Raw genomic sequence first — 243,793 nt, 5'->3', positions numbered from 1 at the left:
CTGGCGTCCCATGTTACCGTTAAGATCTGTATCGTGCAGACTTCATATTTTCATAAAATATACTATACGTATACGGCCATTCTAAAATACAATACTAATCCTGTCATATCTAACTACTCATGGTGCTGCCCAATTTAGTTGTATTTAACTCAAATTCATCACCTTAGTACTCATATTTATGTTTGTTTTTATAGAAAAAAACACTGTTTTTACGGTTTTACTGAGATGTCGGAGATTTCTAGTTTATTTATTTTATTTTTATTGATTTCTACATACATATTACATACACACATGCATGTGAGAGAAACGATGATTATTTTGACGAAGGCAATGTGTTATCTTTTTCTTTAACTCTATAAACTACATTACAGAGTCTGCTCTCCGTATCCTGTTTATTTTGAAGGAAGAACCGGAAACGTGAATGCAGCACGGACATTTGACAGTGGGATAGCGCGTGGGTCACAAGAAGTGAGGAGGAAAAACAAATTGATCTCCGCGCAGACAAAACATGGCACCATATGGAATATAATGAGTTATTCGGTGAGACAGTGTCACGATTTAGTTACGTTGGACTGGACGCGTCCACCCAGGACCCCCGAGGACGTGCGCGCGCGTTTCAGCCATGATGACAGAGGTGTTTACTCTGGCACGTGGGCAGACAAATGACACCTTCCCGACCCAAGGCCAAAAGGTGAGACCACATTTAACCTTCCACTTTTCAGTCCTGTTGGTGTCGGTGGAACTTAGATGGGGGCGACACGCCAATCGTCTGATGGGGGTGGGCTGGGGGGCTCTTGACATTGTAAGGGGCAACGCCATTCCGTTGAAATCATGTGTATTCCATGTTCAAATGTGCCATCATTCATCATTTATCTTATGATTTTGGCAACGCTTTATAGGCTAAGAAAGTATTTTGGGGAATTAAAAAATAACTTTTTTTGTTGACACCCAGGAACGATCATTTGTGTTAATTAAATACTAACGTTTATAAATATCTTTTTATCCATAATTATTGTCTTTTTATTTTTCCTAAATTACATTATTCAGTATTCAAGTGTTTTTTATGCCATTGATGGCAATAGACATCCAATTCTACTGAACCAGGAAGACTTGCTGTGTAAATAAATCTTTCAGTCCCACTAATGGCACTGCATGTCCAATCCATTTTGACTGGGAGGGGCGAACTAACATTGAAAATGAGGGTGTGTCTGGCCAAACGTCACACCAAAGCTGTAACAGTCACGCTCGTAAAAAAACGGTCAACATGGGTTTTTACGTAAACGTTTTCGCAAACGTGTCCCAGACTTGTAAATTGGCAATTGTTGTCCAAATTTCTGTGCTTAACAAAAAAAGCCAATCTCACTCTCTTTTGGCTAGCTTCCGCTGAACAGCTCATTGGCGGGGACGTGGTTGAGGTCAGTGTTACTAGCTATAGACCACATCCCAGTGACGCATTACCTGTGATGCCCTGATTTCAAGACGCCCCCACATCCTGCAAACTGCAGAAATCCCCTTCTCAAAGGGAAAGATGAGACTCCACTCCTGCCCTTGTAGTTCCAACTTAACAGCCTGAAAGGCAAATGTCTTAAAAGCGACTCACATTCAGAATATATATACATTTTTAGGGAGCACACAACACTTGGCTATTGGCATATAGAAACATGGCGTGGCGTTGCGTGTTTGCTGGAAGTGGAAACCACAACCAGGGGGACGTGTGCATAACAGTGGCCAAGACAGATGGAGACATGAGCTTAGCTCTTCTAGATGTGGCGCTTATTGAACGAAAAAGTCCAAAAACCAAAGTCATGCCTGATGAAAGGGCGTTGTAACACGTCTGGCTTGGGGTTTCACACGGTTCATTTGCATGGTTTAATTTTCCCCGTGCATTTTAAATCACTGCTGCTCCAATTGGTGAAAAATGCAGCAGCTGGCCTCCTCACTAACACCTCCGAACGCTCCCATGTCAGCCTCCGTCCTCTGCTTTCCTCACTGGCTTCCGGTGCTATTTAGGGTGGAGGTCAAAATCATTCTGTCTGTTTATAAAAACCTTCAATGGCTATCCTCTGAACCGCTGACTGAATATCTTCCTACCAGGGCTCTGCGTTCCCCTGGCTATATACTACTGTGAACATTCCAAAGTCCAGACCTTTAAACCTATTTTCTTTGACGCTAGCCTTTACACTTAGCTCTAGTCTGACTCTCTGTGCTTTTTTCTTTTCTATTTTTGTCTATTGGTGTATTATTATTGTTCTTGTTTTTACTTTTGCAAGCATTTTGTGCAGCATTTGGCTGTTGAAAGGTCCTATATAAAGGTGTATTGATTTATTGGCTGATTGATTGATTGCTTTAGGTGTTTCACTCATTTTAACTTTCATTACCATGAAAAAAGAGAACTTGTCGGCATGTAGAAAGCTGGACAAACAATCCGATTGCCCTGTTTTCCACTGCTCATAATGGCTGTACCGACCCAACACACTGTACGTTTTGCTCGCGCCCAAACCACCTTTAACTTCGGTATTCTTTATTCGGCGAAAAACCGTTTTGGACCAAAACTGTCATCTGACAAATGACAGCCACTGTACTTTAAGTACGTCCCTTGTATTTTACGCTCCTAAATGAATTACAGCTAGACCTACTCTTTGTTCTCATCATGCCTGGACTCTCTTGCATTGCAGATGGACGCCAGAACAGCTTTATGGATGGATCCTCTTACCTCCCTCAATGTGGACACCAAGACTTCGGTCAAAAGAAAACTCCAACGCGACACCCGTTTCCTTCCAGGTACAGAACCTGTTTCGGCTAAGCAGGCCCGACCAGGAACATCTCTTCCGCCTGCATATGGGTTTTCCAAGAATGTATCAAAAGAGCTTCAGGAAGTACCCGTTTTCCCTACGTCCAATGAGAAGCCTTTGGATTCTGGACTGAATAGTTTCAGTAGCTTCCTGAAACTCCCTTGGATAAATCCTTACATTGATTTTACCATGTACCCTTTTCTTGGTCTAGCATACAAGGCTGCATATCTGGCCCAGTCTTCCCCATCCATATACCAGCAGTTAGCATGCCCCTCCTTGTGCTTATCTGGTGCCGAAAGCAGCTCACCTGAAGACAGACTTTTCTACTTAGCCCCATACTCTCCTGCATATGTTTCCTCCCAATTGGAAACTTACTTGAGAATCCACGCATCCACCCAAGCTGCCCTCACAGCCTTGCACGCATTGCAAGAACCGGTACATCAAGACCCGTCCACTTTCGGCACCTCTCTTCACCAAGAGCCGCTATCATCTTCTTTTCACCTTGATGAGCGCCATCTCAACAAAAATAATGTAGAGTCCTGCCACCCCACCTCCACCGAGACTGGTCCTACTAGCAGGACTAGCTCTGTTTGTGATCCAGTAAGCCGTTCAAGTTCTGCCTCCGTTTCGATGACTGTAGACTCTTGGAAAACCTTGAAGAGGAGCACATCATCGTCAACGGAAATGTTTGGGTTTTCTCCCGTTGGCAGTCATAGTTCTAAACTAGCCTCGCTGGGGCAAACAAAAAGCACCAATACCACACGCTTCCTGTCACGGGAAAGAACATCAGGGGAGAGAAAAGTGCATCAAAAACCTTTGGATCTTTCTGCCAAGAAGATTAAAGAATCATCAGACCGTGCCAAGTCAAAAATAGAAGTCGTGGCCCAGATGCCTTGTAGGCTACGGACTGGTAGGAAGAAACACCTAAAAGATGTTACTTTTCCCTCTGCAAATTTGTCAGCAAAGAGCCCAGAACTTTCCAAAATGGACTCTTTAACTTCCACTCTGAGTGCAGATGTCGTTGAACATGTTTTTCAAAGCTTGGCAGAAACGAAATCAGTACAGGCTGGCGTTTCATCCTTGGAAAGCTTTATTGAACCATTCCATTTTAGAAAGTTGGACCAACCTAGAGTGCATACTGAAAACAGTATCAAGAGACACACCTTCTCTGGAAAACATGTGCTTTCCAAATTTGAAGATCAAGACAATCAACCAAATCTTCCCAAAAAACTGAATCTTGATGTGGAATCCATTTCCACACAACGTCTCACTGACTCAAATATTCCAGATTGTTTAGGCTTCAGCCATGGTTATCCTTCACACTCGACTTTAGAAAATGTTTCCTTGCAGCACGCGTCCATAACAGCCAAGGGACCTGGCCACTTCCGCTCAGATCCACTGGGTGAGTTGCTTCCAGGGCCAGCTCACAGAGACCTCAAAGAACACCCAAACAAGTCTCTTTCAAAAACTTGTAATGTAGACCATTTCAGAAACCAAGAAAGCCAGGTCAAGAAACCAGATCATGAGCAGAGTGGGAGCAGAAGCAAACAGACTTTAACCCAAATCTCGAAATCTTTTTGCAAAATGTCGACTGAGGTCAAAGATAACACAGTAAATGCTGATGTGCCTTTTGAAGACATTAAAGATGAAGTATCCCTCAAGCAGGAAAACAGTTTGATTACCAACCAGCCTGCCGGAGAACAAGGTTTAAAAGCCCACACATTCCTACAACGGCCCACCGAGGAAACCCTGATGGAGGAGGATTCTCTTACTCCATCTCAAGACTTTTCTGACCAGCAGAGCATGCATTGTGCCCGAACGACTCCAGAACAGTTCTCAAAAAAGAAGCAAAGTGGTGGTTCGAAAAGCCTGCCAATAGTTGATCATCTTCCCAATGGACTCGATGCAAATGATGAAGAAGACCTTGTCAATCAGAATTCCTCCACAAATATCCGTTCAGGCAAAGACAGTTGTATCTCCACCACATCCACCCGATTGCCGACGAGTCCGGCTGTTAGACCCAGCTCTCGATCAGATGGTTCCGTTTGTACGAATGAAACAACAGCATGGGGAACAGTCCCTATACAAGTCTCCAATGGGGCAGTCAACGCCAAAACTGAATCATGTGTCTCCATCAACCTAACAGAACAAATCACGTTAGACGAGAGTCAATGCGTTGCTCTCAAGCCTTCTGAAAATAGACACAATGTCAGAGGTTTCTTAGCTGAAGATCATTTGCTGAAAAACTATTCTAGAGTCACCGTCTTGAGTGAGACCAATAGGAACACCCATGAATTCATGGATCTCCAGCCTGGTGTGGGTAAGGATACTCCCACCAGTACCTCCAAGGAACCTTTCCACGGCCATTTGAATAGTCGACCAAAACATGAAACCGAGGAACCTGGTGTTTTTCAGCGCAGCTGGACGAGTCAGGAATTGTGCAAGGTATGATCTATCATTTAAAACAATATATCATCACTATTTCACAAACCCGTGGTCCCTGTAGCACTGAAAACATCTTCAGTTTAAATAGGAAACTTAGGACAACCTAGTAACTAAAATATTGTTTCATTCCAAGCATGTTTCTTGTGTAAGTGGTGAGAGGGCGATAACCACAAAACCGTGTGTCGTGGCGCGGAAAAAGCGAATTTGTGTGATGTGGCAGCTCCACAAATAGAAACATGTTCTATTCGAGAGCGGTGCTGCTGTGAAGTCAGAAATTGCGTCCATTAGCAGAGGGGCTGGCGGAGTGATTTGGTTCTTATCTTGCGGTTGCATTCAGAAGTAACGCCGTAAGGACAATGGAGGAAGCCTTGCTAAATTTAATTCTTCGCTTCCTGATATTTGGGACACTAGCGAAGGGCCCATAAAACTGTCCTTAGGATAAATTATTTGTCAAAGCGGCTAGGGTGTGGGTTACTCACGAATGAGATTGAACGCCCCATGTTTTCACTCAGTCTTGTAGACACAGACACGTTTTCACTGTAACACATTGTTATGTTTCACAGTGTTTACTGAAGTAAACATGGTACGTTCAGGAAGCCCCTGCCATCACGGTTTTGGAACGATTTTGAGGGTTTTTACCCCACCCAAGCCTACATTTTTTTACCCGATAGTTTTACATGCAGTATCACTAAAGATAAGGTATCTTCTGCCCCTATAGCCACCATTGCTCAATTGCGTCTTTCATTTGTTTTGTTGAGCAGTGGTTGATGACTTTACTTTATAGGTCACATTTATACAAAACATCCACATTTGTATGAGCCCAGGTCATATTTGAAAAACTTGTAATTGACTGTTCATGCTGGATGACAGAGAAATTGGAATTGGCTCCAGTGTGAATGTGGCCTAAGATTAAGCCAATCAAGTTTCAAATCCTGAATTTGGTTACGCACCGGACTTAATTCAAGTCATGCAACTCGAGCCTCCGACCCTGAAGACTAAAGACTAGTGCTGTGGTAGGAAATTGAAAGCCCAAAATCGATTGCTGACAACGTTATATGAAAAGAGTGGAAAATGGCTGCATTTTGATATTCCACCAGTTTAAGAGTCTGCCTTCTTCTCAGATGAAGGAAAACCAGGAAGGCGAGAAAGCGGCGGCAGGGGAGGCTGCGCTGGCAAACGATCAGTGGTGTGATGCAGGGGGGAGTGACGGCGGGGGGTTGGAGCTCTGCCAGCAGAGTGAGGGGAAGATAGGAGACCCCCCTCCCACACCCCACATGGAAGCAGAGAGAGGTAAGCGGAATTCCTCAGTGTTTTGCTGGAGGATGTTCATTCTTACATGCACACACGTTTTGTCCTTGAACTCGCTTGACGTGCTAATAAGGACATGCACATTTCAAGCCTTGGATCACGTGTGGAATTTGAGTTGATAAAATTGCCACTAAGATTTTCACCACAACGCTGGTGAAACTGTTTAAGCTGCCTCTGGAACACGTTTTTGCGGTCCCATAACAAAATTAATCAAATGAAAAATTAAAAGAAAAAAATTATTCCTCTGCGATTGGCTGGGATAGGCTCCAGCACCCCCTCCGACCCTTGTGTGGATAAGTGGTTCAGAATTTTTTTTTCTTCCTGGAAGAATATATACCGTTTAGTTAAATTTGACCCCGAACCGCCCCAATGAACACAAAAGCCTGTTACATGTGTAAAAAGTCGTTGAATTTTTCCAAATATTTCCATTGTTTCGCATTTCGATTCACCGGGTTGCTCATCAGAGAAGAACATAAATGAAACCAAAAGACACAGAGGCAAGGTGATCATCGTGCAGCAAGGGCTCTGCTTCACGTGAACAAACGATCCTCTGTGTTGGAACCCAAAGGTTTGGATCCCAGTATGGTGACAAACCAGAATCACATATTCACCCTGGAGCCATTTCACCAGAGCAGCATCGGTGGTCGCTGGATGAAGCGAAGACGAACAGAAGACAGCTGGATAAAAAATACATCACAAAATGCCACTGGTTAGTTGTCATTCTCCATACCACCAGCTTCATACTATCTTGACTAGCAAGTGGCCAAATGAATCTCAGTGACCGTTCTTTGGCATTATACGATAATCCACATCAAGTCATAATGTTTCACACAACAGATGTAAACCTGGAGGACAAAAACAAGCAAAAGAGTTGCGTGGAGCTGAATGACCCCCGCTTCAAAAAGCCCCGTCTGCCTGAAGATGACTTGAAAGGTATTCAGTTTTGTTTTGGTTATGGTAAAGTCATTATTAAAATGAATTTTCAAATGTTTGGGAGATTCCACCACATACAGCCCGGCGGGCTGATAAAAAAAGCATAGAGCGCCCTCCGCATGCAATTCGCTGTGATATGGACATTTCTCACGTGAGGCCCTAAATTACAGGACATCCATTGTTTAATCTCAATGAGGTGTACCTCCACATTTCTGAAATTGTGCAGGGCAGTCCATTTTAAGGGCATGTAATGTGTTGTAATTGCGAATGATGATCTATAGTCATGCGCTCGCCAAATGACAAGCTTTATTGAACGTGCAGTAAATTGCTATCGACCACAACTCAGAAGCGGGATTGTCTGCTACTTGACTGTCCTTACCGTCCGTCCCTGTTCCGATTACATCACATTTTGGTGTCTGGTCCTCGCCTTTAAAGGTGCACCTCCATATTTACACATAATACTGCCAAAGCTTCTTTTAGGCTTATTTAATTGGCCCGTAAGCAATTCATCAACTGAGCCTATTTGCTTTAATAATGTTTGAAGTCAGTGGGGAACTTGTATACATTTCAGGATATGACGTACAGGCTTTGCCTTAATTCAGCCGTTTAATTGATGTCGTTCTGATTTTTTAGCTGTCCACATGGACCCACACCTGCAATTGCCTAAGCAGGTTGGCAGCGCTGGACTCGGGCAGCCCTCACTCGTGGGTGCTTCCTGCATTCGGGAAAAGCATCAGAAGCCCAGGGCAAACACCACCGGACCTTCGTCACTCCTGTCCTCATCTGACGTCGATTTGGAAAATTCCTCAGCGAAACGCCACGGCAAGACCAAGCACACGAGCGGGACAGAAAAGAAGGACGGTGATGGAGAGAAGAAGACTGCACAGGTGAGTACTGGAAGTTAGAATTGGTCCAAGAATATTTCAGGTAAAATGATGCTAATTTCCTTTGCCTGACTATGGTGGAAGGTATAATGTATTAGCATTAAGCTAGTGGACTTTTGTAAGACAATGCTTTTAATCAGTTTCACCTATACAGTGGTACCTCGAGATATGAGGTTAATGTGTTCCGGGACTGAGCTCATATGTCGATTTTCTCGTAACTCAAACGAACGTTTCCCGTAGAAATGAATAAAAAATAAATTAATTCGTTCCAACCCTCTGAAAAAACACCAAAAACAGGATATTGGATTGGAAAAATATTTTTATTTGTTCTAATTCGCCATCTATTAACAAAGTAACAAATACCTAGTGGTTTAATATTACTAAAATGTGTTTAATAGTATACTAAAATTAGACGGATTTCGCGGAAGGGAGAGAGAGTGACAGAGAGAGGGGGGGACTTTTTGCACGGCAACGCGCTCGTAACATAACAAACAAATTTAAATGAACTTGGATTACGATGCAGACACACTCAAAAATAAATTTACTCTAACCTTACACTAAACTTAATTCTAATTTTGTTTTAAATGTTGATACCTTTCTTTTCCCGGCCAGGTGGTGGGCTCTATTTTCCCCGCCTCCACCATGACTTTCAGATGCAACCTAGATGTTTGCTTTTGTATTCCCTTCAAAATATTTCTAAAATGATGCACACAAACGAGAAGTAGTATTTACGCCATTCGCACTGACTAACGGGAAAAAAACTCTGAAAAAATGCAACGCTCTGCCCAGTGCTCGCAGAGACATTACAAAAAGGGAGTTGCGACCACAGAGACATTACACGAGGGAGTTGCGGGGAGAGACAGTGCCCATGATGTTCTTATGAGCAGCCTCTCGCGTCCGCTGTCTGCTCGTATATCAAAATTTGTCTCGTATCTCAAGATAAATATTTGCTCAAAATTTTACTCGTATCTCAAATTGCTCGTATGTCGGGGCACTCGTATGTCAAGGTACCACTGTACTCATAAATTTCAACTGAAAGTGGCGAAAACAGATTGAAGCACGCTGGACTCCTCTTTGGAAGAATTGTTTACAATCCGGAAGTTCAAAACTGACATCAAATCAAATCAAATCAAAATCAAAAGCCTTTATTGTCATCATACACAGCTGCGTTTAACGATATTGGTGGTGCTACTCCACAAAGTGCGTTTTCCGAGTTAAAAAAAAAACATAAATAAGTAATGTAAAAATATAAAGAGTCACATCCTGGCAAGGTAAATTCTAAAATATTGCACAATCTAAGATATTGCACATTGTTATTGCACACCCCAAAGTTATTGCACAGAAGGGATTGTGTGTCGTGCTAACGCAAGTTCAGAGTCCTGATGGCTGTGGGAAAAAAACTGTCCTTAAGTTTATTTGTCTGTGCTTTGTGAGACCTGTAGCGTCTGCCAGAGGGCAGCAGCTGGAACAGGTTGTTACCAGGGTGGTATGGGTCCCTGACAATGTTCCCGGCTCTGCTGAGGTAGCGAGGGCTGGCAATGTCTTCCAGGGAGGGCAGAGAGCAGCCGATGATCTTCTGGGCAGTGTTCTCCACAGTGGCTCTATAGAAGGTTACCAGAAGCTTAGTGTCCAAGTTGTTCCTCAGGAAATGAAGTCGTTTCTGGGCCTTCTTCACCACTGCCGTGGTGTTGGTAGACCAGGAGAGCTTATCCGTGACGTGGACCCCCAGGAATTTGAAGGACTGGACCCTGTCTACGCATACTCCATTTATGAGGAGTGGGGCCAGATCTGTGCTGTGTTTGCGAAAGTCCAGGATTATTTCTTTTGTTTTTGTGGTGTTTAGTGTGAGATTGTTCACCAAACACCACGAAGACAGTTTGTTGACCTCATCTCTGACATAATGGGTTTTTCAGCATTATTTTCCTGGGACAGAAAAATATATATACTTGTATGTCCAACTATGTTTGCAAAATCAACTAGATAAAATAACGTGGAAATAGAGACCCTGGAAATCACAGTAACATTGAGCAAATAGTCCTTTCTTTTTTTTCCGCCCTGAGTTTTGCGTGTGCGTTCGGCCGTCGTTTTTGTGACAGCATAGCAGACATTTCCTCTGGCAGTGTGAACGTGCGAACGCGCACACCATCTTCTGTCACTTTACCATCCGTCGTTGCTGGGCAGCGAGCTGGCGTACGCAGACACGCACCCCTCCGGGGCAAAGCATGTATTGTGCCTGCTGAAGCGTGGCGGCGAGCACCGTCTGCACATGGGCGTCACGCACAGAGGCAGTCGCCGGTGTCAGCAGCTCTGAGATAGAGATTCCCATCGACAGACAAACAGAAACGGGCTGCCGTCTGGCCCATTTTTTTCATGTTGACGTGGAAGCGCGTACCTGAATATGCGAACCCAGAAGTCACCTCGACTTATTACAAAGTGACCTGGAAAAGGCTAAATACCAACATTATAATTACTAACTGTATATTTTGTACCCATGCAGGTTTCATCTGAAGAGCGGACGCCAACTCTGCAGCTAAACCTTGTCGTCGAACCCGTGTCATCGACACTGTTGCCGCATGCCACCCGACTTGGAGATGAGGTACTAACTATACCAGGGATCGGGAATCTTTTTGACAGAAAGAGCCGTAAACAATTCATATTTTCAAATATTATTCCTTGAGAGACATAATCAGAAATTAAAATACTACTTGAAAAATGTGCGCCCTCATTTCACCCCTTTTAAAGTAGAAAAACTCTCTGAATTCTTTTGACAACATTGTTACGCTGTCGCTAATCACTGTATGCATAAAGTGTCGTCTAATTAAAAAATGATGATTAAAGCGGCGCTAGATGTAGCGTCAATGCCACAGTGCCGACTTGATGCTCCTATCGGTGCGTTCAGAACTCCATATATTAACTGACAGGTTATCTGGGAGCCATACGCACCCACCAAAAGAGCCACATAAGGCTCCCGAGCCATAGGTTCCCTACCCCTGAACTATACTGTATGGTAAACAATCACAATAGAAAGGTGGTTTAATGCCATTACATTCTAGCCAACATCTACTTGCCATGTATAGTATATTAATGATCTATTTTGGATCCCACAATAGATTGGAATTGTTAAAATGATAATAATAATAGTCCGGACTTGTGTGGCTTTTCTCTGGGTACTCCAGGTTTCTCCCAAAGACATGCATGCTATGCTGGTACAACACTCTAAATCAGGGGTGGGCAAACCGGTCCTCGAGGGCCGCTGTGGGTGCAGGTTTTTGTTCCAACCGATCAGGAGCAGACATGTTGACCAATAAGATTTCTGTAGAAAACAAGAAGCACCTGACTGCAATCCACTGATTGCTATTGTACGACATCAGATTGGTGAGAAGGTGTCTTCTTTATGGGTTGGAATGAAAACCTGCACCCACTGCGGACCTTTGTGGAATAGTTTGCTCGCCCCTGCTCTAAATCGCCCCTAGTTACAAGTGTGAGCGGGAATAGTTGACCGCCTGCTTGTGCCCTGTGATTGGATGGCCACCAATTCAGGGTGTCCCCTGTCCGTTTCCCATAGTTGACTGGGATAGGCTCCAGAAGCTCCCGTGACCCTTGTGCAGTACGAAAAATAAATGAACGTTTCTCCTGTCCGCAGCTGAAGCCCTGCGACGTCAACCACAAAGACAATGCTGGTTATTGCGCCCTGCGCGAGGCCTGCACTTGCGGTTGGCTCGCCAATGTGCGTCACCTGGTAGAGCACGGGGCGGACATCAACTGCAGCGCTCAAGACGGAACCAGGTGTGATACTCGGCTCTTTGGTCATAAATACGGACAACTCACAAAATGAACAAACTCCTCCCATTTGACCAAATATTTTGTTATGTGCTTAAGACTTTTGGTTCAAAGCGAGTACTTTTCGGATGTTTTATCCATGCCCAGCTGTGACTCTGGTTTCTGTCGTCAGACCACTCCATGACGCTGTTGAGAATAATCACGTGGAGGTGGTACGGTTCCTGCTGTCCTGTGGTGCTGACCCAACGCTGACCTCTTCCTCTGGACAAGGACCCATAAACATGGCCAATAGTGTTGTCATGGAAACCTTCTTGGAGGGTAGGAGGAGAATACAAGTGTGTCGTTTAGAGGTTTTTGCATATGAAGGCAATTCTTCCCCATACATCAAAACAAAGGTGTTTTAATGCATTTCATAAGACACATTCGCAGCTGTCCAAACAGTCTACCTGTTGATTATTATAATTGTGCCGTATAATGATTGACACATAATTTACTGTTGATAATGTCAGATTATGCTTTGAAATCAAATTAAACACTGTTGAGCCAGCCTCAACTAGTTCACAGTCTAAGTGTGTGTGTGTGTGTGTGTGTGTGTGTGTGTGTGTGTGTGTACATTTACGGTTTAAATAATTCAGACGCTCTCAGCATTTTGGAAGGCGTTCATAACTATTTGCTCTATTCAAATTTCTCCAAATTGTGAGGATGTGATGACTATTGACCAGTATTTCCACTTAAGTTGGACGAGTTAGTAAAGTGTCCATCTACTTCCTGCATATTACAGTTGCTTGTGCACACGAGAAGAAGAGAAAAGTGCTGCAGCGTTTGTGCGTCCGACAGCCTGATTACAATTCACCGCCTGTGTTTGTTCTCTCCCTCCAGAGGGTTTTAATGAGGCTCGGCTGCTGAATCCCAAAGCAGCTTACTGCCGCGCAAAACCACACACACACTTACACTTACACACCTGCCGGCATCCGTCTTCTCTGGGCGATCCGCCGCCTCCGTCTGAACACGCCCGTCTCCCACTGTTGGAGCGGCTCCTTTTGTTATCTTTCCACCGCCGTCGTCGCGGGTCGCTAATGGCCCGTCTCATTCCCTCTCTCCGCAGAATATCTCGCTGATCTCCAGGGAAGGTCGGAAGGTGATCCTGGAGTCTGTTGGGATTTTTACGGCAGTTCTGTGTGCGGTTAGTTTCACACAATCACGCACATTTAAGTGAAGGAATGCTAAAAACCAAAAGGATTGAAGGAATCGGCTGTACATTAGCTTGTGACGTCAAGTTAGACACAAAAAAAACGTGTTTAACCTAAAGTGGCCAAAAGATGGAAAATTGCCTTTTGAAAGGTGGCGGATTTTTACGCACCAATTAAATGATAGAATCTTGTCAAAGTGTATTCAAGAATAAACAATCGAGACTCATAAGTATTAATCATGTGTCATCACATTGGTCTATGCCACAAGTGTCCACATTGCATTATGGGATATTTACATCAAGTAACTTGTTGAAATTAATATATAAGATGGACTGCATTATAAACCGCAGGGTTAAAAGCAGAGAAGTAGAAGGTTGTAACATTTTTTTTACATTTGCGCGGTTAAGCAAACATACACAAACTCTAGTATGTGCAAAGTGATTCGACACTGTATGGATCGTGCCTTTTTTGAACACTTTGACAGAACCAACCAGCGAGGGCGGGGTTTACGACATCCTAGCCAACCCCCCTGGGCCTGAAGATGAGGAGGGTGAGGGGAAAGAGACAGATCGACAGGTCAGAGGAGAGGCGTTTGAATTTGAGATGTCAGACCAACCATTGCTTCCATGCTACACCCTGCAGGTGTCACCATCAGTGGGGTAAGTGTGTCTGTGCTACTGTCTGATGACCTTCAGCTCAGATTTGAAGGTTTTCTAAGCGTGTTGGCTGTTTGCAATTTAGCATAGTAATAAAAGGAAAGAAGAGGAAAGTCAAATAACAAGGCTTACGTTGCTCATTTTGAGTAATTGTGTGTAATTGCTAGTTTATTAGTCAAAATTTCATTTAAAAAAAATTGCTGCTTTTATTTTGATGTGATTAGATTAGATTAGTAGCAAGAGGGTGAGAATACAGACACAGGAAAAGACATTTTAGACATAAATAAATAGGTAATAAATAAGTTAATTAGTAAATAAATAAATGAATAAGTGTTGCTGATATATATATATATATATATATATATATATACCCACATATATACATACATATAAATATACATACATATATAAATATACACATCTATACATACATATACAGACGTATATAAATATACATATACATATGTATATAAATATACAAATGTATATAAATATACATATACATATGTATATAAATATACATATGTATATAAATATACATATACATATGTATATAAATATACATATACATACGTATATAAATATACATATACATATGTATATAAATATACATATACATACGTATATAAATATACATATACATACATAGATGTACATGTATACATGTGGTTCGTCTTAACATTCAGCCATTTCTTTTGTTAAAGATGGTGTACAAGCACACACAGGCAGCATCTCGTCTTCTGAGTTGACAGCTTACAACTTTGTCAAAAGTCTCAAATGTACTGCATATATGACCACACTAAATGAATGTGGAAACACATACGTAGTTGCGCCTGCTAGCTGGCCCGAGAGTTTTTATCTAATTTTATCAGGTTAACTTATTCCACTTGTGTTCTCCTTCATGCCATCTTTCCAGTCCCAGGAACTGGCTCCTCCTCACTGATGTCCTAAATCGTCTTCAAATGTCACCTCGCACTTTCCGTCGCCTCCTCCCACATCTCCAAGTCTCCACCATTTCAGAGGCTGCGTTCTCCTGTCAAACAACACCGTCGCAGATCTGGACAAATACTGCCTCTTTCACGCCGGATGCCGAGAACTTGCTAAATTTGGTGGAGGCTACACCCGAGCTGGCCGCCGTCCTTGGCTCCTCCCTCGAATTTGTGGACGATAGGGAGCAGACGGAACCTTCGCCATCTCCGCCCTCACCGGCCCCGCCCATCTCAGCCCCGATACCGAAGGCGGCAGTGGAAAGGAAAGCAGACGCGAGTGGCTGGGCCACACGGAACCAAGTACCCTCATATCCCAGTCACCCCGAAGAGACCGCCAATATGTTGGAAGCTAAAAATAAAAATGGCATTCATCCACACTTAAAGACAGACTCCGGTGTGTGGGAAGAGCGGCACCTGCAACACAAAGGCACAGTGAACACATACTGTAGTACCGAGGAAAATTTGCAAAGTGGTGATATCACGAGGAATGCGGATGCTAACGAGAAGAAAAGCCATACTGGGAATGAGGACAATAAAGTCGTCCCCGAAACGGTCGGCGAAGGGTATCAGAAAGCGAGCCGTAGTGACAGCAAACATAAACGTCAGGGCTCCCATCACCACGATGCGTGGCGAAGAAATTTGGCAAATGTTAGAGTTCACATCAGGGACTTGGGGATCCAATTTGCGGGAGCCCTGACCCGGAGCAGTGTGATGGATTACAAAAAGTTTGCTCAGGAGGTCAATGAGTCCAAACGGACTCAACAGAAAATCAGCAAGGACAATGAAAAGCAGCAAATACGCTGTGACCTTTAACAACAAACAATGTCTTGAAGATGAAATGCGTGTACTCCCCAAAAAAATTGGACCTTGATGTAGCCGAGAAGTGGCCAAAAAATGGGTTGGTCGCCAGCTGGTCGTGGATTACCCAACAAAACTGTATTAAGTCATTATTTTGCTGGACATAATGTATACAATAAATATTAGTGTGCACGATTGTTTGTATTTCTGTAAATGCTGCTAGTTGTCAGTGCGATGCAGTATGTGGTCCAAGTTCTAGAATGAAATTTGCTATATACGTGGTTTTGTATTCCAATCGTGTTGAATTTTAGTGTGATTATCCACTTTCATGTTTCATCAAATAAATTCAAAGGAGCAGAAAAGGAAGTTGTTTCCACCTTATTAAAGCTAAAATATGTGAAAACATGTAGAAATTCTGTTCTGTTACTATGCTAGGAACATCCAGGATTGTCAGTGGCCCAACCAAATGCCTTAGTTACCTGCTACATGTTTAGCGTGAATTTTTACCTTTCCCAATTTAAACATACGACCAAACAACATTTGTTCTCAAGCTATTTATTATCCGAAACATCTTTACTTATCCTCACTTTCCTTTTTTTCACTAAAGACAAAAGGTGGAAAAAAATGACATCATTGTCATGGTCATATGGGAAAAAAGGCTAAAAAATAGGGCTCCTTTTAATAATTAATAAAATTGTCACTTTACAAAGAACGTGAATGCTATGGAAACAGAAAAGCCAGCCAATATCTTTTGTGAAATGACTTAAACGCCAACCCAAACGTTGATAACAAGGCAATGAGAAAATGCCTTAGTGTTCGCTGTTTTTTTTTAAAGATATTTTCTGTACAATTATCAACAACATGCACATTATTTATCACCCTCATCCAGAGGTTCCGCTTAATTATTTTTTGAAGGGCTTTTGAAAAACACCTAAATCTTTTGGGGCACAATTTTTTTTCTCCCTCATTTCAGTGGAGATTAGAGGTCATTTTTTTTCTGCCTAGCGGGAAAAAATATCTGGCAATTTTCACAAAACCTTTTAACAGCATTTAAAGACATTTTTTCCCTGGCGATGGCATTATCATGTTACTGAGATTTTCACGCGACTGCTTGTTGTTGTTTTTTTAAAGTTGATCTATCAACAGAAGAAGGCGACAAAACAAGCACTGAGTGGAAAATTGTGGCGGAGAGCAAGGAGGTGTTTAAATTAGAAAGAGCCAGAAAAACATGGAGGAGGGAAGTAAGACGGTTTCAAGGTTCCCTTTTTCATTTTCGCACACACGCACACTTTTAGACATGCATGGTCACACGTACCACCAAGACAAGGTCACACACACACACACACACGCGCGCGCATAACCACATTTTCATGCTTCATTGGTAAAGCTTTTAACGCTGGTTTCTCTTTCCTTCTCAGGCGGTTGCTTTCTCGCTCCCTCCTGCTCTCAGCTGACCCGCTGGCTCTTTCATGAGGAAAATTAGGAAATCAATTAAAACCTTCCCCTACTTCCTTCACACGTCCTGACGGCAGCGAGACGTGAGGCGGAAGAGACGTGACATCAACGGGGCTTTCCCTTCATCAAGCGCAACGGCTAATTCTGCTCCTCTGGCTCCCCGTCGTCCGCTCGACGGTTAAACCAACCAGGCAGCATCGTTATTTTTCAGCGTTTCGTGCTTGGAGGCCAGAGATAAACGCAGTCGCATTCATCTAGCACAAAGATTTTGAACATTCATCTGATGTTCAAATTTAAGAAAATTCTCATGTTTCCCCAGAATAGCCGATAAAAACGTGTCTTGAACATCAAACCTCAGATTTAGATGTACAGTGGTACCTTTACTTACGAACCTCTCTGCATACGAAATGTTGAGGTTAAAGAAATTCAAGTTACGAAACGCAAACTCTCTTCCAGTGGTGAATTCCTGATTAATGTGCCTTTGACCCCCATTCTTCACATAGTTCTATATTGTTTGTTAATTAGTGTGCTTAATTGAACTTTATTGTTTGTTTTTTAACACAGGTCCCAAGAAAGTTATTCATGGTGAGGATGAAAAGAAGCGTGCTCTGTTATCAAAGTGTTTGCGAGTCCTGCTGTCGCCCAGCTTGGCGACAAATGCATTGCGCATTTAAGGAAAATGATGAAAGGTCGTCAAAGGCAATTGCCGTAACATAGTTTTAAGTTGTTAAGTTATGTGTTCTACGTGCGTGTGTACATACGTTTACTGAGCTGCCAAACGTTTGCCTCCTCCTTTACCTACACACTAATATTTTTGCCACTCTGATTCATTTGAGTGGCTTAAGAAATACATTTCTTATGTTTTTTTCTTTGTTTTCTGAGTTTTGACACAAGTCTGACTGGAATGCGTCGGGATCTCCTTGATGGACCTGGAGGAAGTCTTTTGGAAGAGGTAAATCTCAATAGATATATTCATTTTAACTTCATTTTCAGTTCGATTGCTCACACATTTGAAAATTCTGGAATGTAGCGAGAATTATGAGGTTAAAGCGGTTCAGAATGAATGAATTTAAACGACTAATATCTACAACAACAACAAAAAAATCTTAACTAGTACGCGTGAACCTTACTCCAAACTTGATATGGTACATTTCTAAGTCTACATTGCAATAATAACGTGCGGATGTACAGCAATTGACGCTCAATGCACCCCTAAACTTGCAACAGAATGCATTGTACACCTTTGGTCATGAGTTTCTCCTTCAACTGACTGGTGAAGTCCCAAAACTCGAGATTGTTGGTATAGACTATCTATCCCAATGTACTAACTATGATTAAGCACTGAGGTCATATTTCAAATTATGTCTCACTCTGAGATGGTAGTATTTCAAATGTAATTCGAATAAAAGTCATTCAGAATGAATTAAGTTCAATTTACCATCAATCAATCGCCCCAGTTATAGTCTGTCTGCTCATCTTTGCATTTCTCTATACAGTGAATTGACCTGAACACGCTTAGGGAAAAGGAGCGTTTGCTATAAAAAAAAAATGATATGCAGTTACATAATTAATCCAACAACGTTTGTAAGTTTAAATGTTTTATTTTGTTAGCTTTAATGTATCGTATGTACTATGTATCTAGACAGTATATAGTATGCCGTTGCTGTTTTACCTACTCCATTCATTGTATTAAGTGCAACGTCACACATTTCAGAATGAACTTCAACCATGATAGCAACTTGGACACTTAATAGCCTTAGTTTTTCTCCTTGTTTGACTCGTGCGGATGATTCAAGCATGCACAATCTGTTTAGTTGGAGCAGTGCCTCATCCGTACTCTGCACTTGCTAGCGGTGTTTGTTTACCTCCGCTTTTCTGGCAGCTGTTTGTAGTGGCTTGCCTGCTTTGTGTAGGAACACTGATCGCATATTAGTCGACGTCTTCTCCTCTTGGCTTTTTAAAATGGCCCAAAAATAATTCCTTTAAGTCAAAGAAAACCTTTAATAATCAGTTTTAATGCGACCATTTGGTTTTTTTTGCCTATATCAGAGTACGAGCCAATTGCATGTGTTTGCCTTACGGATGCTATGTTCAACCAGGCGCTTTACATCTGCCAAACACAAGAACATGGTGGTGGGCATACGTGTATGGCAGGGGCGGGCAAACCGGTCCTCGAGGGCTGCTGTGGGTTTTTGTTGCAACCGATCTAGCAAAGACACTTGTTAGATTTATCATTATTATAAATGTGTATCAATATTATTATATTATATATGTGCTTGCAACGAAGAGTTATTGACTAATACTAAGGGCATTTTAATACATCTCTTGCAAAAGTAATGACTGTGGTTTGCATCAAGAGGACTGTGAATTGCTTTGGGCATCAAGATGGTTCACATCGAAATGTGGATTGTTTTGGAAAGCATGAAGATGGTACACAACAAGCGCTCTCGGGAACTGAATTGTTTTGGGAAGCATCAAAGATAGTTCACATCGAACGGTGGATTGCTTTGGGAAGCATCGGCTTCTCAGGATGGCTCACAACAAGACCTGTGGATTATTTTGGGAAGCATCATCTTCTCAGGATGGTTCACATCAAAACTCTCTTGGGAAGATTCGACAGACCTACAATTGTTTTGAGAACTGAGATAAATTGTTATGAGACTCTAAAAATGTTTAGACTTCTGTGGGGCACGGTGTTAAAATCTTATGAATACGTTAGCGAGAGAGACATCGAGTTATTGGAATAATCTTGACCGGACAGGCAGGTGGATGTATTCTCTTCTTGCAAGAATTAAAAGATGTGACTTCAGATGCCTCTTTTATTGAAAGGTGAATTTGGAAATACCTAAGGATAAACCTATCAACACTTTAACCAATGAGATTTCTGCAGAAAACAAGAAGCAAATGACTGCAATCCAGTGATTGTAATTATAGGACACCAGATTGGTGAAAAGGTGTCCTCTTTATGGATTGAATGAAAACCTGCACCCATTGCGGCCCTTTGTGGAATAGTTTTCCCACCCGGGGTGTATGGTACCATCGTTTTGGGGTTTTTAGTGTAGTTTGCCTAGTGGAAGGTGTAGCATATTGAATTTATGTGACCAAATGGGTCCCTTAAAGACCCTCCAACTTATCCCAAGGATGCAGGCTATGTAGAAATGATGACCAAGTTAAGGTTTTACTTTACTCGTGTCTACTCTTACTAAAGTATTTTCAAAAAATTGACGGAGGCCATTTTCTCACTTACTAAATTAAATACGCCAACGCGATCCTTCGTTCTCTCATTTGGCCGAGAAGGAGCGCAATGACCCACCGCTGGGTAGTGCCAGTTGCCTTTCCATGTAAATTTGAATTAAAAATGAATTGAATGCTTTTATTGTCATTATACAAGCCACAAAGGTTGACGTGCACTTGAAGTCCGGAAGCACAAGCAGACTTCATGCAGAGAACCATCTGAGGCGAACTGCGAACAATGGAATAAGCCTTAAGAATGACAGCAACGACCTCAGATTATGGTTTGTTTTCTACAAATGTCACCTTTCACTCATAAAATAGATTTTTTGGAGGGGGAAAACATGTACTTGTCAAGCAATTCACTAAAAATGTCGGCCTCAATATTGTAACCCGCCATATATCCATAATTGTACTAGTTTTCCCCTCAATGTGGCCTGATAGAAGTTTGTCGTTTCCCATTTAGACGAGCAGTTTGACCAATTTTGACTTTGTGGAAAATTTTAGTGGCTGCACGTCTCTAATTGCTTGTGTGTTTTTGTGCAAACGCCACGTTGTTAAAATTGGCTGGAGGAGAAATGAGAGAGACGGAAGGCTCCCTCCCTTGGCCTGTCCCTCCCTCAACGGCAACCTCCCCCACCCGTCTACTCGCTCCGTCGCCCGCTGCCTTTGTCTGCCATCCTCCTGTCCTTCTTCGCCCCCCACCATCAGCGCCTCATCCTCCCATCGTCCAATTACGTCCCCGCCGCTGCCTCGTTTCTCATCTCGTTGCCAAGGGCTGTCACAGTGGACCGTCGAGGACGCCAAACTATTTCCGCCCTAGCGCCGCTCTAAGCAAGCCAATGACCGTGAATTCTTTTCTACTACCATTGACGATGATGGACGTCTAATCGTCTTGCCCTTTTCGTCCTTTTGCTTTCAATTTAAATTTGTTTATCATTGGTAGACATCCGACACATTTGAAATGGGAGAATCGACAGCGAACGAACAAATTCACTTCAAATAGATTCGACGTGCCGTGCTGTCACCGGCAGCCAATCAGTAAAATATCGATAAAAAATGCAGCAACGTTCGAATGATTTTTTCCCAGGCCTCCGATCGAAAACAAATGAGATGTTTATACCTGTCAGTGGCACTGTAACACGCTCATGTAATGCTGAACCCTCCCAATTAAAATTGATTTCTTGAGTTAAACTATGGTCAACTAATCGTTTAGGCTGTTTTGGTGTTTCATTATGAAGAAATAATCGCCTTTATTTTTGTTTCATTGTTAATCCAATGTTATAGTAAAAACAAAACTAATCATTCTAGTGGAGGAACAATTTTGTAGAGTCCGAGTGCAGTGACATTCAACCTTTTACCTAATTGGCCCCAGTGACTTTTAAACCTGGAGGCCCCCCCTCGTAATGGATGTGACCCTGTTAACACCCACCTAACCATGAGAAGGCCATGAGGTATTTTAAACACTGGAAAATACAATTATTGCTTAACAAATTATCTTATGTTTTTGTTTTTTAAGCCACGCCCCTTCGAACCAGGACGGCTAGAACCCAGGGACTGGGTATGGCCCCACCCTTAGCACCCCTAAGGTTCCTACTATCAACGGTTTTGCGTTAAATTCAATTCAGACGCCTGAACAAACCGATAGAGCTGGTTTGCTGTAGTCATACTGCCCCCTGCTGTCCATATTTAAACCTCAACCCTTCGGCTCCAAAAACACAATTCCCCTAATATCGTGTAAGCCCACATATAGACAACTAAAATTTGCATTTTAATTTATAGACAAGCTCCAAGTGATGCTTGTTTCCAAATATAGGTGGTACAAATATGATTTATTACTTATTGATTATTTGTTTATTATTGTTTATTTATTATTTATTTGTCCACTTCATAGTGAAGCTTTTAATCTCATTTCTATACTTGTATAATGACAATAAACGCATTCAATTCCATTAATCACAGAAAAAAATATCTTAGCTGCAGATAGCTAGATTAGAATCAATAATAGTGCAATACAATTTCTCAAGTATTTTTTTTTACCCCATTACTCCCCATAGTTGGACAAGAAATGTGTATTTCATGGTGTAACTCAGGGTAGTTCTAGAATGTGCCCACCGGACAACAGCAATGTCCCGCATGTTGAATGACACTCTTGTTCTCAGGCCTGGGGGGGAAGGAAAGGGAGAGTGTAGAAGTAGTCATGAGACCATGTTTGCTCTCTTCCAGACAACACGGTGGTCATATGAGCAGCAGAGAGAAGCAGCAGCGGGAGCGATGGACAACTTGTCCCGCTGGATGAGGAGGTGCTTCTGTGGCCAGGTAGAGGAGGACGAGGGGTGGAGAAGAACAGAGGAGGCCCAGGAAGAAGAGGAGGAGGAGGAGGATCAGGTGGAGGTACTACCAATGGAGGAAAGGGCCGTCATGAAGTGCAAGAGTTCTTCTTCGCTGCCGGGTGCTGAGGTATCTGATCAAACTTTACTCAATGTCAAATTTTGGGGAGAAAATAATAGTTGCAGTAGTTTCTCAAAAAACATAATGTCTTTTTTTGTGGTTTTTTACATGTACGTAATGACTAATTTAATATTTCTTGTAATATTTAAGTATGACAAGTTTTCCATGAAACTACTTCCAATTCCAAGTGAATTTCTTTTAAGCCTCCTTCATTTCCATGAAAAGTTATCTTTTTTTATAATACGCTTTTGTAGGGTTGTCCTAATTGCGGCCTGCTACCCACTGCAGCAAATTATGAAAATATCATTGAATATGGCTGCCAAAAAAATCTTAAATTCAGTCTACATTTTGTTCAATTTTTCAGCTTCAACACTAGATGGAGGTAGTCAAACAATGCCTCTCCATTATCTGGAATTTCAGTATTTACATTCATTTTCTTTACCGCTTATCCTCACGAAGGTCGCAGGGAGTGCTGGAGCCTATCCCAGACAACTATGGGTAACAGGCAGGCGACTCCCTGAATTGGTTGGGATTTTCTAGACTTTTTTGGCTTTAGTTTGTTGTTGTTGTTGTTTTGAAGCCAAGGTGATATAATGTCTCAACTTTTGCATTATATCTTTGGATGGATGGTTGGACCTAATTTGTTTTTCATCTTTGCATCGGGACTGGCCCAGGTGGATCCAGAGGCTTCTGGGCCGCAGCCTCACTGGTTCCACACGCTGCAGATGCGACGTCTGCGGGTGCAGCGAAGCCGCAGTAACAGCGACCCTTGGAGCCAGAACAACTGCCAGGACCCCTTCATATGGGTCAGCTGAAATCCATCGTCAATCGCACATCTCAGGTGACGTTTAGAGGCACCACTGAAAAATAGTCCCGTCCTACGATTATGTATGTGTGATCAGAAACCAGGTCTACAGTTTGGAACGGCCAACTCGTACGTGAGCCTGGAGAAGCTTGGTGAAGGCTCATACGCGTCTGTTTATAAAGGCATCAGCAGGTCAGAGGTCACATGCTGGGTGTCAAATTTTAAGGTGATTTATGAAGTACTCTTCACTTAAACCTCATTTGACTCGTTGTCTGCCATTATCTATCCGTCGGATCCATTTTGCGCTGAGTGTGTTGAGTCATGGGACAGATTCAAAACCTATATATGTGTGTATGTCATGTTATAGTAGGGGTGCACCGGAACCGGAACTAATTCATCATGAGACGGTTCAAGCTCTGGGCTGTGCTGGTTTATAGTGCATCTCTCTCTATATTTGTTACCTCATTCCGTCATCTGTTGGGGCTGAAAAACGTATAGTTTTACAAAGCAGATAGAAGAATGTGCAATGGAAAGTCAGGAATGTCGAATGTCAGAAAAGTAAATGAAGTCAAGATTTGGATTCTCATTATTCTTTGGTTCATCTGGAGGATCAACGGACAGCTGGTGGCGCTGAAGGTGATCCAGACAAAGACAGAGGAAGGCATCCCATTCACTGCCATCAGAGAAGGTGAAAATCCACATCCTCACACACCCACATAGATCAGCCTGAAATTTTGACAGAAATCTTTAGATATTCATGATACTTAACAGGATAGATTAGACTAGAATTCACTTGCCACCGCAGCATAGACAAAACATAGACAACCACAGTGATATAAATGAATAACGGTTCACATACTGGCAGAATGTAGGGAGATTTTTTGGATCGTGTGTTTGAATCACAGCCTAAAAAGATTTTCCGTGAAAACAAATGTTGTAGTAACGTATATCCAGTCCGTCATTTACATAATTCACATGAAAGATACTTGCCCAAAGGATTTCATTGTGCAAATTAGGAATTTCTTCTGTTATCTGTTAATGGAGAAAATGTTTAAACACAGAAATTAGACATCTTACAGGTGCAGTTGGTTATACACACGTGCATTCTAATAGACATGTGATAATAAGTATAAATGGCATTAAAAAAAGAGCAGGAAGTTCGGGTTACTCAGATTTGTGAACAGATTCATATTGAAAAGTTACCAAATGGCTTGCACTTCAGCTTACAATTAAAGATAAGACATTGTCTGTTGTAAAGCCAAATGTTTTTAGTCTACTGCAAAACTGAAATAAGTGACCTCAGTGTATTTTTAGAGATTATATGTAAATATATGCATCCAATAGCACTTGTGACAGGTCTAGTGAATGTCAGTGCCAGTGTCAAATTTTGTGGGTTCATTGACAATGTGACAATAGAAGCCTTTTTCTGTGTGTGGCTGTGTGCAGCCTCACTGCTCAAAGGCCTGAAGCACGCCAACATCGTCCTCCTGCATGACATCATCCATGCCAGAGATTCGCTCACCTTCGTCTTTGAATACATGGTGAGATGCCCTGGGAGGCATTGTATCGAAGTTGCGGCGTGCACCAGGTCACGTCATTTGTTCACGTGTGTCATTGCAGCAAACTGACCTGGCCCAGTACATGGACCAGCATCCCGGAGGTCTCCACTCTCACAATGTCCGGGTATGACAGATTATATATGTATTTTTTTTGTTTTGTTTTTAAACCTAAACGTTATATCCCGGATGCTGGTGGGGAAAACTATCCAAGATCAAATAAAGTGGACATTATTTCTTCCTGGCAGGTGTTTATGTTCCAGCTGCTCCGCGGTCTCACTTTCATCCATGACCGCCGGATCCTCCATCGAGACCTGAAGCCTCAAAACCTACTCATCAGCTATTTAGGCGAACTCAAACTGGCCGATTTTGGTTGGTTCTTTGGTCGCCCCTCTCCATTTCACTGTGATTCCGAGCCACTTTTTGGTTCCACGAGCAGGTCTGGCCCGTTCCAAATCCGTGCCCTGTCAGAGTTTTTCCTCGGATGTGGTGACATTGTGGTACCGCCCTCCCGATGTCCTGCTGGGTTCTACAGATTATTCCACCGCTTTGGATATTTGGTCAGTCCTGGTCAGAAACACAAGAAATATACAATGATTATAAGTGGCTTATAAATGGACATTTCTAAGCCATGTGATTTGACCTAACCAAAGTAATAACCTGACCTAAAGACATCTTTTCCTCTAAATAGACGTTTAGTGGGAACCAGTGATTTGAGAACCTGAGTGAAGTTTATGGTTAAGATAGCCATTTGTAACATACAAGCATTTTTGTCCAGGGGGGCCGGTTGCATCTTCGTAGAGATGCTGCAAGGTTCGCCAGCATTTCCAGGAGTCACCGATGTCTTTGACCAACTGGTGAAAATTTGGATGGTTTGTACCATTAAAAACATTCCTCTTTGAATAAAAATTATTTTAAAAAAATGTCAAAATCATTTTAATCTGCTACACCCTCACAGATGCATGTTAGTCACTCTGTCTCCCTGCAGGTGCTTGGAATCCCATCAGAGGATAACTGGCCTGGAGTGACCCGCCTGCCTAATTACCAAACTGGTCAGTCTCACCTTGTTATATCAATTTTCTGCCCATAGACATACTGTATATTTAAAGACATGGACTTGAGTGGGTTGGCCTATTGCGGCGATAAGTTACCATGTCGCCCATATCGAATCTGGCAGGTTTGCTTGCTAAGATCTGATCTGTTTAAGGAAGGCAATTACCATTATTTGATTAGATTAGATTATTTCATCCCGTATTCGGGAAATTCCCTTGGTTGCAGTAGCAAGACAGTAGCAAGCACAGACACAGAAGACATTGTAGACCTAGGTAAAAAACTGGAGCCACACACAGGAAGTCCACAAGGTGAGGACCTTCTACAGACTGTGAGTGAGGTTAAATATGCCGAATAAAATAAAATTAGAAAAATTAAGTCCTGGTTATTACCATTATTACAGTGATATCACGCTTTCCAGTGCTTCAATTTAAAGTTTTTTTTATTTATTTATGATTCGTCAATTGTTGAATTTTGGACTTGATCCCCGACTTGGCTTGTCTAAGAAACTGAGAAGGAAATTGTTTAAAGTTTGAATCCCTCAACACCCTCAGACATAAATGGTTGGACACCAACAATATATACTGTATTATAGTATTTTCCTTTCATGATACAGTTCTGACACATGTAGTGGAATTATTCTCCACTAGAAGGTGCCCTCAAATTGAAAGTGGTTGGAAAATGAGGGATCAGAACCTTTAGGGGCCAGGTTGTCCCAATCACTTGCTAATTGTTGTTCGCAAATACAACTTTTTATGTTGGCCCAAATTGAGAAAAAAAATTTAATTACAAAAGTGTGGATATATTCTCGAAAATGCGATTTCCATTTCAGTCGTAGGAAATCATCATGCAACACTAACTTTTTTGGGGAGAAAATATTCGTTTTAATGTTCTTGTTCCAGATTGGTCTCTTCCATCTAAACCAAAGCGGATTCATTCTGTGTGGAAAAGGTGAGTTGTGAAAAAATAATGAAATCCCACATTCGCATTCCAGTGACATTTATCTAAGCAGAATTGATTGATCTGGATCAGGTTGAGTCGACTCCCAGACAAAACTGAAGACCTTGTTCAGAAAATGCTGACGTTGGCGCCTGCGGACCGGATCTCAGCACCAGATGCCATGCGACACCCCTATTTTAACACTCTGCCACCAGCCGTCATGCACCTGATAGACAGTAAGAACCACCATCATCATGCACCCAGTCTTAGGAATCTTTTTTCATGCCTTGAAATTCTCTTGTTTTATCACAGCTATGTCCATCTTCAAAGTCCCTGGCGTCCAACTGGAGTCAGAGTTCCGCGACGCCTTTAATCCTCGCAGCCGAGTCCGACCTTCATTTCTACCTGCTGCCAAATTTTGGTGACATCGTCATTCTGTCTAAAATGATGAGCAATCAGGTGGCCTTGATCATTTTCTATGTATGGGTCAATTTTGACCCAGGCCGAGCTTAAACTTAGAATTGAGTGTAAACCAAATTATGAACCGTAAATATTTTCATTTGTTCATTCTCATAACCGCTGATCTTGTCAGGATCATGTGGTGCTTGAGCATATCCCAGCAGACTTTGGACGGACTGCACCCTAGACTGGTCGCCAGTTAGTCGTAGGGACAACCAAACAGACAGACAACCAAAGCAAAAGAACCACTCCAACATCGGGCGGCCGATAATGATTAATTAATTCCAAGTGTGATACTAGGCTATTTGACCTGCAATAAATGAATGAATGATTAAATACAATGTCAGGTTTCATTATAAAGGGAAAGTAGTTGTACAGTTGTGCATGGACATTAGGGTTAGGAAAGGCGCCTGTTTGGAAAGCTAAAATGTTCTTTATCTTGTGTTTAGTCTGTGCAATAATTACTTTGCTTTCAGGTATTTTCTCAAAATGGGTCAAATTTGCCCCCTACATGTTAAAGACAAAATGATTGGCAGGATTTTTATTAACATTTTCTGAACTGAATGAAAATGACGACAACAATTTTAATTTGATTCATTTGGTCTCTTAGCGTCTGTTAGAATCTATTAGCAGCTGCTCAGTTCTGTCCCCAAGAGTTTTGAATAATTAATCTCATTAATGTGGAAGGGAAAAAAAGCCTGTTGAATGTTGCCAAGCCCGTATTTCCATATTAGTAAAATGTCAGTCAGGAAAAAAAAATCAAAACACTGTGAGACAAATAAGGCCTATGGCAACAGTAGTATGGGACAGGCAGAGTTGATTGAAAATGTCAAGAAATAGGCTTTGAAATGCCGGGGGATCGTACTGTTTCCAAAAAGAAGAGAAAACATTTCCTTGTTTATCCTGAATTAACGATTGTTTACTAGTTTGGCCAGCATTGGGTTAGCTAAGAAATCTAGTAGAATTTCCCGGGGCTGCATGTGCTAAAAAAAGATTTTTGGGAGAAGTTTTGAATATTTTGAAAAAAACCTAACGTGAAAAAAAAGGTAAGTGTTACAAAAATGTCCAAAATTGACTATCCCCAAAAGTGCACTCTTTCGACACATATCAGCTGTAAATGGATTTTGTAAGGAATAGTCAGTTCAATTATTTTACCAATTCAAGTTAAATTTGAGCTTCACATGTGCCTCCAGTGAAGTAGAAAAGAACAGAAGGTCAGTTGGTGATGTGCTCTTGGGATTTTATTGAACAGGAGAAGAAGTCAAAAACTTAAAATTACAAAATGAAAGCAGATAAAAGCAGCATGGCAAAATCCAAATGTCACTCACTTGGCCTCAGCAAGCATGGACACAAACATTCCAATGTGTGAGACAAAGATACTAATTACTAATCCTAATTCATTCTCTTTAATCTCTATTTATATAAACAGTGATTTTTAAAAAAATAACAACAAAATTATTGTATTCAATTAATTTCAATGAGAAAAATTTATCCGATATACAAACATTTTTAATTACACTGTTTTGGTAGATGACAAGTGACCAAAAAATTTTATACAATATGTTTTTCTTTTCTTTGGGTAAATAACATAATGTGATAATCATGCTCGAGATATTATTTCCTTCGCAAACTTTCTTCACGCAAGGCAAGTTTGCCTGCAAAATTGCGACTTTGCACAAAAAGTTGTTTTTCTTGGAACGCGTTGATTACATTACCATTCTTTTGATTCTTTTGATTGACAGAAAGTAGTTCAAAGTTGGGAAAGATAAAAGAGTAAAAAGCTTGGTGTGAATATTTGATGTGTTTGTTTTTTTCTGCTAATCTCTGATCTTATCCGTCGAGCAAAAATTCATTCAAAACATTCAAACAATGACAACATAAATAAACATTAGTCTTTGATTTTTGCCCTCTGAAGATTGAGAAAAGTGACATTTGATTGTAATCATATTCATGTATTGTATATTTAGTTCATGTTGCATTTTTCTGTCGTGTGTTGTAAACAAATACTAAATGCTTCTTGGCTATCTATTTTGCTTTGATTCACATTTGAGACTTAAAATTTGTGCAAATGGAATGCAGCGAAGATTTTGCCAGGCGAAGTTTGGAAAAACTGCAAAAGTTCATAAGAGGAACATCGGTGGCTTAGAGTGTGTTAGGCAAACTGATTTTTTTTTTTAGTTTGCTTCAGTGTTAAAGGATTAAACGTCCGAAGGTTTCGGAACATCTTTGTTCTCATTCAGCCGCTCTTGTCTTCCTTTTATCTCATTTCGAACACTTTCGACAGACCGCGAGAGTTCATCTGGATCGCTTACTAGCAGCTTAATTGTCATGTCAATGATAACGAATGGGATCGCAATAGCTTGTCATAGAAAGGAATTGGTTGAGGCTTTTTCAGACCTTAGGGGAAAAAAAGGATTGTGCACTAATCTTAAAAGTTAGCCCTCAATCAATTACAAGCAGGTAAATAAGTTTAGCATCGTTACATGCCAATTGGAGGCTGAGGTAAAGTACATTTGTCTAAACCCACATTAAACTTTAACCCAGTACATTAAAAAAAAGTAGAGAAAAAATGTATTTTTATAACCATCCTCCGAATACGATTGTGGCATTGTACTGCTTGTAATTGATTGAGGGCTAACTTTTAATATTAGTGCTATATGTGCACAATCTAGTTCTTTTTCCCCCATGGTCTGAAAAAGCCTCGACCAATTCCTTTCAAAAAATTCCTGAACGCCTATCTTATCTTGAAGTGTTTAATTTGTTGTTGTGGATCTTTTCGTCTGGAAAACTCGGAGTTAGCTCCGCCCGGGGCTCAATTATATTTGTGTTGAACTCCTATACATAAGAACTCATACAAATAAGAATTCATCAGGCCATTTCAACGGTGGCAGCGCTTCTGTCGCTGCCGATAGGCCCTCTTCTGAAACCAATCAGCGACAAGAAAGCATCCCATTGGTGTAAAATAGACTGAGTCTAAAGAACCCCCCTCTCATGCCCCCACGGTGGAGCGAGGGGGGGGGGAAGGCCTGGAAAGCGACCACCAAGCGAGCTTGAGACTCAGGGAGGATAACAAAACAGTATGGAAATCTGCATTGAGCAACAAAGACCACCTTCCATGCGAAGGCTGCGTGAGATGCGCAGCTTGAAGTCTGAGTCCAGAAAATGCAGCTTTAATGAGACGGTTGGCGAAACTACTTTGTCTGGACCGGACCACCATGGCGATGTGGGGGACCTGGCCCTGGCTATTGAGCTATGTTCTACCCTTGTTCATCCCTTGTTCGGCTCAAGAACACAAAGAGTTTTCCGTCCCGGAACACGGATTTTGCCAAGCTATCACTATTCCGCTGTGCGCCGACATTGCCTACAATCAGACCATCATGCCCAACCTGCTGGGCCACTCCAATCAAGAAGACGCGGGTCTGGAGGTTCATCAGTTTTACCCCCTGGTTAAAGTCCGGTGTTCACAGGACCTCAAGTTCTTCCTGTGCTCCATGTATGCGCCCGTATGCACGGTTTTGGAGCAGGCCATCCCCCCTTGTCGGACTTTGTGCGAACGGGCCAGACGAGGCTGCGAGGCGCTGATGAATAAATTTGGGTTCCAGTGGCCCGAAAGATTGCGCTGTGAGAACTTCCCGATTCACGGCGCGGGAGAGATCTGCGTGGGTCAGAACACATCCGACGGTGGCAGTCCAGCGCGGGCTACGACGCCGGACCGCCGTGACCCCCTCCCGTCGTGGGAATCCTCGCCCTTCTCCTGCCCACCACAGCTAAAAGTGCCGGCTTACCTCAGCTACCGCTTCCTTGGCGCCAAGGACTGCGGCGCCCCCTGCGAGGTTTCAACACCCGACGGCCTCGTGTATTTCCGAGAGGAGGAGCTGAAATTCGGGCGGATTTGGGTGGCTGTCTGGGCTGCCCTTTGCTGCGTCAGTACGCTCTTCACCGTCCTCACGTACGCGTTAGATGCGCAGCGCTTTCGCTACCCAGAAAGACCTGTGGTCTTCCTCTCCGGTTGCTACTTCATGGTGGCGTTGGTGTACATCGGCGGGTTCTTGCTGGAGGACAAAGCGGTCTGCGTAGACAAGTTCAAGGCGGACGGTTACAAGTTGGTGATTCAGGGCACCAAAAAAGAGGGCTGCACCATCCTCTTTATGGTGGCCTACTTCTTTAGCATGGCCAGCCCCATTTGGTGGGTTATCCTCTCGCTCACCTGGTTCCTGTCGGCAGGGATGAAGTGGGGCCACGAGGCCATCGAGGCCAATTCGGGATACTTCCACCTGGTGGCGTGGACGGCACCCGCGTTGAAAACCGTCACCGTTCTGGCTCTGGGGCAGGTGGAGGGCGACCTTCTGACTGGCGTGTGCTATGTCGGTGTGTACGACGTGGATGCCCTGCGAGGCTTTGTGCTAGCCCCGCTCTTTGTCTACCTCCTCGCGGGCTCCTCCTTTCTGCTGGCCGGCTTCGTGTCGCTCTTTCGCATCCGCACCATCATGAAGCTCGGCGGCACCGAGACACAGAAGCTGGAAAAGTTGATGGTGCGCATCGGCGTTTTCAGCGTACTCTACACTCTGCCCGCCGCCACGGTGGTGGCTTGCCACTTCTACGAGCAGGCCCTGCGTCCTCGGTGGGAGCGCACGTGGCGCATGCAGACCTGCAAACGCTTCGCCGTGCCGTGCCCGCCGGGAGACGTTGATCCCCTGACGCCGGACTTCACCATTTTCATGATCAAGTACTTGATGACTATGATCGTTGGGATAACGTCAGGCTTCTGGATCTGGTCTGGGAAGACAGTACGTTCCTGGTGCCGCTTTTATAAGAGACTGAGCGGCTCTGAACTGGGAGATAACACACATTGATTTTTGAGTGATGGTATACACTGTATATGTGTAAAAGCTAGCACAACGGTACCTTGATTTAGGATTGAGATTTTTTTGGTTTATTCACGAGTTTCTGCAAAGTTGTTTTTGTTCTCCGTCAAAGCTTGTTGCTCAAAGGATAAACACGGTCACCATTACAGTTTTTGTTGGGACTGTGGGCTTGTGCCAATGTATAGTAATGTAACTCCCTAAAAACAACTTTTACACTACAACATTCTTCTTTATTAAGTGTTAAGATTTTATTTAAAAAAACCTCGGTAAAAAATGGATTGTTTACACGCCTGGAATAAACTAATGGAATTCATATTCAATTGAACAAATATGTTGGTAAATTGAAACACCCTTTAAAAAAATGTTATCTTTCATTTGTTTGAATGTATTTATTCATTTTGTATTAATTGCTCTTCATTACTGAGATTAGTCACCATACAAATAAAAAAACAACTGACTGCAATAATATAAAACAATGTTTTGCTGTAACAATGAAAATTGAGCATTATTCTTCATGAAGATTGTATTCCATATGATCTGTTTGATGTTTCTTTTAAAACGTGAGTTTATTCTCTCAAACTTGAATACTGAAACACAGAGACCCTAAAAACATATGGTTCACATTACTGTTTCAAACAGTTCTCTCCTTTATGAGCAATGATGGTGATAAGCCAGCGATCCATTTTTACTAAAAAGACTTGTAGTGAACGATCACTGCTAATCCTCTCATTTTCATACTGGCTGTACTGAGTGTCACTCAGTTATTTATTTATTTTTTTAAACCACAGAATTGAGTGTGACCTTAGAACACCTAACCTCAGAGACCTGAACCTGGGAACTGCATCCAATGAACTGTTGGCTGCTGATGAGAGCCAGTGAGGTGAACAATGTGAGGTGGATACTTTACTTCTTGTTTGTAAACTCCATTGTCCAGTTCAGGAAAAGAGCAATTAAAGCAGCGCTTTTATGTTTAATTGTTGCACAAGGGTGGCTACTTAGAGTAGTCGCACTTGACCTGCAAACTTTCGATTCATCTTGTAATGTGGATAGAGAGATAGGGCGCAGAGTATTGGAACAATGAGGCTTTTTTTGTTGTCTGCGGAAAACATTTATGCTTGGCCTCAAAAGAAAAAGACATGAAAATTAGCAGTTTGGCTTTTATTGTTCAGATATGCAGCAAACATTTGTAGCGAGTATTGTAACAAATTTATGTTAAAACATCAGTTTATAAATTTTTGAGCCAGAATATTTAGGTTTGTCTCACATACTTTTTGGACAAAGAAAATCTCCCTGTGATTTCTTTCTCAAGGATTAATACAAATAAAGTACATTTGTTCATTGTTAACTCATCTCTATAACGGCAAAGTACGTACTGCAAATTTTATGTAAACTACTGAGTTTACGGCTATGACATTTAACTCCACATCACAATAATATAAGGTCAAAAAATATCTTCCGATTACTTTTCTTGTGGTACAACTTATTTTTTTATGTCTATATTTCATCCATCTTCTGCCACCAGTATTGAACATGAACTCACTGCTTTCACAACCTGTTTTAAATATGCTTTAGTTTCAAATCATGTGCTCAGTAAAAAAAAAACTATTTTGTTGTTTTGTTGTAATACTTGTAATACTACTAGTTATTATATGTTTACAGAAAATTCGTAGTAATGCATAGAAAAAAATCTTTTGCCACTAAAAGAAGTAAAAGTTAGTAAATAGCAGGTTTTGGGAATACATCTACAGATCTGCAATCTAAAACCTGGACTTGGACAATGATAGTCCATTTGCTTATGATTATGATTTAAAATACTGTTTGTACAACAGATTACTTTCATTGCAATTGCAAAGAGTTTTTCCTTTCAATTTGTTTTAAAAGTTGACAATGCAGTTCTTATTATCTGGAAACATGGAAAAAAAGCGATTTACTGGAGAAAACCTAGATGAAATTTGGGTATGAGCTTGGTCTCTTGATATTCATACTCATAAATCAATGTTGTATTGCCTTATTCTGCCAGTTAAATTGGGCTATAAATGATCATTAATTGCCGGTTAATTTATACGTTCTTTTTGAAAGGTTTTTTTAATTTTTATTTTTTTAATTGGGTGCAGGGATGCAAGTGATGCAAGTCCATTTGAACCTTGAAGTGCATTTTACACGTACTCCGTTCTCGGTCCGGTCTGCAGTCCCTGAGACGCACAGGAGGCGAGCAGCACAGCCCCGGCCAGCAGGTGCAGCACCCCCGCTGTCCAGCCGCAGAAGAGGGCGTCCCCGAACTCCCAGCGCGGCGCCACGTCCGGCACGGACTCGTCGAAGAAGCGCAGGGCGGCGGCGTGGGCCACGTACGACACCGGGACGAGCACCAGGAGGCCGCCGAAGACGCTCAGCGCCCCGGCGCTCATTTTCAGCGCTCTCTTGGCTCGGCCTCCCACGCGCACGTTGACGCCGTGGGAGCCCGGGATGGCGAGCGCCAGCACCAGCACCCCGGCGCAGAGGGCCGCGCACACGAGCACGCGCGCCAGCTTGATGTCACGCGGCAGGGCCAGCGGGCTGTCGTGGCGCTGGCACAAGAGGGCGCCTTGCACGTCTTGCACCACGCACGTCTCCCACAGGCCCAGCTCGTAGCTCTCCGAGGGCAGCAGCTCCGTGGACAGGGTGAGCCAGGCCGACCTGAGCGTGGCCGCCAGCGTGAAGATCCACGCGCACGCGGACAGCGCCACCCCGAGCAGCTCCAGGAGGGTCCTCGGCTCCATGACTGGGGAGCTTCTGGTCGTGCCCGCTTGTGCTGGGAGTCGCCAATCTCGCCCCGCTCTTCAAACACAACCTAACACACGCCCCAGCCGCCCACCGAACAAAACCCACGTCCCCTTGTTCAACCCTCAACAGCACATTTGACCTGTTTAAAAAAAACAAAAAAACGGTAAGCACTTTGAATGGAGGCTGGTGTGACATGTTAAAACGTCCACCGATTCGGGGTATCCCCGCCTCTGGCGCCAAGTCAGCTGGGATAGGCTCTAGCACCCCCCGCGACCCTAGTGAGGATAAAGCGTTTCAGAAAATAAATGAATGCATGAATTTGAATGGAACGGGTAGCTTTATTATCATTGTACATTCATTCATTCGTTTTCTGAACCGCTTTATCCTCAAGGGTCGCAGGGGGTGCTGGAGCCTATCCCAACTGACTTTCGGGGGAACACCCTGAATTGGTGGCCAGCCAATCGCAGGGCACGAAGATAGACAACTGTGAAATTTCCCGAATACGGGAGGAATAAAGTTATCTAATCTAATCTAATTCACGCTCACACTCATACCTAGGGGCAATTTAGAGTGTCCAACCAGCCTACCATGCATGTCATTGGAATGTGGGAGGAAATCGGAGTACCCAGAGGAAACCCACACAGGCCCTGGGAGAACGTGCAAACTCCACACAGGTGAACCGACCTGGATTTGAACCCAGCCGCCGGGCCGTCCTATCATTGCACAATTACAAGGAAATGCCATCCACAGGTATAATATCACATAGTACTACATTGGAGGGATACAGGCCAGGCTGCCTGCCGACTCGCCATTGACGGCGCTCCGGAAAAAAAGTGTCTTTCTTTCGCCCTGAATTTGGATGAGCTTTCCCACCCCTGAAAAGTCATTCGGTAATTTCTTGGCAGCCTACTCTCAACTGTCATCTCCTTGGTCAACTGGGCGTGAAGCGACGTTCATTTTAGATAGACGTGTGTGCATTCGATCAAGAAAAAAAAATTCTGAAATATCAAAGTCTACATGCGATACGAACAGCTGTATGAAAAAAGAAAGAAGCCTCAGTGGAGTGGTTAGGGGTTTTACTTCCAGTCTAAAATGAGGAAACGTGCACTTTTTTTTGCTTATGATGTGGTTGATCATTTCGCATCACGGAAGGCCAGAAATGCCAGGAACCCTTCAAGAAGGTTCATCCTGTTTTTGAAGAATATTAAGAGCCATTGTAATGTTCATTAAAACAAAAATAAAAAACGTATGTAACTTCCCATGTCTTTTTTTATAAGAACGTTAGAATTGGGGGTATATTGCCTATTTGCTATCCATCACTTTCACTGTTTCTCACGAAACCTACACTTGTTTGTCGTGGAAGAATATCATTCAAGTCCTCTTGTGACACAAAGGCCACATTTTATCTACTTATTTATTTCCTATTTGCGTATGTGTTTATCTGTTTGGATCAGGGGAATTAGAAAACATGTTTGCATGTGAAAGAGAAGAAAAGTTTTTAGGTCAATCGTTTGTATTATTTTGCATTAGAGTGGCAACTCTGACACATTCAAGATGCCGGACGATTTTACGTATCGGAGCGATGGGCCAAATGTGTCCGTCGAGTGCTGTTGCGTCATAATTCCGAGACAACAGCTATGACATCACCAATGGGCGCCCAAGCAAGTTAGCAAAATGTGTTCGTGATATTTCCATCGTCATTTCTGAGTGGATTTTTAAATGAAAATGTCGGTTTTCCATGACGAAGTTGAGATCGAAGATTTTGAGTACGATGAAGACACCGAAACGTATTACTTCCCGTGCCCTTGTGGAGACAAATTCGCCATAAGCAAAGTGAGCCAACACATGATTTGATATTTGAACTATTTAACGTGCACTGTCTGTTTATTATCATTCTGATCTTTTTGCACATTTGGTTAAATTCATCAAACGTTACGTAACTTGGTGGTCATGATACTACTTTATTGCAAAGAGCGTTATCATTGTTAAATGATTTTATACTTAACAAACACATTAATAATTAGCCTATCTAATACAATAGCTAGGACTTTATTTAACAAGGGGAGTACTAAGGGTGGATAACTTTCAACTGAAAGTTTTCAATAAATTTCTACTTATACTTAAAACTAGGAATTTGGAAAATTACACTGACATGCTAGCCATTCTGATCCCAATACGTAACCCAGCATCAATCAAACGACTTCACTTGGTCTCATCTGTCAATTTCTTTTATAAGTGTGTGTAATGTGTGTTTATTGCTATGTCTTTTTTTGTATTGATAGGAGGAGCTGGAAGATGGCGAGGACGTAGCCACGTGCCCGAGCTGCTCGCTCATTGTTAAAGTCATCTACGACAAGGTGATTGATGGATGGATGGCTGAGACGTGCTTACCAGATGTTCGCATAGTTGGATACCGAAAAAAGAAAAAAAAACAAATAGATGGGGCTTTTAATGGAAATGTTCCTTGTCGCTTTGTTTTTGAGAAGCTGCCATTGCACTATTTTAAAATCTTTGGGGAATTCTGCCTTACAGGAAACCTTCATGTCAGGTGAAATCATCGAGGCCCCATCGGAGAGCAAATTGGCGCTTGTTCCCACCTGATCGCCACTTTATTTTGTTGTAGTAATATATGATTAACTATATGAGATAAAAATTATTATGGTGAGCTTGAAACTGGCCGTTAACAACCCGAGGAATTTGCGAATCATAAACAATTGTTGTTTGTGTGTTATAGGGTTGCTTGTTTTTACTTCAGTGTTCACTAAAAGAAATGTTTAAATAAGTATTTAAATTGCTCGTCTTAAATAAAAGGATGTCATGGCATCAGTGGCATGATTCGTTTTTGAATGCAGGCTACTACTGTAATGTTATTGTTGGAGAATACATTCAAATGTATCATTTTACGTCTCTAATAGTTATTTTTGAATTGAATTGAATGATTTTATTGTCATTATACAAGTATAATGATAAGTATAATATAATATATACATACACAGTATAATATAAACAAGTATAATTTTACAGGTAGTGACATTGCCCAGGAATAAAATAGTGAAGTGTGAGATGTTGTGTTCTTAACTATTTGATCATGTTTAGCAAAATACTTCACGTTTCCAATATTCCAAAATAAGTAGAAGTCAAATGAAAGACAATGCTGACAGATGCCTGCAGAGGTTCACACCTTTAAAAAAGATGTTTATTTACACTTTGGTCCTGATGATGATGAGACCTCAGCTGGTGACCGAACAAATCAGCTAACGCCTGAGGTTCCCAAATTGACCTTCACTTTTGCATTGTTGTTGTTGTTGTTCTTTTTTTCAACAGTGTAAAAGCACAAGACCCAGTTTTGAGTTGTAGTTTATTTAACATTCCACAATGAGTTTCCTCATAACTTAGTATTTGCGCTTTTTTGTTCGCTCTTTGTCCATCTCAGACAAAAATGACCTTGTATAGTTTTTTGTTTGTTTTTTTTACATAAAAAAGACCATGTACAATAAGGTTTTGATTTGTTCAAAAACACCATGTAAAGGATTTTTTTTCTTTAAAAATGACCATGTATAGTAAGTTTTTTTACGCAAAAAAAGGACCATGTATAAAATTAAAAATTTTATTTTTATTTTTTTTCAAAAAAGAGCAAGTATAAAATGGCTTTTTCTTCTTAAACAAATGACCATGTATATAGTAAGGATTTTACGTAAAAAAGACCATGTATAATAAGGTTTTCATTGGTTCAAAGAAGACCATGTATAATAAGGCTTTTTTTACATAAAAAAAGACCATGTATAGTACGGTTATTTTTATGTAAAAAAAGACAATGTATAGTAAGGTTATTTTTATGTAAAAAATACCAATATAGTAAGTTGTTTTATGTAAAAGGACCATGTATAAGGTGTTTATTTTTTCAAAAAAGACAATGTTTAATAGGGATTTTTTCTTTAAAAAAATGACCATAATTAGTAATTATTTTATGTAAAAAAAAGACCAAGTATAATACAGGTTTTATTTGTTCAAAAGAGACCATGTATGAGGCATGTTTTTTCTTTTAAAAATGACCATGTATAATAAGGCACTTTTTTCTTTAAACAATTGACCATATATAAAAAGGCACTTTAAAAAAAAAAATAAAGACCATTTATAAAAAGGCATTTTTTCTTTAAAAAAAGTTACCACGTAGTATAGTATTTTTTTTTTTTTACATAAAAAAGACCATGTATAATAAGGTTTTTATTTGTTAAAAAAATACCATGAATATTCTGAACCACTTTATCCTCATTAGGGTCACAGGGGGTGCTGGAGCCTATCCCACCTGACTCCAGGCCAGAGGCGGGGGACACCCTGAACCGGTGGCCAGCCAATCGCAGGGCACAAGGAGACCGACCTGGATTTGAACCCAGGACGCCAGAGCTGTGAAGCCGACTCACTGACCACTCAACCGGCGTGCCACAGACCATGTATAATAAGGCTTTTTTTTTCTTAAAAAAAGACCATGTATACTGTATAGCCATCGTGTCAAACAGATTCCACTGACGGCCGCAGTGGATCCTGGTCTTTGTTCCAACCGATCCAGTGCCGACAGTTTAATCCAGGGGTGGCCAAGTCCGATCCTCGAGAGACCCTATCCAGTCTGTTTTACATATCCCCCTCCTCTAGCACACCTGAATCAAATGATCAACTCATCAGCAAGCTGTCCAGAAGCTTGATACCGATCCAGATTATTTGATTCAGGTGTGTTGGTGGAAGGAGATATGGAAAACTGACCGGATAGGGTCTCTCGAGGACCGGACTTGGCCACCCCTGCAAATAAGTAGCACCTGACTTGAATCAACTGATTACACTTGCAAAAGGCATCCTCTTGTTCAGTTTGAATGAAAACCTGCACCCACTGCGGTGCTTTGAGGACTGGTTTGACACCCTTGACATATAGTAAGTGCTTTTTTTTAACATAAAAAAGACCATGTATAATAAAACATTTTTTTTCTTTATAAAAATGACTATGTATAATTCATACCTGTCAACCTCTGCCGATAACTGCCCTTATAAATGATTATGATTCCCCTTACAAACCCCCCAAAAACCTTACAAACACCATACGACTCGTATGGACAAGAAATGTAAAGCAGCCTAATAGCCACATCCCACCCGCGGGCCTAGAGTTTGACACAACCGCAGTGTAGGGGGCCTTAAAACGCAGGGGCGTCGCTCATGGAGCCATCAGAAACTATTAGTCCCACATGGAAGGGACGTCATGTGACGCGCCGTAGCTCCAAGCCGAGTCCCCGTCATGTTTTGGGACGGGGCCCAAAACACGAGCCGATCGTCGGGCGCAGATCCCGGCACGGGCAACCCCGGCCCCGGCCCCGGCGGCCACGAGTGGTGGAGCGACGCGCCCCGGGGGCAGCTGACGCGCGGCGGCCACCGAGTGGTGTCTCTCTTCCTGGGCTCCATCATGGTGTTCGGCTTCGTCAACAACCTGCTGGTGCTGGTTCTGTTCTGCAGGTTCAAAACGCTGCGTACGCCCGTCAACATGCTGCTGCTCAACATCAGCGTCAGTGACATGCTGGTGTGCGCGTGCGGGACCACGCTGAGTTTCGCCTCCAGTCTGCGCTACCGCTGGCTCTTCGGACGGATGGGCTGCTTGTGGTACGGCTTCGTCAACTCCTGCTTCGGTGAGTAGCACTTTGGGAATACTACTCCTGACTATCTACTTGTTGGGGAAAGTGCAGAACTTTTGGCAACATTGGCTTTCTCATGAAAATTTGGCACTTACCATCACAAGTCCTGGATTTTCTCAGCATTTCTTGCAGTGGTCAGTTTTTGGTTCTTCCAATGTCAGGGCATAGTTATATCTGCTATTGAAAAAGAATATTATACATTAGATTAAGTATTATTTGGAGTTTAATGGGACCCCCAGTGCCGGCCAAAGCAGTTGCCTAGATTGCCTGATTAAAAAAATACTCATGGGCGGACCGGTGAGTGGTTAGCCTGTCGTCCTCAAAGCTCTGGGATCCTGGGGTCAAATCCAGGTCGGTCCACCTGTGTGGAGTTTGCATGTTCTCCCTGCGTGGGTTTCCTCCGGGCACTCCGGTTTCCTCCCACATTCCAAAAACATGCATGGTAGGCTGATTGGATACTCTAAATTGCCCCTAGGTATGGGTCTGCATGGTTGTCCGTCTCCTTGTGCCTTGCGATCGGCTGGCCACCGGTTCAGAGTGTCCCCTGCCTCTGTCCCGGAGTCAGCTGGGATAGGCTAGAGCACCCCCGTGACCCTAATGAGGATAAAGTGTTTCAGAAAATGAGATAAGATGAGACAATACTCATGCTATACTTCACGAAGATTTTCTAACATTCATTCTTCTTCCATACCGCTTATCCTCGCAAGGGTCACGGGGGGTGCTGGAGCCTATCCCAGCTGACTTGGAGCAAAAGGCACTGGTCGCCCGTCAACCATAGGGCTAACATAGAGACAGACAACCATCCGCACTCACAATCACACCCCACCGAGCGGGAATCAATCCCACGCTTGCCCGTACCAAAGTCATCAAGTGGCTGTCTTCTAACATATGAAGTGTATTTCAATATGTTACAAAATATTAATAAATGTCATCTTACTGTTTTAGCAGCTAGTGCTTTAAAAAAAATTAATGTCTCCCTTCTGTTGCTCTTTTTTAAAATTCTCCGTAGAGCAATTCAACACAATTGATAACAGTTGGACATAATCATTATCATTATATAATGTGAACTGATTCCACATTGAATCTGATCAGTAACATTGTGTTGTTATGGCATCAAACAGTGTTTGAGTTTTAAAATCATTTTTATGTTACGGCAACTATTTCTCAGGAATTGTGTCTCTGGTGTCTCTGGCCCTGCTATCCTACGAGCGATACAGCACCCTCCTGGTGTACAACAAGCGGGCCTTGGACTACAGGAAGCCTCTGCTAGCAGTGTGCGGAGCTTGGCTCTACTCGCTGGCGTGGACTTTGCCCCCCTTGCTGGGATGGAGCAGCTATGGGCTGGAGGGGGCGGGAACCAGCTGCTCCGTGACGTGGACCGAGCCAACGTCTCGCTCGCACTCCTATATCGTTTGTTTGTTCGTCTTCTGCCTGGGTCTCCCCGTCGTTCTCATGGCGTACTGCTACGGTCGCCTCCTTCATGCTGTTAAACAAGTGGGTTGCCAGAGTTGAGTAGGCGATCAGGGCCCACTGAGTCGCAGTAATACCCTATTTACTCGCATATAAGCCGCCCCCTTAAAATGGACTTAAAATTGTTGTATTTTACAATTTCTCGCATGTAAGCCGCTCCGATTCACAATTTTGACATCCATATTCATGGTTTTAATAGGGAGTACAAATGTGTTACTGTGAAGGGAAAATCTTAAGAAAAATCATCGCACATGGAATTTCTGAGATACTGTATGAATGAAAAGCACTCTTTTAGGGTGAATATCATAAGGAATTAATTCATCCAGTAATGTAAAGTTTTCTTACTGCGAAACAGAAAATAACCAACAAATAGTAAATGTTACTTTGCCGACATCTACCAGTGAAAAACAGTATAGCAAGTTGTGCGCAAATAAGCCGTACCCTTGATTCAGTCATCATTTTTTTAGTTACAAATACGGCTTATATGCGAGAAAATACAGTAAGTCTTTCGGCAGTAACATTGCTTCTGTGGTCAGGTGGGTCGAATTCGAAGGACGAGGCAGCGCGAGTTCCACATCCTGTTCATGGTCGTCATCACAGTGGTTTGCTTCCTCGTCTGCTGGATGCCGTACGGCGTCGTGGCCATGATGGCCACATTTGGTCAGCCGGGCCTCATCAGCCCTGTGGCGAGCGTGGTGCCGTCCATCCTGGCCAAGAGCAGCACCGTGGTCAACCCGGTCATCTACATCCTGATGAACAAGCAGGTGAGGCAACTCTAGCGAAATCTGCGCTACTTCAATCATGCAGCATTCCTCTTCCCGTCAGTTCCACCGCTGCTTCCTGATCCTCTTCCACTGCCGGCACCAGCTGACAGAGAACGTACAGTTTGCGGCGTCCAAAACCACTATGGTCCAACTTAACCGTCTGGCGACGGGCAGCGGTCCCAATGCCTCCGACAACGCCGTTCAGGCGGTGGTCAAATCCGTTGACGAGGAGGGCCCCAGCGCCACTCTCTCAGATAAAACAAAAGCACCTGCGATGTTGCTTCCTGAGATCTCTTAGTGAGGTCTCGCCAGGTTTACGATTGACAGGAGCATTTAAGAAACGCCACCATGGATATTTTACATCAACTGGCGGTATACTAATTCCTTGCCACCATCCCGACATGGATGGTGGCAAAGAATTAGTATACCGCCATTTGATGGAAAATATTGGTCTCAACAAAAGTAATTTACATGTAAATTTTACCTGATTTTGTTGTTGAAAGTGAATTAAAGGTCGTTTTCATGTTTAATCCTTTAGAGTTACATATAACAGCACCCCCTTGATCAATACCCACATTTTTATACACCCTACCATACCCTTTCATTGAAATAACATTGTGGGCCTTGCCAAATGATATTTGCGAGAAAATGAAGCACATACAAGCCCTGTTTTGAGCACTTCTGCTTCACATTTATCGAGACGGTGACAACAATTTAATATTGTTGATGCAAGTCCCGTTGATTTCCACACACAGCAGCAAATCAAGATGCCATGGAGCTTCTCCAAATCGAAGTGCCTAGTATTTATTTGACATCCAACTCAATGTTCATCTACAATGTGCTTTCCTTGCTAGAGAGACAATTTAGTAAGCATGTAGAATGAGTGCATCTTAGTAGGAAAGTTTTTCCACCAATTTTTCGATTTCTGTGCACTAATAAGATGATTATTCTTTGTTAACATCTGCACGGTAATAGTAGTCATTAGTAAAGCAGGTTCTATATGCGTCAGACGTAGTTGTTCTGCCAGTTTGCAGGAATGGCATGCAATTGTTAAAAAAAGAAAAAAAGTAAGACAGTCATCCAACCCGTGCCATGTTTGTGAGTTTCATACAGTAAGGCAAAAGTGAAAAATGTCATTGGTTCAATTAGAGTGCTAAACTGTCCCAAAATACGGCCCATGCAGCCTGCTGTCCAATTTTTATTGGCTTGCAGCAAATTATGAAAATATAATTGAATATGGCCAGCACAAGAAGCTAAAACTTAGCCTACATTCTATTGCACATTCCAGTTTTAACACTAAACTTAAACAAGGAAAAGCTCAGGGGTAAATATATAGATAAAATATATTCATGCATTCGTTTTCTGTGCCGCTTATGTCACAGGGGTGCTGGAGCCTATCCCAGCAGACAACAGGCAGTAGGGAGAGTACACCCTGAATTGGTTGCCAGCCAATTGCAGGGCATAATGAGGCAAAGACAACCAATCACTCTCATCTAGGTCCTTTCGTTCTCTGATATCGTTATCAGTAAGATAGTCATTTTACTAGTGTGCTAAATTGTCCCGTGTACCCGTAAAAATAAAGCGCTTTTCTCGTGTATACTTTAAACTGATATTGAGTAAATGCTCAAACAAATTTCTACACAAACTAATGTCGGAGTTGATGAGGCAGATGTTCCTTTTCGTCACCTGTCAGAGCAGGTGGGTGGAGTACCAAGACAGCATTACACATTCCAGAGAGTCCCATATTACCCGGACGCACAACGCCCAGACAAACCGGCCTGTGTGGAGGATGAACTCAAGCGTCGATTACCCATCAGAACTGACTATGAGTCAGGTTGCAGCAGAAAAAGATTCCACGAGGTATTAAACCCAGAAAGCTGTTCGGGAGTCATATTCCACGAACATTGGAGTCCTTCCCGGAGTGAGGGGGCCTCCTTATGAGTAAATAGGGGTCACTGCTGGTTCTGCAGAATATTGCGGGTGGCCTTCAATTTCTCCAGCCGTTTGGCGAGGAGACCGTTGGTGTCCTCGAGTTCCTGAATCCGGTCCAGGGAAGAGCGTAACTGCGTACACCAAAAAGAACACCATTTTGTAGAGACAGTATATATACTAAAATAAAGAAGTTGTCAAAAACCACACACCCTAAACAAAAAAAAATGTTCTGAAGTGCTGATATTTGCAACATACTTGAGCTATAGTGGGTCACTGTGACGATGGCTTAATATTTGCATTAAGATTAAAAAAAAATCTACTTTAACGTACAAGAGGAATATTTATATTTGCTCAAGACAGAACTTATGATTTTACAATGATTGAAGGAAAGTACTTGTCTCTGTAGTTTTCTCTTCTCAACCTTCAGCTCGTCCTCGACCAGCTCCGCCGTCTCCGACGCTGTCCTGTATCGAGTCACCTGACCTTCCAATCGGATGACCTGGACGATGCAAGACACAACGGTAAAGAAAGGTAATGCTACAGTCAGCTTAAATGTAATCCTGACATTCTTTTGAGGTCTAATTTTATAGCATCAATAAAACGCAAACATTTATTATACTACCTCGAGATTTGCTGTCTATTCTTAAAGTGACCCATAATACAAAATTAAAATGAAACTTTTTTTGTTAAGTTGCTGAGGCTCCTCAAAATTGACCAGCATTTACTAAAATGGACTTCAGACTCCAAACAGTAATGAACAATATATACTAGAATTGTATTTTTTTGAAAGGGTGATGTGCCAAGGGAAAATAATAGTACATGGAATTACCACTGTGTAAAGAATAAAATGGTTAATTAATTTGAATTGGTGAGAAAGCAAAAAATGAAAAGGCAAACAACATACGCTCTGTTCTAAAGTGGTAACTTCTTGTTCTGATTTCACCAGCTTGAACTTCAGATCGCTCATTTGTCTGTTTGCGTCTCCTAAGAACAAAAAAAAGTACAATGGCTGAGTCGATCAAGAAGAAGACCGGAAGAGGGAGAAAAAGAAGAGGGCTCACTCTGGGCGTCCAATGTATAAGAATCCGTGCCATTTTCTAGACGATCTTCATCAGGATTCCGACTCCCATCAGGTCTATTTCTTTGCCCCACAAGTAGTTGCTTCTTGAGCATTCTGACCTAAAGCCACGACACGTTTAAAAAAAACATTTGTGCAGGTTGCTTATTCGTCTCCATGTGGAAACTGTTCAGATGCACTTTTTTTGAAGTGCTTGCATGATTGTTGATTTTATGTAGGTTGACTCTCACCTGGTCCTGGAAATGCTCTCTTTCTTCAATTAGCTTCTTTAGCCGCTGCTCTGGAAGATGAGAAGTGAAAACATAGTCAAAAACAGTACCTGTACCTGCTAATATATTCATTTGTTACATGATTAACTCATTGTCTCCCATTGACAGCAATAGACATTTTATTCATTTGACCACTCGCTAGCAGTTCAAATGGATTGAACATCTATTACTGTCAGTGGAAATAAAACATGATCAAGCAGATTGCATCGCAAGCCATATCAATCAAAACTAATTCTAAAAATTGCAATACATTGATCATTTGTGCAAAAAAATTATTGAGGGTTTGATTTAGAAATTGTAAATCAGAAATTGTTAGATAATTGTGTATTAGTAGACACGGACGGTAAGGCCATTTTTACAATTTCTTACCCATTCAAAAGACTGTGACATCACTGTAGAGAAACCATATTACAAAGCAGCAAACATGGTGTGATCGGGGCAGAAAATATTTTGAGCACAACTTAACTGAAATAATTTCTTCCCATAAAAGAAAGAATGAACACAATACAAACTCACAAAATCAGATTCCCTCCCATAAGGTATGTGAGTGGACTTTATTTATATAGCCCCTTTCACAGACAAGTTACAAGGAGCTTTATAATGATGAAACAGCTAAACGAATGATAGTAAAAACATGAATACTGCCAAAAAGGAGATTACTCACTGTAACACGCCTTTTTAAATTGAATTTGAAATTTCGAGACAATTCTAAAAAAAAGATACACAACAATAAGTGGTAGATAAGGGAATTAAACATCGACGCTAAAATTACACCAAAGGTGATAAGCTAAATAATTTAGGATTTTGCATGCTTGAGCATGTTTCCACAATATTTCCCAATGATTAGACTGAGGTCTGATTCCTGCAGTTTTGCAGATGATTACATCTCTATCTGCTCATGGGCCTCCTCACAACTGTCCATGTCTGCCAATGAAGGCTCCTGGATTGCCTTTGTATTTGGTTGCTCCTCAAATCGCTTTCCTTCTGGGAGTTTCAGCAGCATCCATTCCGGAGCTACCATGGCTTTGACTTCCTCAAAAAACCTTCTGAACGTATAATTTTGACTGACAGTAGCGGGGGTCGCAGATGATGATGGATTATTTGTGAGTAAGTCTTCAAGAGATGACGTGTTATCTGAAAAAACAGACTCCACTGAAGTTAAGTCAGTCATCTTGGGATGATCTGCTTCTTTAGGAGTTATTTCACATATCTCAGAAACATGCGAGATGGGAGGATGTCTTAAACAGCTTTCGTGCTGATATTCGGACAATGGGGATTCGTTTTGTGAGTCTGCAGATGCTTTGACTTTAGGTTTAAAAGTCAATTCATGTCCAGAATTGAGTTTCACGGCCTGTTTCGTGACTGGACATTTCAAGGGCACGCGGGCCTGTCGGCTCGTGATTGAACCATGTACGTTCTGGAAGCTGATGGACTGTGGAGGAGAACTTTTTTGACAATGGCAGGGTGTCATGTTGCCTGCAAGACCACCAAGGACACAATGGAACAAACAGCACAGACAATTATTCCACCATGGAGAGCGTGGAATTCATCGCAGGGCAATTGTAGACAAACAACCATTCAGACACACTCATACCTAGTGGCAATTTAGAGTCTTCAACCAGCCTACTCTGCATGTTTTTGGAATGTCGCGGGAAACCGGAGTACCCGGAGAAAACCCACGCAATCCCAAGGAAACCATGCAAATGCCACACAATGAGTGTGGAATTTCACGACCACACTTTTATTGTTGTTTGGCCATCCCTGTTTTACTATATTGACTGAATCAAAGACAGGTGATACGACATGTTTTCTGGCAGGATCCTTACCCAGCATGCTCTCTCTGCTTCCTGGAGCTTCCTTTGTCAACCGGGAAGCAAAGCTGTTGTCCAATTCATCCTGAGGCTCTTCCAAACTCAGGCCCCCATTTGTTGCGACTTCAGGAGTAACGACATCCCCGTATTTCTGATTTAGAGATATTAAACAAAAATCATAATAAGTGATGGCTCACCGACCAGCATTCACCAAATTGGGCGACCTAATTTAAAAAAAAACCAACAACAACAACCAAAGGCAACAAAAACTTCTTATGAGATGCCATGCCACGTGATTCGGCGAATCCACCACGTAACTACTTAAGTACCTTGAGAACATCCCGGAGTCTGAACACCTCAACACTGAGTTGGTCGCGCTCGATCTGAATGATGTCAGAGATTTCCTTCTGACGCTCTAATGCCTGACAGGGACCAAGGAAGGATGACCAGTTGGGAGCAAAGTGGCATAGCAGGAGCAAGAAGAAAAAGTGGGTCAAGAAAGGTTAATGGATAAGCAGCAATATTAGTGTGACATTTAGTGGAATCCAAATCTGCATTTTTGTTGTTGTTGTTATCTCGATTTACTTTTGTCGAATGTTTTTCGCAATGTTTTGCCGCTTGATTACGTCATACCGCAATCTTCTTTTCCTTCCACTGCAGAGCTTCCTGTAAGTCAGACACCTCCTGAGAGTAAGCGTGTGTTTGTGCTCGTAACTGTGACACCTCCTGGGTGTGCAGGGAAGGAATAGAGAAAGAAGAAAAGAGAAAAGCAAAGTCTTTGTTGTTAAAAGCTCATTAAAAGGTGGTCAGTTTTCCCATAGAAGATGCTCTTCTTGCCGAGGTCACAAAGAAGCAGAACGTGAGAAGCACTCCGCTTTGCCCATTTTGTGTGAGTGTGTGTGTGTGTTTAGTGTTGAACTAACCATCAGTAGTTCTTCACTACGTTTCATAGTGTCTTCCATCTTTTTAAACTGGAACTGAAGGACTATGTGACAGTCTCGTTCACGCTCGTATGCCTGCAAACGTAGCCGGAATACACTGAAGTGAGAATCCATTAGAAAAATGAAAAGGACATAGCTACAAGAGTGCACACTCATTCTTTGAGTGAGTACTTCTCCATCAGTGTTAGAAACATTCAAACCATTCAATCTGACATCCCATCGACCTAATGACCTTGGTGCACTCGTCAGAGTGCCGTCGCGCCTCCCAGAGCAGCTCCTCCATGTCGCTCAGTTCCTCCCGAAGCGTTTCCACCTGATACATTAACGTTGACTTATCGTTGTGCAGCTGAGCATTTGAAACCATGGCTCTGCGATACTTTTCCTCTGCCTCTGCCACAGAGCCCTGAGACGACATAGAAACAATGTCAAACATTTAAAATATACGAGTACTGAAAGGAGACACAGCTGGCTTCAAAGCGAGCAAAACATCTTTTTCATTTTTTGTCCACTTTCATCTGACGATACTTTCAAAGTAAACATAACTCTGAAAAGAGCTAAGAATTGGAATATCCAGTATGCGGTATATGAAATCGCCACAAACGACAGAAATGTGTCCACATTTAGGAAATATAAGAATACTTGCAGGTATAGTCTTTATCTGCTGCAAGAACAACTATTACAGTTTCATTGCAAATAAAAAGAGGATTTAACTGATATTACACATCTATGTCAAATCAAATTTCTTGATCAACAATGAGGAACTGTTGAAATGTTGGTACCTTCATCTCCCTCATCGACGCCTCCATCTCGATGGAGACCGAGGTGTCACAGCTTCCCCTACGAGAAGAGCCCCCCCCTGGTGAAGATAGATTGGCTGAAGAAAGGTTCAGTACTGTCCTAGGGCCCTGAGAATGGTGGAAAAGGGTCAATGCAATTCAATAAATTATTCCCAGCGAAAAACCAGGACTACTGCAGAAATATTTTTCATGAAAAATATTTCCGCAGTAGTCCCCCGTTTTTCGTGGTGTACCCAAAAACTGGGAAAACGCAAAAACCGCAAAACATGAAAAATTGCGAAAAACGAAGGAACACTAAAAAATATATCCGCAGTAGTCCACCGTTTTTCGCAGTGTGCCGCAAAAACCGCGAAACGCGAAAAACGGGGGAATACTGTGAAAAATATTTCCGCAATAGTCCCCCGTTTTTCGCGGTGTACCGCAAATACCGCTAAAATTATGTGATCGTGCCTGATTTCTGATTAGGTACTGTTCTCAGGTTGACTTACTTTTTCCAGAAAATCTCTGTCCAGTCTCTCTTCCACCTAAGCACACAAAGACAGGCCATGGAAATGAGGTTCCACGTCAAAGTTGCTGATTTACTGGCACAATTAATAAACAATGAGCATGCGGAGAGACAAGACTCTAAAGTTTTAGTCTAAACCAGGGGTAGGGAACCTATGGCTCGGGAGCCACATGTGGCTCTTTTGATGGGTGCATCTGGCTCTTTGCTAACCTGTGAGCTAAAATATGGAAATCGCTGGTGACCGAACTGAGATATTACATCTCGGACTGCTTTAATCTTCATTTTTTTTTTGGCAGTAGACTCTTCTGGAATGCATCCTCTCAATGATTAGCAACAGTATAAGAATCTTTGAAAAATATTCAGTTTTTTTCCACTTTTAAAGTGGTGAAATTACAAAAAAAAAATTGAAAAGGCACTCGTTTACATGTACTATATGTTTTGACGAAAGTTTGGCGACACTCTTTTTCCTTGTCGACGATAATGTCAAATATTTATTCATCTTATTAGACGTGCTTCATAACTGAGCAAAGAATACCCCGAGATTTGGTACAAACGTAAAGCTGCCATGCAAAATGACTTGAATGGCTGGACATCGTAAGGCTTTTTCTTTAAAAAAAAGTGGTCTATGTAAAGTAAAGCTTTTATTTGTTTAAAAAATAAATACTATGTATATATAGTCAGGCTTTTTTCTTTAAAAATGACCATGTATATTAAGGGTTTTTATTAAAAAATGACCATGTATAGTAAGGCTTTTTTATTTAAAAAAAAACGACCATGTACAGTAAAGCGTTTTTCTTAAAAGACGACATAGTATAGTAAGGCTTTTTTTCTTAAAAAATGACATAGTATTGTAAGGCTTTTTTCTTTAAAAAAAACGACATAGTATTGTAAGGCTTTTTTTCGTAAAAAACGACATAGTATAGTAAGGCTTTTTTCTTAAAAAACAACATAGTATAGGCTTTTTTCTTTAAAGACGACATAGTATAGTAAGGCTTATTTTCTTTAAAAACAACACAGTATAGTAAGGCTTTTTTGTCTTTAAAAACGACATAGTATAGTAAGGCTTTTTATTTACAAAAAAGACCATGTATAGTAAGGCTTTTTTCTTTAAAAATGACCATGTATAGTAAGGCTTTTTTGTTTAAAAAAGACCATGTATAGTAAGGCTTTTTTTCTTAAAAAATGACATAGTATTGTAAGGCTTTTTTCTTTAAAAAAACGACATAGTATTGTAAGGCTTTTTTTCGTAAAAAACGACATAGTATAGTAAGGCTTTTTTCTTAAAAAACAACATAGTATAGGCTTTTTTCTTTAAAGACGACATAGTATAGTAAGGCTTATTTTCTTTAAAAACAACACAGTATAGTAAGGCTTTTTTGTCTTTAAAAACGACATAGTATAGTAAGGCTTTTTATTTACAAAAAAGACCATGTATAGTAAGGCTTTTTTCTTAAAAAATGACCATGTATAGTAAGGCTTTTTTGTTTAAAAAAGACCATGTATAGTAAGGCTTTTTTTCTTAAAAAACGACATAGTATAGTAAGGCTTTTTTTCTTAAAAAATGACATAGTATTGTAAGGCTTTTTTCTTTAAAAAAACGACATAGTATTGTAAGGCTTTTTTTTCGTAAAAAACGACATAGTATAGTAAGGCTTTTTTCTTAAAAAACAACATAGTATAGGCTTTTTTCTTTAAAGACGACATAGTATAGTAAGGCTTATTTTCTTTAAAAACGACACAGTATAGTAAGGCTTTTTTGTCTTTAAAAACGACATAGTATAGTAAGGCTTTTTATTTACAAAAAAGACCATGTATAGTAAGGCTTTTTTCTTAAAAAATGACCATGTATAGTAAGGCTTTTTTGTTTAAAAAAGACCATGTATAGTAAGGCTTTTTTTCTTAAAAAACGACATAGTATAGTAAGGCTTTTTTTCGTAAAAAACGACATAGTATAGTAAGGCTTTTTTCTTAAAAAACAACATAGTATAGGCTTTTTTCTTTAAAGACGACATAGTATAGTAAGGCTTATTTTCTTTAAAAACGACACAGTATAGTAAGGCTTTTTTGTCTTTAAAAACGACATAGTATAGTAAGGCTTTTTATTTACAAAAAAGACCATGTATAGTAAGGCTTTTTTCTTAAAAAATGACCATGTATAGTAAGGCTTTTTTGTTTAAAAAAGACCATGTATAGTAAGGCTTTTTTTCTTAAAAAAACGACTTAGTATAGTAAGGCTTTTTTTCTTAAAAAATGACATAGTATTGTAAGGCTTTTTTCTTTAAAAAAACGACATAGTATTGTAAGGCTTTTTTTCGTAAAAAACGACATAGTATAGTAAGGCTTTTTTCTTAAAAAACAACATAGTATAGGCTTTTTTCTTTAAAGACGACATAGTATAGTAAGGGTTATTTTCTTTAAAAACAACACAGTATAGTAAGGCTTTTTTGTCTTTAAAAACGACATAGTATAGTAAGGCTTTTTATTTACAAAAAAGACCATGTATAGTAAGTCTTTTTTCTTAAAAAATGACCATGTATAGTAAGGCTTTTTTGTTTAAAAAAGACCATGTATAGTAAGGCTTTTTTTCTTAAAAAACGACATAGTATAGTAAGGCTTTTTTTCTTAAAAAATGACATAGTATTGTAAGGCTTTTTTCTTTAAAAAAAACGACATAGTATTGTAAGGCTTTTTTTCGTAAAAAACGACATAGTATAGTAAGGCTTTTTTCTTAAAAAACAACATAGTATAGGCTTTTTTCTTTAAAGACGACATAGTATAGTAAGGCTTATTTTCTTTAAAAACAACACAGTATAGTAAGGCTTTTTTGTCTTTAAAAACGACATAGTATAGTAAGGCTTTTTATTTACAAAAAAGACCATGTATAGTAAGTCTTTTTTCTTAAAAAATGACCATGTATAGTAAGGCTTTTTTGTTTAAAAAAGACCATGTATAGTAAGGCTTTTTTTCTTAAAAAACGACATAGTATAGTAAGGCTTTTTTTCTTAAAAAATGACATAGTATTGTAAGGCTTTTTTCTTTAAAAAAACGACATAGTATTGTAAGGCTTTTTTTCGTAAAAAACGACATAGTATAGTAAGGCTTTTTTCTTAAAAAACAACATAGTATAGGCTTTTTTCTTTAAAGACGACATAGTATAGTAAGGCTTATTTTCTTTAAAAACAACACAGTATAGTAAGGCTTTTTTGTCTTTAAAAACGACATAGTATAGTAAGGCTTTTTATTTACAAAAAAGACCATGTATAGTCAGGCTTTTTTCTTAAAAAACGACATAGTATAGTAAGGCTTTTTTTCTTAAAAAATGACATAGTATTGTAAGGCTTTTTTCTTTAAAAAAACAACATAGTATTGTAAGGCTTTTTTTTTGTAAAAAACGACATAGTATAGTAAGGCTTTTTTCTTAAAAAACAACATAGTATAGGCTTTTTTCTTTAAAGACGACATAGTATAGTAAGGCTTATTTTCTTTAAAAACAACACAGTATAGTAAGGCTTTTTTGTCTTTAAAAACGACATAGTATAGTAAGGCTTTTTATTTACAAAAAAGACCATGTATAGTAAGGCTTTTTTCTTAAAAAACGACATAGTATAGTAAGGCTTTTTTTCTTAAAAAATGACATAGTATTGTAAGGCTTTTTTCTTTAAAAAAACAACATAGTATTGTAAGGCTTTTTTTTTGTAAAAAACGACATAGTATAGTAAGGCTTTTTTCTTAAAAAACAACATAGTATAGGCTTTTTTCTTTAAAGACGACATAGTATAGTAAGGCTTATTTTCTTTAAAAACGACACAGTATAGTAAGGCTTTTTTGTCTTTAAAAACGACATAGTATAGTAAGGCTTTTTATTTACAAAAAAGACCATGTATAGTAAGTCTTTTTTCTTAAAAAATGACCATGTATAGTAAGGCTTTTTTGTTTAAAAAAGACCATGTATAGTAAGGCTTTTTTTCTTAAAAAACGACATAGTATAGTAAGGCTTTTTTCTTTAAAAAAACGACATAGTATTGTAAGGCTTTTTTTCGTAAAAAACGACATAGTATAGTAAGGCTTTTTTCTTAAAAAACAACATAGTATAGGCTTTTTTCTTTAAAGACGACATAGTATAGTAAGGGTTATTTTCTTTAAAAACAACACAGTATAGTAAGGCTTTTTTGTCTTTAAAAACGACATAGTATAGTAAGGCTTTTTATTTACAAAAAAGACCATGTATAGTAAGTCTTTTTTCTTAAAAAATGACCATGTATAGTAAGGCTTTTTTGTTTAAAAAAGACCATGTATAGTAAGGCTTTTTTTCTTAAAAAACGACATAGTATAGTAAGGCTTTTTTTCTTAAAAAATGACATAGTATTGTAAGGCTTTTTTCTTTAAAAAAAACGACATAGTATTGTAAGGCTTTTTTTCGTAAAAAACGACATAGTATAGTAAGGCTTTTTTCTTAAAAAACAACATAGTATAGGCTTTTTTCTTTAAAGACGACATAGTATAGTAAGGCTTATTTTCTTTAAAAACAACACAGTATAGTAAGGCTTTTTTGTCTTTAAAAACGACATAGTATAGTAAGGCTTTTTATTTACAAAAAAGACCATGTATAGTAAGTCTTTTTTCTTAAAAAATGACCATGTATAGTAAGGCTTTTTTGTTTAAAAAAGACCATGTATAGTAAGGCTTTTTTTCTTAAAAAATGACAGTATTGTAAGGCTTTTTTCTTTAAAAAAACGACATAGTATTGTAAGGCTTTTTTTCGTAAAAAACGACATAGTATAGTAAGGCTTTTTTCTTAAAAAACAACATAGTATAGGCTTTTTTCTTTAAAGACGACATAGTATAGTAAGGCTTATTTTCTTTAAAAACAACACAGTATAGTAAGGCTTTTTTGTCTTTAAAAACGACATAGTATAGTAAGGCTTTTTATTTACAAAAAAGACCATGTATAGTAAGGCTTTTTTCTTAAAAAATGACCATGTATAGTAAGGCTTTTTTGTTTAAAAAAGACCATGTATAGTAAGGCTTTTTTTCTTAAAAAACGACATAGTATAGTAAGGCTTTTTTTCTTAAAAAATGACATAGTATTGTAAGGCTTTTTTCTTTAAAAAAACGACATAGTATTGTAAGGCTTTTTTTTCGTAAAAAACGACATAGTATAGTAAGGCTTTTTTCTTAAAAAACAACATAGTATAGGCTTTTTTCTTTAAAGACGACATAGTATAGTAAGGCTTATTTTCTTTAAAAACGACACAGTATAGTAAGGCTTTTTTGTCTTTAAAAACGACATAGTATAGTAAGGCTTTTTATTTACAAAAAAGACCATGTATAGTAAGGCTTTTTTCTTAAAAAATGACCATGTATAGTAAGGCTTTTTTGTTTAAAAAAGACCATGTATAGTAAGGCTTTTTTTCTTAAAAAACGACATAGTATAGTAAGGCTTTTTTTCGTAAAAAACGACATAGTATAGTAAGGCTTTTTTCTTAAAAAACAACATAGTATAGGCTTTTTTCTTTAAAGACGACATAGTATAGTAAGGCTTATTTTCTTTAAAAACGACACAGTATAGTAAGGCTTTTTTGTCTTTAAAAACGACATAGTATAGTAAGGCTTTTTATTTACAAAAAAGACCATGTATAGTAAGGCTTTTTTCTTAAAAAATGACCATGTATAGTAAGGCTTTTTTGTTTAAAAAAGACCATGTATAGTAAGGCTTTTTTTCTTAAAAAAACGACTTAGTATAGTAAGGCTTTTTTTCTTAAAAAATGACATAGTATTGTAAGGCTTTTTTCTTTAAAAAAACGACATAGTATTGTAAGGCTTTTTTTCGTAAAAAACGACATAGTATAGTAAGGCTTTTTTCTTAAAAAACAACATAGTATAGGCTTTTTTCTTTAAAGACGACATAGTATAGTAAGGGTTATTTTCTTTAAAAACAACACAGTATAGTAAGGCTTTTTTGTCTTTAAAAACGACATAGTATAGTAAGGCTTTTTATTTACAAAAAAGACCATGTATAGTAAGTCTTTTTTCTTAAAAAATGACCATGTATAGTAAGGCTTTTTTGTTTAAAAAAGACCATGTATAGTAAGGCTTTTTTTCTTAAAAAACGACATAGTATAGTAAGGCTTTTTTTCTTAAAAAATGACATAGTATTGTAAGGCTTTTTTCTTTAAAAAAAACGACATAGTATTGTAAGGCTTTTTTTCGTAAAAAACGACATAGTATAGTAAGGCTTTTTTCTTAAAAAACAACATAGTATAGGCTTTTTTCTTTAAAGACGACATAGTATAGTAAGGCTTATTTTCTTTAAAAACAACACAGTATAGTAAGGCTTTTTTGTCTTTAAAAACGACATAGTATAGTAAGGCTTTTTATTTACAAAAAAGACCATGTATAGTAAGTCTTTTTTCTTAAAAAATGACCATGTATAGTAAGGCTTTTTTGTTTAAAAAAGACCATGTATAGTAAGGCTTTTTTTCTTAAAAAACGACATAGTATAGTAAGGCTTTTTTTCTTAAAAAATGACATAGTATTGTAAGGCTTTTTTCTTTAAAAAAACGACATAGTATTGTAAGGCTTTTTTTCGTAAAAAACGACATAGTATAGTAAGGCTTTTTTCTTAAAAAACAACATAGTATAGGCTTTTTTCTTTAAAGACGACATAGTATAGTAAGGCTTATTTTCTTTAAAAACAACACAGTATAGTAAGGCTTTTTTGTCTTTAAAAACGACATAGTATAGTAAGGCTTTTTATTTACAAAAAAGACCATGTATAGTCAGGCTTTTTTCTTAAAAAACGACATAGTATAGTAAGGCTTTTTTTCTTAAAAAATGACATAGTATTGTAAGGCTTTTTTCTTTAAAAAAACAACATAGTATTGTAAGGCTTTTTTTTTGTAAAAAACGACATAGTATAGTAAGGCTTTTTTCTTAAAAAACAACATAGTATAGGCTTTTTTCTTTAAAGACGACATAGTATAGTAAGGCTTATTTTCTTTAAAAACGACACAGTATAGTAAGGCTTTTTTGTCTTTAAAAACGACATAGTATAGTAAGGCTTTTTATTTACAAAAAAGACCATGTATAGTAAGTCTTTTTTCTTAAAAAATGACCATGTATAGTAAGGCTTTTTTGTTTAAAAAAGACCATGTATAGTAAGGCTTTTTTTCTTAAAAAACGACATAGTATAGTAAGGCTTTTTTCTTTAAAAAAACGACATAGTATTGTAAGGCTTTTTTTCGTAAAAAACGACATAGTATAGTAAGGCTTTTTTCTTAAAAAACAACATAGTATAGGCTTTTTTCTTTAAAGACGACATAGTATAGTAAGGGTTATTTTCTTTAAAAACAACACAGTATAGTAAGGCTTTTTTGTCTTTAAAAACGACATAGTATAGTAAGGCTTTTTATTTACAAAAAAGACCATGTATAGTAAGTCTTTTTTCTTAAAAAATGACCATGTATAGTAAGGCTTTTTTGTTTAAAAAAGACCATGTATAGTAAGGCTTTTTTTCTTAAAAAACGACATAGTATAGTAAGGCTTTTTTTCTTAAAAAATGACATAGTATTGTAAGGCTTTTTTCTTTAAAAAAAACGACATAGTATTGTAAGGCTTTTTTTCGTAAAAAACGACATAGTATAGTAAGGCTTTTTTCTTAAAAAACAACATAGTATAGGCTTTTTTCTTTAAAGACGACATAGTATAGTAAGGCTTATTTTCTTTAAAAACAACACAGTATAGTAAGGCTTTTTTGTCTTTAAAAACGACATAGTATAGTAAGGCTTTTTATTTACAAAAAAGACCATGTATAGTAAGTCTTTTTTCTTAAAAAATGACCATGTATAGTAAGGCTTTTTTGTTTAAAAAAGACCATGTATAGTAAGGCTTTTTTTCTTAAAAAACGACATAGTATAGTAAGGCTTTTTTTCTTAAAAAATGACATAGTATTGTAAGGCTTTTTTCTTTAAAAAAACGACATAGTATTGTAAGGCTTTTTTTCGTAAAAAACGACATAGTATAGTAAGGCTTTTTTCTTAAAAAACAACATAGTATAGGCTTTTTTCTTTAAAGACGACATAGTATAGTAAGGCTTATTTTCTTTAAAAACAACACAGTATAGTAAGGCTTTTTTGTCTTTAAAAACGACATAGTATAGTAAGGCTTTTTATTTACAAAAAAGACCATGTATAGTAAGGCTTTTTTCTTAAAAAACGACATAGTATAGTAAGGCTTTTTTTCTTAAAAAATGACATAGTATTGTAAGGCTTTTTTCTTTAAAAAAACAACATAGTATTGTAAGGCTTTTTTTTGTAAAAAACGACATAGTATAGTAAGGCTTTTTTCTTAAAAAACAACATAGTATAGGCTTTTTTCTTTAAAGACGACATAGTATAGTAAGGCTTATTTTCTTTAAAAACAACACAGTATAGTAAGGCTTTTTTGTCTTTAAAAACGACATAGTATAGTAAGGCTTTTTATTTACAAAAAAGACCATGTATAGTAAGGCTTTTTTCTTAAAAAATGACCATGTATAGTAAGGCTTTTTTGTTTAAAAAAGACCATGTATAGTAAGGCTTTTTTTCTTAAAAAACGACATAGTATAGTAAGGCTTTTTTTCTTAAAAAATGACATAGTATTGTAAGGCTTTTTTCTTTAAAAAAACGACATAGTATTGTAAGGCTTTTTTTCGTAAAAAACGACATAGTATAGTAAGGCTTTTTTCTTAAAAAACAACATAGTATAGGCTTTTTTCTTTAAAGACGACATAGTATAGTAAGGCTTATTTTCTTTAAAAACGACACAGTATAGTAAGGCTTTTTTGTCTTTAAAAACGACATAGTATAGTAAGGCTTTTTATTTACAAAAAAGACCATGTATAGTAAGTCTTTTTTCTTAAAAAATGACCATGTATAGTAAGGCTTTTTTGTTTAAAAAAGACCATGTATAGTAAGGCTTTTTTTCTTAAAAAACGACATAGTATAGTAAGGCTTTTTTTCTTAAAAAATGACATAGTATTGTAAGGCTTTTTTCTTTAAAAAAAACGACATAGTATTGTAAGGCTTTTTTTCGTAAAAAACGACATAGTATAGTAAGGCTTTTTTCTTAAAAAACAACATAGTATAGGCTTTTTTCTTTAAAGACGACATAGTATAGTAAGGCTTATTTTCTTTAAAAACAACACAGTATAGTAAGGCTTTTTTGTCTTTAAAAACGACATAGTATAGTAAGGCTTTTTATTTACAAAAAAGACCATGTATAGTAAGTCTTTTTTCTTAAAAAATGACCATGTATAGTAAGGCTTTTTTGTTTAAAAAAGACCATGTATAGTAAGGCTTTTTTTCTTAAAAAACGACATAGTATAGTAAGGCTTTTTTTCTTAAAAAATGACATAGTATTGTAAGGCTTTTTTCTTTAAAAAAACGACATAGTATTGTAAGGCTTTTTTTCGTAAAAAAACGACATAGTATAGTAAGGCTTTTTTCTTAAAAAACAACATAGTATAGGCTTTTTTCTTTAAAGACGACATAGTATAGTAAGGCTTATTTTCTTTAAAAACAACACAGTATAGTAAGGCTTTTTTGTCTTTAAAAACGACATAGTATAGTAAGGCTTTTTATTTACAAAAAAAGACCATGTATAGTAAGTCTTTTTTCTTAAAAAATGACCATGTATAGTAAGGCTTTTTTGTTTAAAAAAGACCATGTATAGTAAGGCTTTTTTTCTTAAAAAACGACATAGTATAGTAAGGCTTTTTTTCTTAAAAAATGACATAGTATTGTAAGGCTTTTTTCTTTAAAAAAACGACATAGTATTGTAAGGCTTTTTTTCTTAAAAAACGACATAGTATAGTAAGGCTTTTTTCTTAAAAAACAACATAGTATAGGCTTTTTTCTTTAAAGACGACATAGTATAGTAAGGCTTATTTTCTTTAAAAACAACACAGTATAGTAAGGCTTTTTTGTCTTTAAAAACGACATAGTATAGTAAGGCTTTTTATTTACAAAAAAGACCATGTATAGTCAGGCTTTTTTCTTAAAAAATGACCATGTATAGTAAGGCTTTTTTGTTTAAAAAAGACCATGTATAGTAAGGCTTTTTTTCTTAAAAAACGACATAGTATAGTAAGGCTTTTTTTCTTAAAAAATGACATAGTATTGTAAGGCTTTTTTCTTTAAAAAAAACGACATAGTATTGTAAGGCTTTTTTTCGTAAAAAACGACATAGTATAGTAAGGCTTTTTTCTTAAAAAACAACATAGTATAGGCTTTTTTCTTTAAAGACGACATAGTATAGTAAGGCTTATTTTCTTTAAAAACAACACAGTATAGTAAGGCTTTTTTGTCTTTAAAAACGACATAGTATAGTAAGGCTTTTTATTTACAAAAAAGACCATGTATAGTAAGGCTTTTTTCTTAAAAAACGACATAGTATAGTAAGGCTTTTTTTCTTAAAAAATGACATAGTATTGTAAGGCTTTTTTCTTTAAAAAAAACAACATAGTATTGTAAGGCTTTTTTTTGTAAAAAACGACATAGTATAGTAAGGCTTTTTTCTTAAAAAACAACATAGTATAGGCTTTTTTCTTTAAAGACGACATAGTATAGTAAGGCTTATTTTCTTTAAAAACAACACAGTATAGTAAGGCTTTTTTGTCTTTAAAAACGACATAGTATAGTAAGGCTTTTTATTTACAAAAAAGACCATGTATAGTAAGGCTTTTTTCTTAAAAAATGACCATGTATAGTAAGGCTTTTTAGTTTAAAAAAGACCATGTATAGTAAGGCTTTTTTTCTTAAAAAACGACATAGTATAGTAAGGCTTTTTTTCTTAAAAAATGACATAGTATTGTAAGGCTTTTTTCTTTAAAAAAACGACATAGTATTGTAAGGCTTTTTTTCGTAAAAAACGACATAGTATAGTAAGGCTTTTTTCTTAAAAAACAACATAGTATAGGCTTTTTTCTTTAAAGACGACATAGTATAGTAAGGCTTATTTTCTTTAAAAACAACACAGTATAGTAAGGCTTTTTTGTCTTTAAAAACGACATAGTATAGTAAGGCTTTTTATTTACAAAAAAGACCATGTATAGTAAGGCTTTTTTCTTAAAAAATGACCATGTATAGTAAGGCTTTTTTGTTTAAAAAAGACCATGTATAGTAAGGCTTTTTTTCTTAAAAAACGACATAGTATAGTAAGGCTTTTTTTCTTAAAAAATGACATAGTATTGTAAGGCTTTTTTCTTTAAAAAAAACGACATAGTATTGTAAGGCTTTTTTCGTAAAAAACGACATAGTATAGTAAGGCTTTTTTCTTAAAAAACAACATAGTATAGGCTTTTTTCTTTAAAGACGACATAGTATAGTAAGGCTTATTTTCTTTAAAAACGACACAGTATAGTAAGGCTTTTTTGTCTTTAAAAACGACATAGTATAGTAAGGCTTTTTATTTACAAAAAAGACCATGTATAGTAAGTCTTTTTTCTTAAAAAATGACCATGTATAGTAAGGCTTTTTTGTTTAAAAAAGACCATGTATAGTAAGGCTTTTTTTCTTAAAAAACGACATAGTATAGTAAGGCTTTTTTTCTTAAAAAATGACATAGTATAGTAAGGCTTTTTTCTTAAAAAACAACATAGTATAGGCTTTTTTCTTTAAAGACGACATAGTATAGTAAGGCTTATTTTCTTTAAAAACAACACAGTATAGTAAGGCTTTTTTGTCTTTAAAAACGACATAGTATAGTAAGGCTTTTTATTTACAAAAAAGACCATGTATAGTAAGGCTTTTTTCTTAAAAAATGACCATGTATAGTAAGGCTTTTTTGTTTAAAAAAGACCATGTATAGTAAGGCTTTTTTTCTTAAAAAACGACATAGTATAGTAAGGCTTTTTTTCTTAAAAAATGACATAGTATTGTAAGGCTTTTTTCTTTAAAAAAACGACATAGTATTGTAAGGCTTTTTTTCGTAAAAAACGACATAGTATAGTAAGGCTTTTTTCTTAAAAAACAACATAGTATAGGCTTTTTTCTTTAAAGACGACATAGTATAGTAAGGCTTATTTTCTTTAAAAACGACACAGTATAGTAAGGCTTTTTTGTCTTTAAAAACGACATAGTATAGTAAGGCTTTTTATTTACAAAAAAGACCATGTATAGTAAGTCTTTTTTCTTAAAAAATGACCATGTATAGTAAGGCTTTTTTGTTTAAAAAAGACCATGTATAGTAAGGCTTTTTTTCTTAAAAAACGACATAGTATAGTAAGGCTTTTTTTCTTAAAAAATGACATAGTATTGTAAGGCTTTTTTCTTTAAAAAAACGACATAGTATTGTAAGGCTTTTTTTCGTAAAAAACGACATAGTATAGTAAGGCTTTTTTCTTAAAAAACAACATAGTATAGGCTTTTTTCTTTAAAGACGACATAGTATAGTAAGGCTTATTTTCTTTAAAAACAACACAGTATAGTAAGGCTTTTTTGTCTTTAAAAACGACATAGTATAGTAAGGCTTTTTATTTACAAAAAAGACCATGTATAGTAAGGCTTTTTTCTTAAAAAATGACCATGTATAGTAAGGCTTTTTTGTTTAAAAAAGACCATGTATAGTAAGGCTTTTTTTCTTAAAAAACGACATAGTATAGTAAGGCTTTTTTTCTTAAAAAATGACATAGTATTGTAAGGCTTTTTTCTTTAAAAAAAACGACATAGTATTGTAAGGCTTTTTTCGTAAAAAACGACATAGTATAGTAAGGCTTTTTTCTTAAAAAACAACATAGTATAGGCTTTTTTCTTTAAAGACGACATAGTATAGTAAGGCTTATTTTCTTTAAAAACGACACAGTATAGTAAGGCTTTTTTGTCTTTAAAAATGACATAGTATAGTAAGGCTTTTTATTTACAAAAAAGACCATGTATAGTAAGTCTTTTTTCTTAAAAAATGACCATGTATAGTAAGGCTTTTTTGTTTAAAAAAGACCATGTATAGTAAGGCTTTTTTTCTTAAAAAACGACATAGTATAGTAAGGCTTTTTTTCTTAAAAAATGACATAGTATTGTAAGGCTTTTTTCTTAAAAAAAACGACATAGTATTGTAAGGCTTTTTTTCGTAAAAAACGACATAGTATAGTAAGGCTTTTTTCTTAAAAAACAACATAGTATGGGCTTTTTTCTTTAAAGACGACATAGTATAGTAAGGCTTATTTTCTTTAAAAACAACACAGTATAGTAAGGCTTTTTTATCTTTAAAAACGACATAGTATAGTAAGGCTTTTTATTTACAAAAAAGACCATGTATAGTAAGTCTTTTTTCTTAAAAAATGACCATGTATAGTAAGGCTTTTTTGTTTAAAAAAGACCATGTATAGTAAGGCTTTTTTTCTTAAAAAACGACATAGTATAGTAAGGCTTTTTTTCTTAAAAAATGACATAGTATTGTAAGGCTTTTTTCTTTAAAAAAACGACATAGTATTGTAAGGCTTTTTTTCGTAAAAAAACGACATAGTATAGTAAGGCTTTTTTCTTAAAAAACAACATAGTATAGGCTTTTTTCTTTAAAGACGACATAGTATAGTAAGGCTTATTTTCTTTAAAAACAACACAGTATAGTAAGGCTTTTTTGTCTTTAAAAACGACATAGTATAGTAAGGCTTTTTATTTACAAAAAAAGACCATGTATAGTAAGTCTTTTTTCTTAAAAAATGACCATGTATAGTAAGGCTTTTTTGTTTAAAAAAGACCATGTATAGTAAGGCTTTTTTTCTTAAAAAACGACATAGTATAGTAAGGCTTTTTTTCTTAAAAAATGACATAGTATTGTAAGGCTTTTTTCTTTAAAAAAACGACATAGTATTGTAAGGCTTTTTTTCTTAAAAAACGACATAGTATAGTAAGGCTTTTTTCTTAAAAAACAACATAATATAGGCTTTTTTCTTTAAAGACGACATAGTATAGTAAGGCTTATTTTCTTTAAAAACGACACAGTATAGTAAGGCTTTTTTGTCTTTAAAAACGACATAGTATAGTAAGGCTTTTTATTTACAAAAAAGACCATGTATAGTAAGTCTTTTTTCTTAAAAAATGACCATGTATAGTAAGGCTTTTTTGTTTAAAAAAGACCATGTATAGTAAGGCTTTTTTTCTTAAAAAACGACATAGTATAGTAAGGCTTTTTTTCTTAAAAAATGACATAGTATTGTAAGGCTTTTTTCTTAAAAAAAACGACATAGTATTGTAAGGCTTTTTTTCGTAAAAAACGACATAGTATAGTAAGGCTTTTTTCTTAAAAAACAACATAGTATAGGCTTTTTTCTTTAAAGACGACATAGTATAGTAAGGCTTATTTTCTTTAAAAACGACACAGTATAGTAAGGCTTTTTTGTCTTTAAAAACGACATAGTATAGTAAGGCTTTTTATTTACAAAAAAGACCATGTATAGTAAGGCTTTTTTCTTAAAAAAATGACCATGTATAATAAGAAGAATAAATCTGACTTCTGATTCTTAACTTCTAGTTGTTGCTGTGGTCCACTGGCAAAATCATTGGGTCAGAACATGAGGCGGGAATCAGGAGTGAGTTCAATTCCACTCGTTGCAATTCTCAAATTGTTTATTGAGGTAATGAAAAGGATAAATACAACTTCCAACTTTACAGTGGTGCAGTGGCAAAGACAATGGGTCAGAACTTCAGGTGGACTCAAGTTCAAATCAGAAGTGAGTTTGATTCCACTCTTTGCAATTCTCAAATTGTTTATTGAGGTAATGAAAAGGATAAATATAACTTCCAATCACATCACATCATTTCAGAAGACACTGTGGTCCAGTGGCAAGAACAATGGGTTGAAATTGAAGTTGGACACAAGTTCAAATCTGGAGTGAGTTCAAGTCCACTCTTTGCAAATCTCAAATTGTTTATTGAGGTGATGAAAATGATAAATATAACTTCCAATCATTTCATTTCAGAAGTCACTGTGGTCCAGTGGCAAAGACAATGGGTCAGACAGACCTCAAGTTAGTGGATTTGACTGCCATGTGGGAGATGGGGTTCGAATCCTGCTCTCGTTTGACTAATCACTGCACTAGTAGTTCAGTAAATGGGTAATCCTTTTTTCATTCAAATAAAGACTTAGTCATTTTTTTCAGCAAAACAATATTTCCGGTCAGCCTTCGGCTGACTGCCGACACCATAGAGTCGTTGACTGGCGACACCGGGACGTGAACCCTCGACACCCACGTCGCAGGCAGGTGACTTACCCACTACACCACGAGGCGGCCCGCCTATACATGATTGGAAGTTATATTTATCCTTTTCATTACCTAAATAAACAATTTGAGAATTGCAAAGAGTGGAATTGAACTCATTCCTGATTTGAACTTGAGTCCATCTGAAGTTCTGACCCATTGTCTTTGCCACTGGACCACAGTGACTTCTGAAATGATGTGATTGGAAGTTATATCTATCCTTTTCATTACCTCAATAAACAATTTGAGAATTGCAAAGAGTGGAATTGAACACTCCTGATTTGAACTTGAGTCCACCAGAAGTTCTGACCATTTGTCTTTGCAACTGGACCACAGTGACTTCTGAAATGAAGTGATTGGAAGCTATATTTATCCTTTTCATTACCTCAATAAACAATTTGTGAATTGCAAAGAGTGGAATTGAACTCACTCCTGATTCCCACCTCAAGTTCTGAACCAATATTTTTGCCACTGGACCACAGCAATAACTAGGAGAAGAATCAGAAGTCAGATTTATTCTCCGACTTTCTTAGCCTTACTATAATATGTCGATTTTTTAAAGAAAAAAGCCTTACTATATACAGACGCTCCACTACTTACGAACATTCAACTTACGAACAACGGTACATACGAACATGTCTGCAAATTGCGTTCAAGTCCAAAAATGTTCGCAAGTCCAATTTTGTATTTCGCGCCTTTTTCGGAGTAGTACTTCTTTCCGCCGCTAATACCGACGCCTGGCGCTGTGAGAGCTCAGCTCACCCAGCATCTACCTTCTTCTTCGTTGCAGTGCGGAAGTGCGTGAATGTATCTCCAGTGTGCAAAGAACCTTTTTCATTTGTATCATTAAATATCTCATGCATCCAATATTGAATATGCTTGGTAAAAAGCTAAAGGCTTCTATTGAGGGAGTTGCAAGGAAGAGGCAAGCCATTTCATTTGAAACGAGTGGCAATAATAACGAAGCTTGATGCGCGTGAGAGTGGTGAGCGTTTCACGGGCATTGAATCGTTCGACCGTCAGTACCATTTATAAACAGAAAGATCGAGCAGCAGGACCCAAAAATTGAACGTTGCACAAAGTTTGCAAATCAATTGAATGATGCCATACAGTGCTACTGCATCATTTATGATGAAAAAAAGAAGAAAACTGTGCAATCGTCATTAGGTCGCTTCTTTTGGCCAGTTTCTAATACATAAATCTCTCTCTCTCTCTACAGTACTGTACATATTCTCTCCATTTTATTAAATGTTTTTTTTTCAGTACAAACCAATGTGTGTTACTTATACAAGCCTTAAACATACAAATGCACTTATATAAACCTTCAATATACTTATATCGGCCTTAAACATAAATTATAATACAAAATATAGCACTGAATCAACTTACAAACAAATTCAACTTATGAACAATCGCTCGGAACCAATTGCGTTTGTAAGTAGGGGAGCGTCTGTATGTATTTTGACTTTTAAATTTGTAGTATGGCTCACAAGGACTGACATTGGAAAATATGAATTGTTTGTGGCTCTCTTCGTCAAAAAGGTTCCCGACCCCTGGTCTAAACCAACACACTTATTCCCAGTCAGATGTAAAAACATCCAAATTTACGGGACAAAACAAAGCTTACCACAGGGCTTGCACGAGCTGAACTAGCTCGAGAGGATGCCCGGGAGCATGAACCAAGAAAAGAGCTGTAGTCTGAAGGCTTGGGTGCAAAAAGTAGAGGACAAAGGAGGACAAGGAGCAGAGATAGGTGGATGGAACCAAACGATACATAGAGGGTGAATACTTAGTAAAAAGACATAGTAGAGGCAGAAAAAGAAAGAGAAGGCCTATTAAATTCAAAGTGGGCCTAATGAAATAAAGTCACCTTCAGACTGCCACGACTTCCCACGGACATCCGCTCTTCATCATCTGACAGCTGAAAACACAGACAAAAACAGACTGCGTCAAAAAATGCATTGCTGATGTGCTGACACATTGCCCGGGGATTTCTCTGCTTTTTTTCCATGAGTAAAATTTTCTCCAAAGAAAGGGTATGACAGCAGAAAAAAGGCTGAAAAGGTACAGACCGAAGCAATTCTCCGTGAGTGGCGGGAATAGCGCTCGCCTTCCTCCTGAAAGGCCGCGAAGAAGAAAAGAAAGAGAGGAAGATGTTACCATGTAGTCAGGAGTCACACAGAAGGACAATTACAGGACGTGAAATGCTTAATACGATGCCTGTCATGCAGATTGAAAAACACAAACATTCCAAATAAGACTAATTAAAAATAATATATGACGACCACGTAGCAAAGCTTGAAAGTAAAATTAGAATGTGGCAGACCTTCATCACTGCTAAATGGGCACAAACAGCAATCATAATAAAAAGCTGACATGCAGTGGAGATGACTTCTTAAAATCTTTCCACCTCCATACAGGTGCATCTAGACTAGTGACATCCATCGTAAATGGGAACATTTGCACAATATCAAACCACTGGACAGCAATTTATTTAAAAAGCACAATGATAAAGTCAACACAAAACAACTCTTTTATACTGGGTTGTTGTTTTAGGGGTGAAAAATAGGAGGTAGGAGGTTTTCATGCGCTAGCCGCTCATGCCGTGGTCGTACCATCCACTGTTCAATGTGACCCCATTTATAATCCACACCATAATACTTCTGTAGAGGAAAGGAGCAGATATTAGTTTGCACTTTTGAAAAGAGCTTTCCTCCACTGTTTTAAAGCATTTAACTGCTCTTTTTAGACCCACACAATACTGCGTTCTGAAAAGTTATCAACACTGAGGTTACCAAAAAAGGAAACTGGACACATTTCTTGAAAAAAAGGTTGCTTGAGGCCTTTACAGTTCTTTAGTAAACAATAGTATGCATGTATATACTTCACAGTGTTTAACGGTGAGCAGCCTAAACTAGTTCAACTTCCAACATGTTGGCATAATCTCGCTTACCATTAGCAGAAATTGACTACACCATTTTATCGACCGGACATAAGTTGCGATGATCGCAAAATAATGCCATTATTCATACCTCAATTTCACAAACAATCCAGGCAAGACCCTTTATCACGCCGACCTGTTTAAAAACCCTAGGCACGTTGTTAACAAATTCTTCATTAGAAGACAGGTGGTGCTTTCCTGCTTCGGGGTCCCCACTTTTTAAGCCTAACTGCCGGTTTGATGTCTTCCTACTTCAAGCATGTTCAAGTGCAATTGTAATTAGAAGCGCTTATGAAAATGGTTCAAATAAAGAGCACACAGACAAAGAGTAACAGGTTAGAGAAAGACAGACAAGTGACTCACCGCAGAATGGTTGTAATGACTGATGATTGAAGAACAGTCTCATTGTTACCTCTTCTACTTTCTGACCTCTGGCCCTCTGAGAGGGTGTGTCACATGATTGCTTAGTGTCACTCAATGGGAATTAGTTGATTAGTGTTGATGAGTGGAAAAGTTTGATTTCTTATAATGTTTACGGTGAAAACATTTGTGATGATATCATCATAATGACCTCACTTACTTGACTTTTTGAATTATTTAATAATCTTAAATTTGGTCAAATGGCGGTGTACTGTTAAAGAAATTAAAATGTTTCTCCATTCATTCATCTTCCATACCGACCATCCTCGAAAGGGTTGCGGGGATTGCCGGAGCCAAATCCAGCTGTCTTCGGGCGAAAGGCAGACTACAACCCTAGACTGGTCGCCAGTCAGTCGTAGGGCACACAGAGGGACAAAAACCGAAGTCAGGCGAGTGAACCTCTACACCACGAGGCGGCATGTTTTTCTATATGTAAATTCATATTTATCTAGAAAATAGTAGACATAAGAAAAGTTCAATATTTATCACGCAACTAGCCACAATTTCAGCTGTGTGTTAGAGACAAAATGGTAGTAGTAATGCTATGGAATTCATAAAGGAGTAGTAAGTGTATATAAATAAGGCGGACGGGAATTTGAGCGATCCAGGCAAAATATTCAAAACATTAATGTTGCACATAGTAAAAATGAAAATGAAATTGGATATAGTTAGTATCATTTCAAGTACCTCTGTCATCTGAGGGGCTGCTTTCTTAAATGTGATAGACTGGATTTTCCATTCCTAATTGTCCCTAGGCATGTGTGAGGGTGAATGGTTATTGTCTCTTGCTCTTGCCATTAAACCACAAATGAATAATCATATCTCAATCACAAGCTGCTTCTCCCAAAACAGATGTACAGTACGTTGTAGTGCCAACTTGACTGAACTGTATTGGCTGCTATAAACATCTAAGAAGAAAAAGATCAGTGTCACGGTACCTTGATTTAAGGTACTCACTCATTGTGTTGCCGTCAAAGGAAGCGAATGAGTGAAGAGGTTTTTTTGTTCTAAAACAAGCTTCTGAGATGTCGCCGCTCAATCAGATTGGGTGGTAAATGACGGCAAAAATGTTCTCAGGAAATGAAAGCAGAGCGACGCCTCACCTCTTTTTGTTGCCTCTCCAGCTCCTTCATCCGAATCTCTCTGGCCTCCGCCCTTGCCACTCGTCTGGCTGCCAATCGTCCCTCCGCCTGTCACGTAGATTCACCATATCACGAACCACATCAGTTGTTCTTCAACTTTTTTGCTTGCGTGGTTGCTCAGCAATGAAACTAGATTCTTCGAATTAAGTGATAATTTGACTGCTGCTGACAAAATAAACACTTGAATGTTTCGAGCAATATCCTGTTCGTGACTGAAAAGGGTTGTAACAACAAAGTAATAAAAAGTGACCATTCATGATTGTGTTTGTTTGTCCAATTGGACGTGTGGATGTGTGGTCATTGTTCCCCCATGCAAATGTTTTGGTGAAAAAAATGAAACTCACAGTCTACAGTTAAAAATAAAGGATGCCATTTCATTTGTAATTGATTGCACTGGTGTTTAGATATAAGTTATGGCATGTATAAAGAATGCAGTTTAATTGCATTCCCAAAGTCAATTGCATTCCCTGCAGCAAAATGTTTCTGGCCATAAACAAATACTTTGATCCAATCATAATGCAGAATTGACTCCCACTTGTCCAAAACATTGACTGAAGTAATGAGCAAGCATAACTGCATGTGAATATGAAAAGAATTGTTCTCTCAAGCCTATAAACACACTGGCAGGCTGCTTTTGATCATTCATTCAACTTCTAAGACTGGAGAAGGATGTAAAAAGTGATGTCATTTCTAATAGTTGTACTTTAAAATATAAACATATAAAGTATAATATCACATTTTGTTGAAGATCTCAGACTGTATCTATTCCAAATCAGGCCAAGTCTAATATAAGAAAGGAGTTTTCTTGGGGTGGGGAACAGGAAATTTGGGAGAACCTGCAGTCTTGATTCCCACCCTAAATAGAGACTGATTGAGAAATGAGCCCCAAAGCTCCAGTCTGTTTACCCCCGCTACTAACCTGACCTAGTATGTGCAAATGTGTGTGTGTGCGTGTGCGTGTGTATGTGTGACCCTCATTCTTTAATCCTCTGACCATTAATCTGCAACCCAGCAGTCACGTGACTCGTCTGACACACACGTTCTGTCTACACCGACCGTGATACATTCTTTCACATATTCATCCAGACAGTTTTTTTTGTATTCTAATCACCCCTACAAACTCTTAGGTCACTATAATCAAAAGCATAAAAAGATCTAAATTTCTCATCATATTAGAAATAATAATGTAGTCATTTTATTGCATATATTTGCTATCAAGCATAATTAGTCACTGTAGGATAACAATATTTCAAACAATAATAAGAGAAATATTGAAACCAAAATTGTAGTTGCTAGTTTTCATCATGACAGTGCAATAAGACATAATTAATTTCCCGGCCTTGACGGGACTCACGTCGCGGGCAATCTTTTGAAGAGCATCGTCCTCTGCAGTCAGCTTGTCCGGGTTCGGCAGCCTCTTTCTGCCGGTTCCCTGAGTCCCCATAGCCCGCAGAAACGTCCCTTCTGGACCGGTCTTGGCTTTACAAGCTTCCCGAGCACCTGCCAGTCGCGTCGAGCATTAAAGTAGCGCTCCTGCGCTTGGTCTTCAAGTCCTTCTACGGGCCCAAAAGTCTCATTGAAGGTTCGGTGTCGTTCTGGGCTAAGCTAGCGTTAGCCCCGTGTCGGAACCAGAAAAACCTCCAAACCGGCTCTGTCACAATTGTCGTCGCTCCGCCGCCCCGAAAACTCGTTAATCCGCCTTTGTCAACATCCGCCGTGAGCCCGGTAGCCGTCTACGTTGCTTCCGGGACGCGGAGGTGCAAATCACGCTTCATGACGACAGGTGATGACGAATGCCTTACCTTCCGCAGTAAGGTGCCACTTGCTGGGCAATTGTTACATAGTATGTATACTCAAGTCCTCCGCAAGAACCCCCGCCACCAAGGAAAGGGTCCTTAATTGTTAACCCTTTCCGGGGACCTGGTGGCCACTGTGGACATTCATTCATTTTCTGAACAGCTTATCCTCACCAGGGGCGCAGGGGGTGCTGGAGTCTATCCCAGCCAACTGAATTGGTGGCCAGCCAATCACAGGGCACAAGGAGACGGCTAACAATTCACGCCGGTACTCATGCCAAGGGCCAATTTAGAGTGTTCAACCAGCCTACTCAGCATGTTTTGGGGATGTGGGAGGAAACCGGAGTACCAAATGAAAAACACTGGGAATACAATCACCCATGCTGCGCTTTCCTTGGGTTTTCAACATATCAAGAACATTTCAAGATGACATATTAAAATATATGAATTATTTTCAAACTGACTTCAGGTTTTAATCCGTGACTGTGACTCAAATCATGACCTGGTCTCTTGAAACTCTTGTTGCTCTTATTTGGTCCCTCTTGTGTTCTTTTTGACAATGAAAGGTGTTGGAAGGAATTGCTGTATTAACAGCTAGCACTTTTTTTTACTACTGTCAAAAGGATAAGTTTGCAGTTTTTTTAAATCACATTTTTTCACATAACTTGTACTTGTACCGCTGTAATTCACAAAAATTGACACAAGATCCAGCACAGGTTGTAAGCAGTTTATTCTAAACGTGATTGTCAGTGTGACACATTAAAAATATTTAAATCATTTTTTGGTGTGCTTTTTTTTTGTTTTGCAGACTATCTAGAGAAATTAGTTCTAATTGGGATTACATTAGGTTGCGTTTGAGGCTATCCGAGCAGGTGATTTTATCATATATAAGCAATCATTCACACACACATTCACAACTCGTAAAGTCTTTGTTCATGTTTGGGGAATATGAAGGGAAAGGCGAAGCTTGCAAACAAATATTATGACAATTACAAAATGCAGAATTCCACCGATTTGCTGATATTCTCAGTGCTTATATAAAGTTGCAATAACATTATCAATTTTGCACGGTGGATAAAAATAAAGTAGGTTTGAATACTGTCATATCACCTGTCTATACTGAACATGTATTAGTCTACCATTTGTGCTCAAATATAAATAAGCGTGATAACCTTGCCACATAAAGTACAGTACATAATATTAATAAACCCGTCCTTGTTGCATTAGCTTTCCAAAAGCAACATTGTTAAATTCAAAATGTGTAATCCTTCTTTTTTCTGTTTAGTTTGATATTCAAACTTCAACTAGGAATGGAAGCTTGACAATGTGAAACTTCAAGGCTCATTTTGAAATAATCTGCCATACAGTAACAGGAAGGCGTTTGTGTACGTGCATCAGATTAGCCAAAAGCTTTTATGTTGTGAGTTGGGTACTCATATATATGCAAATCTATCTCCGCAATAAAATGAAATAGTAAGATGAATACGCTTGGATCTTTCTGGAACTTATTTTGAACATTCAAAATATTGAATGATTCCATTTGTTGTATTACATGAGGTTAATAGTGTATAAGATTTTCATTGTTTCATTTCAATTATTTCCTCAAATAGACTTAAAAGGAAACGCAAAGAAACCCAAACTGAGCAGAAGAAAATTTCTGGTTCAAGAGATGTTGGATTTCCACGCACCTCCATTTCGTTCAGATTCTGTGGAGAGAGAAAAAATATTTTACTTAAAAAAATATATGGATATTACAATGGCCATTAAATTGTTTTTTAAAAAAAATGCCTAACTGGGAATTTGCTCTTGACTGGACTTCTTCCTCTGTGATCCAGAGACCTAAAACCAAAGAAATGTGTTTTGTTTTTACTAACGATAGTAATTACAAGATGACGTGACAAAGCAGGAAAGGAAATATTTCATGTATTGAGCACCTTTTTCTTCGATCCAACGGCTCTCATAGCTGCAATCTTACTTTCGATATCAGAGACCTGCAGGGCAATGAGAGTAATTTAAAAAAAATATTGGAATTGTTTGACTTGTGTGGCCCTCTTACCTCGCTTTCAGCACTCTGCACCCTGGCGGCAGTGAACGCCACCACGTCTTCCAGCTCGGACAACTCTGAGTCTGTCGTCCCGCCGAAGCGATTTTTGGCACTTTGTTCGAGTCGCCGCAGTTTTGTTTCCAGCTCGTACGACTGCCCGCTGGCAATGTACACCTGTGACACACAGGCAACCACTTCCTATCAATACTGGCTTTTTATTCCCCATCATTACACACCAGAAAAGAAAAGAAAATCCATGTTTTTTTTAAATTATTTCAGCCAGGATGCATATGTTAAAGGTGTTGTCCTCCCTTTGAATAGTCTGTTTTAGTTTCTGAAAACTACTATACTAAACAACTGCTTCATAGTGAAAGGAACGTTTTTTGTTTGTTTTTGTTTTTTTAAGGCAGCAATTATTTAGATTTTGATTGTCGGGATTTTTGCATTCATCAATGTGTCCATTGGGCAAGAACAAGACACACCTACGCGGAGATGTACTAAATGAGTACTACTTGCATTCATTTTATAGTCAATTCTTCTTCTTATTTTACTTTATCATTTATTCCAGAGTTGTTATGTTTGTCATATGGTCGTCATTTTAAAAACAAAGAAGCTTAGTTTCCCCTTTACACACATAGAGGTTAAGAAGGAGAGGTGGAGGTAGGGGGATAACATGCAAATTGATTTGCTAGAGGCTTACATTTTCCTCAAGTTGCCTGAACGCCTCATCGGCTTGTTTAGCATCGGTCCCTAACATGTTGGTTCTGTCGAGCGGCTCTGACAGGCCGAATTCAACCATCGCGTTTTCGGTGGCATTAATGGTTCTCAGGGCCTCAGTGGTGAGGTCACAGAGGGCGGCGGCGGTCGATCTCTGAAATTCACGTAGAGGGACAGATGTTAGCAGGGCAACACCAAACCTGCACACTAGCTAGCTTGAACGCAACACTAATTTAGTCATTTGATCGGGATTCCTTTCGGCAAACTGGAACCATTGCTCCGTTTCAAAGTAGCTTCGAGTATGCTCCTCAAAAGCAGTCATTTGCGTTTCTTGTATTATAGAAATAAAAATCATCATTTTTGATTGATTTGGACGCCATGAATCATATTATGAGTCGAATTAATGGTGTTTGTTTTAAATGAATACACTTTTGTTATGGCTGATAGAGAAGTAGTAGTACAAAATAAAATTGACCACACTAAAATGGTGAACTAATACTATAGACTGATCACTAACACTCATTTGTTAATTTAATGAGCAGTGAAGTGAAAAGTGAAGCTCATTTTGAAAAGCCAACAGAAGTTAATTTGACAGACTCTTGACATTTTAGAAAATATTGTGTTAGGAAAACGTTGTTATAGGGACAAGCGAAAGCAAATAGAAACAAACTGACACATAGAAAGCTTGATGATTGACAAGTTCAGGGCGTCTTGGAAACATCCAATTAGTATGTGTTTCTTGTCTCATCCCGCCTGAATAGACGGAGCATAACCCCACCTACCTTCTGTGCTTCGCTCGGCACGTCTTCACTGGATGAGCTCAGATTCTTCAAAGAGTCCAGAGTGGCCGCTGCCTTGCCGCCACTTTTGATCCTCCCTCCTGTGAAGGTCTTCTTTTCAGCCTCGTCATCTGACGACTGCCTTTTATTTCCTAGGTTCCCCGCCAGCTCGCTCAACTTCTTCATGAGTTTCTCTTCCTCGTTCAGTCCCGACGAACCGGACGCCTGTCGGACAGCGGGTCGGCAAAGACCACAGGATCAATATGCAAGACAAGGCTTGCGACACATCATTAGGAAAACACGAATGGAAAAAAATAAACAAGACAAGATAAACAATTTCCACAAAGAAATGCTGCTTTTTCTTGCTCACCTTGTCAGCAGGTGACATCTTCTCCTCCAATCGATTCAGCAAACCCTCAATGGCACACATGCGTTTGTTCAACTCATTTATCTGCAGTCAGAAAGAAAATTACAATGCAGACATCGCGGGAAAAAAGGTTTCTATTTTTAGCTACTCTTAATGAAATATCAAAGATGCTTTTGTAGTTTGAGCTCTGGTCTCCATCTATCAGTGGCCCCGACAACCGATCTCCATGGCAACCCAGTAGATCGGCCAGCAAATGAGATTGTTCTATCTCAAATTATGACACTAAAAGTGCCACAAAAGCCTGGATCAGCTCCACCCGCCATCATAAGCATCAAGATGATAGCCTTACTGGAGGGGCTTGGCCCAGGTTCTCCTGTGATGAGGCCCGGCTGTTGCGGCGGCGATGGGGCGGTGGCTGGTACATGGGTTGAAACCTCTGACACTCCTCCTCATCCGATGTGTCAATGTACTGCTGGCGAGCCATCGAGCTTATCTTGGACAAAGATCGAGTTCGGACCATCCGATTGTCACCGTAATCATCTAGAGGCAAAATCCGCCATTAGATAAAACTGGAAAACCTTTCTACTATGGAAGTGTATGTTTGAGTTTGTCTGCACCATTTCTCATCGCGTAACGGTCCAGACTTCTCCTACGATTCATTCGCTGTTGGTTCATGTCAAATTCTATGTCATTTCTGTACGCCCGTTCCTCTTGGATTTGCTGGGATATTGACAGAGAAACATAAACTTGTTGTGTTGGTTACTGAGATTAACTGGATTTAGCTAGCAATAATTAAAAAAAAACGATTGATGTCTACCGCCAATCCGCCATTAATCACATCTCTTGGTGACCATTTTCAGGTTTTTCAACTACATTTTTTGCTACAATTTTCTCATCTCATCTCATTGTCTGAAACGCTTTATCCTCATTAGGGTCGCGGGGGTGCTGGAGCCAATCCCAGCTGTCTCCGGGCCAGAGGCGGTGGCCAGCCAATCGCAGGGCACAAGGAGACAAAGGACAACGATTCACACTCTCACCCATACCTAGAGGAAATTTTGAGTGTCCAATCAGCCTACCATGCATGTTTTTGGAATGTGGGAGGAAACCGGAGTATCCGGAGGAAACCCACGCAGGCCCGGAAGAACATGCAAACTCCACAAAGATGGACATGACCTGGATTTGAACCCAGGACCCCAGAGCTGTGAGGCCGACGCGCTAACCACTCGCTCCACCGGGCTGCCCTCCTACGATTTTGTTAACATGTATTTCTTATAACTGCAAAAACAAACAGTAGAAAAATGTGTCTATCAATTTACACACGCTCTTTTAGTAGTGTCATGGCTACAATCCCGTTGCCAACATCATGTGACCTAACCTGGAAAACAGGATGGGTTAATGACATAATAATTTGAACATTTTAGCAAGAATGAGTTCAAACCACATTGTCATTAACCACAAAGGCACACACTGGCTGCCTGCTAACCTGTTTTTAAGGTTTGTTCACTGGCAATGCAGTTTGGCAGTAGCAAAATGTGTATGCTATGTAGAAGTTTTACAGTTGCATTATTTTGGCTTCTTATTTCATGACCAGGTTAATAAGAATATTTTGTTTTGATCAATGGCAGCACATACAGCAGATGTTACTGTAACATGTTTTTGTACTACCTGCACTGATGGACGCCGAGAAGAGGGGAAGTAATCCTCTGGATCAAAGTCAAATGGATGAACTGAGAGCAGACGTTTGTTTTTACGCATCTGAAAGACAATTTGTGTTTGGGAAAGAAAAGAAAAAGAGCATTTTGTATATAAATATTTATATTTTTTTTAATCCATTTTGGTTTTACCGTTCTATATCGTTGTGCATCAACTTCTTGATCGTCCTCGTTAGCATTGTAGTAGTCTGCAACATAAAATTATTTAAGTTTTAGTTAAGGTTAAGTTTTTTATTACATAGCCAATGAAATGAGACTATGTTTCATAATATATCATTTTTCGAATGATGTTTTTTTTTTCTTCGATATACCATTGCAGAGATTAAACATTTTTGTGCAAGTCCTGTTTCCTCCTTATTATCATGGTGCAAACGGTACTCTGCGTTTTTATGAACCACACCCATTTCACATAAGCGGGGGCCTTGTAAAATCATTTTTCATCTTCTCAGTATGAGTACTATGTAAACTAACATACTGCTCCATAATGAAAAGAGGCAAATGTTTATTTCCAGAGGTTTTTTTTTGTGTGTGAGTGCAAAGTTAACAATATGCATTTTGCATCTGTTCATTTGACCATTAGAATTTTACATAAGCATTTTAAGACTCACTGTTGCGGACATCGGGCATGCTCTGAGTGTCATCATCACGTCCACCTGTCACAAGGAGTAGTCTGTTACTTGTCCATATAAGATGCTTGGAATACATTTATTCGTTGACCAGCAAAACGACTGTTGCATAAAAAAAAAGATTCTGTTCTAACTTCAAAAATATATATTATTTCATTAAACAACAAGGACATCTACTTGTACTATCAAAATGGGTTGTTGTGCTATAAGTACGTGTACTTGCATGTACATGTACTAATACTACACATTTGGAAAGACTACCTGTATGTGTACTTGTCTGTATTTATACTAGAAGCAAGTGCACTTGCACTACAAAGATGTGTATATTTGTACTACAGTAGTAAATTAAAATAGGTATCTATTGGAGAACACACGGGCTTCTGTGTCCTGACAGCAACTAGGCAGTTTGTGTGAGCACTTGCAAATAGTGAAAAATATTTCCGCAGTAGTCCCCCATTTTTTGCAGTGTAGCGGAAAACCCCCGAAAAACGGGGGGAATACTGTAAAACAAACACCACACTGAATGCTGCTCACCCTCATTTGAGTCACAAGTGTGTCGTCTCCCTCCCATCTGACTATTAAGGGAGTGTTTTGAGTTACAAGTGTGGCCACAAACCCAATTACCGCAACTGTTTTGTTCAATTTGCATCTCCTCTGCACTCACCATCTCCATTCAGCCTCTTGTAGAGTGACCTCATGACCTTTGCGCTGCCAAAGCGCTTAAAACGGTTGCGGATGTTGTCATGGTACCACCCCAGGGTGCCGATCTTCAGAACCCTTGAGGAGCAATTCGTTCATTGTATTTGCAGCATTCAATAAAGGTAAAAATGATCTTCGCGATACTAGAAGCGACGCGTGGCTCACCTGGTCATTCGGCAGTTGTCGCACACCCAGCCGTGCTCCTTCTTGTTGTAGCGGCTGCATGACTTGCAGATGAACATTTGGCAGTCCAGGCACTGACGCTTGCTATTCACCAGGAACTTGAAGGGTTGCAAACAACGGATACACAAGGAGTCGGCCAAGTTGTTCTGTGCCCCCAGCAGCTCACGCTTATTGTCCTCTTTCTCGATGGAGTCCTTCAATTTGCTGTCAAATAATTGCAGCTTTATTGTTTATTTGCTGCAAGATTTTGTACAACAATATTCCAACGCATCAACAAGGGCTGGCTCTAGAGGTGACTGTGTAGTTCCCTTTATTGTTTATTTACTGCAAGATTTTGTACAAAAAAATTCCAACACGTCAACAAGGGCTGGCTCTAGAGGTGACTGTGTAGTTCCCTTTATTGTTTGTTCACTTTATTTACTACAAGATTTTGTACAAAAAAATCCAATGCATCAACAAGGGCTGGCTCTAGAGGTGACTGTGTAGTTCTCTTTATTGTTTATTTACTTTATTTACTGCAAAATTTTGCACACAAAAAAATTCCAACGCATCAACAAGGGCTGGCTCTAGAGGTGACTATGTAATTCCCTTCAAAAAGAGTGCTTTCAGGCAAAGCACCTTTTCTGTCCGCGCCGCACATACCTGGAACTTAATTAACACATGTGAACTCCCGTCTCTGAACCTCTTCCCCAATCATCTTAAAGCCTGTCTGTTAGACGAACAAAATTGCGATCGCAACGCTGTCTAAAATTGTGCTACGTGTGTGTGTATGTGTCTAGTGCGTGTCATTCTTTATCTACACAATGGACTAAAGATGGAAATTAGCCGGCAGCTACAATCTTTAATATTTGTATACATATGTTCATTAACATGAATATAAATACCATGTTCATTAAGATGTGTTGTCCCTTATCAAATCAATCAATCAAATTCGTTTGGTGTGCTGTTTTAATGTGTTTCCTCACATGAATAAGTGGGCACACACTTTTTCTCAGAAAAACACATGACCACCTCATTTGATCAAGAAGTGAATTAGTTTCTGCAATTGTGCATGGACTGAAAACTGTGTGCCAAAAGAAATGTGTAGATAAAGCATTAAAACTGTTTGTCGCCATTTAAATTTTCTGTGGCATTATAAAAAACAGGACTTAGCCTTTGGGTCTAACATGACTGGAGGGAAGGGCATACAATTAGTGTCACATTTAGTTTCATCTGCAGGCTAAATGACAAATGCGGTTGTGTTGTAAGGCGAGTGAACCACTACCTCATCAGGCAACGTGTGTTGTATTTAGTAAAATGAATTTCCCTCAAGCGTGGACATTTGGAAAATCACAATGGCAAGCGTGGAACTGTAGCCGCTGCCCCTCCCTCGGCCGAGAGGAGCGCTGATTGGCTTGCGACCACTCAAGCCTTTTGAATGGATAAATTTTCTCATTTTAAATGCACTACGAGGATGTACATGTGTAATATACTAGAACCTAGTATATGTGACTAGTAACTAGGTAATCTAGTTTCCCCTTTTAAGCAAGGCACACCAAGTCAGTTACATCTGGAAGCTTGATTTTTTTTGTCTACATAGCCACTTGAAAATGGATTGAACCAATGATCGATACTATATAGTATTCTCAACTCACCAGTCTTAGATCTGAACATGACTAAAAAACAACAACTGAGTGTCTGACACAGAGTATATCAGTCACGGGAATATAATTGTGCTAGTGATAATCTAATTGTGGCCTCAAAAATCAAGTTATGTTTGTGATGATAGCAATTTTGAATAGAATGATGAAATTGCAGACAAGTAGCATTTTCTTATGAGAGTTCACCTACAGTCGCTCATATAAATCTCCATATTGTGTGAGTATGCGTGTATTTGAGTCGGCTGTGGAGTCATAAGAGAGTCTTTGTGGCCTCTCCGTGTGACTCTGTCATGATGTTTTGCAGCTTTCACGCTCACATTCCTTGACTCTGCATGAGAACATCTCACATCAATTAAGTTCAAAAGAACTTTGACAACTCGATTGTAAAATCAAGACTAAAACACGAAACCATTTTTTTGTCTAGCCTCGACCCACCCTTGTGTGAATATGCATTTGTAATTCAGTTTTGTTCATTGTCACCATAAGATAGAGAATTATTTTTTTAGCTCAATTCTAATGTTCATTTCATCAATTATAATCATAGTAGATCATTCCTGGCTTCAAGATTGACAAGAAAACCCACCCTAGTCGATCTTCCTCATTCTTCCGGAGGTTAAAGTCACGTTGGATCACCTCCCAGACATGTTTTGCTTCATCGTCGGTCAGACGAGACAAATCCAATTTCTGTTCCATGATGAGGTCACTTCTTTACTGATGAAGTAATAAAGAAATAAAAAAATAAAATATCTCCGCTTCAGTCAGTTTAAAAAATCTGAAAATTATCCCATAGCAAAATGCCGGTTTAATCAATAGCATTGTATTTGAAATGTTGCTTAAAGTAGTAAGTAAAAATCCCAAGTTTTCATTCTTAAGGATCGACAGAATAGCAATCATGTGTGATTAAAAAAAATCCATGAAGGACAGCAAAATTCATTTAAAACGTTAAAGAAAAGATTCTAACACTTTCTAAATGGGTTTATCAGTTAACATTTTAAGACTCATTTAAAAGACCGACAAAACTCAAAGTCTACAAAAGGAGCAAATTGTCAAAAATGCAAAGTTATTTTTTAAAGTTTAAACTTAAGGATTTGGTTAAAGCAAATAGGAGAGAGAAGAGGAAACTCACCTCAGTGCAGCTGCTGCTGAATCATCCAGTGCTCAACTAAGAAGGTCATCTTATCACATGTTCACATCCTCCTGACATCATCAGGATTACCCTCACAATAAATACTTTGTTTGCTGAATGAGAACATGAGACTTTCAGGTATCTGCTAAAGTCCATTAAAAATAAATAAATAAATAAAAACTACTATATGACCAATCGGACATTCATCTACGTATATATTTTGCAAATCCTTTAGTCAGTGTTTAATGGAATCATTCTTTTTTTAGACGCTTATAAAGCAATGCTCATGCGTGATTTTACCATTTCTTCACAACACATGGGAACATTGTCTTGATACCATAAAAGTCTCACATGGACACAAGCTTGCTAACTATTGGCTATTTAAAAGCTCTTAAAACTTTTCCAGCCTTTCTGGATTTGTTCTGTTTTGGAACTAGTCTTACTGGTAAGAGCACCAGTACAGTATTCCCCTCTTTCCCACGTATTTTTTGCGTTTTCGCAGTTTTTCCGCCATTGTTCGCTGTGCACCGCAAAATCTGCGAAAACGTCGTAATTGGTGGCTAGGCTGACAAGTGTTCACCACGTCGGTCTCACAGTTCTGGGATGGAGGGTTCGATCCCAGGTCGGTCCCCACTGTGTGGAATTTGCATGTTATATCCGGGATTGTGTGGATTTTTTCCCACAAAACCATGCATAGTTGAACACTCTAAATTGCCCCTAGCTATAAGTGTAAGCATGAATGGTTGTCCGTCTCCTTCTGCCCTGCAATTGGCTGGCCATAGATTCAGGGTGACACCTGCCCGGTGGTGTAGTTAGCAGGGCTAGGCTCCAGCACCCCCTTTGGGCAGATAAGTGGTTCAGAAAATGAATTAATGAATCATTATTTTACATTTCTATCCATACTTTGACCTAAAATAAGAGCAGCGTGAGAGTACTGACTGTTACCATTGATATGTGACATGGGCGACTAAGGCAACCTACTGGCACACTAGTTTGAATGCGCCAATCGTGCCTCGCCCCACAGCTGACTGCTTTAGTCCATCAACTTTTCCCGCGGCACACCCCATGTGATGCAAAGCTTAGCGGCGACGCGCTGTTAGTTGACTGGCTAAGCGTCGCGAAAACGACATCAGCAGCAACAGAGAGGGTCACTGTGCTTTTGTATTTTCAATTGAACACTGTATGTTTGGAAGGTATATTTCTTGTCCTCCCTAAGTCAATGCATTTGATTGGAGAACCCAACAGTATTTATTTTTGTTCAATTGCAATTAGAATTTTAAAGGTTAGCTTCATCATGAGAATGAGAAAATCTTTTTTTTTTTCCAAAAGTACAGAAAATGACTAACATAATGCACCAGGATTAATCCTGGTGGATGGGATGAAACCCAGATTTGATCCAAAACCCTGGTATTTCAACCCACACTTGTTCTTTAAGATTTAAATCCAGATTTGCGAATCCAGTTATGCCTTTAATCCAGATTCGCGCCAGAAATAATAAATCAGTTTGCTGTCGCCCCAATTGATTTGTATTTTGTCATAAGTAGATGCTTCAACAATATGATTATACCAAGTTTCCCAGTAGGGGGAGAAAACACACGAGTGGCTTTGTATCAAGTTGTGCATTTTTTTTTTTTTTAGAATTCAAGTAGGGTGACAAATGATTTCTATATACTGCTGCAGATTTATTTTGTTCACCTTAGTTATGAAGGAAAATTACAACATTCCAACAGTAAACATTTAAGAACAGGTGTCAAACGTAAGCTAAATTGAAAATGTGTCTTAATTTTTCAAAACTAGCCTCAAATTGATAACCAAATGAAGGTCATTGATGAAACATGTTCAAGCAATTATTCCCACATAAAACATATTAGGTAAAAATTGAGACAGGACAATAGTTGCACAGTATGAACAAACGTAGCACAGCTCAGCTTCTGGCTCAAATGGTAACGCAGTACAAACGCAACTTCCTGCGGCATTAAACAGCCTAATAAGCCAGCATTATATATTTGACAATATAATAAACTGTTACACTTTTATGCATCACTTCCTTAAAAGGAAATTATTAAAGCTGCACTTTCCTAAAAAGAAAAATCAAGCTGTTCTTTCAAAAATCAGTCTGTTTACACAAAGGAAAAGCAATTTGGTTTCTTATCTTTCTATGACCTAAAAACCATATCGCACGGTGATTTTGATGTAGTTACATATATACATAGATATATATATGTGCGTGTGTGCGTTCAAAGTTAAAGTGCCTACTCTCCGTCCTGTATTCATGTAAATTCACTAGTGGTATGTTACTAATCGACAGTACGTCCGTGAAACAAATCCTGACATGCTATTTTTTTGGGTCAGTGTTTAACATTAATGACACAGCTTTATATAAAATATACTAATTGGGACCATATTAAAATTCTGCAAATATCCGTGAGATTTTACGCCACAAAGTCACCTGTCCGACCAATAACCAGCTCCGCGTTGGCACCAATGGCAGAAGCTGGGATCAGTCATCAAATAGGTGGTTTTAGTGGGTCACCCACCACGTGGCGGCAACTGATGCTAGAACACCAATCAGGGAGCTCGCTACTGCAGAATGGGCGGAGTTACACAAATCGGAGTTGCAGCACTTGAACGTAAAACTGGAGACCTAGGAAGAAAAAGATCAATTCTTTCAGAAAATGTGCTTTTTACTCCAATAACTTAGTGTTTTACCTGTGGAAACATCTGTCCCAGTCGGCTGTACTCGCAGTCTGAATACTTGAGGCACTGGCGGAAGGTCATCCCACCTAAAAAATAAAAACAAAAATAACATTTCCCAAAGAACCGGGGGAAACTCTCATCAAACGGTACATTATTAAACAAAATTATATTCTATTTAGTCTTGAAGAATTACCAGGACATTTGCTAACATTTGCTTTTAAATCTTACTTTGTCGAAATCACCTTGCTTCTAGATCAATGTACTTTTAGGGCGGAAAAAATAGGGAAACAGCAATATGGAGAAATGTAACTTGCGAGCATCAATGAAAACATGAATATTATAGAGAGGCAGGATATTCACCTTCCATGATCAAAAGAATAGAAGCAAAAGAACGGTTCATTGCGTTTTTAAGTTTCTTAAAACCAACCAGCTAATATAATAAAAAACAGATATTTGACTTGTAGGTTCACCTTTCTTAACAAAGCACCTGTTGATAGTTTATTAAATTTTTGGGGGGTTCTTAGTGCAATATGATCATAATACAGGTTTAGACAAAAAAAAACTTTGTTCCCAGATGTCTCATTTGACAGTAAAAAATAGTTACTCGAGTCTGTACTTTTACTGAAGTAAAAGAGTCAGAAGTCGACTTTTACCAAGCAATTTTTGTTTGTCTGCTTGTTACTGCGTCAACAAAAGCAATGATTGTTCGCACTTTTTTTTAACATGGAGTCCTAAAAATCAAGTAATTATACAATTTGGGTGCCAACATTTGAAAGCAAAAGTGTCATGGCAGAACACCAGAGGAATTTATGTGCAACAACAGGTATCAGCTGCTGGGAAATCGGAATTGGCAATAAAACACAATGGCTGCTAATGAAAATCTACACTCAAGAGCAAATGCAACATGAAAATAATTTTTAAAATTGTCATAAGAACAGCACCTCTTTCAGTGAGCGTCAGACAGGCGTCGTCATAGCTACAGTCTCGTTGTTTGGAGCAACTGGCTGTGTAATCTTTACAGCTGTAACAGCGAATTGCTGAGCCTGAAACATAATTATCAAACATTTTACAGCATGAGTGATCAGAAAAAAAAAAACAATACATACAATGCAAAAATAGGAGTATTTTTGTACCTGGAGGTGTTTTTTTTTTGCAACCCATCACTCATCACTAAACGGTATAATTTAAAAATGCATCGATACAATCAAAAAACGGAAGATGTAACATACCAAGTCTCAGCAGAGTGAAGCAGCTTAGCAGAAAGATGCTAACAGAGAACTTCATGTTCACCTCAGCTCAAATTCTGGAATGACAAATACATTATGTAGTACTATACATACAGATAATATTCCAGTATTTTATCTTTGCTAATCCTTTCTGTAAAAAAAAGACATAAAAAAATATTGACACATTTTCTACTGTAAATATTGTATGTTCATATGTAAAGTCCTCACCCAAAAGCCGAACTTGAACGATGCCAAGTCATTCGCTAACTGACCCAAAGTGTAAGTGGCTGAAAAATTAGGCGGTCATAGCCGACCTGCTGGGAGGAGCTTGTGAGTGCGGCTTGGATTGGTTGAAAAAACAAAAGTCAGCAGATATTCATTGGTGAACAAACTTTGTATTATCAATTTGTCAGTTTTGTCTGTAAATTTGTCTCTAATTAGTTTTTATTCTCTTTCTCCATTGAAAAATTCTTCTTCATCATGCTGCACAGAACCAAAATAATCAAGAAAACTGAAACATTTTATTTAAGCTTGTAGCAGAATGGACACAACAACAACAACAACAGTGGCCCCTTCCTAGCACCACCATCCCTGTCCTTAGCACATCTGTTAACAAGTGTGAAGGTGCAAGACAGCTGAAGCCCTTTGGCATTCCCCCGCATATTGATAAACGTAGCCTAGTTGCCGTGCTACCGAGTTAAAGAACATGGAGCCGGAGTCGGGATCAGAGTGGCACCATGCTGACCTTGTAACAAGGTCATTGATCTATGGAGAAGAAAAGTTGGTGTGTGTCATGGTGCCACGAGACAAAGAAAGCACAGAAGAAGAGACAAATGGTCAGTGTGACCCGAGACAACGGTCAGCAGCGCCAACACAAACAATGATGCTACAGAGTGACACAGATTGTTTGCTTGGGCTACAAACCTGATTTAGATACCCACATATAGTACCCTCCAATGATGACAGAGCCTTTCCCGGCTGCCCATTGGTCCACCTGCACAACAGGTGAGCAGTAGCTGTGATGACAAATGAAACCAGAATTCCATTCATTATTCAACAGCTTCAGCACAAAGCCAAGAAGGCTGCAGGTGAGTTCCTGCTCAAACATTGAAGACATTGTAAGAAACATTTTTTTAACTATAAAGGCACCTATTTTGGACTTGAAAGGTAATTAACTATCATTACTATTAATCTACGGATGAATCAATCATAATTGTTATGATGTTGCTGTAATTGTAACACAACGCGGTGTGCTTTTCTGACAAATAGAAACATTATCCTGGCTTAATGTGACATTGTTTTGTCATTTATCGGTAGAGCCGCCTATTATGGATGCTAGTCTGAGTAAGTTATTTTTATTTCTTGATCCTTTTTAGTAATGTTCCCATACAATTTGACTATTTTGAACAGCGAATACTATAGTAGTGATTTGATTTCCTTATTTTGTTCATCCTGAACATCTTTCGTTACACATTGTGAATTTCCGGTTTCAAGTTTTAGGCCTGGAGGACTTCAACAAAATTCGCCCTCCTGCCTACAGGGTGGCCATGAAGCTGGAAAGTCTACAGAGCATCTATCGCAGTCAGTGTGTTCAATCTGTTCTTTTATACTCCTTGGTTTGATGCTTGCCAAATGCCTGCTGAATCTAAGCCAACTGTTGATTTAAGAAGTGCATTCTTCATTGTGCTTCCAGTGGACATTGTGTTAGTTCACCACATTGAGGCCGCCCTTGAGCTGGGGCGCAGAGCCAAGAAACAGCAGGATTCCGTACTAAGTGAGGACCAAGTGACTGGGCGCTTGGACAAGATGTTCAGGATAGCATGTCCAGAATGGCCAGATAATTTCACTCTGGAGACGTCCGAGAAATTGTCCAGTCTTATATTCAGGATGTTTGATAGGTGAAAACTCTTTAACAAATTGATTTTGGAGGGTGTCCAAAAATGAAGTCACTTTTCACAACATAGAACATCAGTTCTTGCAAAAAAGCCAACGATTGTGGAAGTGTTTGGGGGAGTGTATTGATTTTTTTTGGTTTAGCATTGAGTTTGTGTTTTTCAGGGATCAGTTGGGTCAAATAAGGGTGGTTTCCCTCTATATTGCTCTTACGTGTTTATCATCTGAAAATCTGCTGCTTAAATATGGAGGTGAGAAAAAAAAACATTTTTACATCCTTTTTATGAAGTGCATTTGCTAAAATGGGTCACTTTGTCTCAGCCCTAGTGTGTGCAGTGGCAAGTTCTTCTGGTTCCATCACTAGGGCTTCTCTCAGATCTCTATTGGAGGATGTCAGCCAGGTAAAGCGTAATTTTTTTTGTCCTTTCATAGCCTTTTTGTCTGAGTCTTGTAAGGAATGTTCAGGTTCCTGCAGTCATCCAAGAGACCGAGGTGTTTGGTGACGTTGAAGACGCAGTCAAGTCTTGTTTTCGTGGGGTGAGAAAACTATTACGTACAGTTATCGTGTTGGAGTTTTTTTTTTAAATCTGACATCAGTTCGTGTGTTGTTTATACGTATTACATTTAAAAAAAAAAAAAAGCTCAAGTGGAATGGGCCACAGATTTGGTCCGTAAAAAATAAATTTTGGCATTTACTTTTATTAAGTTGCTTTTCGTTTGCAGTAAAACAACACTGTGGTGGAAGGCAAATGTTTTGGGGTGTGGCCATGGTACATATTGCAGAAAATATTCACAGGTGCTTACCTCCACCGTAAGCAGGGAACATGTGACATCATGGTTGCAGAGCGAGCCTCGTCCGTTGCTATGGCTACGCGTGATGCATCGTCTGGTCGTAAGTCAGAAGGTTGTTCACGCTGTCCGCTGTCATATCTGCAAGACATTTCCCATAAATGGACTTAGGTGAGAACAGTAATGTATTGCCTATTTATAAATTGAATTACAACATGTCATTGAAACCTATTCTCTGATATTCACTGAAAAAACTGTATGTCAGAGAGGAGACACTGGAACGTTAGCATGGTTTGATGGTAGCATTGCATTAGTATTTGGAATCAAATCATCTGTCATGAATCTTGAAGAGTGATTACCTAAAATACATTTGAAATGATTGTTTCGGATTCGGGTTGAGTGGTTATCGCGTCGGCCTCACAGTCGGGGACCTGGGTTCAAATCCAGGTCGGTCCACCAGTGTGAAGTTTGCATGTTCTCCCCGGGCCTGTGTGGGTTTTCTCCGGGTACTCCAGTTTCCTCCCAAATTCCAAAGACATGCATGGTAGACTGATTGGACACTCTAAATTGCCCTTAAGTATGAGTGTGAGCGTGAATGGTTGTTTGTCTCCTTGTGCCTTGCGATTGGCTGGCAACCAATTCAGGGTGTCCCCCACGTCTGGCCCGATGATTCATAATTTGTCAGTTTAGTCAGTGTGCAACAGCAACTCATTGTGAATTGATGACCTGGTGTGTGTGAGTGTGCTCAGGTATCGCTGTGTGAAGTGTCTGAAGGTCCATGTGTGTCAGAGTTGCTTCCTATCGGAGCAACGCACACGCAAACACAAGAGTCACCACCCGGTTATTGAGTTCTGTACACCGGTAAGAAACAACAAGTTGAGAGACAGGGACGTGCGCATGATACGTAAGGTTAGACAAAAAGTTGGTGAGTTAAGGCAATACTAACCTCTCCCCCTCAGCCCACCTGGCGGGAGTCTTTCTCCTCATTTTTCCAGAGTGCTCGTCATTCCCTGTTACCACGACGACATACTCAGAAAGGAGAAAGTCGTAAGGGTCTATCAAGGGAGGAGGCAAAAGATAGTCAGAGGTTAGACGGGTTTCACTATTATCTATCCACCATTTTTGTAACAGTTGCCATCACTGTCATGGGTGAACTTGAGTTGATCCCATCTTGAGAGCATTGAAAATGGATATTTAAAATAAAATCCAGATACAAACTCCTTTCTCAGCAGTGCACGTTTGAAGACCAATCGCAAAGGTGGGAGTACCAACCCTACCGAATGCGTTTCCTATGACTCCTCCATGCAACTTAAGCCCTCGTCATCAAAATCCCTACAGACTGATGAGACGCTGGTGGAACAGGTTAGTACTGAATACCTCAACAATTATCGTCTTAATGCACGGTGTGTCAAAATGTAGAGGTTTTTCAGCTGAAACAAAAAGGTTTTCTGAACCGCTTAACCTCACAAGGGTCGCGGAAGGGTTAATGTGTGTTGATGTTGTTTTGTGTTTGAAGTTGAAGGTGTCCACTTTGGTTGCTGAAGTCAGGGACCTTCAAAGAGAAAAAAGGTCAGGAAAATAAACCCAATATTAAAATTCCAATTAGAAGGCCAGAGATGTTTGTATCGTGATTGTCAATTGGTTCTTTAATAAAGGCAACTGGAAGATCAACTGGAGGTATGGCGTCTCACTTTGCAGTCAGAACAGGGAAAGCTTAATGAACGGTGTGCAGAGATGGAGGTTACCATGGAAACGGTCAGAGAACACAATTTGACTCTGCAGGCGACTCTCACTCAGGTACAAGCCACAGTCATAGCTCAAGAAGCCCAATAATTTGATGATTTTAGTTGGTTGTTGTTGAAGCAGAGATACTACATCAAACAAACAGGTCAATGACAAATTGCTCAGTGGATATGGCATAAAACAAAAAATAGTATAGTCAGTCAGTTTGAGTCTTATGAATACCAAGTGGAGTCCTCAAACTTTGCTCCTGCCAACTTAACCATGATACATTGCCATTATTCAGACCCTGAACAAGCTGGAGTTCCGCCAACGTGCCAATGAAAAGACGCAACACCTGAATGAGATAGAAAACGAGGAAAATACGAAAAAAGAAAATGTGACACCAATTTCTGACGTGGAGACATGCACGGATGAAAATCTAAAGATTGAAGAAGAACTTGTGTCAATGACAGATGCCGAGTGGAGCGAGAGTGAGCAAACTCCGCCCCCAACAATTGACCAGGACGTCGATTGGTCACAGGACATCTGCTATGACATAGTAGACTGTGCAGCTAAGGGCCTTCCAGCAATGCAGCAAGAGGAGGTGGACATATGTATGGCTGATGAACAGAATCATGGAACTAATAGTCCACAAGAATTGCTACAGCAGACTATGGAACAACTGCTGTCTGTCTTAGCTACACACATTAGGAAGGATACACAAACAGGTAAAACTGAGTATAAACAATACATTTTCACAAGGAACTGTCATAAAAGTCAAAAGGGAAGCTGTCAGATATGTGAATATTCTATTGATGTTGAGTGACAAAGTATTATAGTCAAATTAATACAAGACTGTAATATAGCACCACATTGCGTGACAAGATGTTTTTATTTTTTTCAACTACTATAGGTGGCAACGAGGAGTTGCCTCTTATTGATGCTGCTGAACAGATTGGAGACTCTTTACTTTACCTTGTGGATGCTGTGAGACAAGTCCCGAGAGAAAGTGGGATTTATGCAACAGTATAATTTTGTGTCATAATGGTTTAAATATTTATGTGCATATCCATTGTCTGACATCAGCAGTGTCAAAGATATTCCTTCTATATTTCTATCTATCCTTCCATGAATAAAGAAATGTACTTTAAAAAGTCCTCTGGTTTACATTTTTTTCTATTAAACTCTGAGGCCTTTCTTGTGTTGACAAAATGCTGTTGTGTCAAATAATTGAGTGGCCCAAAAACATTTTTCATTTTTATTTTCAAATTGTGTTGGGGTTGTGACAAATGTCCTATTTTGGAGTCTTTTCACAGGCCCGTCTTCTCTGAGACCTGTTTCGCCGGAGAACTGGCTTTGAAGGGGATACGGGTACGGGGTGCCTTTGACGAAGTCCACCTCTCCTTGGTGGCGGAGTTGTTGTCTGAACTCTAATGGTCTTCTTTGGGGTCTTACGCCCATTTCCGCCACCTATTCTTGCCTGCCCTGTCCTGGTTCGGCGCATCAGACGAGAGCGTTCTTGTTTTTGAGTCTGCGCAGAGGCTAAGCTGGGAGTGTTTTTCAGCCTCTGGCTTTTGACCTGGGGAGAATCAGAACCGCCCTCCCCGGACCACCTCTCAGTGTTCAGGTCTGGACTCAGGCTTCGAAACAATTGGCGTACACATGATGGTAAAGGGTTAGAAGAGGTGGCGCTTTTGCAAACCTTGAAGCCTTTTGGTGGGTTCTTTATTATGCGATTGCTGCGTGGGTCATAGAAGCGCACGGGAAATTGTTTGTATTTTACCTTTAGCCTGTGAAAGTCAGGCGGACGTTGCTTTTTTCTGCTGCGTTTGGGCGTGGGGCTTGCGGTTGATGTGTTAGTGGTAGGAGGAAAGGTAGGTGAGCAGAGAAGGTAGACCAAAGAGGTGCTGGACTGCAGTGGTGTGATGATGGGGGAATATGAGGGCGGGAGGCGCGACCACCGCGCCTCAGGTGTCTTTGACACTTCGTCACCAGCGACTGGAGGGTCGCTGGTGGCCGTGACATCTGCGGCTGATTGACAGACAGTCGGGACGACCAAGCGGACAGTCTGAGTTGCGTGACTCACTTTGACCACCTGGGGAAAAAACTGTATAATTTCAGTAAGCAATACTTTACAGTAATCCCTCAAATAAGACATGGCCGCGATAATCGAAAAATCGCGAAGTAGGGTAGCGAAGTAGATACCTCTCTCTCTCTCTCACTCACCTGACACCTGGATGCCATCCTGAAGTCTCGCCTTCTTGGGACTTCTGCCTCGTCGTGGTGGTCCAGTAAAGGGAAAACACCAATGTCCGACTCTTCCGCTGTGTGACCAGCTTCATTTCCATTTTTGCTCTTGATGCTATATCTAATTGGTAATTGCAAGATCAAAATGTTTAGCGAGTAAACAATCCATATGTAATCTTATTGTATAAAATCTCATATCATTTTATGAACTGCTTTATCCTCATTAGGATCGCGGGGGTGCTGGAGCCTATCCCAGCTGACTCCAGCTTAGAGGCGGGGGACACCCTGAATCGGTGGCCAGCCGATTGCAGGGCACAAGGAGACAAAGGACAACCGTGCACACTGACACCCATACCTAGGGGCAATTTAGAGTGTCCAATCAGCCTACCATGCATGTCTTTGGAATGTGGGAGGAAACCGGAGTACCCGGAGGAAACCCACGCAGGCCCGGGGAGAACATGCAAACTCCACACAGATGGAAAATAAGGTATTTCAAAAAAAGGTTACACGACCTGGAGAAAGATTCGGTGTCAAAGTAGCAGACAAAACGACCTTGTCTGAACTGTCGGACTAGATCATCAACCCTCTTTTCGTCTTCCTCTTCAATCTGGGACCACGTCTTTCCTCTGAAGGACTCTGGACAATTCTTTGGCACAACCCAGTAAGCCTTTTGAGCCTGCTGCTTACTGTGGAGAGCAGATTCCAGCTGGTGCGAGTACACTTGGTCCGTCAGATCCACTTGAACATCAGTCAGGTGGCTGAAATCCCTCAGCTGCGTCTGGACTGGTGGGATGCAGGAGTCTAGCTGGGAACACATTCTTCAAATCTTACGCATTGTGCAAACATATGCTGTAAAATGGATTTGCACCCAGTTAACAGTTCCATTTTCTATTTACCTGCCCAGGTGAGTCCCAGTCACTTTGAAGGGAGTTATTTAGACTGAAGTGAAAGCTGCCTGTCTCTTCGAGTGGAGAGGAAGTGAATGTGTCGCCATGACAACATTTTCGGATTACCTGGAGGCCGACACAAACACGAGCACGTACAATATTTATAAGAAGTTCAAGAGAAAAAGAAAAGCATCGTAGTGTATTATATAAAGTGCACCAGTCATTAAGCAAATCAGAATGTTGCCCTCCTTCAGCAATTTGGGTTCTAAATATTCCAGAGTATTGAAAATTGGACTTTCTTCATGGGAATTAAATGAATGTCAACCTTTTATAGCGCATGCATTTCTACAAAATGCTCAAAATGCTCTAACAGTTCACTGAAGAATATTAAAAGCTCAACTCAAACATTTTAGGTGGTTTTGGAGTGTTAAAAGAGTATTTTCCAATAAAATATGACAACAATTTTTGTCTAATATTTGGAGGGGGCGAAATTACTCTCATTTATTTAAGTGAGAAAAGATGATTAGAATCGAGATTCTGCGGAGGGCGGCTCACAGAAGGAAGTCAAATCATCTTTCAAGGGGCTTTTGTATTGTCAACTCTTGCATCCCCATGATGTTTTTCACAGAACGTCGCCCCTAACCTTGTACTCAGCCCAAGGCCAAGATTTGAATCAAAGTATTGCTCTGGTGCCATCTTGTGACATCTTGTTGAATTGAAGTGAAGCACAAGGAGATGGACAAGCATTCATTCCTTCAGGGGCAATTTAGAGTGATCAATTAGCCTACCCTGCATGTTTTTGGAATGTGGTTTGAAAGTAGAGTACCCAGAGAAAACCAACGCAAATCCAGGGAGAACATGCAAACTCCACAGAGTGAGGACCCAACTGGGATGGAACCCTCAACCCAAGGAACTGAGGCCGACGTTGTTGGTTAATTTCCCGGTGACCCTGTTTTACCCACTCTTCTATCCTGTGGAAGTGCACTCAAAAACATTTTGACTAACCTCCTCAATGGTTTGGTCCACAAGATCTCTATGTGGCGCTGAGAAGATCTCCTCTTTAAAAGCTGCCCGCCGCTCCCTTTGCCAGCTTTGCCAAGGCTGTGGCGCAGAGAGAGGGAGGGGGCAAGCACTCGGATGTGGATTCTCCGGGGAGGTCCGAGACAAGTTTATTTTCCTCCTATCCGTTTTCCTGTGTGCCTTTCGGCTTACGTGCGGGGTGGCTTCATGTGTCTTCGGAATTTTGCGTCCGAAGTCAAAGGTTCCTGCTTCCACCGGCTTGTTTGCTTGTTTACTTGGCCCTTCTGATAGTCTGTTTTCTAACTGTTTACGGGGGCCTGGATCGTCGCCTTGCTTGGTGGACGCATTGTTTGAACTGGGAAGATGCTCGCGTGTCCTCAGGGATAAGTTGTCGATGCCAGAGGAACAGCCTTGATCCAGTTCCTCTCTTGGCAAAAGAGGAGTGGAGATAGATGGGAGGTCTGCATGAGATGGTCTAGGAACCCAAACATGCAAACCTTGAATTACTTAAACATCCTCCAAAAAAGAAATGTTTTGGAAAACTAATTTTAAAAAAACCTCTTAACAACCTGAAGATACCTTGTTTTTAGAACTCATTACCTTGGGTCATTGTAGCAGTCCGGATGATGCAATAGAACGTCTTGTAGGAATCTCTCCAACAGAGTTCCTTTGGCTTGACTGCTATCAGCAAAGGAACAACTGTTGGAGCCCTTGACGGTTGACGCTTGAACACAATCCAAGTGTCTAAGACTTGACAGGTGCTACAATAATAACAAATGAGTAATCATAAAAGTCTGAAGACGTTAAACATTTCTCTTAAATGATATTGTCACATACGACTGTTTGGGCACTTTTCCTTGCAACTGTGTAGAATGTTTTGTTCGAGCCAGATTGTAAAATGGAATGGGAAAATTGCCCAAATGACAAGAGATCTCTTCACCTGATCTAGGTCCCTGTAGTGGACTCGGCAGAAGGAGCAGTAACCTTGTCCGCATGATGTGCCTCTTGATGGTCCTGGCTGAGACTCCGCCCACATCCTGCAATAAAATATTCTGGTTTGTGAAGATGTGTTCTTATTTTCCTAATTTTGGAATATATTGTCCACTGTAGCAGCTCATGGAGCCAGATAGTGTGCAACATATTTCAGGCTCTCTAATGTCCCGCTACAGATTTTTGGACTACCAATTCGATTCTTTTACGTGTTTTGCCGACATGGTTTGATACCTAATGGTGTACTAAAAAAAACAGATACGGGAATATATCGTTGTGGGCCTGTTGACAATACATGCTCTTTTATTATCATTTTTTTCTTAGACAGAAGTCCCACACAAGGAGGATTTGCCTCGTGGTTTCATTCACAAAAGCCAAAAAGTGTAACGATGCTGAAAACAGACATGAATGAATACTGGGTTCGACTGTCCAATATTTTATTTTAAAAAAAATCTAGAGATATCGGGTGCTGATACAGATTATGAACATCGGAGCGTAACAAAACTTTTTGCACAGCCTGATCTCCTGACCATTATCCCATGATCCAACTATCATGTCACAATTATACCATTGCTAATGATGATTTAAAGACCCAGAGGCTCCTATTTTATCCCTTATGATCAAGTGTGCTTTGATTGGATAACACCAAATGGGTAGGAAAGAACAAGGTAAAGCCATGCATCCATCATTTTAAAATAATCAAATATGCCATTGCCCAGGTCAGGCACCACTTAATTTTTATTAATTGGCAGTAGCTTTTGAGTGTGTGGAATTCATGTTGGTTAGTTCTGTTTCAAGACTTATTTAATGCACTCATAAGCATTACCATCATAGATTTTTGCTGCATTCCAATACATATGGTGTGTTTTATTAAGGCGATGGAAGAGTGATTGTTTAAAGGATTTTTTAAGCAACTTTGGCTCATTCACTGCCATTGACAGACGTCCAAACCAAAGGAATTGGGAGGGACTGGTTGCAATCGAGCGGTGAGTCACTGCTGATCTTCCCAAGTCCAAACGAATTAGGCATCTATCGCCATCATGGCAACCAATGACTTAAGCGGATCGCGGTTCGAAAAAGTTTGGCAAGCTGTGGACTACACCACGAAAATGTCACCGTCACTGTGTATCTTGACAGCAGCTTGGCATTTCGGGACGCTCACGAAATAAAGTATTTTCTTGCTTTCTTTCAAACTCTTGATTTATCTGGTTTCGGACGAGCGGTAGCTTTGAATAGTCACGTGACCTGGAAAATTCGCGTTACGCCTTTTAAGTCGGTCATTTGCACTACAAGTTGCATCGCATAAATGCTACTTAAAAGGCTTCAGCTCGTAGAATACCAATGAAAGCACTTTGCTTACCTGTTTAACTTTCAGACGGAATGAAATCATATTCCGAGGCGCGCTTTTGGCTTGCGTTAAATTTCCGCTCAGCTTCTTCTTCGGCAAGTGAGAAATTTTACGACTTGTGCATTACGCCACTTAAAGGCCAAACCGAGAAATGCAAGAAACCAACTTGAAAATCGCCACACCGGAGTAGCAACACTCATAAAACGTGATTTAAAATTTTGAATGGGAGCTGAAAAAGCCAATTTTAATTATGGAAATTGAAAATAAATCCTCTCAAATTCAAGAACAGTGAATCAAATGTTTACTATTTCCATTCATTAAAAATAAACCAGACAACGACTTTATCAAAGTGCTTTATTTTTCTTCAGATTTTGTTAAATGCAGCAACATCCATTGATTGGACAAAATCTTCAAATGCTGTGATATGTTCCTCAAGAATGTCAGTTCCCACCTAAAAACAAACCAAAAAAAAGTCACAATGCTGTGGAAAAACTGGAACGCTACAGTGAAAGCGTTGAATGGTGTAGTACACTTTCAACAGCTCTACATGCATTACTGAATTATTTGTTAAAATGTAGCTTACTGTAATTGGTGTATAAATATTGATTACTACCATCAGACTAACAAAGTAGGCAGCGGTTAAATTTTATTAACATCCTTTGGTGTTTTCAGAGCCAATGACTCACCTTATCATCTTCAACTACACAGTTGATTTGCAGCTTTTTGATTCCATAACCCACAGGTAGTAGTTTTGCTGTGGGAAAACTCCAACAGGTCAACATGACTGGTTTCACTTAAGAAATGGCACTCCAAGTTAAGTCTACCAATTGCATCAGGACTTTTAAGTGGCATCACATTATTCAGCCGAAAGATGGTGTAAGTCAATCATCATGACATGGGAGTCCCGTAGATCTAGAAATTCAATTCTATGGCCGCTCGCTTACATTGTCCCCAGACGAGTCCGTCCATCTGAACACTGCGGACACACTCCTCTAACTTCGACATGTCAGTCTCGTCGTCCCACGGTTTGACGTCCAAAAGAATTGAAGATTTGGCAATAAGCACAGGTTCTGAAGAAAAACGGAGGACAATTTACTACTGCAAAAGCTACTGAACATTAACACCACATCAAGTCTTGGACTCAGTCAGATATATAAAAAGTGTACATCACACGTCAGCCGAAAGATGGTGATTGATAATCATCATTAAGCCCCAATTCCAAATATCATCCTAACAATTAAGCAAAAAAAAAAGCAGCATTATCGCTTACTATGTGCTTTCTTGGCAGCGTACGCTGCTACTCGCTCCTCCTTGAGCCTCGCGGCCTCTGCATCCTCCTAGAACATAATTAAGATATTTTAGCAAGTAGTTATGCAACGAAAAAATGACTGCAAACGAAACAGGTATAATTAGAATCTGCATGAAAACACTATTCCAAAAATAGAAAGTTTATGTCAAACAGAAAAAAGTTTGGTCAGCGAGTATTAAAAAAAATTACGAATCGGACACTGTGACCCATTTTGCCATTACGATGACTTGCGATTAAGTCCTCAAAACTGCTCATCTTACCAATGGTAATAAACAAGGTTTCAATGCAAAGCTAAATATCTATATATCTATATATCTATATATCTATATATCTATATATCTATAAATCTATAAATCTATAAATCTATAAATCTATAAATCTATAAATCTATAAATCTATAAATCTATAAATCTATAAATCTATAAATCTATAAATCTATAAATCTATAAATCTATAAATCTATAAATCTATAAATCTATAAATCTATAAATCTATAAATCTATAAATCTATAAATCTATAAATCTATAAATCTATAAATCTATAAATCTATAAATCTATAAATCTATAAATCTATAAATCTATAAATCTATAAATCTATAAATCTATAAATCTATAAATCTATAAATCTATAAATCTATAAATCTATAAATCTATAAATCTATAAATCTATAAATCTATAAATCTATAAATCTATAAATCTATAAATCTATAAATCTATAAATCTATAAATCTATAAATCTATAAATCTATAAATCTATAAATCTATAAATCTATAAATCTATAAATCTATAAATCTATAAATCTATAAATCTATAAATCTATAAATCTATAAATCTATAAATCTATAAATCTATAAATCTATACATCTATACATCTATACATCTATACATCTATACATCTATACATCTATACATCTATACATCTATACATCTATACATCTATACATCTATACATCTATACATCTATACATCTATACATCTATACATCTATGTATGTATGTATGTATGTATGTATGTATGTATGTATGTATGTATGTATGTATGTATGTATGTATGTATGTATGTATGTATGTATGTATGTATGTATGTATGTATGTATGTATGTATGTATGTATGTATGTATCTCTCTATCTCTCTATCTCTCTATCTCTCTAGGTATATATATATTTATAAATATATATAAATAAATATTTATGTTCTCACTTCATCATCAGAGCCGAAAAGATCAACATCATCGTCGTCTTCATCCTCGTCCGCCTTTTTGCCAGCGGGTGCCGTGGCGTCAGCGACACCTGCTGGGCCGTACTGACACAAAGTTTTTTTCACACCAGGAAGGCTGACAAAATATAATTAGTTGGCTTATGTCTCCTAGAGGTTAGGTTATGTCTCCATAGCAACAACACTCACCTGTTCTTCTGGCTCTGATAGGACTTGATATGGTTGAACCAACGCAGGGCGTGGCAAAGGTCACCTGTGGGTGGGGCTGAAATTGCCTCAAAAACAGCAACATCAGCCTGGGAAGGCACATGCCTAGAAAAAAAAGTTGAAGTTAGGCTGGTCGCCAGACTGCATATTTTAAACAGTTTTTCCATCAGTGAGAACACTATGCATGGTGGACCTAGACTCTGAACACATTTACTAGTCACGTTTTCACCTCCAGATTCCCCTCTGGGCTTGGAGTATGTTGGTCTTTTGTGCCCCGAGTCTCAAATGTCAAAGTAGTAGCAGCATTAATATGACGCTTGAATGTTAAATACCAAGTACATCATCGTGCAAATTTTAAAAAGTCATGTGAGGCCCCCTCTGTTCTGGCCAATTCTCAGGGTATTGACTTAATTGAAACTCAATACAACTTAAAAGTTATACTGGTACGTAGTCGGAAAGTTAAGTGGTTTTATATTGTAGTTTGTGTCAAGTTTGAGAAGAAAGTAGTACGGAGTAAAAATTACAAACGTGGCGCCTGAATGAATATTTATTTTATCCAATATTACAAATTGCTATTGTAAATACTGTCGTTCATCATCAGGGATGGTAATTGCTAAGATTGCAAATAAATAAAACGCCATTGAAAATCTGCCGTTTTGCTTACGTATAAAGACTGTGGATATGCTATTATCATTAGCAGTCAGCTACCATGTGGCCCATGCCTGCAACAGGCATTTCCAGACGAAAACACAAAAACAACTCGAGACAGGTGCACCGACAATTTATACGACATGTAACAAACAAGTTTACTACGACTTATGCCGTTTATCATTCATTTCGCTCCGCTTGTAGATGCTAGTAGCCACGCGTAAGCAAAATGGCGGCACCGGTGACAAGGAACTACACTGGAATTCTTGGCTCATCCACCCGAGTTCTAGACCGGATTTGTTTCATGAATTAATCTAAAAGTTCTAAACAGTACGGACACTGACCCTTCTATGTAGCTGCGGTCCGAAAGGAAATCATTGAGAACTTTGACACCGGCCGGGGTTTTCAGGTCACCAAAACCCATGTTGACACAGGCCAGCTACGTAGGGACGAAGAAGGGCCTAGCGAATGTAAAAGCGTCATTTTATACCCGGAGATTGGCTCCTCCTCCTCCTGAAGGAGCTCCAGCCTCCTCTGCCTTGGCCCGCTCTTCATTGGCTGCCAGTGACGGTGATAGACGTCCAATCCATTTTGACTGGAACAGTGTTACAATTGTAAGCTATTTTAACTCATTAATGCCGTGAAATGTGATAGACGTGCAATTCATTTAAAGTGGGAGGGGTGGCAGTGATCTCGGGTTGCTTTTATTCACTGACAATATCAAACAATGAATTCAACTTTTTTTTAAATAATTAAAGTAACTTCATTGCTGATCCTCAGCCATGCAAAATGCCCTATTTGCAAATTACAGTAAGGTTATGTCATTAAAATGACAATGTTGAAAATAATTCTGTAACTTCACTGCATGTGAACTTTGAATTCATACATTATAATACAAACCTTTTAATACAAATACGCAATGGATGCGAATGATCAAATTGGGGAAAATGATCAAATACAGCCAAGTAGCGACAAGCTACCAAACAAGCTGCCGTTAATATATTTATATTTCACATGACATTTTTCACCGCAGTTTATCTGAGCGAGATAACCCACGGGTGTTTGAAGGAGAGGCTGAAACAAATTCAAACAAGCTCAAAATGAACAACAACCCCCCGGCTCCGTCTAGTGGCTAACTCGAAACCTACATGCACAATAAGTACGCAATTTATTCAGCAATCTTCTGTATCAGCCACCCGCACGAGGTCGTGGGGGCTGCAGACAGAAAATCAAAAAATACACTTTTAAACAATCATTCTTCCATATAATTTTACTTAATGTCCTTGACAAAAACAATCTGGTGAAGTTTAATACCTCCATGCAAAGCAGATTGAGAAAAATGCAAGGCAAAAGAAAAGCAAGGATGGGAGGATGAAAATGAATGATTTTGTGGTCCATTTAATTAAGTTATCATCATTTTATACACACACAAACAGTTGCATTTGTGCAAAACATGAACAGTGTATGAGTAATTTTGCAATTGGTGGTTTCAATTATGCAGTCTAAACAAATCACTAAGGGATTTGAGTGTCCGCCTGTAGGCAGAGTTCATCGCAATGAAAACATGTTTGGTTTTGTGCTGCTAGCATAAAGAACATGCAGTCAAACCAGTTTGTGATGTCAAGAGTTTCCTCATTTGTCGACACATTTAATGAGTAGAAAAGCAGCTGGATTCTTGAGTTTAACGGACAGAGGGCAGAAGAGGAGTTATGGGTCTAGTTCAGTCATCCAAAAGTCCACAGGTAACCTCAAATAATTATGTTGATTTAGCAGCCAGGTAACATAGACACACATTTGTGTAACATGTCAAACCGGCTTCCATTGAAACCAATGCCAGAATCCACCCTGAAACAGCTGAAAAAGGAGCCACATTCACACTCTTAGATGCAATACAAACAAACTTCTGCAATTTAAAGTGTTTGGGAACTTCTGTGAGTTTTGACTATCTTTCAACTAAACTGTTAGCTTTTCTAATTGTTGATTGACTGTTTATTTTGGTGGATTGCTTAGATTCAGTCTTTTTAAAACTGTAAAGTAAAAGGTAAAGTCACACTTTGAGATTAAATGAGATTACATTTTGTCATGCAAAAGCCAAAAAACTGATTTTCAATTTTAGGCGATACACTATAATTGCATTTAAAGATCTTTTTTAATGATAATTGTAAATAATAGGCACTATGGGACCACTGATCAACTGAATTTAAACTTTTCATGTTTAAGATTGTGCTTTACCCAGCTATGTGTGAGGCGTACAAATCTGCTAAATGCTATTAATATGGTAGGTAGTAATAATAGGGGTGATCCTACTTTGTGGTTTTTCGATTATCCCACGATAATGTCTGGTCTACAATATCCGCAATATTTGAGGGATTACTGTAGATAGTTGCAATAACAACTACAGGGTGTTACAAAATGTTTGACCCCATTTCGTAGGCACCTGGCACCAAAAATTGTTAAAAGTGTTAAAAGAGCAAGTGTGGAAACGCACATTCCAGCCCTTATCTTGAAATGTTTGGTGCCATATCCTAATTTGTTTTGTAGTTGGTGCCTTCATTGCAAAATTTGTGAAGAAGGCACGTTGCACTGTCTTCGGTGACTGAGTCCGAGCAGAGTCTAACACGCAAAATGCCTTTCCTTTTGAAGTGAATGGCACTCCTTAACCTGAAAAGATAGAAATGCCAAACGTTTCACACAAAAACTTGGGACATTTCTACACAACCCAGGAAAATTCCAACAAAAATTGTCAAAATTATTGGCCTACGAAATGGGGTCAAACATTTTGGAACATCCTCTACTTCTGAAGGTAAAATTGAGAACCAAGCCCATACCATAATGTTTGTGGGAGGATTTGTCTCACAGGAAAATATACAACCGTTGGATTGCCTCAGTCGTAATTTAGAAAAATAAAGTGTCATGGATACCCTGCAAATCCTTTTTATTAAACAACAGAAGTCTCTCATTCAATGATCATGTTAAGTACAGCTGAATTTTTATATTACATTTTGAATGGATTGAATTAAATTGAATTGAATGCTTTTGATAGGAGTATATGTCTATGTTTTCCAATTATAATGCTAGGCTAATGCGCTTGTTAACATGGATTTAGGTTATCCTGATGGGTTTGGACTCAGCAGGAAAGACAACTTTGCTCTCTCAACTTTTGACTGGAAAGGTGACGTTCCTCAGTAAAATACAATATTGTGTGTCAGTGCGTACAATTGTACACGTTTTGTGGCCTGGCAGGTGGTGGACACGTCACCGACCATTGGATTTAACGTAGGAACTATTGATTTGGACAAACGGACCTCGATGACGATTTGGGATGTTGGAGGACAGAAGAGCATGAGGCCAAACTGGAGGTAAACCGATGCTCTTTGGGCAGGGGACACTTCCTCTTCTTATTTCATTCTTCATTAGGTTCTACCTGGACGACTGCAAGGCATTGGTCTTTGTGGTGGACTGCAGCGATCCGAGTCGGATGCCTGAAGCCCAGAGGGTATTGAAGAAAGTTTTGAGTGAAGAAAAGTTACGCGGCATTCCATTGATGGTCCTCGCCAACAAGGTGGACTTGCCCGGTGTCTTGACCGTACAAGAGGTAGCATGCAGAACATTCAAAGTGGTTGAGGAAGTGAAGAAATGATATCACTTAGTATATAGAATAACAGCTTGAATGTAGGAAAAAATACACATGGAAATGTATGCTAACTAAAACAAAACCAAAGCAAGGGTGGAACAGCATAGTATGTCATTCCTCATATTTTTTGCTCCCTCTCTTCTTTCATTGCCATCCGCTTGAAATCAGATCTCTAACCAGCTGGGAATGTCTCACTACCCACAACTCAGATGGCAGATTCAAGCATGCAGTGCACTGAAAGGAACCGGTCTGTGGCAGGCCTTCACATCCATCGCCAAACTCATCAAGAAGAATTAACGTGTAGGGCATGAGAAAGAAGAGAACTTTAAATGTGATAGCAAAAGTACTTTTGAGTGTATGATATATGACATTTTGCAAAGTAACGTGCATTTTTTTTCAGTAAATAAGAAAGAAAATCTTGGGGTGCACTTTTATTTATATCTGTTAGTTGCATTAAACATATATAATGTTCTTTGGCTTCAGAAGTTGTTTTAAAAAAACAGCAAATAAACCTGTGCTCAACTGCATAAACGAAAGCCATCAGTCCAATTTCTACCTTTTCATATCGGATTTGCATAATAATCTGTGCTCTGTCATTAGGCGGCAACTACAAAAGCCATTGAAACGTTAGCAAGATGTGAGGCTAAAATAATCCCACTGAATTCTCGATAAATATGGAATGTGCTCATATTACGAAAGGGTAAATGCTTTGGGGTCCGAAAATGAATACCTCTAATTTTGGGTGAACATATTTCAGTCAACAGCGCACGAATACTTTGAAACAAGGTCCCTTCCCGTCTTTTTGTGCTCAATTCTTCTTTCTTACACCACACAGATTGCATACTTGTTTTTTAGTGTATATAACGTGTTAATAAATCACCTCTATAAATGGTCACTCTCTTATTCCTGAAGTGACATGGACGACTCCTCCTTGTTTTCCTGGTCCTGAGGAAGCGTGGTGGACAAAGCGTAGTCCTCACTAAGCCCTTCAGACGTTCGGCTGACCTCCGCATATGATTCCTCCTTCTCCTGTTGCTCCGGCGGGGCCAGCTCGCTGTGGATCTCAGAGAACGTGACCTCCCGCTCGTCACCCCCAGGCGAGGAGAGCTGGACCGGGTCCTCCACGGCAGGGGACTCTTCCACTGGAGCGGGATGTTCTTCGGGAGGCTGGGAGACCGAATTGCTGCGAGGCTGAAAACACAGCCAGGTTGGAAAGTCATGTAGTGTGAAGAAGGGTCAAAGGTCAAGTGCAGGCCGTACCTTTTTGATGCCGAAGGTCACGGGGGAAACCTTGAGGCTGGCTGTCTTTTGTTTGATTTTCTCTCGTTGTTCAGCGGAAACAATTTTGGTTCCGATTTTGGTCATTTTTTTCTCGATGTTTTGTCGTGAGAACGCCTTCTTCAGGCTGTCGACCTACCCAAACAGCGGGGAGCAGAACAAGCTTTTGTTAGCCACTCATTTGAACCCATCAACAGCGTTTTTTGGGGGGGGAAACCGCGAAAAACGGGGGACTACCGCGGAAATATTTTTCACAGTAGTCCCCCATTTTTAGCATTTCTTGGTTTTTGCGTTTTTGCAGTACACCGCGAAAAACTGGGGGCAATTTATTATGTTTTGCAGATGCTGGTATGAGTGAATGCTTTGAAATTAGAAAAAAAGAAAAAAATCAACATAACATTGGATTTGAAGGACATAACCAGTGCATTTCTGTTTTGACTAATATTTTTAATAATTCTTATATTGTTTATTCAAAAAAGATGAATAATACAATTATTAAAATGCATCCCGGGTGTCCACATACATTTTGGCCCACACTTCTTCAGATATTTAAAAAAATGGTGGACTCCATGACCCAAAATCTCTTCATTAACTTGTTTTTAATTAAAAAAAAAACTAAAATTGCAACTTGCCCTATCAAGGATTAAAAGACTGATTCACCCGCCTGACCTTTTTTGGGTGGTTTACCTTTTTCAAACTGGAACGTTTGAGCTTTTCAGCTCTGGACTTCTCCATGTTCTCAAGGTCGTGAGTCCACAACTCCTCATCCATATCCGCCTCCAGGCCCACATCTTCATCCGACGACAAGTCGATCGTTTGAAGCCCACCCTCCTGTGGCTGATTGCCTTCCACAGCACCAGATTCATCCCCTTCTTCTAGAATTTCATCACGTGGGAATGGCGGAGGATCTTTCACAAAGACACTGGAGGGGATCTCGTTCTCCTCCTTCAGAGGATTGCACAAGTCCAGAGAGCTCTTTAACTCATACACAACCAAAGACGTACAAGAATGTTGTTTATGATTTTAAACTGCCCGAAAAGAGAAGAATTTTTTTTTTTTAAATGATAAAAGATTTTGTGGAGTATGGAATGTATTCTTATGCTTTTTATTAGTCAATAGGTTTATTTAGTTTAGTCACTAGAATAGAATTTTGCATGACCGAGCGGAAATTTCCGTCCGTGACACCTATGAGTTGGGGGCGCGTCATCTACCATGACAGACCCATTTCTTTGTTCAGTTTCCCGCCTAAAGTCTGTACCTATGTCACATGACCTTTGTCAATAAAACTAGTCGACCTGCTGGGGGGATTCAGGGAGTTCAAACTAGTCAGGCTGGAGGATAGACGCGCTCCTGCCGCTGGCTGCTCTGACCCCCTCCTTCAGCTGAAGCTAGATAAAACTCATCATGGCCGACTCTGTGTGCTTCCTCTAATTCGAAGTTATTGAATGTTTATCGATTAGATCCAACATTTTCTGGTGCCTTAGAAACCCGGGAGATTCATTTCTGAATTTTCGGACCACGGTGGACTGAAAGCCGAGAATACTGACGTCAGCTACTCTTACTTTAAAAGAGAGGGCATTTCGGTTGATCGTGGCCCGCTTGAAGAACGAACCCCCATCGAAAAGGAGGAGGCACAGAGACGGTAAGGGGCTGTTTAAAATTAATATTTAGGACAAGGCTGGTGGGAATCCCGTTTTTCCAATCGTGAGAAAGTCGAAGAAAAACGCCTCATAAATCGGGGATAAATGCATATCGTTGGGGAGTATGTATGTCAAAAAAGAAGGTAATACACAAGGTATGCGGCGGACGTACACTTCGGCCATAAGTGACGTTCGTAAGGCAAGCTGGTGACGCGGCTTTAACCTAGGGGGTGAAATAGTCCCTCGGTAAAGGATTTCTGGAGATTGTCAAAAATAAAGCTTCCAAAAATACTGCACCCGATGAGTAAGAAAGCGCTAGATTAAAAAGTATAGTACTACTATTATATAAACCAGAAGCGTTTGTTAAGAACCGGAAGTAGGCCGTGACGCGCTTTAAGACGCGCTCGGTACGCGCTTGGTATGCGCTCGGTATGCGCTCATGAATCGAGAGGATTGAAGAGAATAACGGTTAAAAAGACGGCGTAGACGGATAAATAGGATAATAAAAGATAAGTATTAAAGAGATAATAAATTAGATGGGACGTCCCTAAAGAATTGCCGTAAAATATCGCCTTAAATGTATTAATAGCGTAACATGTGACCATTGTTTAAAAAAAAAACGTTCAAACAAAGGGACGTGAAGTAAGAAGATGTGAAATTCATGCTGAGAGATTTTCCTGATCATTGAAGAATGAAACAAAACCATGGTTAACATGCTTGTGAAGATTTTGGACAGAAAGGATGAGGAGCTGCTTTAGGTGGTTGTCTTTCCTCAAGAAACTTTCTATCTTCATGGAGAACAAGAATTATATGTTTTTCACAAGTTCAGGTAATAGTCACACATTTCAAAATTGGGGCCCTCCCTATGAAGATCATTGAACATGAGCTCAAGAGGTACGGCCTTTGGCAAGATGAGCTACAAAGGGAGAGAGAAGGGGGAATGAGCACATGTAAGACAGAACAAAGGACGAAAATGGCCGAATAATGTGGAGCCAGGCAAGAAGCCCACTTTACGGCCAGGCCCCCTTCACAGAAGCGGACACCCCTCACCCGACAAGCCAAGCACACCCGGTGCAAACAAAAAGAGGGGGGGGGGGGGGGGGGGGGGCTCGCCCATAGCTCTTACTGCCCATTTCACACCTGGACCCAGGAGAGAGCCCACACCAGCCCAGCCCAAGGCCCCCTCCCCCTGCACAAAGAGAGAGAGGAACCACAGCATGCAAATGCCACTGCAGGTTTGAACCTAAATCACTTGAGTCCGATTGTCTCCCCACGGAGGGGGAGGGAAGGAGAGAGAGACAGAGAGATGACAGTGTTGTAATATATTAGTGACAAATTATGGGTCCTTTATTAAACACTGATATTTATTTATATTAGGAAATGCCTAGTGAAAGGTTATTTTCCCTAAATTTTAATTGAGGTAACAGTGAGCACAGAAAATGGCTCTTATTTTAAATAAAACCGCCTTCTTAGAGCGGATAGGAATTCAGCCAGAGCTTTAACTATTGGTTTTAGCAATATGAGAGTGATTTGCGATTTAGACTTAAGTATTAAGAATCATCCAAATTATTAATGATATCAAACAAGAGAACAATGCAGAAATGGCATTTATCCAAATTATTAGGTAAATTTAGATAAAATAATTGATTTAGGATAGGCATGATTTCCCTGGGACGGAAGAGGCATGGAATGTTTTTAAGTGCACAAAAAGCATTCCTTGTTTTGCCCGGAACAAGTGAAATATGCTTTGGCGTGGTTCATTTTAATGACTATTAGAATATTAATGATATACGAATTGCATTAGCATCAAACAGTTGATGTCAACCAAATGACGTTAACCTATTTCTTTTGAGAATGATTAGGCTGATAAGACAGCAAAATGGAGGTAAGCTGCCAAAAAGCCCAGACGTGGGATGGCGCTCTTCACCAGTAATGAAAAATTGCAGACCACTGATTTCTGAAAATGAGTGTGAACATGAATGATTGTTTGTTTGTCTTTTTGTGTTTCTAATTGGCCGACCACCAAGATATAATCAATCGGTTAGGTATCAAGGTGGAAAATGATTTAGCAAATTGGAATCGATTTCGGAATTCGCCAATAAGCCCGTTCCAGGGATGGCAACGACAAATTATGGAAAAATATTTTGTCCAAGGAATTTTTTAATGGAAAAAGCAGCAGTACTCCAAATGTGAAAATTGAAGTGGAGAAACAAATCTGCTATGCAAAATTTAGGAGCACTGAAAAGACAGTGCATGATACCAAATTCCAAAGTACTATTGATTTATTGTGATAATGGCATCCAAATTGTGTTAACAGAATAATTGACTGAATTGACAAAAGTTTCCATATCTCGTTCCGGAAAAATATGGAAATCCAATTTAGTGGAATGTACCAAACGCCATTATTAACTACACGATTGGAATTGGAGGATGAGGTTAATCATATGTCTGCATAAAAGAAAAAAACTTTAAAGAAACGCATTAATTTTGGGTTGGCAGAGGGAGATTGCATTTCTCAACAGGAAACATGATGAGCAACCCAGGATGAGAGTGCAAATGTTCCTGACCAAACCAGCAGACATGAAAATAGCGGATCCATTTTGTGCTCTGTAAGAAGGTTCTCTCAGTTGAAACGTATGCGGAGGCAGGTAAGATAAACTTTTTGACGTGATAAAACGTAATGGAAAGCACTCCAATATTGATTGGAAAGATTATTGCTCGAGGAGCAATGCGATAAACCATAAGGAACTTTTTATATTGGTTTTATTGTCTCCATAAAAAAAGATGAAAGCGTTTCAATTGAGACCAAACCTTCTTACAGATTTTTAAAGTAAACAATTAGAGAGAAAAGAGAAACTACAATGGATAGAAATGTAACTAGATTTTAATTTTATGCCTGACTATTGAGAAATATTGATTAAGAAAGTTTTATAGGAGCTGATTGGCAAACTCCAAAGACAATGGAATGTTACATTTGATTAAAAGACTACTAGTTTGGGATATTTTGAATTTCAAACAACTGAGGTTAATATGCAACGCGATACACATTGTTAATTGAATTGGGACTTGATTAGTATGCATTTTAAAAGTAATGGGCTTTAATTGCTCTAAAAGACACAGTTATGCTAAAAATGTTGACCCTGACAAACAAGGGGTGGTTACATTTTAGTGGGTTCAATTCTTTTCAGAATTATAAATGTGTGCATTTTGTTTCTGAATATTAATTGATGTGAATCTAAACTGTTACAGAGAACGGGAAAGCTGTTTTCCTGAGGAGAAAGCAGCCTGGTTTGCTTTTTGTATTTTTCCTATTCTTAGTATGATTAGTTAATTTGTGTAATTGTAGGAAAGAGGAAAAAACAAATATGGGTTTTGATCTTAACAAGGAAGCAGTGTTCAAAATAGAATATCAGCTAGCATGTTTAATTTTGACTAATAAGGCATTTTTAAATTTTCACAAACATAATGATGAATGTTAAGCACGTGTTAAAGACAACGACAGAACACAGCAGCATACACAACAACAAAACTGAGCCGATCTCAAGAACAGTCAGCAGACGAACTGTACAAAGCTAAAGGCCTACCGTGCCTACCAAAAATGTATTCCAAAATTGAGCCATATAAATGTCTCAACAGGGGGGAGATATGGTGAACAGGTATAAATACCTAGTTTAAAATTTTTGTAGGAACTGTTTAATTTGTTATTTTATTGATCTGTAAAGAACATGGGATCTCCAGAATCATCTGGAGTGACAATGGAGCTCATTTTTCAAACAGCATAGAGCAAAACATGGCAAAACAACTGGTAGAACTAGCTTGAGATTAACACTTTTTGAGATAGTTATTGGAAGACCATTCCAACTTCCTTTATGGGAAGATGAAGGAGAGAAACTTATCCAAAGAACATATAAGCTGCCGTGATATTTGTCTATCTTGCAGGAGGTGGTGTAGCCAGGTGACTGGATCCTGATCCGAGTCATAAAAGTGAAGTCCTGGTTCTCTCCACGATGGGAAGACCCATTCGTGGCCCAACTCACCAACCTCCACAGCAGCAAAGATCGCTGAAAAGTCAAAGTCGATTCAGGTCAAGGTGTTCGAGACAGGTGACTCTGAGTGGACTAAGTCGGACGGTGTCAAAACCCTTGTCCGTGAAGAAACTCATCTGACGTCTACTCACCAGCCACGAGCACCCCTCACTTAACCCTGACCTCCCATAGACTTTGCACCTCTATACAGAAGCCACAGTGAAAGCTGTTGCCATCCACATCACAGTGACTGGACTGTCAGTGACAGCCTGGGCGTATCTGAACGCCCCGCCCACAGAGACTCGAGTTGGAAAACAAGTGCAGGAAACGTCCTGCCTCATCACTGGAAAGGCAGAGCCAAGCGGTCCGCTTTTGGATGGGGACCCAACCTACATCAACATCGGGGTTCCCCGCAGCGTACCAGATGAGTATGAGCTCGCTGACCAAATTGCACGTTCATCCCGAACAACACAGCAGCTGACGGGAGTTTAACCAAGGCCCTGGAGGGTCTTCGATCCCTCAACAGCAAGATGAAAGAACAATCTGGAGAACTACTATGAAGAAGACGTGTGGTATCCTGACAACCTGAATTCACTGGGTCTAGACGCCACACTTAAATCTGCAGTGGTGCAGATGAGATGCATTCCTTTTAAGGGGAGTGAACATAACAGTAAGAGATAAGAGATCAAAATCAGTGCAAAATCCGTGCAATTCAAACCACGTGATGCAATCTGGGGTAGTGATGGTCCTGGTGACCATAATTGTGGTCCGCCCCCCAGAAAATCATACAGTTGCTATTTTCCCAACTTGGGGTGGATAAAGTTATGCTTCATGTAAAGACATTGAACTGTTACATGAGTGTTTATTAACCAAACTGTCAAAGCCCTTAGGGATGTTGCGGGACGGAGGATGGAGGTGTGTGTGCCATGATGGGAGAACACTGCTGCACCTTCATCCCAGACGAAACCAGTCAATGCTGTTTAAATTTGCAACTCCCTCATTTGCGATTTTGTTTCTGTTCTGTATTTTTTCTGTGTGTAATCCCCTGTATCAAAGTTATGATTTGAAACACTATCCAGCACACGCTGGTAGCTTACAGTGACATACAGTATCACCGCATGGCAAACCATACTGGAGAGTATTGCGCTTTCGAAGTGTGACGGGTCCCACGATGTCGAGCCGTCCGGGTAATTGTACTTGTCTTGACTTAAAAAATTGTGTTCGCTCATTAAGAGGGACGCAGAGGAATTTTTCTCGAATGACGCTAAATACCTCGAGTTTTTCGCCTCTGCCTTGACAAGTGATTTTATTATTTTCCATACCCTGTTGAAAGTAACTGTTGATGATATTTGTATTCTAGAACCTGGAGGGGAGGGATATAAATTGATGTCTAATGAAAATTCTTTCATAGTAACTACAGGGGGGAAATGTGGAGTATGGAATGTATTCTTATGCTTTTTATTAGTCAATAGGTTTATTTAGTTTAGTCACTAGAATAGAATTTTGCATGACCGAGCGGAAATTTCCGTCCGTGACACCTATGAGTTGGGGGCGCGTCATCTACCATGACAGACCCATTTCTTTGTTCAGTTTCCCGCCTAAAGTCTGTACCTATGTCACATGACCTTTGTCAATAAAACTAGTCGACCTGCTGGGGGGATTCAGGGAGTTCAAACTAGTCAGGCTGGAGGATAGACGCGCTCCTGCCGCTGGCTGCTCTGACCCCCTCCTTCAGCTGAAGCTAGATAAAACTCATCATGGCCGACTCTGTGTGCTTCCTCTAATTCGAAGTTATTGAATGTTTATCGATTAGATCCAACAGATTTCTTTTTGTACATTCTCTGACACCTGAAAGAAGAATGAGGTCATTCTTCACACTCTATTTCTTGATGCTTGCTTTGTTTTTATAAAATAATTAAATACGTATTGCAGATTAGCGGCATTCCCATTCATTTCAGACAGGATAGATTATTTGAGATACCAGCTTGGTGTAATGGAAGGAACGTGACGTAGCTTAAAAAAACTGTATTTTTGTATAAGTATCCGACGCATACACATTGCCGTAGGGAATATGGGGAATGTTGAGTATTGGTGAGAGGGAAGCCAGAATTGTCGTTACGCCTAATCTTGTGACCAGAAAAATATCAAATTATACCACATGACTACTTGTTCCATGAAAGAGCTGAGAAAATAAAATGAGTGCTGCTCACAGACCTGAAAGATGAGCACTTTAAAGTTGTTTCTGTTGATCAGATGGGCATGGTTTGCCTCCAGTTTCTTAACTTGGCTGCCCTGTCGCTCCATCCTTTCTCGTACCTAAAACACAAGTACTTTTTGTCTCCACCCCCTCAAAAATACACCCAACAGAGAATGTGTTGATGAGATTGACTTCTTGGTACCTCCTTCATGGTGACGGAAAGTTTACGACTCTTGTCCAGCAGTTTGCTGACCGTGTTGGAGGTGTTACTGTGACTCTTGGAGAGTTTGATCATGTCGGCCTGGATCCCCCTGACCACGCCTTCCATTTCCACCTGGTGCCCCTAAAACAGAAATTGACTCTTGCACATTCTGGCCACACCCTTCCTTCTCAGACTTAACTATACGGTTGCAGAAAATAAATCGCGGTATGTGGCTCTAACTGGCCATCTGTATTTTCTATTCTCTTGAAATGGCACGGAGTTGTTTCATGGCTGCCTTGAAAATGACTTTTAAAGAGAATGTAGTCCAATAAAAGTTAGAAATATGCAAGACCTGATTCATCAAGTTCTTCGTCATGTTTTCTCAATCTAACATGACGTGTCTCCAGAGAGGGGAAACATATTACATGGAAAAGCTGCTTCTTTGTGATTTTAAAGTTGATTAACTCCTGAACCTCGGCAAGCCTTATTATTGGACGGCAAAAATTTTGTTGAACAAGTCTGAACTCAACTGTCACAAAGCTGAGCACGGCCTCGCCCTTCACTCACCTCCATCTTGTGCTGGTTTTCCTGCACGGCGTCCAGCATGTTGACCAGTTTGTCCAGCAAAGTGAGAACTGTAATGGCATTGACCGGGCCTTGACCCATTTTGTCCAATCCAATCAGGCCTGCTATGCCATTTTCCTGGCTCCCCTGTTCCTGTTCTTTGAGCGAATCTTCTGGCTCTTGGACCTCAGAGGGGACCAGCAGGTCCTGGTTCTGGTGCGTTTCAGTGGTCACCATGTTCCAGCTGGTCTGAGCACTGTCTTCAATCTTGAGAGGCAGCAGTTGGTCAGAAAGGTTTCCTCTCTGAAAACAGTGGAAACTCTGTGTATGTGTGTGTGTGTGTGTGTGCTGAGCTCTGATTGGTTGGCACTTGGAAAAACATTCCGCCTAACTTCCCTGTAGGGAAGTGCACACCCTTAACTCTTCCAGTGCCAGAACAAACCAGTGCTTGTTCTTGTTCTGCACTGTCCCACAAATGATGCAACAAAGTGGATCTATGATTCCATTTAAAAGTTCTAATAGACAAAAAGTTCAGCGGAAAGGTAGAGAAAATAACTAAAATACTCAAACAGCCACTTGAGTCTCATTACCTTCACATGCAATGTACTTATGAATGTATTTGTTTCTAAACTACAGTTGAACACGGATAATGTACAAAAAAATAAATAAATAACTTCCACAGTTTGGAAAAAGACAGACATGCAACAGTCACCTAGGGTAGGGAAGGAGTTAAAAAAAACCTTACAGCCTGTTACCATGACAACAGAGTGTAAGGGGGTGATTTCTCTCACTGTCATGCCTTCCAGATGAAGTCATCTGGAAAGAAAGTGACTCCCTCTGGCAAACTCTCGCCAATTTAAAGTTGTGATTTAAATATACTCTCAAATTACAAATGCCCTTAAATTGTGGTTTTCCATGATTTATTCGATCTCTGTCCCCTTACATCTGAGGCGGGTGTCAGTTTGGGTCTTCTTTTAGACATTGCAACATGGTGACACATTCACAACACCAGTGGGTCACACACACGTACAACATAAAATGTGACCGTCACGGCTAAATCCTTTGAATTCCGTGCCAGTATTTAGGAAGGCCAAAAGGAAGTCACATTATTTACAAACACAATAGACGACACAGCAACTTCCTCATCCATGCACTTTGATATAACGTTTAGTGTTACAGAGGATGTAAAATTAGGAGGGAATTATATTGCGTATATAGATGATTAGAAAACAAATAAACTTATTTGGCTATGCGGCAGATGAGCCCGCCCTTCTCAATGTCTACAGCACCCTCGGACCTCTATTGAAGATAAGCAGTACAGAGGATGGATGGAGGAATACAGCAGTGAAACATTCCTGAGGGTTCTGGTACACATCAGAATGACAGGAAGTTAGAGACCAAATTCGTTGACAAAAAAGCCATAAAAACAATCTTTACATGTCACGTATCAAATTCAGAAGGGAAATGCATTGTGTGGAAGGGACCATATATTAACTAATATGGTAACTAAAATGAAAGATGTTGTCTACATACACAACAAAGTATAAATGGTGGGGGTGCCGGAGGGGGTATTGTACACATATCCATCATACATTTTATATACATGTACTGCTTATCTAGTACAGGGTATTAAGGTGCTAGAATCTAGTCTCACAGCTGAATTGGGGCTAAAGGTCAACTGGAATCTTAGCCTGGCAAGCCATTAGGGAAAGTCAGTTAGGTCTCGTGGTTTGGTTTCAAAACCAATTCTAGAAGTGGGCTAAGGAGCATCCATTCATTTTCCAAACCGCTCATCCCCACAAGGGCCATGGGGGGTGCTGAAGCTTATCTCAGCCGACTATGGGCACTAGGCAGAGATGTTGACCCCTCTAATCGGTGACCAGCCAATCGCAGGGCACGAGGAGACGGACAAAAATTCACGCTCACACCCAGGAAACCGGAGTACTCAGAGAAACCATACTTAAGCTCGGAAAGAACATGCAAACTCCACATAGGACCGACGTGGGATCAAACCTTCCAACCCCAGACCTGCGAGGCAGACGCGCTAACCACTCGTTCACCGGGCAGCCGGCTAACAAGCACTGCATGTAAAATGACAAATCACAGAAGCATAAATTAAACTATAGAATCCTAATTACCATGATAAACAACAGGGGTTTAGTCTCTGAACAATTACAATAACAATAAAAGTAACTGAAATAGATGAGGCCATAGTCACTAGAACAGACACACTTTTGTTTAATTAATCACACAATATTTACAGATGGTCAGTGTATTACGAAATGGTTTTGGAACGACTATCATAAACTCAAATTCCAATGAAGGTGAACCCAATGTGTTCCACATCAATTGGATGGGTGAGATGATGCAATTCAGGTACCATATAATATTTTCGAACTTTCACAGCTTACTTTTTGGCAATTGTCAATTTGGCCCGATTTAACCTCTCAGTCAACAATCGATCCGAGGTGGAGCATCTGGCGAGGACCGCTGAGATTTCCGCTTCGTTCCTGCGTTCAATGGCTACGTCCGCAGCACCTTCGAGGTCACTGAGAAGAAAATACAACTTTGATTAGTAACTCTTGCGGTCGTGGGGATGTGGGCTGCCGGTGGGGTTACGGCGGCAGCTTACCTGACGGCTAAGTGGGCTTTGACCTTCTGCTCAGGCGCTACTCTAGAGATATACTTCTTGGCTTCAAACTTGTTATTTCTTTTGATGCAGACCTCCACAAAGGCCTGAAGTTGACAGCAATTTATCAAATTATTATCATTTTTAAAAGAATCATAGGAATCTCGAGGCTCCGTCCACCTACCAGGTAACCTATCGGACTCTTTTTACTCTTGGAGAATTTCTCCAACTCTTCCCATTCTTCCTTCTCTGCCAAAGACTTAAGTTTCAACCACCAATACCTGCAAGAGCAGACTTTGAATTAACTTAATAAAAAAAAAGAGAGTTAAAAACTCATTTTCATGTTACATGTGTGAGTTGTAAAACATCAGTGATTGTTTATAAAGGCTTAAAACTTCAAATCACAGCTACTTGCTTTAAAATACCACTTCATTTTATTTCATGATCATGCTTGTATTTAAACTTACTCCTATGGTGTGTGTGGCTCCAGTTTTTTTTTTTTACCTAGGTCTACAATGTCTTCTGTGTCTGTCTTGCTACTGCAAACAAGGAAATTTCCCCGAATACGGAATGAAATAAAGTTCTAATCTAATATAATCTAATGTAATCGAATCTAATCTAATCATGGCAGGTCATATTTCCTCATTGAATTGACAACAAATGCCATTATGCATTTTAAACAAATAACACTAGACCGGAATACAAAAAATGTTGGGACACTATCCAAATGGCGAAATTGCATGAGTTTTCAGATATACCTTTTGTCGGGGACTTTGAAGTCTCTGTAAAGCTGATCCGTCTGCTTGTAAAGTCCTAACATAAGCAGAGTCTCCATGGTTGCCTGGCCAAGGAATGACACCACGAGAAGAATATCAACTGATTTAACCCAGGTACAGTCTCAGCTGTCGATTCCTTTTTACATACCTGCAGTGACGAGCCCAGAAGGCCTGCGCCCTTCTCGTCATCGAGTTTCTTTTGGAAACGGAGCAGGCGCATCTCGTCTTCGGTGGCCTGCAAAATTGGTAGTCGTTTGTCCTCACCCAAAAAGACATGAAGGAATTCATCGCCCGCATGTTTAGCTAACTTGTGTTTACCTTTGCAGCAAACTCATTTTTGGCTTTGTTGTATTCATCGACAGCGCCCTGCAAGTGAGACAGTCGGCTGTCCAACCTCTGCAAACGCAAATTCAAACACTTAAAACTCAATTTTACATTGATTTGGACTAATCTTGATGCTTCTGGTGGGGGGAAACGAAAGAAAAACCAAACCATTTGGGTAATATCCGTCAGCACAAGCGCAAATAAAACAATGTTGAAGAGTTTTCAAGGTCATCTCAGTGGGTAGTCTATTATATTAACATGAATTACTAAAGCATTTTGGACAAGTGACTTATGTCTGCAGGCCAAACCTTCTCTCTGTAGCTGGCAGACACGTGATAATTGGCTAGCTCCTGATGGTCATCATCCTGGTTGTAAAGATCCCTCAGAGTTTCTTGTTCCTGGAGTTTACAAAACTAACACAGGAGATTCTCAAGTTGAATGATATGCCAGTCCCATGGATAGGGAAAAAATCCATGCTAAGATGACGAATACTTGTCTGTAGAGACTCAAAGCGACGGGCTGGTTCCTTAGTGTCATGAAGAAATCTCCTCTGTTCATTTCGTTCTTCAGGTGAGTAACAACCATGTAAACTGACAGACATAGATACGTAGTTCTAAATGCTTTTAGCCATTTATCTAGTCACAGGAGATCAAATTGTCTAATTGTCACTTATATCCTCCAAAACATTTCTGATGGTCCTATATGAACAGTGGAAAATGTAGATGTATCAAATTTAAACTCTCCATTACAACACTACCCTTAAGCAATGTTATTTGAGGACAATTAGACATACATACCCAAGTCGGTGTCTCCACTCTCCACAGCTTTACTGAGAGCCAGCTGACTCCTCTTCATCTTCAACAGGAGAGGAACTTGCTCCCCAGACCGAGCCTCTGAGTCCAACAACTGGGATGTCACATTGGGTTCATCACCATGTTATCCTCATTCCAAATATTTTCGCCAAAAGCTAATTGTAGACCAGCGTTTTTGTACCTTGATGGCGAGCTCTGCGCGTCCACATTCATATGCTTTAGCAGCAATGTGTGAGTATGACACACCCAGTGAGTCTCCCACCTTCAGACACACTGCTTTGGCAATGGCTTCATCTGAGAGTTCCTTCTGCTGGACCTGGCCACAACCACACACATGAGATTTCATTTGCACGGCAGCGGGAACTGTAAGATGTGTCATTTAACTTACTTTACATGCAGCCCAGTGCTTGAGAACCCTGCTGACTCCCTGATAATCTGGAATCTTCAGGTAACGGCAGATCTCTATTGCTAATTGATACAATTGACGGTACACCAACCTACACGAACATAGACGATTGCAGTGATGTTAAGAAAAAAAAAAGTTACAAAGCTGACCTACCTGTCAATTAGCACCTGCAGGGTCATCTGTTTGAATCTGTGATCAAACATCAAGGAAAAAAACAAAAACATTTCTTAAAATAAGCATTATGTGTGGTCCTAATTAAAAATACTATTTTTGATCATCTAAAAAAAGCTAACCTCAAAGACCTAGCGTCCACTTACATATGAGAACATTTTGAGTCTTGTAGGGAACCAAATTAACAATGGGTTACATTTGGCCTGCTTGAACCATTTGATGAGGTTTCAATTATAATAATACAAATATATTTAAAAAAATGATTAATCATATTTTTTTTGTATATTATGTATACATTATTGTTATGAATACATTTATCAATGATTCAAGTAAATTGCTTTCAATTCAAAAGAATAAATACAGAAATACACTGGTTATGAACCATGATAACACTACAATGTTGATTTATTTTTTCAGTTTTTAAAAATAGACATCCCATTCATTTTTAATGAGGCGGGGGGGTGGTTCAATAAATGAATGTTCATTCGTGTCTACCGGTCGAAATGAAATGGACGTCTACAACCGTCAATGCCAATCAATGAGTGGCCAACAAAGAGGTGGGTTCCCAACTATGAGTGTGGTTGAGTGTTAGGATACTGTGTGTGCGTGAGAGGCAGGCCGACACTGCACTCTCTGACAGCGTTCAAGACGCGAAGCTCTCGACAGGTGCTTACAAAGTGCTCCGGACTGAAGTCTGTCAGGAAACATTTTCCAAAAGAAGCCGCCTGTTGAATTTGTTATCATAGAAAAAACAAACTCTTAGCACACGTTAAAATGAGCCATTTAAGCTTACCGAACAACAGCATATTCCTTCACAGGTGGAAAGTGAAGGATTATTGCTGACTTGATCAAGTGAAAACGACACATATGCAGTTATTTATCTAGCTTTTTCTCTCATTCTGCCTTTGTTGATTTTATTAGAGCTTCTGCAAGCCGGAGGTTCATGCGAGCGACCTCATAAGGACAAAAAATAGAGCGAGTTCTTACCCGAAGCAGGGACTTCTGAGTGGTAGAGTCATATTCATGTCCTGCCGCCTCCACGCACTGTCTAACCGCCTCTCCCAGCATTCCTTGCTCCTTGACTTCCCGCAGGTACTCATCAGCCTTTTGACTGGACTTCTAAACTCACACAAAGAGACACACACACATTATTTTTGGAAAACTACGCAGCCGGTAAGCGAAAAAAGAGACGCTAACCTCGTACTCGCGGTGAGCCTCAAGCAGCAGCGCTCCTGGAGCCATTGAAGCAATTTTAAAGATGTCCTGACAGACGAGAGGAACCTCCTGCAGCAGCTCTTGATTGTATGAGCTGATGATCCGAACGCCGTCAATTTCACTGACACAAACGCATTGATTTTCAAGAGGGAATATAAGGATGCGTCAAGGATAAAGCTACTGAGAAAAAGGCAATTATGGAGAAAATTGCTAAACAGCCCAGCAATTTCGCTTATATTGCTAAAACGGAGCAATCCGGGATACTGGATGATGTCATTGCACACTCCAGCCACAAGGAGAAGGTGGTCCCATAGCAATACCACAGATGGTTGCTGGGATTTCGGTCTGCGACACCTGGAAATACAGAAAGGCGTCCACACAAAGCATAAGAATAAATGAAATCATGGGACAAATTAGCAATAGTCATATATTGTCTTAACCTTATTATTAGTTTTTTAGTCCAGTAAAGTACATTTTAAGTATAATATAATTCCTTTGTAATTACAGTTGTATTTTTATGCTTAGAAACCTTTTATAGATTGAATAATTTACTTTTCTGCAATTCATCAATTATTATTTTCTAGGTTTAAATGCGGTATTTGTGTTCAAACTGTACAGGACACAATATGCCTTGAAATATCAAATATTTTAAGAAAAAAAAGTTTCAATTACGATAATAGACTGAATTTATTCAGGTTTAAAGTTAATCTCAACTGTCATACATATTGCGAGCATCTACTTTGAACTATTCCTTTTTTGGATTTTTATCATCTATAGTTGCAAACAGATTCAAAAAAATGAAAAAAAAACAAAATTATCAATTTATAAAAATAGGACATTACAACAGAATCAATATAGTTTTAATACAGAGTTTTGCTAAGGATAAGCGACATAGAAAAGCAAAGCTTAATTTGTCTAATTTGACTTCATCAAGATTTTTTTTTATTGAGGTGATATTGTCGAGCCAATCCAGATGTTGACAGATCCAAAACTGGTAATGCGCACACATACCAGACCATTTGTTTGGGTGGTATCCTCACTTTGGTGTCCACCTCACTCAGCTTAGTCTGGAGAGAAATTCACACATTGATCCCCCCACTGAGACTAAACATAATGAGTCAGTAATGTGGTTCACCTGAAGTTGGGATAAACCTGTCCACAGGTGTCCCGTGTCAGTAAAGAGCGCAAGATACTTGTAACTGAATGACGCCGACATATGGACAATGTTGCCCAACTGAGGAGTGAGTCCAGGAGCACACTGACGAGATGGACAGAAAAGCATGTGCATCCGTGTATATGTATATGTACGTATGTACACCAGCCAGAGGTCAATATGTCTTACCACAGAAATGCAGGAAGTATTGTCCAGGATGTACAGTTCAGTTCCAGTAGCCAGCAAGACTTTGGTTTGGCGGTCTTGAGTGAGCACAACCCAACAGGACGGCGCCGCCTGCAGGCCTAATTTATGAGACAGATGAGCTGAGAAAATGTTCTGAATGAAGAATTGCGGCCACGCGAGGGAGGCGTTACCTGGGACAACGGGTAACCTTCTCAGCTTCAAATCGGTGATGTTGGTAGCCATGGTGAAGCGAAAAGAGCCCGTCAATATGGCGATCCCGGTACCGTATGGAGAATGAAACACCTTGGCCTCCAAGACTTGAGACTGGACCACTTCCTGAAACACAACACCGTTCATTTTGCACATTGTTGGAGTAAATGGACATTCATTTAGCACATTAATCATGAGAGAAATTATACAAATGTACAGTGAGTCAGGAAGTGTGAGTAAACACAAAATTCAGCACTTTCATAACATGTACAGTAATCACTCGAATATTGCGGTTAATGTAGACCAGACATGGCCGTGATAATCGAAATATCACAATTACCCCTAATATATATTTTTTCCCTTCATTGCTGAGTCCTGTTAGCAAGAGTGGCTTCCGCTCACGAGTTTCAGAGTGGATTTTCACATTTTTATGTACTTAAAAAAACAATAATAATAATTAATAGCGGAAAAAAACACAAAGCAGTGAAGAGGCGATAATCAAGGATTACTGTAGTTGATATTTTACAGTGATCAGTGACTAGACTACGTTACGCTTACCTGTCCCATGCTAAAGTGCCTCTTGAAGGATCCAAACAGGTCGTAAATCAGAACCGAACCATCCTCTTGTATACACAACAACTCATCTGAGACCGTCCAACCTAGATGAACCACAGGCCCGCTTTTCCACTACCAGACATGGAAGCAAACAATCAGCAATAGGTAAAGGTAAGTCGGTGAGGGGTAGTGCCACCGGTGCTTACCGGGAAACTGGCAATAGCAACTCCACAAGCAGAGTAAATCTCCAACTGAGGGCGGCAACTTGGAGAACGTCTCAGAGGTTCTCTCAGTAGGGCTACAAACAAACAACAAAAACAATCAGAGAGCGTAAAGTCCAGAGAAGGGGGGCATGTGTGTACCTATTGGTCCACCGTAAGGTGCTGCTGCCACCAAGCAGTCTTTCAGTCCATCTCTGAGGTTCCAACTCATCTCGTACAATTCTGTTTTACTGCCAAAACACAACACAAACTATCTTTGTCTCTGGGAGGGTTGAAAGTGAAGCATCGTGTTTCAGTGGCATTGATTAGCACTCCTCCCATTTCCCACAGGTTCTATTATAAAACTATTTAAAGCATTGGATGCCATTGATGCAAAAGAGATACAATTGATTTTAACTGGGACGCGTGAATGAACGTTTGTCCAGTCAAAAGCAAGCAACGATTAAAATACTATAATTATTATATTTTTTTATTAAAATCTCCTTTACAGTTCCGTCTGTCTTAAACCGGTGGGTATTTCATTTTCATATAATTTTAATGAATTTAATTACAATTTAAAAAAAAACAATATAATAATTGATTAGATAGATATATTTTTTTATAACTAGTCTCTTGCCCTATAAAGGGTTAATGGTTTTAAGTGACTAATTTTGAATAGTTGGACACTAAAAGGGTTAATATATATTCATTCATAATATTATGTACATTATTATTTCTGCGGACACTGACGAATGTTTTTGCTGACCTACCGCCCGAATAAACATTAAATTCTCCACAAGGCGCCGACAAAAATGTCAACTATCACAGAAAAACCAGAGGAAAAGTGCGATATTAAGAAAATTCTATATTCCACGCAGTTGATTGTTTACAGCCCCATCTGCTTCCTGGCATTTGCCGCCCCATGATGCTCAAACTTACCGGTAAAACGCTTCTCCCATCGGATTCCAGTTGGCTGTTATTAAAGCCATCTTGTATATAACAATTTGTGAAACCAAGACGTAGCAAGTTTGCAATTTTGTAACGAATGATGTGTTTTAGAAGCTTTATGTCAGTCAGCTGATCACGTCCACAAGCCTACTTCTTTAGTGTTTAATGGAAACTTGCCGTTTCACTCGAGTCACGACATCGCCTCCTGCTGGACATCACATAAAAAATCTCCAACTACCACTCACAAATATGCATATATATTATTAGTACGTACTATATATACTACATACTGCACGACTCAGATATATGCATGTATATAATTTAAAATAAAACGAATTAATGGAGGCGGGCCAGTAGAGTGTGGTTAACGTGTACGCCTCACAGCACTGGTATCGAGGGTTCGATACCCGGTGGGTTCCAGAGTGGAATTTGCATGTTCTTCCCGCTTCCTGTGTCGCACTGTGGCAAACTATTCATTGAGCCCCCCGCTTTTTGGCCATAGTTGGGTGGGATAGGTTCCGGCACCCCTGCAATCCTTGTGATGATAGGCGGAACGGAAAATGAATTAATGAAACATGAATAATATGAAATTAAAAAAAAATCTAATATAGTTCAACAAATATTTAAAAAACTAACAGTCTTTGCTCATTCAAAAGGCCGTTTTTGAAACAGCAAAAAATAAATACATTTAAAAACAAAAGAAAACAAATAAAGACAAATTTTATTTCACTCAATTGTGACCTCACACGTGTTGCTTGTGCTTTGGCTCAATAAGGATTGGCCATTAGTCAACAATTTTGTCTAAATCAAATAATGGCAAGTGTTTTAGCGTTGTTTCAACGTGTTTTATTTATTTACACCAAATAAAGACTCAACAACAATAACAACAACAAAAAACAGAGAACCTACAAAATGTAGAAAACGTTGTGCTCTTTTGTGTTCATGTTTACATTTTGAATGAAAAGAGGGACAAGGGGCAACATTGTGGTCTCTGGTGGTTAAGAAACGAGCAGACGGGAAACGGGTTTGAATTTAGGGAGGGTAGTTTATGAGTTGCAACGATGAGCCACAGATGGATTTGTTTTGCAGTATTTTTTTAACGGGCTTTCTTAGCCGGATTATACAACGTTTCATTTATTGAAACTTGAATTTACATTTGGTTGGTAATAGTTTAAATACAGTACGAAGTAGTAGTAGAACCCTGTAACGCGTTTCATCGACCAAAACCTCTGCAATCTGACCAAAACTCAGACACACTAGCACTTAGTCTTAGGAAAGCTTTTACTACAACATACACGTGGATGCAGTTGGGGGAGCGAAAGAAATGAACATGTGCTTTTTAGAAGCTTTGCTGCTAATTCCATCGAATTGTGGAACAGCTCACATTTGATTGCTGAACATCTGGACAGAACCGCCATAGACCAAAATAATCAGGTGCTTTGTTGATTGAGCAGCGTTAACCCATGAGTGGATGAATGGTTCAACAATAGAATTTGTACAAGGATTTGGGTCACAAAGTCCAGTGCTCAAAAACCCTTTCTGGACCAGGCTGCAACTTTTCGGTGACGGACCAATTAGAAAGCGTGAAGTCATTGTGTCCCTCACTTGGAAATGTTCAAAGTGCTTATTCATGCCATTAGTTCAAGGTGGGCGAAGCAATGGTGGACGATCATCTTTGCCGCTCTAAAAGTGTTCCTCGGGGTGGGCGGGGTCACAGAAGAATCGAGAGCTACGTTTGGCCGACCGAGCTGTGAAGGGCCCGGTTTTTAGAGCTGCGGGAAAGATGGAGGGCTGTTGGTTGGTGGTTTTCCAAATAGAAAAAAGCATACTAGCTAGATACATAACTAATTACGTACAGAGCTATGCTATGTACAAAGGAACATAGATCTAGATGTTAATATAATATAGTATATATATAAATAAATTAAATATATATATATATATATATATATATATATATATATATATATATATATATAAATAAATATATATACATATATAAATATAATATAGTATATATACATACATACACATTAAAATATATAAATATATGTTTTAGCCCTGAAATTGTAGTTTGCAAAACACACAGGTTACAAATGACCCTTTAATTAGGCTCTTGTCAAGTCAATGATGATGAAAAAGCCTATGTCCAATTATTATTATTATTTAAAACCCCCCTCAGCTTTGTACCACGTTTTCCCTTTTAAAAGTAGTCTTTCTACATACAGTCAACAGACTGAGTTTTCACTTCACTCTCACTCAAAAATGTAAGAAAATTAAAATTGTAACAAAAAAGTATTGACCAATTTCTCGTGCAATCCAATGAAATAAACTGTCATTTCAACGAGTCTGAGAGTCAGTCATCGCCGCTCTACAGTAGAATTTGATACCAGCAGAATATTGTTGATATAGTTAAAAGGCAGAATTTTGTAATTCTGATTAAAAAAAACAACAACTAAAGAAACCCTCCATGGGAGATTTCATAACAGTTGCATTGACGCAGCTTAAATGGTACAAAAACGATAACATAGAGCTGAAAGGGTTCAAGACAAGTTTGAAATGTTTAACATACCAAATAAAAGATTTGAAAGATGTTTATATGGGTATACTAAGTATCACTGTGATTTAAAAAGATGAGCGGTCACTTACCCGTGATGATGTCTTCGATGGCACCGTCTTTTCCCTCGTAAACGTGTCGGCTGTCCTTTCCTTGTCGTCGTCTCAGCTCTGTCAGAAGCTCCTGCTGCTGGCGTTTGCCTTTATGAGGGGACTGGGGTGGCGGGGTTGGAGTGAAGCAAGCGTGACAATCCAGAGCAACAGAGCAACTTTCACAAGCACTCACCTACATTTACTCACTTTCTTTTAAGCACCTATACTCAGAACTTTACGTCATACCTTGGTCTCTTCCTCCTGCTGCTCCTCCTGTTCCAGTTTCTCCAACAACATCTGCTCCTGACGCCTTCGCTGTTCGTTCTCCTCTTCAGCAAGCTGAACGCGCACACGCAGGTTAACGCAAAACGCACAATCTCACTGGCTCAAAGGCCACGCGACTAATTTTGAGCCACTCACCCTGTAAGCTTTGATGAAACGAACAAAGATGGGGAAGAAAACGGATGGCGGCATCGTCTTGGAGCTCTCCCCGAAAAATTTCACCACATCTTCAAAGGCGTCCTGTGCGAGATTTCAAACAAGTACCCTGAGATGAATTCTATTTGCTCGTGAGATTGACAGGACAACAGTGGAACAGTGTTTGATTGTTCTGCCTGACATTCTGTGCTGCCGACATAACTATATGAATAAAGATACAACTAGTTCTGGGTTTGTTGTATGTGTGCATACCTGGGCTATGCGTGCATCCTCCTGAAGTTTGTTGAGTCGTGATTCGTGCCTGCTGATGAAATCCTTCAAGATGGCATTGTGCTGGACACTGAACTCCCGCCAGGTGAGTTCCATCCCTCGCTGCAGCTCCTTTACGTCACACAAAACATTTTCCAGACTCACTGGAACACAACAACAAGAACACACACACGCGTGCATTTGGTCGTTTAGAATTCAATGCTAGAAAGACATGCTGCCATTCGTCAAGATCTGACCAGCAGCCGCCTTGTCCACGTAGTGAAGTTCATTGTAGAAGAGTCCCGCTGTGGGATATTTCTCTCGGACCACATTGCTAATGTAGTGAAGCAACGTCTGTGTTCTGTCCGTCGATTTGGTCTCCAGGAGCTAAAAGCATGTCAACATGCAACAAACAGTCAGTCAGATTTTCAAGGTAAAGCTTCTGTAACAGCTTTTTGTTTGTCTATACATTAAAACCCATAAATAGTACGAAAATAATGCTAATATTACCCCCACTTCCATTCAAATTGAGTATGAACTAATCTGGATAAATAATAATTATTCAATAGAAAAATAACACACTTGACTTGGTTTAACAAAATAGCCTCCACCAGGAAAGCTCATAGTTAGTTTTCTTTGGTCCGGACCAAAATACAATAGATCATTTTTGGCTTGGTGCGATTGCTTTTCACATTGCAATTCTTGAAGTGTGCGAGGTCTTGACAACACACTCGGTCAGGGCGGGTGAACGTGGTAAAAATATGGAATTAAGACATTACTATGATACTTACAAAAAATACATCATGTGCAAAGAGGTGTATGATTTCAGCACTGGTTCGCAACACAATGTGGTCGCAAACAAGACCTACCGAGACAAACTGTCTGTTTGCGCCGCAGGAGAATTTGCTGGATTTTATTCACACCCGGCCAAAAGGTGGGCACCATGAACTTTTGAGGTTTAGTCTGGACCAAAAAGTTCAGTTGTGAATAGACCCTAAGAAACTGAGATCCCAACCCTCCCTCAGTCCCTTGTGTTTGTTTGTATTACCAGGTCCAAGCTCTGTAGTTTGAAGCCATACACAGCCCCTCTCTTGCTACTGTTCATGTAGTTTCCAAGGGCTAAGATGATCTGCTCAACAAAACAGAAACACGTCTAAATAACAAGGACAGTGACGAGCGCAGATGCACTTTGGAAATAAACTGACTTCGAGTATCTTCTTCAGTTTTTGAGACGATTTGATCGAAACAGATGCCGCAATCATGGCGTGTAGTTGCTGCAAAGAAAAGTGAGATTGTTGAAAAAATAAAAAAATAAAAAACGTTTTCATCTTGGGTGTTCATTCTAATGTGTTTTCGTACCGGTGTTAGCAGTTGCACGTTGTCAGTGAAGTTTCCCATGAAGGTCATAATGGACATGCGCTGGTTGAGTCTTTCAATGCGACTGAACTGGATCATGAAGCTGTCTTCGTCACTCAGCGCGTCCAATGGTTTTCGGTCCCTCTCATACTGCCGGAGAAGCTTTATCTCAGCTTCAGTTGGCAGGAAGCGCATCAGACACTCCACAAAATCCACTCGAATTGTCCGCAGGTCAAACCTACACACGGGCAGTGTGAGCGCTTCTGCCTCCTCCGCAGTTAAGCGTGTGTCAAATTGAGTCTTACGTGTGGATGGCACGGCAGATGACATCTGGACCCTGACCGGCCTTTCGAAGTGTGATTGCCAAATTTTTGGCTCGGTTGGCATCCAGCAGAGAGACTCTGGATGGCGCTTTTTGGGGAAGTTTCTGTCGTGACAATGTTAAGTCCATCGCTGGACCCTGAGCCTTTGTTTTGAAAAGCTCCTCAAAGCCCTCCACATCCAGATCCTGAACACAAATGAATTGGTTAACAATGGGATCCAGATTTTTTCACAAGCCGCATTGACTTGACAACAATTTACCCGCAAGATGGCTTCGTCATCAATGTCATTAAAGACCGTGCCGTTGATTTGACTTGGCTTCAGAGCGACCCAATTCAAAACCGGCATCCGAAACTTGGTCTGGATGGGCTTCTTTATCTTGACCGCTGAACAAGTGAGCAACCGGATCAGTTATCGCAAGTCATAGTAATTGCAGTATTTCTTTTTCAAGCAGGATTTTTGGTGGATGGAAAATGTATGAATTGACAATTTGAAGATGGACAGAAGTTAAACTGCTGGGTGATCGATGGAGGTGGGGGGGTTAGGTAGGTGGGTTGGGGGTTTTGATGGTAGGCTTGATAATGGGGAGGTGATTCACAATGATTTTCTTAAACTATTTGGCTGCCATTAACGGCAATCAATTTAATATGTAAACAGGGAGGGATTGCTGTTAATGGCAGTGAATGCGTTCAAAATGAGTGCAGCCATCAAACGTACAGAATAACTTGAGTGGTCCCTCTGATAGCAGAATAAGAGAGAACGAACTTGTTAGTGAACATCGGAGCGACAAACCTTTGCGACAGTTTTACAACAAGTACCCACTAAAAAGATATTGAACTTGTCATGTACCAACTATCATTATTACCAAGGTTAAAACACATTAGTACAGTACTATTCTAATCCTTGAACATAAGCCAATATGACATAATGCTTCCCTCAAGGACACTTTTAAATAGAGGAAAAATTTCAATCCAACTCAACGTTGACTGGACAGCGCTTCTTTCGTGTGGCACACATTGAGAGTCTTTGCTGTCGTATAGGAAGAATTCAAACGCATGTCTGTGTTCACCTGCTAGTCCAGAGTTGAAGATGACAGTGGGTGACCCCCCACAACCCGGAAGTGGGGGGGCCACAGGTGGAGGAGGAGGTGGCATCGGAAGAGTAGAGGAGAGCTCGCTGGTTCGGCACGGAGGGGGAGGAGGCGGTGGAGGTGGAGGTGGAGCAGGTGGTGGAGGAGCAGGGAATAATCCATTGGAAACTTTAAAGAAGAAGACGTTCCACTGTTAATGCATGTTGGTCAGGAAGCACTTCAAGTCAAATCAATAAATATTTTTCATGTATAATTAGTAGAGGTTAGAGCAGGGGTCGGGAACCTTTTTGACAGAGAGAGACATAAACAATTCCTATTTTCTAATGTTATTTTTTGAGAGCCATTCTCAGAATTGAAAAGTAAAAATACATGAAAATGTATGATTTATTTTTTGGGTCATTTCACCACTTTTCAAGTAGAAAAAGTCTCCAAATTCTCTTGACAACATTGTTATGCTGCTAATAAGTCAGTATCAATGATATCATGCATGCAGAACAGTAATAAAAAACACAATTATGATTAAAGTGGTGGTAGAGGTAGTGTCAACGCCACAGTGACGCTCTATTGGTGCGTTCGGGACTCCGCTTTCTCACCAGTGATTTACCTATTTTACCTCACAGGTTAGTGGAGAGCCATATGCACCCATGGAAAGAGCCACATATGGCTCCCGAGCCATAGGTTCCCTACCCCTGGGTTAGAGACTCGAGTGACTAGGTACATTTGATGTTGTGTATTCAGATAAGGGAACTAGATCATAGAGAATACAGAGACAAGTTTGGAACATGATGTGGTTTCTAGTCCAAGAAGGCATACAGAAACTATGTGCAAACATACTGTGCATGTGGCAACTGAGTTTTCTCTGATTTTGCTCAGCCCAAGTAATGGCTTGACATACCTAACATGTTTTAAATGTTTCAACTGCATCGTGGGACTATCGTGAACCTTGAAGGTTAAGATTTGAAGACTTCCTCCTAGTTTGCACATACAATCTTTGACCTACTTACACCTCTGCTAATTAGCTTTTTGATTGAGGACCTCACCTGTGCCTGGCATTGGTGGTGGTGGAGGTGGAGGGGGTGGGGGTGGCATATCTGAAGCAGTGCCCATTCCTGGTCCAATGTTATGATAGGATACCGTCTCTGGGCTAAGTCATGGAAATGATCATTTGTCACTCTACTGTTGGTATTTCTGTATAAAATCAAGTCGAGTACAGGAAGTACTACACTACCTGGGAGAAAGAGTGGGACAGGGAGGAGGTGAGGGTGAGGCAGAATTGGCCACGCCGCCATCACCTTCTCCTCTCTGGGGTTGAGGAGCTCCAGGACCACCTGCTTGCTGGGCCTCCTGCGCCTGTCGCTCGAGACGACTTTGACGGCGAATGGTCTGATCCTTCTCCCGAACAATCCGCCTTAAGGTGTGCACTTGTGTATTGGCACTGGCATACACGTCCTGTGTGAAGTGCAACATTTTCTTAAGTGCAATCTCGAGATTGGTGGTTGAGGGTTGGTTCTTCCTGACAGGCAACATTAGCATCAACAATACTGACCCGGAGTTGGTCCAACTCTTTGTTTGTTTGCATGAGCTGCTTTTCCAGTTCCACGATCTTCAGCATTGCTTCATTTTCCACATCAAGCAGGCGTTCTGACATCTAAATACATTCTCACATGAGTAAGAAATAGTTTTCTGCACATCCACTATGCCTTGTCAGAAGTTCTTACGGTGCTCAAGTTCTCCTCCAGCTCTTCCACTCTTTCGAGGGCTGCTGTTTTCGTCTCCGCATCTTCCAGCAGTGTCCCGACATCAAACACATTATCCAGGTAGGCCTGAATCTGCACCTGTAGTCTGTCGCTCTCTGTGTGCTTCAGCCTCTGGCAGAGGGTTGAAAAAACGGTGCACATGATCCCATTGTTTCACTTTTGAATGGCGGCAAGTTATCCAAAATGTTTACCTCTAGATGGTCATCCAGATTAAGTTTAGTGAAGTCATACTGCAGATGGACCCGGAAGTTCATATCTTCCACTGAGTGGACTACAATATTAATAAACTGCATGCATGCCACCTGACCAAAAACAGCAAAAACAGAGAACCAGCCTTGTTTATTGAACTGTTTTTTTCTCCCCCAGAGAATGTTTTAATGTTAATAAGAGAATGCTTAGCGTTGGCAGACACGATTTTACCAAGAAGTCGATGTTGTCGTCTTCATTCTTGAAATGTTCCATCAGTTTTTCGAAACGCATGGACTCTGAGCAAACCTGGAAAAAAAATCAACCAAGGGTGTCAGTTATTCAACAAGAGAAGTAACAAAAAAGTCACTTTGTTATTGAGTGTTTACAGTTTTAAAGTTGTCAAAGGCTGACAAGATGATTTCGTGACCTCCTCTGACCAAACACACAGCCGCCAACAATTCCAATACCAGAGCCTTGGTCCTGAAGTAGACAGACAGAGTCAAGTATTAGCTGTTAATTTCTTATTAACATTACTTTTTAATTGAATACAGTCTTTACAGCAAATGTAGAGCTGGGCAAAAAAAGGTAGTAGTTTTTTTTTTACTAGTTTACCTCCTCGTGGAGTATAATAAACCGCTCAAAAAACATAAACATGAAACATTTTAGGAGGGACTGTTCCAAATCCTGCCATACTAATCGGTTATCAGCTGCATATGCATATAGTTCATTATAAACATGGCTGAATGTTAATCTTCAACCTTAAAATCGCCCAGCCCTACTCAAGTGTATGATTTCAGATTTTTGGTGTGCGTTTGAAACCTTGCATTCCTGTTGTTGAGACTCAGGGCAATTTCATTGACACCATGTGGATGGGACATGACCATGTTGAAACCGTACTGAGAGGGGAGTCAGAACAAATCATATATTATTCTCATGCTCGCGAACGCATCACGTGATGAGGGAAAATACTTGGTTTCTACAGTTACATATTTTCCGATCTCTGGTCTAGTGTTAAGAGTGCCTTGATTGAACAAGACATTTTCTATATTCACCTGGTAGTTCATGATGGCTCGTAAACACATGATGCACACGTGAACATCGTCTTTCTTGCAGACCAGTCGGGAATTTTTGAGTGTGCGACTACTGGGCAGCGTGTTGGAACGAGTCACCAAAGTAGAACTACTAACAAAAGATAGCCCAATCATTGATTCATCTAAAAATTGTTCTCCTTGGCCGCTTTTTTACCTGATTGAGTGTCGTGCTGTTCTGGTTACAGAGGAAGAAGGGGATGGGAGACTACAGTCGCCATGGAGATCCTCAATTGAGCGACTCCAGGGAGAGTCAATAGAAGCTCCGTCTCCTCCAGACTCTGACTGCTCACCATCAAACCTGCACAGGCAAAGTTGGTTGATGAGCTGCACAAATTAGATAACAAAATCTGAAGATCTACTTTGTCCTTGTTTGAAAAAAATCCAATCGGAACTAGCATTACCACTCAGTATCATGATCGGTAGTAACATGTTTACATTGGTTACCAGGGTAACAAATATAGTCAACCAGACAGGGCCAAATTCCTGACCTTGAACAGGATGAGTAGTAGAACGTGAATGAATAAATTAACGAATGACGCAGTTGTTAGGACAACTACAGAAGGCCACCAGGCATTCTCCTTTTTTTCCTCTGGGTACTCCGGTTTTCTCCCTCATTCCCAAAACATTCCCAGAGACAGGGTAATGAATTGGCTCTGGGATCTGATTAGGAAGGCCCTTAGTTGCTTCCCTTGTAAGGAGTTTGGGTACCCACTGGGAGGAGGCCCTGAGGTGGACCCAGGACATGCTGGATAGACTATATCTACCAGGTGGCTTGGGAACACATAAGGATACCCAAAGAAGTGCTGATTGAAATTTCTGTGGAGAGGCAAGTCGGTGCTACCCTGCTGAAACTGCTCCCTCCGTGACCCGACCTCAGATAAAGTTGATGAAAATGGATGGATCGCTGGATCGATGAATCTTCTGAAAAATCCTCTGACTTACGTGACAGCGTATTGAGCAAAGGACAAGTACTCAACCAGGACATCTAGCCCTCGATTCTCCTCGTTCAGGAACTCTCGAACCCATCTACACATACATGGATGGGTCAGATCAACAGGCAGCCAGTTCTTTTAGACGGGTAGGTACTCATATCGTACCCAATGTGGTTTGTGCGAAGAGAAATCTCAAGTTCTCGAAGTGTCTGAGTCGACTCCTGGACCCTCCTCCTAAACTTCTGCAGATTGAAAAACAATCGCATGAGCGTAGAAAGGAAACATCTTCAATTAAGCTCATACATGCTACCCAATGTTTTTAGCTTGCTCTTATATTTTATGACTCCACAGTTGAAGGAAGGTCACAACCAAGCTAAATAAAATATGTATGATGCTGCAGTTTATGTCGAGTAGCTGCTAAGTGTTACCACTAAACGAATAATCACAGACGTTGTGCTACAAGCTGCCAGACTTTTGGTGCAAGCAGCAAGGGTTTAATTCACACTCTGGTCTGGTTCTATATGTAGTCTGTGACTGACTGGTGACCAATCCAGTGTGAAGTCAACCTTTCGCCCAGTCGTCTGAACAGCATAGGAAGTATAGAAAATGGATAGATGGGTAGTCATATGAAGTCAAAGATTGTCCTTAGACAGAATCAGCTTAAAAATGCTTAGTTTTATACAAGAGCAGGCAAAGGTTACACTTATGAGATTTCTGGGTTTCCATCAGATTCCATCTGCCATCTTACCTTGCGTGTGACCGCCGGGTCAAGGAATCCTCGCAGCTTCTGGATGTATGTGTGTGGAGGATTTTTCACCTGGAATCTCTCCTACGCCCCCAAAATAAAATTCCACATTTTTTTTTAAACATCAGTGACCAACTTGAGGACAATTGTACTTTTACGGCTGACAGCTTTACCTGATCACAGATGAGCTCCCATTTCTTCTCATTGTCATAGGAACGCAGCAAACGCACCTTGTCTGGAGGAAGGTTCATTGAATTCTGAAACAGAATTTCATTTTGCAATTCCACCAAATGAAAACAATTTTGTGAAATATCATCCCGTGTGATATTTCCGGTGTCGTTGCTCCGTCGGTGGGTAATTCGCGACCACCTCAACAATCAACAGAAGCCAATAGTCTTCATCCGACTGCTGTGCCATGTTGTGTGGTATCCCTCCCCCAATGAGTGTGCGATATGGTCGCATATTTGTGCAGTTACCAGTGCAATGGAGAACCTCTCCTCTAGCTCGGCGGCGTCAGGCATCGGGAGCCGGACCGGTGCGGCTCTGGACCGGATCACGGCCAGTTGGCTCTCCATACTCTCGGCGTTCCCCATCACAGACACGCTTGGCACACGCTTCTACTCAAACACACCCACCACCCACAGACGGAGCGCTCAGTACACACACAGCATCAGACACATGTGGTCAGCCATGGCACAGGAAGACGGTCGGAGGTGATGAAGGCCGTGTGTCCGTCCCTCCTCCCGTCCTTCTGTCTCTCTTCCTGCCGTCAATCAGCCCGAGCCGGAATGGCTGTCTCTCTGCTCGTCTGTCTCTCCTCAGATGCTGAAACGGACCCAGTGGAGTCCCCCAAACCCCCCGCCCCCCCCCACTCTTTGTCTCTCGCTTGCCACCGATGGTGATGATGTTGAGCCCGGTGATGCTGAGAAGTGTTTGGTGCAGCTATCCAATGTGGATGTGTGAGCGCATGTTGCAGATCAGCCGGTTAATCCTCCCCCTCTCCACCCCCACATTAAAAAAGAGTTGTCGCCGCCTCCTCTTTGTCTATGTCTCTCCACCGCTTGCTGGCTTACTCTCCCGGTCTTTGTGTAGCTTCTGGCTCAACCCTTCCTCCCTCCTCCCTCGCTCCTCTGCATCCTCAGACAATGAGGCCTCTGCTGCAATAAGCGCCGCCCCCTCGCATGCTGACGCGCACACATCCCTATCGGCTCTCCTCAAAGTCATGTGAAATAAAAGCTCATATATGTTGAAAAAGATGCAGAGAATGTCATTCTATACACGTAAAACAACGACAGCGCAGATTAAAGGAGAACGTCCGTTGCTCCATCCCTTTCTACTAATTCAAAACGTTCAAATTGAAAATCCTCAACTCATTCAGGAAGTTATTTATGTTTACATTTGTGGTTGTTTCTAGGCGATAAAAGTAAAATAGATGTAAAGGAAAAACAGTTGCCGCCTGGATGAGTTAAACGGGAAAAAACTAAAAATATACAGTCCATCAAAATTGTATTTGACCTCCTTCCATATTTCTTAGCCATTTCACTCTTGCTGAATTCTCCTTCTTGGGAAATATGCTTGTTAAAAATCCTAATTCACCAATACTTTCCATTTTAAAGTCATCATCTAATTCAGCCCCTAAAATAAAATTCCATAATTGTGAAATATTTCACAAAAATGCAAGCTTCTTTCACATTTTTTGGGTGGACTCTTGTCATTCAAGTATCAAATAATACTTTTCAACATGTGAAGTAATTCTACAATTCAATTCATTTTTTTTCTTTTCATTTTGAAGTTAATGACCTCTGAAATGTGTATTCTTTTACTTTGTTAATAAATTCATTTCTTTTTCTTATTAATTAGCCTTAAAAAGGAAGCCTAGAATGAAGATTTAGGCGTAACATAGCGGTCATGGGATGTGTTGTGCGCATTAACTAACATTTTTTTAAAGGAGAAACTCTTGATACGAGCACACCTGCAACCAGTGTTCCCTCTAATTTTTTGTTTGTCTGGGCAGAATGACACACTGAGAACACTGAGTACCAGTGTGAGCAACATCATCATTGCTCGCTATGGGCACACACCAGTATCACACCTGCCATAAGCAGGTGCATGTCTACTACACATAAATGAGTTAGTAATAATACAATGTAATGATTAATATCTATGAATGGGCGGCCTGGCGGATGAGTGGTTCGCGCGTCGGTCTCTCAGCAAAAAATTAAAAAAAAGGGATTTTATTTTGTGCGCTCCATATGATTTGCTGTGCGCAGAGAAGACGAGAGTAGTGCGCAATTGCGCATGCGCGCATCTTAGAGGGAACATTGCCTGCAACCCTTGTGAGGATAAGCGGTGCAGAAAACGAATAAATTAAGAATACAAGCAGATTTACGTTACTAGGTTGGTCTTCAACCGGATTGTGCTCGTATAATGAAATTCTATAAAGGTCTTATACATTGGTTCCAACATGTTTTCAGGTTTTGGGAAACTCCATCCACAAATGTTTGCAGTTTTGAATCCAGTAGTTGCAAATTAGTTGAACAATTTTTGGGTATTGCCAAAAGCATTTGGTGAGGAGAGAAACATATTTTTCATGATTTCAATACACGTAAAGTTTATTTGTATAGCACCATCATTCACACATTGTCCATACTGCTTTTCAGAGGCAAATAAATTGTACTTAAAAAGTTTTATGTAGTGAACAATGCAAATCAAGATCAATCTAAATTAAGCAGTAAATTGGTTAGATGTAATAAAAAAAAGTCAAATGACAGAAAACAAAAGCTTATCAATCTAAAAATCACAAAAGAAAAGAAAGTGAGAAATATTTGGTTTAGGGAAAAATGGGGTGTATTCACAAAGGAGACAGCAACTAATGCAAAAAGTCCTCTGAGATATTCACAGCATTCTTAGAAATACAAGTATTTGGTGTGCCCACATTTTTGGTAAGCCTTTTTATATCAGTAGTCATGTTTGTCATGCATGCAGTGATTACAGTATACTACATGACATTGATTTTCACTGATCTTTGGTGATGCAATGAAGTTTCTAGAAATGTGACGGACCGGGGCTAATGGTTCTGGATTTGAATCTTGCCTCGGATCCTACGACATTGTGAACTTTACACTTTATTGCTGATAACATAATAATAATTTAAAAAAGCTATTCCTCCTATTTAGTGTCATCGGAGCCACTAGGGGGTCCTCTAAACTTAAACATGATACTGTATTGTTGCTACTGAGGGGAGGAATGCCATCTGGGAGTTGGGGCCCAGGGAAAAGTATCACTGTAGGCCCCATACCAAAAAAAAGACTATTTTCTACCCATGTCAATCATAAGTCCTTTACATTGTCATCTCATCGCTGTCAACACCCCTGATTGCAGGCAGCAGTTAGTCATCTGTTGTTTTACTAAAACCTGTCAAACCAGAGAATGCAGCAATTGTTCAGCTTGGAGAAATGTATCATAACACCTTATGGTATGTTGAGCCCCCCTCCCGGTTCAGTACCAAAACATAGAATAGACTAATAGTAAAAAGAAAAGAATCAACAAGTTTTACCAATTTCCTATTTCAGGATATTTGTAAACAATAAGCACCAGGGATCTTTCGGTTAGAGGAAGTGATTGTCTGGGGACGGATTGAGACCCAAACCTCCACCGTCAGGTTTTGGAAGTTTTTTTTAATGTCTTTGAGTAATAAGTGCACTATCCATCTCACTATCAAAAGAGAATGGCTCTGGTATTCATCCCAGTGGCAAAGGTTCCGTAGGCCTCTTTTTAGTCGTTCTTTTTCTAGTAGGGTGGGTGGTTGCCATTGGAAGGTGATTAGGATTTCCCATTTCCGTGTTTAGCATCTGGGTTGTGTCTACTGACAGAGAAATTTGTTTCATGACTATGTCACTTCAAGTGCTTTGGAGTTGTCCGGAGATCTGGTTGACTTCTTCAATTTTGTCAGAATGCCTAAAGATCGTACTTTCTGGACTTGAAAATGGCGGAAGGGTGGATTTTTAAGTATGAGCCCATTCCATTTGCATCTTAGATTGAGGGCATTCTTCTATCTGGAATATTTGCGATTGAAAAGGAGAACTCAGACTCTGAAACGCTATGGATTTGTTCCACACTGTTAAAGGCTAATTTCGTATTATTGTAATTGTCCTTTCAATATCTTCTCCATCTACATATAGTGTTTTGTTACATTCAAAAACTCGTCTACTTGAGCAGTCTCAGTGACAATTCTTCTAACTTTGGAGCAATTGAATCCATAGTAACAATACAAGTGTACAACAAGGAAAGAAAAAAAAACACCTCTTGGATGTCCTGACAAACCTCATTCAGCCTTTCTGCTCTTGATGTACATCTGCGATCCGATCGATTGCTGTGATCACCACACAAATTTTAGGACCGACCAATGGTATTGAAGATGACTGCGTGGAGCAAAGTGTAGCTCACCTGCTTAGCCGCCGCTAACAAAGCATCAGCCTCCGCCTGACCCAACTGCTGAACCAACCTGTACAGAGCACCGTCTTTGTTCTGAAGAAGATCGAAGGGGCGATCAAACTCTTGTACTCTGCCCTCATCCAGCACCTGCGAACAAAATACAGTACAAGTGTGTGGTTTGGCCCAATACATGTATAAAAAGTCAAACACTCACCAAGATGCGATCGCTGTCTATGATGGTGTTGAGTCGGTGCGCGATGGTTAACACGGTGCAATCTCGGAACTCCCGTCGGATGGTTAATTGTATCAGCTCATCCGTCCTGCAAAAAATGTTGACAATTACCAATCAGTAAACGGTGCGACTTCATTCATCCCGGCCACCGATCTATATAGTAAAGTAAAAATGTTCCCGTCTGTGGCACCTGGGGTCCACGTTGGCGGTGGCCTCGTCGATGATGAGGATGCGGTTCTTCCTCAAGATGGCTCTGGCTAGACACATCAGCTGCCTCTGACCTACGCTGAAGTTGGAGCCACTCTCAGCTAGAATGGTCTCCAATTTTGTGGGAAGATCCTCCACCATGTACTTGAGTTGGACCTGTCAGTAACGTTGGAAAATAGTCATAAAAGTGTGTGTGGAAACAAAAACAAAAAATAACAGATTGCCCAAATACAGAGGACAAATTTGACATTTACCTGGTCCAGAGCCTTCCACAGTTCAGCATCTGTATGCTGTTGAAAGGGGTCCAAGTTCTTCCTCACAGTATCAGTAAACAGCACTGGGTCCTGTTACAAAGGAGAACAACAAACAAAACAAAATGACAGACACCGGTTCTACTGTACAATCCACATTGCTTAGGTTTTTCACTTCTCACACTCTATTATTGATTTATTTGGATTTGGATGTTACTGGCTACATGGTACACGCCACTCTAACATGTATTAGATAAATCCATTTTTCATAACAAGCAAATATTGTATCATTGCTCATTCTGGCTACTATGTTAGCTAATGGTGTTCCGAAGCCTCATATTAAGGTGGTTTGTTTGCTATGGGTATTTTAGCGCCTGAACAGACAAATAGATGGGTTTAGTCTGCCTGTGGCTATTCTGTTAATGCTTTGTAGATTCCACGTTGCTGTTTCAGAACATGGTAAATTATCTATCCAAGTGGAATATCAGTCTGTTCTTGGAAAATACATTGCCTTGTGTACTTTGACACTTTGAACATATTTTATTTTTCCTGCTGACAGCAGGAGAATCTCTCGTAATCGCTGGTTTTAAAGTAGGTGCTTTAGAAGTGCTCTTATAGGCAATTACAAAACCATTTGTAGTGGTATTATCAATTACCTACAGATCTTTTTTTTGCAGTGGGGTTCAATCTCTATCTCTTGATAAAAAAAATACTAGTTGGTTGGAAGACTGGTTTGGTCATGGAAAAATTCCAAGTGACAATTTGCTTGTACAAAGAAATATTAAGAATATTCAAATGAATACAAAGAATTTGATCATTTGTTAGCTAACACTCCAGTGCTTGTTTAAGATGCTTTCCTATAATATTGTTTTATTGCCATAAGGAAATCTGAGTTTTTTAATGAGTTAAAAGGAGCCTGTGGTCATGGTAAAAATGTCTATTTAAAAAAAAAACTCAATTAGAGGTGGAGTGTGACAGCTAGTGTATACCTGAGGTATGATGGACATCTTCTGGCGCAAGTCGTGCAGGCCCAACTCCGAGGTCAACACCCCATCGATGTAGATTTTCCCTCGTGGCTCCACCAGGCGAAAGAGTGCTGCCACCATCGAGCTTTTCCCGGATCCCGTTCGACCCACAACACCCACCTAACCAGTAAAACCATCGGAAAGTGTCACTTTTCATTTTCGGCATCATATTGGATGTGACGCTATGGGAAATGTCTCACCTTCTCGTTGGGGCAAAAACTCACATCAATGTCCTTAAGAATGAGAGGCCCGTCGGCGCTATACGACAACTGCACATTCTCAAAGGTCATCTGGCCTCGACTGGGCCAATCGTGAGGAGGCCGTTTCTGGGTCACCCAAGGTCCTTCACTTTTCAACTCTGTGTATTCCACCACCCTCTCAACGGATGTCATCTAGGGGTATGCCGTTAGATGTGAAACGTCCAAGCGAAGATAGTGAAAAGCAACATATTTGTGTGCTAAACAACATACCATGTTCTCCAACTCTGCACTTTGCCTCACAGTCCATTGGAAGTTTCCAACAAGTGTGACGGCGTAGGTCAGCACGAGGCCCACCTCGCCGGCCTCCAGCCCTATGAAAAAAGTCAGTTAAAAAATAAAAATAATTATCTTAACTGCCCATAAAGACTGTTTATTACGCCAGAGTAGAGGTGTGGGCACTCATTAGAGTGGAGCCAGATGTAAAGTCACAATAATTGGACTTACAGTAGACTCGCCTTTTGGAAAAAAAACTTTGAATTAGAACTGTGCAGAGTTTCCATGTTCTCCCCGGGCTTGCGTGGGTTTTCTCCGGGTACTCTAGTTTACTCCCACAACCCAAAAACATGCAGGAAAGGCTGGTTGAAAATTCTAAAGTGCCCCTTCGTATGAGTGTGAGCGTGAATAGTTGTCCGTCTCCTTGTGCCCTGCGATTGGCTGGCCCCACAATTTCTATCCGACAATTTCTAACTATGAAGCAGAGAAGACATCCTCACCATCTCGCAGTAAAATGCACCCAAATGTAGCAATGGTGATAAAGATGGAACAAATGCTGTCCAGACGTAGGGCAAACCAACGAGAGGTCATCAGGAAGAGAAACCACGCCTCTGGGATCAAAACAACATTTCAACAACACAGTCTCCGTATCACACCTGCAAACAAAGCAATGCACTAGACAAGAACCTGAGTGTCGGTCTTGGTGCAAGTCGAAAGCTTTGATTAACCTCCCCTCTCCTCTGAAGGCTCGGATGCTGCACAGGCCCTGAAGGGATGATGAAAGATGGGAGAAGACCGGACTGCGAGCTGCAAGGAAATACTGAGCTGAGTTACAGTATACTAGCATGGTTTGCAAACAGCTTTAAAGCCGGCAACACACTTGTGGATTCCAAGCGTTTGATATCCCGCGACGTCGCCAGATAGTATCGTCGCAGGTACAGGAAGATGAAGATCAGGGGAGTGATGCCGAGGAGGAGGAGAGGGATGATGGAGGCCGCCACGGCCAGCACGCCCAGGTTTTGCAAGAAAAGCTGTGGCAGATATACCATTTTTTTTAAACTTACACTTTAACTAAATGTGCCAAAAGAGATCATTCATTGAGTATCCGTCATTGATAGTCATACTGGTGTATATAGAATTATATTCAACTTCATAAGCCTAGATTTCACCCTGATTTTAAGGCAATTCATGACTTATGAGTAAAAAATGTTTTGCCATTGCCATGTTTAATTCATACCCTGTGAATCAACGTACTCATATATTATACCTTTTTTTCCCCATTTAACCAAACTGAAATGCTGAAAATCTGTTTCACTGACAACCCAAAAACAACCAAACCAAATATTACCTCTTTTTCTTAATTGCTTATCCTCACAAGGGTCGCGGGGGATGCTGGAGCCTAACCCAGCTGACTTTGGGCACGAGGCAGGGGACACCCTTAATTTGTGGCCAGCCAATCGCAGGGCACGAGGAGACGGAAAACCATTCACGCTCACAATCAAACGTAGGGGCAATTCAGTGTCCAACCAGCCTACCATGCATGTTTTTGGAATGTAGGCGTAAACCAAAGTACCTGGAGAAAACCCACACACGCCCGGGAGAACATGCAAATTCCACACAAGAGGACAGTACTTATTTGGGGGTAAAATGTTGCTGTGTTCCGTGGGTTTTTCTCCAATGTAAAATTCAAAGGCCTGAAACATGATCATATTTGTGTCGCATGTCTTGCTCATTAAAGCTTTTGAAACAGTTGCTCAACCCGATACCTACTCACTTGATAAAAGTCCACAAAGGTGAGAGGTAACAGGGAGTCCATCTGGCTGATATCCTTGGAAAAGCGGTTGAGGATCCTTCCTAGATTGTTCGAAACCAAACCATTGTTGAATTACACCGTGACTGTCAAAAAGCTCAAAAATAGCAAGGATGTGATGCTGTGAGTTCACCTATGGGGTTCATGTCAAAGAAGCGGACTGGTGCACAGAGGACGGCCCTGAACATGCGGTTGTGCAACATCTGGGTGGATCTCACGAGCCCGTGAAAGATCACCAAGCTCCTGGCATAGCCTAAGATCACGGCTGCTGCAGTCAATCCTGTGAACACACCAAGTAGGGATGGGATTGGATCTGAGTTCAGCAATTAGAGTTACATTATAAAATGGTTCTGATGATATTTGTTGTCATTATCATTACATACCTGCTAAGAAAATACAAAAAAAAAACACCACTCAGTTTTAATTTCCTGTGAAAGGAAACAACAAGTCTACTCGCTAGAGAAGCAAGCAAACAAATCAACAATTTATAGGAATCAAATGATTTGAAATGATTCTCATATCTAGTAGAAAGTGACAGCAAGTTGAACTTCAAACTTTAGTACCTCTTGGAAAAAGTTACGGTTGTTTGGTTTCCGAGTGAAATTTAAGAATGAACCTTAAATCCTTCCTATATGTCATGTGGTTTTGATTTGAAAGCACATGTCAGACTGCTCAATGTTTCACGTTTTACACAACTTCCTGTTCTCAAACAAGGAGAGCCGCAAATTTCTCACAACTTTTTACATTAATTCCTGTTCTCAAACGAACGACAGAACCGCATTTTTCAAACACGTGTTTGAGGCATGAACGGAACAAAACATTTCCCGACTCCACTGGAATTGGTAATTCATTTATACAATCCTCTTCATCTATTTTGACATCCGAAGCTCATCCGAAATGTTCATACCAAAGCTGAATGGACCCAACTTTTGGTAAGTATCTAGAATTTAAGACAAACTTTTCCCAACAAAAAAAGAAGCCAAGAATTGGTGGACTGACCAGAATAAATTCCCAGATAAAATGTTAGACTGTTGCCTTGGTGTAAGCCGGTCTCATTGTATTCTTTCGCGACAGTCACAACTGAGCTGGTCCGGTTGAAGTCTCCTTTGGCCCTGTCAAACACAATATTAAAATGACTCCATTTTCATAAATTGCACCTGTGCGATGGCTGTTTTCACATCATGCAAACAAGATTTTTGGCATGTATTGGAACGATCTCCACCAGGTTTTGGCATAACCAAGACCGTTGGTCTTGCGTTTGAGAAGCAATCTATATTTAGTCGGCCTACAAAACTAGGGCCCAAAGTAACAAATGAGATTAGGATTGTTTATGAGTGTGTAGACTTCGAGCCATTCACTCACCAAAACACCAGCCACCAGTCCTGTAGAATGTATGCAGCCTACAAAGGAAAAAACAAATCCAGCAGGTGTAATCTTCCGATGTTTGCTTTGAAACATTTATTAAAGTACACTTTTTTTTCAATGTAATGCTCACAACAATCGCTGCATTTTCAAGCGCTCAAACTGGTTGAGCTAAAACATAAACGATGTATTCTGCACATTTAGAGCAACACGTGAGAGCACTGCAGATTTGAAGATCTATAAATAATTGCCTCTCTAGACGACATTAAGTTTTTATACTCAAGCTCGATGAAATGTGGGGCCCCATTGTAAAAGTTACTCAGCAGTGCCTTCCAAAAAAGAAGAAAACAATTTGATGGTTTTCGTGGCACTCCAGACTCATCTGCAAAGTGGGGACTATAAAATCTTTACTATTTTCTTTTTTCTATACTTCCAGAAATACTGTCGGTTTTGACTCACCTCAGCGATAACACTGAGCAGTAGAATACCCAGCAAAATCACAGGATGACAGTGGGCGGTAAAATACTTGACATAAATGTCCCTACTGACATTTCCTTCAGCACGGCCCTCCTCCTCTCCATTATTTGCACTTTCAACCTAAAAAAAACAGTGAAGCTGCTATTAGTGTAAAAATGTAATGTAATAAAGAAGGATAGTCCCAAAGTAAGATAAATAAATTAAATAAATAAAAACCAACAAAATATGCAAAATAGGGAATTCTGCTGCTTACGGGACTTAAGTCAAGGCTACTTCCGTCTGGTGGCAGGAGGGTGTTGTAAGAATGGAGCGAACTGTTTGAGTAATTTGTCTTCTTTCTAGAGAGTGATTCGTTTTCATAGTTGGCTGACAAATATGGATGTTCCTGTTCGTCCTGGGATTTTACAAGGAAGCCTACATCCAGAGCCGAGTTCTGCAACTCACTGTAGGTACCCTGGGTGATGATGCGACCCTTAGAGTAAGTAAGAAATAAGCAAAACCAGTCAGCCAGCCACTTGATCAGGCATAACAGCTAAAACAAAGTGAGATATGAGGATGTGTATCAAAATGAAATTTTACAAAGATACAATCAAAAGTAAGCAGTCTTCATGTTCTATAAAAAATGCCAGATTTGTTCTAGACACGTGCAACACTTCATGACAATCAAATACCACCAGCATTAACACCAACCTCCTTGACCACCACTATGTGATCAACTGCAACTAGATTTTGAAGTTGGTGGGTAACCAGGATGCGACACTTGTTCTTCAGTAGGCCACAGATGCACCTGATGAAATGAAAAAAGACTCACACTTAAAAAAAATTGACATTTGGGTAATTAGGTTTAAACTTTTACGCCACTGCTATGTTGTGGATATTTAACATAGCAATTTGTGTGTGTTTTATTTTGATTTAGTAAAAAAAGGCAAGAAGCAATATTTAAGGAGGATTGCCAATAAAGTGCAAAGTAGAATGATTGACGCTCACTTCTCAAAGAGATATTTTCCAACCTCAGCATCCACAGCACTCAGAGGATCATCCAAGAGGTAGATATCTGCTTCCTCATACACAGCTCTAAGAACGCACAGAATTAGTCTCCCAGGGATGTTTCAAGATGCAAATGAAAAGTTCCTCTCACCTGGCCAAGTTGATGCGAGCCTTCTGCCCTCCACTGAGTGTTCCTCCCTTGTCGCCGATGAGGGTCAGGTCTCCATCCGGGAATAACTCGAGGTCCTGCGCGCCAAACAACATACACAGCATAATCTGCACTATACACTGATGTTATGTCGAAATTTAATGCACCCAAAATGCTATTGTTCTTAGATAAATTTCCTGCATCAATCATTGTGATTGCTCATTCCCAGGATTGGTTACCGCGTGGAATATCAATTCTTTTGTGCCAACCATTCACTATGGAACAGATTGAACCACACAAACTTTATCAATTTGACATGTGATTGCATGTATGAAAGTGAGAACAGAAAATGAAACAGAATAGTGGGAAAGTTTTAGGCTGCAAAATATCACTACCAAACAAGACATGTTTCCCCAAATTGACAATCTACAGTATACACTATAGCTTGACTAAATCAGAGGCTCAATTCACCTTGTTTAGAGCGCAGGCTTTTAATATGCACTCATATTTCTGGTGATCCATCTCCCTCCCGAAAAGGATGTTACTACGGATGGTTCCCGGAAACACCCAGGGCTGCTGCGACGCGTAGTTGAGTTGCCCTCTGACCGTCAAGGTTCCGGTGTCCTGACACAGCTCACCCAGAATGGCGCTCAACAACGACGACTGGCAGAAGAGGGTACATGTGACCAATGAAGGGAATGTGTTACACCTGTCACTGGTTTTGAGAGTGGATTAAAGCCAATAGTCTTTCATCTATAACCCTTATAAAGTGTGATTTATGGTTGTGTGAGTGTGTGTGTGTATGTTAAGATTCTCTCGCTACGTTTGTCCAAACCATGCAACGTAGAGAATTGAAATTTTTTATGGTGGCCAGAAACGGCTGTCGGATCCTAATAGACGAGTGATTGAATTTCTTCATCTTCTCTAAGTGTGTAAATGCAATCTTTTATTTGTTAAACAACCATTTTTCCAAAGAGATTTTTTTAATAGCGCAACAATTGTCTTTTGGTTCTAAACAAGCGGTGGGACCGGCAAAGACGGCCCCCCTGCTTGTGTATATATTGGGGACTACCTCAAAAAATACTTGATTTTCCAAATCTCTGAGTACTACAATATTAAATATGGGAAAAGGTTTCACACACCTCCCCTCAAAAAAAAATGCATTTAAATGTAATATTATTCCTATTCTGAATTAAATACAACTAAATATTTTTTTATTCAGTTGTTCCACACATCCATTGTTAATTACCATAATATATAAAACACTCTTAGTTGCACTTAATCTTACCTTTCCTGACCCCACTGGTCCTATTACAGCCAAAAGCTGGTGTGACTTCACAGTGAGAGAGATTTCCTGAAGGGAGGGTGAATCCAGAAGCTGAAACGAATAGACCAAGTTGGGAGCCAAAGTTTGTTCACATTCATAATAATCATTATTGTTACTTTTGTTCGGGGAATTTAGTGATTTATTTAAACCCTTCCGTTTCCATGGTGGAATGACTAAAAAACATTGTCGAGTTTTGGTCTGATAGCTGATTTGAACTAAAAACAATGTTTGTTTTTCTTTTACATGTCAAGTTTTTGATCTATGGATTCCTGTTTTCTTATTCATCATAAATGTTCAAATATTGACATGTGAAGACTTACGAAAGACACTAGCATTCCTGCAATTAGTAACAAGATTGTAAGCTGTGACTGCAATTTTGGACTCAGCATATGCATTTTAGGTTTTAAAAAAAAGTTCCCCAATGTTATTTAACATATAAAAGTATCTTCCCTAAATTAAAAAAAAATCAAACCCCAAGATACAACCTAGGAAGTAATCTTAAAAGATCTTGCATGACTCAAATTCGAAGTGTTTTTTTTATCTGGAATGGGCTTCCAAAGTCCCAACTTCAACTCACTACAGTATGTGCGTCCTATGCGAGCTGCTGATTGATCTGCAAAAAAAATGTCAAGATTGCAAATTGTTCATGTGGGTTGTATCAATTTTCTAGGGGGAGGGGTAGTTTTGTTATGAACGAACAAGTAAGAGAGGATTTTACAGTCCAGGATTTTAGCAAAATCCCTTATGAGTCAAGGCAAAAATAATAGTGACAGATTTCTTTTTTTAAAGCACTCAGTTAAGTTTTATCTTTTTGAGTCCTCAAACAGAACCCAGTTGTTTAGCTCTGAAGCTATTTATTTACTGCTCAAACGAACCAAAACAATTATCTTTGAGGAAAATCCAAAAATGGATTCAAAACTAAAAAAGTTTCAGTTTGTTCACTTATCTATTGAAAAAAAACCCCACCAATGTTCAAATTTCAGTATGATCATCATCACACATTTCTTCTTTGCGGAATACTGGTGCCCCTTTGTGTTGGCATCCCAAAAAGCCTAAGAACAGGCATTGTGGTGGTAATCTTTTAATGCTCCCTGTGCTGCAGTCTCATGATAGAATGAATGAATTTTGGTAATCCAAGACATTATTTTCCCCAGATTTTGGTTGAATTTCAAATTGTGCAACAACAAGAAACCTAAGAATTTATACAAAAAGAGGGGAAATGGTTACCTTATCCCAGTAGCATGTCAGCCTCTGCATCTCGATGCAGTTTGAGTTCTTTTCCTCCAGTGTCAGCTTTTTTCTAGCCATTTCATCCAAAAGGAGGAAGGTCTGTTGAGTTTATATTACAAGAATGATCTAAAAATCTCTATCATACAAACATATTAAAAAACCAACAACCATTAAGGTCGAACTATTCTGTTCTTAAAAGGTTATTGCAACTGAATTGTACTCTAGTCCAGAGTCCAGATACCTGAAAAGTCAAGTGAAGAACAGAATCCATGTATATTTCAACTTAATTTTCACCACTAGTTGTGAGTGATTGTGACAAAAGTAAATTAAGCAAGTAATATTTTCAAGGAGAGATTGAAACAATGGAGTAAGAGTGGTACCTTGATCCTGTGAATACTGACAATTGTCTCTGACAGTTTTTCAATGGCCAAGGGGAAGAAGAGGGTGACCGTAAGCTTGATGGTTCCATACATGGACACGGTGACAAACACTCGGCTGGCGCTGATGCGGTTGCCAACCAGCGCGTAGACTAAGAAGGTGACGAACACCACAATTTTACTGCTGGCGAAGAACGATGCCATATTAAGACCTCGCAGATAGGAGCTCTTCATAATCTGGTTTATTTCCTTTCTGAAGAGACAAGAGCAAACACGGAAAACCGTGGTTTTTGTATGCCCGTGATTTTGCACAATTTGTTCTTTGTGATTCTGAAGGAAGAGTGAGTTAGTGGCCAAGTATGCCTCCTGATCTAAACCCAATTGAGTATCTGTGGACAATTCTGAAGAGACAATTGGATCAGCACTTTCCATCCAACATCAGGATTTTAAAAAGGATCATTGTTGAAGGAAAGTAAAAAGATTTCTATTGTAATCTATCAAAAATGTATTAATTCAGTGGGTCAAAGACATGCTGAAGTCCTTGAAAGTCATGGAGGTCTTATAAAGTACCAGCTATGTGGGATTTGTTAGGTGTGTACTGACATCTGAAACAATCAGTTTTCCTCAAATTCATTCATTCATTCGTTCATAGGGCACACAGCGGGAAAAACGACCATACGTACTCACAATCATACCGCCGCTAGCGGGAATTGAGTCTACGCCTGCCCGCACCGAAGTCAGGCGGGCGAAGCTCTACACCACGAGGCAGCCTTTCCTCAAATTGTTAATTTTATGTACTAGGTACGAGCTTCCCTCAATAGTCCAGCAAGTGTTGTATGAAGCACGAGTCCTCAAACTTTATTTGCTCAAGTTTTTTAAAGGAGCCAAAATTTGATGTATAAATTGCGATGTTGTGCATTTAGTGAACGTTTTGTGATCATGGGCCAAATTTCACATGACACACTTTATCTCGAGGGGCTGCATTCCAAGTTGAAATTCTTAAAGCAGTATTTCCCAACCTTTTTTGGGGCTGGGCACACTTTTTGCATTGAAAAAAACCAAGCTAAAAATCTTCTGATTTAAATCTATGTCCCCTAAATTAACAATATAAAGTCGTTCACATCGAAGATTTATCAACAGGAAGCAAAGAAATCCCCAAAATTATTCACTAATCAAAAATTTCACACCAATCTAATTTCACCAATGTCTATGTCTGCGGACCCTGAACAACTTCCAGTTCAAGTGGTGTAAAAGTAAGTAATATAACGTTTTAAATCTTATAATTGTATGACTTTTACTCCCAATCTTACGGAAAACTCCTTAATATTACGTGAAAAGCAATGTTGCCTGATTTACAAAAGAGACTTCTTCCTGTCAATCAGAAAGTCTGAGTTCACAAGGGTCTATTCTTGCACCGCTTTTCTTTACCAAAAATGCTTCCTCGAGCTCAGATCAGAACAGGACAACATGTCCTATCCCACGGATGCAGATGCCACATGACTAGATTTTATGAATATAGTAGCCTCTTAGTGTCAACGAGTAAATGTTTTGATCAAATCAATAGATAGATATGGCAGACTTTTCTCCAACTAAATCCAGGAAAGACAGATGTGATCATTTTGGGCCCAAAAAAACCTCATTAGTAAATCTGCCTATTATCACACAAATAATATCCTAACGTTTTTTTTTTACAAATTCTGTTGTTCTTGCTTCTGCAAGTGCAACTTTCAAACATTGTTTGGGTATCACAGTTGTCATTCCATTTGCTTTGTTTTAAGGTGGTTTCCTTGTGATTGCTTTAGTTTACTGCTGTTCTTATATCGACTGATTTTTCATGCCAAACAATGTATCTACACGTTTGTTTGTGTCACATGCTACACACTCTATTATTAAATAAATGTTTTTGTGGTTCAAAATGTTGAGCTTGCTTTGGTTCCCTTCATTCCTCAAGCTATCCAAGTAGCAACAGGCTGAGTCTTGCATTTTTGGCCCCATTATTTTAGGTTCAACACACTAATAAGTGAGCTGAAATGATGAAAACCAAGAATTAAAAAAATTGCTAAAAAAAATACATCAAGCATGTGCATAGATGAACAATAGCGACCCAGGAATACAAACTTCAATTTATAATTGACCTTTACACCATGACGTCACATGTACTTCCAATAGGTGGCCCGATATCCAATGGCACAACTGGTAAACAAAAGAGTCTGTCATTTGACCAAGAAAACTATTTTAAAAGTTTTTAAAACAGATTGAATAAAATGAAAAAAACATATACTGACTTCTTTTTAACTGAAGTTTGAGATGAGTGTTACATGAGGTATAATAAATAAGGTTGCAGTTTATATTTCAACATGTATATTTATAAATAAATAAAAACGCCTTGAAAATTCTGACATAAGATTTCAGGGACTGTCTAATTATTGACTACTCTGTTCCCTGGATTCATTTTACAGACATGCTCTTTGACACCGAAGTGGATTATACGGTTATCTCGTCTGCTAGTAGGCCAACCTTTATGTTTTTCAGAATTTTTTCAAGAGAACACAGCAAAAAATGTTATACAGTACTAGTGAGAAAAATGTCTTCCAATGAATATATAATTATGTGCAGTAAATTTGCATCCCAGTGCATCCCTTTCAAAGTGTCTACTACATCTAACAATCCTCCTCACCCATGGGTTTCACTACATTGCTTTTTACACCACACCTGAGGGGGGTCTCAAGTTCTTAGTTACTTGGTTCTTCTTGTTTTTGAGGAGGGTGAAAACTAAATTTGCTACTCCTTCATTTTTGGAGGTTGACTCAGACAGAATGTAGAATGCAAGTAAACTCCAAAGATGTATACCCACCGATACAGCTCAGGTCAGTCACTTTTCTGTAGCAGGAAAGCACCCACTATTGTGAAAAACACTGTGTAAAAATTGATTTTAATTACCTTCTAGACTCCGTGACTAAGTGTGAGAAGGGGTTTTCCCAAGCATACATCTTGATGATTCTGATGCCAGACACCACTTCATTCATGATGCGGATGCGAGTGTCACTCAAGACCGCTGTTTTACTCCTACACACACACACACACACACACAAAAGTTGTTTTAATGAAACATTTTTGCCGTATTTCAGGATAAGGTGCGAGCTGAGTTTGAGATGAAATGCATGAGTGATGCGATTACAATCTAAAGTGATACTCTCGAGTGGGGTGGCACAAAAAAATGGCACTGGGGGGTACCCTTGCTTTAGAATGAACAAACAAAACATTTAAATACAAGTGTTTAAGTTACAATTCTGGTCAGGCTAAGAATTGTACTCTTAACTCAACTGTTATTAATGCTGCATACTAATGTTCCAACCACAAATAAATGGACTCAAGTGTTTGGATTTTGCATATTGGTATTTTTTGGAATGACACCCATTCTAACATCGCATGTATGTTTCTTTCTACAGATTGCCTACCTCACACAGGTCTACTGACCTGAAGATTCCAAAGAGCTTCCCAAACCATGTCTGTACAGGCATCATGAGGATCAGGATAGACACGCCAGCTAAACACGAAAGTCCTATCTCCTGCCAAAGGAAAGCGATGATCACCACTGCCTGTACAGGTCCCACCCACAGGTAGTGCAGATTGAGCGTGACCTGCAGCAAAAGCACAAGCACTTAGTATCTAAGCAATGAAATTCACGTCATATCATGTTCGCACACCATGTAATATACCGCCAAAAATGTCAAGCATTTTCAAGGAGACGTTGTTAAGGCAATTATATATAGCATACATTTTTCACAAGTGGTTATGGAATATCTCCATGACACTGTACATGATATTCATTGGATGGAAATTGCAATGCATAGCTATAGATTGATTGTTGAATTTAAACATTTAACAAGTTTTCTGTTAAGCATTTTCAACGACAACATTTTGATTTGCTGTCAAGTACACACAGGCAGACCAAAGTCCAGATTTAAACATTCCACTTCACAACTCTGAAGTAGTTGTGATAGCCCCGAATTTACCATGCCGACAAAAGAAATCATGGACATTTACATTTCCTTGCAAATCATTAGAATACATGAAATGTTACAGCACACCTGACCTCATCAAAACGGTTGACATCATTTGAAAGGAGGTTTACAATTTGGCCCGTAGTGGTTTGCCCCATCGCTTGGCTGCTGAGACGAAGAGCCTGCATAGAGCCACAAACACGTTTAATCAATGGTGACACCTAGCAAGGTAAAAATACAATTGTAAAGTAACTTATATGAGATTTTTTTAATGAGTTTTGATCAAGCTGTGCACGGTTCCGGTGTTTTTTATTGGCTTTTGAGTTAGTGTAGAAAAGCACTAGGTGAATGCCCAAATGTCAGAGCGCATATGTGGGACGTATCCTCAAGAACTGCACACCCAACAGAAAACACAGTCAGAAAACCACATTGTTTAGAAAATAGGTAGCCAACTCAACAAGCAGCAAGTAACGAGTTCACCCCCCCTTAACACATTCACTGCCATCGGCGGCAATAGACATTCTCTTCCTTGGAATTGGGAGTGCTAGCAGTGAATGATCATGTTTCAGTGGCATCCCTCCTTTCTCACCTTGCAGTATATAAGATGACATACGGCTACCCTCATCTTCATGCCTGTTCTTACAACGAAATAGTAGTAGAGATGCTGTAGAATAGTCAAGCCGAAGGTGGACATGCACATGGCAGCAGCACAGCTGTATGCAGAGTTAAGACTTTGCTGATCCTCTGCATCATAATTCTCAAAAAACATTATTATTCTCCCAAGAAGGAGTGGCTGGATGACTTTAATGGCCTCCTGTAAAAGAAGAGCAGCTGCATTAATAACGGTTGCAAAGTAGTCCAAATTAAAAAATCCTTTTGGTTAGAGAACTTGGACACCAGCAGAGAGCTCCCCTGTGTTTTATTGCATAAAATGACATCAGCAGGATGTCATTATTTTATACACCTCACTGGGCACTGGACTGGAAGCAGCAAGCTTGTGCCTGCTCTGCCAATTTAAATTAGAACTGTTGAGATTATTGGAGGAGCTTTCTATGAAGGACTCCTGCTGTTGTTTGGGTCTGCTTGGAATTCAAAATGGCAAAGAGGGACTATTCAGATTTTGTGGTCCTGGCTGAACCAATGTCAGGTTAGGGGGAAGCTTTTTGTCAAAGAGTAAATAAAATCATGTATTCTTAGTTGGCACCATTTGCTAAATTTGGGTTCTGGTTTTGAATTAGTAGAAGTGCATATACAAAGTAACCCTTGATGAATCAAGGTTGAAATACACACAAATTAAAAGGAAATATGGCAAAGGGGGAGAGCTGCTATGTTATCTTTCTCGGTGAAGATTCTCGGGTATACAAGTCAGGTAGTTTGTTTGGCAAAGAGCTTTAAAGAGAGACCCTCGTCCCATGGAACAAGACAATCAATGTTAGACTGGAGGAAGGTCAAGACATTGTTTAACACAGATGCCTCAAACCTCCGTTATTAAAGATGTCTTTGATATACATTTTTCCTTTCACACCAATTTCAAATGAGATGGCCACGGCCAGGACTATATTTACGACATACTGTACATGCATTTACCGATGGGGGAAATTGACTGATGAATTATCATGAAGACCCCATCAAAATTAGAAATTAAAAATGCTTGGATGAAGGGGAAAACAACATCATTTAAACAAAAAAATCGAGTTGCAACAATTCTATATTTGTGAGATGCTCCACAATTTTTCCGCATTTTACTTAAAGTATTTAAAATTGGTCTGTTTCACAATAATAACAAATATGTTGTAAAGAACACCAAATACAATACTCATTTATAAAATGGGTTGATTCTAATTCCTCATTGAATTTGGGTCATCGCATGCTTTTATTCAAACAGTCAGTGCTTACCATGAGAAATGCAAAGATTCCCGCAAAAGCATAAGACTTCCCATAACACTTAAGAAGGACTTTGCCCAGTTTGGGTTTTCGTAGTTGTTTTGTGGCCTTTTTAACTTCGAGATCCCAGCACCTGCAAGAGATTTAAAATCTTTGATTTAGCACAAAAAGGCACTAATGAGGAACCTTCAAAACCAGGGGTCAATTACATGGCGTTAAATTGGAATGAAGATGAATAAATCAGGAATTTACAAAACAGAAGAATGGCTCTTAATTGGGAAAACAGTTGGGGAAAAACATATTTTTTCCTAAACCTGATTACAGCAACCAGATTTTAGTGCAGTTTGAAGCCTCCGGCCTTGGTCGAGCATGCCAACAAACTTGGTGGCAACGCAAACACCAAAAATTCTGAACATTCAGTGGCAATGCTGCATGGATGAAAAGCCAGAAAGCCACCATGCACACTTCCTCTAGTCACTTCCATCACCAAAAAAAACCAAAACAAAAATACTAAACAAAAAACAAAAACAAATACTGAACGACTTCATAGTTCAATGCTCCATGCAGTTCTTGGACAACACCCACAATCATGCTTGAAGGGTTGAGCCAAAAACACTAAGTTCCTTTATCGTTTTGAGCAGAGTTGAGGTTTCCTGGGTAATGTCTGATTGGAAGGACCTTCCTCCTTCTAAAAGCTCTGCAGTTATTCTTTCAGTCATGTAAGTAAGTTCCCTTCTACCACTCACACCACTGAATCATCTCCCATGTTATCTCCGAAGAATCGAGTCTAATATCATCCGACAACTGTATACACCTCATCTCTAGCTCTGTTTGACTCCAGCACCTCTGACTGCTATTGATTCAAGCCTCTCCTTGTCAGCATGCGTTGATATTTGTTCAAGACACCTGCCTTATTTAGCGTTTTCACTTTTTTTTTTTTAAACATTTTGAAAACATTGAATATGGTGGGTTGCGATCTGTACAAATGTGCGACCGACAATGCTAAATGTCAACCTGAACGCTCACACAAAGACATTTTACAAAAATAGAATTGTACAGATTAACTGCACAATTTCCTTCCTCTACTGTACATTAGCTCATAATGCAAATAAAACTGAAGATACTTTTTGTGGTTTAGGTGCTTTAAAAATGCACAACGTAAAAGCTTACCTCTGTAGGTCTTGCCCCAGTACTTCTGATTCATCTTCAGATGGGATTGTATAAAGGTCACGTTCCTCTAGTCTTTTCTTGTGTCCCAGGTGTAGCAAAGGACTCACCCAACTGAGACATAAACATAATCAAGAGAAGAAGTTGATTTAAGATGTATTTTTAGAGCCTTTGCCGACAACTAATTGAAATGATTTCTGCCAAGAGAAAAGCACTCCAACAATTGCCTGACAGGATATTTCAAATGATGTGTTGACTTGCCAGTTTAGTATGTTCCAGCCAGCTTTCACTGTACTATATATTGCTGCACATTAACTAAGCATGTTTGGATAGGACATGGAAAGATTCTTGCCAAAAATTTCCTTGCAACTTTCTGGGAAGCTCTTAGTGGCTAAGGAGCCACAATTTCTGATATAAATCAATATATAATAAAATCTTTCTAGACCAATACATTTAGGAACAGCTTTTTTGATTATCATATTTTGCATAGGGTGGCCCGGTGGGCGAGTGGTTGGCGCGTCAGCCTCACAGTGGGGGACCTGGGTTCAAATCCAGGTCAGTCAACCTGTGTTGAGTTTGAATGTTCTCCCTGGTCCAGCATCGGTTTTCTCTGGGTAATCTGGTTTCCTCCCACATTCCAAAGACATGCATGGTAGGCTGATTGGACACTCTAAATTGCCGCTAGGTGTGAATGTGAGCATGAATTGTGTTTTGTCTCCTCGTCCCCTGTGATTGGCTGGCTACCAATTCAGGGTGTCCCCCACCTCTGGCCCGAAGTCAGCTGGGATAGGCTCCAGCACCCCCGTAACCATAGTGAGGATAAAGCTGTTCAGAAAATGAGAAGATATTTGACATATATTGCATTACAATTTATATGGTATTCTCATCCTTTTCTGCTCGATTTGCTGTTCAGGTTGGATACTAAAGTGTATTGACATATTACTTAGGGAAATACCAAAAAAAAGTTATTATCCCATCGTAACAGGTGTTATTCTGTATATAAATGTTATTAAAAGTAAAAGTTCATTTTTACATTTAAAACACACACTACGCAAACTAGTTTATTGTAATCTTGGCATTTTTTATCAATCATATTTACACGTGCTTTTTTGTTAGTAGAATCAAAGAATAAAAAATGTAGTACGTCTCAATAAAGTACTGCATTATGAAAGCAAAAGTGTATTTACATCCTCTAAGAGTCTAAGTGCAATGAATGGGAGTCCATTAGAAATTCCCAATCTAATTACAATGTAGAATTACCTCACTTACGCAGGCAACTTGTCACCAACCGGTTAAATCACGGCACTGACTTACCACAAAAAAAGCTGCGACCAACAACCCGCATTGGCCAGAGGGTTGGGTTTCCTAATTTTAGTGTTCTCCGGGAACATTGTAGAACACAGTAGAACTCTTAAGTGAATACAACGCAGCGGTCGAGAACACCAGAAATACCAGAGGTGTGGGTACTTTAAGTACATTATGTAAAACTGCCAATTTCATCGTGAGTTTATATGTTGCATTGTAAATCCAATCCACATATGTTCAAGTCAATGAAACCCCCCCCAAAAAATCAGTATTTTAGTGAACTAAAATTTATGTAGTTAATTTATGGACTTTTATAGTCAGATGCAATCAATATCAACAGCTGTTTATGTGGAAAACGACTGCCAGTAAGAACATCAGAAGGCAACACGTAAAACACGCCCCTCCATTCAACGCCACTACTGTCTGCAACTAAATATTAGGAATATCCATATCTACATTATGCAGAGTTTACCACTCCATACCAGCCACGTTGTCTTGATAAATATAGTTAACGGTTTGGTAAAAAAAAAGTTAGCGTGCAAAAAGGTAGATAATAGCAGCAGCAAGGGGTTAAGGGTTCTTCGTGTAATTTACGTGTCACGTCACTATGTCAAAGTGACATAGTTTGCCTGTTTTGATAAGACAGCGCCACTCGTTGGAAACAGATAAAAACCACAACTTTTATTATCATTATTATATTATTATAATCATTACTACAATTATCACTATAATAATAATCATAATTATTATAGTAATAATATTTTTTATTATTATCATTATCATCATTAGCATTATCAGGGGGGGGGGGGCAGAGATTGAGTGGTTAGCGCGTTGGCCTCACAGCTCTGGGGTCCTGGGTTAAAATCCAGGTCGGTCCACCTGTGTGGAGTTTGCATGTTCTCCCCGGGCCAACGTGGGTTTTCTCCGGGTACTCTGCTTTCCTCCCACATTCCAAAGACATGCATGGTAGGCTGATTGGACACTCTAAATTGCTGCTAGGTATGAATGTGAGCGTGAATGGTTGTTTGTCTCCATGTGCCCTGCGATTGGCTGGCCACCAGTTCAGGGTGTACCCCGCCTCTGGCCCGAAATCAGCTGGGATAGGCTCCAGCACCCCCACAACACGAGTGAGGATAAAGTGGTTCAGAAACTGAGATGAGATGAGATCTTGTTGAGCCACTAACTTCATCTCATGTTTACTGTTTAATAATACACTATTCAATATTCAGGTAAAGTCCACATCCTCTTTAAGTTGACTGTATGATTGCTGCAATTGTCTCTTTAGAAAAAAATATTAAGGTAGATGAGTCATGCTTGTTCCGTTGAACGGATGTCACAATAGATTGATCAATTTCCTTTTTTCCTCACTTGAAATAAAATAAGAGCTGGATTCCAAGTAATCATTGAAGTCATTGTCATTTGAAGTCATACTTTCAGAGTTGGTAGGCCACGCTGTCATTGGCTGCTCGAGTCCTCATTCTGCGGTAAACTGAGCAGCTCATGGATCCTCTTCAAGTCACCTTCTGTAGCCTCTGGCTGTGAGGCAGCGTTCAGGTCACCAACCAGCTCATCGGTCAGTTCAAGTCTCGCCGTCCTGACGGCAATCAGAGAGCAAAAGTGAGAAAATGAGGCTTTCAATACACTTTGCGACAGTGCAACCAACTCACCACTCGGCAACTTTCAACTCATAAAGCTCCCTGCGCTCCCGCCGCCTCCTTTCTCTGACATTTTCTCCCGTCAGCGAGTACATGCTCATGATCAGAGCGCCTGTAGGAATCCTGGGAATACAATGCATTTGTTCTTGGATCAGGTGCGGTATGATGCATGAAGTACCATGAGACGGTTAACCCCCACACTGAATTTACTCTACATCTTATGCGACCTGTTGAGTCACAGGTTTTTAGCACTGTTGAATTGAAAGTATCTGAAGCGTGACCCATAACCTGGCTTTATTTCACTCCTTCCTGCCACAGGCCGAGTCAATCTGTAAAGGTCAAACGCTCCAGGCGACTGCTCACTCAAGCACGCAATAATGGCGAGGCGTAAGTGTGTTTATATTTGTGTATGTGGCGGTAAAGGCTGAGTGTTGTCAGAGCAATAAAATCTAAAATACTGATTACCCCTTTCTGCAGAATGTCACTTTGAATTAATTGCAAGTGTCCAAATTTGGACTTTTTCAGTTACGAGGTCAGTTAAATTCTACTATGGCTAACAAAAATGTGCCAGTTCCTGACATTCAGCCACTAGATGGAGGCAATGAAAAGGACTTGTAGTGGTATTTTGTCCCCACAGTTCCCTGACAAGTATAAATAGCATTGAAACTCAAAAGTACGTGTCTGTAGTTGACCTGACAAAATAGAACCAGAAAACTAACTAGTACAATCAACTGGAAAACGAAAGGCCAGCAAGGTCATAAGAATAATCTATTCATTTAAGAAAAAATAAAACATTGATCTACTACTGACAATTAAATAACAAAAGGGTGGGTGAGATCTAGTCTGTAGATTACCATTAAAGACAACATTCAGCAGGTCTTGAATAAATGCTCTATATGCGCCAACAAGACTAGCGAATAAAGCTGCTCTGAGCATGAGTAAAAAGAAAAACTATTTTTAAATATTTCGCTGTGTATGTTTATGCTGTAAAACGCTGTACCATTTTTCTCATGTAAAGATTACTTTGACGACAAACATAATCATGTATTTTCATTCATTTGGATAGGGAAAGTCGTTATGATGACCCAAATGAGATGGGCCTAGTTGCGAAAATTAATCAACACGTATTTTATTTAAAAAAACAAACAAACAAAAACTACAACTCTACACGTGTGGACATGAAGTTGTTCCAAACGATAAAGATTCTACTTGTGCGTGTTAAGTTAGAAGGAGAAATTAGGCAAATGAGTGCAAGCGAAGCATTAGTGCTCATCAGGCTACGTTTGAAGGAGACAAGGGACTGGAATAACATAGAAGGTAGAAAGAAGAGGGGCAGCTGCTGCCTTGGCCGGCCTCTCCGCTCTATTAGCCAAGCCACAGAACTACTCCGTGCACATGAGCGCCTCTGGCAGCCAGCGCAAGGTCGGGACACGGGTTGGGGAGGAGGCATCTCAGCTGGGGCACAGAGGGTTGCTGGAAGGGCCGCAGCTGGCTGCCAGAGTGCTCATTGCTCTCAAGCTCTATGAGCATGCACAACAAACAAGAGAGTATAAACACAAAGTTAGCTGTGGACGAGTGCGAAAAGAACAACGTGGGGGCTGCTTACCCGAGCACTGTTCCAATGATGGTCCCTGCCACCAGGCCTCGCAGGCCCAGGTTTAGTCGGAATAGACCTCCGGTCACAGCTACACCCGCAAACACACAGACGCAGACTTCAAGCTTTCTTCTTTTTTTAACAAATTTAAAGTCGGGGCAGACCCAGAAATCTTTTGGAAAATGATTATGGTCCAGATTTTCCAATTTTTGAAGATATGAATTGAAACGTGAAAATGGTTGAAGAAATGCTTGAGAAACACATTCAAAGCATGCGAGCTGAGAACCCTGATTTTAATCACTTGACTTATACTTTAAAAAGATATGGTTGAATTTGAACCTAAGAAAAATTACAAGTTAACTATTATTAGCATCTAACTGCAATGAAGATACCCTGCGTTTTTTAATGGAATTACCTCCAGCTGCTGCAAAATTCCCGAGTGTGTACTTGTCCCTGTAAACGGACAAGCCGGTGCTCACAGAACTTTCGGGAAGACAGAAAAACATAAGAAGATCAATATTTAAGATCCGTTGCAATCATCTCAGAGATTGCTGTGATAATAAAGTTGGAGACATCTGTCAACTACAAATAAATACAGCCTGATTGCTTTTTTCGCTTACTTGAACAAAGTAACAAAGGCAGCAACTCTCCAGCTCCATCGGACACCATATTTGACAAAACCTCGGATAGCTGCGTTGTGGGACAGACGCTGATTGGACATAAAAAAAAGCAAAAAATAGAAAATCAACAAGCAGCCACATTGTAGTAGTCATTTTCTTGACTTGTTTGTTAATATTCGCTCACCACTGCCTCCACACGGCTAGAATAGAGTTCCGCTTGGTTCTGCTGAATGTATCTCTGCTTCGCGTGGTGAGCCGCCGGCAGGCCTCCGTAGATCAAGCCCGCGAGGGCAGCAAAAAGTCCACTTTTGATCACATTGGTCACCTCCTCTGGGTAACTCTGGTTCACACTATGGGACAAAATACAACAGCCCAGAGACCAAGATTAAAACAGCATTAAAATATAAAATTTAAAATGCTTAAATGTTTAGGTATCGTGATAGGAATCAAATAAAATAATTTAAAAAAATAGATATTTGGGTTTGCTAAATTCTCACCAACATACTAAACAACCAACTTCCCATGTGGCAAATTAAAAATGTCAGTCTATGATGACACTACACATTCTCCATCTCTTAGTGGCTCACCAAGATGTGTTTAAAAAATATATATAAAATGTTTTCCCTTGTTGTCTGTGTTTTATGTGAGTAAGGTTACGTTTGAAATCAAAAGATGCAAAGATGACGGTACTGACTCTTTCTGAAAGAGATCCTTAATGCGGTCCCAGCCCGTGTCTGGGAATTCTGGCTTGCCTATGTTGGTTGGCATGACACTGGCAGCGACAGGGTGCGGAGGCGTGGCACAGGTTGAGGAGAGAGACGAGGGCATCTGGGCAGAGCGGGGAGAATCCACTTCAGCTGCATGGACCCTGGGGAGTGGGAGGCAAAAACGGGGAGCTGCGCCAATCCTTATCAGGCCCCGCGCCGGGACGGTGCTCCAGGCGCCCCCAGGGGCTGAATCTGCCAGTCGTCTCCGAGGGGCCGAGCCCGTCGTGGATGGCTCCGCATGCATCACGCTTCAACTGGCGTCAGGCTGCGGCGCGGGGGCACAAACACATGGCATAACAGTTGCGGCTGCAGCTTCAACTCGCTGCCCCCCTCAAAACAAACAGCCCCAAGGCATGAGAAGTGCTGGCAGAGGCTAGAGAAGCCATCCAAATAAGCAGATGTCAAGTGGTGCAAGCCCTTTAAAAACATACAGGCTCTCAGATATAATATCTCCATGTATTCCAGTCTCGGTTCGGCTTTACAGATGACTGGGTAATAGATGTTTGGTGTGTACAGAACAAAGTGGCTGGGATGCAAATGAATATGACGTGAATGCGATGCATGAATGAATGAACAAACTGTAAATCACAGGGTTCAAATTGAGTTAAAAAATAATGGGTGAAAAATGTAAATATGCACTCGCTATGAAAATCTTAGTAGTGGTCTTGCACTTAAAAAAAACTATTTATTACCTAAATAGTATCAGAAAACATTTTTCCTATTAGTCAGAGTCAAACAGGTACTTGGCAACAGGACGCCACCAGATGGGGGTCAAACATTGTTTCTAAAGTGTAGTGTCTGAAATTGCTTTCGCCCGCACAACAAATTAGTAATTACTCCGGTAATTAATTTATTGGCTGGCATTGACGGCGAGAGACGTTTATTCCATTTTGCCAAGGAGTCGTGTCAGTGATCATTTTCAGCTAGCCCTCAACAAGCTACAATGGGTTGGCCGTCAGTGGTAGTAAAACGTGTACTTCAATGTGTGAATCTGTACAATAATGTGTACCCAATTATGAGAATAGGGGCAGGAAACCGATTTAAGTTTTAGCAACAACCTCGAAAATTATGTAATATATATTTGCATCTTCACCATCTGTCTCTGTCTATAGCCGTAGTGGCTTGCTGGGTGCTGTCAATGGCAGCTAATGTCTTGGTTAGCTTATAAAATGACTTACCTCGAATACAATGCGTTCCTTAAGGAGGAAATATATAAATATAAATTAGTTGTCATTCATTAGTGTTGGTGTGATTTTAAGTTCCATCGGAAAAGTGATGCCCTTGCTTACCGACCTGTCAACTATGACCACAGGAGTCCTTTTTCTTCTTCAGTCGTAGTTGACTAATCTGCCAAGTAGCGCATTACTGCCATCACCACGTAGCGGATAAGATGCGAAAGTGCAGAAATAAACGAAAAGAAAATTAATAAAAATAAAACAAATAAGTCAATATGGAGGTGCAAAAGGCAGGATGTTCTGTCTTCAATTAGAAATACTACACACAATTAATCACTTGTAAAAAAAATGATATATGTTGAAACTGGACTTTTTTGTTTTTATGCTTTTCCAACTACATCCGCTAAATTCTTCATTCCAATCACACCCCTTGATTATGCCATTAATAAAACAACAAAATACATTATATACTACATTATAGTGATCTAAAAACTGCATATTCATTTATGAATGGCAACAGATATCCTAAAATGACATCCATATAAATCAACCAAGTACATTATGTTTGTTGACATACACAAAATGCAAAAATGACAGCTCACTCATTCTCAACAGTACAAATTTAATTGTCAATAAAAAGAATTATTGTGCTGACACATCACAGCTTTGTTGTCAAATACATCATCTTTTCATGATCAATACATTTTCTAACCAAACAAAAATTATGCATCCTGTTATATGAATACTACAACATATTCAAATTATTGCTCCCCTCTAAGGTGCTAGCTCCCCATAGGAATTAAAAGATTATATAAACAATACTTTAGGTTTAAAAAAAAGTCTAGAGCATTCACACTGTTTCCACTCACAAGAGCTTTCACAGTGCATTTATTATAACTCAGTCTTGCTGGGATTGCGCATTATCTGATTGTAGTTTTTCTGTCTTTTAGGTTGGTAGGTGAGAAGACGACTAAAGTCTGTGAGGAGTCGCTCCCAGTAGCACGAAACATCTTTCATCTGCAAGTGCTCCAAGATGAACCCCATACCTCTGAGGAGAATAAATAAAAAATCATTTTTAAAAAGTGCAACTATTGAAAGAATGTTTGGAGAATGTAAAATCAGTGCTATCAAAAAAAAGATTACCTCATAGCAATTTCTTGTGCAATGTCATCATTGTCTTTGGCAAACTGTAGCATTTCTCTGTGAACAACACATTTTCAGCATTTAAATTGAGAAACACACACAGAAGCCTAATTTCTGAACCTATTTATAAACCACAATTGGAAGAGGATCATCCCAAGATGTTAAAGTTCAAGTATGTGAAGTTTTGAATAAGCATTAAGAAGAATGCAATGACCAAAATACTTCCTGTAATACCTTAAAAAAATGGAGAATGCGTGCTTAAAATACCTGACATTAGATAGATCCTGTTTTACGGGAATGTAGTGGACCCAAGGCTTGAGCTGTGGGTAGTAAAACTCTTTCCATTCATCCCCAACATGAAAAACCAGTGAACCACAAAGAAACAGATGTTTGAAACGAAAGCTGGCTGCCACTCCTCGGAAGTTGAATAAATATCTGAAGGGAAAAAAAATCAGGCCATATCAAGAGACAAACATTTGTGTTGATGATACTGTCCATTTTCTTTAGACTTTCCTCTGACACACATACTTCTGAATGGCAAAAACTCAGCCACAGTTATGACTTACTTGTACTTGCAGTGGTCAACGAGTGGGATTTCTTTAGCTGGTGGTCTTCCAAGAGTGTCCTAAATTCGGCCCACCGTTTGAAACATAAGCATGATGTTTTATTTTCTTATTCAGATCATGCGAAAATAGGAAATGCAAAAAGGCCCACTGACCTTATCAGATTTCCAGGCTTGGTTCTTTGTGTATTCTGCATCCACCAACTCTGGCATTTCTCGGGAAAGGAGGACAAGAGGGTCACGTTCTGGACTTGTCCTACCAAGGGAGGAAATGTGGTAAGGTGTTGTAAAATCTACCTTTTACATCTGGTCTGTCCGGCCTTAACATTAAATTAACTGGAGGAGAGAAATTAACAAATGTGTTCAATATCATAAACAGAAAAAGAAAAAGAAAAAAAAAACAGAATACGTGTTTATTATTACACAAAAGAAAAACAACTAGCCTGGAACCTCTGAAGAATCCTTTGGACACTTTCTTCTGCCAAGGCCACAGACCTGCAGACCTGAAACATCATTTTTTTTTTCAAATGTACACCAATTTTCAAACAAAAGAATAAATTTGGGTCTTACTTTATGAGGTCTTGCCTCATTAAATCCCATCTTCCTAATCCAGTGGGATAAATGGGCCACACAGCAGGGCCCCCCTCCCAGAATGTCCACGCTGGGTACATGATGTCTTGGTAGTCTGACGTCTTTGCAAATTGGATGAAAAATAGACAAGCATATAAACATTAATGGCTAAATATCTTAGTGAATGATATACGGTGTGTGCACTGTCAATTTATTGAGCAAAATTTGAATTTTTGAAGGTGGGAATTGACAGAAATGAACAATATTGAACTCATTCACTGGCTTTAACAGTGATAAAACAAACCAATCGATTTGAACAGAGAGGGCTGGTAGTGAATGTTATTAAAATTTTTAGACAAGGAATTAAGTGGTCAATTAATTACTGTATGTTTGAACATAATTCTTCAGACTCAACTTTGTATTGCTGTACTTGTTTTTCAAGTACATCAACTTAGTTGAGTAGGTTTGAGCTGAGTCAATTTTTCCAGTTTTCTAGTATAATTGTTTTTCTCACTGTGTTGTCTTGATTCTTTGCTTTGTGTAAAGAGCTAAAATGGGATTTACCAACAAGCTTTAAATACAGAATTCCATTTTTAGTTTTTTTAAATTGAATGAAAGGACAATTTCATAATCACACTAACCTTACTGAAAGAGAAAACAGGCAAAGTTGGCTGCACCCAATTGGGCATTTGAGGATAATCTCGGACATTTACCACCATCTCCAAATCAGGTAACTGGTCAATAACCTCCAATATAAAATGCTCAACTCCACTGCACCTGAAAACACAAAAGTAAACGACTCTTAAAACCTGGGGCTGTCAAAGTGGGCACACTTTGCTTGAAAACTGACCTAGCTGGGAACATGCAGTTCTGTTCCCTATAGAGTTTATGCCCAATGATCTGGTAGTGTGTGCCCACCCGTCTTTGGACTGTCGATGCCATGAAATCCTCTGTAATCCCTCCACGAAAGGGGCTCAAGTCTTGCTCCAAGACTCTAAGGTAAAAGTAACATTTGTTCATTTTTTTAGAGTTTTCATCAAGTAAGATCATACATTCAAATCGTTACCAAAAACTCACTTTAGATGACAACTACAGTTGGCAGATTTACATGGAATATGTACACGAACAGCCTGGGAAATCGTGTCCTTTATTGTTTGTTTGCCTGGAACAAGAGAGAAAGAGCAGAGAAACCACATTATGCAAATGTTATTGTAGTAAACAAGCAGCACAACTCAAGTGAATTCACACATCATGCTTTGAATTTGATTTTTAAAGTTGTGTACAAGTATGTGTAACGACGAGATTGAAACAAATAAAAGAGAAAAGCTGACACGCTTAAAATACAGAGTAAAAAAAGAACGGTAAATTAGGTTCATTTGAAAATCACAAGCGTGTAAACATGTAAAAGTGACCGCCTGGTTATGTTATTCTTTTTAAAAGTGGTTAAATCAGCTTGATAGTTAGCTCGCGGGCTAATGAATGACTAAAAGCATCAAAAGTTATCAAGGAAGCGAAATGAAACCAGTTAGAAATGGTTTCAATTTTACACGTAAAATATAAGATATATTACAGTACCTGCTTCACAAAGCGAGGACAAAATGCAGACTTGCAACGTAAACACAAAGAAGCACATTTTGCAGCGCTCCATTTTTCCTCGATCGTCAAGCTTTGTCTTGCGGTTTGCGAAGGCGCTACGTTGATCTGGGCTCGACTACTTTGCTCTGTCAGCTGTCGTTACGGTAATGTGAGCGTGCCACGAAACAGAAACATAACCTACCGTAAAGCTGTCAAGATTGACTCAAATATCTTTCAGGAGGAAATTTGGCTACTTATTAACCTGTTACTTAAAAAAATAGTTTGTGACCATCAAATTATGCCGATATGTATTATTTTATTTTTTATCTGTTCGTTCGTATTTGTGCACTTTCCTACTTATTTGTTGTTGATGTTGATGACTACTTATTATGTTGACTAATTATTTATTTATTATTTATTACTTGTTTATTGATTATTTATTTATTGTTATTATGTATCAATTAGTTATTGTTATTATTCATTGATTATTTATTTGTCTGTTTGTTTGTTGTTGTTGTTGTTATTAAATCTCATTATACGTGTACAATGACAAAAGCATTCAATTCAATTCAATATATTTGTTTTCCTTCATGAATAGGAATATGGATAGATGCATGAATGATAGAAAGAAGGATGCATGGATGGATGGATGGATGGATGGATGGATGGATGGATGGGTGATGGATAGATGTGTGTCTTGTATGTAGGTGAGGAGGAGGGGAGGAGTAGGAAGAGAAAAATGTCTCCTGTGGGATTTGACAAAGTGATGAAGAGTGAGAAGGAGAGCAAGCAAAAGACGAGAGGAGCGCAAACTTGAGCTGCCATCGTACAATTAGTGCTATCTTTTTTAATGTGATCAATCCCAAGACCTTAAAGTTTACAGTGCAAGAAATGCATCTCTCTCTGCTTTGCACCCTCCTCCTCCTCTCTTTCATCCCGCTTTGCACCGCCGAGGAAGGGCTCGAATTCCCCAACTTTGACGGCAAGGACCGAGTGTTGGATATCACCGAGCGCAGCTACAAGAAAGCTCTGAGGAGATTTGACTTGCTGTGTCTGTTCTACCACGAGCCCGTTCCTGCCAACAAGGGCCTGCAGAAGCGCTTCCAGATGACCGAGCTGGTCTTGGAGGTGAGAAGTGTCTTACTTATAACTCGCTTGATTTTGCCACCCTAATTTCGGAACACATCCCACATCTTGACAGTAAAAGTCTATTAGTTAACGAATAAAGCTTTTAATGCCTTATGTACCCGAATGCCGCCCAGCTGACTGCTCAGGTGCTGGAAAACAAAGAAATTGGCTTTGGGATGGTGGATGCCCAGAAAGATGCCAAAGTAGCCAAGAAGCTGGGTGCGTTGTTTGTTTGTGTGGATTTAAGCCTATCTCTGGCTTACAGTAAACATGGAGTGAATTTCTTCTTCTTCATGAATCCAACTTGATCAGGCCTGGAAGAAGTGGGCAGCCTGTACGTGTTCAAGGACGATCGTGTCATTGAGTTTGATGGAGAACTCTCAGCAGACACTCTTGTGGAGTTCCTCCTGGATGTGAGTGTAACAGACACTTTAACCATGACATCCCCTGAATTCTGTCCCAGTTTTGGAGTAATTATCATTGGCTGTCATCATTCACTGCCAGTCGTCCCAGTCTCTCGCGGTCAAGAGCAATGAATTTCTATCATTTCTTCCGCAGGTGCTGGAGGACCCGGTGGAAATAATCAACAACGCAATGGAGCTTCGAGCCTTTGAAAGGATAGAGGAAGACATTCGCCTTATTGGTTACTTTAAAGGAGAGGATTTATGTTAGTGATGTGCGATTCCACTATTGCTGCTCTAAGTCAGACCCCCCCCCCCCCCAAAAAAAAACACTCTACTAGTAGGTCCGTGCGTTGTCCCAATGGACTTTAAATGGGATCTTAATCTCGCCGTCGCCAGAATTCACTGTGACATCTCTCATGAGAGGCCTTAAATAGCATTTGGTTCACTCACTAAGAGGTCAAACCCAAAAAAAAGCCTCCCCCTGAGCCAAATGATTTAAGAACTATGCATTAGAGATTTTAAATGTCAAAAAAAGTCAAGGCAACAATTGACTTTATCTTCCTCTGTCTCAGATTTCAAAGCATTCCAGGAGGCATCCGAGCGTTTTCAACCTTACATCAAGTTCTTCGCCACGTTTGACAAATCTGTAAGTGCCAAACAATGTTTTCACATCTCAGCGGTAAAACGCTCTAAAGCAGTGGTGTCAAACCTGCGGCCCACGGGCCAAAAGTGGCAACGCTAGGTGGTCCGATCCGGCCCGCGGGATTGTTCTGCCTGACGATCACTTTGTAGCTCATTATACTCTTCGTACCTAATTAAATGCTTTTATTCTTTTTGACAAGGGCTCCGCAAAACCAGATGTTTTTGAGTTGTGTGATCACTATTGCACTTTGCTTAATTTCCTACTGCAATCACATTCATTCATTCTCCCCCTGCAGTCAAAACAGTGCTTTCAATGGCAGCCAGTGCATTATTGAGGAACCTTAAAATGCCCCAAAACCAACACGAAGTAACCTGGAAATGCTCCCAACTCAGCAGGAACCGACCAACGAACAACAAGCAACCTAGAATGTCCCTCAAAATCAATAGGAAATGATCGAAAATTGTACCCTAAAATGGAAGTGGAAAAAAACAAGTGACACAAAATTAACTCATTGCTTACTATTGAAAATGATAAATATCCAATTCACTTAAACTGGCTGCAGGTGCTCATATTTCAGCACCATTGATGTCGCTAGACATCCAATCCATTCCACTCAAAATACTTTGGACGCCTAGCGCCGTCAATGGAGACAAGTAAGTTAACTTTTTGGGCCAAAAATAAACCGGTGATCAGGTTGGCATTAATGTTTAAAGTTTGACACCCCTGATCTAAAGTCATGTGTTTCAGGTGGCCAAACATCTCTCCCTCAAGATGAATGAGGTGAACTTTTACGAGCCATTCATGGAGGAACCCGCCGTCCTCCCTGGCAGACCGCTCTCCGAGATGGACATTGTGGACTTTGTCCACCAGCACAGGAGGTCAATGTGGTGCTTTTTAATGTTCAAAGCTGGGACTGCCTTTGAAATGCGGGTGCCGTTTGCAGGGCCACTTTGAGGAAGCTCCGGGCGGAGAACATGTTTGAGACATGGGTAAATTCTTCAGCTCGTGTTATGAAGCATGCAGAATATGGTGTTGAAAATCACGGAACCTGTTCAGTGTTCACCCCTCCGCTCGCTTTCAGGAGGACGACATGGACGGAATCCATATAGTTGCTTTTGCCGAAGAGGAGGATCCAGGTCTGGACTTTCTATTTGCTCCCCTTCAAATTAAAAGTTTCAATTCCAAAATGTGTTTTAAATTGTTCTACTCAGATGGCTATGAGTTTCTAGAGATCTTAAAAGATGTGGCCAGAGACAACACCAACAACCCAGACCTTAGCATGGTCTGGATCGACCCTGATGACTTTCCTCTGGTTGGTCCTCCACGTTGTATTGACATTCCATTCTGAAAATTATTTCCAGTTCATTTGCTTCAGAAGTTGGAGGCGCACTCTTCTGTCTTCTTATTTGTAGCTCACCACTTACTGGGAAAAGACCTTCAATTTGGACTTGTTCAGGCCTCAGATTGGTGTGGTCAACGTCACTGACGTAAGAAAAACTACTCAGGTACCACTTCAACTCTTGCGAGATTCAAAAGATGTCCATGATGCATTCCAGGCAGACAGCGTGTGGCTTGACATGTCCAACGATGAGGACCTGCCCACTGCTGAGGAATTGGAGGACTGGATCGAGGACGTCCTGTCTGGCAGAGTTAACACGGAGGACGATGACGACGACTTGGAAGACCTAACTGAGGACTTTAATGGGGACATGATGGAAGATGGCGACGAAAACCACGACCAGTACGATGATGAGCTCGAGGACTGAGCCTGTTTACATCTGTATCATACATGTCTTTATTAATATAGTAAGGACAATCTATAATGTTTGTTAAAGTATTATGGTTGTGTATGGTTGTGAAGGGTAATCATTACAACGTTGCTTTTGTAAACACTGCAAGTAGTTTAACAGTGTGTTATGATGAATCAAATGTCATTAGTGATATTTTGATTGAATTACATTATTATTAATTACTTATTTCATTTATAGTACAAGGAACATTCAAGTGTGCGTCTTTTTCAAGTTTTGTAAGCTTTGGCCAGCAGAAGGCAGTACAATAGAAAGATAAACTACAAGTAGATTCAAAGATGGCAAGTAGAAAAAGACTCACGATGAAACAGCAGTTAGTATTTTTTTGTTGGAAAAAAAAATACATTCAATCAATGCACGTTTTCTTAAACATCGCCGTTTTGGTTAGTGTTCATATTCTTGTAATCGACTTTCATAATATATAATGTATTTAAGATACGTGTTTATTGTTAGTCAACTTTAAGTAGTATAGTGGAAATGAGTACATTTTGGAAAAATAAATATTTTACTCTCTAGTAAAATGCAGTTAGTAATTATTGTCTTTTGAGGAAGGAATGTCTACAGTTCATTTAAATGCCACTTCTGTCACAGGAGAAAAGGTCAGAAAAAGCATTCAGACACCGCGAGCAAATTCCATTCCTCCAATCAATGTATGTTGAAAGGATTTAAAAGCCGGTTAATAATTCAGCATGGTGATACCTCCTAATGAGTTTAGGGATCAGGGGGGAGGGATAATCTTGACCCCCCTTGATCCAACAAGCTGGCTGACCAACTCTTGACCATTAATTCCTAATAGTGGATCAGAAAGTATTTGTAGTATACATATACTATTTAGCCTAATTACAAGTTTTTGGGGTTATTTTTTAACTCTTGGTTTCCTTTTTTCAACCTTTGCGGATAAAAATGAACTGCCTTACTGAGAAGTTACACCACATTAATAAGAAAATGCGTACTTGTAATTCCAACATTTATCCGAGCAACTAACAAGATAAAATAACTTTTTTAAAGTTGAAGTGACAACCAAGCACAACACTTTCTAACAAAGAGAGAACCATTCTTTCCCACTCCCAAGGCCGACTGCATGTCGCATTTGATTTTTCGAATTCGCTGGCAATGGAAATAAATGAACTACCTGGCTCGAGTAGTTTTGACCATATAGTTTAGCCCATGTGTCAATATCAACCAGAACAAGACATTGGTTTGAAGATGAAGCAAACAGAGGAGACGGCGCATCCATCTGCACATAACAACGTCATTACCAAACAAATGGAAGGAGGAAAAGCATTCCATTTAGATGCAAATGTTCATTTTCCTCTCGACCCGGTCGCATCCTGGTCTTGCAAGGAAAAAAACACGTGTGCAAGGAGGGGGCTTTTGAGCCCACGACAGATGAGTTGCGACAAGCGGATGCAGACAGTGGATTTGCACAGCGGCCAGGCTATTCATTTTTACCAACGTGACCTGATAATCAGGCCTGACGCCCCAATTACGATCAAGCCCCATGACAAGCCAATGTAGGCATATGATCTTGATGTTGAAATGTAAAATTTTAAGTACAACAAAAAGATTACCTTAAGACACGTCAGTAGTACAAACGGTCATAAAAATGATTTTAATGTTGTTCCCATTACAAAGGCCCGTGTTTGGAGTCATTTTAACGCCGTGCAACAGAGCAGTGGCGTCAATGGGCAACATCGTGACACATGGTGATGAAAAGGAGACGTGAGGGATATATTAGTAAACTTATTGTGCATACGTACATCTGTCTTTACATAAAAAAGATACAGTGTCTTGGCATCCACCTCGTGTTCACTATTCAGTAGTTATATTCAATGCTCACTAGGTGGCAATAGAGTACAGCCCCGATTTGGAGATGTAAACACACGTTTGTAGTAAATATGAAATCTTTTTCTTCTTTTTCTTTTCTCCATGTCTTTTTAAATACAGGTTAACCTCCAGAACTACAATGTCAAAAGTTCTGAAAAGGAACACCGGAGTGGTGATTGGTTTCCTGAACGAGACTCCAAAATGAATTGGATTGCTTGTACGTAATATTTTTCCATGGCTGGGAGAAATTAGGAAATCCATATCCGGTCCCACTGCCGCTCTTTCCATCCACTGGACTAAAAGGAATCTGCAACTTTTAATATTCCCAATGTTGCTAACTCATCTGAATCCATTTTACAAATCATGTGCAGAAAGGTAACTCCTGTTCAAATCAAACATTAAAATTCCAGAAACATAAAAAAATGTGCATCACACATAAAAAAGACGAATAAAAATAATCTTTAAAAAAATGCCTACACTGAAGTCTCTGATTGTAAACGCAGGACAAACTTGTGCGATTTGGGGTCAATGTACTCCTCCGACATGCGAATGTAGGGAATTTTCTTAACGCTCACCACCAGACCGAAGTCTGGGCACTTCAGCACAAAGAGTGTGCCATCTCTCAGGCCACTGGTGACTGACGCTTCACTGACCAGTGTCCACTGGTGGGCCAACCAGTGGTTCTGGTTGTACTGTAGAGTGGGGCCTGGCTTCAGGTAACTCTCCAGGAAGGCCTGTATAAATGACAAAGTGAAGTAAAGTTAAAAGTGCAACAACAACAACAACAACAAAAAAGCTGGAGGGTCCGCTTTGAATGTTCACCTTTGATCAAAGCAGCACACTTAAAAAAACATTGGTTAAGATATGCTATGTATTGACAGTAAATAGTCTTTTACATGAGTTCCTCATCAATTGTTGAGGTGAAGGTCACCTCACAAAATATAATAAAATTGACAATAGATCCTAGTTTTGTCTTTATACCATAATGAAAATGTACAAATTAATTCTGAGGAGGGCATTCTAAGTGACGCAGTGAAGGACTAACCTTAGGTGACATGTTGTTGCTGATGCAGAAAGCCAGGTGCTGTTGGATGCTCTCCATGCTGTGGCAGTGCTGCTGTTTGGTGGTCCTCAAGTACTTCTGCAGGGCCCGCGCCATGGATGGGAAGATGGCTTGCGCTGCCTCTCGCGGGTCCATTACGTCTCCTGTCGGTTTTTTCTCTTCTTCTTCCTTCATGTGCTTTACATGAGTGAAGGCCTCCTCTACAGCAACCACCAGTCTAGGAGCAAATTGCAGCACAAAAAATGATGTCATGACTTTATTGACCTTTTGGTGAGTCACCAGCGTCCTGTTCAATGCCACGAGAGACGAGTAACTCGAAATCGTGGCGATAGGACCAGTCGGTTAGACCATTTGACTCTGTCAGACTCTAGGGATTTTAGAGTTAAACGGGACTCCATCTGTTGTTATATACTACTAGTGCTAAAAAAGAACAACTTGAAAAGGATGGATACCAAATATTTGTGTTCCCATTACAGAAGAACAATTTTAATGATAGTCTCGGTGTTTTGACTTTGCTTTAAATTTAAAAAGGACAGATTGGCACAGTGTGCTTGTTGCGCTGGTAGCCGTTAGCCCTGAGTATATCAGAACCTAAGGTGAGAAATTTTACAAAGGCATGGTCCATTTTTAAACTTGGAAGAGGAGTTTTTGTTTTTGTCTTTGTTTTGCTTTTAAAATAGGTGTTTAAAAATTATGGGGGAAACTCAATATGAATAAAAACAACTCCACTTGGGCGGGTTATTTGGTTAGTGAAGATATTTTTGCATAATCAAATATTTCTGTGTAGCATTTTCCCAAGGGAACATGGAGAGCTACAGCTTAAAGTCAGGTTTTGTTAACAATTTTCTCTTAAAGTTTGTTACATTTGGGCACCTCTGTTCGTCCCGAAGGTTCTTTAATGGAAAAGATTTTGAAAAAACAAACTAAACCAAAGCAAATTGCATTTGAGTATTATTGCCTGAAAATGCAGAAAATGCATCGAGATAAATTTAGCTGAAAATATAAAAATAAACTACAATTGTAGCTTGATTCATACAAATTATAGGAACGCTTAAAAAGGAAACTTACCGGGCTCGCCGTTTGCGCACGCGTCTCTCGTGTTCAGCCTCCTCGTAGTAGAGTTCATTGTGGCTGGAGTCCCTGCAGTGAGCAGCAGCTGCAATCATGGCTCTGGACTGGGAATGTGCCAGTCCCGTGGCTGCGTTGTTCCCTGGACCTTCCCCGGCACGCGAAAATAAGGGAGACGAGAAGAAACAAATGACATTACATCATGCTTTCTATAATGACATTTGCTGCATAGAAAGTAAAAGCAGGGTTTTATGTCAGACATAAGGGTCGGACCTTTCATCTTTGCTGATCTTTCAGATTGCACTTTCTTCTTGATTTCACTTTCCTCTAACTTTCCAGTCACTAAAGTGAATTCTCCTGCCCCATTCTGATTGGTGTAAAATGCAGGCAGTAAGATGGCAAAGGGAGTAAATTATTCATGGAAGCCAAAGATGGCGCATGAATGGAATAATTCATGGAGAGAGCAGCGGGGAGTATTTCGGCACATTCTGCTAAGGATGTCTCTGGTTAGTTGGCGTGTTCAGATGTTTAAGTATTTATATTGCAACTCTTGGAAAACAATACAAACAACGGATAGCTTGTCAGACATCATCAAACTTCCTGATTTAAATTTGACAAGCAATATGACAAGAGTGTCAATACACAGTACTAGCTTTGGAGGGGATGAAGGGTGAAAACAAAGGAATAAGATGTGCCAAAGTGGGAAATAAATTGTCAGTCATTTTTATATAATATGGAGACAAATGCAGGGGGAAAAACAGTAAGCATTTGAGTGACGCCTGTGTACGCTTGAGGACAGGCGATAATTTAAAAACAGCCGAGTGTTACATTTACGCAGTTGACTGAATATTTGACATTAATCTGTGGCATGCCAGGAGTGTGTCCGGCCGGGGTGGCATCCAAACACAAATTTAACATTTACGAGGTGCGTGCAGAATGTGCATGTGCAGTAAGTGAGAAGCATCACAATGGAGTTGACTTACTGCTCAACAGATAAGCTCTGAGTTTTGCTTTAAAGACTTACAAGACAACATACGGAGAGGAAACAGTCAAAGACACACACAATTTGAGCTAAGCAGGAAAGCTAGAAGCAGAACAGCATCTTAGACAGAATAACAACCCATACCTTCATTGGGGGCCGCTGGGAAGTCCCCATCTACGTTGTACACCTTGAGACCAGCCAGGTGTTTGGCGGCGCGCGACTTGGAGGCGGAGAGCAAAGCCGGGTTATGAATGGCAAAGTCACAGTAGTAGTGCTCCAATATGGTCAGTGCTGCCCGTTGAATGCTGCACACATGTAGTGGACCTCATCAATTTTACAAATAGCGTATCATTCAAACCGACTTTTTAACGCAACATTGTATATATGCAGACTGCTGAATGTCATACAGGCATGTTTTTTTTAATTCTTTGCAAACAACAAATAATATTACTAAAGATTCCTAATCACTCGTGACTGTCTCCATTGCTATTGGAATTTCTTTCTGTTATATGGGGGAAAGGGCCACAAACCAGGAGCAGCAAAAAAGTGACAGAAATGGTCAAATTTTTGTACATTTGGCTCAAAACTGTATGTTTTTATACACTGTACCAGTACTATGGTAATGTGTGGTGCAATTTTTCTAATAACAAATTCATATATATATATATATATATATATATATATATATATATATATATATATATATATATATATATATATATATATATATATGTCTATATATATGCCTATGTCCGATTATTATATATATATATATATACACACACATTTTTTTTGCATTTTGCAAGAGGCCATGAGAGCGATTTAAGATAAGTGTGTATTGAGTTGCAATAGTGGTCAGAGAAAAAATTAAACTCATATTTCCATGGACCAATTATTTTTACAGTCAAATATTTAAAAGCAATTATGTGGGTCCCCATAAGACCTTGACTTGATCTTGACGGGAACCTGTTTTTGATTAATGATACGTGTCAAGATCATTTTTATTCTGGAATTCTATAAATGATTACAAGAGCAGAAAATATTCATTCTGCTTGTGGCCTCTCATGTTGCCTGCAGTGGCTTGTCACGGTTCTACAGAGCCCCTGCCTTGATGCAGTCTTTAAATACGGAAAATAAATCTTAAAACCCAAAAATCCTCATCTCCACATATTGGGCCAGTTGTAAACGCAACACTCACACTGCACCAATGGCTAATCATTATGCAAAAGCACAAAAATGAGACAAAACAGTACATTGTTGAGTGACTGTCCTTCCTTGCCACATTTAGCCAATTATTAAGCACATTAAGCAGGGAATGTGTACAGAGCCAGAATTCCAACAGGTTGCTGTCTGTAAACCTAGCAGAGGGGGAGGAAAGGCATTCCAATTCACTTTGGAAAATTCTGACAAAAGGAACACCCAGAAAAGGCATTTTGTGCTCCTCCTGCCCTAAAATTAACATAGAAGGTGGAGCTACCGGGTACAAAGAAGCTTGCTGTCCATCAGGGCCTAAGCTTTATGCCATTTGTGACAGTGAACCAGATGGGTGGCAGAGCACGTTTTTGTCTTCACGTCACTCATTCAGACAGAAACTCAGTAGAATATTCACGCACATTGCTGAGATCGACTACAACAGATATATTTAAAAAATGAGGCCTGAACAATGAAAATGCTGTTCATCATATTAGTTAGTGATGCTTTTAAAATACTGAAATCTGCTGTCCTGGAAAGCTACAGTATGCAAGAGTCTGCCATTTTCCCTCTCACTTTGCTCCTACACCTATCAGCAATTTTCTATAAAATCTTGCAACAACAAACAGGCCAACTGGGTGTTCCCTAACGTGTTTTATCAATGATGTCATGCAGTAGCAGTAGTGCCGCAGTATTGCCGGATGTAAACAGCCAGCATCAGCAAAACGCTAGAGGAATCCAGTAATGTATTAACTCAACATCTTCACATAGAGTCTGGTGTCTTGTTTGGGTTCAATAGCTATGCCAGCTGACGTCTAATTGTTCTACTTGGGCTCGGTCGGTGATTCTTAGAAGTACTCTGCATGCTCCCAAAAGCATAATAGATGTTAGGTTGAATATATACTAGTACACAGCTAGGGTTGATGGGTCCTGGTGTGACAAATAGTTGTATGACTCTTAATGAAAAACAGTTCAAGTTGATATTTTCTTTTCCCCCTTACCTTAGTTGTCCCAAGTTGTAGTGCCTGGTCTCTCCATCTGTGGAACGTGTGATGCACACGGAGTAGTAAGGCTGAAGCTGCCTCAATTCCAGCAGCACTATGGCCAGATAGTGAATGAAAAGTAGTGCGTCCACTAGTGACACAGCGTATTGCACGATCCCTTGGTAGTTTTCATCCTGAGGGGCACAAGAATGAGGAATTTAGCCCAAGTGCGGGTTTCTCTTTTCCATAGACAAGCAAAGAACATCCAAGTAGCAGACCAATTTATAGTGTTGCACCGACACAATATTAGTATCAGAAGGGGCCCCGTTATTTAGTTTCTAACCCCGCATTCCCCTTTCCAAGCGTGACCGGACGTTTCGTCAAAAGACGTTTGGTCCCCGGACGTTTTGTCCCCGGGTGGGCCGTCGCCCGGACGTTTGGTCGTTGGGTTTGCTCGCTGTCAAATTATGAGAGAGAGAGAGAGAGAGTCCGTTCTACCAAACGTCCGGTCAACGCCTCGTCCGTTCTATCAAACGTCCGGTCGACCAAACGTCCGGGGACCAAACGTCTTTCGACGAAACGTCCGAGTGCCCTTTCCAAGATGGCCAAACACCTCTTTAAAACATGCAACATTTATTGCCCTTCTAAAGTTGGCCACAACGCTGGTACGACACGATGTAGAACACATGAATATTCAAATGTAGTATTTCAAAGGGTTCTTTCGTTACAAGCCTGCAAGCATTTTAAATGAACACTCGCCACACTAGGGAAATCAAACGTGTCAGCAGTGTTCTGATTTTATTTTGCAACCCCAAACTTAAACTGTAGAATATTATTTATGTCCTGATTTTTTTAAATGTCACTTATAATCAATTAACTCATTCATAGGAAGTTTCACAAACCTGACTGTTAACCTCGAACTAAAGTAATTTGTTATCGTCAAGAGACATTTTGACAAAAGAAAACGTTTACGATTATAGCACTAGAGTAAAAATATGTGGAGCGCCCCCATATGTGCTTCTTGATGAATAAACTTGATAAAAATTCTAAAAAGTCTTCCCATTCGAGTTGACAGCACTAAAAGAAGGGCATACTTTATTTGTTACAGTCTTTCAAATTCAGGCCACATACCCCCAATACATTTGTCTAAATTGTATATCTAGCATGCCTTTATCGTCGCCTCATATTCTCACCTGTGAATCTAATATCCTTACGCCATAGAACAACCAATAGGAGACCACGAAGACAAACACCAGGGCGGCGAGCAGTGCTCGGAATACAAATATCCGTGGAAGGCTGGCTCGTGCGGGCCGGAAGAAGAGAGCCCAAACAGCAAGCAGAAGGATGAGCAACTTGAAGGCCACAGAGATGAAGAGGCCTTCACAGGCTGTGCCGCAGCTTTGCAGCTTCTCTGGCCAGAGAAGGTGAGGGAGGACCATGAAGGCCAATGGTGAGAGGATGACCAGGATGCCCAGTATCACGGCGAGGGTGAGTGTAAAGTAGCGGCGGCAGTCCAGTCCCACGCTGTCCTCCAAGTCCTTAGTGATGCGGACAATGTCTTCCTGAGAGAGGCTGTGTTCTGACGTGCCGGTAACAGCCGTGGTGGTCTCACCCCAGTTGTCATCCTGCCAATAAGACAGTGTTTCAATAAATAGGAAAACGGGCGAGAGCCGAAACGATTAATTACGTAATTTGAATAAACTGGTTGGCATAATAATCAAATAAATAATCAAAGCCTAAATCTCTGTCTCAAAGTGTCACGGTAAATATTTTACAAACACATGAAAGCTATCGCAGACAATGCAAATAAGTTGACACCATTTTTTTTTTCAACAAATGGTAGCTATTTTCCCAAACAGGAAACCAGAGTGAGGTGGGAGGGTCTTAAAACTCTACTGTTCTGCGCTTGCATTTGTTGCACGTCTGCTATGTACGGCACCCTGAGCTTTGCCAAAAGTGTCCGAAACTTAAAAACATCAATGCGGAAACCGGAGTACCCGAAGAAAACCAACGCAAGCCTGGGAAGAACATGCAAACTCCACACAGTGAGGATCAACCTGGGATCGAACCCTCAACCCCAGAACTGTGAGACCCACACGCCGACTTCAGATATTTAATTGTTTGTAAAGATATTACTTGTGTTTTTCATCCATTATCTAAATATTGTCACTTTAATCACCATTAGTTTACAGCAGAGTTCAGTTATTGTTACACAATAAAGTGTATCAGTGGCCGATTTCATCATAAACGTGTGTGACAGATATTAAATGCATCAAAGAACTGGATTGTTTTTTTTTTCTCTAAACCATGAATGGAAGAGGGGATTGTCTAATCATGTGAGAAAGGAAGGGATCAAAAATTGGAAGGCATCAAAAGAAAACAGTGCCCCATGCCAACTGGGTTGCACTGTATCCGCAGATAATGAAGGTCAGCCATGTTGGAGCAGAGACCTTATAACAACAACGATAAGGACACTTTGCACGGCAGTCACAACAAGCCGGCGGCACAAAGCAGAGGAAACACTGGATTTTGAGGGCTGAGTTCATGGGGGCATAGGGAGACTGGGAGCCAGGCGACAGGAGCGAGCTGGGAATGTGGAAGAAGATGTTTTGGGAAAGAAATAAACGTCTGGACTTAGGGTGAGAAAAGCGTGACTTGGTATAACAATGGATGGTTTGCGTTCAAAAAAGTGCACAAAGAATCTTTACAAGAACTTCATATAAATTGAGAGAAGGGCATGTAAACAAATTATGGTCATTTAATTAAATCATGATCAAATTATTTGCACTTGTCATTGTGATATCTTTTCTCATCACCCAGACTAAAGATAGTCAGTAGTGACCCACATTTCGCCACAGGATTAACCAATTAAAGACAACATGTTCCCTGTCTCCATCACATGAAAGTAAGGGAAAGAGAGGAAGTGGCAAAGAGCAGACATCACAAGTAAACAAAGTTTACTTTGTTTTTTGTTATATATGCCGAAGACATTTAGGTTTCAGATAGAAAGAGGAAATGACACGGGGGTTCAGAATTCTAGTTTTCATTTTGTGGTTGTTGCATCGGGATGTGTTGGGCCACCCAGGAAAGATTAGCTTTTTTTTTTACAAAGTAGTTCTTTGTAAAAAACAAAAACAAAAAAATAAATAACCACAAGTGTTAGTGTAAGTAAATCCACTGTCCAATAAAAGCCTCTTTGTCGCTGTCTGTCAACTGTGAGCTGCAAAAAAAACACTGAACGAGTGCACTCTACTCACTTTTGGGATGGGAGGCAAGATTGTGTGTGTGTGTGTGTGCGTGCATGCATTTGTAGAAATTGCTAGAACAAGAAAAACCTCTCAAATACTTTCGAAGGTTGCCCAAAATCTTGAGAATAGAGACAAAAACACGGGGGTCAAACTAGGTCCTGCATGGAAAATCCATTCAATAAGAATTGAAACTCTTTTTATCAAAGAGTAGCAAATGGGAAAATAATTAAGAGAAGCTTAGCACGAAGTATCAGAACATTTACGTACGAGTAGAGAAGGCCAATATTGACATTTATACTCATGCTGGCAACAATATCACCTATCCATACCTATATATGAGGCAATAGACACTGAAACCTATAGAATGCCTTGATCAAACATTGCAGTCACACGACAGACAAACAGACTAAGTGAAAAAAAGTCCTCTTTGGACAAGTGCCATTTAACATGTACACAAATATGTACTATGCACATATCCATAGCCACGTTAAAACAGATGTATGTCTGTATGATTATTCTTGCCCTACAGATAATGCCAGCTATACTGACATAAAGACTTCACATTTCTCAAATATGTCATTTTGGACATCGTAGTCATACCTGGCCTGATTTGTTTCCAGCTCCGTTGCCTGACGGCGGAAGGTTAGCGTCGTTTCCGAAGGTCGTGACAATGACCTCCCCTCTTTCAAGTACAGGTTCAGAAACCTCTAGAACCTGCAGAACTTCATCCCCTGCCTCCATCACACTAGCCACGTACGTCCCAAAGTCTTCATCCATCATACTTTGTCCTCAGCTTATCCATCACAGTCGGCAGCAAGTCCTTGTATGTCTGATCGACCACACAATGTGCATTTCAATCCTAGCAATGTGTTAGACCACTATATATTTTGGTACCATGCCTGGGGAGGTATGTACGTCAGTTGCCTCTTATTGAGGTTGTGTGTGCCAGGCCAGTGCGTGTGCGTGAGGGCGTGGGGGGGATGGGGTGGTCGGGGTTCTGCCCTTTATGGAGCTTAGAAGGAGTGAAGGAGATAGGGATAATCTAAGAGTGATGGCAAAATGGGAGAAGAGATGGAAGGTGGGATGAAAAGATGGATGGATAGAGAGATACACTAAACAAACATAGCTGTACACCATCCCGGCGGGCTAAGAATAAACAAAATAGCGATTAGAAAATGCACTTCAGCCATCATCCTCTTCCTCACTGTTCACCAGTTCTTTTTTCTGTCAATCCCTTGAGGCATCAATTCTCATTCTTTTCCTATCTTTTGCCCGAGCACCACTCTCCGTCCATTGCTTCTGACCCAGTGAGCACTGGATGAGAGAGAGTGTGTTTCTTTAAAAATGTACAACTAAATAAAACAAAAATGTCTGTTTCCTCTAAGCTAAGAAAAAAATGATTATGGCAAGGGAGCTGTATGAAAATATACAGTATATTCGAAGAAACATACTGGAATCATATGCCATAAAACTACCAGAATGCGTTTAGGATGTTTTAGTCGCAATTTACACACTGACAACACTTTGTCATGAATGAGTCATATTTTCCAGTTTGTCAAAGGAAAACAATAATATAGTGTTGTGATAATGAAAAAACTAGGCAGAATTTTTACGACAGTCTTTTGACATTCTAAATCAGTAATTGGTATTCCCACCACTTTCAGCTATTATTTTCTTTGTCCACCAGCATGTGGTGCAATTCATTTTTTTCTAGGTCCAAATGAGTCATGATGGGTGTGTCTGGTTTGAGTCCCACAAGGGACCTTTTAGAGTCCTTCCCTATCTTTCATAGGATTTAGGTAAGAGGATCTTCCTTTATCTCTGGCCATTACCAAAGTGAGCTGCTCGCCACTTTTACAGAATAAATCCAAAAGTCAGTAAACGTGTCAGAGAATTATGATATCTTTGCTCAATGCGAGCAAAATTGAATAAGCCCTCGCCCAAATAAGAGCCTAGCTTTTAGAGACAAAATAAGAAAAGGACAGCATGGTGGCTGATTTGTTAGAACGTGTGCCTCTCGGTTCAGAGATCGAGCGTTTACATTTGTGCTGCGGCCTGTTCTCGTTGTGGCTGCATGGGTTTTCTTCTGGTATGCTAACTTTCCTTCCACATTCCAAAAACAAGCATGGTAGTTAGATTGAAGACTAAATTGTTTATAAGTATAAATGTGAATGAATGCTTGTTTGTTTATACTGTATGTGCCCTGCGATTGTCTGGCAACCACCAGCTGGGAAAGGTTTGGGTAAGTGGTACAGCGAATGGAAGGAACCTACTAGTCCTCCTTTAGCATCATTGTTACTACTTTGACTTGGTGAGCCAGGTAGTGGTGATGCAATTTTTAGTTTGGCTTGCGTCAATGGAAGATAAAGTAAGACTGAAACTACAGATTCAGCAAGCAAGTCCCAAATTACGTAGTAAAGGTCAACACTGGTTCATTTTTCAACTGGTTATTCCCACTTTGGCTCTCTGACACAAGAATTCAACCAAACCAAATCAAGCAACATGATGCAAATCGCTATGTGTACCAGTTTTCCTAGATATCTACCTGCACAATACAATAGCAGCTGGGAGAAGTGAACATCAATCAACATAGTATATACACAAACGTGGCAACCCAGCTACTTTCTCCTGCAGGCCACAGCATCGGGAAAAAACACAAAGGAAGGGAGTGCTCATTTAAAATTAGATACGAGCACAGACAAACACAGGGAATGCTTACAAAGTTTTGCCACGAGGGAAAAGTATACCACAAGTAGGTCAGTCAAATTACAGCGGCATTTGAGTTAGTTCTTTTTTTTGCACACCCTTGCCAGGCTGCAAGATTCTGGTTCGGCAATGTGAAGTCTATGATGTCTGGTGATGGACAAGGCAGCCGAAGCAGGGTCATCATTGAGTGACTCCATGTGACCTAAAGGTAATAGGCTGTCATCATCAGGCCTCATTAACCATAACAAGCAAGGTAGAAACTGTGATCAAATACTGATGAGAAAGACAATAGTTTTCTTCTTTTTAAAAAGACCAAAGCCGTCAAAATGTCAAAATATATGAATATAAGTGTTGACAATCGGCACCGCTGATAATTGGTCGAGGCCTACGTCATTGTACATAGAGGCAGATTTCATAATCTTAATCTGAATGCAAACGCATAATGAAATCTGTGGAGGAAATTCTTACCTTAGAAATGTCATTTGTTAAACAGTCCATCATGTAATGCATGGGTTCATCTTCCATTGACGTGCATGACGACTGAGCATACAGTTTCAATTGCATCAACTAAGCAGATTGGCTTGGACCATTCTGGTGGGGGCCAAAAAAGCATTTGCGACCAACATGCGCCAAAGATTAGCATGTTTCCATAAAAAAATGACAACTCGTGTCTAATGATTTACTAGGCTGTTTACTACAGTAAGCATAATTATAAAATACGTATCAACCCCATTGTAGCCACAAATGGATCAGTCCTCTCTTGTGTTTGCAGTGAAATAGCAGATGGTAAATGTGCTTATCGGAATTGTGACAGGCCAAGTCACCTCATTTTAACCGCTTTGAATGCTAAGTCTCAGAGCACTAAACCTTTTTTTTCAAAATGAGATACTAACTCTGTTTGGACAATAAACACAACACTTGCACTTTTAGGGGGTTGGGGGGGGGCAATGTGGAGGATGGTTATTTTGGGATAAGTAGTAATTCTTTGGAATTACATTCTGCTCTTACCTGGCCCTGCTCACTCCGGACAGCGGTGTCACCCAGCAGTGGGTCTATAGGAGCAGGGTTGATGGTTACTGATTTTTCTGAGCGACTGTCTTTGCTGCGAGTTTTGTGTCGGTCCCGGCTTCTCTCCCTGTAAAAGAAATATATATATATTTTTGAAAATCAACAACTTATCATATATCATAAAATATTTCAGATTTTTTTTGTTGGATTCAGAACAAGCATAATGAGTGCCTAAATTTATTGGTTACTCTGCTTGATACAAAATCTAATTTCTGATGACTCAATATGTGTAGTTGAGCACTCTGACCTAAATACAACCCAAACATGCGCTACAGCATATGAGCTACATTAGCCAAGTGACCCTATGCACTTACTACTCTAATCCTGTGTCAAATGTAAGCAGCAGGAATCAACATTCCCAGGCCAGCAGCACTATGGCTACATGGCACTGTGCCCAATGTGGATCCATTACCACTGAGAAGCTGAAGTGCATGGTCTGACTTAATCCTCCATCTATCTTCCTCCCATTTTGGCGACGGTCATTTTGCATACTGAATAAAAACAGTAAATGATAATTGTGGAGTATACCACAAAAAGGTTTTGCACAACAACTCACTTGAGGTGTGAGAGTAATTTTTAAATAGACAAATGTAGGCCGAATATTAGAGACCTTTTGTTCAAGTAATTTATTATTTAATATTTAGACAGATGTCTTCCCAGGACAGAGTTTGTAGGCACCAGTCCCCTATTTTATTTTATATTTTCACCTCCTAGAACCAGTTATGCTTCCTTCGTATGTTTGCATATTGTTCCACTAAGAGCACAGTCTTCCCTCGATTATCGCGACTTCACTTATCACGAATTCACTTCTTTGCGATTTTTCTCAGCTATTAATTATTATATATATATATATATATATATATATATATATATATATATATATATATGTTAAAGTTCTAAAAAATTTGAAAATCCACGCTGAAACTCGTAAGCAGAAGCCACTCCCCTGTCTTCTGCTCGCTACTAGGACTCAGCACTGAAGAAAAAACAAGTCTGAAATTATTGGGGAAAACTTCAAACTGAATGACTGTATATATCAAAATGTATAAATTGCATTGTAATGTCCTTATTCACAAATTTACTAATCTGTGAATGAATTCACTGCCAAACGTCCCAGTTCAAATGGATTAGGAGTCTATCGGTGTCAATGGCAGTCAATGAGTCAAGAGTCTCCCCAAAAAAGAGGATCTGTACACTTTTTAGCTCAACAATGTCTCTAGACCATTCCTGGACTATCAAATTTAAAATAATAATTAGATGTCCAGTTGTTGATAGATTGCGGCAGACCTAGTTGGGAGACACAAAAGACCTTCAAAGGAAACCATACAGTGTAAAAAAGATTAGTTTGACAAACTGGATAATTGGCTTAACATTCCCATCCCTTGCAAATAATAACAAAGTTGATAGCTTCTATTAAATTTTGCTATAATTTTATTAAAACTTAAAAGAAACTACTGTAATAATAAACATTGCTGTTCAATAGGAGCTTAAACTTCCAGTGACTCTTGAATGTTACACTTTCAGAAAATAACAATGACTAACACAAAGTTACAGGACATCCTGGTCGAGGGAGAAATGGTGGAAACAACCAATGAGTGACAGTGCTTAGATTGCTACAGGCTGGGGCTGTGTTTTGATTTGAGGGTGTGAACCACGCTGCTTTCCGCTTCTATTCTTGTGCTTCCCTTTCAATGTGAACACTAAGTGATAATAGACCACCAAAGACACATGCAAGTAAAACAAGACCTCTTTAAAACAACTGAGAGGATAGAGCACTAGTCATTTTTCAGTATTTGAAACAGTTTCAAGCATAAGCTGGGAAATTTCAGGATAAAGCTTAATGGATCTAGAAGAAACTAAGTCGATCTCGATGATCAGCCCCTAATACAGACCATTAATCAAGCGTGGTGAAAATCTAGCCCAAGTGTAGATTGTCAGATTGTGAATAGTCACACACACTTGGTAAGATTCATGTGTGTCGCACTTAGATTCCATGTCTGTATCTGTTCCTGACGGAGTAATTAGACAACAGTGATCTGAAAATGCCTGTGGTGTGGCACCTTTTGGAGCTGTAAAAAGATTACCTCTTACTACCATGCCAAGACACTTGTTTTCTCTGAAATGAAGTGCCAGACGGTGGATTTGGCATGCTAAAGGGGATGAGTAGAAAAGCACCTTGTTGGAAATCTTTCAATGTTCATTCCTTTATGCATTATCATTATCCAAGATAATTATTCTCATAAGGGCCGCAGGGGTGCTGAAGCCTATCCCAGCCAACAACGGCCAGTACACCCTGAATTGGTTGCTGGCGAATTGCAGGGCACATGAAGACTGATCCAAGGAAAATGGCTGTCTGTATGCCCACAAGTGTGAAAAATTTGAGGAAAAAAATCCTATTTTTTCATGTTTTGCTCAGCTGGGTTATATAGAAAGCAAGGTTCATTAAGGTATGATCAATTAACCAATTATAATGTGTCGAGATCCGGTCCTTTGGAAACATACCCCTACCAAATAATATAGGCAATTACTTTATATATTTTCTTTCTGTATTTATAGATAGTTACCCAGTATTCATTTTGCATCATTGATACACATTTGTAACTAAAATGCTGGGAAAGCCTGAAAACTTCAAATTTTTATGTATTAAAATTGTAAGTATCTTCATCCTTTAGGGTGCACATAATTGATAACTTGAGCTGGAAGCGAATGACAATTCGATTAGTCAACTAATTGTGACCGTCAAAATCATAATGATTTGTGGCAACCTTAGTGAAATTGTCAGCAATGCATCATTCTTTTTTTTAAAAACTCAATTTATGAAGCCATCCAATGGTGACAAGCTAGGGGCTTGCCATCATCACAGACTCCCATTGTATCTGCGGAGCCATCAGAAATTAGGCCTGATCAAGCCTGTCAAGCTTTGACGACACACTAATGCATACCCAGAGGAAGATGAGCCAGATAATGCGATAGCAGCCGCAATCATGGCTCAACATTAGAGGGATGGAGGATTCAATCTTACCCGTGCCGATGGGATCCCCGTGAGCGCCCAGAGTGGTAGGAATAGCCAGAGTAGGTTGACTCTGTGTCCATGGTTCACCTATGCTGCAATTCAACTGGACTTTGTCTGTCCTTTTCACGAAGAGGTAAAAGGCTACCTATCGTGCTCAGGCTGTCGCCTTGGAAAGACAGCCTGAGGCGGGGAAACACCAACCTTGGAGAGGTAAACAGAAGGAAGATTTTAAATTTAGAATGTGAATGTATTTAGAAAAAAATGGAAATGAAGGGATTAATATACAACTCCAAAAATGGTCAGGATTATAGTAAACGCAGAGTGTTATGATTCGCAAAGGTACCCTATTAAAACAAACAAACAAACAAACAATATATATGTATATATATGTATGTATATATATGTATATGTATGTATGTATATATATATATGTATATATATATATGTATATATGTATGTATGTATATATATATATATGTATATATATATGTATATATATATATATATATATATATATATGTATATATATATATATATATATATATATATATATATATATATATATATATATAAATCGCAGTTTATGGGATCTGCATTGAAAAAGATAGCTTAATAGACCAAAAAAACATTAATAGACCAAAAAAACATTCAGGGCTCTTGAGCAACGCATCTGCAACTGAACTGGTTTTGGAGAGAGCAAAATGTTAAATTAAATCCTTGCAAAAGCTACACTAAATAAAAATTGGGCTTCAATAAAACTCACATTCCGTTCAGTGCATATGTAGGCTCTCTACCGCCACTTGACAGAAAAGAGACATAGATACCAAGACGAAAAAACGAAAAACAATATTTAATTAGTGGGGAATAGGCCATGATTCGCAAGACTGTTTTTCTCACTCTTGCCAAACGGCAATAACCCCCCCTGGAAACTTGCACTAAAACTACTGGCTTCTACAAGTATGCAAAGATTTATGGCCTAGTTGTTAGCAGCAGGGCTGCCCTCCAGGTGCTCAGAAACTGGGTGAACATTTTACCCCAGTGGGAACATTGTTGCATTCTCGCAACATGACTTTGCAACCACCCTGTCCAGAAATACATCAAGAACGTAAAGTAGAATGACCACTTCTAAGAAGTTTGGCATCAGGACAGCTGCGAGTGACTCTGTGGGCGGTCTGCGGGCATTACTGCTTGCATGACACTCAGAGAACGATGGAAAAAGAGGCAATAACTCTTGCTGATGTGTCAAAACTCAATGATTCATCTTCACAAGGAGACAGTCCTACAACTGGTCATCCAGTCCCAACTTGAATTAAAGGCAATTGGAATTCTACCATGGTGCTGAAGGAATATTACATTTTTTACAACCAAGATGTCCAGTAAACATCTCTTCACAACACCCAGGATGATTGACATTCTGTAGACATATTTCTAAGTCAAAATAGTCTGCTAAGGAGCAGATTCCAGGGATTGTTGTTGTCACGTCTTCTACTCAAGTGTCCCACTCGACCACAACATTTATTTAATATTTTTCAGCACATCTTATAAGAACACAGTTAGTGTTTATTATAGTTTGTTGAATTCATACTACCGAGCGCTACCAGATGTCGTTAACTTAGATGTATAATTTATACAAATGTGATGACATGCTTTGGGATATTATGTTCTGAGTGGTTTTAGTACCAATACATATGGGCCAAAGAAATGATCAGGTATTTGCATTTTTGCTTTTGTAGTAGAAATCGTGTTTGGGTTTCCACCAAACACGGCTACATTTTTCACTGGTTTAATCTACTTAATGGTCAAGGAACCCCACTCAATGCGGGATGGAAAGGTCATTGGGTACAAGTTCGTAGAGAGTGCAAAGGAGAACACAGGGTTAAAAGTAGATTTATGATCCGAGCCTGGACTGCTGTTTCACATTTTAGTTTCTCATTTTACTACTATGTTACAAAATCCAATTTTAACCGATATAACAGCCATTTTGAGGGCAGAATAACTTTAATGGGAAGAACATGATATTTAATTTACATTCTATTTGTTATGAAAAGGAAATGTGATGTTTCACTGACCAGTAGAACTCAGGTCAATATTTTTATTGTTCCATTTTTCAAAGTAGGCGAGGTCTACTTGAGAAAACTGAATGTACTCCTTTGTTGTCGTTCATTCACAGTGATACAGTCAGTCCTTGTCTCATACTTGACTACCGACTTGCAATTTCACTAATGGCAATATCAATACCATATTTGAAATTAACTTTTAAGTGTAAACCTTGACATCGTCCATGCGGCAACACAAACATGACAATTGTGGTGCATCTCATGAACCACACGTTTTTGTTGTTTAAAAAAATACCTTTTTTTATTAGGAGGATTCAGAATAATATACTTTTAAGTGTGGTTGCCTCTTATATCACAAAGGTTTACTTGCAAAATAGTGATGTCCCTTGAGCAAACATCAAAGCTGATGAAGTCACGAGACAAGCAGCAGCACGAGGAGAATCAACCTATCACGTCACATGTTGGCTCAGTTGATGTTCAGGGCAGAACAAATGGTTATTATTTTTGTAGAATTCAATTGACGTGTGAGTGTGTATGGTTGTCCGTCTCCTTGTGCCCTGCGATTGGCTGGCCACTGTTTCAGGGTGTCCCCCGCCTCTGGCCTGGAGACAGCTGGGATAGGCTCCAGCACCCCCCACGACCCTAGTGAGGATAAAGCGGTTCAGAAAATGAGATGAGATTCCACCATCCCCAAAACTGAACTAAGCAGCTAAACATGAATAAAAATAACAAGTGGGCCACACACATGCTAAATGCAACCTGGTTACTAAGACAAAATAATTGTGTGCTTGTGTCTGTGTTTAAAAATTCTATATATACTTGTTTCAAGGCACTCTACTCTCAGGTTGCTGTTACCATGGTGAGGCTTGACATGTTTACATACGAAATACATATAAATACACTCACTTTCTTGAATTTTGGTTGTTTATTATATTAATCTCAAGCCAAATGTATTCTTATTCACATTGTAGAGCTGCACATTACAATTCTGCGCAGGGTTAAGCTTAGACAGTAGATCACTCCGCCTGTTAAATTTCAGCACTAATAACTGCCGTCATGGACTCCTGCGCCGCTTACACTTTAACAGCTGAATCGCGATGGGGGAAAAGCCCACGTTCGCCGTTCAACATGTTTACAAATAGTCAAAGCCGCTTAAGAAAAACCAAAACAAACAAACACACACACCACCTCCATTGCAGCAACGTGACATGCCCAAGCTGAAGAAGAATAATAAGTAGGGTGTACTGCGCTTTAGTTAGTGCGCCAGTGTCGTAAAATCATACAGGTAGAGGACAAAGGCGTGTCTTTTCCTTTCAAACAACCATGTAACTTTCTACACGTACACTAGTTATGGAGCTAACAAACACACATTTACATGTTGGAGGCAGTACATGAGTCTTTAAACGCGGAGCCCTTCACACATCAGTGAGCTAACTTGCTAATTAATTAGCTCATCACACACATGCACCATAGCGACATGAAAGGGAAACTCACCTGTTGTCGGGAACAATCTCATTCCTGTACTTGTCTTCGTATCCAGAGATTGTAAAACAGTGGGGCGACACTCAAGAAGGAGACAGCCCTTGCTAACAGGAGGGGGGTCACACCACCAGTTTGGAATGTTCGGCAGTATATAGTCCCTTGCAGCATCGCTGGGGTGCAGTATGTTAGACGGCCGCTAGGAGGTAGAGCCTTTCGAAAAAGGGTGTGCAAACTTTTTCTACTGGAGGAAAATGGAATGATGGAAGAGTGGAAATGCAGCTGAATTATAGAATTCGGCTCTATGGCCAAATATTTACACACTTACCGTTTAAATGATGCATCTAAAGATAGATTCATGCATTTCATGAAACACTTATCCTTACAAGGGTTGCAGGGGGTGCTGAAGTCTATACCACTCAACTATGGGCACCAGGCAGGGGACGCCCTCAATCAACTAAACGCAGGGCACAAGGAGATGGGCAAGAATTAACTCAGGGCGTTTTGAGTGATCAAACAGCCTACCCGACATGTTTTTACTAAAAACTTGTGTGGGTTTCCTCCCACATCCCAAAAAACTACTACACGAGCCCGGAGAGAACATGCAAACTCCAAACAGTTGGGACCCACCTGGGACCGAACCTTCAGACCCCAGAAATGTGAGGCCGACATGTCAAAGACTTGCCTACCAGATTGCAAGATATGTAGATATTTTTTGTTTGGTCATGGTTCTAAGAGCATTTTGTATTTTTGTTGTTGTTGCGTTTTTAGGGGAGGTGTCATTTATTCGTTTAAACTTGATTTTTGGAAGATTTTTTTCTCTCTCGTAACATTACATTCTGTATGGCTTTTGATTACTATCAAATAAACAATGATTTAAACTGCTCACACACACACGCACATGCTCTCTAGATTTCAATAGAGGTGACAATTTTGTGCTTGACCTTTTGACCTTTTGGAGACCCGAACAAAAAAACCTCTGGGATGGATGGGCTTGCTTTTACTGTGATTCTAACTATTTTTTCTGCTCATTTGAGATGGATATTAACAATTTCTTAACAGTTTTGTTGTCAAATCTATTGTTGATTTATAAACTACCTTAAAATAATCCCCAACGCCATGTACTGGGTAGTATTTGAAAATCAACAACATCTGGATACCCTTCTTTTAAAGAGACTTTTGTTTTTGTGTAAGATTAGTGCACCCCCAGGTGGTAGATACTGGCTATTGCAACGGCAGCTGTTTCGTGGAGATTTTCGAAAATTGCAATCAAGCATATAACTAATTGCATGCCATTGACGTGCCTAGACGTCCAACTGGAGGACTGGTCGCGAAAGCTCATATTTACCAGCTCATAGTCTGTGTAACTTCACTCAAATGATTATTTCACAGTACACGTGTTAAAATTAATTTAAGTCTAACGGCAACCTAGTTTTGACCCATATAATAATGTGCAATTCATTCTGATGTGTGCATGAGGATCAGAAGCAAGTGCTGACACATTTGATGTTTATTCAAAGCAGGAAGCATGCACAGATGGCCCTGATTGAGAAGGCAAGGTGCCGTGTCCCCCCCACGACCCCCACCGCGCTCCCAGATGAATTGGATTTGGTGTCCGAAAGATGGATGGATGGGTCACTCCCCAAAGACACACAGTTTATGAGTTTGGGTTTTTTGGGTAAATAGGGAGGGAAAAAGAAAGCGTGTAAAATGAAGATAAAGTGGAAAGTGATGCTTTTATAAGACCACACACACACGCACATGATGAAAGTCCTTGCGCATGGTAAAAAAAAAACGTGCAATCGCAAGTCTTATATTTTCAGTAAAAAGTTTGCAATGATAGTAATGCAAATGCAAGACGGTTTCATCTTCAGTTAACAATTGAACAATTGAGATCTTTTAGTTTATTTATTTACCCTTTAGTTAAAGGTAGTCATGAACTGATGTTTTTAAAAAGTGATGCCGATGAGGGATACCAATTGTAAATTTTAGCAATCTGAACTCCACCAACCTTTGCTTTATTTTAACTTTTAAGGTTTGAGGGAAAACTAACTCCAAAGCCCCACATACACTCTGTATACTAGGATTTGATTTTGTTGGTTTGTTTGTTTCATCCCAAATCCCCTTCCTGTATTATATAAAGGTACTCCACCAGATTCAGTCAAATTAAATTCAATATTTAGCCATTATCTCTAGCAGGACACATATGGAACAGAGAGGCTTTAGTTTTCCCAGCCAATTCCATTTTCTGCCAATTAAAGCAGGGCCTCTCATCCTTTTTAATGTGCCACAATCAGATCTCTCATTAAGACATCTCTTTGTGGAAAAGTATGCCGCTGTCAATGTTTGGTGCAAAATTTTCAAACATATTAGAAACAAGGAGATACCCTTGTAAATGAGCCCAGGAGAATTGTTGACTCAGGACCTGTCCACCAATCATTCATTCATTTTCTGCACCGTTTATCCTCACAAATGACCAAATTTGCATTATTTCACCAATGGGCCATGCTTTCAGATGACATATCCTTAAAACCAACTTTCTGGTATCACATTCTCAAACCGTAGGTTAGAGGCGATCTGCTAAATTCCCAAACAGGTGCAGCGAGTCTTCCACATGAAAATCAAGATGCTCCAAATTTTGACACAGCACAGCTGCACCGTCTACAAAATTGAAGCCCAGAGCGGCCATTTACATTGCAATAGCAGTTATTTTAACTTCTGACCTGAGGTATTCCCTTCCATTTTGAGATAAGCAATATAATAACTTATTTCAGATGACTTTGGACGCCAAGGTGGCCAACAGGATCCTAAATAGGTTGGCCCTATTTATTCGTCACAAGCCTGAACAATGGGCGTTAAAATATGTTATGCAAATGGAAAGGTCACGATTGCAAGGGTCCAGATTGGGCTCTGTGGTTCCGAGGCCGCTAATGTATTCACACACACCTTATGACAAGCCCCAGTACAGATGGTCCGAGCGTGAGTCTGAATGAGAAGGGAACCATCCGCGGCTGCTGACGCATTGTGTACGTGTTGGGAGGGGTCTTCAATACAGCACTTAATGAGAACAGACTGGCCCTTTCTCAACCCCCTTCCCGTTCCCTCACCCCAACACCCCCAGCCGCTCGACACACACGCTCTTCCTGTCTGATTCTCCATTTCTCCTCTTTTCCCATTCCCATCTGTTTGGAGACAAAGGGCCACGAGCCAGCTCGGGCCTCGGGACCCGGCTGGTGAAGTAGGTCCAGATAATACGGCCCATCCCGGGGGCTGCATTTCAACACATGGACGAGGCTTTGTACTTTCTGTACCTTTGCTGTTCAAGCCCTCTTCACGCGGGAGGCCAGAGGTGCCCCGCTAAACACACACCTCCATCAGGTGTCCGCGTGTGGGGTTTGAACACGAGCGCACATACGGCGTATAAAAGACAGCGAGGAAAAAAATGACAGCTCTCCAATGTTGTGAACATATGGCTGTTTGTTGTCACTCTCTCCCCGTCCAATTTGCACAAAGCATGCCACTTCTCTGAATTAAACGGATGTGAGTGGAACGCCACGTGCATGCTGGCACCGAGCGGACCCCGTGCACACCCGAGTGATGAAGAGGATGACGATGGCGGCTCTACGGTCTAGTGCAGTCGTCACACTTCCTGACATATGGTTGCTCTTCATCCTCAGCCATTACATAAGCACGCTGCGCTGTGTATATGTGAAATATGATTCTCTCTCTCTCTCTTGCTCTCTCTCTCCCTCTCTCACTCTAACACACACACACATGCACACTGCAACAGCAGCCACACTGTCAGCCAGGCTGTTCAGCGCCCTCAGCACTTTGGGGGATGGATGGAAGGGGGAGTGGGGTCAGGGTGTGTGTGTGTGAGAGGGGGTTATGGAGGTAAGGAATAAATTGAAGGAAGCTGATTCTAGCGCAGCTTTAGAAATGAAGGGGAAAAAAACAAATGGCCTTGTGCCGCCTTAATGGAAGAGCACAGATGGACACATCCTTTCAATGGACTCAAGCACAAGTCCAAGCAATGCCACAAGTTCACATCTTGTTTTATTTTTGGATACGAGACCGCAATCTGTTGATGTTTTTTATAATTTTATTGTGACTTAAGTATTGTACTGAGTTAAGGTTGAATCGGTCATCCCAGAGCACCGGTCAAACTTTGATTCATTTGGTTCTAGAAACAATTTTGATGAAAGGGAATACAGATGTTACTGTATTTTACAGAGAAATTATGATAAGAGTTTAACAGGAAAGCAGTTGTTTGGTATTGGATGAGCACATTTTTGAAAGATTCAAGATGCGTACTGCCACTGTTTGTTCAAGTTTGTTTTCAAATTAAATGGAAAATAAGAAGAATTAAACATCTATTCAAATGACCTTATAACTTTGCCTTCAGAAAAATGGGTATTTTCACAGAACTGATGTAGCAACACTTGCAGAGAAACCATTTAACAATGCAGATAGGTATATACGTAATACAATATTTGCTATTTTTGCTGAAAATTGTTAAACATTACTATTAGTTGTACAACTTGTCTTTATCCCTCCATCTTAGATTATCCCTATCTCCTTCACTCCTTATATTGCCAACTGGCAAATTAGGTGTACAGACGGAGGGAGTCCAGGCTGGATTAGTGGCATCTCAATTCACTTCTCCTCATTCCAGTTTATTATTATTATTATTATTATTATTATTATTATTATTATTATTATTATTATTATTATTATTTTATAGAATAGGATCTCATTGATGTTTTATTTTTTATAACAGACCGCTGGCAACTAATATTATTCTTGCGTGCTACATGGTGCCCATGGGCAGCCTATGTCAAGACTTTTTCAAGATAATCTAGGATGGATGGATGGATGGATGGATCGATCGATGGATGGATGGATGGATGGATGGATGGGATGTTAGGTATGTTGATAGATTAAAAGATGGATGGATTGATGGCTCAATGGACAGGGGGGGCAAACAGACAGGTTTGGTAGGTAGGTAAAATCTAGGGAGATAAGTGAGTAGGTGGGTTGAGAAGCAGTTTGGATGGATGGATAATGATGATGACAGACAGATAGATAGATAAATTATCACAGCGGATTTTAAATATTGTGTTCTTTTTGCTTCACCCATTTGGCTATATTATATAGCTCGCTGGTGAGCTGGCTCATAAATTTCCATGTCTCCCATCCATCCATCCCTCCCTCGCGGCTTTCCCACGGGAGGTGCCAGACGGCCAGTAATTTGGTTGTCTTGGCTCGTCTGGAGTAACACCTGCCCCCTCTCTGGGGAGGGAGCAAGCCTTTCAGCCAGGAGCACACACGGTGGAGGCCTACTACTACTACTGCCTTGAGCTGCTGACCACTGACACCGTGTGCGTGCGTGTGTATGTATGTATGTGAGTGAATGAATGGGTGGATTTGGATGGATGGATGGATGGTGCAGCAGCACGCTCACCGCGTGCAATTTTTTTAATCACTTTCTACGCACCCATGTGCACGCGCCTGTGGATCTAGATTCTAGTACAATTCGTGGCACCAATGCGCTCTCTAGTGGTTTGCGTGAAAATAAATCACAAAATTTATGTCTACCTACAATGCCACGATTAAAAAAACATGGTTTAAACCCTATAGAGAATGCAAGTTAGGTGGGGTTAATGGAATTTATTATTTTAGAACTGCCCCTCATTCTCCCAAACATTTGTTTAGATGTATTTCATATTCAACATTAATGTGTTAATGTCAAACAGAAGTAGCATGTTCAACGTAACTCTTGTAAATATATCATGAAACAATATTCCTGTATAATGTGCTGCATTATATTAATGGCATGTTGGTGGGACCAACTGTTAAGAGTGTAAATAAGTTAATAACTTTTTCAAGATTATAGAGTTGCCATTCCTCAGACTTGTTTGCATAAATCCCCACAATTCGATGCGGAGATTTCTTAAAAAGATGCAATCAACATCGGTTTTCAAATAACTCCGTTTTTAATTGAAAATATGAAAAGTGTGTCCTTTAGAAACCAGCAGTCACACAATAGCTCTACTACAAAATATGTGCATATAAGCAACAAGTAGTCTACACAACCCTGAAGAGACAAAAAAAATCTTTGGATAGAGGATATGTTTTTTTTCTCTTCACTAGAAAAAAAAACATCATCAATAACATAATTCCAAATACCAAGCAGAGACAATTAAACAAATACCCTCCCAACAACATCAAAAGATCCAACATAATCACTTCCAAGTACTTCTACTAAATTATTAGGTTTTTTTTTTGTTTTTTTGTTTTTTTTTGGTCACAGCAGAATCGAGGTTGAATCGTGTCATTCTCTCGGTGGTGGAAGCCGTTTGTTTGCCATAATAGTTTTGAAAATAAATAATAGAAGCCGTCCATTTCTAACCTCTTAACTATTAGGAAATAAATATTTTATAGAGCAGGTGTGCTCCATTTTGAAGTGCTTATCGTTGCTATTGATAGACAATAGACATCAAATAATGACGATAATAGTAAGAATAAACACATCCGACTCACGTGGAATAAATAAACCAAAAGTGCAATTTCAAAGAAGACCACCATTTCCAAGTTGGACTCCACGCACAGTCTAAAATAGCGAAGCAAAAATAAATACACACATACACACACGCACGCGCCGAGGTAAAGATAAATAAGTTTAGACTTAAATAGCAACACAATCAAATAAATCATTTTGCACTCACCAAAAATAGTAACAATTAAGGTCACGTCATAAGTGGCACTTGCGCATTTTCTCATTCTTTCCCAACCAGAAACGATTCATGTATTTGCGATTTTTTTTCAATTTTAAGGGAATTGGAGACTAAACGTGCACTCGCCTGGCATCCATCGTGTCACGGCGTGGCCCACGAATGCCCAAGAAAGCCCCCGTGGGCCACGTGCCGGCCCCCCGAGTGATCGGAGATAATGAGGCAGCAATTGCATCCAATCAGCCGAAACGAGCCCGAACCTGTTGCCTTCTGTGTGGAGGGGGAAAATGTTTTCCAAAATCAGCCCCCCCCCCCCCCGTTTAACACTACGCGGAAAGGGGAGATTTGAACATTGTTTAAAAAATAAATTAATTAAATAAAACAAAATAAAAAACACTGGTCAAGAAAATGTCAAAGGCCAAATATATGCATGGTCATTATTATTATTACTATTTTTTTAAACGTCCAAGACGTGGTTAAGATAGGAGATGTAGCAGATGGCCAGTCTGAGGATCTCAATTTTGGACAGTTTCTTGTCAGGGGGTAAAGTGGGAAGGAGTTTACGGAGCTCGGCGAAAGCCACGTTGAACGCCTCCACCCGGATTCGCTCCCGGGTGGCGTGGGCCGAACGGTACTTGGCGGTGGCCCGCCGCCGCCGCCGCTTCTCCTCCCGGCTCAGGGGCTGATCCCCCCGGCACTTGTTGGCTCGCTCGTCGCCCTCGGCGAGCTCCTCGGACGAGCATCCCGCCGATTTGAGGCCGCTCAGGAGCGTCTCCGGGTCGGATTGAGTCCACGAGAGGTCCGCCTCAGCCTGGTCCGGACTGAGCATCATTTTTCAAATCTTTCGTTTGCACTGAAGCCTTAGACTCTAAAAAAAGAGGAATATTATTTAGCGCTATGTTCTCTTTCTCTTTTTTTTCAAAGGCAATTTGCATTTTTGAAAAGTTATTTACCTTTTCCGCATTTTTACTTGTCTGCAACTTACGAAGGATTTTTGGAAGCATTTCTCAATTGAAAAAAAATATAATAAACGAAATCCCTTTTGACATTTACATTCTATAAATGATGAATATCGTCTCTAAAGTCAAGAGCAAATGATTGTCGGAAAATATTAGATTTTCACAACATTTTAATGGACTTCATTTGAGGAAGAATTCTTTTATTTTAACTACGTTATGCAAATCCAGTTTTTTCCCGAATTAACATAAGACTCGGCCATCTGTCATACTGGTGAATATTGGCTGATTCATAACCATCATACGGCCGTTTCTCCCCCCAAAAAACTCTATATATTAACTTAATGTGGCATTCTACTAACGTCAAATTATCTTAATACAATTATTCAAAGCAAATGCATCATTTTTTGTCCAGACATGACACACTCACCTTAATACAGTTGTCTGAATCTTTGTCAGTATTACAAAAAAAAAAGAAAAAAAGAAAGAAAAAAATCCTCAAGCGATGATCAACTTAAAATCATATTCCATGCAGCTCGACGTTGCACGTGCAACTTCAACACCAACTTTTTCTTTTCCAACTTGCACACATGGGATCATGGGAGTGCGCCGGGATGAAATGTTGCTGGAGGAATTAGTGCAACTAACGACGTCCGCCACCCGTTTGGGGTCCACCACATCCACCACATGTGATGGTGGAGAGACAATAGAAGCTGATCGCTGGCTACTCCTCCATTGGGGAGCTGGAAGATGTTGGAGATGGAGAGATGGAGAGTCTTCGGGATATAGAAAGTCACTTGATGTGCCTATGCCACATCCTTCCTCTCTGCTGGGATCGCGTGTGAGGCAAGATCCAAACGACCCTCGTCAAATAAAGGCTCACTTCACCGATGAAACGGCTGTTGGAATATATTCCGTTTGAGCAAAGGTATTGTTTCAGAGCGATCCCCCCCCCCTCTCTCTCTCTCTCTCTCTCTCTCTCCCTCTATCTCTCTCGCTCCCTCTCTCGCTCTCTCTCTCCCTCTCTCTCTCTCCCTCTCTCTCTCTATCTCTCTCTCCTACTCTCTCGTACTCTCTCGCCGACTCTGTCTCTCTGTCTCTCTATCTTTCTCTCTCTCTCTCTCTCTCTCTCTCTCTCTCTCTCTCTCTCTCTCTCTCTCTCTCTCTCTCTCTCTCTCTCTCTCTCTCTCTCTCTCTCTCTCTCTCTCTCTCTCTCTCTCTCTCTCCCTCCCTCACTCTGTCTCTCTCTGTCTCTCTCTGTCTCTCTCTGTCTCTCTCTCTCTCTCTCTCTCTCTCTCTCTCTCTCACTCTATCTCTCTTTCTCTCTGACTGTCTCTGTCTCTCTCTCACTCCCCCATCCCAACGCTCTCTGACATGCATGCTCGTTGTTGTGCACGCCCCCCAGGTCCCCCACGACCCCCGTAGCGTTTTCTGCCTGTCAAATTGGGGGGTGATCATAAAAGATTGAAAACATAAACCCGAGTTGGGCCGCGTTCACGGCTTTTGTGAAAGACAGCAAAGAAATATAATGTTGCAATGATGGATGCTCTTAATTTACTTGACTAATGTAGTATTGTTTCTCTTAGAGCGCCTCAACAATAAGTAATCCATAATTGATCTGTGGAATGTATAGATTTGAATATGAGCTGAAGCATTTATAGCAACAACAACAAAAATCAATGTTGGTCATTTGTCTAGCATCTTATTGGCAAAAAAAAGATAATGTTTTCCCAATATTTTGAGTTTCAATGAGTCAGACGAAGCAGAAGGAAACCCCAATATGTACCATTGTAATTATTGGAGTTGTAGTTGCCTTCTCTAGAAACGCAATTAAAAAATATTTGCATTTTTTCTGTTTTCCTCAACATGTGTTTAATAGAGACATTGGCTCAGACCAAAACCAACACAAATTTCCCTGGGAGTCTTGCAATATTGATGTCTAGTTAAGTTGCTCCATCATTTGTGTTGCCATATACGTATACTAGGGCTCAAACAGCATGGCATGTATGCCAATTTGTTAGATAGAAAAAAACAGCATTTTTTTAAAGGGCAATTTAATGAAAGACAGTTTTATTTGCGTTCATGAATCTCAGAACACTGAGTCTACCTGTCAAATGCAACACTTGTTGAAATTAATTTTATTTTGACGTCTTATCTTTACTCTATGACTGTACTACGTATTACTTTACTCATTTTAATATTACATGATTTAAAATCCATATAAGGTTGCATATTGCAGTAGTAAATGCAAAGGTTGAATTATTCAAAACAAAAACTTTGAATTCAATGTAATAACACCATGTGCAAGAAAATAGTTCAGTACATTTATAGCCATTGTTTTATTTAAAATGCATCATATCTCTTTCAGTGAAGGCCAAGGCATAACTCAGGATCATAAATTCACTCGCCTATAGGGGCCGCCACTGCATTGGACCAAATAAATAACAGAAATTTGCATTTGTTAGCTTTTTGTCCCTCTTTGGGCCTTCTGACCATCACATCTACCTTCAGAGTTGAAGAAGTTGCATGGCTGGTAGAGTGTGCGCACGATTGTCGTCCCTCAAGAGGTGGTTACAATTATAAGAGCAAGCTCGATGACTGGTCGTGGCCCGCAGCCACTGTGCACACCCTCACTGTGATGGACATACAAGTCCCACTATGTGCAGTGCCAGAAGGACAAAATCAGTGCATATCCAGCATGCATGAGAGAAAATTGACTGTGTAAGAGATGACGGGCAGGTCGCCCTGGGCTCCAAGTGTGTGTATGTGTGTGTGCATGAATATGTGTTGGTGTGACATGGAGAGTCTCACAGCAGGGTGTATTGGAGACATGTCAGGACCAGGAGACAGAGCCCTCTTGACAGCTGGAGCCCATGGACACACACCCACACTGATGGCTTGATCTGTGATGGTCCGTGCGGCTGGCCTGTGTTGCCCGGACCCCTCCTCAGTGGGTGAGGCCCCTGGTCAAGTTTCTGACAAAACGTTTTAGACTGTGTTAAGACAATAATGCTTCCCCCAAAAGAAATGAAACATTCCAAACGTGCATAGGCAAGATACACTAACCACTTTGTTTTGGAATATCTGCAAAGTACTTGCATCAACATCATCAGTGCACTAGAAAAATTGATGGCATCAATGCTAATGTGGAAATACTGAAACAACATCCCATGACTTTCACCCGAAATTTTGGGTGCAAATTAACCTTGACTCAAACCATAGAACCAAACTGGGTCCTAAGGACGAAGGGGATCCAAGTTAATGTTTCGTAAAGTCCATAATAAAACCTGGTCTCAGTCCGCTGAAAAGATGTGTCGCCAGGATACATAAAACATTTAACCCAACTCATGCAGATAATAACAAAAACGGATGGAATTCTTGTGACCTGACTTTGCGGATCCCCAAATTGTCTTAAAAATGTTTCCACCTAATGTAGACTTTTCTTAGAAAGTGTAAACCAACGGGAATGGTTGACCAAAACTGCTGAGTGAGTCACTGTAAATATGATGACAGAGAACAAAAAACATCTTGAACTCCAATGACATGCATCACATGGTCAGCCATGACTCCCAAATGTGAACATATCAGCGAGCTGGAAGCAGTCGGATGGAGCTGTGAAATGGGGAGGATTAGTCACTTTGTCAGGCTACTCTCAGGTGGGTGGGAAGCCACTGGGGGCTTTGGAGGAAGAACAATGACAAAAGAGGTGAGACGGAGTGGGGAAGAATGGATTAGAACAAACATTTATAATTTGTGACATCAAACTCACAAGAGAACAAAACTATTCACTTTTCTTCAAATTCAATGTGGTCCGTGAGCTTAAAACCTGCACAGTGTGAGACAATTCAAAGTTCTCAGTAATGATCAACAGCACACATATGTAAATAATGCCTATAAAATGCCATAAAAAGGAGTTGCGTAGTTTCATTCTTGAATACAAACCATTAAAACACTGACATAAGCGTGGACGTATGTGCGTGCGTGTGTAAGTGAATGGAAGAACAGGAGGTATGGGATCCAGAAAGCTCTCGGTCCCACGTGAAAATGTGTCCATCGTCGGCACCATCTGTACACCCAGCAGGGAGCGCTCTCAGTCATATGGACACACAAAAGGTCCTCACTTTTCCCTTTGCTTTCCATGTACCCCCCAACACACAGACACAACATCACACTCGGACATGCAGTGTTCACGATGATGGCTGGATTGAGTTTGTGGGGACAACACTCAGGAATTAGAGCCCTAAAAGTCTCTTTTGTAGTTAAAAAAAAATGACAATCGCACTATTAAGTGTATAATCTCCTGTGATACAGTGCATTGTTGCTCACATTTGATTGACAGTCCTATTTGATAATTAAGGGTCTTTTTACTGCACCTCTATCAAAGTGGCGGCCCAGGGGCCAAATCTGGCCCGCCGAATCATTTTGTGTGGCCGGGGAAAGTAAATCATGAGTGCCGACTTTCTGTTTTAGGATCAAATTGAAATGAAGAGTATAGATGTATATTAAATTTTCAGATTTTCCCCCATTTAAATCAATAATTTTAATTTTTTTCTTTGTTTTTTAGTTCAAAAATCATTTTGTAAAATCTAAAAATATATATAAAAAGCTGAAATAAACTGTTTTAGATCTATAAAAACTGAATATTCAGGGATTTTAATCCAGTTCTTTTAATCCATTTATTAAAAAAATTCTAAATATTATATCTAAAATGGTCCGGCCCACATGAAATCAAGTTGACGTTAATGTGGCCCGCGAACCAACCCGAGTTTGACACCCTTGTTTTAGTGGATTTAATGTGTGCAGGTTAGAATGAAATCAGTCTGTATACATTTTCAAAACCGCTCATGCCTTTCAGAATCCTGCTGAAGTTTAGGCCCGTTTTCACCCTAAAATGTTCGCCATTCAGTCATTGGGCAAAGAGAGACAAGCATTCACACTCACAATAACGACGCTTTTCAATGGAAATCGATTCTACACCGCCAGCGCTAACGTCAGGTGAATGTACCACTACATCTTCAGTGACCCAGAATGAAATCCATGATCAAGGTATTATAAAGAGAAATGTGTTGCCATTGTCACAAATCATGGTCTCATTTGCTGGCCATGGGTCTTGCAACAGGAGAATGATAACAACTGGCACAGTTTATTCCTGAAGAGCGGCCCAAAATAGCTGCTGATAGCTGATCCGTTGTTATTGAAAGTTACACAAATTATTTGATGGCTATGTTGGTCAGCCAAACTTTAAGGTTAAGGTTGCAACATTCTTTTTTTGGCCTGCATCGTGAGTTTGATTTTTAGTTCAATTGTGGTAAACTGAACAATTAAAGCAGTCGGATTTTCATTTGCCCTTTTATGAGATTATTTTTTGTTTAGTTGCTTTTTATATTTATTGTATAAAAAGAATGTTAGTTCTGTGATCAATGTGTGCTTTTCTTTCGCTTTGAGCGATTTTAATTAGGGGTTGAAAGATCTTAGATGTTTTTGTAGTTGACTAGAATTTGGTAAAGCCTTGTTAGATTTTTGTGTATATTTTTTTCTTCTTTTGAGCCATCATCTATGTAAAAGCCACACCATTTCTTAATTACTCGTCTTCACGCTACCAATTGCGCAGTGCTCAAGTGCATATTCAATCAGATTCAGACACATTCAGGGGCGCACAAAATAAAAAATAAAATTCCCAAAGAAAATATTGTAACATAACACAAATTGAGACAATACTGGATCCCTAATGGCTTCAGCGCTATGATTTTTAAATTGACGATCGTAGGAGAAGTGTATGCTTATATTCACTAATGATGAAAAGCATGGGCTACAGTGACAAGCAATTTACATCAAGATCCGTGTCCATTTGCCTGATTGAAAAACTTTTAAGTAAATGCTTTTCCAGGAGCGTAATCTCAAGCTAGGTGACAACTGCCAAAACAAAGCCAGAAACTTACACATATGCACATGCACTGCAAGCACTTAAACACATCAACTGCAAAAGAGAGGTGTCCTTTCACTGTTATTTAGTATCTTAGTCAACTCAAATTATCATCAAAAAATGACTGTTTTGCAATAACTTTGGTTTTACTACATTGTGCATATTGCGTAAATTACAAGTTTTTAACACGACAAAAATTATAAAATTTCAGGTCACAGTCTGCAGCTCGGCAGAAACAAGTGTTGCTCATTACTCCCAAGTATTTGATATTGCAAATATTGAACAAATTAAACATTTGTGATTGCCAGTTTCTTGTAGGCAGATGATGGAAGAAAAAAATCCTGTGGTCACACTTTGGGATGAGTGCTCAGGATAATATATGGGGGACCTTTTTTTGGAGCTTTGTCAATTTGCCAGCCTTACCTACTCTATCTACCATTTGAAGCTTCTTTTTGTAGTAGTGAGATGACTTCACTAGCACCATCTCATAGCTGAAGTCAAGCAATCTTGGTCAGTCTGGTCACAGGTATAAAGGCACCATGGGTTAAAACACCAAAAAGACTACTGAGGGACTGTGTGGTAATCTCAGTCTCAGTCTGCAGAAGGTCCCCACCTTGTGGACTTCCTGTGTGTGGCTCCAGTTTCCTATCTAGGTCTACAATGTCTTGTGTGTCTTGTGTCTGTCTTGCTACTGCCACCAAGAAATTTCCCGAATATGGGATGAAATAAAGTTCTAATCTAACATAATCTACTAATATGTTTGCATAGATGCATTTTTTTCATTGCAGTTGAACCCTATACCCTTCGACCCCAACCTTTCCTGCGTCCGTAGCTCAGCTGGCTGATGTGTTCATTAGGTTCCTAGCTTTGCCAAGGATCATGGCACCGTTCTGGCCAAACTGGGAGACATGAAGGGGTCCCCGGTGGCCATTTGGCCCAAGCCACGGTCACTGCAAGCGGGACGGTAAAGTCTCCAAGAGTCCCACATGTCCTCAGCCCGATAGCGGAGGCCAAGCTTGTTATTTTGCACATTAGCAATCTGGGTCTGGTCTTGTTTGTCCAGAAGTCGAGCAGGAGTATTGCAAGGGGCTCAAAGGGGTCCACATAAACAATGAGGCCAACAGATTTGTAATAATCCCCACAGGTCGTGGTGACATCTGGCCCGCACTCACAACGTTGGCACAATTAATGCAGAAAAGACGAAGTAAAAAGCGCCAGGGGCGCAGATCTGTGGGATTTAACAGTCTGCTTTTGTAGGTGTGTTAGCCTATTGATTGTGGCATCTGATCAAGTCAACTGCTTTTGACCAGCCCTTCAGTTAGATGATCTTTTCTTGAAATAAGCCCCAATTTTAATTGGCTCTTGTGCTTCCATCCGCTTTCGGATATGGAATGATTCACCTGCATCGTTTCTCTTTTCTTCCTTTCCCTCTGTCCTACGCTTGTCTCTCCTCAGGTCAGGCTGGGTCGGGCCCTTGGTGGATGGGCTCAGGTGGAGCCTCAGCTGGCGCAGGAGGGGGAGGAGAAGAGCGGTGACTCCGTCCAATGAGCCAACCAAGAGGCAGTGCGTCAAAAAATAAAAAATAAAAAACAAACATGCGCAAGTAAAAGTACAAAAAAAAATGCTTTGTCCCTTACGCTTTTTTTTCTCCACACTTCCCCCATCATCTCTCCCTTGCTCTCAGTCTCCTGGGAGAGGCCTGGCCGGCGCCCGGCCTGGACACCATCTGCTGCATAATGTAACGGGATGGAAGTCCAAATCCTTCATTTCCACTCACTGTCTGTCATGCGTACGCGTGTCCACTTGCACATGCACCTATGCGCATTACCGTGACACGTTTGACTGATGGCTCGGATGCAATTATCAACACATTTGTGCATGTTAACACTTCGTCGTGGCCGTCTGTTCCAGGGTGGCCATTTTTCGCTTCCGAGCCAAAAAAACCAACGCGGCAGATGAAAGGATGGCATCTAGCCAGAGGTGTCACAAATTTGCTTTTTGTTGACAAGTTAACACAACAATAGTGCACAATGTTTAAACACCCCTCCTCGCTCGGTGGCACTGGTAACCCAGAGGTGCAGAGTTGTCCCTCCCATTGGGGCCAATGTCAATAGTAGGGGCCATCTGTTTTCCGCTAATAAGCCATCCATACACTCGCCCTTTCTCCCCTCACATCTTCTTCCTCAAGCCTGTACTCTTGTTCTATTTGTCCTCTTCACATAGAGTGCAGCGTCCAAAAAACACACTTACTCACGGACACAGATGACAAAGTAAAGAGAGAGACACTTGTTTTTGTGTTTGTACAAACACAGGCTTTGTGCGTTTAGGGGAATAGAGACGTATACTTAAACATCTGTGTTGAACCTTGACTCCTGACCAGCTATCCATGGCTGTTGATATAAAGTGATTGTGACACATCCCTCCTCATATGAACCCAAATACTGGCCGATGCTCCCCACCCTTTTTCAGCTGCTCCAGGCAGCACTGGTATATTCTCGTGTCATGCTGTTATTAGGTTTTAGAAGTAAAGTCCAATGTTGATATGAAGTGAATGCACAATTGTGACTATTTCTTTCCCTTATTTATGCGTTAAAGTGGAAAAAATGTGGATTGACATTATTACATTTCTTACATTTGTTTCCAAATACTCTTGGACAAGATTCTATATTTTAAATATTGTATTGATATCAGTCATAGTGTGACTTTAGTTACTAAAAAGACGGGCATTCAATTAATAACATGAATCACTTAATGAAAGTGCTGTACACACTTGGCTGCATATATTATGAGTTTCAAATTGTTTTATAAAAACACCAATTGATACTTCAGGATGGTTTGGTTGGAATGTTACTTGAAATGAAGTTAGACAACCCCATACCTGTCAACCTCTGTCGATAACTGCCCTTATAAATGATTATGATTCCCCTTACAAACCCCCAAAAAACCTTACAAACACCGTACGACTCGTACAGTGTTTGTAAGGTTTTTTGGGGGCTTGTAAGGGGAATCATAATCATTTATAAGGGCAGTTATCGGCAGAGGTTGACAGGTATGCAACCCCTAAAGCTATACAAGGAATACTGTTTTTTTTCTCCTTCAGATGGTGCGGCTGTAAAAAATGATGCATCTTGATTTTTGTGCCATTGCAAGGTTCCCTGTACCTGTTTGGGAATTTTGTCAGACTGCTCAGTGCCAAGACAAGCATACTCACACAGCAAGGGTATATCCTTGAAGATGCACCATGTGAATGTGACAATTTGGAATTGCTCTTAGCCATTCTTTTGTGCTTTTAGCTTTTGTAAGACCGACATCACCTGGAACTGGGAACAAGCAAATAAACACTTGGTAGCACTTTTGTCCCTTGAATACCCTGATAAATTTGTGATTCATTGTACCCTGCATATATTCAAGACATACATACCCTGTTGCCCTACACAATAATTGACTCTCTTCCAGGCTTGACATTAGGGATAGAGCACCATGCTAATTTTACGTGAGCATTTTGGGTTTGACAGACAATTTTGAGCACGTATAAATCATTGATAAGCAGAACTGGAATTTGCCTAACGACATGGCGAAAAGCCGCATTGTGATTAACAGAGCACGTGTGTGCTAAAATGTCATAACATCATCAAAATGTTTGCACACTTGTAATTGGACCTCAGTTGTTATCATTTAACAATATTGTAGTCATGTTTGGTTCTTTGTCCATTTCATAATTTTATTAATGTATTTTAGATCGTCTCACCCTTTGTTCTATAAGTCAGAGTTAATTTTTTTATTTTGGCTTACATTTTGATGAGGACACAACAAACTTTAACTTTATTGTAATTTTGACCAACAAGGAAAATCATGTTCGCAGAAAAAGTAGAATGCCAAGCACTGTACTACATTAAGACACAAAATCATGACCACACATGATCATAGTGAGAATGTTTGGCTACATATTTTCTTTCTTTCTCTCTCTTTTTTTCTTTTTTATCCGACCGAGGTCAACCGAAATTGAAAAACAAACCAAGATTTGAAAACGTCCGAGGTAACGCACCGAATGGTTAACTCATGAAAAAGAAAATAAATCACCATAAAGCTAATATTATGGGACAGTATGTGCGTTGAGTAATAACAATGGTCGCAGATGGCTGTGGATCGATCAAAATTGTTGCCATAGCTACAGTGTGATTTGACACGGAGAGACTGAAGGCAAAGACAGCAGGAGAAGGTGGTTTTCGGTTCACATGTGCCCCCCACATACACGCACACGCACACATACTCCGGCCTTGAGCTGTCCTGGTCACACAGTGCAAAAGGTGTTGAGTGCAAAGATGTTTGTCTGCTTGCACTCAGCCCAAATGTGAGATGAGGCGACACACGCATGAGGCATTACTGCCATGCATGACAACATCCATGTGTCTTCTGATATTGTTCATTATCTGGGGCTGTTGCATTATCTGATTTATGCCGTCTTGTGCTGCACCTCAATACAGCCTTGCGTTATTTCACGATTATGTGTCTATCCTGTTTGCATCTCATTCAGACATAATCAGAGAGGATCAATATGGAGGGGGAAATGTGTGTACGTGCTTGAAAATCTTTGAACAGTCACAGGCATGCCTTTTAGCAGCAATAACACAATTGCAAACAAAAGTATTGTGATCTTGAACAATGTTACAGAGAAAGTTTGACATAAGAATGTAAAAAAAAAGACATGAACTCTGAAGCATTTATGTCGGCTTTGGCAAGTGAATCACTTTTTTTTTTTTTGATTTTCAGAGAAATAGAAAGTAGAATGGGTGCTCGGATCCGTCGGCGAAACGTCTTTCAGCGAATCATCCGGCCACGGTAGAATGTAGAAAAGAAATAAAACAGCAAACTTATTTTTTAAGGATTTCCAAAGTAATTGTGTGCTATGTCATTAAAAAACGAGGTTCAGTGGAAGTCATTTATTTAAATTGCACCATCTCTTCTGAACTAAATTACTGAGCACAATCCTAATTCGGAAATTCTTTTGTGGGATCATATTTTTGTTTGAAATGATAGAAGAGCAGTCATCGTTTTTAAGGCTTCTTAGTCGGCAACAAACTTCTTAGATTGTGTTCTTTGGTAATGTGTGACAGAATGATTAATAACTGGTGTCTTAACTTGAGAGTTTTAAAATCTGATCTACGAATGCTCTTTAAGCCCTATTCCCATTGGTTTCTTTGCCGTTGAAAGACAACATCAGTTGGTGGCACTAATGAGTCATTAAGCTGGTTTGCCCAGAGAACAGAAAATGAACAAGAAAAGATAATAAATTAGATAACAGTCAGAGACAAAGTAGATGTCCACGTCTGTTTCCTCCAATTATATTGATTTAATGCCTCATTCCTGTCTATTAATCCCAAATTTTATTCACATTCTAATTCTTGTTTTAGATTAAGAGGTTGCAACGTGCTTCTCTCCGAACAAAAGGCTGGTTAGATTTATTCCTCATTTGGGTCCATGTGGGTGAATGGAGGAGGGTAAGTCTGGTTTATGCAGGGGCAAAACATGGGCCCCTGAAGGAAGGCCCCCATTGACAGCTGCTAGCCATAATCAAGTCCCCCCACTGTGCCTATCATTGATGATGTTTGACCCATCGAATAACGAGAGTGCGTGTCATCCAAATGTAGAAACCCATGCGACAAACTTGAAAAATAAGCCCCGGTTCACATAAATAACGTTTAAAATAACTCTTCTCCACATGAAGACATTTGGATGCTCTCGCCAAGCAACAAGTAGCCGTATGACCCAGAAGCTGTTGTTTTTGTTAACGATAACGAAATATTTCGTTGATGAACATTTTTTATGACGATGACCATCTTTAACGTGTCTTGGATGAGTGTGACATAACGAGGCGATTGTCGGTTTTCGACTGATGAGACGAAAATGCAACAGTTTCTGTCATATGTTTGTAAAGCGTGACATTTTCTCATTGTATGTGTAGTTATCCTGCATCCAAACTGTGTTTACTTATGTCACTCATGTTTCATGTCCAGACGTCACCAGGCGTGGCCTCTATTAACTCACATTTTTTTCAGTACTAAACCTATCAGGATTGTGCCAACGAACCTGTCAAATCAGTAGAAATTCCCAAATTATTTTTCCACCCATCTAATATATTTCTAGATCCCAATGTCAAAGAATAATGCTAAAAGTAATGTCATTCCAAATCACGAGATCTCATCTTAAAGTCAAGTCTAAGGGAAGAATCATCTTTAATACCGTGTTTGCTCGTACGTATAGCAACATTGCGACCATTTCCTTGAATTAATAAAAGGGGGAATCAAAGTGCTTCGTTAAATGGAAGCGATGAAAGATTTATACGTGACATTATCAAAGCTGCTGCCATGTGTGGGAGACGCCCTGCACGCCTGAGCTAAACCAATCATGGGCTTATGAATATGACATGAGACTGATTTGATATGTTACATCAGAGCCGGGGCCAAGACAGGAAGTGGACTGACTGGGACCGGCGGTCTATTTCTGCCTTCGCCGTGGCTGGCTCCAGAGGCGGGAGATCAGTGCAGGGTGGAGCATAGCTGGTGTTTAGCCCGAGGGGGACATGGACACACATTCTGTCATTGTTCCACAGCTGCCACGCTACACCCACCCCTCGGCCCTCACCCGCCCCCCCTCGGTGGCCGTCCTCACCTTTAGGGCGTCCCCCGCTACCCCGCCTCTCTAATGAAGAGTGACACGCATCCTCCGAATCTGATGGAGTCTGAAAAGCGGGCCCGTGCCTCCTCTCTGTTTTGCTGCCTGTTATTGACTGAGCTGGCTCACGCTGAGTGGAGGTGATGAGCACGCCGCATACCCATGAGGCATGATCTGGAGCTCAAAGGGCAGATGCGCTCGTATGGAATCACCGGGCACTCATTTTCTTTATTCATGAACTGCCTGATTGATATTGGGAGCAAAATGAAAGACTAATTGTTCCCTTTAAACAAGGACTGTCGTACAGCCTCGTCCTAAAGCCTGCGTGTGTTTGAGTGCGTTGTCCATGCATGTGCACTTGGTGAGATATCAAAGTGACAACTCCTTAGGCTGTAGTCTCCCGACATATCACTTCAAATTATTCATACGCTCCTTTGTGACAGTTTCTTGCCTATGTGGTGGCAAGACGCAGTGCTGTGTCCGAGACTTGACCTTTTAGATAAAGTAATAGTAGAATGTTGCTTTTGTTTTCATTACAAATACAACATGTTTGGCAGACAAATTTGCGAGACTATTACGGACGAAGTTTATTAAAGTTGGGTGTCAGGTTAATTTTCTATGGAGTTCATACCCCAAGGGTTTTTTTTTAACAATAAAACAACCTGGGTAAATGGGTGGGCATCCTGTTGTCAATACAAACAGATAAAAGGTTTTCCCTAAATTATTTGTTTTTTTACCTTTTTGTTGGAAATGATCATTTTTGTATTCAGCACTCAAATAGTGGCACACAACAGAACTACGATTCCCTTAACTCAAAATAATGATGTGTGGTAAATATTAAGAGGAAAATATCACATGCAAATCTAGAGTACTTTGCACTTCATCTTTACATAAAGTCTTACTTGTGGAATTAATGAATAAAAAAACATGATTTTGCCTAATTAGCTCATTGGCTACCATTGATTACCATAGATGCCCAATCCATTACAATTTAGAGGGTTGGCAGTGATCTTTCACTGGCAGCTAAATTGAATTGAATACATTTTTGTCCTTTGACTAGTGAGAAAAGATTTGAGTTTCGAGAAATTTCGATGGTGGTATATTTAACTCGCAGTATACATCGAGCAAAAGTGTAGCAAATCGTAAACAAGTGTGTACGTATTTTACTCTGAGCAGGTGGATGTGGATTTTTTTTTTTTACCCCAATTGATTACAAAATGAACTTTTGAGATTCTCTGCCTTATTTTATTGTGTTCAATTCTTTTGGTATTTGGCCTCCAGCTGAATGTCGAGCTACTCCGTAAGCGAACACACCTTGAGCAGTTCCCATGAAGGATACCCAGTACGTGTGTGCGCTCGAGTCCAAGTGGGCCAACCTGGCCACGTCTACACACCTACATAGAAGCCAGTTGTGTGTTCACATGTGCCCGTGCGTATGTGCAAGTAGCAGCGTAATGTGATAAGCTCTAGCAAAGCGCATACCTGATGCCATTAAATGCAATTTCCCCCGTGTGTCAGCCAAGCCATTTGTCAGCTGCTAACACTGCACGTTTTATTAAAAAGCTCATCGGCTTCAATTAACTGCACCCGCAAAGCAGTTTAACTGCGCTCTAATCCTGTCAAGATGTTTAAACGGAACTCATGTACACTAAGTGTATCATTTCAAAGGCTGCCACTCACATTTTATGGTTCTTTAAGCTGTCATTTATTGCCACTTATTAATTCAGTTCCGCTCAAAGAGGAAGCACTTTTTTGGGATGAAGCAACATTTGAGAAATATGCTTAAAATGATTTATTTTAGAAGTGTGCATGACCAATGATGTAATATTGCACTTTTAATGACTCTCAAATATGTGACGTCATGAATCTTTTTTAAGATTCTATCAGAAATGTTGCGATTAGTGAACCTGCTGTCTTACTCATGTAAAATTCAAGATTTTTTTGTGAGTTTGTTCAGAATTCGGAAGCTGAAAATGCCATCATGGACACATTTCAGTCATTCTTTTGATTTGACTACATTCAAATTCATCAGTAAAAATCCAACATTGCAATATACCCTATAAATATAGATAAGCAGTATCTTTAAAATGAATTAGCATCTAAATGATTTAATATCTTTAAATTAAGTCATTGGGAAATTGTATGTTATCTTCTATAAATGATTTTGCGATCTAGTTTTTTTCTCAGCTTTTCATATGGTCAACATAGCATTTGAGTTATATTTTGCAAATTTATCTCACTTCATTCAGACCCAGTCAAAAATAATATTTGGACATATCCATTGTTCCTTCATCTTTTAAGCATTTTTAGGACATTCAAATCAACTCAATATCTTTGAGTGCAAAGATGTTTCACCAATCATATGGAGTAATATGCCAAACTTTTTTTGTAGGTGTTGATGTAAACAAGCACTTTATCATTTCTCAGGAGAGAGGAAATGCTTGCTCGTATTTACTTGTTCCTCAGTCACATCATTTATTGATTGTGTGTATTCCATAACAAATGAAAGTCACAACTAATGATTTGAGAGGCGCTGACTGAGACTACACGCATGAAAAGATTTAGTTATAAATATTAAAGACACTTAATATTTAAGATTTTTCACTGGTTTGGACACTGGCAATATCAAGACAAATGTTTACAAATGTTATGTTTACGTGGCTGAACAAAGAAACTAGTATGTAATTCATTCAGAAATTTGGGGTAATAAGAGTTTCAGGACAAACCAAACCAAAGCTACTAAAGAAAGACGAAAGGGAAAATCTTTAGCATTCAAAAAGCTGTCCTGGCAAAAAGAAGAAGATAGTAAATTTTCTTTGTGCTTTTGAAAAAGATGTTTTTATTCTAAACTGTATTTTCTATACCGGTCTGAGAATATGTCACCTGTTCCTTAAAATTAGAAAGAGCTACCTGGAAAAAAACCTACTATATAACATGCTGTACATTGTGTTATTTTATTCCCTAAATATTGAAGAAACCCTTGAGCAAAATGACCTGACGTGACAATGAAATATTAGGATGTAATAGCTTTCCGTCAGCTCACTTTTAGCTCTCGCCTGCACACGCGCACTTAAACTTATCATGCCAACCAGGTGGTGACAAAACTGCGTTACCACCAGGGGATGTTGGATGGGTTTTGCAGGACAGAGAAAGGTGTAAATTGGGTGCCTGGTGCTCTGCCTTATAGAGGAGATGTGAATTGTCCTTCATGGCTTCATATTGCCCCCCCCCCCCCTTCTCACCCTGTTATCCGCTGTGAAATCCCATCAAAAAGATGGATCAAGATCAACTTGATGCTCGTGACATTTGAATGCAAAATGGGTGAAACGATTGACTGAATGTGAGCAGGTGGGAACGGAACAGAAACCAAATCGCAATTAAATCCCGGGATATGGGCTAGCATGAACACTATGTATTTTTAATCAAAGCTGTTCACATCTGTCATGTACACAGTCTTACTCACAGCCACCTTCGATGTGCCATCACGTCACACGTCACCGACAACCAATTTACTAAATGTTGTGCTTATACGTGCATTAGATGTGACGTTTGATTTGTTCCATGACCAAATTTATATCTCTTAAAAATAGTTTGTAAAGAGTTCACTTCCAAAAGCATTGATGGGTGACCGCATGCTACCGCGGCCCATTATCAATCTCATCTACAGGTAAGCAATCATCAAAAAGGTACTAAAGCATTTGACTTTTTCCATGCCAGGATAATGATGGAAGTAAAATCCTGTGGCTTTTTTCATCCGTTTATGGTGAAAAGTAATAACAAAACATTTTTAGAATGCAAGTCCGAATTGCTCGATTATGAGAATTTGCCAATAACGAGTCCTGATCCGTTCCCGAGCAAATGTATTAGAAGAGGAAAAACATGTCCAAATGTCTTTCCCCCCACAATTTAATTACATAAGGATGATAACAACGATTACTTTTGAATAAATACATTCGTACAGCGAGTAAAGTTGGTCACCCAATGTGTTTAATTGAGCTATTTTATTAGTAATTGCTTAACTTTCTTTTGCTGTCGCTGAATATTTTTTTCTTCATTTTCCTGCAAGGTTTTTTTTTGAATAGTGGAAATACAAATATTATAAATCAGTCATCATATACGGCATTTTCTACAGTAAAATGCTACTTTCCCCCATGGACAAAGTCCAGCGTAAAGGAAAGAAGTGCGTATGTGTTTATTGTTTTACTTTGACAGGGATTCAATGCCTTCGAACATGCCAGTCAAATATTGTCATTAAAGCAGAACTCATTGCAATCTGCCAGTGTGTGTGTCCGCGTTTGTGTGTGTGTGGCCCCTCACTCGACCATGTGCTAACCCCACACAGCTGCATAGTCCCCTTGAGGGTTCGTCACACAGGCAACTGAGGAGGAGGAAAAGCACAGTTGGAGGGAGGGGTGGGGTGCTTACCAAAAGCAGCATCTCTCATTTTGTACTGGCAAAGATTTTGTGCACTGCTGTGGTTGACCTTTTTATTTATTTATTTTTTAATTATTTTTTTAGGCCTGTCACTTCAGCTTCTCATCAGTCATTTCTATCAAAACCGATTGGTCATTGTGGCAAAAGTTCATGTTGAAACTGAAAGAACAAACAAGCTTCTCAGGGTGCAACATGAAACACATTTGCTCAACATTCATGAGTCCTCTGAAAGCTTGGCTGCAGTTATTTGTTATGCATTTTGATTGAAGTCAAAGTTTTGATATGTAGTAACGGGCTGGTGGTATTTGTGGCAGGTAAGTATTGTTGAGAGATACTGTAGAGTAGAACTTAGAGTAGACCTTCGTATGCTTGGGGGAGAAGCTATGTTTTGTCTAGGTTGTTAGTGGAAATTAGAGTCTTCTTATACCTTTAAACATTCCAGTACGTTAAATAAAATGTTCCTGCTCACCTGACATGACGATTTTAAAACAGCATCATTTACATGTTGAAGTTGGCCTTGCGTGTTAAGAATTTTTCGCTGCAAGGGTCAATTTCTTCAGGGTTTAGAGCCAGCAGACAAAAAGTTTCCAGCTATGACCGAGTACTATTGACTTTGACATCAAAACGAAAAGGGCTATCAAAAGGGAGTTTTTTTTAAATGCGTTAATAAAAATACCTGCACTAAGGTATCGATTTCCTATATGTTTAAGACATAAACACAATTTAAAAGTTATCTCATCTTTATGTCTAGGCTTTATGTCTGCAACAGAAATGTTATATGTATTGTGTCTACCTCAACCAGGGAATCTCAGCTTCCTCAACTATGGTTGTCAATCAAACTCCGTTTCCTTTGAGTGCGTTTTCTATCTGTCAAGGGTCATAGAGAGCAAGAATGAGACCCGTCGTCACCCACCCTGACTCCCCCCTCCTTCGGCTCTCGCTCCTTAGAGAGGTGTATCTCCACCTTGTGCATCGTGTCTGGGCATGACCTGTTGCTAGGTAACCCTGGGTCACAGCTGCAGACTAAGGCAAATCTTTTATTTTTTTATTTTTTTATTTATCAGCTAGTTATGTGGGAGATGGCCGCTGTAATTTATTAGTTTGATATTGCTGGGCCAAAGCAAGTTTGTGATTGTAAAAAGAAGTGACGGGGATCACCGCATTACAAATTCATCCTCCTTTTTTTTTCCACCAAGAAAATCAAGCATCTCCAACAACAAAGCCAATGGTAATGCACTTTCCATGCTGGTAATTGAACAGATGTGGTCTGAAGGCTTGAAGTGCCACAAAAAAAAATGTTTTTTGCGAACAGCCTGTGACTGATTCAGGTCCAAGGATGAAGTAGCCCCATCCAGTTTACTTCACCCATCAAGATTCGGTTATCAATATTTCTAATAGTAAGACACACACACTCCTTTTAAAAACCATGCAAAAAAGAAATTCAGACATACTTGTTTTAAATTGATGAAAATCAATTGTTGTATCTTTATAGATTTATTTTTTTTTTTAAATCTTTGGTTGCTGGACAGCTAATTATTGAGATAATGTATTGCAATAGCACATAAATTTGGAAATTAAGAGGTTAATTAAGGAAAAAAAATCTGACATTTATTAAAGGGGTCTCTCATAGGGGTACTTAATGAGATCAATCTCATTAATAAGGAGATGGATTAAATACCTAGTAACCTTTCGCTGATCCTGTATGATAAATTCAGCAATTACAGATTAGATGTTTGTTTCGATTGCTTTTTAGTATACCAGTATGTACTGTCTATACCCTGGTGATAAAAAAAAAGCCAAAAATATTTGAACACATGTTGGTTATCATACAACCAACGCAATAAACGTGTTACTGTAGATTTAAAAAAAGCTCGCTTAAAAAGGTCAATTTCTATTTTCATGTGAGCAAAATGTTTGGTAAAGTGTATGCGCTGGATCACAATTGTGCTAGTATAGGAAATTTATAATATTATTTTACTTCTCTTAATTCATTGAAAATGAGGTTAGGGTAAAAAAAACACCGATATATTTATATATATTTTTTATAGATGCAGAGGCGGATCTGAAATCCATTAATTTTAGTGGGTAGGGATGAACGTAGTCACTCAATAAAGTACGTTTCTACATAAAAACACCAAATTACGACACAAAAACAGTTGCAACTCATTCAAGGCTAGTATATGTAGGAATTTTAATATATATATATGAATGAGAGAGAGAGGGGGGGAGATAGAGAGATTTTGTGCCATCTTTATAGTTGTGATCTCATTGCAAAACTGTCACACCTTATTTATAGTGTTACCGAGTTAAATAAGTGTTGAATTGAGTTGGCCAGTCTGAGGACCACCTGACAGTTTGTGCAACACATGAATGTGATGCCTTGGCCCAGTGAAAACTTCTGATTGAAGACTCAGTCACTGCGCCTTGTTAACTCTCTCCACCTAATGTGCCTGTGATGAATCTTTTTCACATGCTTCCTCCAGGCCATATCTGATCAAAACAAATGCACCTGCACTAAGCCCCCCACTCAAACCCCCCCTCCCACCACCACAAGTGCAACTCCTCTGGGACGGGTAAAAATTGACTCCCTGGCTTCCACCGCCAGGCAATTACGTGCCATCTGTTCCCATCTTGGTTGTTCCAGCTCATTTTGTTTCTGCGATTGTTCGTCTAATATCATCGGCCCGACAGCATGAGCCGAGAAATGGGGGGCGAGGTGGGTGTGGAACACCAAAATGAGGAGTGGCATGAAGAGGAATTAATCGAATCTATAGCGGATCTTCCCCTCTGAAAAAGAGTGCCCCCCTCCCCCCAAAAAATGAGCCCCATTAGCATATTCATCACCTCATATTACCTTCTTTATGTAAAGTGGGGCAGACTTTCTTGACCACCTTTTTAACACCATCTGTGATGGCTTTTGTAATTGTTTGTTAGCAACAGGTAGCTGCAAGGTAATAACAATGCATTAGCCTCGCTGTCATGTATCAAACTGATCCATATGGAAGCACATATACAGTAGCAGGCCGTAATTCTCCCTTGTGGAATCACATTATTATTTGGTTGAAGAAGCTATTGGAGCCATTACTCTGCCACACGCCAAGCCGGATACGGCGCTGATTTAATTGCATAGATGTCGTACGTGAAACGAGCATCAAAGGTTCATCACTTATGTCGATAACAAAAATAATAACGGGCAAGCTGGGCGCCACCTCAGGCAGAGATATTTCTCCATCTGTAGTGACAGGGCCAGAGATAAAAGCAATCAGTCACAGAGGCAGCCCGACTTGCTGTAGGACCCCCTGTGTGATGGGTGTACGGTGGGGGGGGCACGAGGATCATTTCCAGAGGATGGCTTTTTTGCTTCTACGGCCAATGTGAGTACAACATGCTGTCAAGCTCTGCGTGACTTTCAAAAGTGTTGTGTAAGAGTTCATTATGTTAAGGCAAACTTTAAGCTAGGGAACAACTAGCTGGATGAACATGTCAAATACGTCCTCATACCCTTCTACTGTATATTTTCTGTATACCCTACCTTAACTACTAGTTAATGGATGACGCCTGACCGGATACTCCAGTTTCCCCCCACAACCCCAAAACATGCTTGGTAGGCTGCTTGAACAACCTAAATTGCCTCCAAGTAAGTGTGTGGGTACATGGTTGTTTGTCTGTATGTGCCCCGTGATTGGTTGGCAACACATTCAAGGTGGGCACCACCTCCTGCTCATTGTTAGCTGGGATAGGCTCAAGCACCCACATGACCCTTGAGGATTGTAAAATAAGATTGTAAGATAAGATGACAAAGTCTCTTTGCAATTGCTTGTTCATATCATTTTTGTAAGTATAACAGCATCATTGTCATCCCTGTGAATGGTTGACATGTCAGCACAAACACTCAACTGTCTGACACTGATTAATCAATCCAAAATCCTGCCGACAACTGTCTGTTTTGCCTGTATATAAGACTCACCCACTGTTCATTCGGAGAGAGTTGCAGAGGAACAGACCGTGCGTTCATGCTGTTAGAGCTCTCTCCCCATCCTGCAGTCTGGTAATAAACCTATTTCCTTTAAATTGGTCTCACTCTTTCTGTGCCTGTTCCTGATGTTGTATTACAGACCTAACAACGATAAGCAACTAAGTTAATGAATGAATGAATTCCAACCACTGCCACCATTTTTGGGGATTTAGTATAAACCAGAATATTAATCCATCTCCATTTAGAAAAACAACAAAACAACAACAACAAAAATCTCAAAATATTCCTTTTTATCTGTAATCAATGCATCACATGTGGAAAAAGTCAAAACATATTTTTGTCATATGTCAGAAGAGTATGTAAAGGTTCAGCTTCATCAAGCCTAAACTACAGAGAGCTTCACGGCCTCGGCTTAACACATGACAAATGGAACAGCAAATGACGTCCACTGGAGTGTAGATAGATGCATTTCTGGGTCCATTTGTTGACAACAGCTGCGAACACGCAGCTTGCTTTCGACAATAGGGAGAGAAATATTGGCTGAAAACATGGGAGGGAAAATTGCGCTAACACGACTTGCACTTGCTCCACTGCTAAAGAAAGCATGTGTGAGTGCCTAATTGGCTGTTCAGTCTGCTATGGCTGTTCTGTGCGGACCCGTGACACATTGCTGATGATTCTCAAAGTCTGTCATCTGCAAAATATCCCGCAATAAAAATCCAACAAAGTCGTATGTCTTCTCGAACAGGAATACGGAATTGACAAAGTCATTTTGCATGGTCCCTGCTTAATGGAGCCTTCAGGCAAGAATGGCTTGTTGCTTCCTTTTACAGTTCAATATTTTAGCAAGGATCAAAACACAGGCGTTAATGAACTATGTATGGTCCATTTACGAAAGCACGAGTGGTTGGGCCCTACAAATATTGTGTAAATGCTGACATCTGGTGGTCTAAAGGAGACATGGCATCCTTATTATTTTATGGGAAATTCATATTGTTACATTATCATTATTTATCCCAATAGCTCGTTTCTGTAACATTTCTATGAACTTTGAAAATGCCAAAATATTTAAATTACTGCCCAGGCTTCAACGTTTACCTATACATTTATGATGCAAAAAACAAAAAAAATTGATCCATCCTTTTTCAATAACATTTATCCTCGTCAGGGTCACAAGATGCAGGGGCCATTCCAAGCTGATTTGGGGAAAAAAGGCTCATCAAACAATGTAACAGCAGAGAGAATAGGGTGTGTGAGATGGTGTGTTATTGTGAGGGTGGGGGTGTGTGTTGGGGTGAAGAGTCTTTTGAGAGGAACTAGTGCAGGTTGGCGGGCAGAGTGAAGAAGAGCACCTTGCATACAGGTAGGTTCTAAACTCACTAGATGTACCATTGCATGATCTATTGTTTAGCCCTGCTTTCTCCATCTTCATTTCTTTGGCCCATTGACTAGTTGCAAGTTTGTTTTTACACTAAATCAGTGGTGGAAAAAGTTCTTTATCCTGCAAACATGCACTTGCATTGTTAAAAGTTCTGTAATATTTTGTTATAAATAAGATAGCTGGTTAACCTAGATTGGTCAATTCTCTTTGAATAAATTGGTTAATTTATTTCAAGTGGAAAAATATATATATTTAATTTGTGAAAAAAAGTTTTAATGGATTCTGTATCACTGTTGCTTATCTTATAATTCAATCGTGATAAAGAAATAAAAAAAAGAAAAAAAAAGAAAAGAAAAGATAACCGGGAATATTTTTTTCGAATGAAGTCAATGTAAGATGCGATGCTTTGATAAATTTAACAATGAATCATTTTATGAATGAATATTCTTAAATTGATAAAAAAATGCTTGTGATATATTTTATATATTATATTTAAATATTCTGATATTATTTACATTTGAACCAGTCAGTTAATTTTAAATGAATAAATATTTCAAAAAATTCAATGCAAATAAGACAATTTAAATGTTATAGATTAGTTTTTTTGCCTCATGACAACTTGAATTTACTACAATTAAAGCAAAGAAGCCAGCAAAATGTGTTATGTTTGTTTTATTAGAACATGATGTTTGACAAAAATCACGTTTCAAATTGTAATTCCTTCATAATCTCTTGTTTTATGACCCTATATCCATTTTGAAATACAAACGTGAGCACAAACATTTGCCTCGATGTTGTCATTTATTTGTTATTCCGTTCTGGGCCCTTCAAAAACATGGCCACCTGCACACGCAATTTAAATTTAATGCTGTGTAACATGAGAGTAGTCTCATGCAGGTCATGAGGACCAATGTTGACTTCCATCCTCATTTTTACTTCAGAATTCAGAAGCATGAAGTTAAAAAAAAAAGTTATAGCGTCTAGTCTTATTGACTTATTGTTTTTGTTTTCCACCCTCAAAAAAGCAAATAGTCCAACCTGGGCTATCATTTCATGCTTTTTCCATCTCAAGTGTGAGATTTTGGAGGTCATCTTTCCTGAAGCAACCTGACACCTCAGCCATTCATCCAATGCCAAAGGCTTTTTTTCTTTTTTTCCTCTAAGGGGCGTTGGGGGTGTGTGCACAGTGATACGAGGATTTTTATTTTTAATCATATCCTCTAACATCCATTTCTCACATTCAACGTGAATATAAAAAGCTCATTCACAAGGCACGTCACATTTTTTTGTAAGGTTGTTGCTGAATGACCGAGCTCACTTTCAAAGCCTCCACTCATCAAACAATGAGCCACTCTGTTACTTCAGGATGAAACTATTTGACTTTGTTGAAGTGTTTTGAAGATTCCTGAAGTGGTAAACGTTTACTAAACTGACCAAGTAGAACACCACTCTTACTGGGAAGCATGGTTGATTTGTGTTTGATCAAGAACTCATAAACATGAAGTTATGATCGAATTTGTAATACGAAATTAATTCCAGAGTCAAGAAACAATCTGTCAAACGATCCCTTTCATCTATTTGTGTAGGTATCGTATTTTCTCACATAAGCTGTATTTGTAACTCAAAAAAATGACTGAATCAAGGGCACGGCTTATATGCACACAAGACTTGTTATACTCTTTTTCACCAGTAGATGTTGGCAAAGTAAATTTAACTATTTGTTGGTTATTTTCTGTTTTGCAGTAATAAACAACCATTACTGGATGAATTAATTCCTTAGGATGTTGACCCTAAATAATGTGCTTTTGATTCATACAGTATCTCAGAAATACCATGTGCGATGATTTTTCTTAAAATTTTCTCTCCAAAGTAACACATTTGGACTCATTAAAACCATGAATATGGAGGTGAAAATTGTGAATTAGGGGGCGGCTTATAGGTGAGAAATTGTAAAATTTAATGATTTTTAAGGCAAGGGTGCGGGTCATACGCGGATGCGGCTTATATATGAGTAAATACAGTAGGTCAAAGTGAAATACAAGCAGACCTAGTTCATATCCGAAACTAATTTTGTGCCATAGTTTGCTACGACTATCTCAGCCTAGTTTGGTCTTCTCTTTTTAATTTCAGATTTGTTTTCCTCAAGATTTTCTAACATTCAGATTTTGTTTCTTCATAGATGGAAAACATGAAGAAATAATTGACAAGCATCTTTTTTTTTTTTATTACGAGCTACAATGTTGCTACGCACTCAAGAGAGACGACCTCTCCTTGGATTTTCGGCGCTTCTAACACAAAGCGTTCCCCGACAAAGACAAGTGGCATCTACAGTGACTCCAAAGGAGTCCATCTTTACACTGCATTCTCAAACTTCACCCTCTCCGTGGGCGACACAGGCAATTTCGAATCTGGAGGATGGAGAAAGAGAACTGCAAAGCCTCAGGGAGCGCCAGCAGGATGAGGTGGATGAGATGAGTCGGGAGTTGGACAATGCAGCAAACGACGCGCAGAGGGAAGAACGTCGTCTCCTTGAGAGGATTGAAGAGGAACATAGGGAAACCCAGCGTCTATTGAGTCAGGTGAAGAGAGAAAATGCAGCAGCAGTGAGGGTTGTGCAGTCCCTCATTGATCAGCAACTTCGAAAAATGTGGCAGCTGAAGGAAGAGATCCAACGATGGGGCAGTACAGCAGGGGGTGCCAACATAAATCAGCTACAAAGGGGGGTGGCAGAGGTCACGCAGCCCTGGGAAATCTCTCTTACAATTAAAAAGGTCACCTTCCTACCTAGCAAATCCAAAAATCCATGCTTAGGGGATGTCAATGTGTATGAACAAGCTATAACTTATCCTATTGGTGTTTGCGGCATCCAAGGGAAGAAGTGTGCATTGCACTCAGGAGATTCAACATTTTCAAAAATCACCCCATTCGAGATCCGTAAGGAACCTTCAACAGTCAGAGCTGGGCAAAGACAAAGTCCAGATGACAGCACCAAATCAAGGAGTGGAAACCCACAAATTGTCCAGAAACAAAACATGTTAAACTCAACATTGAATGTGGAGCTCAGATCATCAATATCTCCCACACCCAGATATTGTGGAGGATCACAGTCCTCCCAGGAGGAGGAAGAAACTAACTCAGGGCCCTCGGACAATTATGGAAGAGAGCCTGCACATGCTACTGCTTCATTCTCAAGTCAAGGAGAATCTGAAGGGGATGAACCAAGTAGCAAATGGGATGGAAGCAAGAGGTCCACTGTAAAAGGAAAGAGAAAGAAAAAAGGCTTTGTTCTTATCTCATGTGAACAAATACCCTGCCCCCTTGAAAGTGAATCCTTTTCCAGGAACAGTGCTGGATTCCTTTCCACGAGAGCTCATTTATTTTCCGATAAAACTCTATCCATATCGAATGAATCAAAGGACAATGCAAGTCCGATATCTCCAGCAGCCAGTGAGGATTCATGTTTCACTTACCCTGTGAATGTACCAGTCAACGGATCTCTCAGGCAAGAGCGCCACCACTCGTTTTCTTCTGAGAACATTTCCAGTAAATTAAGCCCTGGTGACAAAGGTGACTGTGGAGCTATTAGGAAAGTCCACAAAATGCGACTGACACTTGAACCATCAACACTTGAACTAAGCCAGGGACATGCTTCAGAGTCAGATATCAACAATACAAGTCATTCTAGACCGCAAACGCCTGTTCCAAAGGGGTCCGTCTTCAATCCCTTGTCGGCGACAGACGCAGAACTGGAAGAATCGCAGCAGTACAAAAGTTACAACAAAGAAAACGACATTGCGGCACTGAGGGTTTCACAGAGTGGTCCAACTGCATTTGGCTCAGCTTTTCTAGTGAAACAATTTGGAAAACAAGGATCTGGACGCGCAGATTTCAATTTGCCAAGTGGCGTACACGCAACCTGGAAAGGTCAGCTCTTTGTGGTGGATTGCGGAAATGCCCGAATCCAGGTGACCGACCTCCAGAAGAATGTGGTGCAACAAGTGTCCACTTCGGGGACAGAGAGATCTTCCCGTATCAGCAATTACTTTGATGTGGCTGTCAATTCAAAAGGACTCATTGCTCTGACCTGCGCAGCAGAGCGAGCCGTGCTGGTCTTCAACCGTCATGGGCGCCTACTGCAAACTTTTGGGGGCACGGCCAACGGTTGCACCAATGAAGAATTGGATGCTCCACGTGGAGTGACCGTTAACCGGGAAGATGATTTCTTGATTGCTGACATCAAGCGTGGCACCCTCACTGCTCTGAAACTGGACTCCAAATCTGGAGCCAGGCTAGAGCGGACGGTTGTCAATGGTTACCACAGGCCATACCTGGTGGCAGCCTGTCTCAGCACTGGGCTCCTGGCGCTGTCAGAAAGAGGCAACGAGACTGGCCGTGTGCCGTGTATTCGGGTTTTGGAGCCCGGGTGGAACACGATACGAATCTTGGGGGTCTGCTCCGGCCTCGGACCTGTCCTGGCCTGCCCCTGGGGGCTTTGTATCGACAGCAATGGGGATGTACTGGTGGCAGATTGGGGGAAACGGCACCACCAAATTCTTCTCTACCCATCCAAGGGTGTCGGTTGGCCACTAGTGACAAACAACCTGAAAAACCCAAGAGGTCTAGCGCTGCTCCCTGACGGTCACGTGGTAGTGTCGGACAGCATGAATCATTCTGTCAAGATCTATCGCTACAAATGACCTCCAGAGGATCGCCAAGACTAGAAAATATTTGGACGAAGGTTTTTGAAGATTACGTGTGAAGTAACCCAGCATGCAAATTCCAGCATAATTAGTCGATTGCCCACTTCCATGATTGTCTACGAGGTACCGATAAATGTGATCACCAAAGGAGTATGAAAATATGATTTTTCTTTTTGAAGCATAAAGTCTATTATTTTGAAATTCCACTCATGTATCTCATCAAAAGTCATTAAATTAAATGAGAACAAAGGCCTTCTTTGATTTTATAATTAAATGTATAGCATTGATGTTTTATGAGTGATGGGATGATACACTAAAATGACACACTAAAAATGGATGGTAAACCGTCAAGCAACCAAGCTATGTTATGATCAACATAGCTGTGACATTTGCATCAAAAATTCAGATAACAAATCATTAAAAAAAATCCTTCCGTAAAATATGATAATTTGGTAGTAAAGTGATAGCATCAAAGTATTGAATAACAGATGACGAGAAAATATGCCAAGTGGTCACGCATCAATCAGGTTTGTGCCAACATCTTTAAAAAAAGAAGGAACGAAAACCAATCTAATCTTGTTATTCAAGATCTATTCCCCTTGCTTCCCTGCAAAACTGTAAATTATAATGATTAGGGTTGGAAAATGAGAATAATACCTAAAACTATAATAGCACAAATCTAGCAGGGGTCAAAACTAACAAAGTTTTGATTATTAATCACAGGTCAAATTATCATGCAGTCACAGGTTTGAGCAGAATCATATAACTTTGAGTCAACATACTCTTTGCCCACAGTTCCACTTTTCGAAACTTATCAGCTAATATTGTGTAATTAATTACTGGTTTAACTTGAGTCAACATACTCTTTGCTCAAAGTTCTCCTCTTTCAACTTAATCAGCTAATATTGTGCAAGCTATAACCAGTGTTTTTCCCCAAAATGACCTCCCATCTATGCAAAAAGTCCTACCGGAGGCTAATCTCACAGCTGAAGTACTATACCGTTCTCTTTCGGTTCATTTTGTCCAAATGCATACAGGAGGTACATACTAAAAATGATCCCTCAAGAAAATACATGCATTGTAAAATCAAACGAGCTATTTCGCCACTCTCCTAACTTCAACAATGGTTCGATTACACAATCACACAGACAAACATGCAAGAAAGAGGAAAGGGCATGAGAGAACATAACACGTGTGATATTTCTTTAGAGGGGAGGTCCAAAACATGCCTCCCATATTTAAACAGAGTCTTGCAAAGACAAATAGTATAAAAGCCCAACTGGGGGACACATCAGATCACGATCCCTCAACATGAAGTTGCTCACAACTCTCGTCTTGGGCCTCCTTCTTGGCCTCGGTGCATCCCTGTGAGTAGTTTTTCTTTAAGAAATAGAAATTCGAAAATCTGCAAAATCCTTATAATATGCGGTATAACTTCAACCTGATTATTCTGATACTTTGCACCATTCCATTCCTTTTTACATCAATATTTGACTAACGTAACATAAACAGTAAACCAAGTAGTACAATCTTTTTTTTTTAAATATCCATTATTTGCAGTAATGATGTTTTTTTGCACAATAATGTCTCATAACTTTATTTACAAGGTGGGTCAATTAAAAGAATAAGCATGTATTGCCAAGTCACACAAAGAGTTGACTCTTTATGTTATAACTTCAAACTGAAATATAAATTCAACAATTGAAAAGAACATCTTTTTTGTCATCTTCCACAGGCCACTTGCAGATGTCCCTGGAGGTGGGCCATGTTTTATTTTTTTAGGGATATTGATTTAATTTGATTATTGTACCAATGTTACTGTTATGTGATGCCATCATATTATCTGATTACTATCAGATAACATGTACATTTGGCTTTTTCTGAGGGAGTTATGATCCACTTGTTACATTTTCTGGGTCCTAAAAATGCACAACACCAGACCTAAAAACATAAAAATATGTGGTTGATGTATTTGGGATAGCAATTCATATTCCACGTTAAACTTAGCCAAGCATGTCTTTTTGGACATTGTGTTGTGCTAGACTAGAAGTTAATCTTGGGCCCCAAACCCTTCCCCTAATAGTCTATATTTAGACTATAATTTAACCTCCCTGATATTTTCAATGTGATCTTTAGAACGCCCTAAAAGTCACTGTGAGTTGCACAGAGACGGTATACAGACCACAACTCCAGACGGTTTTCGATTGATAGGAGCCTTTATACCACAGTGTGAGGCTAATGGAGACTACACACCTCAACAGGTAAATGCTAAATGTGTTGAACTATTGCCTTTTATACTGAATTTTATATATGTACCTAAAACCTATGTTACATTTAAGTGTCATGGATCCACTGGGCATTGTTGGTGTGTGAACAACCATGGACAGGAAATACCTGGTACTATAAGTCCTCCAGCTGCAGCACGCATCGATTGCTTATAAACAGGTGTCTTTAAAGTTCAACTCTTCTAGAACATCTATGAAGATATAAAATCTGTCTCTACCATTGACTCTTTTGTACGAATTTACGATGCAAAATATCCATCCATCGATTTTCAATGTCACTTATCCTCCACAGGGTCAGCTGACTTTGGGTCAAAAGCCGAGTGCACCCTTAACCGATCGGATATCGATTAGTCGTAGAAAACACACGCTGGCAGAACACCATTAAGACTTTTTCTTGAATCAACTGAATGTTGAAATAAAAGAAAAGTGGTCCAAACTCATTGTTACTTCTTTATAAGTCCTGGAAACAAAATTTACGACTTATTGTCATTAAACAATTCTATCACAGAGAAAGTAGCGCACGTGAGATTGTGCGTGTGTGAGTGCGTGTGCGTTTATGTGTGTGTTTGGGGATTGTTGAATCAGCATGAGGGGAACAAGTGCAGGTTGGTTGACAGTGTGTATAAGACCACCTTGTATACAGGTAGGTCCTCATTTCTCTAACTGTACCTCTTGCATTATTTTGGATTGGATTGGATAACTTTATTCATCCCGTATTGCATTACCAAGCTCAATTTTTAACAGCACGGTTTATAAATATTTGGGCATTGACTACCTACAAGTTTGTACTGTATTATCTTCTTTCTTTTTTTCATAGTTTGGCTGGGCCTGCGACAAATACTCAAGTGCAACTTATGGTTTTTATTTTTTTCACTCTGACCACCAAAAGCCTGTTTTTTAAGCTAAAGTTATCCTAAAAAAAGTTGCATTACCAGGTGCCTGTTGTTCTTCTTTTAATTACATTTACTTTAAAGTATTTTGTTTTCATTGTGCATTATCTGGCTGGTGTAACTTTGTCAGAAAAATATGGTACATTATCACAAGTTTTGTAATATTTTGCTGCATTACCTATACAGCTGTCATACCGATTAACCTCACAAGGGTCACATGCATGTTATTAAAAGGAAACAAAAATGATCACTTAACTTCAATACAAATAGCATTATACTAGCAATAAATCAACTACAAGAATAACTTCAGACGTAATAATTAGCACACAAAATGAACTTTAAACGTTATTTACTCAAAAGGGTTGCGGGGGTTGCTGGAGCCTAACCCAGCTTTCTTTAGGCGAAAGGCAGACTACTACTGAACTGGTCGCCAGTCAGCCGTAGGGCACACAGTTAGACAAACGACGGTGAGTGAACCTCTACACCACGAGACGGCTTTCAGCTAGAATCAAAGGTTTGAAAATGACTTGGAGTTCTAAGAATCATGGAAACCTGGACAAGAATACTTGATGTCAGGTTTGCTGTTTAGACATCCATAAAAACATGCAGAAAAATAGAAGGAAGACACCCCCTTTTGGGTTTTCACTTGCAAGGAGGATGGTTTCTGACAAAATTCTACAAGTAATGATGAGCAAATGCAGCTAATCTAACCAATTTACCAACATACAAAAGCACCCCCCACTCTCTTGGTTACAGTTGCTTAACTGACACGCTTAGTGACTCCAACGACACAAGCGATTACAGGCATGTCTACCGGAGTGGTTAAAGTGATTCATTTTGGAGTAATTACTGTGCAACACCCTCCAGATTTAGGCAAATGAGTTTACCATATGCAGCGGAAGGATATGTTGTAAATATATATATTTTTTTTTAAAAGCATTGTTGCAGCAAGCTATTTAGGCAAAAGCATACAGGTTCAAAATTTACAGCAAGCAAAAGTTTGGGCTACTAAAGTGTCCATTCCAAAAGGTTACATGATGAATAAAATCAAGTTCAAAAGTTCAAGGTGTTTACCAAAAAACAAAAATTGCCCAGGCAACTGCGAACTAAGACAAGAAATTAACCCATTTTAGCTAATCAAACAACTATTACTTAGACATCAAAGTGATGACATCCCAGTAATTTAATATTTGGTAACAGCAACTAGAACTTCGATATGCAGTTTTATGGATGTTCAGTCCTCACTAAAAGCAAGTTCAGCAAGACAGCTTGCTGCTAATTGGCACGTTCTCTTAATCTTACCTTAATTGAACACTTAAGTGTTTATTTTGGAGACATTTCGTCGTACATCTACGTTGTTTTTTGGGCGTTTTTTTCAGCTTTGGGAAAGAAAAGAATCCCGAGTTGGATGTTCCATGCGCACATGGCTTTGCCATTTTGGACGTCCACAGTTTGTTAATCCTTTTTCGTTGTTTTCCGTCAAGTTTTATGGCAAGTGTCGATGTCAAAACCGTTAAAGCAGGGGTGGGCAAACCATTCCACAAAGGGCCGCAGTGGGTGTGGGTTTTCATTCCAAATTTCCAACCGATAGAAAGGGCACCTTTACACCAATATAGTGTCATACAAGTGCAATCAGTGGATTGCAGTCAGGTGCTTCTTGTTTTCTGCAGAATGCTCCTTGGTTAAACTGTCTTTGCTGGATCGGTTGGAACAAAAACCTGCACCCACAGCGGCCCTCGAGGATCGGTTTGCCCACCCCTGCAAAGGAATAAATAGACAATAGGGAATCCAAGAGTTTGAAGTTGCCGTTTGGGGGGCTCAGTTGCTGAATGTGCTCTATGGGGCCCTCAAGTGGTTCTGAAGCCCAATTATACACAGCTATTGCGAATTCTATGGCAATTTGTTAAAAAAAAAAGGATTTTGTTACAATATGAAAAAAATGGAATGAATGCCGTCAGGATAATCTGTTATAATTTTTTTTTTTAATTTGGAAATAGTACATTTCCCAAAGTATTTGTTTTCAATGTTTTCTTTTTGGGTTGTTAGGGGCTAATTCACAATTTTTTCCATGAATAAAAAAAACTGAATGGATGGGAAAAAACAAGGACATTGATTAGTTCAATTATTTAAATGGATGTAATTTAATATTTAAATCATTCAAATTTCATGGATTTGTGACATGAATTTAACCCACTTAGACCTCTAAAGTTGGTGAATGCTATTACATGAATAAATAATGGATTAATTGAGTTCCTAAAAAAATAATACAATGCGAATAGTACAATTCAAATTATTAGATTAGATATTTAAATGCCTTTTGCAATTCTGATTCCATAATAATCTCTCGATTTATGACCGGCTATCCATTATTCAAAACCAGACATGAGAACAACCCATTTGCATACCCCCGTTATCAATGGTGTCATTTATTGGTTATTTTGCTTGAGGGCCTTCAATAACTTGGTCACTTTTGCACTTGATTTAACCTTTGAACCTTTTCCCCCCCGCATCATACCATCCACTATCTTTGGATGGGTGCACCTGTGTCCCCTCCACCCGTTTTCCGTCTAACATGTAATTAGACAAAAATACGCACACCTGCCCAAGGTGGGCCAGGTCGCGGGAGGGTGGGGCATAGGCCCCGACCGTGACACCTTTACCTCTTGTACGAGGGAGCCCAAAACACACGAATGATTGACGTATGTAAACAGAGTGGTGCAAAGACAAAGAGTATAAAAGCCAAAGTGGGCGACACATCAGATCAAGAGCTCTCAGCATGAAGCTTCTCGCAAGTCTCCTCTTGGGCCTCCTTCTCAGCCTTGGTGCAGCACTGTGAGTCAATTTTCTTTACTGAATTGATATTTAAAATCTGCAGAGTCATAATAATTTGCTGTATAATTCCAATCTGATTATATTATAACTTGGAATTGGAGACTTTGGAATATAAATTCACCAATTGTAAATTGTCTTTTTTTTTTTAATAGGCCTCTTGCAGATGTCACTGGAGTTGGTAGGCTATTTTTTATTCCTCTTTTTTTATTACATTTTAATTTACTTATATTTTTCTAGAAGTTATGATCCACCTTTATACATTTTCTCAGTGCAAAGATGCACAACACCAGACCTAAAAACCTCATAAAAATGTGGTTGATGGTATTGGGTTAGTAATCAAATTCCATGTTAAACTTACTGAAACTCCCCTAGCATGTCCTTTTGGACCTTGTGCTTGGCACTTGGGCAATAGCAGACTAAAAGATGACCTTGTGCCCCGAGCCCTTCACCAAATATTGTCTCCAATGTTCACAAGCTATCTACTATTTCCACATTTCTCCCCTGATTCAAACATTTACCCAAATTTGCACCTTGTGTGTCACAAATTTTCACATTCCACAAACTGCATCTTTTTCTCAAATTCCACATATTTAAACATTTTTTAAATTCATCTCCATCTTGAGCATTCATGCACACTTTCAATTAATATTCTGTTTTCAATTATACTCTTAAAATATTTTACCTGATCTCATAAAGATACAACCTTACCCGACCGGTGCGATGGATTAGAGTTTGATGCCATCACGCCAGATGAGAAGGGAAACAATATCTTCTTTAAAGGTATGCCAAAGTTATAGTATTTGTATATATTAAACTCAAATGATAACATTTCATTCATTTTCAGAACTGAGTCGTGGGGGGTGCTGGAGCCCCTTTGAATAATCATAATGCAGTTTTAATGTTCTGGCAATCGTACGTATGATTCATTTGGCATAGGTAGCCACCTGTGGGTGGGCTTCAACGGTCCAGCACAGCTCTCCAATGTCTTATTCAAGGAACTTGATGATGATCATCACATTGGCCATGTTGATGCAGCCTTTCGAATGCACAACCCGGAGAATCACGATGACCACGATCATGTGTATTTTTTCCTGGTATGAGCAGAACCTTTCGCTGATAAGCTACTTTTATCTTGATAACTACAGTGCAACTTTTTGTGGTGCAGGATGACAAGGTGTTTAGCTACTATAATCAGACTCTAGAGACCGGGTACCCAAAAGCGATACAGGATGACTTCCCAGGAATCCCCTCTCACCTGGATTCAGCTGTAGAGTGCCCAAAAGGAGAGTGTGTGGACAACTCGGTTCTGTTCTTCAAGGGTATGACAATTTCTAAAAAAGATAAAAATAATAATTTGACAAATATAGAATTGATCCTTTTTATACCAGAGCTTTTAAAAAAAAATTCAGAAAAAGCACCAACTTTAAAAAATAAAAAAATAAACAAAATCCAGGTCGATCACATTTTCATAGGTTCGAAATCCAATTTTAATTTCTTTTTTTTCATTCGCTGCCATTGATGGCTAGGTGTCCAATTCTTTTGAACTGGCAGACCTTCCTAGTTCAAATGATGTGCAGGTCATAAAAGACGAACAAACGTCATAGCTCATGTTTTTGTTTGGCTTTTAATTAAACAACACCTGAGTGATGACTTCGATTTGTTATTCCCTCAAAAATGTGTTGATAACTCATGCTATTCTCACAGGACATGACGTGCATGTATATGACATTGCCACAAAGGTGGTCAAAATAAAGACGTGGTCCACCCTGCCTGTGTGCACGTCTGTCTTGCGCTGGCTGGAGCACTACTACTGTTTCCATGGTCACGAGTTCACCAGATTCCACCCAGTCTCGGGAGAGGTGAGCGCCGGTGCCTACCCGAAGGATGCCCGCAACTACTTCATGAAGTGTGCCAACTTTGGTGAGCCTGTTAATTAAATGTTCCTCCAAAAATATACAGTCCTTTTTGAACGTTTTCCTCCTATATGTGGGGTTTCAGGCCATGGAGGTGATGTTCAAATCCCAAAATGCAACGAGATTAAATTAGATGCCATCACCATCAACGACGAGGGCAAAAAATATTTTTTTACAGGTAGGTTTTCTTTTCCCTGAAAATGTTCACCCAAACTTTAAGTCCGCTAAAGTTTTATTTACTGGACAGGATCACACTACATGCGTCTGGACAGTCACCGTGATGGTTTTCATCCATTTGACATAACAAGAGCGTGGAAAGAGATGGTCAATGGGGTGGATGCTGTCTTTTCCTACACTGACCAAATCTACATGATTAAGGTTGGGCTTGTTGAAATCCCACTTTAACCTTAAAACTGTCATTGGTGTACCTATTAGAAATTAACCCTTCATTCTTATTGTTGGGAATTTGTATCATGCATAAAACTGTATTTCTGTATTAGGTTTTTAATGGGCCATTTTATTGGGTAGGTATTTTAATTAATGTTTTCAACTGGATTTAACAATATTTTTGAATCTTAATTTCCAAAATGTAGGTGTCAAGGAGTGATAAAAAACATTTCTGTAACAGAAACTAATAATACAGCAATTACTGGTTCTGAAGAACCTATCTTTTTTTTCCCTTGTCATTTAAAACTGAAGGAAATTTATTTCTTGTTTCATACCATTAAAATAATAATAATAATTTTACGCAGGATGATCAAGTGTACATCTTTAAATCGGACGCCCACAACACCCTCATTGAAGGCTACCCAAAATCATTAAAGGAAGAGTTGGGCATCGAGGGACCTGTGAATGCTGCCTTTTTATGCCCCGGTCAACACACTGTTCACATAATCAAAGGTAAGTGCTCCTGAATGTTGCGCTCACGGTTGGGGATAATACTGCATGAAAAAAACGCTTCACTATTTTCAGGTGATAAGATTTTGGACATTGACCTCTCAGCCACACCAAGAACAGTCACCAGAGACTTTCCGATGCCAATATCAAACATTGAAGCTGCTTTTTGCGATGAGAAGGGAGTCAATGTGTTCAAAGGCTCCTCTTACTACCATTACGAGAGTGCCTTCACCCTGTCTGTGAGCAGAATAGCCCCTCTGGCTGAAAGTATTACCCCAGAAATGATGGGCTGTGTGGAGTAGAAGGCAAATTCAGATTAAGATTGAATAAACATTTGTTAAATATTCACTGGATTGTTGCTTTTGATTATTTGTATTGTCAATATGAGAACCATCAATTCTGGTTCAATGTCGGGTTGATTGGACACTCAAAAATTGCCCTTAGGCGTGAGTGTGAATGGTTGTCCGTTTCCTCGTACCCTGCCTATTAGCTGGGATAGGCTCCAGCACCCCCTGCGATCCTAGTAAGGGTGAAGCGGTTTAGAAAATAAATGAATGAATGTTTTATTTGTTGTTTAAAACTCACACTGGACCACCTGTGTGGAGTTAGCATGTACTCCCCAAGCCTGCGTGGGTTTTGTTTGGGTACTCTGGTTTCCTCCCTTATTCCAAACCCACACTGACTTAGATGGAAATATGCATTTTAATCCTTTCATGGTCACTACAGTAGACATCTATTCAATAGGTATTGGCTCAATTTCGGTGGCAGTAAAAGAGGATCATTTATATTGAAAAGACCGATTGATGGCAATAAATGTCCACTCCCTTTCGACTAGGAGGGGATGGAAATGATCGAAGGATCACTTTTACTTAAAATGAATTGGCTGGCAATGGTATAGTCATCGGGTCAACCTATGAGAGGTCGCATGAGATTTAGAAAAGCAATTTAAAAAGGGTGTCCCCCACCTGGTGCCTGCAATTAGCTGGGGTCGGTGTTTCTTGGGCTGCAGCATTCAGACCCCTCGTCCTATTAGAATGAAAAGAAAAGAAAATCAGGAAGAAAAATCCATTTGTGCATGAAAGGGTGAAAATTACCTTTAAAAAGTGTAATACTTCATATACCATTGTTTTGTCTTTTGTAAGCTATGCAATGTAATTCTCTTATTTACGAGGAAGCCTCAGTATATAGGGTTGCTCATAACACTGCTCAAAAGTGCATGTAACCACATTATGATGATTCATGTACCATGTGACTTTCTGGAGTTTATCAACCCATAGAATAAGATTAATTTACAGTGTTTTTAGTCTTATTGAAAATGTACTTTTCCAAGAGGCAGCACAGTTAGTGGGTGTGTGTGAGTAGTAGTTTTGAGACTATCACTTTGAATCAATGCTTGTGTGAACCTTTAATACTTTCACTGTCACAGCCTGGGTTTTCTATGGTTACTCTTACAACTTCCTACATTAAAAAAAAGAAATCATTAGCAAGGCAGAAATGTTTTCCCCCCAAATCCTGTTTCATTACCACTTCTAGAAATGACAACACTTTCAGAAATGTGTATGACTTTCTAAAGATTTGTTTTCAAATGAAAAAAGGACGTCAAATAAAACACTTTTATAGAGGACAACAGTTGTTTTTTTGTCAAAGAATGAACTCAACATTTAGTGTCACTGTGGCCTACAAGTCCAGAGGTCATGCTGGCGTTAGCAAGCAAGCCTTTTCACTCCCTCCACACTTTTTGTTCAATTAAAATCCCTGTGACTTTGACTAACAATAAAGAGACTGCTGGCCTCAGCACGGTTTCACGCACACACACACACATACACACACACACACACACACACACACACACACACACACACACACACAAACATACAGACAGACTCGCACTAAACCATTCGATTCACCCATGTAAACTGATGACAAATGTAGCAAGGTGAGCAACGGTACAAAATAAGTTTATTGAGTAACAACACTTTTTTTCCACATCTGAGGTAAATGAACATTTACATCAACATGCTCTTCTACAAAAACTTCCTCTCGTTCACACACACATGATACGTACACACGCGACACACACAGTGTGGATTAAAAGCAGGGTTTACCCCTACTTACAGTTTTTGCCATGAAAGTCCCTCAGGCACGTGTTTAAACTGGAAGTCTCAAGATCCATACACATATAAGAAAATAAAAACAGTCACTTTAGATGAATTTCTCCATCATTGCAAATCTAATTTCTAAATTCTTCTAAGACAATTCTTTGTGTTTGTATTAGCATCATCATACCCTAATTATAGCGGGCTACAAAGTCAATGTGCAATCCTTTATTAAAGGTTAGAAAACAGCTCTTCTAACATTTAGTCAAATGAGCCCAGTTTAGAGACAAACAGTCTTTTTTGTGTGGAATTGTCTTGTCAAAGTGCTGTGAGAACAGAATCGTGTGATTTCATTCACTGTTAAGGGTGATAACATCACATCACCTTCAACTTTGGTGATCTGCTTGATATTGAGTAAGCTGGATAGCTCGTGTGAAACTGTTTGAGACAGGCAGGAATTTGTGAGAGGGACAAGAAAATAACAATCCACAAGGGATTAAAAAATAATAATTAAAAAAAAAGGTCATATCCATCAACTGTGACCCCTCCGCCTGAAACCTAAAAGTCACAATAATAATCTACGGCTAGTCTAAAAAATGAAACTCGTCCTATACAGAACAGCTAGAAGGAAGTCAACAGTTCTGTAACACACTGCAAACACAAGCGTCAGAAAGAAGATGTACAAAAAGTCCTCCAACCGAAACAATGTTCAAGGTTGAGCATTCGCTTTTATGAACTACAGTGTGACCTTTGGAGATGTTCGTTGCCAACTTCCTCTTACAGTGAAATAGTGAAAAAAAAGTCCAAACTGAACCAGTATGCTTTGAGAAGAAGAAAAAAAACACAAACGTAAAACTGCATCACGCGTTGAGTGATCTCTATAATAGCCTCTACTTATTTATACTGTTTACATATTTATAATTGACCCTGATATAACAGCAGAGATGTGTTTGTGTCAACACTGAAACAATCTTAAAGAACAAATACACACAAACCCAACACGAGCCCATGTCGGTTATCCAGATCCATCATTTCAATAAAAAGAAACAAAAGTGCAAATCTGTCTTTGTGTCTCTCCCAGTAAAGGCACAAAAGACAAATATGAAGACGCTATACCGATGCCTCTAAGCACCCAAAGTTGCGAATTAGTCCAATCGTCGGCATCATTAGCATCATGATTATTAGCGCAAATTCTTCGACAAAGTGTTTACCTGTATGAAAATAGAAGCATAAAAGTATTTGCTATGGATAATCCAATGAAGCTGGATTGTTGAACCAACAATAGTGACTAGACGCATTGATGGTCAAGAAGTTGTATCAACATTTGCAACTTGAATTGTGCTTTTAAACTTATTTCTCCTTGCATTTTAACTGTGGGCAATGATTCTGCAGGCATGCTATAATACAAACAATCTTTCTGGCCATGTCTCAGCCGTACTCAGTTAACATCATTCAAAATGAGTGCTTTCCAAATTTTATAGTTCTTAGTCAGGCCGTGACGTTTTTTGGAGCAGATTGGGTGGTTGAAAACCCCTCAACAAACTCCGCACCACAGGATACAGATAAAATTTGAAGCTTGTTTTGCGTATGAATGTTCGAAATAAGCGTATAACCTGATTTTGAGCCCAATCACAAAAGGCCATTTTTCGCGATTATAGTGCTTTATAGGGCAGAACACCCTGCAAAAACAAGTACGTATTGCAAAAAAAAAAGAAAATAAATGACTTTATGGCGTGAATTCTAGGCCACTGTAATTATCGGAACCTCCCCTGGCGACATCGTTAGATGAAAGCTAACATCAATTATCCTACTTCAGCAGGACGCTTCTCAAGACTCGATTTTGGCCGTGGCAAAATTAGTGTATCAAATGTTGACGTTTGTTTGTGCCAATAGTTACGACAAATTGGAATTCGAAAGGAGTGACAGCATTTTGAAATGATGATGCTTGGGCTGGACAAAGGAGCAGATTTTTTGGAGGAATCTTTTGCCAGAGTGAAGGCATTCAATTCACTTCAACATAGTTCCCTGGCACCAAGCTGTCCCAAGAGGGTTTCAAAGTCAGGAAAGATTAGTTCTGACAAAAAAAAATCTGACTAGGTACTTTTGGGACTATACACTTTGATGCGGGCCTATAGTGGAATCATTTGGCCTTGCCAGAGGTCTGCTCCCTCAGGGGTATCATTTTAGAAGTAAATATTGGTGGTCATGTCCAGACATGCTGGAGTTTATCAAGTCTATTTTGCTGCTGATGGCTGATGGGCACCTTATCTAGTCGTATCGCCTTGGTCACACCGCCAAATCGTCAGGCCTGGCCCTGGAACCGCTGCTCTCGCTTACCCGTCGCGGCTTCTGCATGCCGGGGGGCTGATGCATCTCTGCTTTGGTAACAACGGTGAAGTCGTCACCCTGCCTCGCTTTGGCCTCGCTTGCCAAGGCTTCCTCCAGCGAGAGGAGGTAGAGGCGAGCATGGCAAGGGAGTGTGGGAAAAGTGGAGTGTTGTGATTCTGGGGCAGGGGGTAAAACTGTCTCCTCCACGTGGGAGGAAGAAGAGGAGACCCTCGGTGAGGGAGGGGGGTTAGAGCTGGGGGAGTTTTTTCCGTTTGGATCCTGCAGCTCCAACGCCATGTTGCTCCAGTTCTGCTTCTCTTCGCTCAGCTGTCGGTGGACTCCGCCATAAAAGGAAGTGGGCAGCGACTGTAAGAGGAGGTCATCCGGGTGGAACAAGTTGCGGTCCATCTTCACAGAACCGGTGGCCGTGTCGGGACTTAAGGAAATCACCTCGGCGGGACTGTCGCCGCCCCCATTGGCCGCGCTGCCCCCGACCACACTCACACTGGCGTACGTGGGCAAACAGTCGAGTGCTGTTGGACTGACCTCCTCGGGGAGCGTCTTGGCCTCCCCGGCGCGCACTGCCCCCAGCATCAGCGATTCATTGTCAGCCACAAATTCATTGGTGACGCTCTGCTTGACTTTTTTCCAGCCCAGGTGGTAGATCTCCAGCAGATTGAGGACCAGAGAGACGCAAGCCACCGCCAGCATGAAGATGATAAATATCGTTTTTTCAGTTGGCCTGCAGAAACACGTGAAGAAGTTCAGTAGTTAGGTAAAAAAAATGGGCCATAAAAAAATCATTCAACTTCAACCAGATTTGTGGATTTAAACGAGCTGTTCAGTGGTCAATTGATGTATTTCCACTGTCATTTGTCATCTCACTCTCAATGTTTACTACCACCAATTTATATATTCATCAAGCAGATTTTTAGCAATCATTTTAAGTAAATGCTATCGCAGATAGTCATGGCTTGTTACAGCAATTATGAGAAACGGCAAAATTTCAGACGTAAAAAAAAAATAGAACTATAGTGTCAGCATCATAATGTAAATTTATCATTGCTGTGATGTCGATAGCTTTACTACAGAGTAAATGACATTTCTTGTTATTATATTAGATTAGATTAGATAGCTTTATTCATCCCGTATTCGGGAAATTTCATTGTCACAGTAGCAAGAGGGTGAGAATACAGACACAGGAAAAGAAGAAAAAAAAAACTCCCATGATTCATTTGTTGTTTTGTGTGGGCGTTCAATTCAGTTTTTGTTGTAATGTTTGGATCGTTCACATCACGTAAGTGACATGGAAAGTATGAGCTATTTTATTTTTGTTTACCTCTTTCTATGGCTATGCTTTTGGTTCGTACTTCTACTGTGGTAGAATACGCAACTTCAAGCTAATAACTGGTTTGCATTCAAGTATAATACTCTAAAAAATGGTGGAAGGGGGAAGACATGGCACCAATATTTACTTTTGCAAACTACTGACCCATGAAAATGGTCAGAAATGGCCTCCTCTCTTTGAAGAACAAAGTAAGCTTATGGTTAGCCATACGCATGACAAAGTAAAAGCTGATTTTTTTTTCTTGGACTATTTCTTGGATCCGATTTACTATTCAAAATGTCTGTGTGTTGATGAATCAAAGATAGTAGGCAGTGAGTTCACACAAGCAAAAGCTCCTTATTGTAGAGAGGTACAAAAGAACCAACCTGGATATAAAGCAGTCCACGGTGTTGGGACAGGGCCAGCGGTGGCATTTATAGAGCGGTTTCAAGTGGAAGCCGTAGAGGAAGTACTGTCCCAGGATGAAGCCCACCTCAAACAGGGTCTTGAAAATGATGTTGAAGATGTAGGTCCTCAGTAAGGCCCCGCGGATGCGGATTTTGCCGTGCTCGTCGCGGATGGGCGGCTTCTCTTTCTTCCAAGCGCCCCCTCCGTCTCCGTTGTGGTAGAGGGGGTCGTGGTCTTCCAGGTGCCTTCCCAGCTTCCTGCTCTCATCTTCCCGCTCCCTCCTCTTCTCCTCCATGCGGACAATGTGCAGCACGTGCCCCAGGTAGATAAGGGTCGGCGTGGACACAAAGATGATCTGCAGCACCCAGAAGCGCATGTGGGAGATGGGAAAGGCCTCGTCGTAGCAAACATTCTCGCAGCCGGGCTGCTGCGTGTTGCAAGTAAAGTCGGATTGCTCGTCACCCCACACTTCTTCAGCGGCTGCGCCCAGCACCAAGATGCGGAAGATGAAGAGGACGGTCAGCCAAACCTTGCGGGGGAACGACCACAAGGTTTGAGGAACACAGAAGAAGCTGAAGAGGGACACCTTTGAACGTGTCATACAAAGTGCTAAATATGGTGGTCATCCGAGCGACATTATGTAAGAGAACACAGAATCGGCTTAAGCCATCGATCAGTCACCTTTCCTATGACAGTGGAGTGTTCCTGAGCGTTCTCCAACAGTCGCCCCAGAAAGCTCCAGTCACCCATGCTTGATTCACTTTTTAACCTGGAGACACACCAGTCTTTGGTAAGGGGAATGATTAAAAGAGTAGCTGGTTATAAAGAGACTTGAATTAGTCGACGATTTTCATTTTTATTTTTATTTTTAATTTTTTTTTTAGCTATCAACTTGCGCTGATACTATTTATAATTTCAGTGCGGACTGGCGTGGGAATTTTGGGCTGATCGTCGACTTACATATTTTGCCCCTGGCAACAACTCATTAATAGATGTTTCCACTTAAAATGTGAATTCTACGTTGCTCTACCACGTGTAGGTTTAGGCCAGGCAGTGGTGTTTTTGCTAAAACACGTGACTGGAGGTTCATTGACCCCAAGCTGCAGCAATGACCGTGGTGTGGTGAGGTCGAACAGTTGGTTCAACTCCTGCGTGAGGACAACAAAATGACTGAACATGAAATTGAATTAGACTAAAATCTATACAAATCTACAATCTGTCTTAATTCATAGATGTATTTATACTTATTCATGTATAATAAATATTGCCTAAGAATGTATAACATAATGATACAATAAAAGTTGCTAATATATATTTTTCAAATGACCAAAAAGAGTCAGTTGCCCTGTAAAACGTCAACGGTTTTATGTGCCAAAAATACTTCTAGATTTTTGAATGACCAAAAATAGTCAACATGAATAAAGGTCATAAGTGTCATATTCGTAGTGAACATTGTGCATGAAAGGGTTAATAATTAACAATGTAAAATGTTATTTTCGGGATGTTAAAAATGAACAAAATCTGAATTTTCCCCAATTGCTAAACAAAGGCATTCCTTCCTGGTTTAATCACGATAAGGAATACAAGGTCATGGAATTTTAGCCCCAAATCTATTGCCTCGCATTGAAATCAACCAGGTCACATGTGTTTGCATTCCCTTTGTTTGGAAGCAGATGAATATGTGGGATCAGGGAGCATAACTTACTTCGATATGGTGGCGGTGTAAGTGACAAATCCATCCACTAGAAAACACTAGAAAAGGGAAATCTGCAATGGGAAAAACATCAAATCAGTATACGTATTCGCATACCAACTAATTGCGACAGATAGTATAAGACTGTTAACACAGTAATCAGTTTCTATGACCGTTGACTTCCCATTTAGATTCATGATGTGTGCAAATAACCAAAATCTGAATTTGACATATTCTTATTTGAAGAATAAGACCAAGCTTGCATTAATAGGAACGTGTTCAACTTTATACACCAGACTTTTTCACGTGAACGGCTGCAAGAATTTGCGTGTGTGGACGTGTGTGTGTGTGCGTGTGTTGGCGTGTGCGTGCGCGCTGCAGGCCCGGCTGGCCGCTGGACAATGGCTGGCCATCTGTGGGAAGTGAATGAGTGGATAACAGGTTGTCCCTGTTGAATGCTGGACTCATCACATCCCAGGAATGCTGAGGAGGGCAAATGTTTGCCTGGGATCAACCGATATTCACAAACACGCACGCACGCACACACTCACGCACACTGGTACAGTAGAATACTCTACTATAGTATATGTCTAATCCACTAAACTTTCTTTGGTTGACCAAGCTGCTTACAATGTATTATTCAGTAAGTTTTTTGCCGTTTTTTTTTTTCAGCGAAACTTAAATAAAATGATCAAATAGCAGTCTTAGATTCCCTAACAATAATGTATAAATATTGATGACAACGTATGAAGGAGCCGAGTGTCTAAAAGTATATTTTAGTGTTTTGACTTTGGCAAAGTTTTACAATCATAGGTCAATTTTGGGAGTTCAATCATAAGATCCAGGAATGAACGGTTAAAGTTTTATATTCCTTTAGTAGAGATTATAGAAAATAAGAACTTTTGAAAACGTACACCTTAAAGGTAACACAGGTTAATTAAAAAAATAATTTAAAAAACAAACTAACAAACGATGCAATTGAATTGCTGCGTATGAATGGCTACTTTATTTAAACCCTCTTTAAGTAAAATATTTTTTTCTAGTTGTACGACTATGACTGATTTGCATACAGACATGTACATGTTCTTTTCACGTGATGACGCATAATAGAGAAGCTGCCAGATGGACATTGTCCCAGCGGTGCCGTGCACTATTGATGGCGCA

At 40.0% G+C, this 243,793-nt stretch overlaps 24 protein-coding genes and 2 long non-coding RNA genes across 52 annotated transcripts in view; 12 read left to right on the top strand and 14 right to left on the bottom strand.

Moving 5' to 3' along the window:
• Positions 1-409: 409 nt before the first annotated feature.
• Positions 410-16,141, top strand: LOC144078192 (uncharacterized). 2 transcript variants are annotated; one of them, XM_077606386.1, is made up of 12 exons: positions 410-691; positions 2,676-5,237; positions 6,359-6,527; positions 7,114-7,254; positions 7,383-7,478; positions 8,112-8,365; positions 10,860-10,958; positions 12,006-12,148; positions 12,315-12,460; positions 13,248-13,325; positions 13,817-13,991; positions 14,905-16,141. In XM_077606386.1, exons 1-12 carry the CDS (start codon positions 623-625, stop codon positions 15,788-15,790), a joined length of 4,818 nt encoding a protein of 1,605 aa, XP_077462512.1. In that variant the 5' UTR covers positions 410-622; the 3' UTR covers positions 15,791-16,141. The 2 variants fall into 2 exon arrangements, with proteins under 2 accessions (XP_077462512.1, XP_077462510.1); XM_077606384.1 differs by having other exon boundaries at positions 7,380-7,478.
• Positions 16,142-17,686: 1,545 nt separating this feature from the next.
• Positions 17,687-28,462, top strand: cdk15 (cyclin-dependent kinase 15). 3 transcript variants are annotated; one of them, XM_077606388.1, is made up of 15 exons: positions 17,687-17,815; positions 18,113-18,182; positions 22,688-22,921; positions 23,587-23,718; positions 23,815-23,909; positions 24,326-24,405; positions 25,164-25,258; positions 25,338-25,400; positions 25,522-25,645; positions 25,713-25,833; positions 26,052-26,145; positions 26,262-26,325; positions 27,226-27,274; positions 27,356-27,498; positions 27,575-28,462. In XM_077606388.1, the coding sequence occupies exons 2-15, from the start codon at positions 18,135-18,137 to the stop codon at positions 27,685-27,687; spliced, it is 1,455 nt and encodes a 484-aa protein (XP_077462514.1). In that variant the 5' UTR covers positions 17,687-17,815; positions 18,113-18,134; the 3' UTR covers positions 27,688-28,462. The 3 variants fall into 3 exon arrangements, with proteins under 3 accessions (XP_077462514.1, XP_077462513.1, XP_077462515.1); XM_077606389.1 differs by lacking the exon at positions 17,687-17,815 and adding an exon at positions 20,622-20,745 and having other exon boundaries at positions 18,047-18,182; XM_077606387.1 differs by lacking the exon at positions 17,687-17,815 and having other exon boundaries at positions 18,033-18,182.
• A 2,361-nt stretch (positions 28,463-30,823) lies between these two features.
• LOC144070009 (frizzled-2-like) lies at positions 30,824-32,928 on the top strand. The gene has a single exon (XM_077594850.1). It carries the CDS (start codon positions 30,895-30,897, stop codon positions 32,572-32,574), a length of 1,680 nt encoding a protein of 559 aa, XP_077450976.1. The 5' UTR covers positions 30,824-30,894; the 3' UTR covers positions 32,575-32,928.
• An 801-nt stretch (positions 32,929-33,729) lies between these two features.
• LOC144075140 (claudin-24) lies at positions 33,730-35,380 on the bottom strand. The gene has a single exon (XM_077601921.1). The coding sequence runs from the start codon at positions 35,340-35,342 to the stop codon at positions 34,743-34,745; it is 600 nt and encodes a 199-aa protein (XP_077458047.1). The 5' UTR covers positions 35,343-35,380; the 3' UTR covers positions 33,730-34,742.
• A 1,586-nt stretch (positions 35,381-36,966) lies between these two features.
• Positions 36,967-38,172, top strand: dph3 (diphthamide biosynthesis 3). Its single transcript, XM_077597613.1, has 3 exons — positions 36,967-37,179; positions 37,629-37,703; positions 37,879-38,172. Exons 1-3 carry the CDS (start codon positions 37,066-37,068, stop codon positions 37,945-37,947), a joined length of 258 nt encoding a protein of 85 aa, XP_077453739.1. The 5' UTR covers positions 36,967-37,065; the 3' UTR covers positions 37,948-38,172.
• Positions 38,173-40,094: 1,922 nt separating this feature from the next.
• LOC144078135 (pinopsin-like) lies at positions 40,095-43,782 on the top strand. Of its 5 annotated transcripts, XM_077606383.1 has the most exons (5): positions 40,095-40,269; positions 40,843-41,012; positions 42,187-42,512; positions 43,025-43,252; positions 43,296-43,782. In XM_077606383.1, exons 2-5 carry the CDS (start codon positions 40,871-40,873, stop codon positions 43,548-43,550), a joined length of 951 nt encoding a protein of 316 aa, XP_077462509.1. In that variant the 5' UTR covers positions 40,095-40,269; positions 40,843-40,870; the 3' UTR covers positions 43,551-43,782. The 5 variants fall into 5 exon arrangements, with proteins under 5 accessions (XP_077462509.1, XP_077462501.1, XP_077462492.1 ...); XM_077606375.1 differs by lacking the exon at positions 40,095-40,269 and having other exon boundaries at positions 40,579-41,012; positions 43,314-43,782; XM_077606366.1 differs by lacking the exon at positions 40,095-40,269 and having other exon boundaries at positions 40,579-41,012.
• Positions 43,783-44,040: 258 nt separating this feature from the next.
• Positions 44,041-72,287, bottom strand: lrrfip1b (leucine rich repeat (in FLII) interacting protein 1b). 7 transcript variants are annotated; one of them, XM_077606305.1, is made up of 18 exons: positions 71,678-72,287; positions 70,285-70,371; positions 68,436-68,483; positions 67,893-67,937; positions 67,691-67,741; positions 67,448-67,525; positions 50,569-50,604; positions 50,063-50,188; positions 49,516-49,686; positions 49,266-49,358; positions 48,976-49,068; positions 48,672-48,764; positions 48,358-48,493; positions 46,493-46,542; positions 46,246-46,363; positions 46,089-46,168; positions 45,579-45,683; positions 44,041-45,315 (listed from the first exon to the last, which is right to left on the bottom strand). In XM_077606305.1, the coding sequence occupies exons 1-18, from the start codon at positions 71,765-71,767 to the stop codon at positions 45,205-45,207; spliced, it is 1,611 nt and encodes a 536-aa protein (XP_077462431.1). In that variant the 5' UTR covers positions 71,768-72,287; the 3' UTR covers positions 44,041-45,204. The 7 variants fall into 7 exon arrangements, with proteins under 7 accessions (XP_077462431.1, XP_077462444.1, XP_077462437.1 ...); XM_077606318.1 differs by lacking the exon at positions 67,448-67,525; XM_077606311.1 differs by lacking the exon at positions 68,436-68,483.
• On the top strand, positions 65,139-65,918 carry LOC144078176 (uncharacterized). 2 transcript variants are annotated; one of them, XR_013301192.1, is made up of 4 exons: positions 65,139-65,151; positions 65,234-65,292; positions 65,386-65,453; positions 65,542-65,918. It is a non-coding gene; the product is annotated as an uncharacterized LOC144078176 (long non-coding RNA). The 2 variants fall into 2 exon arrangements; XR_013301193.1 differs by having other exon boundaries at positions 65,141-65,151; positions 65,242-65,292; positions 65,542-65,917.
• Positions 72,288-72,886: 599 nt separating the features above from the next.
• mlpha (melanophilin a) lies at positions 72,887-82,041 on the bottom strand. Of its 2 annotated transcripts, XM_077599810.1 has the most exons (16): positions 82,013-82,041; positions 81,470-81,597; positions 79,229-79,450; positions 79,029-79,141; positions 78,347-78,391; positions 77,871-77,926; positions 77,692-77,781; positions 76,644-76,746; positions 76,376-76,566; positions 76,030-76,110; positions 75,663-75,884; positions 74,864-75,034; positions 74,176-74,337; positions 74,054-74,110; positions 73,913-73,958; positions 72,887-73,825 (listed from the first exon to the last, which is right to left on the bottom strand). In XM_077599810.1, exons 2-16 carry the CDS (start codon positions 81,577-81,579, stop codon positions 73,782-73,784), a joined length of 1,713 nt encoding a protein of 570 aa, XP_077455936.1. In that variant the 5' UTR covers positions 81,580-81,597; positions 82,013-82,041; the 3' UTR covers positions 72,887-73,781. The 2 variants fall into 2 exon arrangements, with proteins under 2 accessions (XP_077455936.1, XP_077455937.1); XM_077599811.1 differs by lacking the exon at positions 74,864-75,034.
• Positions 82,042-83,664: 1,623 nt separating this feature from the next.
• Positions 83,665-86,227, bottom strand: LOC144078082 (CD59 glycoprotein-like). Its single transcript, XM_077606283.1, has 5 exons — positions 86,164-86,227; positions 85,939-86,012; positions 85,651-85,752; positions 84,722-84,795; positions 83,665-84,656 (listed from the first exon to the last, which is right to left on the bottom strand). The coding sequence occupies exons 2-5, from the start codon at positions 85,991-85,993 to the stop codon at positions 84,534-84,536; spliced, it is 354 nt and encodes a 117-aa protein (XP_077462409.1). The 5' UTR covers positions 85,994-86,012; positions 86,164-86,227; the 3' UTR covers positions 83,665-84,533.
• A 148-nt stretch (positions 86,228-86,375) lies between these two features.
• Positions 86,376-96,969, bottom strand: zdbf2 (zinc finger, DBF-type containing 2). 2 transcript variants are annotated; one of them, XM_077606274.1, is made up of 11 exons: positions 96,844-96,969; positions 95,434-95,530; positions 95,094-95,254; positions 94,479-94,968; positions 93,483-93,599; positions 93,099-93,391; positions 92,566-92,707; positions 92,123-92,434; positions 89,564-89,672; positions 88,633-88,758; positions 86,376-86,951 (listed from the first exon to the last, which is right to left on the bottom strand). In XM_077606274.1, the coding sequence occupies exons 2-9, from the start codon at positions 95,527-95,529 to the stop codon at positions 89,631-89,633; spliced, it is 1,653 nt and encodes a 550-aa protein (XP_077462400.1). In that variant the 5' UTR covers position 95,530; positions 96,844-96,969; the 3' UTR covers positions 86,376-86,951; positions 88,633-88,758; positions 89,564-89,630. The 2 variants fall into 2 exon arrangements, with proteins under 2 accessions (XP_077462400.1, XP_077462395.1); XM_077606269.1 differs by lacking the exons at positions 86,376-86,951; positions 88,633-88,758; positions 89,564-89,672 and having other exon boundaries at positions 91,584-92,434.
• dytn (dystrotelin) lies at positions 86,808-91,496 on the top strand. Its single transcript, XM_077606293.1, has 15 exons — positions 86,808-87,023; positions 87,253-87,279; positions 87,430-87,516; positions 87,629-87,833; positions 87,994-88,079; positions 88,150-88,229; positions 88,294-88,365; positions 88,625-88,788; positions 89,367-89,478; positions 89,577-89,704; positions 89,847-89,979; positions 90,134-90,186; positions 90,273-90,414; positions 90,644-91,067; positions 91,253-91,496. Exons 1-15 carry the CDS (start codon positions 86,957-86,959, stop codon positions 91,369-91,371), a joined length of 1,899 nt encoding a protein of 632 aa, XP_077462419.1. The 5' UTR covers positions 86,808-86,956; the 3' UTR covers positions 91,372-91,496.
• A 202-nt stretch (positions 96,970-97,171) lies between the features above and the next one.
• Positions 97,172-100,726, bottom strand: eef1b2 (eukaryotic translation elongation factor 1 beta 2). The gene is made up of 7 exons (XM_077606234.1): positions 100,558-100,726; positions 99,548-99,670; positions 99,344-99,476; positions 98,102-98,168; positions 97,776-97,901; positions 97,518-97,585; positions 97,172-97,282 (listed from the first exon to the last, which is right to left on the bottom strand). Exons 1-7 carry the CDS (start codon positions 100,635-100,637, stop codon positions 97,196-97,198), a joined length of 684 nt encoding a protein of 227 aa, XP_077462360.1. The 5' UTR covers positions 100,638-100,726; the 3' UTR covers positions 97,172-97,195.
• Positions 100,295-104,742, top strand: arl11 (ADP-ribosylation factor-like 11). 2 transcript variants are annotated; one of them, XM_077606242.1, is made up of 5 exons: positions 100,295-100,827; positions 103,320-103,385; positions 103,457-103,572; positions 103,631-103,808; positions 104,016-104,742. In XM_077606242.1, exons 1-5 carry the CDS (start codon positions 100,636-100,638, stop codon positions 104,142-104,144), a joined length of 681 nt encoding a protein of 226 aa, XP_077462368.1. In that variant the 5' UTR covers positions 100,295-100,635; the 3' UTR covers positions 104,145-104,742. The 2 variants fall into 2 exon arrangements, with proteins under 2 accessions (XP_077462368.1, XP_077462374.1); XM_077606248.1 differs by lacking the exon at positions 100,295-100,827 and adding an exon at positions 101,805-101,955 and having other exon boundaries at positions 104,016-104,679.
• On the bottom strand, positions 103,008-114,109 carry cavin2b (caveolae associated protein 2b). Of its 2 annotated transcripts, none has more exons than XM_077606211.1 (7): positions 113,757-114,109; positions 113,190-113,330; positions 113,005-113,106; positions 105,813-106,070; positions 105,108-105,260; positions 104,728-105,038; positions 103,008-103,792 (listed from the first exon to the last, which is right to left on the bottom strand). In XM_077606211.1, the coding sequence occupies exons 1-6, from the start codon at positions 113,988-113,990 to the stop codon at positions 104,748-104,750; spliced, it is 1,179 nt and encodes a 392-aa protein (XP_077462337.1). In that variant the 5' UTR covers positions 113,991-114,109; the 3' UTR covers positions 103,008-103,792; positions 104,728-104,747. The 2 variants fall into 2 exon arrangements, with proteins under 2 accessions (XP_077462337.1, XP_077462346.1); XM_077606220.1 differs by having other exon boundaries at positions 103,008-103,695.
• Positions 106,221-112,545, top strand: LOC144078063 (uncharacterized). Its single transcript, XR_013301159.1, has 2 exons — positions 106,221-111,460; positions 111,674-112,545. It is a non-coding gene; the product is annotated as an uncharacterized LOC144078063 (long non-coding RNA).
• Positions 114,110-115,967: 1,858 nt separating the features above from the next.
• Positions 115,968-123,528, bottom strand: vps16 (VPS16 core subunit of CORVET and HOPS complexes). Its single transcript, XM_077609958.1, has 24 exons — positions 123,330-123,528; positions 122,553-122,641; positions 122,397-122,488; positions 122,194-122,322; positions 121,617-121,761; positions 121,429-121,544; positions 121,222-121,344; positions 121,098-121,153; positions 120,351-120,440; positions 120,069-120,240; positions 119,859-119,990; positions 119,469-119,596; positions 118,854-118,889; positions 118,683-118,791; positions 118,476-118,610; positions 118,280-118,388; positions 117,975-118,072; positions 117,791-117,895; positions 117,477-117,554; positions 117,307-117,393; positions 117,141-117,223; positions 116,567-116,663; positions 116,386-116,489; positions 115,968-116,302 (listed from the first exon to the last, which is right to left on the bottom strand). The coding sequence occupies exons 1-24, from the start codon at positions 123,377-123,379 to the stop codon at positions 116,161-116,163; spliced, it is 2,505 nt and encodes an 834-aa protein (XP_077466084.1). The 5' UTR covers positions 123,380-123,528; the 3' UTR covers positions 115,968-116,160.
• A 633-nt stretch (positions 123,529-124,161) lies between these two features.
• On the bottom strand, positions 124,162-135,249 carry fmnl2b (formin-like 2b). Of its 3 annotated transcripts, none has more exons than XM_077608142.1 (28): positions 134,632-135,249; positions 134,329-134,412; positions 134,159-134,239; positions 133,576-133,652; positions 133,421-133,504; positions 132,633-132,776; positions 132,440-132,569; positions 132,207-132,283; positions 131,774-131,867; positions 131,619-131,693; positions 131,390-131,500; positions 131,160-131,309; positions 130,988-131,089; positions 130,670-130,890; positions 130,482-130,585; positions 129,421-129,609; positions 129,069-129,089; positions 128,613-128,737; positions 128,336-128,538; positions 128,034-128,268; positions 127,880-127,948; positions 127,723-127,803; positions 126,932-127,061; positions 126,678-126,838; positions 126,408-126,509; positions 126,234-126,326; positions 125,988-126,108; positions 124,162-125,110 (listed from the first exon to the last, which is right to left on the bottom strand). In XM_077608142.1, the coding sequence occupies exons 1-28, from the start codon at positions 134,746-134,748 to the stop codon at positions 125,022-125,024; spliced, it is 3,270 nt and encodes a 1,089-aa protein (XP_077464268.1). In that variant the 5' UTR covers positions 134,749-135,249; the 3' UTR covers positions 124,162-125,021. The 3 variants fall into 3 exon arrangements, with proteins under 3 accessions (XP_077464268.1, XP_077464277.1, XP_077464281.1); XM_077608151.1 differs by having other exon boundaries at positions 132,440-132,566; XM_077608155.1 differs by lacking the exon at positions 129,069-129,089 and having other exon boundaries at positions 132,440-132,566.
• A 1,500-nt stretch (positions 135,250-136,749) lies between these two features.
• Positions 136,750-157,844, bottom strand: LOC144077978 (ATP-binding cassette sub-family C member 4-like). The gene is made up of 32 exons (XM_077606120.1): positions 156,865-157,844; positions 155,554-155,664; positions 154,396-154,516; positions 153,089-153,313; positions 152,592-152,681; positions 151,973-152,136; positions 151,436-151,561; positions 148,499-148,748; positions 148,116-148,217; positions 146,850-146,939; positions 146,033-146,224; positions 145,565-145,659; positions 145,414-145,500; positions 145,117-145,213; positions 144,680-144,898; positions 144,409-144,546; positions 143,950-143,987; positions 143,587-143,699; positions 142,721-142,867; positions 142,552-142,631; positions 141,658-141,808; positions 141,465-141,584; positions 141,278-141,388; positions 140,775-140,875; positions 140,505-140,696; positions 140,269-140,424; positions 139,283-139,372; positions 139,012-139,184; positions 138,804-138,909; positions 138,602-138,736; positions 138,479-138,527; positions 136,750-137,569 (listed from the first exon to the last, which is right to left on the bottom strand). Exons 1-31 carry the CDS (start codon positions 157,026-157,028, stop codon positions 138,480-138,482), a joined length of 4,032 nt encoding a protein of 1,343 aa, XP_077462246.1. The 5' UTR covers positions 157,029-157,844; the 3' UTR covers positions 136,750-137,569; position 138,479.
• A 201-nt stretch (positions 157,845-158,045) lies between these two features.
• timmdc1 (translocase of inner mitochondrial membrane domain containing 1) lies at positions 158,046-162,799 on the bottom strand. The gene is made up of 8 exons (XM_077606199.1): positions 162,670-162,799; positions 161,419-161,756; positions 160,909-161,074; positions 160,725-160,813; positions 160,520-160,587; positions 160,117-160,195; positions 158,523-158,633; positions 158,046-158,449 (listed from the first exon to the last, which is right to left on the bottom strand). Exons 2-8 carry the CDS (start codon positions 161,733-161,735, stop codon positions 158,311-158,313), a joined length of 969 nt encoding a protein of 322 aa, XP_077462325.1. The 5' UTR covers positions 161,736-161,756; positions 162,670-162,799; the 3' UTR covers positions 158,046-158,310.
• A 2,951-nt stretch (positions 162,800-165,750) lies between these two features.
• LOC144078008 (calsequestrin-2-like) lies at positions 165,751-171,014 on the top strand. 2 transcript variants are annotated; one of them, XM_077606180.1, is made up of 12 exons: positions 165,751-165,940; positions 167,471-167,644; positions 167,779-167,863; positions 167,957-168,057; positions 168,203-168,311; positions 168,621-168,694; positions 169,439-169,569; positions 169,635-169,680; positions 169,773-169,827; positions 169,903-170,003; positions 170,104-170,178; positions 170,248-171,014. In XM_077606180.1, the coding sequence occupies exons 1-12, from the start codon at positions 165,830-165,832 to the stop codon at positions 170,455-170,457; spliced, it is 1,272 nt and encodes a 423-aa protein (XP_077462306.1). In that variant the 5' UTR covers positions 165,751-165,829; the 3' UTR covers positions 170,458-171,014. The 2 variants fall into 2 exon arrangements, with proteins under 2 accessions (XP_077462306.1, XP_077462313.1); XM_077606187.1 differs by having other exon boundaries at positions 165,836-165,940; positions 167,224-167,644.
• Positions 171,015-172,085: 1,071 nt separating this feature from the next.
• vangl1 (VANGL planar cell polarity protein 1) lies at positions 172,086-191,641 on the bottom strand. 5 transcript variants are annotated; one of them, XM_077606132.1, is made up of 11 exons: positions 191,513-191,641; positions 191,200-191,428; positions 187,658-187,849; positions 184,576-184,702; positions 178,807-179,238; positions 177,632-177,807; positions 175,584-175,744; positions 175,441-175,476; positions 174,458-174,605; positions 173,372-173,606; positions 172,086-173,060 (listed from the first exon to the last, which is right to left on the bottom strand). In XM_077606132.1, exons 3-11 carry the CDS (start codon positions 187,726-187,728, stop codon positions 172,800-172,802), a joined length of 1,647 nt encoding a protein of 548 aa, XP_077462258.1. In that variant the 5' UTR covers positions 187,729-187,849; positions 191,200-191,428; positions 191,513-191,641; the 3' UTR covers positions 172,086-172,799. The 5 variants fall into 5 exon arrangements, with proteins under 5 accessions (XP_077462258.1, XP_077462266.1, XP_077462287.1 ...); XM_077606140.1 differs by having other exon boundaries at positions 191,200-191,425; XM_077606161.1 differs by lacking the exon at positions 175,441-175,476.
• Positions 191,642-197,159: 5,518 nt separating this feature from the next.
• Positions 197,160-199,768, bottom strand: nhlh2 (nescient helix loop helix 2). The gene is made up of 2 exons (XM_077606094.1): positions 199,305-199,768; positions 197,160-198,786 (listed from the first exon to the last, which is right to left on the bottom strand). The coding sequence occupies exon 2, from the start codon at positions 198,748-198,750 to the stop codon at positions 198,376-198,378; it is 375 nt and encodes a 124-aa protein (XP_077462220.1). The 5' UTR covers positions 198,751-198,786; positions 199,305-199,768; the 3' UTR covers positions 197,160-198,375.
• A 25,217-nt stretch (positions 199,769-224,985) lies between these two features.
• Positions 224,986-226,112, top strand: LOC144072361 (E3 ubiquitin-protein ligase TRIM32-like; the record flags this gene model as incomplete). Its single annotated transcript, XM_077597566.1, has 1 exon — positions 224,986-226,112. A coding segment is annotated over one exon (972 nt), but the record flags the coding sequence as incomplete, so codon positions are not given.
• Positions 226,113-231,823: 5,711 nt separating this feature from the next.
• hpxb (hemopexin b) lies at positions 231,824-235,125 on the top strand. Its single transcript, XM_077606083.1, has 10 exons — positions 231,824-231,967; positions 232,120-232,145; positions 232,664-232,747; positions 232,904-233,061; positions 233,133-233,286; positions 233,672-233,887; positions 233,966-234,058; positions 234,128-234,258; positions 234,633-234,780; positions 234,853-235,125. Exons 1-10 carry the CDS (start codon positions 231,912-231,914, stop codon positions 235,077-235,079), a joined length of 1,293 nt encoding a protein of 430 aa, XP_077462209.1. The 5' UTR covers positions 231,824-231,911; the 3' UTR covers positions 235,080-235,125.
• A 1,641-nt stretch (positions 235,126-236,766) lies between these two features.
• The window catches only part of LOC144077935 (gap junction alpha-3 protein-like), a 10,731-nt gene continuing 3,704 nt past the window's right edge, over positions 236,767-243,793 (bottom strand). For both annotated transcript variants that reach the window (XM_077606051.1, XM_077606056.1), the window contains exons 4-7: positions 242,642-242,703; positions 241,618-241,705; positions 240,915-241,465; positions 236,767-239,943 (exon numbers count right to left, since the gene is read on the bottom strand). In XM_077606051.1, coding sequence (XP_077462177.1) covers positions 239,160-239,943; positions 240,915-241,465; positions 241,618-241,686 — 1,404 coding nt within the window. In that variant the 5' untranslated portion in view covers positions 241,687-241,705; positions 242,642-242,703 and the 3' untranslated portion in view covers positions 236,767-239,159. The remainder of the gene's footprint in view (positions 239,944-240,914; positions 241,466-241,617; positions 241,706-242,641; positions 242,704-243,793) is intronic.

The sequence above is a fragment of the Stigmatopora argus genome, chromosome 1 (assembly GCF_051989625.1).
Source record: "Stigmatopora argus isolate UIUO_Sarg chromosome 1, RoL_Sarg_1.0, whole genome shotgun sequence".
Taxonomy (NCBI): Eukaryota; Metazoa; Chordata; class Actinopteri; order Syngnathiformes; family Syngnathidae; genus Stigmatopora; species Stigmatopora argus.
Note: the sequence above shows the minus strand (reverse complement) of the source record. Positions and strands in the feature narration are given on the sequence as shown.

Bases quoted from the DNA above. Each gene is read 5' to 3' on its own strand.
- mlpha (XM_077599810.1), bottom strand. From the start codon at position 81,579: ATGGAACAGAAATTGGATTTGTCTCGTCTGACCGACGATGAAGCAAAA. The intron at 78,392-79,028 runs GTGAGTGCAGAG...TCCTTGTGACAG, and splicing joins CAAGAGGCTGAATGGAGATG to GTGGACGTGATGATGACACT. The intron at 76,567-76,643 runs GTGCAGACAAAC...TTTTGCCTCTAG, and splicing joins CCGTTACGCGATGAGAAATG to ATGATTACGGTGACAATCGG.
- LOC144077978 (XM_077606120.1), bottom strand. From the start codon at position 157,028: ATGTACTTAAAGTACCCACACCTCTGGTATTTCTGGTGTTCTCGACCG. The intron at 145,501-145,564 runs GTGAGAGGAACT...GTGCGTTCTTAG, and splicing joins GCTCGCATCAACTTGGCCAG to AGCTGTGTATGAGGAAGCAG. The intron at 142,868-143,586 runs GTCAGTCCACCA...GTGTGTTCACAG, and splicing joins TTATCTGGGAATTTATTCTG to GATTGACTGCAGCAGCCGTG.
- LOC144078008 (XM_077606180.1), top strand. From the start codon at position 165,830: ATGCCCAATGATCTGGTAGTGTGTGCCCACCCGTCTTTGGACTGTCGA. The intron at 170,004-170,103 runs GTTGGTCCTCCA...TCTTATTTGTAG, and splicing joins ACCCTGATGACTTTCCTCTG to CTCACCACTTACTGGGAAAA. The intron at 170,179-170,247 runs GTAAGAAAAACT...GATGCATTCCAG, and splicing joins GTGTGGTCAACGTCACTGAC to GCAGACAGCGTGTGGCTTGA.
- dytn (XM_077606293.1), top strand. From the start codon at position 86,957: ATGACAAATGAAACCAGAATTCCATTCATTATTCAACAGCTTCAGCAC. The intron at 87,280-87,429 runs GTAAGTTATTTT...TCCGGTTTCAAG, and splicing joins TATTATGGATGCTAGTCTGA to TTTTAGGCCTGGAGGACTTC. The intron at 87,517-87,628 runs GTCAGTGTGTTC...TTGTGCTTCCAG, and splicing joins TCTACAGAGCATCTATCGCA to TGGACATTGTGTTAGTTCAC.
- cdk15 (XM_077606388.1), top strand. From the start codon at position 18,135: ATGCGTCGGGATCTCCTTGATGGACCTGGAGGAAGTCTTTTGGAAGAG. The intron at 23,910-24,325 runs GTCAGAGGTCAC...GTTCATCTGGAG, and splicing joins GTTTATAAAGGCATCAGCAG to GATCAACGGACAGCTGGTGG. The intron at 26,326-27,225 runs GTCAGTCTCACC...TTCTTGTTCCAG, and splicing joins CCTGCCTAATTACCAAACTG to ATTGGTCTCTTCCATCTAAA.
- LOC144078135 (XM_077606366.1), top strand. From the start codon at position 40,628: ATGTTTTGGGACGGGGCCCAAAACACGAGCCGATCGTCGGGCGCAGAT. The intron at 42,513-43,024 runs GTGGGTTGCCAG...TTCTGTGGTCAG, and splicing joins TCCTTCATGCTGTTAAACAA to GTGGGTCGAATTCGAAGGAC. The intron at 43,253-43,295 runs GTGAGGCAACTC...TCAATCATGCAG, and splicing joins ACATCCTGATGAACAAGCAG to CATTCCTCTTCCCGTCAGTT.
- LOC144078082 (XM_077606283.1), bottom strand. From the start codon at position 85,993: ATGAAGTTCTCTGTTAGCATCTTTCTGCTAAGCTGCTTCACTCTGCTG. The intron at 85,753-85,938 runs GTATGTTACATC...ATTATGTTTCAG, and splicing joins CTTCACTCTGCTGAGACTTG to GCTCAGCAATTCGCTGTTAC. The intron at 84,796-85,650 runs GTGCTGTTCTTA...TTTATTTTTTAG, and splicing joins TCTGACGCTCACTGAAAGAG to GTGGGATGACCTTCCGCCAG.
- timmdc1 (XM_077606199.1), bottom strand. From the start codon at position 161,735: ATGCATGCGGAGCCATCCACGACGGGCTCGGCCCCTCGGAGACGACTG. The intron at 160,196-160,519 runs GTAATTCCATTA...TTGCGGGTGTAG, and splicing joins GAATTTTGCAGCAGCTGGAG to CTGTGACCGGAGGTCTATTC. The intron at 158,450-158,522 runs GTGAGTTGGTTG...GATTGCCGTCAG, and splicing joins GAGTTGAAAGTTGCCGAGTG to GACGGCGAGACTTGAACTGA.
- hpxb (XM_077606083.1), top strand. From the start codon at position 231,912: ATGAAGCTTCTCGCAAGTCTCCTCTTGGGCCTCCTTCTCAGCCTTGGT. The intron at 232,146-232,663 runs GTAGGCTATTTT...GATCTCATAAAG, and splicing joins TGCAGATGTCACTGGAGTTG to ATACAACCTTACCCGACCGG. The intron at 234,781-234,852 runs GTAAGTGCTCCT...CACTATTTTCAG, and splicing joins CACTGTTCACATAATCAAAG to GTGATAAGATTTTGGACATT.
- dph3 (XM_077597613.1), top strand. From the start codon at position 37,066: ATGAAAATGTCGGTTTTCCATGACGAAGTTGAGATCGAAGATTTTGAG. The intron at 37,180-37,628 runs GTGAGCCAACAC...TTGTATTGATAG, and splicing joins ACAAATTCGCCATAAGCAAA to GAGGAGCTGGAAGATGGCGA. The intron at 37,704-37,878 runs GTGATTGATGGA...TCTGCCTTACAG, and splicing joins TTAAAGTCATCTACGACAAG to GAAACCTTCATGTCAGGTGA.
- nhlh2 (XM_077606094.1), bottom strand. From the start codon at position 198,750: ATGATGCTCAGTCCGGACCAGGCTGAGGCGGACCTCTCGTGGACTCAA.
- vangl1 (XM_077606132.1), bottom strand. From the start codon at position 187,728: ATGGACACAGAGTCAACCTACTCTGGCTATTCCTACCACTCTGGGCGC. The intron at 184,703-187,657 runs GTAAGATTGAAT...TTTCTTTTACAG, and splicing joins CGGGGATCCCATCGGCACGG to GGAGAGAAGCCGGGACCGAC. The intron at 177,808-178,806 runs GTGAGAATATGA...TGTGCCCCTCAG, and splicing joins TAAGGATATTAGATTCACAG to GATGAAAACTACCAAGGGAT.
- LOC144078192 (XM_077606384.1), top strand. From the start codon at position 623: ATGATGACAGAGGTGTTTACTCTGGCACGTGGGCAGACAAATGACACC. The intron at 692-2,675 runs GTGAGACCACAT...CTTGCATTGCAG, and splicing joins TCCCGACCCAAGGCCAAAAG to ATGGACGCCAGAACAGCTTT. The intron at 13,992-14,904 runs GTAAGTGTGTCT...CCATCTTTCCAG, and splicing joins CAGGTGTCACCATCAGTGGG to TCCCAGGAACTGGCTCCTCC.
- vps16 (XM_077609958.1), bottom strand. From the start codon at position 123,379: ATGGCTTTAATAACAGCCAACTGGAATCCGATGGGAGAAGCGTTTTAC. The intron at 117,224-117,306 runs GTATGTAAAAAG...TTCCTTGGCCAG, and splicing joins TTCTGGGCTCGTCACTGCAG to GCAACCATGGAGACTCTGCT. The intron at 116,664-117,140 runs GTATATCTGAAA...CTGCTCTTGCAG, and splicing joins TTCAAAGTCCCCGACAAAAG to GTATTGGTGGTTGAAACTTA.
- LOC144070009 (XM_077594850.1), top strand. From the start codon at position 30,895: ATGAGACGGTTGGCGAAACTACTTTGTCTGGACCGGACCACCATGGCG.
- lrrfip1b (XM_077606305.1), bottom strand. From the start codon at position 71,767: ATGGGGACTCAGGGAACCGGCAGAAAGAGGCTGCCGAACCCGGACAAG. The intron at 50,189-50,568 runs GTAAGTCAACCT...CACCATTCTCAG, and splicing joins ACAGAGATTTTCTGGAAAAA to GGCCCTAGGACAGTACTGAA. The intron at 49,359-49,515 runs GTCATTAGGTCG...CTACGTTTGCAG, and splicing joins ACTCTGACGAGTGCACCAAG to GCATACGAGCGTGAACGAGA.
- LOC144075140 (XM_077601921.1), bottom strand. From the start codon at position 35,342: ATGGAGCCGAGGACCCTCCTGGAGCTGCTCGGGGTGGCGCTGTCCGCG.
- eef1b2 (XM_077606234.1), bottom strand. From the start codon at position 100,637: ATGGGTTTTGGTGACCTGAAAACCCCGGCCGGTGTCAAAGTTCTCAAT. The intron at 99,671-100,557 runs GTCAGTGTCCGT...TTTTTTTTCTAG, and splicing joins GACCGCAGCTACATAGAAGG to GCATGTGCCTTCCCAGGCTG. The intron at 97,283-97,517 runs GTGAGTCATTGG...GTTTGTTTTTAG, and splicing joins GTGTAGTTGAAGATGATAAG to GTGGGAACTGACATTCTTGA.
- fmnl2b (XM_077608142.1), bottom strand. From the start codon at position 134,748: ATGGGGAACGCCGAGAGTATGGAGAGCCAACTGGCCGTGATCCGGTCC. The intron at 131,694-131,773 runs GTAAACACTCAA...TTTTTTTTCCAG, and splicing joins CCTTTGACAACTTTAAAACT to GTTTGCTCAGAGTCCATGCG. The intron at 127,062-127,722 runs GTAATACAAACA...ACATGCTTTTAG, and splicing joins AACTACAGAGCTTGGACCTG to CTCCTGGAGACCAAATCGAC.
- zdbf2 (XM_077606269.1), bottom strand. From the start codon at position 95,529: ATGTGGGCGGAGTCTCAGCCAGGACCATCAAGAGGCACATCATGCGGA. The intron at 95,255-95,433 runs GTGAAGAGATCT...TTATTATTGTAG, and splicing joins ACTACAGGGACCTAGATCAG to CACCTGTCAAGTCTTAGACA. The intron at 93,392-93,482 runs GTAAATAGAAAA...ATGTGTTCCCAG, and splicing joins ACTGGGACTCACCTGGGCAG to CTAGACTCCTGCATCCCACC.
- cavin2b (XM_077606211.1), bottom strand. From the start codon at position 113,990: ATGGTGACCACTGAAACGCACCAGAACCAGGACCTGCTGGTCCCCTCT. The intron at 113,107-113,189 runs GTACCAAGAAGT...CTTGTGTTTTAG, and splicing joins TTTCCGTCACCATGAAGGAG to GTACGAGAAAGGATGGAGCG. The intron at 106,071-113,004 runs GTCTGTGAGCAG...AATCCTCTGAAG, and splicing joins TTAAAGTGCTCATCTTTCAG to GAGGAGAACGAGATCCCCTC.
- arl11 (XM_077606242.1), top strand. From the start codon at position 100,636: ATGTTGACACAGGCCAGCTACGTAGGGACGAAGAAGGGCCTAGCGAAT. The intron at 103,386-103,456 runs GTGACGTTCCTC...GTGGCCTGGCAG, and splicing joins CTCAACTTTTGACTGGAAAG to GTGGTGGACACGTCACCGAC. The intron at 103,809-104,015 runs GTAGCATGCAGA...GCTTGAAATCAG, and splicing joins GTGTCTTGACCGTACAAGAG to ATCTCTAACCAGCTGGGAAT.